We start from the raw sequence: 287777 nt of genomic DNA, 5'->3' as shown, positions 1-287777 counted from the left end.
TTCCTTAAAGCCAGGTAGAAATAAAATAATAATAGACTACAACGTTTCGGTTGCAACACAAGCAACCATCATCAGGTAGGAATGAAGGATAAAACACAGGCATGGAAACAACATAGGCAGACACACATGCTGTGTCAAAACCTGGCAGGACCTTCTTGAAAACAAGTCTTGAGGCTCACTCAGGCTGCCCTGGGTAAACACGTATAATAACAATAAAAACAAACTCACGATGGAGACATTGTTTATTCAAATGTGTAATTTACTCAAGTAATATATGACTACAAACACAACAGTAAACGAAAGCCCACGACATGCTTACACATGTCGACGCATTGGGATCTACGGATTAAATGCGCCTTACAAATGTAAATTATTATTATTATTATCACATGGACCACGACCACATTAGGCTGACCATTTATAAATAGCCCACAAACCATCCCGTGTTTATCCGTCACTGTAAACATCTTAGACGCACTAATCGGATACTATTTCTTTTCGAGCTGGCAGCGGCATCACTGCTCAATGATAGGGCGTTGGGTTTTTATTTATTTCATTTTAAGATGCGTTCAACATGTGTAGTGTGATGTATGGAGGCACACACTGGAGTTGGAGGCAACACGTTTATTTAACAACTCCCCAACAGGGTAACTAACTTAACGTACACTGGTTCTACTGCCAAGTGATAGCTACACAGTTAACCACGTGAGCAGCGGGTTAGCTACACGAACTGGTCAGTCAGCCTCAGAGCCGGCCCAGCCACTAAGCGACCCTTGCAATTGCAAAGGGCCCCGTGGCCAGCAGAGGGCACCCTAGAGTCACTGCTAGCTAGTGGGTGAAAAAAATCATACATCAAAGGGGCCTCCAACCAAATTTTGCTTAGGGCCCCCAAAGGTCTAGGGCCGGCTCTGGTCAGCCTACACGCTGCCTGACCCCACGATGCCGAGCGAAGACCGAAGACGACAAAAAGCAGCACCGAGGGTTGGTGCCACGCCCCCTTCTGGATCTTTCCAGAAGGCGCTCGGCTCCACGTCACGTGTCACTCGAGCCCCCATTCGGCCCCCTCGCTACCCTGCCTCGGTCACGTGCTCTCTCGGGTTCAAACGGAGCAGCACGTCCTCATTTGCTCTGCTTCAACCCTCGCCAGAGCCATGCCCCCCGATGGCCAGCTTCCATGTCAACCTGTGGTCTGGTGGCAGAGAGTACTCCCTCAGTGCGTTTCCATTCCTGCTACAGTAGCTGACACCAAGCGCGATAGCGACACCAATAACGTCACTACACATGTACGTGTGGTAGGAAACCTGAGCATCCGGGAGAGAAACAAGTATAACCCGTAAAAACTAAGTTTTTCACTATAAATCCTTTATATGCGTGGCGGCTAGAGTCCTCTCGTCCTCTAGCTTGAGATGGCTGCCACCTATGGGTCAGATGATTGTCTGCCAGTATTAAGCAATTGGTAATTAAATATTTAATTAGTTTTCCCTAAACAGTGTAAAATTTTGGAAAAAAAATTTGCACGAACATTAATTGTCTCGCACAACGAGTCTGTGTGCAAAATGTCAGCTCGATTGGATCACGGGAAGTGGGTTAAAAAACGACCGAAAGATTTGCACGGTCGTAAGCAAGCAAGCACGCAAGCACGCAAGCAAGCAAGCGAACTTAATATAAAGGATTTAAAAAAAACACGCTTGCGTGCGAGGGAGGGCGACAACGCTCTTCCCCGTACAGCAGGAAACCGATGGCGATTAGTCCACTGGCCGTACCGCCCTCTCCTGGCGAGCCAGGATACGGCACCTCCTCGAAGCTCACCCACGGGAAGAAGGGGGGAGTTTCACAACACCAGTGCGGTGATCCACCAACACCTCGCTGCCTGCACAGTGCTGGATCATAGGCAGCCACGTGCGTAGCCCCGCCACCACGCTGGAATTGAAATCCTAAAGGTCGCCGGTTCGATACAATCTCCCCCGGGCACGGCAGTTCGGTCATTGTGGAAAATTTCAACGGCTGCCAGGTTACTGGTTTGATGAGTTAATATTTACTTTTGAAAAACGTAATTTAAGGAGGTTGAGGAATGAGAGAAACATGTGGGGTGATGGGGGATTGTAAAGGGTAAGGTTCAGACGATTGTGCTCATTTGGTTCCTAGTTTGGAAAGTTTCCTTCATTATGCAATCACCCGCCGTCTTGAAAGAAAGCCAAGTTTCGCGTTCCAGAGGGCTTAATCCGTGTTCAATTTGGGAGCATGTTTTTGGCAATCGACTGCGATAACTTTCCGCGATAACGACCAAATGTTATTTTGGGACTTTTGAGTATTTTGTTTTACTTTTTACAATGCCTACACTTTGCAAACGACTGAGGCACAGATACTGCAGCCGTAGATGGAAGAGGGTGTTGGTGTGTGGGCAGTGGTGACACAATGTGTTGTTGTCGTTCCCAACATCGCGGTCCAAGCGACCAGTGTTTGATTTCCCGACAAGAATATCACCGGTGAAAACTGACAGACGAGCCTCGTCTGTGCATTCTGCAGGTCAGCTCGGTTTTAAATGAGTGCCACGAGTGTTGGCCATCCAACCCCCTCGTGTGTCGTGCCGGCCTTCGTAGGTGCTCGCTAACAGCACTTGCCCCAACAGTCCGTTAAGGCTATATGGGGGATCTTTAGCTTTGGGGAGCAGTAGTGCAGGGGTTAACGCCGTGCGCTACGAGCCCGGCACAGAACCCGGGGTTCGATTCCCGCTCACGGCCACCAGTGACGATTATCCGAACCGGTCATGGGCCTCCCTTAGGACGACTCAGCCTCAAATTAATACCTGGTGCGGTGTGTAAACATCCCCACTTGGGGAGACAAAGGCGGGCGGGGCGTGGTGTTCGCTAAAATCACTCTATTAAAACCATAACCCGATTTGCGTCACCTCAACCCACGCTCACGTCACTGATAGCATCGACCGCCCTTTTTCGTATCCGTCGCCTCTCGCCTTCGCCACCACCACCACCTGTACCCTGGACAATCGCTTCGATTGACGCCGTTTCGATATTCGCCGACGCACCTTTCAGCAACGCATCCCCGGCCGTGAACAGGGGTTATTGCTGTTGAGTAATAATCATCAGGAGCAAAGTGGCACCAGCATCTGTCCCGGGACTTTCCTTCGGCGAATCAGCTATACAGTTACTACTATAATGAGCCAAGGATGTCTGTGTGTCACGCGCGTGACGTCACTCCACATGCCGCACCCCTCCTCCCCCGTCATGAATATTCATGAGCGGGTGGATTTTTACACTCACGCAGAAGGTCGAGCGGAAATATATTTTTTTCGCAAATTCGCTTTAAGTTTGACGTTTCTTTATTGAAAGTGAATTTAATGAATACTTCTACGCAGCAATAAAGTGGATTTGGTGTCTTTATTTTTTCAGCACTTGAGACAAAAGACAAGTCTAATTTATGCTTCTACATTGTGGTAAAATAGACATTCTCGGTGATTTCCCAGATATTGTATCGAATTTATTTCAACCCCAGCGACCAAAAGCAGAAGCGAATAAAGTATCAGAGCAGTGAATTTTAACAAATTGAAGGTCAGTTATATACAGTGCTACAGTGGCATGAAGTGAGGCGTTTTATGACGTAGTTTCGTGCAAAAACCACTGCCATTAAATGTACACAAGATACAATTATACTCTGCTCAATTTCTTAGTCAATATTACAGCTTCCCTCCTTGGACGGGCAAACAGCTAGGTATACAATAATGCTGCATGGGTGAGTGATCTTGGACAGAAGTCGTGACAGGTTAATGTTTTACTCTGCACTCTGTGAGCAAAGTCCACTAATCTGCTCCTAGAATACAATTCGGGGCCATTGCACGCAAAGACAACAATGTGAATTTTGTTCAATAAATAAGTAACATAAAAAAAACGTTTTTTAAAACACTCTTTTATGAAATGTATTAGTAATGGCAGAACTCCACGACTCCAGGAAGTGGCCCCGAAGCTTGCCATAACGTAAGGAACCATGGTCAATTACAGCCAACGTCAGTTGAGCGTGAACAATTAGACCCAAGCCGAAACATAACAAATAAAAAATATTCATAATCAACGTTTTCGGGTTAGATCGCGTTATTTATAAATGTGTCGTAACCCTCCACCACCCGACACGGCCAATTGTAAATGTTGTGGTTTCACGCTTCAACACACCGGTGGGCTAAAGCAGTGAACTATTTGTCTTTGGTCAACGTGACGCTTTTTTTGCTCAGTGGTTCTAACCTGGTAAAATAAAATATAAAAATGCGTGAAGATAAAATAATTGCTCTTTGATTCTTTCGGTAAAGTCACGTAGGAAGAAAATAAATTAAATAATATAATACGACGTTTTGATTGCAACACAAGCAACCATCATCAGGTAACAATGAATGAGAAAACAAACATAGTGAATTTAGAAGTATAATGCAATACAACACAGAGAGTCGGCTAACACAACACTCAACACCCCACCTGGTTGATTACGTTCTTCCAAAGATTGCTAAAATAATGAGCATAAAAGATTCCCAATGCACGAACACCTCCATGCACTAGAGGCCGCTAGACCTTTGCACAAGTGATAACATTTTAGTTTTTTTATTGAATCGTGACCACGATTCGTGAGTAAGTAGTTGTACCTGTACAGCCTTGGCGGGGGAGGGGGGGCGGATCCTCCTAGTAGCAAAAGTAGCTATAAATGTAGGAGCATCTATTGCATGTGTAGTATGTGCTACTGCATGTGCAGTAGGTGCTACTGCATGTGCAGTAGATGCTACTGCATGTGTAGTAAATACTACACGTGTAGTAGCGACGGGCACCGCACTTTCAAGGGCCCCGCGCTAAATGCTTTCAAGCTATCAATTCTGGTTCAGTGATTCTGCACTTGCTCTATTACTATAGTACTATACCGCCTCCAACTTTTACGAACGACCGGGTTTGTTTAAGGTTCGCGATTTGTCGCATTATCCGGCTGTATAGCAAATGGAAACATTCAATTACTTTACTGTGCAAGTGAAAAAATATTATGTTTTCATATTTACGTGTTTTTTTAATATTTAGGGTCCTTTCATAACATATGCTACAGGCACTGGGGGTGGGGGGGTGTCAATGATTAACCCAGGTCCCAGCCCCAGCCTCGTGTGCCTCCTTGTCACCAGAGGGGTCCTGCGCAGGACCGTGGCGACGATTTGTTTGTGTTGTTATTGTTGCTTCACAAGAGGCAAAGTTCGTTCACTCGGCTGAGTGTAAATCCGTGGAAATTGACTCCGGCGAAACTCGGGGACTCACGAAGGCCGACACGGCAAACGACACAGACAGCCAACAGCAGCAAGCGGCAGATGGTGTGCAGGTGGGTGGGTGGGTGAGTGGGTGGCCTTAGTCCCTCTTTGCGAATGCCGCCGTTGTGATCGCTTCCGTGAGCGAAGCACAGAGGGCTTCGGTGTCGTCGTTGTTGATGTCGTTGTTTGGGTTTAACGGCGTTGTCTCGTTTTGCTGCCCCAAGTTTCCCAGGTAGAGGCCCCTTTGGATGTTGCGTGGTACTGTACACGGAGAGACGTTGAACTTACAAAAAGCCATTCGAAAGAAATTAATTTTCAATATAGCATCGTGGTGTAGTGTATCGTAGTGTAGTGTGTATTATAGTGCAGTGTGTATAGCGTCGTGTGTATTACAGTGTAGTGTGTATTGTAGTGTACAGTGCTGTGTGTATTTGTTCGTAAGTCCAACTTTACTCCTGTCGACTCCAAACATGTACGGACATAAGAAATGGCTTTAGAGGTTGTATAATCTCCTGTAGATGTGGATGCCACTGGTTCTTCACGTTATGCGTGTGTAGATGCCACTGGTTCTTCACGTTATGCAGGTGTAGATGCCACTGGTTCTTCACGTTCTGCAGGTGTAGATACCACTGGTTCTTCACGTTCTGTAGGTGTAGATACCACTGGTTCTTCACGTTCTGGAGGTGTAGATGCCACTGGTTCTTCACGTTCTGTAGGTGTAGATGCCACTGGTTCTTCACGTTCTGCAGATGTAGATGCCACGGGTTCTTCACGTTCTACAGATGTAGATGCCACTGGTTCTTCATGTTCTGCAGGTGTAGATGCCACTGGTTATTCATGCTCTACAGATGTAGATGCCACGGGTTCTTCACGTTCTACAGATGTAGATGCCACTGGTTCTTCATGTTCTACAGATGTAGATGCCACTGGTTCTTCATGTTCTGCAGGTGTAGATACCACTGGTTATTCATGATCTCCAGATGTAGATGCCACCACCGCCATCTATTGCGCGGCTGTGGAACTTACGCCTCTCGGTCCAAACAGACGACTGGACATACAGGACAGGTTTATTTGTATCTTTGAAAGTTCGTAAGTCGAATATTCGTAAGTAAAGGAGTCCCTGTGTCTTAAACACAGCGTAATGCACCACTGCACACTCCACTTGTGCCCTGGATTCGTGTTAATGCGAGTCAGGTAACTATCGCCCCTCTGCCCCAAGAGATTCAATAATTTGTCGTGATTCAGGATCTGCTTCTATTAAAAATGGATTTCTTTCTCACATACATTTTAACGGTTTAATTTTTATTGTTCAAAGAAAAATATTTCGATCGTTTTGCTTGCTCATTTTGCCTAGTGGCAATAAAAAATTGGTGTAACATTTCAATGGAGTATGCATACGACATTTGATTCGTTACATGCATGATTTGGTGAGTACAGTATATCTAATAATAGGGTTTTTCCCCTTTTTTCTGGCAACAAAACTGAAACCTTTTTACAATGGATTCATGTCTGCATTAACCACAATACTTGCAGTCAAAATGCAAACAAAAACACACTATGATAATATATGCATTGTCCTTGAAACTGATTGGTCCACACCACCAAAAAAAGAAAGCCGTCCCTTGGTGTGGACCAATCAGTTTCAGGGACAATGCATATATTATAGTGTGTTTTTTTTGCATTTTGACTGCAAGTATTGTGGTTAATGCAGACATGAATCCTTGTAAAAAGGTTTCAGTTTTGTTGCCAGAAAAAAGGGGAAAATCCCTATTATTATTAGATTTTGGTACTGGCAAAGGAGGTCTAATGATATATCTGTTGGAGAAAGTGCCGATGATAAAGCCACTGGTAGCGCATGCCATTTTTTCAATGAATCCACCTGCATATGTCAAGGATCATAAACCAGCACGCTAACTCCGGTCATCCTCGCAGCGGCTTTTCACTGGCCATCGAACAAAGACGGTCACCGCATCGCGCGCTTTTTGGATGCACTTCTACGGCCGTCTGGAACGCTCTTCCTTCCGATATGAGAAAACCACTGGAGCTATGCCACTTTTAAATCTAGAATGAAAACTCTTTCTTGAAAACGGCGTTTTGTGTTTAGTTTGTTGTCCTTCCCCCGCATCTCCGATTATGGTGGTCGGCTACGTAACGCGCGAAAGTAGTTCAACATACATACATACATGAGCCGAGACTGGGATAACACGGGGCGGACTTGCCGAGTAAACGTGGAACTTTGGGCCAACAGTTTACAGACACCATGCTAACGTTGGCCCATCATGGGATGTTGACTGGCTTTTGTTGCTTCCTGCACTTGCCACTGATGTCAGCTCTGGCTGTGAATCAAACTAAAGTTTTTCTTTTTTCTTCTAGATTTGAAGCTTTCGTGACTGCAAGGATTCATACTCTTTGGCCTACTACAAACAGTCCGCATCAGCAGTAGGCCACGTTTTTCCACCTGATGACGGACGCTTGTGTTGCGCCCGAAACGTCGTGATTTAATTTAGTTGTTTTCATGTATTTTATTTTTTACCATCGTGACTTTACCGAAAACAGTTTGTTATTATTATTGACTGTGGTTGTCCGATCCACATATAACGGAGACACCACAGCGATGATACACTCCCCTGCTCCTGACGCGATTCTCTGGCTTGACCACCTGAATGTGACACTGGTTGTTGCTCTGCATCTGCATGTAGCCATGCGAAAGAAACGAAGAAGATTATTATTATTATTGTGATTGGTTTTATTGTTATGTTACCATCTAGAATTATTCATTTTTCATGTTTGCCCAGGAAAGCCTCAGTGACTCTCAAGACTATTTCAGGAGTGCCGTGTAAAGTTTTTTTGTGAAAGGGCCCAATGTTGACGCTGCGTGGAATCCGAATTAGGGTAATTCGCGGTAATTTTTCAGCATCGAGGTGTCTGGCTAATACCAATTTCATTGTGCGTGTGTGTGTGTTTTCTTTTAGCCATGGAAGGAAACCAGAGAACGTGGAGAAAACCCATACAGTACAGAGGGAAGAACATACAAGCTGCACGCAAAAAGGTGTCTGAGTCAGGAATCAAACCCAGGCTCTTCTTTCTGTGAGGTGCACATGTTATCGCGAGCGCCCACCACCCTGCCGCCATTGACGATGTTTACACACCGCACCAGTTACTTATTTGAGGTTGAGTCGACCTATGGGAGTCCCAAGACCGGTTCAGATAATAATTCAAATAATCTTCACTGGTATTGGCCGTGAGCGGGAAATCGAACTCGTGTCACCGGGTTCGTAGCGCAGCGTAGCGCTGACCACTACACTACCGCTCCACTACCGCTCCACCTATGTGTGTACACATGCACAAAGATCCCCCATATAGCATTAACAGACTGTAGGGGCAAGTGCTGTTAGCGAACACCTATGAAGGCTGCAACGGTACACGAGGGGGTGGGTGGCCAGCACCACGCCCGACCGCCTTTGTTTCCCTAGTGGTGATGTTTACACACTGCACCAAGTACTCATTTGAGGCTGAGTCGACCTAGGGGAGGCCCAGGACCGGTTCAGATAATCGTCACTGGTGTTAGCTGTGAGCGGTTCATAGCGCAGCGCGCTAACCGCTACACTATTGCTCCCCACATACACGCAAAGACACACACCCACACCGTGAAGGGTGCATGCACAATGCACACACATGTACGTATGAACAAAAGAGCACACACATGCGTGCACTCACTATGAGGATGGATTAATTCACATGAACACGTGTGGATGATGCACTGGGATGCAATGCACACACACATGCACACACACATGCACACACCCATAAACACGCACGTGCACGTATACACCCACACACGCACAATGGGATGCTCGCATCCACTCGCTCACGCGCGCGCACACGCACAATGGCATGCTCCCATCCACTCACTCACCCCCATGCACTTAAACACCCACACACGTGCACTCACACACACACAACGGGATGCTCCCATCCACTCACACGCACACACAACGGGATGCTCCCATCCACTCACTCACCCATGCACGTACACACCCACACACGTGCACTCACACACACACACACAATGGGATGCTCCCATCCACTCACACGCACACACAACGGGATGCTCCCATCCACTCACTCACCCATGCACGTACACACTCACACACGTGCACACACACGCACACACAACGGGATGCTCCCATCCACTCACTCACCCATGCACGTACACACCCACACACGTGCACTCACACACACACAACGGGATGCTGCCATCCACTCACACGCACGGACACGAGCGCACACGCGCACGCGCCATTCGCTCTCGCTCTCGCACGCCGCGCCCAGTCACCGTGGCCGGGCGCGGTGACGCCGCGCGTCTTCGAACGTGCCGCGTTGCGCGCCGTGCGTGAGCTCTTCCGCGGTGCAGGGAGCAGATTAAAAGCGGCGCTTTCTCCCCGTCTGCCGGTGGCGTCTCTGTGGCGCAATGGACAAGCGCGCTGGACTTCTAATCCAGAGGTTCCGGGTTCGAGTCCCGGCAGAGATGAGCATGGCTATATGCTTATTATTGATTCGACGGCTGTGAAATTGACGGTGGTTGAGAGGCGTTGGTGGGACAATTTTTTTTATTTCTCTGTGCCCCATGCTCGTGTGCTTTTCGTGGTAGCGTGCGGTTGTGTTGTGCGATACTCTGTACGGCTTTGCGTTCATTGATGCAGAGATTTGTTTTTTTCCGTCGTCACTATCATTCTCTTATTTAACAAGAGCAGTGGGAGCTGCCTGCTCAGGTGGATGTGATGATTTTGCACGTGAAGTTAATATTTTTAATCGTCACACTTTTCAAAAATCTAATATATTTTCGATGTAATTTTTTACGACATTATTGGAATTGTAGATCCATCAATTCTTAGGCTTTTATTTTTTACTTCAAAGCACCAGCTGTTATTTATTGGGAATCATTTAATTAAACCCTTTTAGGGTGCCATCTTTTTGTGATGAAGAACCTAAACATTGATGCATTTTCAAACACAACCTCTGGAGACTTTTCCTTATATACAGCGACTAAAACAATAATATCGCACGCATTTGTCCTTGCAATCGTATTTAGTACTCCGCTGTTTGGCATTATTTTATAAACGAGTACTGAGTATAATGTGTAGAGAATACAGCGGTGCAATGCATTTTTAGAGCTTGCCACATCACGCTGCCGTACTAAAAAATTAAAAGCAACCACTCTTCTTCCACCCATCTCCTGTCACAAGACGAACTTCCCGCTCGTCGATTGCGCGGCACGATACGCGACGGTGGGATCGGAAAATGTTTCAGCCCGCGGCACGGCGAATGATATTCCGGCTGCCTGATTAGGACTGAACATCACCGCCTACCGTTAGGTGGTGATGACTACAGCTCTGCACACCACTGCAGTCGGGAGGGGTGAAAAAAAAACGGCTAAGAGATGAACAGACGACCAGCATCTCTGGGGAAGCTTAATTTATTATTTTCCTCCCTCGCCTCTAATCCCACCGGTCCCCCCTCTCCTCCTGCGCGTCGCATTCAGTCTATTCATTGGCTGTGTTTAGGATTAATTTCCGCCGTTGCGGCATTCGAGGACTGCACCGCCGCAACTGCGATTAGCACGGTTGGCTACGTACGGTGCGAAAGAAGTTCAACGTACATACGCACCATCACTCGGCGTCCACAGTCGATGTCTTCTCGAATGTGTTCCCGCCTTTGGCTGCCACTCTCTGACACGTCTCGCCTGCGCGCCATCATCTCCTCTCGCGACGAACCCTTCCCAGGCCCTTTTCTTAACAGTCGCCACAGAGAATTAATGTATTGTTATCATCATAATTATAATCATGCACTGCGTTTCAACGGCTGTTGACGGTTGCCATTAACTTGCCTACAAGGCTGACTCTTATCCGCCCCACTGCTCAAAGAAGATCACACGCCGGTAGCAAAAATTTAAATAAGTTCGCCCGATCGACAAGTTGTCCTCGTCGGCGTCAAACGACAAAGCGAAAAACGCCGTTCCGTAGGAGGGGAGAGGGCGCATGCTGGGGAGCTGTCCATGGTAGTAGACACACGTGACACTCTCAGCAGCAGCAGCAGAGGTCTTGGGTTTGTGCCGCTCATGTTTCCAATAACAACCAGATCACCTCGAGCGCACTCCCATCTCGTCGGATATTCCAAGCTAAGCAGGGTAGGAACCTCCTGGTTACACCAGCCCACAGGGGATTATTGTGTCCGTCCGTCGTGCATCCACAAATGGGAGGGGTGGGGCTGGGTGGAGAGGGGAGGGTGGGGAGGGTGGGGCTGGGTGGGGGGTGGGAGGGGTGGGGCTGGGTGGGGAGGGGCTGGTCACCCCGTGGTGCCCTTATAAAACTCAACGTTGAACCTACTCACGCCGGCTTGTGCCCGCCCTCACAGTCGGGCATATTTGCGGAATACACCACGCCGCCGTTGACCCTGGCCATTGACCGAGCAACCCAACGTTCCTACCAGCTCCCTCCGCAGGAATGTGTTTCTGAGTGAAACAGAGGGCACTTTCGCCCAGATGTCATTGCAATTGGGTTGGCAGCGCACTCCCTTCTCCTGTAACGCAGTGCAAGTTGCATTCTTGAAGAACACCGCGTTATGGAAAAATCGCGCTATAATAAATAACCCGTAATACAGCGGGGGTAAAGCACGGCCCGCGACAACACGCGAGGCGCGTACGCAGGCCGAACAAAGACCGAGGTGCGTGGGTAGCATCTCGAAGCAGCATCCAGCAGCATCCCGATGCCCTGCGCGACGACATAACGCCGACACAGCCGCACGGCCGCTTATTACTACTCGCGTGACGTAGCTCCGTTCACTCAATCACGCTATATCCGATTCGCAAACGCGTTGTAAAAATATGTGTTCCCCTAATGGAAAGACGTGGTGTTATGGGAACACAGACTGGGCTCTAGGGCAGCAGTGGTAACTTAGTGACCTCCGAGTGATATCAGATTCGTACACTCTGCTCCGTGATGTCACAGCTTGCCCTGCGCTCTGCGACATGTTGCACCGTGACGTCACAGAGTGCTTCGTGACGTCAAAGCGGCCTTTCTCCAGAATCAGAATCGGGATATTTGTTTAGACTGGAGGAATCCGATGAGCTATGAAGCTCTTTTTCACAGATGTCCGAACGTTACAAGAATAAACGATACAAAAACAAAGTATAGGACAGGCAAGTAAATCACTAAAAAATATATTAATAACACTAAACTATTTTACCTGACTGCAGGGATTCATATTATTGGTTATTTCGGTAAAGTGCACGTAGAAGGGAAATAATAAAATAATTAAAATATAAAACTATAAAATTCTCACGACGTTTCGATTGCAACACAAGCAATCGCCATCAGGTGTGAGAACCACAGCAAGATTTTTTTTTAAAGTGGTGTTTTTCTTGCTGTGGGCTTCACACCTGATGATGATTGCTTGTGTTGCAATCGAAACGTCGTGATAATTGTATTGTTTTTTTTATTATTTCCCTTCTACGTGAGTTTACCGAAAGAACCGAGAATATATTTTATCTTAGCAGATAAAGCACACTAAGCGACATAGCTTCTTGTTCAGAAGCGACCTTGCCACAAATGATAGCTCAACGAAGCAGCTCATCACGTGGAAATTTACAGCAGCAACATACTCTGAATAATCTGAAGTCACGCGAGGTCACAGTGTGCTCCCTCTCTCTGCGTATCATGACATCACGCCGGTGTAGACCATCAGTGCCGGATTCTCCTAGTAGCAAGAGTAGCTTCATGTGATATAGGCCCCGCACTTTCAAGGGCCCCGCGCTAAATGCTTTCAAGCTATCAATTCCGGTTCAGTGATTCTGCACTTGCTCTATTACTATAGTACTATACCACCTTCAACTTTTATGAACGACTGGGTGTTTAAGGTTAGCGATTTGTCGTATTTTTTAGGTGTATAGCAAGTGAAAAAATACAATTACTTTACTATGCAAGTAAAAAATGTGTGTTTTAGTATTGATGTGTTTTTATGTATTTTTTTTATTTAGGGCCCCTTTGTAACACACGCTACAGGCCCCGCACTAGCTTAATCCAGCACTGTAGACCATGAAAGGGAATTTGACGAAGCGACGGTGCCTTTGACGACATTTTAACGGTGGCTCCTTTCTTACTCCCGGAAAGTAAATAAATAATACATCTATCATTCATACGTTTCCAGAATACTGTAGTACAAACATTTCCAAGGATCTTTCCACTTAAATAGAAAAACAAATCCTATCCTTTATTTAAATCTTGTGACAGTCCATGCAGAGCGACGCTCTACATTTTTAAAGAGCGAGGCCCGAGGCACTCACCAATTGAGTAAATAAATGGTCTAAGAAATGTTCAAAACATCACAAACCTGCCATCAATTTTAACGTGAAACGATGGACAGGAAGCAATCATTAACGATGCATCGATGCGTAAACAACAAAACGATGCAGCAACAATTCACCGCCCTTTGTCGAGAATCAGATTGTTTATTTATCCTGGAGAAATACGATGAGCTATGTAGCTCTTTATCACACATGTCCAGATGAACGTAAACATCAATAAATATATACAGGGTGTTTGAAAAAGATGGACTTGATTTGAATTCGCTTTGCTTTGAAATTGGGTCCATCGTTTTAAAACACCCTGTATAACGAAAACACTATTTCATGCTTGAAGTAACAGTTTTTTTTTTTTTATCCAACAGAACTGTAATAATATTTCGGTGGATAAAGAGCCTCTCATGCTCTCGAGTTGAAGGGGCCGAGAGAAAAGTCGGCATTCGGTCGATTGACCCAAGTGAAACAAGCCCAAAAAAAAAATCAAAGGCGCACGAAAAGACAAACGGGACGGGTGTCCTATAGAGGCGTGATTTATTGTGTCTTCGAGTCGAGCACTTGCTCCTGAGAGCGCGTCGACCGCGTGCGCGCCCTGCGGCGTCGCGCAGAACAAACACAAAAAAAACACCGCTCCCCCTTTGAAAATTATCACCCCGCGGCAAACGGATCGGCAAAACGGCGGCGGTGGAGTGGGAAAAATGGGAGAAAAAACACGCGAAAAAAGAGGAATGAGGGCCTGAAAATTAATCCGCGATGGACGGCTCGAGAGAATGGTTGTGTTTTTATTGCCTGTCCCCTCTTCTCTCTCGCGGTTCGCCGGAGAGGGCGAGGGAGGTGAAGTTCTACGCTGGTGGTGGTGGCACGGTCGTTCTCCCTCCCTCTCTCTCTCGAGCGTACGGCAAGTGTGTTGCAAATCATGCGTCCAAGTTGAAGTCTGCGTGCCACGCGAAAGCTTCAGGAGGAGCGCGACTCACGCTGCTCAGTCCCGCCAGAGGGGTCGCGCGTTGGATGCGGCACGTGGCCCATCGTCCGGTTCGGGTCACCCGCGGCCGCACCGGGGGTCGACCTTAATCCTCCCACTTGCGGCAGAGGCGTGCGCGGCGATCCGTTGCCGCATCTAGAACGGCCGATGGGGCACCGTCCGTGGCCGTTGACTCGTGGGGGGGGAGAGTGGGGCTCGTCCCGTGCACGAGCTGGTCACAACAAAAAAGCGTTCACCGCCCCGGCTCGTAGCCAACAGCTGTGCCCTTGACCCCCCCCCTCCTCCACCCTCTGGCCCTTGACCCCTCTGACCTCTGTGAGGGTGATTACGGTGCGGCTCTTTGGTGGGGGTAGGCCTTGCCTGCGTGGGCCCTCTCTTGAGAAGTGAGTCCACAGACGCTCGATTTTTTAAAATCCTTTATATTAAGTTCACTTGCTTGCTTGCTTGCGCGCTTGCGACCGTGCAAATCTTTCGGTCGTTTTTTAACCCACTTCCCGTGATCCAATCGAGCTGACATTTTCCACACAGACTCGTTGTGCGTGACAATTAATTTTCGTGAATTTTTTTTTCCAAAATTGTACACTTTTTAGGGAAAAAAATGATATTTAATTACCAATTGCTTAATGGTGGCAGACAATCATCTGACCCATAGGTGGCAGCCATCTCAAGCCAGAGGACGAGAGGACTCTAGCCGCCACGCATATAAAGGATTTATAGTGAAAAACTTAGTTTTTACGGGTTAATTTTTTTAAGTTGCAAGCGACACGGAAATATGCGCAAAGGCACGCGCAGGGCCTACGAACGGCCGTACACACACACACAAACACCCTCTTGCATTTGACCACTATCGCAATAACTGTGAGCCAACGTAACCGAGCTGACGGCAGCAGCAGAAGCAGCGATGCAGTGACAGACCGGTTTTTATCCTTATTTTGACTCATCAGCACCTTATACTCACTTCCTCAGGAAATGCTGATGGGGTTTTTTCGATAATGCACCAATAAGCCATGTGCTTGTTGTTGGAAACCTATGGCGGTTGGAAACCTATGGGTGCTTGCTGTTGGAAACATATGGGTTGGAAACCTATGGATGCTTGCTGTTGGAAAGCTATGGGTTGGAAACCTATAGGTACTTGTTGTTGGAAACCTATGGGTTGGAAACCTATGGGTTGGAAACCTATGGGTACTTGCTGTTGGAAACATATGGGTTGGAAACCTATGGGTACTTTCTGTTGGAAACCTATGGGTTGGAAACCTATGGGTGCTTGCAGTTGGAAACCTATGGGTTGGAAACCTATGGGTGCTTGCTGTTGGAAACCTATGGGTTGGAAACCTATGGGTGCTTGCTGTTGGAAACCTATGGGTTGGAAGCCTATGGGTGCTTGCTGTTGGAAACCTGTGGTTTGGAAACCTATGGGTGCTTGCTGTTGGAAATCTATGGGTTGGAAACCTATGGGTACTTGCAGTTGGAAACCTATGGGTTGGAAACCTATGGGTTTCCAGCCGCCGCTGTTATCCCGTTCTGATGATGGGGCTTTCTCGTCATTTACAAATTGGCAGTTTTCCTTTTGTAATTTAAATATTCATTTATGATTATTTGTGCTTGTTCATGGACCAAAGAGTAAACCACTGTAGTCTGCGCTTCTCAAGGGGAGGGGGGGAACAGCCAAACGACACTCTCTCTCTCTGCTGAAGTCCTCTCGTCATGGCCAGCAGAAGACCATGGCATTCGCAGAAGACCATGGCATTGGCAGAAGACCATGGCATTGGCAGAAGACCATGGCATTGGCATCCAGCTCGTGAACACATTGCTGCCATTCACAAGATTATCAGAATATTTTATTCAGCCTGGAGGAATCCGATGAGCTATAAAAAATATTTTTTCACAGACGTCCCGATTTGCATTCACGATGATGATGATGTTTGAGGGGTTGTTTGTTACTTGAGTAAGAATCTAATTATACCGGTGAGTGTTTGGATAAGGCTGCTGCCGGTATGTTTTCTGTTTGGAGAATAAGAGTTGATAAAAGATTATATATATAAAATTCAGTTAATATCAGGTGACATTCTGCAAAACAGAGACATTCGAATAATATTTTAAATGTGTTGTAATTGAGTTATTTGGAGTGCCAGTCATGATGATGAAGATGTCGAACAATTAAAATGTTTCCATATATTTTGTAATCGTATTATTGAGATGAATGATGTGTTTTTTATTATAAAGTGCATGTTAAATGATTATGATGATCATGAAGTTTTTTCTTGAAATGGGAGTTGTTAAGAATACATTTTGGATGATGTTACGTGTTAATTTGCTGCAAGTTTAGTTATTGCTTTGCAATATTGGACGATGATGATTTAATTTATTTGTAAAATTGCTTCATTAAGTGCCAATTTTAATGAAAATGAGGGTGACGATTTTTTTTCAGTTGCCATCAAATTATTATTACTACAATAACGACGACAGCACAGAGTAATTCAAATTCAACGATTCAAGTGCAAATGCCACATCCTGAAAAAAAAATCCATATCATCGCGTCGCGTTGCGTAACCAGAAGAGTGGTCGGTCTGACGTCGCTGGCGTGAGTGCGTCTGGGGTGGGGGGGTTACGGAGCGCGTGCGTGCGCGTGCGTGCGTAAGGAGCGGTGGCGCAGAGGTTAGCGCACCGCCGCTGCAACTCCCGCTCGCGACGAATATGAGGTGGGGGATATTTGAACCCGTCTTGGAGGGGGCTCCACCTGGAGTCGACTCAGCCTCATATGTGTACCTTGGTGGGCGGTGTGTATGAACATCAGCGCTTGGGGAGACGAAGGCGGCCGGGCGTGGTGTTGGCCAGCCTCCCCCTTCATCGGTGCTCGCAAGCAGCACTTGCCCCAGCAGTCTGTTCAAAGACTATGCGGTGGATTTGTGTCTTTGTGTACGTGTGTGCAAGTGTGTGTGTGCGTGTGCGTGGCGTAGCGGTTAACGCGCTGTACTATAAACCTGGTGACCTGAGTTTGATTCCCGTTCACGCTATCTGAACCGATCCTGGGCCTCCCCTAGGTCGACTCAGCCTCAAACGAGTACCCGGTGCGGTGTGTAAACATCGCCACTGGGGGAAAACAAAGGCGGCCGGGCGTGGTGCTGGCCACCCACTCCCTCGTGTACTGTTCCGGCCTTCATAGGTGCTCGCTAACAGCACTTTCCCCTACAGTCTGTAAAGGCTACACGGGGGATCTTTGTCTTTTCGTGCGTTCAGTAGGATGGGAGCTGAACCCCGTGTTTGCGTTGCACTCCATCCTCCTCCGCCAGAGCCTCCAGGCCTCGCCACTCGACCTGATGCCACGGCCTCTCAAGCGCCACTTGTTCCGTCACAACTCATCCCTGCCTCCTCCCTGCCTTTCTCCCTCCCTGCCTCCTCCCTGCCTCCCTCCCTCCCTGCCTCATCATCATGACAAGGAGGTCGGCAACTAAACAAGAAGAGCACTTTTTTTTTTCTTCCAAAATCGGTAGAAATAAAAAAAAATATTTCAAGAGCCGCAATGCCACTGAGGTGGTGAATACGAGACGGCGGTGGGTCCTTAATAATATAACTATCACGAAGCATCGGTTCCTGAGAGAGCCACAGGTTGACGACCCCTGATCACGACGATGACGATGACAAGCAGCGCCATGTACCGGTAACATCCCAGGGTTATCGCTCGGAGCTCCGTGACTCATCATCATCAGCAGCCATGATCAATCCACTGCTGGACGAATGTCTCCCCACGATGTCGGCATCTCTCGTCTGTCTTGCGATGCAACGATGCCGTCTGGTACCGCTCATCGGAGGTGCGGGCGAAGGACAAACTAATCACAAATATCAGTTCTAAAGAAATGAGTTTTCAATCTAGATTTAAGAGTGGAAAGCTCTTCCTTCCGATATTAGGAAGGAAGAGCGTTCCAGACGGCCGCACACGTGCATCTGAAAGCGCGCGATGCGGTGCCCGTTTAGATAAATGCATTTTATTGTCAAAAGAGGATGAGCACGTTTCATAGCGATACATTGACCGTGATCATCGTCAGATGTGTGCGATTCTATCGTTTGCATGCTGGCTCCGAAATTGAGAAGTTTGAAAACCGTTAAGAGCAATGGTAGAGGAAAATCAGAGAGAAATTACGGGACAAAAACTAAATTCGGATTAAAGCCCAGACCTGTCTCTCAGTGCCATCCACGTGTATCAGAGATGGAGAACCACTGGATAATCACTGGAGAATCACGGAAGACCTCCCCACGATACGTCGTGGGGAGGTCTTCACCCAGCGGTGGATTGAAAACGAATTTCTTTAGAACTGCTGCTTGTGTTTATTTTAGTTGTCCTTCCACCGCGCCTCCGATTAGCGCGGTCGGCCACGTACGATGCGAAAGAAGTTCAACATACCGACAAATGGCTGCAAATGATTATACATTTTTTATTACGACTTAACAGAAGGGTATATGGCTTGTTTATGCGTTCAATCACAGGCCAACCTTCATGCCCCTCTTCGCCGTGAGTGTGGCCACGTGGTTTGCCGAACGCTAACCACCAGATGATGCCTTCGTGCGGAGCAGGTCAACACAGTTCGATGGCCACTGCCTTCCTTTTCAAATGTCAGAATCACTTTCGGCTGCAATGGGTGCTTGATCCACAGGTGCACCAGAGATCATACAGGTGGCGGGTCCGGGGGACGTCTCTTGTGCAACAGTAGCAGTGAGAACTTGAGATGAAAGCGAACACACACGGGCGCACACGCCCACCACACAAAAAAAACTACGCACGCAATGAATAACAACAGCAAAGACAAAGACCCCCCCCCCCGGTGTAGCCTGTAACAGACTGTAGGGACAAGTGCTGTTAGCGAGCACCTATGAAGGCCGGCACAGCACACGATGGGAGTGGGTGGCCAACACCACGCCCGACCGCCTTTGTCTTCCCAGTTGCCATGATTTTACACACCGCACCGGGTACTCATTTGAGACTCAGTCGACCTAGGGGAGGCCCAGGACCGGCTCAGATGATCGCCAATGGTGTTGGTCACTGCGAGTGAGAATTGAACCTGGGTCGTCGGGTTTGTAGCGCAGCGGTGAGCGCACTGCACCCCACAACAACAACCGCCATTCGCCACTAAGTGGCGGCGACGTCACTACGACGCCTGTGCCAGGCTAGGTGCACTTTGAGGCCACGTGAAGTGTCGAAGGCTCGCTGACAGGAGGTTACGGGACAGGCCCAGGTGCCATGGGGTTGACTGACTGAGATGACCGGTAGATGCACCATCTGCGCCCCTACTGTGCCAAGTTGCTGTGCTTTATCCGCCCGGCGCTCCGCTGGTTGTTGTGAGCGTCGCTCCTCGGCCCTCCGCTGTTGTTGGAGGGCGACTGCCTCCAACTGCCCAGTAGCAGCGTCCTTCACGAGCCTCCTCTGTAGAGGCCGATCTTGACACCGCTGGTACCGGTCTTTGACAAGTGCACTCGGCTGCACGACCTCCCGTACCGCATCAGCTACATCTCTTTTCCAGCCCGTGTCGTGCCCGTCTAACCCCCCCCCCCCGCACCTCTATGTGGCCAAACCGAAGCTGCTTGCGTATGCGGTGGCTGGGCACGCGGGCTTCGTGACCCAGTCCACGCAGTCTCGCCCTGCGGCACACCGATCGGAATGCGTCCACAACAACAACAACAAATCCACCACCCCCACACACTACACACAATAATTCATTCTCTGCGCCACGTAAAGAAGCAGAGGGGCGTGTGGGTGTATGACAGCGGCAAGTCCAGGCAGGCAGGGAAATCGCACGCGGACACTTCCTCGAGTCCTCCTCTCGCCTCTCACAGTGCCCACGTGTGGAGGAGCCCCCCCCACACCCATCGCCACCCCCCCCCCACATCGTTGACCAAACGTCACGCTCAGCGCCTTCTGTTTGCTGGCTACTCGACCATGGGAGGGGTGGGTGGGGGGGCCGAAGAACGCCACGCGGGGCCCTTTTGAAACGCGGTGACGTGACCGCGGGCAGGAATGTGGCCGCTCGTGCGTGATCAGACCTCGTGTTGTATTCTCGTCCCTGGCGTGGACGTTGGCATGGAAGGGGCAGGCTGGCAGGGGGTGGGATGGGGGTGGGTCACGCCGAAAGCTTCCCTCTTTCTTATTTTCGTGGCGAGGAACCATTCACACTTTCACATTCCACCAAACGAGGCTCAGTAAATGCACGCGAACCGACATGTAACAACAAACGGTGGCACTTCATCGAATGATGCACGAGGGAGTGCACTGTTACATCGCCAATATTGAATTTACGGAAATTTTACAACGGCAAAAAAGGTACGCAGTGTCTAAAACACTGGCAGATGTTACGATAACGTTAATTGTAAATATGTCATTTCATTCTGATAGGTATTAAATTACATATTTTTCACGCAGGGCCTTTTAAAACAGGGTGACGTAGCCGCGGGCAGAAATGTCGCCGCTCGTGCGTGATCAGACCTCGTGTTGTTTTTTCGTCCCTGGCGTCGACCTGGGCATGGAAGGAGCAGGCTGGCAGGGATGGGATGGGGTGGGTCACGCCAAAAGCTTCCTATGACCTCTGACGCGTCATCTCTCACGTTCACTCTCTCTCTGTCTCTCTCCCCCTGATCAGCGTTTCCTTCTGACCCGACCCGAGTCTCCCCTCTCACGGGCCAGCTTCAAGCTTCAAACTCTCCAGATGCGAGCAACCGTGGTCGCGTTTTCGGCTTTCGTGATTTTGGCAACTGCCGTCATGCCTGAGAGATGGGCATCCTGGCCTCTTGAGTCTCCTCGCCTGCCGAAACAGAGACACACTTGCAACTTGAACCTTCTCTGGGCACGTCTCAGTTTGTTGTTGTTGTTTTTGTTGTTCTTGTTGTCTGTTGTTGTTCCGTTTCTTCCGTCAACGCCCGCGTTTACGCGACCCACGTGCCGTAGCAGACACATTTACACAATATAATAACAGGGTTTTTCCCCCTTTTTTACGCAATTATGGGCATATTATTTACACAATTATGGGCATATTATTATTTTTTGCCCACCGTGGACCATAATAGTGGTGGGGGGCATCGAACCGTGACCTCTTCCCGCGTGGTGGCTGTTGACGGAGACTGCCGAGCAGAGAGGCGCGTGCGTTTTTTGATGTGACCATGGGGTGGTGGGGGGGGTCTCCGGCCACTCCGAGCGGCTCTGTACACCTGTTAACGAGCGCAAGAGCCCTCAACCTCGCCAACCTCTCCAACCTCGCCTCCAGCCAGGGGGCCTACGCCACCCGCCCCCCCGCAAAGCCACGCGGCCAGGCGAGAGCGGACAGCGGGGGCGCTGGTCGGTGGATGGCACAGAGGTCTTCGTCGTCGTAGTCGCGATCCATGGGCAGAGAGCCCCGTAGGTGTCCGCTTGCACATTTCGTGATTTGTTTGTTGCCACGTTCCTCTCCGTCGTGCAGTGGCAATATGCTCAAGTAGTGCAACGTCGTTCTGGCACCGATCTCTGATATCGTCGTCGTCGTCGTGGTCAAGCCATTCTCTTGTCACGTTTTCCTCTTTCCAGTTTCTTCCATTATTTCCCGAACAACAACAACACACTCTTTGGTTCTTTCGGTAAAGTCACGTATAAAGATAAAAAAATAAATTAAATAAAAATTATTAAATTTATTATTTTATCTTTATACGTTCTTTCGGTAAAGTCACGTATAATAAATTAAATAATAATTACTTAATTTATTATTTTATCTTTATACGTGACTTTACCGAAAGAACCAAAGAGTAATTACTGCAGTCACGACAGCTCCAAATTTAAGAACAACAACACACTTTGAATGTGTTGTTCGGATTTGCGAAACTCCACGCCAACCCACGTGCTGGGCTGCGACTCTGAAGTGGCCCAGCAGAGGAGGGGGAGGATGATGATGGGTGGATCATGCAACGGCGAACGTGGGACGAGAACCGAAATTTATTCCGCGAGGAAATCCTCACTGAGAGTCCGGGGGCAGACTCTCTTGTAGGAGCGTCCTCTGTGCATTTGGATGGTCGGCGGGTTAAAATCAAAGGCAGCACATGCGTAATTGAAGAAAATGTACCAATTCTGCTTAACTCTAGGAACTCCATATAGTAGGTATACCTACGTGAAAAAAAAACTAAGAATATGAATCCTTGCAGTCACGAAAGCTTCAAATCTAGAATACCTACGTGACTTTACCGAAATAACCAAAGAGTATGGATTCATGCAGTCACGAAAGCTTCAAATCAAGATTCGAGGAATTCCTCTTTCACACATCGCGTTACTCAACCCTGGAACTCATCACCCTGATCACCCTTATTCTCCACACCTTTTAGTTGCACCTTTGATTAAACTATTAATAAAATATTTTTTTATTTTACCAGGTAAGGCCCACTGAGTTATGCAGCTCTTTTTCAGAAGCGACCTGGCCACAATTGATAAGCTCAACGAAGTGGCTTATTGCCACGTGGAAATTGTTTGCAACCAAATCACTCTGAACGCGTGATGTTGATTCTAAATGTGGAGAGAAAAACCGGTGGACTCGGAGAAAAATCTACGCGACCACGGGGAGAGTGGACACGCAAACTCCAAATATACAGCAGGAGACGTCAGGGTCGGGATCGAACCCACGACCTCCTGTATACCACGCGAGGTAGTTAACATCTCCTAGCCACCGTGATGATGATGAGAGGGAGAGACACGCAAACTCCAAATATACAGCAGGAGGCATCAGGGTCGGGATCGAACCCACGACCTCCTGTATACCAGGCGAGGTAGTTAACATCTCCTAGCCACCGTGATGATGATGATGGAGAGACACGCAAACTTCAAATATACAGCAACAGGCGTCAGGGTCGGGATCGAACCCACGACCTCCTGTACACCAGGCGAGGTAGTTAACATCTCCTAGCTACCGAATAGCTCAGTTGCCTAAGTAAGGTGCAAAGAAGTTCAACATACCATGTGTTGCTAAACTTACTTGTGTCTTCTACCTGATTACATTTCGCATTTTCGTGAGAACTACCGACCAGACTCAGATCTTCATTGCTGCTGCTATTGCTGATGATGGTGATTAGGCTCAGAATATGTCCTGACCATTATCATTAACTACCCTTTTTTAAAGCACTTTGCACGTTACATATACAATATATCTTTATTACATTGTTACAAAACCGTACACATGCATCAGTGGGGAAGGCTTAGAGAAATATTTAAATACTTGCAAAATCGTTGTTTGAAATCAGAAAAAAACAATGCACACGTGTAAACATGCAATCAAAAGCAATTCACATATATAGGAACATTACTTGGAAGCGTTATGCACAAGTCGTACATGGAAATGCATGCCTCTCGCTGTGAATGTGCACATCCTAAAAGGCGCTTTCTTTCAATTTACGCTTTACAAGCAACTTGAGATACAGTTGAAGTTTAATTCGGTGGTTAAATTTCGATTTAAAGCTTTCGTGACTGCAGGGATTCATCTTCTTGGTTCTTTCGGTAAAGTCACGTAAGAACGGCTGCTTGCGTTGTGGCCGAAACGTCGTGAGAATTATTTTATTATGTTTTATTTTTATTATTTTATTATTTCCCTTTTACGTGACTTTACCGAAAGAACCAAGAAGGTTTAATTCGGTGGTTCGACACGGGGGCTCGCCTTTCTAATCCATTACCCCCGGACTCTGATTATCCGCAAAATCGATCGTATCCGCAGCGAAAACTCCCCCGATATTCGCGCAGCCTCATTCTCCCTCTTTGTCTGCGATTGGGATCATTTCCGGTGGGTCTGTGGAGTCCAAAACAAAATCTCTGGACGACCTCGCGGGTAATTAGGACCCGCAACATTCCTCCTCTTATCACCGCGCATCGGATGAATTATCAAGTAAATTGGCAAGTAAATTATTGACCTGAGCCTTGATTTACGAAAAAATTATATATATAGAGAAGAATTTTCTAAATGTACGATAAGCTTCATTACATTGTAACTCAAAGAGTCAAAGTGGAGTTCTGCTCGATTGCATTGTGGGATGAACACTCGTCCCCCTGCCCGCAGCTCTGAGCCAGTGGTGGCAATTCCACATTACAGTGGCGAGTAGTCAGATAGCGCAATCATTGTTGACTTCCCCCACATGGCGGTACTCATTTTATCGACCATGCAGGATTGAAGAACTGAGTCGATCTCTGACTGTGAAGTTGAACTTGGAATTTTCTAATTTTCGAGCGTCACATTCTGCGGCCGTGCCACCCGGCCAGATACGATTGATCACTTGTAAAAACAATGATAACGTCACTTTATCAATCCACTGCTGGATCAAGGCACTGTCTTTTTAAAAATTATTATTATGGATTGGTTCACCATAATTCACCACGCTGGTCAGTGCAGATCGGTGAACGGTGGGGGTGGGCAGGACTGGTTCAGGTATCTCTCGCCACGGATGATAGACGTGGCCCAGAATTCAACTCAGGTGGCCAGATTCACAGCGCAGTGCGCTAACCGCTGCTCCACCACTCTGCCCCCCACCCCATAATACATTTATACACTGAGAGTTATAGCAAACGTTCATTTGATGTATGCTTCAGAGACACGTCAAAAAGAGTATTATGTAACGAACATCGTCATTCAATTGCAATACGGATCAAACTGAGCAATAGTACGGGCCTGTTCAAGGCCGTAGCTATGGAATCAACATTGAGGGGGACCAAATCTTTCAGGGGGTGTGGGGGTCCCCCCCCCCCCAGAAAATAAAATCGAAATTTGAAAACTCATTTCCTACCATTTCCTGCCTGAAATATTAAAAAATTCACGAACACATAGGGTGGACTATTTTTTTTAACAATAATGTCTAGTAGTGTATTGTATTACATTGCTCTGTTTTTTCTCTTTTAACCTTTTTTGTTTCATTGTATGTAATGGCAGAGATTCGGGATTAATAAAGTACAACCATAACCACAATCATATAAACAGAAATCTATTATACGCTCCAAGCCTGGGGTGTTTCATTCAGACGCTGTCTTCCCGACAGACCTGTTCTTCACCTGAGGAAGGCTGCTTGCGTTGTGGCCAAAACGTCGTGAGAATTATTTTATTATGTTTTATTTTTATTATTTTATTATTTCCCTTCTACAGTAACTTTACCGAAAGAACCAAGAAGATGAATCCCTGCAATCACGAAAGCTTCCAATCGAAAAATTATATTTCCTATTAAGGCCACGGTGTTATTGGCCAATGTATTTAGTTGTTGTTGGTGGTGGTGGTGTTGTCGGTGCCGAGGCACCACTGCCAGCACAACAGCAGCAGCATCTTCCAAATAGGTTTTGTTAATAATCTCTGTTTTTCGATTATTTATATATGCAGTATTGTATGTAACGGGCGTTACGTATGGGTTCAATTGCTGCCATGTCATTGACCCGACAGATATCTCGGCACCCGGCACACCACACCCAGTATGCGTCTACCTAAGGGTGTGGCTACAACTACAGCCACCGACTCCCCATTTTACCAGCGACCCGGAAAACACTCAGCGAGGCATCACGCCCCGGTCTACATCATCGCTACCAATTCACCAATAAATATTTGAAAAACAAAAACAAATCGAATCGTGACCGCGAATCGTAACGATTTGTCCAATTGCTGGGAGGGTGAATAATTCCAACAACACTAGCCATTTGATGTATATATATATACACACACAAATACATAATATATCATACAAAGTATTGACTGTTTACCCGGGAAATCCTCGCCCAGTCTATTAACTCTCATTTGTTTCCAGGAAGATCACACTCGGGGTTGTTTATCGAGTTATTTTCACGATCGATTCTGCGAGTGGGAGGCAACCGGGGTGCCGGACGTTGCAAAAAAAAAACACCAAACACTTTCCAGCGGTTATAACACTCCCCAAGATGGCACGGGCATGACAACAACCCGTGCGCTATATCCTGCCTCATCACGTGCACCGCCGGCCTGCTACTGCAGGTTGGGTGTCTCCACGCGCGCCACTCCACTTGCTTGGCGTGACGGCGCCATGTCAGGGTTTACGCGCGCGTCCTTAACGGTGGGTTGGTTTGGGGTTTACGCGCGAATCCGAACAACGCATTGAAAGTGTTGTTGTTGTTGTTGTTGGGAAAACAAATGGAAGGAACCGGAAGGAGGAGAGGAAGAGCTAACAGAGAGTGGCTTGACGACGATGGCATGAGAGATTTGGTGTCGGACAAATGTGGCCGCTACTTGAGCATATTGGCACAAGACAGATGAAAGTGGAAACAACAAATGACGAAATGTGGCAGTGGACACCTACGGGATATGTGTCCATGGATCGTGATGATGATGACGATGATGATCTCTGCGGGATCCACCGGCCCCGCTATCCACTCTCCCCTGGCCACGTGGCTCACACGTAGTTCTGTGATGCAAGGTGGTGCACTGCTCACTGCAGCCGTTCACAATGGCAACGTGTTATGTCATCGTTCGAGGAGGGGGGCCTTTTCTCCGCCAGAGTTCACGACGGACATTCCTTCGTCTCGGGGCAACACGAAAAAAAAAACGGCGCCCGATCGCACGGATCGAAAAAAACAAAAAAACACGACAATTGAGAAGGTAACAAAAAAAAGCAAAACCCGAAATAAAACAACGGGAGATTTTAACAACTACTAGACAAACTCCAGACCCGTCTGGCTGGGTGTCCTGTGGATGCCGACGCCCCGAGCTCGCCGCATCTCCGCGAAATCCCCGGCTCCTCCGCGGTGACCCCGCAGGCTGCCGTGACCCCCGACATTCTCCACCTCGACCTCGCCGCCCCGCGCCTCCCGCCACCGCCCACCCCGCTCCGAGTCCCCCGGGCTCCCCGCGCCCATCCACTCCTGCCCCGACGCCGGCCCTCCGGCATCGACCCAGCGCGCCCACCGATCCGGCCCCTGGCTCCGAACACTCGACGACGCCGCCGCCGTCGTTCCGCCGTGGCCGCGGTTGACGTGGCCGCCCCAAGGCCCTGGCGAGCCGCGAGCGCTCGCTTCCCGCTGGCCGGCGAGCGAGGAGCGGCGAGTGGACGCGACGCTCTGGGCGCCGGAGGCGACGACGCCGCCGAGCCCGGCGCCGCTCGCGCGGTCTCCGAGTGGCCCCCACGAGCCCCGCCACGTCTCGCCGGCCCTCGCCTCCGCAAACTCGCCCGCGCGCAGGCCGTCGCGATGGTCCGCTCCGCGGGGCCACCTGGAGGCTGTGGGCCCACGCTGAGGCTGAGAGGCGCCGGGGGGAAGTCCATCCGGAGGGGTCGGGCCCTGCGGCGGTGGCACGGGCAGCTCCTGCCGATGCTGCCGATGATGCTGATGCTGCTGCTCCTGCTGATGCTGCCGCGTCTGCGAATCGCCGTTGTTCTGAGCGACGGTGACGACGCCGCCGCCGCCGCTGAGGATTTTGCGTCGCATTTTCCGCTTCTTGACGTGCGCCCAGACGAGGGCGCACACGGTGGCGGTGAGGAGGAGGCCCGTGGCGAAGCCCACGGAGGCTGGGGCCAGCGTGGTCATGATCCACTCCATGACGCCTGGGCCAGAGGATGCGCGGTGCCAGGGAATGACATTGGCTTGCGGTATTAACGTCGTCGTCAGCATCATCGTCGTTATGGAAACTAGAGAAGTACGGTATCACTATGAGACCTCCTTTACCAAAATATAATAGTAGGTTTTTACCCTTTCAACTGGTACAAAAACTGACACCTTTATACAAGGGATCATGTTTGCAATAACCACAACACAAGCAGTGAAAATGCAAACAAAAAGAAACAACTCTGATAATGATATGATATGCACTGTCCTTGAAGTTGATGACTAGGCTCTAAGAAAAGCTGTCTCGGGTGTGGACCAATCAACTTCAAGGACAGTGCTTATCATTATCAGAGTTGTTTCTATTTGTTTGCATTTTGACTGCTTGTGTTGTGGTTATTGCAAATATGATCCCTTGTATAAAGGTGTCAGTTTTTGTACCAGTTGAAAGGGTAAAAACCTACAATTACGGTATCGTACTATCATCCTTAGGTTAATGTGGCAAAATCATAATAATGATGATTTGAAGCTTTCGTGACTGCAGGAATCCATACTCATTGGTTCTTTCGTTAAAGTCACGTAGGTAGAAAAATAATAGATCACGACGTTTCGATCGCCACACAAGCAATCGGCCTAATTCCACCTGAGGACCGCTGCTTGCGTGGCGATCGAAACGTCGTGATCTATATTTATTCTACCTACGTGACTTTAGCCGAATGAACCAAAGCGTATGCATAATCATTATGTGAATCATCATTGGTTTGACATGACAGTTATCGGCAGTGTCAACGTGGAAATTGTGTCATCGTAATTATCATCATCGTGGCGCGATCAATGCAACGATTCAATGCTCGCGGTGGCTCAGGGGTCAGGGGTCAGGTCACTGAGCCGGCAATGCTGAGATGCTGTGTGGAGCGACTTAATTACTCTCAGCGCAGTCAACAATTTAGTTTAACAACGTCAGCTTACGCGACCAATATTATTCATAATATGGGGGGGGGGGTGTTAGTCAGTTCGCAGTAAATATAAATGCGTCGATAACCCACCACCGCCGGGCACAGGCAATCGGTAAGGTTTGTCACGGAAACAGAACGCGCCAATTAGTCGCTGCTTCAGCACCACCGGTTGTGTGTCGGAGAGGAAACCCGCAACTTTTGCAACAAACCTGTCTGGGTTCCAGCGTCAGCAAGATTTGATTAAAGGCCCAATAAAACAATACGCATTCAATTAAAACTCTTCATATTTCACCAGGTAAGGCCCACTCAGCTATATAGCTCTTTTTCAGAAGCGATAATTCGACGAAGCGGCTTATCACGTGGAAATGTATAGCAGCCAATTGGATGAGCCGGAGAAAAATCCACTCGGCCACGAGGAGAGAGACATGCAATCTCCAAATATACAGCAGCAGGCGTCAGCGTTGGGATCGAACCCACGACCTCCTGCATACCAGGCGAGGTAGTTAACATCTCACCACCGCAGCGCCCCAACAACAGAGGCAAACGTTGTCAGAAATGCCATCATCACCGCCGTGTGCCACCTTCAGCCACCGCTGTTGTTACCCCCCTTGTGCCACTCACCATTCTGCGGCGCTGAGCTGGTGGGTGTCGTTGTAGTCGTAGCGACAGCGGTGGTGGTGGTGGGACGAGTGGTGGTGGTGGTGGTGGGGCGAGTGGTCGTAGTGGTGGTGGTTGTGGGAGGAGGCGTGGTGGTGGTAGTGGTTGTTGTGGTGGTGGTAGGTCTGGTCGTAGTGGTTGTAGTGGTGGTGGTGGTGGTCGGTCTGGTCGTAGTGGTCGTAGTGGTGGTGGTGGTAGGTCTGGTCGTAGTGGTTGTAGTTGTAGTGGTGGTGGTGGTTGTTGTTGTGGTCGTGGTAGACGTTGTGGTTCTCAGAGTGCAGTCTGGAGGACACCTCGACGGATCTGTAGGAGCGATGGGAAGAAGTTGCAGACTTGAGGCTCAGCTGGTGCAGTAGCTTCACTCACTCGCTCATGACGCTCGCAGCGGTTTCACAGAAGCCTCGTCGTGCCGTGACATTGAATTCCATCGTGAACATTTTTAAGCAATCCATAAAATTTAATCCTGACAAAACCCCATTACATACAATGAATACGAATCGAAATTTCGTGGGTTATTATACACGTGATTGGACACATGTATTATATGAGCCTAGGAATCAATCTGAAACACGCCCATTTGGTGATGCTGCTGATGTTGCGTTGGGAATGGTTCCCAGTCAACAACAACAACAACTAACACATTCGCCAATAACACCGTGGCCTTATTGGTCAGAAATGTATCAATAAATCGGCACGAATCAATAATAATAATAACAACAACATTTGTACACGTCACAAATCTTGTCGGATGGTGGAGGGATCGTGACAAGAAATTTGACGGGGAAAAAAACTGCGACCACGTGGCGTCACCCAAACACAGAACACACCCATACGGACTCATTGCGTTAGCTTCGCAAAATCCCACGTGTTGCGTTGAAACGACTCGCAGGGAACACCACCCACACGTAACCCGACGCACAACCACTCTAACCGCTGTAGCCAATCAGATCCTGACGCCACTAACCTTTATCCCTGACCCTAACCCGAGCGCGACCGGCCTCTGACGCTTTGGCAATGCTCCTACCCTCGAATTCCTTTTTTCGTTTCACAGGTACGACATCCCCCCCCCCACCCCCTAATCCCACTCTCTCCCCCCCACCCCCTACTCGCCGCCACTCGCCCCTCCCCCGCAAATTTCTCCCCCTCTCTCACCTTATCCACTCCCCCCCTCCTCCTCCTCCTCTCACCTTCTCCGCCCCCCACGTAGCAGAGGCAGAATCCGATGTCCGTGACGGTGGCATCCGTGAGCAGCTGCAGCGTCACCTCCCTCTCCGGGGCGATGAACGTGCCCGGGGAGTTGTCGCCTGTCGCACGGACAGAAAGACACAGAGAGAGAGAGACAGCGACAGAGATACAGAGAGAGATACAGAGAGACACATAGACAGAGACGCAGAGACGCAGAGAGAGAGAGAGAGAGAGATACAGGGACAGAGATACAGAGACAGAGATAGAGACAGAGAGACACAGAGACAGAGACGCAGAGAGACAGACAGAGAGACAGAGGCAGAGAGAGGCAGAGATACAGAGACAGAGACAGACAGAGAGACAGACACAGAGGGACAGAGACAGAGAGAGACAGAGATAAAGAGAAACCGAGAGACACAGACGCAGAGAAACAGAGATACAGAGAGGGACACAGAGAGACACACAGAGAGACTGAGAAACACAGAGACACCGAGACAGAGAGACACAGATAGACAGAGAGATACACATATATACAGAGAGAGAGAGACAGAGAGACACGCAGAGAGACTGAGAAACACAGAGACAGAGAGACACAGATAGACAGAGAGATACAGAGAGAGAGACAGAGAGACACGCAGAGAGACAGAGGCAGACATGCCGCAGTCGTCACTGAGCCTTGTGATGGGGTCCACAGGAAGAACGCTCCAACGACACTCACCAGCAGTTGCCAGCTCTCATTCGGCTTTAGTGTCACGTTGACATGTAGAGACACTTCCATTGTCGATCATACACAACAGCGACAAAGATGCCCCGTATAGCCTTCACAGGCATTTGGGGCAAGTGTCGTCAGCGAGCACCCATGGAGGGTGCTCCTCGCTGGAGGTCGCTCTGGCAAATCACATCACGTGTTCACAATGTTGGTCGTTTTAAATTAATTTTGTATTTTATTATCTCGTGATGGTGATGTTTGATGATCGATGCTGCTGCGTTAGCCGTCGTGCACATGTACAGATAACAAACTCAAACGCACTCATCGATAACTACACTGTGTTTCCTTAATATTATTAACCTAAGCGTAAATTTCGATTTAAAGCTTTCGTGACTGCAGGGATTCATCTTCTTGGTTCTTTCGGTAAAGTCACGTAGAATGGAAATAATAAAATAATAAAAATAAAACATTAAATAATTCTCACGACGTTTCGGCCACAACGCAAGCAGCCGTCCTCAGGTGAAGAACAGAGCTGTCGAGAAGACAGAAACGTCGTGAAAATTATTTTATTATGTTTTATTATTTTATTATTTCCATTCTACGTGACTTTACCGAAATAACTTTTTTACTGATTGGCCGTGTCGGGTGGTGGAGGGTTACGACACATTTATAAATAACGCGATCTAAACCCAAAAACGTTGATCATGAATAATATTGGTCGCGAAAGCCTACACGTGTTAAACTGATCTTCACGTGTTTGTTGTTGTTGTCGTCGTCTCAAATTCAATTCCGTGGCCCTCGCCTCCAAGTTCTCTTTTCCCAAAGCGCGGCATCCAAGTGCCTTACTGACCGCAGTACTTGGCGAGCAGCGAGTCCTGCCGGCCCACGGAGGACAGGCCGCCGTTCCAGAGCGAGAGGCTGTCGAACTGGCAGAACGTCGGCTCCGCCTCTGCGCACGGCCGCGGGGCACACGGCGAGACGAACAATAGGGGAGAGGGGGCGAACAACAATGGGTTCCGTAGGCTTGGAGAGAGAATTGGGCAGAGTGGGTGCTCACCCAGAGAATGGACAATAGGAGCTCACCCAGAGAATGGGCAATAATAGCTCACATCTTATAGAGAGCAGACATCGTAGTCATGTCCGTTCCGTAGATAACGGGCGAAAAGCAATGGGTTAGAGAGAGAATGGGGCAGTGTAGGCGCTCACCCAGAGACTGAGCAATAGTAGCTCACATCTTATAGAGAGCAGACATCGTAGTCATGGCCGTTCCGTAGATAACGGGCGAACAGCAATGCGTTCCATAGACCAGACCAGCGGTTCGAAACTTTTTACTGCAGCCTTGATTCTAACAGCACTTTCCCCTACAGTCTGTTAAGGTTATACGGGGGATCTTTATTTTTGTATCTCTGTGGGAGCGGTAGTGTAGCGGTTAGCGCTACGCTACGAACCTGGCGACCCGAGTTCGATTCCCGCTCACGGCGAACACCGGTGACGATTATCTGAATCGGTCCTGGGCCTCCCCTACGTCGACTCAGCCTCAAATGAGTAGCTGGTGCGATGTGTAAGCATCGCCACTGGGGAGACAAAGGCGACCGGGCGTGGTGTTGGCCACCCATCCCCTCGTGTGCCGTGCCGGCCTTCATATGTGCTCGCTAACAGCACTTGCCCCTACAGTCTGTTGAGGCTACACGGGGGGATCTTTGTCTTTGTGTGCACGCAACGCATTTATTCTAGCCTGCAACGTTTTATCGCTTCGAGTTTAGTTTGAAAGCGTCGGGGGGGGGGGTGGCAGCGGAGAGGTTGGGGGGCACACGCAGTGTCACTTCCCCCCGGACCCTGCGCAACCATCACCCCAGGGACGACCCTGGCCGTAGACGTTACCCAGACGGAACGGCGGAATGAAGATGAGCGCGATGGGGCCCCTGGGCAGGGAGATGACCCATCTGCAGTCCTGCGCCGACTCGTACGCGACCGGGTAACCCGGTGAGTTGATGGTGCCGAGGCTCGACGTCCGTACGCCCCCACACTCTTGCGCACACACTGAGAGAGAGAGAGAGCGAGGAGGTGGGTGGGGGGCACGTGCAATGCGATGGTGATTAACAAAGGGTGCTTTGTACGCGAGCCAAGAGTTAAGTTATTGGTAATTTTTCCGATGACAATTTTAAAGTGTTCATCGGTCAGTCGTTTTAAATTGGTTATTCTTATCAGTACTCATGGTGTATACGGAGTGGCCCAAACGCCAGGAGACATCGTGTTATTTCATTTATGTTAACACTGGAATGAAAAGTTTTAAATCGATTTCATTCACTAAGTTTATATTTGATCTCGTATCATTATTAATATTCCTTTTCTTCTCCCTCTGCGGGGTCACCTCCAATCTGTCGTTTATGAAGTTCGATTGAGAACCAACGAAACATTGATTCACGTTATTGAATCACATTATTGATTCATGTTCTTAATATTGATTTACATCATTGATTAATGTTCTGATTATTGATTCACATTATTGATTCATATCCACACGACCACGGCGAGAGAGAGACACCGCAAACTCCAAATGTACAGCAGCAGGCGTCAGGGTCGTGATCGAACCCACGACCTCCTGCATGCCAGGCGAGGGAAATAACATCTCGCCACCGTCTTGACTTGTTGTTGCTTCATAATAAAGGTTGTTGGGTTAGATCGCGTTATTCATAAATGTGTCGTAACCCTCCACCACCCGACACGGCCAATCAGCAAAAATAGTGTCACGTTGACAAAAGACAAATAGTTCACTACTTTAGCCCACCGGTGTGTTGAAGAGTGAAACCACAACATTTACAATTTTTGAGTACGACGTTTCGCTTGTTGTTGATTGTTCTTGTGCACCACTGCCAACGCAGCATCAGGTTCTCCAAATCAATTCACCAAATCAATTCACCAAGTCAATTCACCAAATAAATTCACCAAATCAATTCACCAAATCAATTCACCAAATCAATTCACCAAGTCAATTCACCAAATCAATTCACCAAATAAGTTGCTCAGCATTCGGGATGCGCGTTCGGTCTCTAGTTTGGCTTGCCCTTCCTATGATGCGTTAACGCCCTCGTGTTCATCCACTGCTGGATGATGGCCTCCCTACGCTGTGTCCAGTCATGGCGGGGGGGGGGGGCATTGTATGGTTGACCATACTTCACCACGTTGGTCAGTACCGGATAGAGAGAGAGAGGTGGGTGGATGGGTGGCCCAGGACCGGCTCAGAGTATCGCTCGCCGCTGCCGTCAGCTGCGGCCCATGGCACTGAACTGTGGCTGCGGTAGTGAGTGCACGGCGTGGTATAACCGGTGACACATAGACGAAGGAGCGCAGTGCATGACAACAATGGATGCGGCTGCGTAGCCTCACGCCACCTCCCGGCATGGGAACGTGGAGTGGACTTGCGAGCAGTGGTGCCCTGCCGCCGGTGCAGATAACAACCACTGTTGGCTACGTACGGTGCGAAAGAAGTTCAACATGCATACACGTTCTTTTAACCCGATGGCGACAGGGGGGAGTGCAACTTCAATTGATTGTCAACGCTGCTTTCCAACTAAGCTTCAAATGGTTGATGCGTTCGCTCCGTGCCTCTGTCTGTCACGTGGTGGTGCGGTGGTGCCGCGATAAATCTCGTAGAGAGAGCTGATCCAAAACGAGCGAGACTTCAGTGCAGAGTTGTGCCGTCTTGCTGGTGTTGGATATCGGCCACGTTGATCAAAGGGAAGGTCCGGACCCTCGTGGGCAGAGCTCCCCCACACTACCCGAGCCTCGTCGTCTTGTCGCGAGCGCTGCGGTGGCTAGGGAGATGTTAACTCCCTCGCCTGGTATGCAGGAGGTTCATGGGTTCTATCCCGGCCCAGACGATGCTTGATTATTTGGAGTTTGCGTGTCTCTCTCCCCGTGGTCGCGGGTTTTCCCCGCGTGTTTAGACTCAGCGTGCGTTTAGAGTTATTTGGCCGCTGTACATTTCCACACGACAAAAAGCCACTTCGTTGCGCTATCAATTGTGACCAGGTCGCTTCTGAAAAAGAGCTATACAGCTCAGTGGGCTTTACCTGGTCAAATAAAATAAAATGTGAGAATTATTTTATTATGTTTTTTTTATGTTATTTTATATTATTTTATTATGTTTTATTATTTTATCATTTCCATTCTACGTGACTTTACCGAAAGAACCAAGAAGATGAATCGCTGCAGTCACGAAAGCTTTAAATTGAAATTTAAAATAAAATAGTTTTATTTCGATTTAAAGCTTTCGTGACTGCAGGGATTCATCTTCTTCTTCCACCTCCAACCCAGCTTATATATAAGCTCCTAGCTTGACAGTGTCTCATTCTTCACCTGAAGACGGCTGCTTGCGTTGTAGCCGAAACGTCGTGATATTTATTTGATTTTATTATGTTTTATTTTTATTATTTTATTACTTCCCTTCTACGTGACTTTACCGAAAGAACCAAGAAGAGAAAAAAATAGTTTCAGTTTATTTTCGGACCCTATACCGCTTCCTGTTCGCCCTACACGAGCGCGACCGTTACTGTCACACAATCAAATACTTCCGAAGAAGGAGCAAACACATGTCCTCTTATTGTGTGCCTCGTTTAAATATTCGATTTAGTTTTTATCGCGTGATGGCTCGTCTCGGTGCTTGTCAATTTACCGACCACCAGAGAGAGAGATGATGATGATGAGTCTATCCTGCCCGTAACGTAAATGATCGTGCACCAACCGTTCGAAATCTCGATCGAGTGTCAAACTCTTGTCATCGCATCCCCAAATGAGCGTGGGGGCAGTGGTCACGTTCGTTGTCAGCTCGGAGCAAAGTGGTGGAAATTCCACATTCATATGACGGGGACGGTTATACCCATCGAAAGACCCACTGATCCAAAGGAAGACCACTGATAACTTACAACGAAGTGGTGCCCAAGTTAAATAGCCCATTTAAAAGTAATTATTCGTCTATAATCTTGTCTTTACAGCTCGAATAAAAGTCTACTACCCTGCAATAAAGCGTAACACATGCTGGACAGAATGATATTATACTTTACGGGATTAATATTGTTGGGCACTCGATGGTTGCCCGATTAAATAAAATAACGATTAATATATATTTACGTGTATCGTTCTAAAACAAGCTCTTTCATTCATGCGCTCTTTTAACTAAAACTAAAACTGTTTACAGATCCGAGCCCTTACCTTCATTGTGACTGAACAAAGCCAACACCGCGATGAGCACACATGCCGCCTCTCGTGATTTCCCAGCGATCATATTAACAATAACAACAAAAAAAATAACAAAAAAATAGCAACTAATGTACAAACTTAAACAGCACGACAAAAAAACTCAAACGTAACTTTTTTCAAAACGGAGAGAGATTTTTTTCAATTTTATTCTGGTGAATTCCACGGAAGGTTTCGACTCGAGAACGCGTTTCAAAAGTCTATGCGTGCTGCACTCTTGCCAGCAGCAGCAGGAGCAGCAACAGAAGCCACCACAGTCGCAGCTAACCCGAGCATCTGCTGCCCTTGAGTTTAAAGCGGCGCCCGTGTGGGTCGCTATGTCGAGTGTCGAGCCGGGGGGTTCGAGTGTTTGTTCCAGTTATTACTGTCAAATAAAGAGGCCTCAGCTGGTGAATGCGCCCGACAGTTTTTTTTTCATCATCATCATCTCCTTGGCAAAAAAAAAACGTCTGAAGTTTTCTTTTTTTTTCACACGCCCGGCTGGCTTCGCGTGCCACGGTATAGAGGGAGGCAGGGGGTTGGTGGTGGTTGATGGTTGTGGTTGGTGGTGGTGGTTGGTCGTGGTGGTTGGTGGTGGGTGGTGGTGGTGGTTGGTGGTGGTGGTGGTTGGTGGTGGTTGGTGGTGGTGGTTGTTATAGAGCGCGCGGTTACACCCATCTCAGTTGTATCTCCCCTCTGCTTCCAATGCAATCGGTTATTATCTGAATAAAGTGCCCATCAAGTGCCCCTTTCGTCTCATACGAGTTTGGGATTATTGTTTTCTGTTAATCCAGAGGCGACTTGGCCACACGTGGGTAGCTCGTCGCAGTGGGGCTGATTATCATCATCATCGTCATCATCACCACAACACGTGGGAATTCGTCGTTGCAGTCAAATAATTTCAACGTGGGTTGATTCTAAATGTGGAGGGCAAAACCGGAGGAGGACCCGGGCAGAGAGAGAGAGAGAGAACACGCGAACTCCAAATATTCAACAACAGGCATCGTCAGGGTCCGGGATCGAACCCGCGGCCTCCTGAGTAACAGGCGAGGGAGATGACATCTCCTCGCCAGCCTGGCACCTCGGTATCATCGGGGTGTGAGAGAGGAACGGATGGATAATACTGGTAGGAACCTCCTGGTTACACCAGCACAGAGGGGATTATTGTGTCCGTCCGTCGTGCAGGGAGGGGCTGGGTGGGGAGGGGAGGGGAGGGTGGGGAGCGGCTGGGTGGGGAGGGAGGGGCTGGGTGGGGAGGGGAGGGTGGGGAGCGGCTGGGTGGGGAGTGTGGGGCTGGGTGGGGGGTGGGAGGGGTGGGGCTGGGTGGGGAGGGGCTGGTCACCCCGTGATGCCCTTGTAAAACTCAACGTTTAACCTACTCACGCCGGCTTGTGCCCGCCCTCACAGTCGGGCATATTTGCGGAATACACCACGCCGCCGTTGACCCTGGCCATTGACCGAGCAACCCAACGTTCCTACCAGCTCCCTCCGCAGGAATGTGTTTATGCTGAAAGCCTCCTCATTCAAGTCTCAAAATTAACACGAATTAATCGGTGATGCTGCGTTGGCAGTGTCGAACAAATAACAACAAAAACTCAATAAATTTGTCAACAACACTGCGGCCCTTGGGCAAAATATTTTGAGCAACGGCCCTTCATCATGACGCACAAACTCGCTCCCATAGTCTTGCAATTGAGGATGTTTGGTCATGTCCATTGACCGAGCAACCCAACGTTTCTACCAGCTCCCTCCGCAGGAATGTGTTTTAAAAAAACGACGTCCTTCCAATTAATGATTCATCTCACTCGCCAAACTGGTTAATGCATCTGTCATAGTTTCTTGAATAAATACATTGATGATGCATTGCGTTAGATTTCAAGTCGATATAAGCTACTTCATACACGTGACAGATGCTATCCACAATCATACACGGTTCAAATCCGCACGCCAAAATAGGCTACCCGTGACAGATTGTATTCAAGCATCGATCCGTCTTTTTATTTTATGTTGCGGTGTATGTAGCGGCCCCTCGTGGCTGGAGACGGGCATGTGAACGGATTGCGTGCAACGTTTACGAATCGAAAAAAGATGATTGATTGACGCGACTTGAAGCATTTACTGTGAGAGTCGAGTGGCGGTTAGAGCCCCACTACGCCAAGTGGGAACAGTCACCTTAGTTGTAGCGATGTAAGCGTTAGTAGTAGCGATATGAGAGTTAGTAGTAGCGATATGATAGTTAGTAGTAGCGATATGATAGTTAGTAGTAGCGATATGAGAGTTAGTAGTAGCGATATGATAGATAGTAGTAGCGATATGATAGATAGTAGTAGCGATGTAAGACTTCGTAGTAGCGCTATAAGAGTGACGAGGAAGGCGACTGACCGCCAGTGAGTATGTTTGTTTGAACTTCTTTCGCTCCGTACGTAGCCAACCGTGTTAATTAGAGGTGCGGGGGAAACGACAACAAACTAACACACAAAAAGCAGCTTCTCAAGAAATGTACTCTTAGGTTTTTTCGGTAAGGTCACGTAGGTAAAAAATAAAATTAAAATTAATAAAGTAAAATAATTTTAAAAATTAATAAAAATTATTTAACTTTAATTAATTTTAATTGTATTTAAAATTAATAAAAGTAAAATAATTTTAGAAATTAATAAAAATTATTAAACTTTATTAATTTTTATTTTATTTTTCACCTACGTGACCTCACCGAAAGAACCTAAGAGTATGAATCCTTGCAGTCACGACAGCTTCAAATCTAGAAGAAATGTGTTTGTCAATCTAGACAATGACGATTTAAAAGTTGCACAGCTCAGCTGGCTTCCTAATATCGGAAGGAAGAGAGCGTTCCAGACGGCCGCAGAAGCTGCATCTGAAAGCGCCGCGCGATGCGGTGACCTCCGCCTTTGTTCGATGGCCCAAGCATCCAAAGAGCTGCTTCGAGGATGACCGGAGTTGGAGTGACGGGTTGTGCTCACGGGATGTGGAGTGAATCAGTGGAGTGTTGGAGAATCAATCACCCTGCGAGGCCTCGATGTGTATGGCCATAAATCAATGAATGAGTCATACTATTAGTCGTGAAACATCACGCGTGTTAGACGCGGGGTCGCTCTGCGTGATTCATTCTCGCAGCTGTGATCCAAGGACTTCTCCAAAACGCAAGCACGATGCGACTTGAAGTGACATTGCATCAACTGCCCCCCCACCCCTCGTTAATCCTTAATCCCCAGGGACTTTAGACGCCCTGGAATAAGGGTTACTCCACCGGATTTGTCTCGGCTTGTTGGTGGAACCGAAGCGGTCGCGAATAATCCTCCTCGAGGAGCCGGGCTCAAGGAGGGTGTCGGACAACCAACATAACAAGAGGGGTCAATTGTTGTGTTGTTCGAATTTGGTTAAAAACAACAACAACAACAACTCAACAAATATCATTCCCTGAATGAAGAACGTCCACGGAGCGGTTCCTCAAAGAGCGGGCAGCAACATTCGCCAACTGGAGGTGCAGCTTGCCCACCCCTGAGCTGACCCCAGGCAGGGCTTCTGCCAAGCCTGGCTCGTCGGTTAAGGTCTGGGATCAGCCCCGGATCCACGTGGCGTGCAAAAAGGACATTTGGTGGTGATGGGCCCAGGCAGGGAACTAAAACTATGAAATATATACACGCACACACACACAGAGTGCTTCAAAACATGTTAACACTTACATGCGACTATCGTTTATAATGGAAAAAGAACGGATAATACTACACTGTAACATAACAAATGTAATGTTAATAGTCGATTTAAAGCTGCAGGGATTCATCTTCTTGGTTCTTTCGGTAAAGTCACGTAGAAATGGAAATAATAAAATAATAAAAATAAAACATAATAAAATAATTCTCACGACGTTTCGGCCACAACGCAAGCAGCCGTCGTCAGGTGAAGAACAGGTCTGTCGAGAAGACAGAGTCTGAGGACGGCTGCTTGCGTTGTGGCCGAAACGTCGTGAGAATTATTTTATTATGTTTTATTTTTATTATTTTATTATTTTCATTCAACCAAGAACATAATGTTAATAGCTTCAAAAAGTCAAAGGGTCTCCCCACTTGTTTCGCCATCGTTGTCAACGCGTGGCCTGGAATCTTCTACCAGGTGGTCTCCAGAGCCCGGATGCACGTTTCTTGTGGTGTTGTTGCAAATTCTCGGAAGTGTTTAAACATTTTTTTGAAACTCCCTGTTTTATTTTACCAGGTAAGGCCCCCACTGAGCTACGTAAGCTCTTTTTTTTATTACACGCTTTCTTTTAACTCACTCTGTCTGTTGTTGTCGTTGTTGTATCCTCAAATATTGTAACTCAATTTTATCCCACTTCCCAAAGTGGTATCGACTGCAAACTTGGTATACTTATGTCATACTGATGACAATACTAAATTATTTCATAAAAACAATAAAATACATATTTTTTAACATTCTTTTTTATTTGTTGTGTTTCGGCTTGGGTTTAATTGTCCACGCTCAACTGACGTTGGCTGTAATTGGCCACGGTCCCTTACGTTGTGGCAAGCTTCGGGGCCACTTCCTGGAGTCGTGGAGTTCTGCCATTACTCGTACATTTAATAAAAGCGTGGTTTCAAAAAAGTGTTTTTTTAAAATATGACTTATTTTCAGAAGCGACCCACCTATCACACACGATAGCTCAACGAAGTGGACCATCACGTGGAAATTGAAAGCAGCCAAATACATTAATTCTAGATTTGAAGCTTTCGTGACTGCAAGTATTCATATTATTAGGTTTTTTCGGTAAAGTCACGTAGTATATATACGGGGTAGTACCTCTTGGAATCTCTCATTTACTTGATACAGCAAGCATGCTGTGACGGTTCCACCTGAAGACGGAAACTTGTGTTGCCTCCGAAACGTCGTGATTTTTATTTTTATTTTACTTTTATTAATTTTAATTTAAAAATTTTACCTACGTGACTTTACCGAAAAAACCTACGAATACAGCCAAATACACTCTAAACGCGTGATGTGGGTTCTAAACGTTGAAGGGAAAAACCCGGAGAACGCGGAGAAAAAATCCACGCCACTAAAAATGAAGGCGTCAGGGTCAAGGTCAGGATCGAACCCGCGACCTCCTGTATACCAGGCGAGATAGTTAACGTCTCGCCACCGTGGCGCAGTAGGCCCCGTGAAACACGCGGTGATTGTGCATGTCGCGGCGATGATAACTCGTGTGTCCCCATTTGCCAGAGCGACCTGAAGCAGCAACATGCTGCGAATGTGTCACGTAAATTGGAGTTGCCAGAGATGTAATTGTCGGTGCGTCAAGACGCTTAGGTTAACGATAACAAGGTAACACAGTGTTGCTATCGATGAGTGCGTTGAGTTCGTTATCTGTGCTTGTGCACCACTGCTAACGCAGCAGCATCGATCATCACCATCACGAGATAATAAAATTAAAAAAATACATTTTCAAACGACCAACATTACTACAACGCGAACACGTGACGTTATTTTTGCAAAACTTTATTAAAATCACCGCGACAAAGCCTCCCTCCCCTCCCTCGTTTCCAGGCCCTGCAACGATGACCACACGAGGCAGATCGTAACGACGTGGTGACACCGCAATGCGCGGCGCTTTCAGAGCGCGTCTGCGGCCGTCTGGCAGCGATTCTCCTACTCCCGATGCGAGGAAGCCACTGGGCGCTACGGTATTTTGAAACCATCGAGATTTAAAACAAATTTTCTTTGTAACTGCGGATTTTTTTTGCGTTGGGGTTTATTTGTCCCTGCCCCCCCCCCCGCACCTCCGATTGGCGTGGTCGCCTACGTACGGTGCGAAAGAAGTTTAACACACATGCGTGCATACAATCTGGGTCATGGTTAAGGCGGGAGGAGAAAGGGTAGGGGGGGCAGTGATCACCAACAACGTAGCGTCGTCAAATAATTTGCCTACTCAACACAGACGCGAGTCACCACTCCGGCAAATGCAAAGCTCATAGAGCCTAATGAGTTCATCCAATATGAGTTTTTTAAATCACTGCTTTTGCTTTAGTATTTTAAAAATAACATATATATAAATAATTAACGATGACTATTCTCTCATCTCAGGTGAGACTCCACTGGGTTTCACGATCCGTTGTTCACACACATCGGCATGCATAGCACATCACATTCACGTGCAAGGGCATCAAAGAAATATGGAATTAACAGCTGGTATTGCCTGGTAGTCTCTCATCAAAGCGCTAACCACACATAAATTCTGGAATTATTATTCGTTTTAAATCATGGTTCTTCATTTTATTGGAATTTCGAGAGTAGTCATTGTTATTACCATATTTTTATTTCGCTGAGATTTTATCTGTTCCTGTGAGTGTAGTTTCGTTGTTACGTACAGCGCTTTGAGATACTTAAATATGAAAGGCGCTTAATAAAATTGAAGTTATTATTATAAATCCTGCTTAGCTTCCTTGACACAGGTGTGATGAGTTACGGGGTTTATCTGTGATTATTTCAAATACGTGTAAACAATCACAGAGTCAGGCGACTGATGTCAAAGTTGGTAATCATTCTGAAAGAAAAAAAAAACCCACAAGGCTTAATTTAACAAATACCACTCACCCTCTGTAAGAATACACATTCTCATGCCAGACCAAGCAGGTTTGCTCCACGTCTCTTGCAATGCGGGGACATTGCGCACAGCGAACAATTACCATACATTCAAATTTGTCGGGGTCGCACCTTTTTAAGAATTAGTAGTATTATCGTATAAGATGACTATCTTCGCGTTCATACGAGAGAGGTTTATCACCAGCATACAAGCAAATATAACAGACCGTTTAAACACAAATCTCAAATCAAGTTACAAGGCAACCGAATCGAAGCACCGGTGTGTTGTAAGTGGACCGGCTGTCACGTGCTTTCAGTCACGAGTATGCGAAACAATCGCGGTTTATTCCAGAACATTCCCACAACCCGGCACACCACATCCTGTACAGGGGCTCCTCTACTACTTACGAACATTCCACTTACGAACGTTCAGAGATACGAACAAACCTGTCCCCTTTGTCGTCTAGATGCCACGTGAAGAACCAGTGGCATCTACATCTGCAGAACGTGAAGAACCAGTGGCATCTGCATCTACAGAACGTGAAGAACCAGTGGCATCTACATCTGCAGAACGTGAAGAACCAGTGGCATCTACATCTGCAGAACGTGAAGAACCAGTGGCATCTACATCTGCAGAACGTGAAGAACCAGTGGCATCTGCATCTACAGAACGTGAAGAACCAGTGGCATCTACATCTGCAGAACGTGAAGAACCAGTGGCATCTACATCTGCAGAACGTGAAGAACCAGTGGCATCTACATCTGCAGAACGTGAAGAACCAGTGGCATCTACATCTGCAGAACGTGAAGAACCAGTGGCATCTACATCTACAGAACGTGAAGAACCAGTGGCATCTACATCTGCAGAACGTGAAGAACCAGTGGCATCTACAGAACATGAAGAGCCAGTGGCATCTACATCTGCAGAACGTGAAGAACCAGTGGCATCTACATCTGCAGAACGTGAAGAACCAGTGGCATCTACATCTGCAGAACGTGAAGAACCAGTGGCATCTACATCTGCAGAACGTGAAGAACCAGTGGCATCTACATCTGCAGAACGTGAAGAACCAGTGGCATCTACATTTGCAGAACGTGAAGAACCAGTGGCATTTACATCTGCAGAACGTGAAGAACCAGTGGCATCTACATCTGCAGAACGTGAAGAACCAGTGTCATCTACATCTGCAGAACGTGAAGAACCAGTGGCATCTACATCTGCAGAACGTGAAGAACCAGTGGCATCTACATCTGCAGAACACGAAGAACCAGTGGCATCTACATCTACAGGAGATTAGACAACTTTTAAAGCCATTCCCCGTGTTTAGTGTACATGCCGCACAAAGTGTTGGGAATCGACAGGAGTGAAGTTGGATTCACGAAAAAATTGACTTACGAACAAACCTCTGGAACCCAACTCGTTCGTTAATAGAGGAGTCCCTGTATTTAGTCCATGGGCCACAGCAGAGAAACTCGTTCCGCCTAAGGTAGTAAAACTTTCGTTTCCTACTAATGTGTTAACCGTGGACAAGAAGAGTTCATTTACGTGAGAATTACACACATTTCAAATGGTTATCACATAATTCACTGTTAATTGGGCACGCAAAGAAATTTGAACCGCTAATTGAATGCCACTTTAGGTGAAACTGAAATATCTGGTCTGGACTCATGGACAATATAATATATACAAAGCCCTATACTTACTCTAGTCTACCAGCGATCTAGACAATAATTCCGCACCCACCCGGTACACCACATCCAGTACACTTTTCGCAAATGCCTATGGTTTACGAATACCTGGGACCTGAATAAAAACAATAACACAGTCAGAAATTAAGCCACGGAAATGATAAACCCGAAATCGGGTTCTCAAATCGATGTTTCGTTTTTTTATACAATATTTAGAACGGAAACATAACCTATGAGGTTAAACGATCTGTCTACGTGGATTCACTCCACGCGTGTAGCCTACAATTACGCGAACTTTCTAAGACCAGTGGGGCAAATACCTTTTGCGGACCGAACGTTTACTAACCAATTGTAAGTGAGCGAGGTGTCTGTAATACACGCGTGGTTTATTTTTTTTACTTAAATACTTCGTTTAGAGATTATGTATATTTCGGTAGTCTTTACCGAATGCACAACGAGAGAGTGAGATAAATACCTTCCTCAATCCACTGCTGGATGAAATACGATTTGACAATCACCACCACATGACCGAACCGGTCACGTGGTGGTGGTTGTTTGACCATACTTCACCACGCTCGTTAGTGCAGGCTGGTGAAGCGAGCAGCACCAAAACCAGTTCAAATATCACTCACCACTGACGGTTGGCGATTGCCTGGAATCGAACTCATAGCACCGGTGCCTTCATGAGCACACACATACGTAATAAATAGATTGTAAACGGTAGAGTCTGCCTTCTCTTACACATTACGTTGGCAATATTTAGTCAATCGCTAATACGTGCTAATTAAATATCTTAGTTTGTGATCACGTATAAGTGTAACGAGCACATTTTTGTGCCCAGTTATTTAATTATTAACATTATTCCTGACCCCCACCCCGTTATTCCGGCTTCGAGAGTTTTGTTTTGGTGCCTGAATTCCATGCGCAAAACACGTGGGATACCAATCGATTCTCGCGCTCACAATACACACGTGGGGTATTGGTCACGGTTCCATTAAAACAAATACTGCTGCTAGTCCCTACGGGAGGGTCTCATCAGCGAGAAAGAGAGAGAGCGAGTGAGAGAGAGAGTTCGTGTGGTTTCGCTGTTCCTCCTCCACCTGTCGAATGAGCGCAGACTGACACCGTGGCTCGACCGGTCTGACCAGCAGCTTGGGGTCACACGGCCACAGACGCAACTCCTAAATGCGCGTAGTGCCGCATCGCCCCCTAGCGAAAGCAACCGATTCTGGGCTGCGCGTGGTATGACAATCCAGGATTTCCCGAACTCCAAGCCCTCGTGAATAGATCGTTCAATCTCAATCTTAATGCGAATCGGCTCTCGATGAACGCAGGCATCGATGATTGTATTGCTTGGCGCGTCAAGCGGGACGTAGTTTAACAATCATTGGGCGCCCGCAGCGTGGAACGGATTAATTTGTATTTGAATGGGGGGAGGAGGAGGGGGGGTAAATGTGTAAACGCGGAAAGAAGGGAGCGTGGTGTTTGGGGGGGGGGGCAAGCAGAGCCGGCCCAGCCACTAAGCGACCCTTGCAATTGCAAAGGGCCCCGTGGCCAGCATAGGGCCCCCTAGAGTCACTGCTAGCTGGTGGGTGAAAAAAATCATACATCAAAGGGGCCTCCAACCAAATTTGCTTAGGGCCCCCAAAGGTCTAGGGCCGGTTCTGGGGGTAAGCACTGGAGTTTGGGAAAGCCTGGACCCGAAATTATTCTCGTCGGCTGGGCCAGGGGTCGGCAACCAAAACACAAACAAGAAGGGACATTTTGTTCGAATTCAGTAAGAAAAAAACACCACCCATCAATACTCCGAGCGCTGCAATGCACGTGAGGGCAATGCACGTGAGCACAAGGGGGTCCTCAAAAGCGTCAATTGATTTTTTTTTTCTGTAAAGCCCCGATGTTTAAGAACAGCGCACGCAACAGTGATTTGTAATGCCGCATTACAAATCACTGTCGGGCATTGAAGCCTTCAGCGTTCATCGAATATAATTTGGAGGGGTTCGGTTTGTGTGTGTGTGTTTTTATCAATTTGTAATGAGAGTGTCGGGAACTCCTAACGAGTCAAGAGCCGCATGCGGCTCCTGAGAGACAGATTGCCGACTCCCCGTGCGAGGCCGTCCGCTTTGACGGTCCCCTCTTTCAGAACCGCTCGAGTCTCAAAAGAATCGAGCCAAGACTAAGACCTGGATTTTGAACGCCCCCTGTTGTCACGCTGCGTGCGGAAGGCTACTTATGTTGCGTTGCATTTGTTTTTTCTCTCTCTCCTTAAATCATGTTCCAAGTGTACCGCCGGGTGCTACGTTGTCGAGAGACGAAGGCACGTCCATTTGGAACCCTTCCGGAAGGTGCCGCACAGTCGAGCAGTGCCGGATAAAGCGAGTGCGGGGCCTGTAACATATGATGTTATTAAGGGGCTCTAAATAAAAAAGAAAACGTAAATATTAAAACACAAATTTGTAACTTGCTTTTTAAAGTAATTGTATTTATTCATTTGCTATACGGCTAGATAATACGACAAATCGCTAACCTTAAACACTCGGTCGTTCATGAAAGTTGAAGGCAGTCTAGTACTATAGTTATTGGGCAAGTGCAGAATTGATAGCTTGAAAGCATTTAGCGCGGGAGCCTTGAAAGTGTCGCATATGTAGCTACTTTTGCTACGAGGATCACCGGGCACTGCAGCCCCGTGTCGCTGTTCGTCACGTGGCGATCTTAACCAAACGTCTGTTCAGTATTTTACACCAAAGATTCGCCCGATGAAATGAACATCGAATGTAACATCGTGCCTTTATTTCGTGCAGTTCTCAGCGACAAGGCTGAGGATCGTAAAATCACTGCACTTGGGAATCCGGTTTTTAAATAATAATAAAAAAAAATTGCGGCTGGAATAAGAAGAATCAAGGTTCAGGATCTGAGTAGGGCCTGCCTGGCATCTCCGACACGGCCATCACGGACAGCATCTTTGGAGGCACCATGTCACCCGAAATCTTACTTTCCTATTCGAAGATAAATACATCTAGCAATGAAATAAATATGAAGACGGACATTAATGCTGAGGCGCAACAACTCAGCACCACAGTGATCGTCAACGCAGCGTATAAAATGAGCACCAAGACACGAACTAGATTCAGTGCGCTTTGCTCGCTCAGACTCGGCTGAACGTTCAACAATGCCACGATGGGAATTCAAGGACCCCCCCCCCCCCCCCAATCAGAGCAACGTGGAATTTCCACCTCTTGCTCAGAACCAGCAGCAAATATGAGCACCAACTATGACTCTGTTAAGAAAACTGCTCTCATATAAAACGAGCAGCTGCATGGATGACGAAACGCCTCCCAATGTGCGTTCATCGTCGGAGGGATTCGATTCAATGCACGGATGATTTCACTGGTCAATACACTTTTTCTGGCATGAGGTATTCCAATGGGTTTAAAGTAATTTTGGGGTGCTGATTCCAAATCTGGCATCAGTTTTTGTCTATCACATCAAGTTTTTTAGATATAAAATATTGCATTTTCAATAAAAACTGCAGAAGAAAAATATTAAATAAATGTGGATATCTACATAAAATGATATTATAAACACACTATCCTAAAAATACAGCACCATATTTTAACACTAAAGCAGTCACTGACTCGCAACAACTTGCAATCATAAGTGACAGAGTTAATTTCGGGTAAAATCAATGAAAATGGGGTATGCCGATAGCATAAAAATGAGATGTGATAGAGCACATCTGAGATCCGATTTGGAATCAGCACCCTGAAATTAGTCTAAAGCAGCTGCAAAAGTCCAGGGCAGAAAAAAATGTTTTTTGTTGTTGTTGACCAGTGTTATTTAGGACGCGGAAACGTCCGGATTTAGCCAGTTACCCCAGCGAGTTCACGAGGGATATCCGCTGTGAATCGGCCGTTCAGATGCTGATGGGTGGTCTTTGGTAGGGCTAATACAACCGGTGGTTCTCTAGTAGGGCTAAGACAACCGGTGGTTCTCTGGTAGAACTAAGACAACCGGTGGTTCTCTGGTAGGGCTAAAACAACCGGTGGGTCTCTGGTAGGGCTAAGACAACCGGTGGTTCTCTGGTAGAACTAAGACAACCGGTGGTTCTCTGGTAGGGTTAAGACAACCGGTGGTTCTCTGGTAGGACTAAGACAACCGGTGGTTCTCTGGTAGGGCTAAGACAACCGGTGGTTCTCTGGTAGGACTAAGACAACCGGTGGTTCTCTGGTAGGGCTAAGACAACCGGTGGTTCTCTGGTAGGACTAAGACAACCGGTGGGTCTCTGGTAGGGACTAAGACAACCGGTGGTTCTCTGGTAGGACTAAGACAACCGGTGGTTCTCTGGTAGGACTAAGACAACCGGTGGTTCTCTGGTAGGACTAAGACAACCGGTGGTTCTCTGGTAGGACTAAGACAACCGGTGGTTCTCTGGTAGGGCTAAGACAACCGGTGGTTCTCTGGTAGGACTAAGACAACCGGTGGTTCTCTGGTAGGACTAAGACAACCGGTGGTTCTCTGGTAGGACTAAGACAACCGGTGGTTCTCTGGTAGGGCTAAGACAACCGGTGGTTCTCTGGTAGGACTAAGACAACCGGTGGTTCTCTGGTAGGACTAAGACAACCGGTGGTTCTCTGTAGGACTAAGACAACCGGTGGGTCTCTGTAGGACTAAGACAACACGGTGGTTCTCTGGTAGGACTAAGACAACCGGTGGTCTCTAGGAAAACGGTGGTAGGATAAGACAACCGGTGGTTAAACGGTGGTCCTCTGGTAGGACTAAGACAACCGGTGGTTCTCTGGTAGGGACTAAGACAAACCGGTGGGTCTCTGGTAGGTAGGGCTAAGAACAAACCGGTGGGTCTCGTGGTAGGGACTAAGACTAACCTGTGGGTTCTCTGGTAGGACTAAGACCAAACGGTGGTTCTCTGGTAGGACTAAGAAAACCGGGGTCTCTGGTAGGACTAAGACAAACGGGGTTCTCTGTAGGGCTAAGACAACCGGTGGTTCTGGTAGGACTAAGAACAACGGTGGTTCTCGTAGGATAAGAAGACCGGTGGTTCTCTGGTATGACTAACGACAACCGGTGGTTCTCTGGTAGGACTACAGGCCAAACGGTGGTCTCTGGAGGACTAAGGACAACCGGGGTTCTCTGGTAGGACTAAGACAAAACGGTGGTTCTCTGGTAGGACTAAGACAACCGGTGGTTCTCTCGTAGGGCTAAGACAACCGGCAGCTTTCTTCGGCTGGACTAAGACGGGGCCGTCTTGGCGACGACGCAGGTGCAGGCGAGCGGCACGTCCACCCAGCGTCGCTCGTAGTCGTAGAGGCGCGACGCGGGGTCGCAGGCGCGCCGGTAGAGGGCGCGCATGCGGTACACGACGGGCACAGAGACGAGGGAGCGCTCGAACGCCCCTTTGCCCGGCTCCACGCAGCCCGAGCAGAGGCACTCGGCCATGGCGATGCGCGAAGGGTAGCGGTTCGGGTCGTGGTCCACGCTGAGCGATGGAAGAGGCGCAGGGAGGGAAGGAGGAAGGGAGGGAGGGGAGAGATTGAGGCATGCGGAGAGAGGTGCGGAGGAACGGAGATGATGCGGTCTCTTTTTGCGTTACGTTAATTGGTTACGAGGCGATTAATGTATTACGGGGAACGCGTTGTTTTGTTTAAATATATAAAAAAGCGGATGCGAATTGGATGCAATGCGGTCGAGCGAACGTAGTAGCTACGTCGCGCGAGTAGGAACAAGCGGTCGTACGGCCTGCCTTGGCGTGGCGTCATCACGCGAAGTCGTTGGGATGCTGCTGGATGTTTCTAGATGTTAACCCACGTGCCACAGTCTTCGTCCAGCCTGCGTTACGCATCTATATTATTATTTATGATAACGACGTTGACTTATGAGAATGACATGCTTCGTCAGGAACGCAACAACCGCCGCGTTATAGGAGAACAGACGGGCACAGATTCCACCGGTGCCCGCGGTTTATCATGATACACCAGACGAGGTAGTAAACATCTCCTAGCCACAGTGATGATGATGAGAGAGAGAGACACGCAAACTCCAAATATACAGCAGGTGTCAGGGCTGGGATCGAACCCACGACCTCCTGTACACCAGGCGAAGTAGTTAACATCTCCTAGCCACAGTGATGATGATGAGAGAGAGAGAGACACGCAAACTCCAAATATACAGCAGGTGTCAGGGTTGGGATCGAGCCAACGACCTCCTGTACACCAGGCGAGGTAGTTAACATCTCCTAGCCACCGAGATGATGATGATGATGTTGAGAGAGAGAGACATGCAAACTCCAAATATACAGCAGGCGTCAGGGTCGGGATCGAGCCCACGACCTCCTGTACACCAGGCGAGGTAGTTAACATCTCCTTAGCCACAGTGATGATGATGAGAGAGAGAGAGACACGCAAACTCCAAATATACAGCAGGTGTCAGGGTTGGGATCGAGCCAACGACCTCCTGTACACCAGGCGAGGTAATTAACATCTCCTAGCCACCGAGATGATGATGATGATGTTGAGAGAGAGAGACATGCAAACTCCAAATATGCAGCAGGTGTCAAGGTCGGGATCGAGCCCACGACCTCCTGTACACCACGCGAGGTAGTTAACATCTCCTAGCCACCGTGATGATGATGAAAGAGTGAGAGAGAGATACGCAAACTCCAAATACACAGCAGCAAGCGTCAGGGTCGGAATCGAGCCCACGACCTCCTGTACACCAGGCGAGGTAGTTAACATCTCCGAGCCACCGTGATGATGATGAGAGAGTGAGAGAGAGACACGCAAACTCCAAATACACAGCAGCAGGTGTCAGGGTCGGGATCGAGCCCACGACCTCCTGTACACCAGGCGACGTAGTTAACATCTCGGCTAAACTTTGCTCACCGGATAGTCCACGGTGCCAGCGCCCTGGCCTCCAGCTCGGTGGAGGCGACGAGCCCTTGCCACGAGGGGCAACGCGAGCCGCTCCCGTTCCTGCCCGCAACTCCGTGCGCGCGTCCGGCGAACCTGCCCCCGGCGGTGAGCGGCGCGTCTGAGCGCGCGGCCTCGGCTTCGCTCAGCCGCTCCACGAGGTGTTCGTTGAGCAGCGCGCGACGCCGTGAGCCTCGGCAGCCGTGCAACTCGCGTCTCAGGAAACTCTCGGAGCGGTCGCGGCACGCGGAGGCGCGGGGCGATGCCCTGGCGTGGCCAGGCGGGCGGCTACGCGCCTCTGCGGGCACCGTCGACGCCGTGGTCGCGATGATGATGATGAGGACGGCGGCGAGCAGAAGTCGAGGAAGCCGCGGAGGTCCGCTGGTGCGGAGGGGGGTGCGTGTCTGTGGACGGCGAAGTTTGTGATGAAACACAACAACAGCAACAGCAACAAAAATGTCACGAGCGAATGAGATTAAATGTGGCTTGGGTCTAACGTTAGGAGTCAGCGTCGCATGAGAACGTGTTGGCCGTGTGAATCGTTCAATTGGTTTCTGATGTATCGATCGAGGTGATGTCGCCTACACGCACATCCACACGGAGGCAGGGCGGGCGTGTCAAGCGTTGTCAAGACGAGAATCAGGATGTTGTATTTGTACTGCAGGAGGAATCCCATGAGCTGTGAAGCTCTTTATCACAAATGTCCAGGAGGGGTACGGGGTCAGAACGTTACAACAACTAATACAAACACACGTTGGGACTGCAGCGTATAGGAAAGGTAAATAAATTACGTTTTAAAAATAAAAATTACGTGTAAAACGAAACAATGTGTTATTATATATTTACGCGATCTAACGCCTCCAAAAAACCCCTCTATTATGGCAGATAACAATGATTGTAATAATGTATTTATTTATCTATGTATCTATGTATCTACGTATCTATTTATGTATGTATCTATGTATCCAGGAGAACCGCACTGAGTGGCAGGGCTCATTGGTATTTATTTATTTAGTTAGAGGCGTTGTCAGCCACAACGTGGGAAGAGTCAGAGAGGAGAAACCGAAGGTGAACCCGGAGAAAATCCACGCGACGATCGTCGTCCACACGTCGCTGCTGTTGCTGCCTTCTGCTGGCGAGGCAGGGCACGGCACCCCATCGACGCTCAGCCCACGTGAACAAGGGGAGTTTCGCAACTATTTCATTCTTTTTTTTTTACCAGGTAAGCTATGTAGCTCTTTTTCAGAAGCGACCTGGCCACAAACGACAGCTCGACGAAGCGACTTCTCATCGTGTGGATATTTAGAGCAGCCAGGTCCTCTGCGCACTGCGTGATGTCGATACCAAATGTGGGAAAACCGGAGGACCCGGAGAAAAAATTCCACGCGGCCACGGGGAGAAAACGCAAACTCCAAATATACAGGAGGTGTCAGGGTAAAGATCGAACCCACGCCCTCCTGCATAACAGACAAGGTAGTCAACATCTCCTAGCCACCGCGATAATGATGAGAGAGAGACATGCACACTCCAAACATACAGCAGGTGTCATGGTCGAGATCGAACCCACGCCCTCCTGCATACCAGACAAGGTAGTCAACATCTCCTAGCCACCGTGATGATGATGAGAGAGAGAGAAACGCAAACTCCAAACATACAGCAGGTGTCAGGGTCGGGATCGAACCCACGACCTCCTTCATACCAGGCGAGGTTGTCAACATCTCCTAGCCACCGTGATGATGATGAGAGAGAGAGAGAGACATGCACACTCCAAACATACAGCAGGCGTCAAGGTCGGGATCGAACCCACGCCCTCCTGCATACCAGGCGAGGTAGTCAACATCTCCGAGCCATCGTGATGATGATGAGAGAGAGAAACACACACACTCCAAATATACAGTAGATGTCAGGGTTGGGATCGAACCCACGTCCTCCTGCATACCAAGCGAGGTAGTTAACATCTCCTAGCCACCGTGATGATGATGAGAGAGAGAGACACGCAAACTCCAAATATACAGCAGGTGTCAGGGTCGGGATCGAACCCACGCTCTCCTGCATACCAGGCGAGATAGTCAACATCTCCTAGCCACCGTGATGATGATGAGAGAGAAAGACATGAAAACTCCAAATATACAGCAGTTGTCAGGGTCGGGATCGAACCCACGCTCTCCTGCATACCAGGCGAGGTAGTTGACATCTCCTAGCCACCGTGATGATGATGAGAGAGAGAGACATGAAAACTCCAAATATACAGCAGTTGTCAGGGTCGGGATCGAACCCACGCTCTCCTGCATACCAGGCGAGATAGTCAACATCTAGCCACCGTGATGATGATGAGAGAGAGAGACATGAAAACTCCAAATATACAGCAGGTGCCAGGGTCGGGATCGAATCCACGCTCTCCTGCATACCAGGCGAGGTAGTTGACATCTCCTAGCCACCGTGGCGCCCACAAAAAGATGAGTTACGCTGATCAACCAACCCTCGCTTCTGTCTCCACCACAGTGTTGGATTACAAGCGGCAGCCGCGTGCAGAGCCACCGCACAGAGCACACAAAGTGGCGGTGACGTCACCACGGCGCCTGTGCCAGGCCAGGTGCACTCTGAGGCCACGTGAAGTGTCGAACGCCCGCTGGCAGGAGGTAACGGGGCAGACGCAGGTGCCGTGGGTTGACTGACTAAAATGCCTGGCAGATGCACACCAGCTGTGGCACCACCTTTCCGTACAAGCGCACAACACACACGCACACCACACTCGCAGAGCGCTCCAAATACGATCTCACCTCTGCCATGGGAGAACGATCCAGGGGATGGCGGAATTCTTCTCGGAGACTTTGTCGTGCGAGTCTCGTCTCTGTCCTCACGTCTCAACTCTGATTGTTGATCCGCGGCGCTCCGCGTGTTTTATAGCTCGCGCTACGGCGGGCGAACATATCCGCCCGCCCACTCACTCATCGACTCAATCCTCTTGGCCCTCTTTGCTTTAGCCCCAGCCACACACGCATACCACGTGGCTCGCGCCACAACAACAACACAAAATATCCACGACGCCCAAGGTCGTGGTTGGCCGGCTGCAAATTCACCAACGCGATTTGTAATTTCCAGCCCCGCCTGCTTTTTTTCTGCTTTCCTGCTTGCTGCTGCTGCTGGGGTCACGGGGAAGAGGCGTGGGTCATAAAAAAAATCCCACCACCACCCACCCCCCCACCCCCCCGTGGTATGAGACCCACATTGAGATAAAAAATACCCCAAAGAGAATATTTTTGTTTGTTTTACAAACAAAACTAAAATATCTAACGGGAATTTTGACTTGTTCCTGAACTTGACTGCGAAGATATCGCAAGCGTTCAAGTATGCGCTTGATGTCACTCGAGGCTTCCTAGTTTCAGAAGCATAGCGAACACACACACAGACACAGACACGCGCGCGCGTGCACCCACGACACGCACGCGCGCGCGCGCGATCCGTGGGCTTTACCTCGGTATTTGCATAACGAGGAGGTAGGTTGCAAGTGGAGGTGTCGCCTCGTGACGTGGCCAAAAGGAAACGGTGGAGTGTGCGGGGGATACAAAGGGCACGCGGTGGGCTCCGGCTGAGTGTCCGCGTTTATTTTTGGTGCCGTGAAGTGAGAACGACTGCGTGGAGAAGGCGATGGGGGGTGGAGGGGCAGGAGGGGTTTTCTTGCGCGCAGTCGTAGGAACGACTCTTCGCCTGCACCACGGCGCAGACCTGATCGGGTGTAAGACGAGGAGTTGGCGTGGGTTTTGAGAGCGTGAGATGATGGGAGAGAACACGAGATGGACACGCAAAGAGACAGAGAGAGAGAGACAGCCAGACACGGAGGGAGACACACAGAGAGAGAGAGACACGGAGACACGCGGAGATAGACGCGGGGGAGATGTATGCGGGGAGACAGAGACGGAGATTCGGAGAGAGAGGGGAAGACAAGGCAGTTACAGAGACACAGAAAGAGAGAGACTAGCGGAGACAGACACGGGGACATGCAGAGAGACAGAGAGAAAGGCAGGGACATTGAGATCGTCACGAAGAGACAATAGGAGACATGCAAATACACTTCGATTACTACGGAGATAGCGAGACAGAACGGAGGGCGGACACGAACAGACGGAGAGACACGTGGAGAGAGACACACAGAGAGAGAGAGAGACAGAGAGTGAGAGATTACAAGGGAGACCTTGTCCTGATCTCGGGAGCTAAGCGGGGTTCACAGCCTGGTCGGCACTTGGACTGTGCGATCACCAGCCGCGGCTTGCCAGGTGCTGTAGGAGTTGGAGCCGCGAGGTTTGGCCGCTAGGTGGCAGTACGTCAGCGCGTGCCAATTCCTGCGATGTTTGCATTGGGTTGGGTCTCTCTCTGTGTGTGTGTGCGTCGAATCCATCTGTGCGGAGTTTCAGAGTGTCACTCGCTCGTGCGCGATGAGCGTCCCCCCCCCAAAAAAAAACTCACTTTCCTTCGCACCGTACGTAGCCAACCGTGCTAATCGCGCCAAACTATCGGGAGGCATCAGGATACGGGTGAAGTTTTTTTTCCCTGGCTAAATCCCACGATATACGTGCAGCCCCTTGAGTAATCCACTGCTGGATGAACAAACCATCCCCTCGCCTGAGCGCCTTGGAGATCCGCTTCACCATACTTCACCACGCTGCTCAGTACGGGCTGGTGAAGTTGAATGCCGCCGACTTGGGTCACGTGTTCATAGCCGTGGTACCAGAATCAACAACGCAATGCGCTAACCAATGCACCACCGCTCCACCGCCCTTGGTGAATAAGTGGCAAACTTTGTTGATTATTCCCAGGTGGTTAGATCACCTAAATGTGGGGATAATGAGTATTAACTCGTGTGAGTTGTGCATTATATTATTCTGCATCGAACTTGGACCCTTGTATTAAAGTGGTGGGTCCTTGTCGATAACATTTTGCGGGCTATACTCTTTGGTTCTTTCGGTAAAGTCACGTGGGTGATTTTTTATATACTAAGGCGAAACGTCATGATTTAATTTAGTGATTTCTATTTTTTCTTTTTATTCTCATTTTTTTTACCTACGTGACTTGACCGAAAGAACCAACGGGTATGCATTGTTTACATGTTCAACACACGTCCTGTGTGTGTGATTAATGCAGCAACACGATCACATGCGAAAGGTATCATCTAGTAGGTGCTCGACCATCTTAACACAACTCCTGTTTTATTGCCAGAAAGGGTAAAAAAAAAAACCCTATTCCTAATGGATCCTTGCAATCACGAAAACCTCAAATCTAAAATTGTGCGGGCTCACCACCGTTGATTCGAGCAAGCCTGACGGCTGATGAGACACTTGACGTTGAAACCGGTCAAGCGTTTGCTCGCACCGAATCAATGCCTGCTGAAACAATCAAAGCCGCGGGGCCAATCGATAGTGTGAAGAACACTTTAAAAAATATATTTTTACATTCATATTCTCGCTCACGGCCAACACCAGTGACGATAATTATTTGAACGGGTCGCAGGACCCGGTCCTGGCGAGATGATGTGCGGGCCAGGCGTGGTGCCAGCCACCCACCCACCCTCTCGTGCGCCGTGCCGGCCTTCATAGATGCTACTCGTTCACAGCACTTGTCCCCAACGATCTGTTCAAAGGCTACACGGGGTCATCTTTCTCTCTGTCGCATCACGGAGAGGCTCGGCACGGCGTAACGCGACGCGGAGGCTGATTTGCATCCAGACGCACCCCGCCCGCCCTGCGCGTGCGGCGCGTCGTCGCCGGCCCTCTGACCTCACCGCCGTTTTCTCTTTCCCCGTGGGAAACGGAGCAGAGGGCAACTCGAGATGCGCTCATAGGAAACCCACAAACATCCTCACATCGCCCCTCCCCCCGCCTCGCTCTGCCCACCCCCTCGTCCCGGTCTTTCACCTCGTTCTCCCCACCCTCTCCCCGCTCTCCCCTCGCTCTCACCACGCTCTCCCCAAGCTCTCCCCTCGCTCTCCCCCCGGTCTCCCCACGCTCTTCCCCCTCGCTCTCCCCACGCTCTCCCCTTCGCTCTCCATCCCCTCGCTCGTCCCTCGCTCTCCCCTCGCTCTCCTCCCTCGCTCTCCCTCCCTCGCTCTCCCCTCGCTCTCCCCTCGCTCTCCCCTCGCTCTCACCCTCGCTCTCCCCTCGCTCTCCCCTCGCTCCTCCTCGCTCTCCCTCGGCTCTCCCCTCCTCTCCCCTCGCTCTCCCCTCGCTCTCCCCTCGCTCTCCCCTCTCTCTCCCCTCGCTCTCCCCCGCTCTCCCCTCGCTCTCCCCACGCTCTCCCCTCGCTCTTCCCCACGCTCTCCCACGCTCTCCTCCCCTCGCTCTCCCCCTCGCTCTCCCCACGCTCTCTCAACGCTCTCCCTCCACTCTCCCCCCTCGCTCTCACCCCTCGCTCTCCCCCGCTCTCCCCAACGCTCTCCCCGCTCTCCCCCCTCCAATCTCTCCCCCCGCTCCTCCCCACCCTCTCCCCACCTCTCCCCACGCTCTCCCCACGCTCTCCCCACGCTCTCCCCACGCTCTCCCCACGCGCTCCCACGTCTCCCCACGCTCTCCCCACGCTCTCCCCACGCTCTCCCCACGCTCTCCCCACGCTCTCCCCACGCTCTCCCAACCTCCCTCGCTCTCCCCACGCTCTCCCCTCGCACTCCACCTCGCTCTCCCCACGCTCTCCCCACGCTCTCCCCACCCTCTCCCCCCGCTCTCCCCACGCTCTCCCCTCGCTCTCCCCACGCTCTCCCCACTCTCGCCCCGCGCTCTCCCCACGCCTCTCCCCTCGCACTCCCCCCGCTCTCCCCCAACGCTCTTCCCCACGCTCTCCCCACCTCTCCCCTCGCTCTCCCCTCTCTCTCCCCACGCTCGCCCCTCGCTCTCCCCCACGCTCTCCCCACGCTCTCCCCTCGCTCTCCCCTCGCTCTCCCCTCGCTCTCCCCACGCTCTCCCCCCTCGCTCTCCCACCCCACGCTCTCTCCCCACGCTCTCTCCCCACGCTCTCTCCCCACGCTCTCTCCCCACGCTCTCTCCCCACGCTCTCTCCCCACGCTCTCTCCCCACGCTCTCTCCCCACGCTCTCTCCCCACGCTCTCTCCCCACGCTCTCTCCCCACGCTCTCTCCCCCCGCTCTCTCCCCACGCTCTCTCCCCACGCTCTCTCCCCACGCTCTCTCCCCACGCTCTCTCCCCACGCTCTCTCCCCACGCTCTCTCCCCACGCTCTCCCCTCGCTCTCCCCACGCTCTCCCCTCGCTCTCCCCACGCTCTCTCCCCACGCTCTCTCCCCACGCTCTCTCCCCACGCTCTCTCCCCACGCTCTCCCCACGCTCTCCCCTCGCTCTCCCCACTCTCTCCCCTCTGCTCTCCCCACGCTCTCCCCACGCTCTCCCCTCGCTCTCTCCCCTCGCTCTCCCCTCGCTCTCCCCTCGCTCTCCCCACGCTCTCCCCACGCTCTCCCCACGCTCTCCCCACGCTCTCCCCTCGATCTCCCCACGCTCTCCCCCCTGCTCTCCCCCCTCTCTCCCCTCGGTCTCCCCACGCTCTCCCCACCCTCTCCCCTCGCTCTCCCCACGCTCTCCCCTCGCACTCCCCCCGCTCTCCCCACGCTCTCCCCGCGCTCTCCCCACCCTCTCCCCTCGCTCTCCCCACGCTCTCCCCTCGCTCTCCCCACGATCTCCCCTCGCTCTCCCCACGCTCTCCCCTCGCTTACCCCACGCTCTCCCCCCGCTCTCCCCACGCTCTCTCCCCACGCTCTCTCCCCACGCTCTCTCCCCACGCTCTCCCCACGCACTCTCCTCGCTCTCCCCACGCTCTCCCCTCGCTCTCTCCCCCCTCTCCCCTCGCTCTCCCCTCGCTCTCCCCACGCTCTCCCCACGCTCTCCCCTCGATCTCCCCACGCTCTCCCCCCTGCTCTCCCCCCTCTCTCCCCTCGGTATCCCCACGCTCTCCCCACCCTCTCCCCTCGCTCTCCCCACGCTCTCCCCTCGCACTCCCCCCGCTCTCCCCACGCTCTCCCCACGCTCTCCCCACCCTCTCCCCTCGCTCTCCCCACGCTCTCCCCTCGCTCTCCCCACGCTCTCCCCTCGCTCTCCCCACGCTCTCTCCCCACGCTCTCTCCCCACGCTCTCCCCACTCTCTCCCCTCTGCTCTCCCCACGCTCTCCCCTCGCTATCCCCACGCTCTCCCCACCCTCCCCACCCTCTCCCCTCGCTCTCTCCACCCTCTCCCCTCGCTCTCCCCACCCTCTCCCCTCGCTCTCCCCACTCTCCCCACCGTCTCCCCCGACCGCTTCCCCTCGGCGCGTCATTTGACTAAGGGAGTGGCTCTCATCCTCGTTGGTTGAGGCGACCCTCCCCCCGCCCAACCCCCTCCAATTGGAGCCCCTGATGCACGAGTTTAAAAAAAAAAAACCTCTCCCAGTAGTGGCGCGACTGTGGCGGTCCAGGACAGACCGTGGTACAACGTGTAACGATTTCGATTTAAAGCTTTCGTGACTGCAGGGATTCATCTTCTTGGTTCTTTCGGTAAAGTCACGTAGAATGGAAATAATAAAATATTATTTCCATAATAAAATATTATTTTCATAATAAAATATTATTTCCATGCTCTATATAAAGTCACGTAGAATGGAAATAATAAAATATTATAATAAAATATTATTTCCATTCTACGTGACTTTACCGAAAGAACCAAGAAGATGAAAGTGTAACGACGCAATGCCCCGACCGACACAAATAACGACGAGGGAGACATCACAGCGATGCTGACACACTGCTACTACGCAGGCAAAGACCGCCCGAATGTGAAGTTGTAGTCTTTGCTCTGCAATGACATCATCAGCCGCCATGGCTGATGATGTCAGCCCCCCCCTACACCTCCAAAAAGAAGACGACTGTTAAATATTATTCTTTGGTTCTTTCGGTAATGTTACGTAGATAAAAATGAAAATAAAATTTAAATAAATAAATATCAGCTTTTTTTTCATTTCATTAAAATTTAATTTTTAATTTTTTTTTTATCTACGTGACTTTCCCGTAAGAACCAAAGAATATGAATTCCTGCAGTCACGAAAGTTTTAAGTCACGATTGTTACAATGGCTATCATTTACACGGGGCATCCCAATGCCGTGCTAGTGAGATATCTGCATCGCGAGCGTGATTCGTCGCCGCAGCGTTGCGTTAAAGTTCCCCGCGCGCTTTCCACGTTTGTCCTGCACGGTGTCCATGCCTCAGCCTGCGCTGTCTTCCTGAGAGGCAACACGGGGGGCTGTGACTGTCCACGGGTTGAGAACCCGCTGAAATTATGTACTGGCCATGTGAATGTGACGGTGGCTGTGGTGATGACGGCTTCACGGCCAACACCGGTGACGATTACATCTGAACCGTTCTTGGGCCTCCTCTAAGTCGACTCGGCCTCAAATGAGTACCTGGCGCCGTGTGCGAAAACATTGCCACTTGGGAGACAAAGGCGGCCGGGCGTGGCGCTGGCCACACCACCCCCCTCGTGTGCCGTGCCGGCCTTCATAGGTGCTGCTCGCGGACAGCACTTGCCCCAACAGTCTGTTAAGGCTACACGGGGGACCTTTGTCTTTGTGAAGGGGAAATCCCTGCATAGATGGGACTCGTCTAAATCTTCACTCAACACCTCCCCGCCGCCACCGTTTCATGTCACGTGGCCTCATTCGTAGATCTGCGTGGTTCTGAACTTTCCATCGGTGACCTGTCATACAAATACCCGCGGGGCTTTTGTGAATACTCAACCACGAATAGCATTAGCACTTCCCCCCCCTCCCCACCCCCCTACTCCCCCCCCCCCCCCCGTGTACTCCCGATGTCCAATACCAATACCCGCCAATCGCACACGAAGTGACGGTGACATCACCACGACGCCTGTGCCAGGCCAGGTGCACTCTGAGGCTATCGCGTGAGGTGTCGAAGGCTCGCTGACAGGAGGTCTCGGGACAGACCCAGCAGGTGCCGTGGGTTGGCTGACTGAGCTCATCGGTAGATGCATCAGCTGTACCCCCGACTGTGCCAACTTGCTGTATTTCATCCGCACGGTGCTGCGCCCGTTGTCGTGAGCGTCGCTCCTCTGCTCTACCGATGTCCACCCACATGTGTGCGCACACACACTCATGAATGGAGTTTGCCGAATATCCAAATATAGGACGCCAGAGCTCTCGGTGCCGGCTCCTCCCACCTCGACATCCCACGGGGAGAAGGGAATTTTCCAGGCCCATCTGTGTGTGGTCCACCATCTCCAAAACACACATTCGGGTCAAACGATGTAGCAGAGGAGCCTTGCGAAAAACAAAAAACAGTCAGGAAAATAAAACCTTGACTCTCCTGGATTAGACAATAACTAAAGAAGCAAAGTAATCGACTGCTCGTGTGAAAAATTTAGCTACGCGTACATACACATTGGGCAGGTATGTTTTGCTTCACATTGTATGATTGCGTAGCCTGCATAAATCACCTGGGGGGGATGATGCAATCCCCCCCCCCACTCCGCTTTATTACCACACGCGCCATCAATTAAATAACCAGGGGGGGGGGGAATTTTCGCGCAAAATGCAAACAATAGAAAAAATTCCATTCAAAAGTGTAACGTTAGTCAAACATTGACGCGCTCGGATTCGAGTTCAGCGTTATCGTAATAAAACACAAGCACGCTTGCGCTCGCGGAAGAATGCGCGTGCTATGTTTAGCCGCAGAGAGGGCAAAGTTAAGTGCATGGTAAAAACCGAGAATGGTGCAAAAATATACACGGAGGGGGTGGGGGGGTGGGGGGGGGCAAAGGGCGGCCTATTTTTAGGTCTGCTCGATCCGCGGCAGATTCAAACGGCGAGAGGAGTAAGGGGCCGTCCATAAATGACGTCACGCACCTAGAGCGGGGGGGGGGGGTCAGACATTTGTGACGATGTGCGACGAGGGGGGGGGGGGGGTGAGAAATGTGACGTCACATCAAAATGCGAAACTTTAAATAAATATAGACAACACGTTCTACTTAATTAAATCGACTTTTTTTTATAAATGTTTTTTCCTACAACATCAGAGTGCAGCGCCACATTAAATACGCACTATAATGACAATAGTTTAAAGCGATTTGAAGCATGTGTTTTTTTTTGGGGGGGGGGGGTTGGGGGGGCAGAGCTTTGTGACGTCATATTTGAGGGGGGGGGGTCTGACTTTCTGTGACGTCGTGTGACGAAGAGGGGGGGGTCAAAAATCGGCAAAAATCGCGTGACGTCATTTATGGACGGCCCCCAAATGGCTTGCAGTGGAATGCGACCGTAAAACTTGTAACGGTGAATCAACTCGAATGGTAATGAACAGTTGTATTGGCAGTGGGGGGGAGGAGGGGGGCGGGCAAATTTTACATGTCAGAGAGCAACAGACACGTTAAGGAGTAGTGCAACGATTTGGTAAAAGAATGAGAATAAAAAGCGGACAAGACAAAACTTAATTAAAAGTTAACATTGTTTTATTTTACCAGCTTTACAGCTCTTTTTCAGAAGCGACCGGGCCACAAATGATACCGCAACGAAGTGGGCTTATCGTCACGGGGACATTTATAGCAGCCAAATACTCTGAACGGGTGATGTTGATTCTCAACGTGGACGGGAAAACCCAGAGGACGCGGAGAAAAATCCACGCGACCACGGGGAGAGAGAGAGAGAGACACCGCAAACTCCAAATATACAGCAGCAGGCGCCAGGGTTGGGATCGAACCCACGAACCTCCTGCATACCAGGCGAGGGAGTTAACATCTCCATGCATTGAAACAGTGAAGAACGTGCAGGAGGAGACACACGCAGCTTAAAGACACCATTCATACTTCAAGATTTGAAGCTTTCGTGACTGCAAGGATTCATATTCTTAGGTTTTTTCGGTAAAGTCACGTAGGTAAAACATTAAAATTAATAAAAATAAAATAAAAATCACGACGTTTCGGAGGCAACAAACGTCGTGATTTTTATTTTATTTTACTTTTATTAATTTTAATGTTTTACCTACGTGACTTTACCGAAAAAACCTAAGAATACCATTCATACTGAACACCGACCAGAGGGGGCGATCGACGATGATCACGAATCATAACGGAGTGGGTGACCAAGGAGTGGAACGCGTCTCGAGAAGGGCACACGTCCGGGAGACGGAGCGACGAAAGCGTTTCGTGTGCAGTGGGCGCTCTGTGTGGATCGTGGCATTGCAGGACCGCTGTAGCTGGCGGCGGCTTTGGGGGAGGCGTTCATTCAGCAGTGGACTGACCATGGCTGATGAAGATACTGACATATACGCGGGTGGGTGGTTTCATTTATTTTAAACAAGTGTTCGAACTGACCGCCATGAACTTTCATGCACGATGCATGGATTTTATTTTGAAATTAATGTAGGGATTTGTTTTTTAAGGAGGACTCTTTTTTTTAAACATCTCATAAAAAAAGTCCTCCCCGCTCTCTTCAGCATACAAACGAACTGAACTCGTTTCGTCGTCTGTAAAATTAACTTTCCATTTTGAAATGCCACCTGAATGTGAAGAAGTACAATTGATATAAATGTTGATAATGGCTAAAACATGAACTTGAAGAATACGCAATTGAAACGTTTCGATGCCAGTGTTAAAATTAAATTAATAACCCTGCGTCCTGACTTTGGGGGCCACCCTGTATACGTTTACAGAGTTCTAGAAATAGCCGTGTTTGTATCTGCGACTATATTTAGTTTCAAGGGTAATTCCGACTGAATGGAAAGTGCGAATGGCTGTGTATATGAATGGCAGTGTTCAAATGAATGAAGTCGCCCTATGTGGCAAGACTTCAGGGGCCGCCCTCTGTGGGAATACAGAGTTCTATTTATAGCTGCGCTTTTAATTTTTGTCACATCTTCGGTTATATTCAGGTTCAAGGGTATTCAATGGAAAATGCGCGAATGGCTGTTTATTTGAAGAGTTTGTCAACTTCGATTTAAAGCTTTCGTGACCGCATGGATTCATATTCTTGGTTCTTTCGATAAAGTCAAGTAGAAGGGAAATAATATTCGTTTGTAAACTCACACGCGCGGTTTGTTCCAAACTGCTTTAGAGTTTAGACCGTCCCAAAGTTCGTGCGATGATGATGATGGTGATGACGATTTGCGTGCAAGTCGCGGTAGCCGATGACGCCCTGGGTTGTCCCTTGATGGTTCAGGGAGCCGGCAGTCTGTTGCTCAACACATTTGTCAACAACACGGCGTGACCTTAAATGAAGAGAAACAAAAAAAACACAGCCGACGTTTCGGAACAATGGCCTACAAACCGGAATGCTCTCCGTGTGCCCACCACGAAGTGACGCAGCGAGTTTCCTTTCAGTGCCGTCTTCACCTGTGCAGGCGCTTATGCAACACTCAACGATGAGCGGACACGATTAGGTTATCACGTGTACATTATATAGATTCACTCATTACAGAATCAGAATATTAGTGTCTACTGGAGGAATCCGATGAGCTAGAAAGCATTTTGTTTCACAGATGTCCAGTAAGGTGCCGGTCAGAACGTTATTGCGCTGGACCAGAGCGATACTGAGTTGAACACACATCGTAGGCTTTCGCGTTCAATGTCATCCATAATAGAGGGTTTTTTTTTGGGTGAGATCGCGTAAATATATAAATGTGTCGCCTGATGAAGCTAGTTGTAATTACTGGCGAAGCGTCGTACTCAGATTGTAAATGTTGTGGCTTGGCTCTCCAACACACCGGTGTGCTGTACTAGTATACTACACTATACACTACACTTTATACTATACACTACACTATACACTACACTATACACTACACTACACACTACACTATACACTACACTACTATACACTACACTATACACTACACTATACACTACACTACGATACACTACACACTACACTACTATTACACTATACTATACACGACACTACTATACACTACACTATACACTACACTACACACTGTACTAGTGACGAATTTGCACGTTCTTTTTACGTGACAATCCTTATTGTTTTATATTTGTATTATTTTATTGTTTCCTTTCTACGTGACCGAAATAACCAATAATATGAACCCTTACTCGTTGGCTGTGTCGGGTGGTGGCGGGTTTTAACGACACATTTATATATTTACGCGATTTAACCCAAAAAAAAACTCTGTTACAGAACGCTATTGCACTGAGTCGCAATCCAATCTCGCGTAAAAAAATGATATCTTACAAGATCGCACTCACCTCCCTCCACTGATGTTATCCGTGAGCGGGAATGAAACTCAGGCGAACATCGCGGAGAGAAGCCATCACGAAGAGGATGGGGCGACACTCATCACGGCCATCTCCTGGCCACACCTTGCACGCCTACAACACCTGGCATGCCCTGGTGGTCGCCTGCTCAGGTACTTAACCAGGCAAAGACAAAGATCCCCCGTATAGCTTTAACATACTGTTGGGGCAAGTGCTGTTAGCGAGCACCAATGAAGGCCGGCACGGCACACGATGGGGTGGGGTGGCCAACACCACGCCCGGCCGCCTTTGTCTCCCCAGTGGCAATGTTTACACATCTCACCGGGTACTCATTTGAGGCTGAGTCCAGGATAAAACCCTGCTCACCTGCAATTCTATTTGACATACTGGAGTGGACATCCTCGTTGCGTTTACACATTAGTACTATACACGCCGCACAGCTCGAAAATGTAAAAAACTAATTCTATTGCTTGTTTTTTTTGTAATTTATGCTGAGTTCGATCCGGAGCTTATCTGCCCGAGACGATTTGCACTGCAGGGAAATTTCGTTTGCGGTAAAAAAAATACGTCCAATTCCTCGTCGATTGGCACGGTTGGCTAGGTACGGTGCGAAAGAAGTTCACGGTGTGATACAACGTTTGTTTTTTTTGTTATCATTTAACTTTTCGACTTTTTTAGTTGGTCACTCTTTGCAAATGAGACTTGGCCTGCTCTCTTGAGTATTGCACTCAACCTGGTTAAACACAACAAGAACAAAAGCAAATACACCTGCAACTTGAACTGCTTCACCTTCTGAGATCCGACGCGATCGCGGAACGCATTGACGATGATTTGGGGTTGCCATGGGAGCCCCTTGCCAACGTGGGCACCGCTGTCCTCTGTGCCACTTTGATGCGGCCGATTTAAACAATAACACTTTCATTTTATACAGCGTCATTCGTGCTAATGACATCCCATAACGCTGGACATTAATTGTTCATGGTAGAAGGACCAAATCCCATGTACAGCCACTGCCAAGCAAATGAAGACCTTACTACCGAGCCAATACAAACACGAATGGACACATTCAGAAATGGCATCACAACAAAAAGCACAAATAGCAATCGAGTTGTCACACCAGATAAATTAGACCATTAAATGCAGCCCCTCCCCCCTCCCGCCACCGCCATTCGATTAACTTTTGCGATTTAAATTCAATAATCGACGATTTGTATAGCACTGCGGTGAATGTAGTGGCCTTATAGTGATAGCAGGGGTCACGCGAACCCATAACCCAAAGGCTTCAATAACACTGGTCAACACACTTGTTCTGGCATAAGGTATTCCAACGGTTTTAAGGTAATTTTGGGGTGCTGATTCCAAATCTGGAATCAGTTTTTGTCTATCACATCAGATATCAAATATTGCATTTTCAATAAAAACTGCAGAAGAAAAATATTAAATAAATGCGGATATCTACATAAAATGATATTATAAACACACTATCCTAAAAATACAGCACCATATTTTAACACTAAAGCAGTCACTGACTCGCAACAACTTGCAATCATAAGTGACAGAGTTGATTTCGGGTAAAATCAATGAAAATGGGATATGCCGACAGCATAAAAACGAGATGTGATAGAGCAAATCTGAGATCAGATTTGGAATCAGCACCCTGAAATTAGTCTAAAACAGCTGCAAAAGTCCAGGCCAGAAAAAAAAAATGTGTTGTTGTTGACCAGTGTAATTCATGCCCGCGCTGGAGTTTCATTGAATTCGATTCAATTGAATAATACTCTCGATTTGTCGTCGTTGTAGTTTTTTGTTGCAGTCTCGTTTGTATTGTTCCTCGCTTCTTCTGTAACATGTATTTGCTCACACACATGCGTCAAACAGTAACGTTAGCACCGTAACCATTTGCATATAATTTGCATACGAGTTCAAATATGACGCATGCATCGTGAGACGTGAGGATGTTTATCAGTCTTCACACTGGATGCATCCTCGCACACCGTAACGACTTAAGACAAATTTACGAATCCGCCAGATTATCTAAACGATGGTTATTTATCATGTTTGGTTTTAAGTAGAAAATCTATTTAATTATATTAATGGCTAGATAAATATATATTGCTACACGTATACCCATCACATAGAACATATACGAACACTTCAATTGTCTTAACGTCTGCAGTAATCGGGTAGTTACCGAAAAGATAACGAATCGAAGCTATAGTTGATCCCAGGCAAGCTTCCGCGCGCGCATCTCTCCGATGAAATGTCGGTTTCAATCCGTGAAATTTCCGTGATTTCTCACGTAGAAAAATACACGGTTTTAAAATCGTGCCGTGTTTGCTTGCATCCAAGCATTTGACGACGCGAATGCGACATCGTTTATCCGAATAATCGGCGTTAAGAGATTTGTTCGAAGAGTAGTAACACCCCCACCCACCCTCGCCCTAGCTTACACAGTGGGGGATTAAGAAGGCGGTTCGAACCCGGCGGCCGCCCTGGTTAACAGTGATTAATACTGTGGAGGTGATGTTAACCATTGAGACGGTAGATACTCAAGATCCCGTGACGTCATTCTAAAAAAAAGTAGTTGCCATTGTGTGCGCCGGAGTTACTCGGTACAACATTGGTCAAAAGTATTGACGAGAAAAAACCCCACGACATTTTCTAAATTGGGATTTTGGTATAGCAATCATCGCCCACCCGCGAAAACTTGGCAGGCGTCTCCTGAAAACGAGTCGTGAGACTCAGCGGGGGCTTTCGTCGGTAAATTAGCGTCGTCACCGTCATCACCATCATACTAATCAATGTTGATCAACGCATCGTACACACTGTGGATTAATAGCGTGTCCTGCATGTTGTAATATTGATTCCACCATCACCGTCACCACCACACGCACATTGGATTGTGTTAAAGAGGATAAGGGAAGGGCGTGCTCCAGAAGCATTTAAGAGTTTCCACTCTTACGCAATTAACCCCGCAGTCATTTGTCGTTTTATCTAATCTCTTCTATAATATAGGGGTTTTTTGGGATTAGATCGCGTAAATATAAATGTGTCGTTGAACCCGCCACCACCCTACACGAGCAATTAGTGTGGTTTGTCACGTAAACAGAGCATGCCAATTTGTTACGAGTACAGCGCACCGGTGTGTTGGAGAATAAACCCACTGCAACATTTACAATTCGGTGTTGCTGTACTAGCAACGAATTGGCACGTTCTGTTTACGTGACAAACCTCGCTAATTTCGATTTAAAGCTTTCGTGACTGCAGGGATTCATCTTCTTGGTTCTTTCGGTAAAGTCACGTAGAAGGGAAGTAATATTTTTTAAAAATTATTTTATTACTTCCCTTCTACGTGACGTTACCGAAAGAACCAAGAAGATAAACCTCACTAATTGGCTGTGTCGGGCGGTGGCGGGTTTAAAGACACATTTATATATTAACGCGATCTAACGCCAACCAAACAACCTGTATTACGGATGATATTGGTCGCGAAAGCCTACGGCGTGTTAAATATTCGTCTTCTGTTGTTCGGATTATGAGACCCTCTCACTCCCGTCCCCGCTCATATGAATGCCAAACTAAAAGTTGGATGATGCGTCGTATAACTCGGATGTTGCGCATGTGTGCGCATGCGCGCGCATGTGTATGTGTGTGTCTGAGATCAGATTTGCATGAGGTTATTTTGATTAAGCAGGTGAGGAGAGACCAGGAGTTGACCTGGGAGGTCACCAATAATGACGAAAGAAATATTTATATTAAAATTAATCTACGGCAACAAAGGCAATGTAAATCAGAAACAACAACAAAAGCCGGACTTTGTCGCAATTGACGCCACGGTGGCTAGGACATGTTAACTACCTCCGCCTGGTGAAACAGTAGGTCGTCGGTTCCATCCCGACCCTGATGTTTGTCTACTTGGAGTTTGCGTGTCTCTCTCGCTCCCCCTGGTCGCGTCGATTTTCTCCGGGTCCTCTTTTAGAATCAACATCCACGCGTTTAGAGTAATTTGGCTGTTATAATTGTCCACGTGATGATAAGCGACTTCTTTGAGCATTCGTTTGTGGTAAAGTCGCCTCTGAATAAGAGCTACATAGCTCAGTGCGCCTTACCTGGTAAAATAAAGAAAATAGTTTAAATAGTTTTCTCGTGGTGCGTCCAAATTTCCGGAGCGTCTAATAATCGGTAGTCGTTGTCTTTTCTTTTTTGAGGGGTGGGGGAGGGGGGTGATTAAGGGAGCCGTCAGAATTTCCCAACACACTTCAAAAGGCTCGGTGTGATTCATGGCACAAGTTCGCGGTGATACAAAGCCACGACCCTCCTGGTTGCTGTGCTCGTGTTTAACGGGGGGGAGGAGGGGGGGAGCTTCCGGTGTGAACATTTACCCGGCTCGAGACGACGCAACGCAGTGACAATTCCTCCCGCACTCGTAATCCACAGCATCCACGCTCTCCACTCCCCAGAGGTCGCAAACGGGTTTGATTCCTTACCCGTACCCGGCCGCACCAGGGTCGCAAATGGGTAACCGTTCCCGTACCCGGCCGGGTACGGGTACCCGTTCCCCACCCGTACCCGTACCCTACCCGAAATGAGTGACAAACGGTGACTCACCAGTGACTCACGGCCTACCCGTACCCGTACCTGGCCGCACCAGGGTTGCAAACGGCTACCCGTATCCGTACCCGGCCGGGTACGGGTAGCCAGGTATCGGGTAGGGTACGGGTATCGGGTACCCGGTTGCGACCTCTACCACTCCCCACTCTCCCCTCTCCCCCACCCTTACCCCCCCCCGATCCCCTACTCAGGTATGGGATTGGAACTCAGTGACAGTGGCCAAGAGTAACGAGGGAGCGGCTGTAGCCGTGGGATGAGACGCGTTCTCGAGCGCGCACATCGGGGAGATGGAGCGATGGAGTCGCCTCGTGCTGCGCAGGTGCCGCGTGGATTCAGAATCAATAAGGATATTTATTTGCGTGTATATATTAGTATTTATTTATATTTACTCATATTTTAAATTTTCCTGGAGGAATCCGATGAGCTATGAAGCTACTTTTTCACAGATTTTTAGTAGGGGCAGGTCAGGATGTCACAATGTGGCTGTTCGTTTAGCTGCTATCAAATATTAATATATTTGTCTGCTATAGATTTTCACGTGATAAGCCACTTCGTTGAGCTATCAGCCAGGTTTGCTTCTGAAAAATCAGCTCATAGCTCAGTGGTCTTTACCTGGCGACATGAAAATAGTTTAATTGTATTTTTGTGGCGATTTGCTTATCTTTGCAGTGCTATCGTGCTTTTGTAGCGGTCGTTGTTGTTGTAGTAACGTTCTGACCCGCCCCTGCTGGACATCTGCAAAAAGAGCTTTATAACGCATCGGATTCCACCAATATTAATCAATACTCCGATTATAATTCTGCATTATTTCATGGCACGAGGAATTTAGCATATGGAAAACTAAAGTATAAACTACATAAAAAACTAAAGTATAGTTTTCTACGTGGTTGTTTAGTAACTGCAGCTACATACTATTAACATTCCTTTCCTTTGTTAATGCTACCCCCCTTCCCCCTCCCTTTCATGCTGCTAATCCTGCATAATGCACGGGCATAATATTAATTTGAAACCCCCCCGCCCACCTCCTACGCATTTTCCATATGCTAAATTCCTCTTGATATGCAAATTATTTTGTCAAGGCTCTCTTCTTCCCACCTCCCCCCCTCCAACCCAGCTTAAATATACGCTCCAAGCTTGGTGGTGTTTCATTCTTCACCTGAGGACGGCTGCTTGCGTTGTGGCCGAAACGTCGTGAGAATTATTTTATTATGTTTTATTTTTATTATTTTATTACTTCCCTTCTACGTGACTTTACCGAAAGAACCAAGAAGATGAATCCCTGCAGTCACGAAAGCTTTAAATCGAAATTGTGCTAACTTGTTCGTTGTTCGTGCCTTTTATTCTAGTGACATTTCTTCATTTGTGTATTCATTTTCATTTTCTGAGTGGTCTCATTTGCTTGGTAGTTGCCATATATATATCGATGATTTGGCATTTCTATATACCATGGGAACCTCATTTGCCAGTAAAAATATAATTGGTTTTTTACCCTTCTGTCTGGCAACAAAACTGATACCTTTTTTGCATTATGACTGCAGGTATTGTGGTCTATGTAAACATGACTCCTTGTAAAAAGGTGTCAGTTTTGTTGCCAGATAGAAGGGTAAAAAACAATTATCATTTCTATATAATTAACTAGCTTTACTACCCGGCTTCGCCCGAGACTTGGATCCTTGCCTTGAATTAATAGACGGCCTACTCTAAGGGTTGGGGGGGGGGGGGGTGACGTCACCAGACACACTGCGTAACGCTGCCGCATGTGGGTGACATCACAGATGTGACGTCACATATGTGACGTCACCGCTCACTTGCCGTGCACAATATATGCATTATTGCGCCCCCCCCCCCAAAAAAATACAAAAGTAAATTTTTATACATTTTGCATTGTGTACAGTCTGGAAGCTACACACATGCCAAATTTAAAGTTTGTTGCATGTCGGGAAGTATGCTAAACATTTCGAAAAGACACACATATTCAAAAATTTCCGTTTTATATATATAAAAGTACAGCTTTTTGAGATGCAATTATATAATTATCATAAATGACGCTACTCTCTCAAATAGAATACTGTAATTATTATGATAGCGAGATTATTATCATAGCCCGGTTAGCAATGAGAACACACAAAAAACTCACTCCAGTTCACTCCAGTCGCTCGCTTTCAGATGCGCTTCTGCGACCGTCTGGAACGCTCTTCTTCATTCCGAAATGAGGAAGCCACTGGAGCCATGCAACTTTTAAATCATCTGGGTTGACAACTCGTTTATTTGGAATTATATTTTTTTGCGTTTAGTTTGTTGTCCTTCCCGATTAGCCGCGGTTGGTTATGCACGGTGCTCAAAGAAGTCCCACGTACGTACATATGAACGCACTTTTCCAAATTGAATTTGGCAAATCCCAGCTCTCAGAGTTTTCAATACATGTTATTGTCACGTGGGGGGGGGGGGGGGGGGGAAGGGGGGTGATCCGTGAGAAAGCGTTAAAGGTGTCCAGGCAGTGGAGAGCAGTTGTTACTCTACTCCTGCGTATGGTGGCAATGCGTTAAGGTATATTCACTCAGGAGCTAAAATGTAATTGCTGAGATGTTGCTGCTACGTCTCCTGCGAGCCACGAGAGGGCTTCAGGAGCTCAGTATCAGCGTAAGAATAGATGTTCATCCTTAGGGGCCGTCCATAAGGGACGGTCCATAAATGACGTCACGCACCTAGGGGGGTGGGGGTCAGACATTTGTGACGATGTGTGACGAGGGGGGGTTTGAGAAATGTGACGTTACATCAAAATGCGCAACTTTAAATCAATATAGACGACACGTTCTACTTAATTAAATATACTTTTTAATACATGTTTTCTCCTACAACATCAGAGTGCAGCACCACATTAAATACGAACTACAATGACAATAGTTTAAAGCGATTTGAACCATGTTTTATTTTCAAAATGGAAATATGGTTTTGGGGGGGGGGGGCAGAGCTTTGTGACGTCATATTTGAGGGGGGGGGGTCTGTCTTTTTGTGACGCCGTGTGATCGAGGGGGGGGGGGGTCAAAAATCGTCCAAAATCGCGTGACGTCATTTATGAACGGCCCCTTACTCGTAATAATACAGGAGGTGTTAAGACGTTCAAACACCAAATGGAAACATTTTGCAAGGAATCAAGTCTGCATTAATTCCAAGTACCTGTGCTGAACATGCAAACCAAACATGATCATATACGGGAATTGTCTTTGAAGTTCATTGGCCTACAACAGAGACGACAGCACCAGTGTCAGACCAGAGAACGCCAAAAATACGAGCAGCACAAGTACAATGCCACACGTATCAGAGCATTTATAGCTCGGGGTGAGCAGTTGTATCATGGGACACCTTTTTGCCGAACAATACAGAGACAATGCACGTTTCAGCTCGCTTCGTTTTGCTTTTCCTGCGTTCAAGATGCGCATGCGACCGGGGTTCGCCATACGGCGGTAGATGTAATCAGCGAGGTCATTTGACGTGCTGGCTCGTGTGTGCACGTGTTCGCGTGTGGCAAACGTTGGTGAAAGCTAAAGATACATATGCCGCGTGCGTACATGGGGGTGTGCAGAGGAGCGACGCTCACAATAAGGAGCAGAGCGTCGGGTGGATTAAACGCAGCGAGTTGGCACGGCGCGGAGCGCAGGTGTTGGTGCATCTGCGAGTCATCTCAGTGAGTCAACCCACGGCACCTGGGTCTGCCCCGTGACCTCCCGCCAGCGAGACCTCGACACTTGGCGTGGCCTTAAAGTGCACATAGCCTGGCACAAACGCCGTGGTGGCGACACCCCCACTTAGTGGCGAATGGCGGTTGTTATTACTGTACACTACACTACTATTTACTGCATCATTATAGGTTTTTCCACTTTTTTCTGGCAACAAAACAGGTGTTAAGATGTTAAAACACCAAACTGAAACTTTTTACAAGGAAGTCTGCATTAACCACAATACTTGTGGTCAGAATGCAAAGATAAAACATATTCTGATAATATATGCATTGTCTTTGAAACTGATTGGTCCACACCAGAGACAGCTTTCTTTTGAGCCTCGTCTCAAAACGGTGTTAGACCAGAGGGCGCCTTTTGACGTGACATGATTCCTTGTAAATTGTTTCTGTTTGGTGGCGGTCACCGCATCATCATCATCGTCGTCATCGTCGTCATCATCGTCATCATTATCATCGTTGTCATCATCATCATCGTCATCATCGTCGTCATCGTCATCATCGTCGTCATCATCATCATCATCGTCGTCATCATCATCATCATCGTCGTCATCATCGTCGTCATCACGCGGCGCTTTCAGATGCGCTACTTCTGCGGCCGTCTGGAACGCTCTTCCTGTCCGATGTCAGGAAGCCACTGGGGAGCCATGCTGCACTTTTCGATCGTCATCATCATCGAGATTGATGAGCTAATTTCCTTAGAACTGATTTCGTGTGCGTGTGCTTTAGTTGTGTTGTCTTTCCCTCCCCCGCACCTCCGATTAGCACGGTTGTCTACGTGCGGTGTTCAACATACGCACGGTACACGGTTGGGTACGTGCGGTGTTCAACACACGCACGGTACACGTTTGGGTACGTGCGGTCACAAGGAGCGGAGTTTTGAAACCTCCTGGATTCACGCGAGACAAGGCGAGGTGACGTCGTGGGAAAGAGAAAACTAAATATATCGCGTGAGACCCTGAACATCTTGAAAAATATACATGAAGAATACACAAAACAACTTGGAACGCTCTGGATTTTGGAATGGCCGAGGCTGTTAATGAGTTGTTGACACTGGCACCGTTCCAATGTTGCAGTTGTCCAACCCTTACAGGGAATGCTTTAACAAGGCTTAGAGTGTTAATAATGTTTTCATTTTTAAGTGGTAAGTTACGAGTGGCATTACGTCGGCCTCGAGTTCACCCAAATGGCAGCTGTATGCGTTATTTAGCATTCTAGATTTGAAGCTTTCGTGACTGCAAGGATTCATATTCTTAGGTTTTTTCGGTAAAGTCACGTAGGTAAAACATTAAAATTAATAAAAGTAAAATAAAATAACAGCTGTCGTGGCTGTGACGGTTCCACCTGACGACGGAAGCTTGTGTTGCCTCCGAAACGTCGTGATTTTTATTTTATTTTACTTTTATTAATTTTAATGTTTTACCTACGTGACTTTACCGAATAAACCTAAGAATATGTTATTTAGCAGTGGCTCAATCTTTACTGTAGCCTTGCACCCCTTCAGTACTCAATCGTTAAAAAAATGTACAATTTCGATTTAAAGCTTTCGTGACTGCAGGGATTCATCTTCTTGGTTCTTTCGGTAAAGTCACGTGGAAGGGAAGTAATAAAATAATAAAAATATAACATAATAAAATAATTAAATTTCGATTTAAAGCTTTCGTGACTGCAGGGATTCATCTTCTTGGTTCTTTCGGTAAAGTCACGTGGAAGGGAAGTAATAAAATAATAAAAATATAACATAATAAAATAATTAAATTTCGATTTAAAGCTTTCGTGACTGCAGGGATTCATCTTCTTGGTTCTTTCGGTAAAGTCACGTGGAAGGGAAGTAATAAAATAATAAAAATATAACATAATAAAATAATTAAATTTCGATTTAAAGCTTTCGTGACTGCAGGGATTCATCTTCTTGGTTCTTTCGGTAAAGTCACGTGGAAGGGAAATAATAAAAAATAAAAATAAAACATAATAAGGGGGGCGTGGCCTCGTGTCGGTATATAAGGGCGATGTTGCGGTGGGGGTCTCCGTCTGTGTCACGTGAACGTGTCTTCAATAAAGTGCCATCTCAAGAGAAGCGTGTCAATTCGTCATTACACGAGTAACGAATTGGCACGTTTTGTTTATGTGACAAACCTTACTAATTGGCTGTGTCGGGTGGTGGCGAGTTTAAAGACACACTGATGTTTACGCGATCAAACCCCCCCAAGAAAAACCTCTACTGTGGATGGTCAAACAAGCCCCACACGCGGTGACACGACATCGAGGGTGGGGGACTTTACAATATCGCAGCTGTGGCTTGACAAGGGGCTGAAATTTGACGTGTTAATTATGACAATTAGAACAGCAATTAGCTGCTACTGATGGCTGTTATTATTATTTCTAAACTGGGTGCGGGGATTTTTTAAATTATATACGAGAGATCATTGTGTTTCGAGTCGGTGTTTTTTCTCGTTAGAATGTCCTTGCAACTGTTGTTCATCCATACTCTATACAGCAACGCGTCAGCAGAGTAGGCAAACACATTGTTGTCTTGCACTATGCTTCCACGTCTATGCTGCACACTTTTTCTAGTCATATAGCCGATGATAGACGCAGAGCACCGACCACAGTGTCACCACCTTCCGGTGGTCAAGCCAGCAGACAGCCGGCGTCAGGAGTAGGCGGAGGGCATCGTCATCGCCACGATGTTTCCCTTCGCGTTTGTGAATCGGGGCCATCACGTCGCTCCAGTGTCTCTTCTGCATGAACACGGCAGCAGTATCAGCAGCAGCACAACCGCCGGAGGAATTTTGAACTTTCCTTATTTGTGCATCGGGGTTTGTTTGTGCGGTGGATCGCGGCTTAGGGGTGGACCGTGAGCAGCTTTCGTGGGGTGATCAAACCCGTTGGGTCTTTCACGACAGGGTGTTTGTGAGTTCTTTTGAACTCTATTCAACTCTCCAAGCCTCATCGGGGGTTGAACTCGCATCGTTGATGGCAGCACTTATTGAAAGTGAGTGCTGCACGCGTTCCACTCGTTCCGAGATGTTGGCCGGTTCAACCGATGCCGCTCGAACGCACTGGGATGAAATGCACATTAGGCTGATGGACAAAAACACACTCACGCACACAAACACACGTCTCGCGGTCTAGCTGGTGTGGAGGGAAGTTGATTACGCACTGGGTAAAACGACTGCCCTACGAACTCGGCTCATCTGAGTTCAAATCCCGGCTGAGGGAAACACAATTGGCGCGTGATATCTAATCCAGTCCTGGGCAGGGGTTGCCAACTCTGACTGAAGATATTGCGAGAGGTGGTATTGCTCTTATTCAGTTGTCTTCTTAAAATATGCAATTATTAAAATCTCCCGCGTTGCTTTTAACGGTCACTGGGAGATCGATGCCCATTCCGATGGACGCTCCTGGCCAATCCGGTTAGCGTTGGCAGTGCATAGCGCTGGGCCTATCAGCATGCTCACCAACTCAGCTGAAACTACAAACTACTTTAGCTGCCCAGTAGCGCCCTTCACGAGCCTTCTCCACAGAGGCCGATCTTGACACCGCGGGCAGGTCCAATCAGCTCCACGTCCTTCTGTACCACATCACTCCATCTCTTCTCTAGCCCCTGCCACGCCCTTTTAAGTCCCCTCTGTTCGACGAAATAGAAGCTGCTTTGGCATGCGGTGGCTGGGCATGCGGTCTGCATGACCCAGCCAACGCAAGCCTGCCCGTAGGAGTTAACTGATGGGACCGTGTCCAGATTCTTTCAAGGATCTGTGAGCTCACACAATGCAGTCTGGTTAAACCCAGGATGGATCGTCGGCAGTCACACACACACTGGCACAGACACACACACGCGCTCGATCTCTATCTGAACAGTAATCGGCGCTTGCCTGCATTGCATGGGCAGTACGTGCCAGCCATTGAACGCATGTACCACTTTCTTGCAATGACTGTGATGTGTGCGCTTGATTGGAGAGGGTTGGGGAACGTCAGTCTTCTCTGCTGCCCCAAAGCAGACTCCGCCCGCCCCTCTCCCTGAGCCAAGAGTCCAGCCCCAATGCTCAATGCCTTCCCCTTTGCTTCTTGCTGGCCGTCAATAAATGACGTCACGCGATTTTGGACGATTTTTGACCCCCCCCCCCCCCCCATAGCCACACGGCGTCACAAAAAGTCAAACCCCCCCTCAAATATGACGTCACAAAGCTCTGCCCCCCCCCCTAAAAAAAATAAAACATGCTTCAAATCGCTTTAAACTATTGTCATTGTAGTGCGTATTTAATGTGGCGTTGCACTCTGATGTTGTAGGAGGAAACATTTATTAAAAAGTCTATTTAATTAAGTAGAACGTGTTGTTCATATTTATTTGAAGTTGCGCATTTTGATGTGACGTCACATTTCTCAAACACAAATGTTTGACCCCCCCCCCCAGTGCGTGACGTCATTTATGGACGGCCCCTTGCCGGTGACAGACCGCGCTGTTCCTTCGGACGCCACACAGTCCCCGCGTGGCGTCGTACACACTGGTCAACAGCTGCCCCCTTTCTCCCGTGACATTTCGCGACATGCGTTGATGAAATCGCCGAGGATGTACACAGCACAGCCCCTGTGTATCTCCCCCAATCCCTCTTGCCGGAGAAACCTCAATCGCAGCCTCCACAGCCACATTCTCTACGCGCCGTTCATCAGGAACTCGTAAACACACACTGTATGGATTTTTTTTCTCCCTCCTGTTTCCCTACACAGTCGAATGACCTTCCCAACTTCCCCATTCCAACAAAGACAAAGAAACCCCGTATAGCCTTCGCAGGCTGTTGTTGGGGCAAGTGCCGTTAGCGAGGAGCACCTATTAAGGCCGGCTCTGTTGCACACGAGGAGGCGGAGATGGGTAGCAAGCACCACACCCGGCAGCCTTTGTCTCCCCAGTGGTGATGTTTACTACACACCGCACCCCAGGTACTCGCTTGAGTCTGAGTCGACCTAGAGGAGGAGGCTAATCGGACAATGGTCACCGGCGTCGACCGTGAGCGGGAATCGGACTCGGGTCGGCGGGGTCCGTAGTGCAGCGCGCTCACCGCTGCACCACCGCTCAACCAATTCCACGCCAACCCCCTTGGGCCGACAATTATCGTGGCCCCCCGCCCGCACGCCCGCCCCGTGTCCTCCTTCGCCCGATAAACGCCGCCGCCACAACTCGCAGGCAACCCCGTCACGTGACCACCACCCTCGAGCATGACCGACGCTCACGACAAATCTGAACCCCCCCCACACGCATCTCTGGAAGCAACGGCAATGCGGAATCAACTCGAGGCGGTAAAGTTACGGACTGAAAAAAATAGGCGAACGCAAGTTTCACTTCAGGGTCGAGAGGAGGTCACATCTTCCAAGAAGTTCTTCTTGGTTCTTTCGGTAAAGTCACGTAGAAGGGAAATAATAAAATAATAAAAATTAAACATGATAAAATAATTCTCACGACGTTTCGGCCACAACGCAAGCAGCCGTCCTCAGGTGAAGAACAGGTATGTTTTATTTTTATTATTTTATTATTTCCCTTCTACGTGACTTTACCGAAAGAACCAAGAAGATGAATCCCTGCAGTCACGAAAGCTTTAAATAAAAATTCCAAGAAGTTGTTTTACCTACACGTGACATTCGCCTCTGACAATCTTGGGAACAAACAACCGTGTCGGTTACCCCCAAAGTCTACGAGTCTTACCCAACATGCCCTTGCCAAATACCCACAACGCACTTTCCAGATACGCAAGAGCACATTTGCTGGATACCCACAGTGCACCTGTGCACACACCCTGGCCTCAGTCTCTAACCACTTCCCCCGCTAAACCCCCCCCCCCCCCCCCCAGGTTATGCTGTTTCAAGTTTTGTACATGATCTCTTCGGCTGCCATGCAACCCAGACTGACCCTCTGACCTTGAGTTGCAATACTAAACCCAGCTCACTTAAAACGTTGGTTTTCGTAGCCGATGCATCGATCCGTATTTATTATTTTGGTAAAGCCAAAAGGTAGTGTTACGCCAAATCCTTGCCATTGATTATTCAACAACTGACTAGATTGTCAGATTTTATACTTACAAGTGCAGATACAGCTGATGAGACCCACTCGATTTGACGCGTTTGCTAATCAATGTCTGCTAAAACGAAACTAGTCAGGTCAACTTCTTGGTTCTTTCGGTAAAGTCACGTAGAATGGAAGTAATAAAATAATAAAATAAAACATAATAAAATTATTCTCACGACGTTTTGGCCACAACGCAAGCAGCCGTCCTCAGGTGAAGACCAGCAGCCGTGCTCAGGTCTTCACCTGAGGACGGTTGCTTGCGTTGTGGCCGAAACGTCGTGAGAATTATTTTATTATTTTTTCTTTTATTATTTCCATTCTATGTGAATTTACCGAAAGCACCAAGAAGATGAATCCCTGCAGTCACGAAAGCTTTAAATCGAAAAATAAAAAGTTTCGTTCAAAGTTAATAGTTGTTTCTCAACCTTCTGAACACCCAGTGCAATCTCCAACTCCGAATCAGTCTCCCTGCCCTCTCTATGCTGAAAAAGGGCAATCGCCTGAAACGTCAGCCCGTTATATATATATGCATTCTCTTATAAGGCAGTGGTTCCTAACGGTGAGAGTGGTCAAGTTTTGTTTTCGCTTGTGCACCGCAACCCAACGCAGTCCCATGTATTCGTTGATATGTTTGTTGTTGTAGTTGTTGTAGATTGTCTTCCTCTGTGACCTTGGCACGCGGTCTCGTTGCCACAGCTGCGCCCGTATCTTAGCCTTGTCCAATCATCAGAATCCGAATATTTATTTATACTGTAGGAGGAGGAGGAATCCGATGAGCTAGAAAGCGCTTTTATTTTTCAAACATGTGACCATCCACACGCTCCACGCGTTGCTCGCAAACAGCCACCACCGTATCAAGGGGTAACTTTAAAAAAATGTGTTTGACCCTTTCTGGCGATTAAAAAAAACAATTATCATTTTTTATGCTTTGATACAGCTGCTCACCCCGAGCTATAAATGCTCTGATACGTCTGGCATTGTCCTTGTGCTGTTCGCGTTTTGGCGTTGTCGTCTGGTCTGACACTGGTGGTGGTGAGACTTGCTCCTACAGAAGGCTGGTGTAGGCCAATCCATTTCAAAGACAATGCATCATTTTTTATCAGAGCATTGTTTGCATCTAGATTTGAAGTTTTCGTGACTGCAGGGATCCATACTCATCTTTTTGGTTCTTTCGGTAAAGTCACGTAGAAGGGAAATAATAAAATAATACAAATAAAACATAATAAAAAAATGTTTTATCATGTTTTATTTATATTGTTTAAAACATAATAAAATATTAATTTTATTATGTTAATATCTCATTATTTTATTATTTCCCTTCATCGTGACTTTACCGAAAGAACCAAGAAGATGAATCCCTGCAGTCACGAAAGCTTTAAATCGGGATCCATACTCTTTTGGTTCTTTCGGTAAAGTCACGTAGGTAGAAAATAGAATAAAATTAACTCACGACGTTTTGGGCAAAACACAAGCGTCCGTCATCAGGTGGGACCCCCCCCCTCCCTCTCTATTTCTCCCCCCTTGCTCCTCCCCCCTCTCTTACCTATATATATGGCCTCTTGCCACGGCAGCCCCTTTGCCCACTTCAGCAAAAGTTTATTGCTGTGGTTGCCCCACCTGATGTCGGACGCTTGTGTTGCGCCCGAAACGTCATAAGTTGATTTTATTTTATACCTACGTGACTTTACCGAAATAACCAAAGAGTATGCATTGTTTACATGTTCGCAACACGTCCTGTGTGTGTGGTTGATGCAGTAACACGTTTACATGCGAAAGGTATCATCTATTTGGTGTTCGACCATCTTAACACAACTCCTGTTTAATTTCGATTTAAAGCTTTCGTGACTGCAGGGATTAATCTTCTTTGTTCTTTCGGTAAAGTCGCGTAGAAGGGAAATAATAAAATAATAAAAATAAAACATAATAAAATAATTCTCACGACGTGTCGGCCACAACGCAAGCAGCCGTCCTCAGGTGAGTGGTAGTAGGAGACTTGCAGCGGAGCAAAAATCCATTCCCTGCGGAGAATACAGGATATATAGTCAATGCCAGTGAGGGCATTGACTGTACTGCTTACCGCAGTCCACTAAATGGCATTGACTATATATCCTGTTTTATTGCCAGAAAGGGTAAAAAAAAACACCTATTCTTAATTTTTGTCATAGCCACCGCCATGTTCTGCATTCCAAATGGCAGCGATTAGAGGCACACTTTTGTGGGTCCTTGCAGCCCAAAGTTAAATGCTTCCTCTCTCTTACTTCGGGGGCCACTCATTGAACGCGCGTGCGTAATCGTGGTTTTCTTGTTCAACGTCTGCCGACGGCATTTCTTTAAGTACAGTGCGTTATTGAGTTGTTTATTTTGGTTTTGTTAATTTATGTTACGGACGGTTTTTTTGGTGGGGGAGGGGAGGTTGGGGGTTGAGAATTAAAACGTGGCGCTCACTGGGCCATGGCGTGAAATTATCCCAACTACGCAGCAAAAGCTTCCCTGCATTTCGTCCTTTGCTTTGTCCGTTTAAATTCACTTCTCTTTAAGGTCAATGTAAGGAATAAGAGTGTTACACTAAGTATGAATGGTGTGTGTCAGTGAGGAGCGGTGGTGCAGCCGTTAGCGCGCTGCGCTACAAGCCTGGCGAGCCGGGTTCGATTATCGCTAACAGCCAAAGCCAGCGGTCCTGGACCTCCCCTAGGTCGACTCAGCATCAAATGAGTACCTGGTGCGGTGTGTAAACATCGCTACCGAGAAGACAAAGGCGGCCGGGCGTGGTGCTGGCTACCCACCCCCTCGTGTTCCGTGCCGTGCTTGCTAACAGCACTTGCCCCAGCAGTCTGTTAAGGCTATGCGGGGGATCTTTGTTTTTTGTGTGTGTGGGTTCCCAGCCTGTGGAATGCACACTTAAGAAGCGAATAAGTTAAATTCCGAAGTGTTGCATGAAATACCTTTGGCGCCCTGTGTCAATTCGGAGACATACCGAGATGTGTGAATGCGGTGGAATTTTTTTGACCGGGGCAAGTCGGGCGACCTGGAGAAAGGTCAACTCTGTGGTCAACTGAGTACCTGGTGGAGTAAAGCAGTCGATCGGCCGGCTCTATCGCAGGTGAGAGAGAAAGCCAGGTGAGATAGGAAGCCAGGTGAGCTGAATCGGCGTCACTGAGATCCGGGGTTTGATGCCGGGTTTAAGCCGCCCGTGTCAGCGAGATGATGGGATCAGGGCGGTCACTAATGACAAACAAAGACAAAGATCTCCCGTATAGCTTGAACAGACTGTTGGGGCAAGTGCTGTCAGCGAGCACAGGTGAAGGCCGGCACGGCACACGAGGGGGGTGGGTTGCCAGCACCACGCCCGGCCGCCTTTGTCTCCCCCAGTGGCGATGTTTACACACCGCACCAGGAACTCATTTGAGGCTTAGTCGACCTAGGGGAGGCCCAGGGCCAGTTCAGATAATCGTCACCGGTGTTGGTCGTGAGCGGGAATCGAACCCGCGTCGCCGAGTTCATAGCGCAGCGTAGCGCTAACCGCTATACCACCGCTCCCCTCACTGCTGAACACCAACACACAAACCACGATGACTTAAATTTCGATTTAAAGCTTTCGTGACTGCAGGGATTCATCTTCTTAGTTCTTTCGGTAAAGTCACGTAGAATGGAAATAATAAAATAATAACATAATACAAATAAAACAACACTATGACTTTATAAGAAAATTTTAAAAAATCACCTAATTGTATTCATAAATTCCTGTCCTCAGTATAATTCAAGCAGGTTTTGACCCACACGCTCTGAACGTTACTGGCGATTCCAGCGAGTGTGGGACAGCGCAAGCCCCCTCCCCTCCCCCCCAGCTAGCCGGAGGCTGCAGGTGATTGAGATATCTACGGCACCCGCCCAGAGCTGGCTTCACCGTGAGAAATGAATCAACCCCCCCCCTCGACAGAGCTGGGTGGGGGTATAGTCTGAGTGTGACCCGGACTCATCCTCGTGTGAATATCCAGCCCGCGTGTGCGTGTCAGCGCCTGCCAAAGTCTGCACTTGCCACGGCATTTATTTACTTGTGGCCAAATGGAACATCGTTGTGCGTCTGTGTGTGTGTGTCTGTGTGGTGGCTTCGTTCGATGTGGGTTTTTTTCGTGGTTTAATGGTACTTGGCATAGTAGGGGGCACAGGTGGTGCATCGGCCGGTCATCTCAGTCAGTCGACCCGTGGCACCAGGGTCTGACCCGTGACCTCCTGCCAGCGGGCGTTCGACACTTCACGTGGCCTCAACGTGCACGTAGCCTGGCACAAGCGTCGTGGTGACGTCACCGCCACTTAGTGGCGAAAGGCGCTTGTTGTTGTGTGGTGGCGAGGTGGTTGGCGCGCTGCGCTACGGACCCGGCGACCCGAGTTCGATTTCCGCTCACGGCTAACACCAATTGACGACGATCTGAACCGGTCATGGGCCTCCCCTATTTATCTCGACGGGTGTCTATGCAACTCTATAGACATCCACGAGTCTCTCTGTAAAATCTACGAGCATTTATATAACTCTATGCGACTCTCTGCAACTCTATGGATCTCTATGAGACTTTATGTAACTCTATGGGTCACTCCCTGACTGGATCTCTATGAGTATTTAAGTAACTCTATAGGTCTCTATCTAACTCTATGGGTCTCTCTGAGTCTCTATGTAACTCTATGGGTCTCTCTGAGTCTCTATGTAACTCTATGGATATCTATGAGTCTCTCTGTAAACTCTATGAGTATCAATGGGTATCTCTGTAACCCTGTCTCTCAGTAACTCTATGGATCTCTGTGAGTCTCTATGTGACTATGTTGATCTCTGTGAGTCTCTATGCATCTCTGTGGCAACTCTATGAACCTCTACGAGTCTCTGTGTAAGTGCGAAGTCCTCGTAACCGCGTGGTTTGCTGAAAGCCAGTCCGGCTTGCTTCATCAGCCGTGAATAGAAAGTTTCATTTTTTTTCCCAGCCCACAGGATTATGCAGTGGCCCAGTTTTAGTGCAACGTGGCATCTGGAGGAGAAATAAAGAAAGGGGGATAAGAAGAAGAATAAAAATCATGGGGGAAAAATTATTTGCGAGAGGGAGAGGGAGTGTGTGAAAGGAGAGAGAGAGAGAGCTACAGAGAGAGAGAGTGTGTGCGTGTGTGTCAGCTGACTTTGTCCGGAGGGCATTCGCTTCAGACGGGTGGCTCCGCTGTGCGTGAGTGCTGCAGCAGCAGCAGCAGAGGCGGCGCTGCGTGGAGGTGGTGGCAGGGGGAGCATTCCAGGCGCGGAGAGTTGAGCAGCGCCTACCCCGTCCGTCCCGTGCGGTCCTGCGTGAGTGGAGCGTTGCTCTCTACACACTCACTCACTGTTCTCTTACACACTCACTCACTGCTCTCTTACACACTCACTCACTGCTCTCTTACACACTCACTCACTGCTCTCTACACACTCACTCACTCATCTCTTACACACTCACTCACTGCTCTCTACACACTCACTCACTCATCTCTTACACACTCACTCACTGCTCTCTTAGACACTCACTCACTGCTCTCTTACACACTCACTCACTGCTCTCTGGCGCACTCACTCACTGCTCTCTGGCGCACTCACTCACTGCTCTCTACACACTCACTCACTGCTCTCTTACACACTCACTCACTGCTCTCTTACACACTCACTCACTGCTCTCTGGCGCACTCACTCACTGCTCTCTTACACACGGCTCTCTACTCACTCACTACCCCCTGCCCACTCACTACCCCCTGCCCACTCACTGCCCACTCACGCACTGCCCACTCACTGCCCACTCACGCACTGCCCCCTGCCCACTCACTCACTGCCCACTCACGCACTGCCCACTGCCCCCTCGCCTGTCTCTCCTCGAGCGACGCTCCTCGGCACCCGCCTCTCATCTTACCGCCGGACGCGCGAGTTGACGCCGAGTGGATCACGTCAAGGCAGACAAGACTCCCCGTACCACGGCAAAGTGTACGACCGAAGACAGTTTATAAATATATGTGATATATATTAACATAAACCTATAGGGCTCCTCTAGCAACGTGGAACAGTCAAGCCTAAAATGCGTCGTTGTCAGAAGATGCTCAATTGATTTGCCAACTTGTTGTTGTTGTTGTTGTTCCTGGCCTCCGCGTCGCCACTGCTGTCTTCTCAAATCTACAGCGTCAGTGACCATCTTCACGCGACTCCTCGAACTGTGCCGATGCCCACGGCAGTTTCCTCCGTGAGCTCTGCTGTTGTGTTTTTGTCGGAAGCCGGCTGAGAGATTTCCCGTTGTCGCCTCGCAGTGACTTTGCCCTCGCTGCTGTCGCTTGAGCCACATGGCCAAACGCCACCGCCGATTGGCGCGGTCGGCTACGTGCGGCGCGATTGAGGTCCAACGTCTTGGCCGAGATCGTCCGCGGATATAACCCCCGGGAGTCGCCTTGCGCGGATTCCTTCGTGCGTCCTGAGACCGCTCCGAGGTGAGTGGTCCTCCACTGCTCGCCGTCACGAGTCACCCACCAAGTCGCGACGAATGGCACAAAGCAACAACCGGTTGGGCGAGTTCACTTTCGCACGCGGTTTTTTTTGTGTGCGCACAGAGTGTGCGCTCAAACAACAGGGTCAGGCTTTGCAATGCGGCGGCGTTTCGTTCGCAAATCCCCCGGCGTCCAGAGTTCGATTCGCGCTCACGGCCGACACCCACTGACGATTATCTGAACCGGGCCCTGGGCCTCCTCTAGGTCGACTCAGCCTCAAATGAGTACCTGGTGCGGTGTGTAGTAAACATCGCCACTCGGGAGACAAAGGCGGTCAGGCGTGGTGCTGGCCATACACCCCCTCGCGTGCCGTGCTGGCCTTCAAAGCTAACAGCACTTGCCCAAACAGTATGTTAAAGCTATACGGGGGATCTTTGTCTTTTATTTTTGGTGGAAAGTGGCGAGCGGCAGCGTGGCGGGAATGGAACCCGGCGACTCGAGTTCGCTTCCCGCTCACGGCCAACACCCAGTGGCGATTATTTGCACCGGTCCTAGGCCTCCCCTAGGTCGACTCAGCCTCAAACGAGTACCCGGTGCGGTGTGTAAACATCGCCACTGGGGAGACAAAGGCGGCCGGCTGTGGTGTTAGCCACGAACCCGGCCACCAGAGTTCGATTCTTCCGGCTCACGGCCAACACCGCTACGCGATCATCTGAATCGCTCCTGGTCCTCCTCCCCTAGGTCGACTCAGCCTCAAAATGAGTATCTGTTGCTACGTGTAGTGAACATCGCCACTGGGGAGACAAAGGCGGCCGGGCGTGGTGCTTGCCACGAACCCCCTCGCGTGCCGTGCCGGCCTTCATAGCTGCTGCTCGCGAACGGCGCTTGCGCCCAACGGTTCGTTCAGGCTACACGGGGGTGAATCTCGTGTCTTTAATGGTGACGACAGCTTGACAAGAGAAGAGTGTTCCACCTTCAATGGGAAATCTCCGGCCGTGGCCCTCCACGGCTTGTCTGGCAGGGCCCATTCGCGTTCGCCCTCCGCTCTGTGGCTCAGAGTGGAGGCATTCTGCTCGAGCGGCGCTCGCGAGAGAAACTCGCCGACGCCATACGCACAAAGGGTTCCCTTTATCGAGTCGTCGTTCGGCTCGCGGTGTAATTATCTACTTACTCTGCAATGTGCGTGCGTGCGTGCATGACTCGCCGGGGGTCTTAGGATAGATGCGCTCGTGCTTTTTATGAAATTCAAATCGGTTGTCGGTGCGTGACAAGATATTCTATGGGGTGAGTTTTTTGTTTTGATGGTCGAAAAGTTAATTTCATAGCCGGGTCAACTCTATCCCACGATTACAACTTGGAAAACTTGCTTAAAGTAGAATTTTCGTCGTGGATCAAGATGCTGCTGCTGATGATGATAGTCGCTTTCTTGTTGTTCCACGTGGCATCTCTAGCTCGAAGCAACTGTTCCCGTGAGCCCCAGGCATTGAAATTGAGCCTTGTGCATTGACACCTCCGATTAGCACGTTTGGCTCCGCACTGTGCAAAGGAATCTCAACGTACATGCACAAGGAGTTCACACACGTGTGTCTGCTGCTCTCTGTGAACCGCAGTGTCACTCGTTATCAGTGTGTGACCGCGTAATGGATTGCTCTTCAAAAAGCGCGTGCTCCTTTAAAATGTGAACGTCAGCTACAAGTGTATAAATGTGACTGTATTATAACGTGTTGTATTACGTATGCATGTTGACATTCTTTCGCACGCAGCCTACGTAGCCAGCCGGAGATGTTCACTGGGGGGTGTCAACGAAGGTCATAAAGAAGTCAGGAGTCAATGACTTCATCTGTTTGAATGCGTCGCGTCTGTCGTGGTGCCGTTCAACGGCGGGAGGGGTGTTAAATGAAAACAGATGAAGGTCGTTGCCGATTTATTTATTTATCTAATCACCTGTCCAGGGAAGCCTCGAGACTTTGCACATTGACGGTCCCGCATCACCATCGGGCACGTTTGACCAATTAATTCTCACGAGGAATTGTCAACTTCTTGGTTCTTTCGGTAAAGTCACGTAGAATGGAAATAATAAAATAATACAAATAGAACATAATTTAATAATTCTCACGACGTTTCGGCCACAACGCAAGCAGCCGGCTACTTAGAATGGAAATAATAAAATAATAAAAATAAAACATAATAAAATAATTCTCACGACGTTTTGGCCACAACGCAAGCAGCCATCACCTGATGACTGCTGCTTGCGTTGTGGCCGAAACGTCGTGAGAATTATTTAATGTTTTATTTGTATTATTTTATTGTTTCCATTCTACGTGACTTTACCGAAAGAACCAAGAAGATGAATCCCTGCGGTCACGAAATCCTTAAATAGAGGAATTGTCATTATATATATATATATTTTCAATTATTTCAAATGTAGCGTCGCCGGAGCGAACTGAACTCCTCAAACTCGACCAAAGCGACGAATTCGACGCCTAACGGCGACCTGAGCGAGGCCGTCCCCCCCCTCCTTCTCGTTTCCGTATGAGCCTGGCGAGTCGATGAGACGGAGGCCAGGGGGCTAGGGGGCCGCTCTCTGCCTCGCGCGCCACTCGTGATTGCTCCCAGCAGGGCCACGTTGTTGTGACTTCGTGAATTCCGCACGCGGTGATTTGTTTTCTTTGAGGGTGGGGGGTTGTGCATGGGGGGGGGCTGGATGAAGGTGAGAGCCGAGGCAAAACCTCAAACCTTCCTCCCGCCCCACCCACCGCCCTCACACAGACAACAAAGACAAAGATCACCCGTGTAGCCTTAACAGACTGTTGGAGCAAGTGCTGTGAGCGAGCAGCACCTATGAATGCCGGGACGGCATTCATAGGGGTTGGTGGCTAACACCACGCCCGGCTAATTTAAGGCTGAGTCGACCTAGGGGAGGCCCACGACCAATTCAGATATTCGTCACCGCTCGCAGCCAATATTCGTCACCGAGCGGGAATCGAACTCGGGTCCGCGAGATTCGCAAAGCAGCCTGCTAACAACTACACTGCTCACACCCACGCATGCACACACACGTGCATGTGTATGGAGAGCGATAGTGTAGCGGTTAGCACGCTGCGCTACGAACCAGGCAGCCCCGATTCGATTCCCGATCACGGCTAACACCGGCGACGATTATCTGAACCGGTCCTGGGCCTCCCCTAAGTCGACTCAGCCTCAAATGAGTACCTGGTGCGGTGTGTAAACATCACCATTGGGGAGACAAAGGCGGACCGGGCGTGGTGCTGGCCACCCACCACATGTGTGTGCCGTTGCCGGCCTTCATAGGGTGGTGCTCGCTAACAGCACTTGCCCCAACAGTCTGTTTAGGCTATACGGGGGATCTTTGTCATTCCACGTGTGCGCACAACTGTATCCGTTTTTTTCTACCCAGCCCAAAACTGTACCAAAAGGGGCCCCTTTTTCTGGTTGTTATTTTTTTTTCTCTCTCTCTCGTGCTCTGTTGGCAGCAGCATGCTCCACAGAGAATCACAGCAGTGTGGTGGAGGTGCGTTCGCCCCCCCCCCCCCACCCTTGTGAGCGGAGGCCGGTTCCTTAGCCCAGTAGCAAAACAAAAAGTCGGCTGCGAGAGAGAAAACTTCAGCCGCGGATTATTTTTTTGTACGCCACCAAAACGTGATGGAATTTTTTTTTTGGGAGGTCAACTAAAAAAATATTAAGCCGTGATGTCACGACGCAGAGGAGAACTGAGAGGTTATTTAATACGTAACAAAAATACGGGCTATGTGGAGCTGGCCGGATGATTCAGACGTTGCAGACGCTGCTTAAATGCCCCAATTCAGGACTCGAATAAGATTTCTTGAGGCTCAGTGAGGCTCTCATATCGAAATAAATGACACAATTGTAATCTTGATTTGAAGCTTTCGTGACTGCAGGAGTCCATACTCTTTGGTTCCATTATTATTTTTCAACCTACGTGACTTCACAGACATAATTGCAATTATATTATTATTATTTTTAAATCGGCAACGTCTTTCTGGTGTCACCGCTGCTAATACATTTGCGGAGATCGCTGGTGGCCAGGTGGAACACGGGGCCAGAGCGTTGAGCCAGCGCTGGTGAGAACCTGGGTTCGAATCCAAGTTTCAGCCGCCTAGGAGTAAGCTGAGTTCTCAGGCGTAGCGAGTTGGTGCCTCACTATTTGGTTCTGCACTTACCTTAACTAACCTGTCCAGCTCCCAAGCTTTGGAACGTTTTTGCCTTTGCAAATAAGATACAATCAGAATCGTTAGAGATGTATGTAAGTCCATCTGGAAAAATCGCATCCTTACATCGACCTTTACCCCCCACCTAGTTCTTAGCCGTTTAACCTCGTTCTGAGCGAGCGAGTGAGTGGGTGGATGCGTGAGTCGCTGAGTGAGTGGGTGGGTGAGTGAGCGAGCGAGTGGGTGAGTAAGTAGCTGAGTGAGCGAGCGGGTGAGCGAGTGGATTAGTGAGTGAGCCATGAGTGAGTGGCTGAGTGAGCGAGTGGGTGTGTGGGCGAGCACGTGGGTGAGTGGGTGAGCGAGTGGGTTAGTGAGTGGCTGACCGGGTGGGTGAGTGAGTGGGTAAGTGAGCGAGTGGGTGAGTGGCTGAGTGAGCGAGTGGGTGATTGAGCGAGCGAGTGGGTGGGTGAGCATATCTGTCAATCCCTTGCCAGTGCCTACCTTGCTACAGACCAATTTAGACCTTATTGGTCACCCCATGCCCTTATAAAGCTCAACGTTCATCTTACAAAGTCCCATCACACGGGAGAAACACAAACAAATAGACCAGAAAATGTTTACTCAAATCCCCTGTACAAAAATACGGGTAAACCGTATGAGTTCACAGGTATGGGAAAGTGAGCGAGTGGATTCGTGGGTGGGTGGGTAGGTAGGTGAGTGAGTGGCTAGGTGAGTGAGTTTGGAAGTGAATGGCTGAGCGGGTGAGTGCATGAGTGGGTGAGCGAGTGCGTAAGTGGGTGAGCGAGTGGGTGAGTGAATGAGCGAGTGGGTGGGTGAGTGAATGGCTGAGCGGGTGAGTGGGTGCGTGAGTGGGTGAGCGAGTACGTGAGCGAGTGGGTGAGCAAGTGAGCTACTGAGTGGCTGAGTGAGCGAGTGGGTGAGTTGCTGGATGGGTGAGTGGCTAGGTAAGTGATTGGCTGAGCAGGTGAGTGGGTGCGTGAGTGAGTGGGTTAGTGAGTGGCTGAGCGAGTGGGTGAGTGGGTAAATGGGCCTTTAATTCCCTGTTTACTTCTGGCCGTTTACCCTGCAGGTTCTGTTTATTTCCAGCTTTGCATACACGGTGGCCCTTTGGGATCTATGGATGAAATGCGCCTTTACAAATGTATATTATTGTTGTTAAATACACTTGATATTCGCTCGGCAAGGATTCGCATCTGCACGCTATTTTTTTACTCCCAGATGACGCCTTTTGGCCAACCCATGTGAGACTAGGCTCTAAGGAAAGCTGTCTCGTGTGTGGACCAATCAACTTCAAGGACAGTGCATATATTATCAGCGTTATGTTTTTTGTTTGCATTATGGCTGCAGGTATTGTGGTCTATGCAAACATGACTCCTTGTAAAAAAGGTGTCAGTTTTGTTGCCAGATAGAAGGGTAAAAAACCAATTATCATATTTTTTACTGGCAAATGAGGTTCCAATGGTAGTACGGTACATTTCATAAAAGCGTGTTTTAATTTGTTTTTTTTATATTTCTAATTTGTTACACATCCCATCAGCCATAGATCCATCTGGGAGCGCGTAATTCATTGCTTCGACGCCCGCAAACTCTGGGCAGACTTTCGACGTTCAGTTTCTCATCGGCAGAGCCAGGCGTGCGTGCATCAATGCTGGTTAGCTGCCCGACGTTTGTGGGCAAAGATGTTCCATTCAAATCATGGATCACAGTTCGACAACAAAAATATTCAGTGAGAAACGAATCTCTGTGGCGATATTGATGAGTGTAGATTATTGATTCACGTGGCGATGAGGCTAATGAAGTTAACTGAGCTGTAACAATACGAGTAAAAATTCACAAGACACAATACAAAAGAGATGGAATAGGTGAGAGAGAAAACACACTCTTACCATGCACAATACCAATTAACCCTGGAGGCCCCGCGTGCCTCCCTTGGGTTGACTCAGCCGTAAGTGAATCACTGGCGCGGTGTGTAAATATGAACAATGGTTGTGGACAAAGGTGGTTGGGCGTGTACCGCTCTGATCCTCGGTAGGTGCTCGGCTAGCAGCCCTTGCCCCTGGGGAGATCGTGGCTGTGCGTCTGTTACTGCTCTCCGTTCAAGGTCCCAGCGTGAGCGCTCAGGGACTCTTGCACACAAAGATTCCCATTGAGCCATGGGTGGAAAAAACCCGATTTTTCCAGCGGCAGGCATCGGGTTTTTTCTTGAATACAATTAAAACCTGGTTTAATGAATACGAAACTCTGATCCAAGGCTTAGGCTGCTTCCTCGTCGGTGCTGCTATCGTACTCGGGGGGGCCGTCGGGCACGGGGTAGTCGTAGAATGCGGCGGGCAGGTTGGTCTTGATGAACACGAGCTTCTCCTCCACAATCGTGGGCGCCAGTGAGTTCCTTAGCTTGGAATGGACGAAGCCCATCGTTGAGAAGTTGGCGAAGTGCGGTTCTGCAATTAGAACCAATTAAACCGGATTTCTCCCAATCTCAGATGATCGGGTTTAATATAAAAAGACAATTAAACCCGATTGTAAAAAACCCGACTGTGCCACCCTGGCATTGAGCACGGCAGCACATCTGGCAATGCCCGATGCGGACGGGAGATGACAGATATCACCATGCGCCTGCACACATACAAAGATCCCCCGTATAGCCCTTTAACAGACCGTTCGGGGCAAGTGCTGTTCGCGAGCAGACGCCTGTGAAGGCCGGCACGGCACGGGAAAGGGGTTTGTGGCAAGCACCACGCCCGGCCGCCTTTGTCTCCCCAGTGGGGTTCGTGGCGTAGCGCTAACCGCCACACCACCACCACACATTCACACGCATTCTCTCACACATTCTTACAGGGAAAATTCCCACACACATTATCACACACGTTATCACACACACACACGCATATTTGCACGCACGCATCCTCACACGCACGTTCTCACAGCAAGAATCGCCATTCGCCACCACGTTGCGGTGACGTCACCACGGCGCTTGTGCCAGTCTAGGTGCACTTTGAGGCCGTGTGAAGTGTCGAAGGCTCGCTGCCTGGCACTTTCACACGCAAAAAAGACAAAGATCTCCCGCATAGCCTTGACAGACTGTGGGGGCAAGTGCTGTTAGCGAGCACCTATGAAGGCCGGCACGGCACACGAAGGGGTGGGTGGCCAGCACCACGCCCGACCGCCTTTGTCTCCCGCAGTTACGATGTTTACACACCGCACCAGGTACTCCTTTGAGGCTGAGTCGACCTAGGGGAGGCCCAGGACCGGTTCAAATAATCGTCACCGGTATTGGCCATGAGCGGGAATCGAACCCGGGTCACCGGATTCATAGCGCAGCGTAGCGCTAACCGCAGACACACAGACACACTCGCACACACCCATTCCCACACACACACACACCCATTCACACTTGCACACACACACACCCATTCACACTCGCACACACACACCAATTCACACTCGCACACACACACACCCATTCACACTCGCACACACCCATTCACACTCGCACACACACACACACCCATTCACACTCGCACACACACACACCCATTCACACTCGCGCACACACACTCACACACCCATTCACACTTACACACACACCCATTCACACTCGCACACACACACCAATTCACACTCGCACACACACACACCCATTCACACTCGCACACACCCATTCACACTCGCACACACACACACACCCATTCACACTCGCACACACACACACCCATTCACACTCGCGCACACACACTCACACACCCATTCACACTTACACACACACCCATTCACACTCGCACACACACCCATTCACACTCGCACACACCCATTCACACTCGCACACACACCCATTCACACTCGCACACACACACCCATTCAGACTCACACGCATCTGTCCACCACTTGCCACGCCAGGCTAGAGCGGCTGCTGCTGTTGCCGCTTGCGAAGTTTTTTTTTGTAGTCGCAGCAGCCAACAGCCGACCTCCCACGCAGCCCCCCCCCCCCCCCCCCCTTCAAAGGGTAGCATCCGACAGGACGTTCCCGTGGAAGCCCCCCGCTGCCCCGGGCACTTCGCCTTGAAAGAAAGGCGAGGGGAGGAGGAGGAAGAGGGAAGGAAAGGGGGTGGGGTGGTGATGCAAAGTTAAAGTTCTAGATTTTAAGTTTTCGTGACTGCAAGGATTCATGCTCTTTGGTTTTTTCGGTAAAGTCACGTAGGTAAAAAATGTACATAAATTACATCACAACGTTTCGGGCGCAACACAAGCATGCTTCTTCAGGTGGGGACAACTTAGCGAAAGCACACCGCTTAAAAGTGTGTTATTTAATCTTTTTTACCTACGTGACTTTACTGAAAAAACCAAAGAGTATAAAGTTAAAGTTGCAGCTGGCTAGACTGCGACAAATAAGAACAAGAAGAACATAATAAGAAGAAGAGGAAGATAAATGATGACATCTTCTTGATCCTAAATCCGGACCACCTTGATGAAAACCCTTGATGGCAGTAAAACAGGCGGTGTCAAGATGTTCAAACACCAAGCGGAGACCTTTTGCAATTCACCACACGCGCTTGTGGCAAAAACATGTGAACAAACATGCTCTGATCATGTGGCACTGTATTTGGCACTGATATAACTTCTCAACCCGAGCTGGAAATGCTGCGATGCTTGCATCGTCTGTGTACTGTTTGCCTCGGCGTTCTCTGCTCTGTCGCTCCAAGCTTTGTTTGGAGCGACAGACCAGGTAGCTTCCACACAGCGTTACGCAGCTGATGGAAAGATATTGCCGCTCGGCTGATTCGGAGTGAGACCTCTGCTGTCAATCCGGAGCCGGTCATGAGCAACACTGCCCAGGTATGAGAAACTCTCCACTCTCTCCACAACTGTCCCATCACCGATTGGGAGTTGTGGGGGTGGAGTGTCCGATGGTACAAAATACCCAGGCAGGTGCTTAGTTTTGGTGGGGCTGATGGTAAGGCCCCACCTCTTAGTGGCAAGCTCCAGGTTCAGCAGCAGCGCCTCCAAATCCTCATCTGAGTGAGCAGAAATCACCAAATCATCGGCATACATAACGTGGTTGACCAATAGGGAGCCATCCCTTGACCGCACCCGGGCATCGATCAGCCTCCCATTGTATCTGTACCAGATGGAAATTCCTCCGGTACAGCCATCGCAGGCTTCACGAACTACGTGGTCGAAATAGACGTTAAATAATGTAGGAGCCAATAGGACATCCCTCTCGCACCCCAAGGTGAACATGGAATGGCTCCGACTCCACATTTCACACACCCACACACATTCACACACGTCCGCACACAAAACCACACACACACACATCCAATCGCAGTTGATGCTCCTTCCATCCAATCCGCCCACCGGATCGGTGCCCGCGATCTCAGACGAGTTGGCGGCGAAATTTCGATTTAAAGCTTTCGTGACTGCAGGGATTCATCTTCTTGGTTCTTTCAGTAAAGTCACGTAGAATGGAAACAATAAAAATAATAAAATAAAACATAATATAATAATTCTCACGACGTTTCGGCCACAACGCAAGCAGCCATCACCTGATGACGGCTGCTTGCGTTGTGGCCGAAACGTCGTGAGAATTATTTTATTATGTTTTATTTTTATTATTTTTATTGTTTCTATTCTACGTGACTTTACCGAAAGAACCAAGAAGAGTTGACGGCGGCCTCACGCGATGGTTCCGTAGAGCCGCGCCAACGGACCCAGCGACCCGATTTTCGATCGCTCCGTTGGGCGGCCAACATTGGTGACGGGTTTCTCAAATCTCTCCCTGCGCGACCAACTCTACCCCCGATGCGCCGTTTTGGAGAAACAAAACAAATATATATAAATCGGCGACGGGGAGAGACAAAGGCGGCTGCGGCGTCGTCCTGATCGCATCAACGTCTCCCTGGATTTGTGCCAACAGTCTTGCGTCTAATCTGGGATCTGCGTGTTGTGTGTGTGTGTGTTGTGTGGGTGTCTGCGAGCGCCTGTGTCGTTTATAGCGGGAGATGCAGACGGGCGATAAGCGGCTCCCTTTGATGCGCCGGGTGATTGTGGGTTGTCCCCTTGGCAGCTTGCACGCCAATGTTTGTTATTCTACCGTGTGTTAGTGAGCTGCAGTTTTAACACGTGGCAGGCTTTCGCGACCGATGTTATTCATAGTCAAGGTTTGTTTGGGTTGGATCGCGTAAGTATGAATGTTGTGTCGTAACCCTCCACCACCCGACACAGCCAATTAGGGATTTGTCACGTAAACAAAACGCCAATTAGTTACTACTTCAACCCACCGGTGTGTTGGAGAGTGAATCCACAACGTTTAAAATTTGAGCAGAACGACGTTTCGCTGGTAACTACATCCAGCATCATCGGATGATTTGCCAGAATAGTGGACGATAATTGGGTTATTCTTTTGTTCCCCATATTTTAACTGAACAATGCTTTGTGTCTGAAGACTGAGTCTGAAGACTCTGTCTTCTCGACAGACCTGTTCTTCACCTGACGACGGCTGCTTGCGTTGTGGCCGAAACGTCGTGAGAATTATTTTATAATGTTTTGTTTTTATTATTTTATTATTTCCATTCTAAGTGACTTTACCGAAATAACCAAGAAGATTAATCCCTGCAGTCACGAAAGCTTTAAATCGAAATTTAGTTTTAACTTGTATAAACTAGATTTTTTTAAAATATTATTTGGGTCTTTCGGTAAAGCCACCTTAGATAGAAAAATTATAATAACAAATAAAAAATATCACGAAGTTTCGATCGCAATATTTGTTTCCTGCCTCAGCAGCTCTCCCGCTACATTTTTTTCACCTGATGACGATTGCTTGTGTTGCGATCGAAACGTCGTGATATTTATATTTTTTATTATATTTTTTCTTATATCTACGTGGCTTTAACGAAAACCCCAAAAAAATGTGAATTCCTGCAGTCACGAAAGCTTTAAGTCAAGATTTAGAATTGTTTATTTTACCAGGTAATGCCCCACTAAGCTATGTAGCGTTTTTTTTAAAGAAGCAACCCAGCCACAAATTATAGCCCATCGACAAGACTTATCATCGTCCACCACCATCATCATCATCTCGTGGAAATGTTTAGCAGCAGCCGAACACTCTGAACGCGTGACGTTGATGTTGAATGTGGAGGGAGAAATAATCGGAGGAGCAGGAGAAAAAATCCACGCGACCACGGGGAGGGAGATCATGCAAACTCCTACATTTCATCCTACATTTAAAGCAGCCCAAATACTCTAAATGCGTGATGTTGATTCTAAATGTGGAGGGGAAAACCGGAGGACCAGGATAAAGCTTTAAACGGGGAGAGAATATGCAAACTCCAACATTTATAGCAGCAAAATACTCTAAACGAAGGATGTTGATTCTAAATGTGGAGGGAAAAACCGGAGGACCAGGAGAAAACTTTACGCGGAGAGAGAACATGCAAACTCCAACATTTATAGCAGCCAAAGACTCTAAAACGAAGGATGTTGGTTCTAAATGTGGAGGGAAAACCCAGCGCTGTAGAGAAGGAAGGGCGGTGTGAGTGATGACGTGAGGGCTTGAGAGGCGGGGTGGAGGGTGGAGGGTGGGGGGTGGAGGGGCGGGGTGGAGGGTGGAAGAGGTGGTGGGGGGGGTGCACAGACGTCGTGAGCTTTTGGCTTTTAATTTTTATTTTAGTTTTCTATCTCCGTGACTTTACCGAAAGAACCAGGAACATGAACGAGACGCGATGTCCCCACGTGTGGCTGTCACAGTTCCACTGTGTTCTACCTTCACTCGCTGTCGACGATCCGCTCGCTGACCTCACTCACCTGCGCCCGAGCGAGTGACCCCGAAGCGAGGCGCTGCTGACGTTGAGCGAATGCGCGTGGCCTGCAGAGGCCGTCCATAAATGACGTCACGCACCTAGGGGGTGGGGGGGTGAGAAATGTGACGTCACATCGAAATACGCAACTTTAAACAAATCTAGAATTAATTCTCGATTTGAAGCTTTCGTGACTGCAAGGATTCATACTCTTAGGGTTTTCCGGTAAAGTCACGTGTTTACAAACCGCACCAGGTACTCATTTCAGGCTGAGTCGACCTAGGGGAGGCCCAGGACCGGTTCAGATAATCGTCACTGGTGATGGCCGTGAGCAGGAATCGAACCTGGGTCGCCGGGTTCATAGCGCAGCGCGCTGACCACTACACCACCGCTCCCCACAGGGCCACACTCACGCACACACACACACATTTTTAAATCCTTTATATTAAGTTCGCTTGCTTGCTTGCTTACGACCGTGCAAATCTTTCGGTCGTGTTTTTACCCACTTCCCGTGATCCAATCGAGCTGACATTTTCCACACAGACTCGTTGTGCCAGACAATTATTGTTCGTGAAAAAAAATTCCCAAAATTTTACACTTTTTAGGCAAAAAAAAATTATTTTACATATATTCAAATAGAACTCATTCATGGCTTTGGCTGAACGTCAGAGTGTAAGAGCCCAGAGCGTAACCCCTCCACAGGCCGTGGCGGAGTAGCGCAGTTGGTAGCGCCCTTGCTTCCCATGCCAAAGGTCGCGGGATCGATCCCCGCGTCCTCCACAGGCGAATATATTTTTAAATCCTTTATATTAAGTTCGCTGCCACGCATATAAAGGATTTATAGTGAAAAACTTTGTTTTTACGGGTTATACTTATTGAATCCTTTATATTAAGTTCGCTTGCTTGCTTAGGACCGTGCAAATCTTTCGGTCGTTTTTTAAGCCACTTCTCGTGATCCAATCGAGCTGATATTTTCCACACAGACTCGTTGTGCGTGACAATTAATGTTTGTGAAAACATTTTTCACAAATTTTACACTTTTTAGGACAAAAATATTATATTTAATTACAAATTGCTTAATGGTGCAATGCAATCATCTGACCCATAGGTGGCAGCCATCGCAAGCCAGAGGACGAGATGACTCTAGCCGCCACGCATATAAAGGATTTATAGTGAAAAACTTTGTTTTTACGGGTTATACTTATTAGCCAATTGTCAGACCGTGCGTCGGTAAAAAAATATATATATAACCGCACGTTCGCTGGGTAACTTCAGCCCACACGCAAACCACAATCAGATTCAAAGACTGGGCCAAGTTGAGCTCCGATTGCATTCCACGAGACCCGGCTAGCGTTCGGAGCACGTGCTTGGACAGGGGAAAGACTCACTTTCATACTAGTTAGTACTTTCGGTAAAGTCACGTAGGTAAAAAAGTGAAATAAAAATATTTTTATTATTTTTTTTATTAATTTTATAAATTTTATTCTTTTTAATTTAATTTTTTACCTACGTGACTTTACCGAAAGTACTAAGAGTATGAATCCTTGCAGTCACGAAAGCTTCAAATTTAGACTCACTTTCGTTTCTTTCTTAAATCAGACCCAGGCGACTGTTTTCCACCTCCCCCACCCGTTACGGGTTTGTGCCCCTGTAGACTCTGGCCTTGTAGACTCTGGCCCTTGCCCTCGTGTGTTTAGTCTGCGGGTCGCGGCTGTTGTCGATGCCATGTCCGTGCTCGGAGCGCGTCGTTTAGAACTCGGCGAGCACCGCACGTGGAGCCGTCGTCACTCGCTCACAAAGCGCCGGCAGAGTTTTTTCCGCTATCCCCTCCCTCCACCCCTCCCTCTACCCCCCCCTCCACCTGCAGACGTCTGGAATTTTAAATAAAACATTTTCTCTTTCTTTTTCGGTGCCTTCTGGAGCCATAAATAAAGATGTGGAGAGGTAGCTGGTGAGACACGCAGGAAGAGAGAGACAGAATAAGAGAGACACAGAGTCAGAGAGACTTTTTGGCTTTTAAACAACTTTTATTGCCGCCAGCGGCAACAGCACTGGAGGCGATTCCGATACGAAATACACAAAGTCACCAGCAACACAAATAAACAAACGCTATAAATCCACGCGCTGTGGCGCTAATGCACCGCGCACAACACAAAATTAAAGCCACGTGGTGGTGGTGGTCATTGTGCACGCCACGGTGACGAGCGAGCGCTTCAGAAGGTGAACACGATGGTGCCGTCCACGTTGGTACAGAGAGGGGCTTTTCCGGCTCCCCAGCGTTCGAAGAAGACGCGCACATCACCGAAACGTGTGTGGTACGCGTGCTCCAGCCGGGAGCCGTGCCTTCAGCAGGCCCCTGAACACTGGAAGCTCCACAGAGCAGCCGTCAGTGTCACCTTGCAGCATATTTGTCCTCGTTCTGTACACCACCATCTTCGCCTGAGCACAGGCGAAGTTGGCGAGGTCACAAGAGAGAGAGAGAGAGAGACGCACACAGAGTAAGAGAAATACACAGTTAGAGAAAGACACAGAGAGACAGAGTAAGACAAAGCCACACTCAGAGTAAGACACAGAGAGAGAGACACACACAGTAAGAGTCACACACAGAGGAAGAGAGTGATTGAGGATCGGACAATTACGCAGTGGAAGTTTTAATTATTTTTGGATGGAAATCATCGCTCCTACACCGCCAACCCAACCCCGGGGTGGAGTGGGGGGGTGGAGTGGGAGGGTGGGGGGTGGAGAATGAGTGGGGGGGGGGGGTGGAGTGGGGGGGAGAGTAATGGAAATCATCGCCCCCCCTCGTTACACTGTTTTAGGAAACAATTGCAGGCGGTGCCAGTGGAGGTGGCGCTGCGCTGGAAAGTCCCTCTGGGGGGCTGGGGGGGGGGGGTGGGGGGTTAGGGGGTTGAGCGGGGTAGGGGGGGCTGGGGGGCTGTGAGGGTTAGGGGGGGTTGGAGGGGTTGAGGGGGGTAGGGGGCGCTGATCTCCCCACCAAAAACAAAGACCGCCCCCCCCCCCCAGTATAGCCTCAGCAAGTGCTGTTAGCGAGTAGAAACACCTACGAAGGCCGGAACGGTACATGGAGGGGGTGGGTGGCCAGCACCACGCCCGGCCGCCTTTGTCTCTCCCCCAGTGGCGATGTTTACACACCGCACCGGCTACTCATTTTGAGGCTGCAGTCGACCTAGGGGAGGCCCAGGACCGGTTCAGATAATCGTCACTGGTGGTGTTGGTGGCCGTGAGCGGGAATCGAACTCGGGAAGCCTGGTTTGTTGCAGAGCGTAGCGATAACCGCTGCACCGCCGCTCCCCAAAGACAAAGCTCCCCCGTGTAGCCTTAACAGAATGTAGAGGCAAGTGCTGTTAGCGAGCACGTATAAAGGCCGGCACGGCACACGAGGAGGCGGGTGGCCAACACCGATTATCTGAACCGATTCTTGGCCTCCCCTAGGTCAACTCAGCCTCAAATGAGTACCTGGTGCGGTGTGTAGTAAACTACGCCACCGAGGAGACAAAGGCGGCCGGGCGTGGTTGCTGGCCCACCCACCCCCTCGTGTGCCGTTGCCGGCCTTCATAAGTGCTACTTGCTGACAGCACTTGCCCCTGCAGTCTGTAGCAGGCTACACGGGGTGAGGTCTTTTTGTCTGTTTTTGTTGTAACGCGACGTCGTTGATGCGAACTGCGAGTCCGCGACGCCGTTCGTTGTGGGAGGGAATGGACCCCGGGGACCCCCCCCCCACCGGTTTATCAAAAACCCAGAGATAAATCAACGTCTAGGCTTGAGGAGGGACACAACTGCTGTGATTCCCCGGACAACAGGGGTGGGGAACCATGTTCTGCCAAGGACCATTTGGATATGTATAACATCATTCGCGGGCCATACAAGATCATCAACTTAAAAATTAGCCCGTTATATTTGGTCAAACATTTAATTAACTCGCCCCTAATGCGATGGGCTGGAACTGCTTCTCTTTGGCGAGGCGTGTGATGATGTTAGCTGGTATTGATGATGTTGCTACTCGCAACAGCTTTTCCAGGTTTGCTCCTAGATTTATTGAATTTCGAGTCCCGCCTGCGGTTGCCCTGGCAGGGCCACACCAAATGATTTCGCGGGCCTTATACGGCCCCGCGGGCCGGACGTTCCCCACCCCTGCCGTACAAGAAGAGGCCGATGTAAAGTCGCACTCTGCCGTACCGCCGTCTCCTGGCAAGCCTGGGTAATGGCACCCTCCATCGCCTTCATCACCTCCTCCATCGCCTCCATCATCTCCTCCACCACCTCCATCTCATCCATCTCCTCCATCTCGACGGCATCCTCCGCGAGGAAGTTTCGCAACGCCTGTGCCATCCAACAAACCCTCGCCTCCACGAGCGCGCACACACACGTACTGTGATCACACGTGTGTGTGTGTGCGCGTATATATTTGAATCCATTAAATAAACAATATGTATCGTGACTTAGAACTTTCGTCACTGCAGGAATTCATAATGTTTGGTTCTTTCGGTAAAGTCACGGAGATGATGACGATCGCTTGTGTTGTGATCGAAACGTCGTAGTTTTTACTTTATTTACTTTCCTGTTTCCTATTTACGTGACTTTACCGAAAGAACCAAAACATATAATATTTATCATTTAAATAAACAATATACATCAATCAACACACGCACACCACGTGCTGCCGGTGTCACGTGTCTGTGTGTGTGTGCGTAGAAGCTCACGAAGCGGGCCGCGTGATCCGAGTGCGGTGCGTAGCGCGCCCGGCGACCCCAGAGCGAGCCTCGTTGCGATCGATCGACCCAACACCTACTTCTTACTCCTCCTCCTCCTCCGGCTACTGCTGCTGCTCATGTAGTCTCTCTCTCTCTCTCCCCTGGTATGCGTGAACTTTTTTCGCACCGTACGTAGCCAACCGTGCTGACCGGAGAATGCGTGGCTGTTGAAAATGGGTATAGGTGGGCAGACGTGACAGGGTTACTTGCATAAAGCGTTGCTTCGCGTGTGCGTGGGTGTTATTGCAATGATCAGCAGCAGCAGCAGTTGTGCTATCATCATTATTACTGATGTCATCATCAATGTCATCAACAGCATCGTCATTAGCAGCAACAGCAGCAGGTATTAACAGTGGCAGCGTTAATAATTGGCATTGACATCACAATCACAGTTTTGACGTCATCATCATTAGCAGCAGCACCAGCGGCAGGGGTATCATTGTCATCGTGATCGTCTCCCTCTGCGTTCCCCCTGTGTTCTCCCGTTACCTCCTGGACGAAGCACACACTCAACACTGTGTTCTTGAAACGAATTGACCGAACGTCCCAATGTAGCAGGACCCTCTTTAAAACATTTTTTTAAAAACCACACACAAGACCTCGAGACTCATTGAGACTTTGCTGCATTCAAAAAAAATTAACCCGTAAAAACAAAGTTTTTCACTATAAATCCTTTATATGCGTGGCGGCTAGAGTCCTCTCGTCCTCTGTCTTAAGATGACTGCCACATATGGGTCAGATGATTGCCTGCCACCATTAAGCAATTGGTAATTAAATATAAAAAAAAATTCTTAAAAAGTGTAAAGTTACGGAAAAAATTTTCACGAAAATAAATTGTCACGCACAACGAGTCTGTGTGCAAAATGTTAGCTCGATTGGATCACGGGAAATGGGTTTAAAAACGACCGAAAGATTTGCACGGTCGTAAGCGCGCAAGCAAGTGAACTTAATATAAAGGATTTAAAAAGGAAACACGACAAGGCACCGCTGAGCGTGCTGCACAGCGCATTCGCGTCACATTTCTTCTTTCCTGGACGACGACGACGACGCACATCCAGAGCAGCTGGGCCGCTTACCGCTCGCTGCACTTGTTAGCAGCACGCTGGACTCGCCATCCAGAGGTCGCCGGTTACATTCCACCTCCTGGGTGTCGCACTTCCAACACGGGCACGTTTCTCAATCGCCCCCTCTCCCTTCCAGCCTCTGTCCACCCACGAGTAGAAGTAGAGTTTGCTCGAGTGGAGGGATGCCCTTCCGCCAGCAGTGGCATGAGCAATCAATTGCGGGGCTGCCCCCTTTATCTCTAGAGGTGGTGAGATTTTAACTAACTCGCCTCATATACAGAGGGATCATGAGTTCGATTCTGACCTTTGACCCCTGTATGCATGGAGTTTTTGGTGTCTTCCTCTCTCCCTGTGGTAACGTGGATTTTTCTCTGGGTCCTCTGGGTTTTCCCCTCCACGTTTAGAATCAACATCAGCCGCTCAGAGTATCTGGCTGCTATATAGATAGTCCACACGATGGAGCACTTCGTTGAGCTATCTTCGTGGCAAGGTCGCTTTATGAAAAGAGCTACGTAGCTCCGTGGGGCTTACCTGGAAAAATACAAATAATATATATAAGTTAGTTATTTGGTTTTAGTCAGAGTGTGATCTCATCCCCCACTGAACACGGTGGTGAATGGCTCCGTGACAGTGATTGTGCCCTCCACAGGGCATATCAAAACAGCCATTTGTGTGGCACCGACCGGGCTGATCAAATTTTCTGATTTCGTTTTCAACGCTCCACAGTAACCCACGCACACGCAGAGCCTCAAAGGCAGCCAGCCACTCTCCCGCGTCGGGTGTGCAGAGCGAGCGACTCGCGGCTGGCGAGACTGCGGTGTCACCAACTCCTTAAGATCCTCAGAAACGTCACGAGATGCGCAACTGCTAAATTTGTCCCAAAAACAATTGTCACGAGGCAATGTAGCGAGTGTCACGCAGAGTCCACCGACACAGAGCCCGTTCGCACCAAACCTGCGACCGCCAATAAATCCGCATCTTATTCTCGTGCCAGAAACTCGCTCGACGTTGGGTTCCATGGCATGGCGTGTCCAGCACGAGCCCCTGGCGCCAGGCATGACAATGCCCTCTCTCCCTAGCCTGGCACCTGGGCCACTCCAACGCATGGTGTCACTGCCGATGTAACTCAACAGCCACTCAAACCGCTTCCCCGCTTTGGGCAAATTTCGTGTGCCCATTTCTCGCCATCAGCAACGATGTTTGCTGCAGACGTGGCTTGTTTTGGCTTTTCCCGCAAGATTTAATAAACTTTTGTGGCCCGTTAGCGAGTACATGTGAAGGTTGGCACGGCACACGAGGGAGTGGGGGGGGGTCAGCTTCACGCCCGGCCGTCTTTGTTTTCCCCGATGCTGATTATAGACCGCAGCAGGCGCTAAAATTAAAGGGAGGCCCAGGACCGTTTAGAATTAGATGTTTGTCGCCGATGTTGGCTGTGAGTGGGAATCGAACTCGTGTCGCCGGGTTCCTATCAACAATGCAAAACTCACACGCGCATACACAAACACACATCGAGAACTCGCACGTACACACACTCACACACGCGCTGACACGACACATACTCCACTTTTAAATTCCAGGCCTGTCAACAGCTCTCCTATTCAAAATCAAGGTCACATTCTGGCGGAAGCCAGAACCACGCGTCCCCGTCCTGTTGTTGTTCAGTGTTGCCCAATATATTTTAAAAACTGAAAGCACGTTGGAATATTATTTGCATAATTGGCAGCCGGGTTGAATGGTGGCGCAGAGGTTCGCACATTGGGTCCGTGCACCACGGAGAGCACTGTTGGAGGGTTAACATCTGTATCACCTTCTTGGTTCTTTCGGTAAAGTCACGTAGAAGGGAAATAATAAAAGAATAAAAAATACAACATAATAAAATACAACTCTCACGACGTTTCGGCCACAACGCAAGCAGCCGTCCTCAGGTGAAGAACAGGTCATCAGACGCTGTCTTTCCGACAGGTCATCAGACGCTGTCTTTCCGACAGACCTGTTCTTCACCTGAGGACGGCTGCTTGTGTTGTGGCCGAAACGTCGTGAGAATTGTATTTTGTTATGTTTATTTTTATTATTTTATTATTTCCCTTCTACGTGACTTTTCCGAAAGAACCAAGAAGATGAATCCCTGCAGTCACAAAGCTTTAAATCGAAATCTGTATCACCCTCCCCCAGACCTGCCCTTCACCAAACCCCCGGTGAGGTATGGTCAAACAACCCCCCCCCCCCCATGACCAACACGGCATGGGGAGGCCTTCATCCAGAAGTAGACTCACAAATTATTGTCAATGATGTTTGCATTATTAACATACAGAGCACTACAGAGAACACACCAGCCTGCATAGACTGCAGGCTAAACGGGTGTTTTTGCGAGCACCTATTAAGGCCGGCACAGCGCTTGTATGAATGGGCGAGTACCATGGATGTACAGTCACCTTTGTCTCCCCAGCTGCTGACGATAACACTACTTTACCGAGTGCTTGTTTTAGGCTGAGTTAACCTAGGGGAGACCAGAATTGACCTTAGATATCATTTGACAGTGCAATCTGCAAGTTCAGCAAAAACACATTCCCCAATAGCAAAAAAATTATTTTAAACTACAAATATTACAGGGGCCAGTGCTGTTAGCGAGCACACACAGTAAGGGTGGGGCAGCACTCGAAGAAGCGGTGTGGCCAGCACCACTATCGACCGCCTTTGTCTCCCCAGTGCTGTCGTCCCCTATGCACCACACCAGGTTCTCATTTAAGGCTGAGTCGACCTAGGGGGGAAGCCTACGGCTGGTTCAGATTATTGTCGCCGATATTGGTCGTGAGTGCAAATCAAACCCAGGTGGCCGGGGTGCGTAGCGCAGTGCGCTACGCACTGTGCGTGCCGCTCCCCAGACACAAAGACAAAGCTCAACCCGGATAGCCTTTGACATACTGTTTAGGGACAAGTGCTGTTAGCGAGCACCGACCGATGAAGGCTGGAACGGCGCACGAGGGGGTGGGTGGGCCAGGCAACCACGTCCGGCCGCCTTTGTCTCCCCAGTAGCGATGTTTACACATTTGAAGCTGAGTCGACCTAGGGGAGGCCCAGGACCGCTCCCCATGCACACACACACACGAGTACAGTACACACATCCCACAGAGTCCTGCTCGTGTGATTGATCCAGCTATGTGCACAATATATCCTCCCGCTTGTGTCTCCGCTAACAGGAAATTACTTCCACATTTATTTCCGAATGGATATCGTTCAACCAACCAACGTATCCCCCCCCCCCCCCAGTTCTCCACTGGGGCCCTCATTCGGTTAAAGTTTTTGGTCAGCAATCCGTTTCAAATTCGAGACGCCCCCATGCAAGCTGCGGTTATTTTCCTAATTGTTTTGGGAAAGAAATAATATTTAACTTTCCACACCACCACCCAAAAAAAAATATTTACGCGATGGAAAACAGTTTGTAACGTCGGTCGAATTTGTTTATAAGGGGCCGTCCATAAATGACGTCACGCACCTAGGGGGGAGGGGGGGGTCAGACATTTGTGACGATGTGTGACGAGGTGGGGAGGGTTTGAGAAATGTGACGTCACATCAAAAATGCGCAACTTTAAATAAATATAGACAACACGTTCTAAATTTCGATTTAAAGCTTTCTACACACGTTCTACTTAATGTTCTACTTAATTAAATAGACTTCTACTTAATTAAATCGACTTTCTAATACATGTTTTCTCCTACAACATCAGAGTGCAGCGCCACACTAAATACGCACCACAATGACAATAGTTTAAAGCGATTTGAAGCATGTTTTATTTTATGGAGGGGAGGGGGGCCAGAGCTTTGTGACGTCATACTTGATGGGGGGGGTCTGACTTTTTCTGACGCCGTGTGACGAGGGGGGGGGGGGAGTCAAAAATCATCCAAAATCGCGTGACGTCATTTATGGACGATCCCCTAAGATACAGCACGTGCTTTTGGTAGCTCGCTGGCTACAAGAGGTCAGAGCGTTGAGCCGGCGACGCTGAGAATTCGCGGATTCGTGTCCACGTGTCAGCCACTGCTCGTTGTTAAAACGGGGTTGTCGATTTTGGTGAGTTTGATGGGTCACTGCCAGGGCCGTGAAACAACGCACGCGAAATATATCATTACATTCGGTTAAACGATAACATTTGGCTCAACGTCCGGTTCTGAGAATTACAAAAACGTCCGTGTGTCATGCAGTGCCAAATGTCTCGCCGTAGCAGGGCGTGAGAGAAAGTGAATCTGATCAAGTGGCCTCTGGCCTCAGATGTGAGAAGGGATCTCAAAAGTGGCTCTGTGAAATCCCCTTCCGAGGGCGCTTCCTTCACGTGCAGTGATGCGCTGCTTCCTCCGGGAGATTGATTCTTTATCTCACGCCTGATGTTGATAGCACAATCGTGATAATATTTGGGGAAAACACGCAGTCGAATGACTGGGCCATCGCCCGGCTATTTATAGGTGTGCGCGTGTGCGCACACGATTCTTTTGTCATTCCAATTCTGGAGGAGGGCCTGACATTTGGGGGTTTTTTTTCCCCCACATACTTCACCATGACGTGGACCCACAGAAGTATAATACAACAATTGGCTCGGATCTACTGGACTGCCCTCTGATGCCCACCCACCACGTAGCATTGCAGCCGCCCGCAGCAGTGCGGCGGTGAGTGGGCGCAGCGCTAATGACCCGGTGGCCCGAGTTTTATTCAGCGACCGATATCTCAACCGGTCCTGAGCCTTCCCTAGGTCGACTCAGCCGTAAGTGTGGTGTGTAAATATCAACAGCACTGGGGGAGGCAAAGGCGGTCCGGGCGTGGTGCTGACCTACCTACCCCTTATTTGTGTGCCGTGCCGGCCTTCATAGGTGCTCACTAACAGCGCTCGCCCCAAAAAAGTCTGTTAAGGCTATACAGGGAATCCTTGTCTTTGTCACGAGTATACGTAATGTACGTGCGTGTGCTTACACGTGTGTGTGTGTGCGCGTGTTTGTTTTACTTCCACTCAGCCTGACTCTCCAGGCCTGCGGAGGATGGACGGGGTTGCCATGGATACCGCGGAGAGTGTCAGCACCGTCCAGAAGAAATCGCAGCAAGTGGTGCAGATACAGGTACCCAGGCACGGCACGAGCAAGGCAAAGACCCCCCCCCCCCCCATAGCCTTCGGCAGACTGCCGAGGCAAGATACTCTTAGTTCTTTCGGTAAAGTCACGTAGGTAAAAAATGAAATTAAAATGAATAAAAATAAAAACAATAAAATCACGACGTTTCGGAGGCAACACAAGCTTCCGTCTTCAGGTGAAACTGTCACAGCAAAAAATCTGTATCAAGTGGAGAGAAGTCCCAAGAGGTACGGACCTTATATACTGGTTAGGGGGGGAGGAGCCAGGAAGGGCCGCGGGAGAGGAGGAGTTGTGAGATGGTCAGTACTGCTGCTGGAACTGAGCCTTTGTAATGTAGATGGCATATGTAGATAAGTCAGCTAGGATTAAGCCGCCTTTTGTTATGCTGCTGCCGAGGCAAGAAGTCGCGCGAAGGGTCAAAGCGGCACGCGACAGGGTGTTGGGGTGGTCAGCAACCACGTCCAACCGCTCTTGCCCCAACAGCCCGTCTGAGACTATACAGGGCAGCTTTGTTGTGTGTGTATGTGTGTGACTGTGTGTGTGTATGTGTGTGTGTATGTGTGTGTGGGGAGCGGTGGTGTAGCGGTTAGCGTGCTGCGCTTTGAACCCGGCAGCCCGGGTTTGATTCCCGCTCACGGCCAACACCAGCCCATTCGCACTGCAGGCTGACTCCCCTGCCATTACCTCCCGTGGCCACCAGTCCACTCACACTGCAGGCTGACTCCTCTGTCATTACCTCCCGTGGCCACTAGTCCATTCTCACTGCAGGCTGACTCCCCTGTCATTACCTCCCGTGGCCACCAGTCCACTCACACTGCAGGCTGACTCCTCTGTCATTACCTCCCGTGTCCACCAGTCCATTTACATTGCAGGCTGACTCCCCTATCATTACCTCCCATAGCCACCAGTCCATTCGCACTGCAGGCTCACTCCCCTGTCATTACCTCCCATGGCCACTAGTCCATTCTCACTGCAGGCTGACTCCCCTGTCATTACCTCCCGTGGCCACCAGTCCACTCACACTGCAGGCTGACTCCTCTGTCATTACCTCCCGTGTCCACCAGTCCATTTACACTGCAGGCTGACTCCCCTATCATTACCTCCCATAGCCACCAGTCCATTCGCACTGCAGGCTCACTCCCCTGTCATTACTTCCCGTGGCCACCAGTCCATTCGCACTGCAGGCTGACTCCTCCGTCATTACACTAGTACAGCACACCGGTGTGTTGGAGAGCAAATCCGCAACATTTACCATCAGAGTACGACGTTGCACGTGCGATGTACATACAGTAGGTGCCTGTGTATGTTCACGAATCCTGCAACAACAACTAACCTTCTGTGAAGGGTGCGTGCGCCAGGCTAGGTTCACAAATACCGTTTGCCACTTTGTATGCGTGGCCAAGAGCGAGACGCGTGGATCGGCTTGCCAGGATTGCGACACGGGCCCCCGTTCTCCGAGTCTCCCTGTTCAGGGCTAAAAATGGGATCTTTGTGTGACGCTGACCGCAGCGCGTACAACTCTGTTCCAAAAACACGCAATGACTCAGGGTGGCTTCAGTTGAACCGCCAAACAAGGTGGTGAATGTTCGAACGTAGAATCAACATTTTTTTTTTTACCGAAACTTTAGTGGCCGTGGTGGTGGGAGGGGAGGGAGGGTTCCACAGTCGTTTAGAGGCACAGTAAATCATTGATGATGATGATGACCAGATTTTTGTAAATCCAAAGCTGGATGTACACAACCTCCTCCACGACGTGTCGGTCAAAGGGGTTGTTTGACCATACTTCACCTCACTGGTCAGGGGGAGGAGCCCAGGACCAGTTAATTAACGTATGTCCCACCACGTATTCGCAAATGTATTGAATTTCCTTTAATATAACGGGAGGATGTGCTTCTCTCGCTCTGTTACGTGTCGTATTGCTGTTGAAGTATGGGAATTGACGGCAGGAACTTCTTGACGGGTAACACACTTTTATTAAATCCTTTAGGTATCACAATACACCGTGTGGTCTCTCTTCTTCCTCCGACACACTCCACTAATCTCGTGTAAGCTCTAGGCCTCTGGCTACACCCGATACACTGGACTCGTGTAGACCCTATGCCTCTGGCTACACACAATATACTCGACTCGTGTAAGCCCTATGCCTCTGGCTACACAATACACTCGACTCGTGTAAGCCCTATGCCTCTGGCTACACAATACACTCGACTCGTGTAAGCCCTATGCCCTGGCTACACATAGTACATTCGGCTCGTGTAGACCTATGGCTACACCCACTACACTCGCCTCTGGGTTACACAGAGTCCCGGTCCCCTTAGGACAGCGGGGCTAGGTACCGCAGGGCTCTAGGTCTTCATCCCCGTCTTCCTTCTTCGCTGGTTACACACTGCCCTTACGCCTGTGTGCATCCCCTTTTATAGCCCCTGCTCACGAGGGACGGAGCTGATGCGGCGTCGACGTGAGCGTCGTTCCTTAATGACCCAATCACGACGCACTCTCTCTCAGCGCGTCACCGCCCACAGCCAATCGGTACCCCGTAACCCACGACCCCGCGCTGACCCCTGATCCTCCACCGTCAGCGCGCGTCACCACCTACACAGCCAATCATCACGCACTGTGCATACGATCCTTAATCCCAGCGCGTATCACCTCTACATCACCCCCTCCCACATAGCTTGCAGCCGGCCCGGCTGTTAACCTACAACACAACATAACGCAACGCAGTAATAAAGAACTCCACATCCCAGTGTGCCCCGTAACACAACAACAACAACATAACACAACCTTAAATATGAAGCAATATACAGCCCGACGAACAACACAATAAAAGCGAACACCGTAAAACGAACGCGCCAAGTGTCACTGTGACCCACGCAGTGCCGAGGCGCTCCGGCTGCCTCGACTCCGCACGTGGTAGGTTACACAAAGTAGCGCGACCTAGCGCGAGTCCGTCTGGCCGGTCCGTCGTATGGAACGGGACGTTGGCGACCGTCCGGTGTCTCCGGCAGCTCTAGACGGCACGGGTCGGGCCTGGAAGGACCGGCCCCGCCGTGAAGATCCGGCCGCCGGTGGTCGGCAGCAGTCAGTTCCGAGACACCTGGGAGCGGATCAGGCGGAGACATGTGAGGAGCAGGCAAGGACAATTCCCCCTCAGGGTCGTCGGTCACGTCACATGCTCGGCCCTCACGACACAAGGGGAGGCCATACGGAGGCGAGAACGGTTTCAGTCGGGAGGGGTGGACGTACCAACGGCGTTTCCCCCATTTTATCTGAACGCACTGGGGGCGTGCCACCCGCACGACCTCCACGGGTCCCCGCCACGGCTTCAACAATTTAGGCGACGTGGCCAAAGGTGCCTGAGGGCAATGCAGCCAGGCCTTGTCACCTGGTTCCCAATTGTGCACGGACACCTTCCGTGCCCGCAACCGCTCGTTCGCAATTTGGCGAGCCCGCGAATTAAGCCGTGCGGCCTCCCTTGCCTCTGTCAGTTTATGAATATTAAATTTAATATGCTCTGCCAATTTAGAATTAGTTCGTGGTGCGGGCAGACCCAGCTGCGTTTCCATGGGCGGGTCGGCTTCCCGACCGTACATTAGAAAAAACGGGGAAAACCCCGTAGCTGCATGGGGGGCCATTCTATACGCGGCAAGGACCCCAGGGACCTGCAGGTCCCAATCAACATGCGACTCACACACCTGCTGGCACAGCATAGAGGTCAATGTCCTGTTAAGCCTCTCCACCATCCCGTCCGTCTGCGGGTGGTACGGGGAGGTACGCACCTTTTTGGTACCCAACAGGTCGCACACCTCCTGCAGTAATTTACTCGAAAAATTTTTCCCTTGGTCAGTCAGCAAGCGTTCGGGAGCCCCCTTGTCCAGGACGTAGCCCTGGACAAAGGCGTCCGTCACAGCCGCCGCCGACTGGTTGGCGAGTGGCCACGCCATAGGCCACCGGGTAAAATATTCGACCCCCACCAACAGGTACTTATTACCCCTAGGCGTGACCGGAAAGGGCCCCAGAATATCGAGTGCAACGAGCTCGTTAGTGCGCGAGACCTGAATAGATTGCAGCGGTGGATTAGCTGCCACGGGCGGTGGTTTCCGTCTGGCGCACTCAACACAACCCTTCAGAATATTCACCACGTCACCCCCCATTCCCGGCCAATAATAGTCACGCTGAAGCAGGGCAAGCGTTTTGTTAACTCCCAAATGCAAGAGGCGTTCGTGTGCGGCCAAGACAACCTTCCCCCTCACAGCAGAAGGCACCACAATCGCATGCCGCCGGGACAAACTGTCCCATCTCATCAACAGGCCCTGCTTAAGCTCGTAGGAGCCAGTTCGGTCGTGGCTACCTTCGGAACCCTCCGTCTTTCGGCGCAATGCCAGCAGGGAGCTGTCCGCCATTTGGAGACGGCCCCACTCAATCAACGACAGTGAGAGCAGCGAGTCCTGACCCCCTGGGGTAGCGGGACCATCCCCAATTGGTGTGCTCGCGGTCGCAACCAACGCCTCCCTACCTTCCGTAACCGGAGGTTTACAGCGCGCCGATCCCGATAAGCACGCACATTTGTGACAAGGCAACAACCGCGACAGGGCATCGGCATTCGTGTGTCGCAACCCTTTACGGTACGTAGTTGTGAACTGATAGTCCTGGAGGACTTCCAACCACCGCGACAATTGGCCCGAGGGCTGGGCAACCCGTAATGAATACTGGAGCGCCGCATGGTCCGTCCGGACCGTGAAATGACGACCATAGAGATATGGCCTGAATTGTTGTACAAAAAAAACAATGGCAAGTAGTTCACGACGGGTGACGCAGTAGCGCTGCTCTGCCGGCGACAACACCCTGCTACCATAGGCGACCACCCGTTCGACCCCTCCAACGACTTGGGACAGCACTCCCCCAATGCCCGTGTTGCTAGCATCCGTGTCTAGCAAGAAGGGACTCTCAAAGTCTGGATAGCACAAGGGTGGGGCCCTTACCAAGGCGTCCCGGAGGGAGCAGAATGCACCCTCCTCCTCCGGTCCCCACCGGAACTTCACTCCTTTTGCCGTTAGAGCGTGCAAGGGCTTTGCAATGGTGGCGAAGTGCTCAACGAATCGGCGATAATACGAAGCAAAACCGATGAAACTGCGCACGTCTGACACTGACGTGGGCGTCGGCCACGAACTGACACAGTCCGTCTTCGCAGGATCGGTAGAAATCCCCGAAGAGTCGACAATGTGACCCAAGTACCTCACGGATTTACGAAAAAGATGGCATTTGGCCGGTTTTAAACTTTAATTTAGCCGATCGCATTCGCAAGAACACCCCTCTCAATCGCTGGAGGTGTTCTTCGAACGTTTTACCGAAAACAATGACATCGTCAAGGTAAATGAGGCACGTCTCCCACTGCAAGCCCGACAAAACCAATTCCATAAGACGCTGAAACGTCGCAGGAGAGGAGTGAAGTCCCATGGGTAACCGGTTAAATTGAAACAGGCCCCCTGGAGTCCGGAATGCAGTCTTAGGCTTAGACTCCTCGTCGAGTGGCAACTGCCAAAATCCGGACAATAAATCAAGAGTCGAAAAGTATCACGCACCGGACAATGCGTCGAGAGACTCGTCCATCCTGGGGAGCGGATACGCGTCGGCCACCGAGATCTTATTCAGGCGGCGGAAATCGACGCAAAATCGCAGGGACCCGTCCTGCTTTTTAACGAGCACAATAGGTGCTCCCCAAGGACTGGAAGAAGGCGAAATAATGTCGGCTTCCAGCATATCGTTAACTGCCGACTGAACATGTTCCTTCTCGGCAGGACTCAGTCGGAAGGGATTTTGCCTGACCGGTGCCGCATCGCCCGTTTCAATGTGGTGGCGTAGCAGGTCCGTGCATCCGATATCATACTTATGTTTACTGAAGACATCCGAAAATTCAATCAGCAACCCGCGCAACGCACCCAACTGTAGCGCTGACAAATCGTCAGAGTCCGCGCACAGCATATCAATCCAATCTAGGTCCTCCTTTGATGGTACGCTATTCGTGGGGCTCGGATCAGCCTGCGCAACCAGCCTCTCCTCCGCAGGGACCCGTGCCGCGTGAGCCAGCACGGTGCCCTGCTGAATGACGGCCGGCCGCGCCCCAGCGTTTAAAACCATGACAAACGGATCCCTGTCTGCCCCAACCAAAGTGTGAGCCACCGATAAATCGAGACCTCCAACAGCCCTATTAGAAGGACCCAAAAGCATGGCCTGTTCCGAGGCCCCCTTCCCCCATGGCTTCCGTAACCGGAGGGGAATCAACATTTGTGAACCCGGGGGCACGTGCACGGTCTGTGTTGCTAACGCCTGAATGGTAGCGCACGCCGTCCGAATTACATTAGGGCTCGTCAAAAATGAAATACGGCGACCCGATGGTAGTTCAATGCAACGCTGATCAATGAGAATTTTGATGTGCATTTTCGCCAAAAAATCAGTGCCCAATAGGCAAGGAACCGCCAGGGAAGATGAAACGAAAACGGGTCCCGACAATTTGATATCACCAATGCAAATGGACGCCCTAATCTGACCGATAATGCCCAACGATCCCCCGTTTGCGGCGTAAAATGGCACATCCACCGGAAGAAGCGGACGACATTGTACCGGGAGAATATTATAAATGAGATCCGAAATAATAGTCGCCGATGCCCCCGTGTCCACTAACACCCTGACCTCGACCCCATCAATCGATCCGGTAACGACGGATGAACCCGCTGAGGCAGCCACTATTCTGTGCCCCAATTCCGACCATTTAATGTCTCCCCGGTCCCGGCCGAACCCCCCTCTCCGAACCGAATCCCCGAACTCTACTCGGCTCTCCCTCGTCGCAACGCGACGACCCATACGTGTCGAGTATGCGGGCCAAGCATGTGAGGTGCCGCGACTTGCCGGGGTTTGCAGTGATGACTTGGGGCCTTGGTCGTCGTCCAGCCGAGGTCCCATGGCGCGCTGACGTGGGGCGCGGCAACCGGAGGCCACGTGGCCACGAAGGCCGCAGTTATAGCAGGTGATGACAGTAGTCGGAGATCTCGGTTGCTCCAGCTTGCGGGCCGCTCTCAGAGGCGAACGACCCCCCCGACCTCCAGTCCCCCGCTCGTCCCGCGATGAACGCGTCCTCTCGTGGGCTGACGACTTGGGGCACGGTGTCAACCGGACCCGGAGTTGAGGCCACGGCAGCGTTGCAGACGACCCCCTGCTTTCGTTGAAGGACCTCGTGCGCTTGCATGCTCGTGGCGACCCGTAATGAAGAAATATCGGTGTCGTCGGCCGTGTTGATGGGGACCCCCAGGTCCTGCGCCAACTTGAGCAGCTGCTCCAAAACCATCGCATCTTGGCCCTCCTCGTCCATACGAGGGAACGCGGCGTCAGCGAGAGCGAGCAACGCCGTGCGGTAGGCGAGCACGGTCTCCGTGTCCGCCTTCCGTCTTGCGTAGAAATGATGGCGGCACGCCGAGGGAGGACCGTAGACTTTGGCCATGAGAGCCAGCGCATCCTTGAGCGTGGAGCGGTCCGACCTACGTGCGGACGTGAAGGCCGCGAGCGCGTTGTCGTCCAGCATGGCAGGCAGTGCCTGCAGTGCCGTAGCGTCGGACCAGGCGGACATCTCTTGATGCGCCAAAAATCTGCGCTGAAATTGGCTCCAATCCCCGCCTTCCGCCTTGAATGCTGACAACGTGGGAAGGCGCTGCTGAAAGATAAAGTCGTCCTCCTCCTCGTGCTTCCTCTCTGCCCCCCCGTCGGTGTGTAAGATGGCGGCCCCAGTGGCGGGTGTGTGATGGCGGTCCGCCGCGCGCGTTGGTGACGTCAGCGGCCGCGCATGGAGAACCGCTGCCACGTGGTGATGGCCGTTCCCGCCAAAAGTTGGAGCGGATGAAATGGCGGGAATCGCCAAATCGTTTTGGCGGGAATCTGCAGGGCGATCCTGTAGCACGTCGGCCGCCGTCCCCGCTCCTCCCGACGAGCTGATCTCCGCCAAGATGGACGCGGCGGCGAGCAGCAGCTCCGCCAGACGGGAGTGTGCCTCGCGAAGCACGGTGTCAGTCCCCCGTCGCTCGACCGGCGCCGTCGGTGGATCCTGCCCCGTGGGCAGCTCCTCTTCCTCACCCCCTGATGCCCGCTGGCCCGCGTCGTCGAGGTTGTCCTCGTGGTCAATCCCGTGGGTCCGACGGTTCCTCCTTGTATCCATGCTTGGAGGACCGTTTCACTTCTGACGCCAGTTGAAGTATGGGAATTGACGGCAGGAACTTCTTGACGGGTAACACACTTTTATTAAATCCTTTAGGTATCACAATACACCGTGTGGTCTCTCTTCTTCCTCCGACACACTCCACTAATCTCGTGTAAGCTCTAGGCCTCTGGCTACACCCGATACACTGGACTCGTGTAGACCCTATGCCTCTGGCTACACACAATATACTCGACTCGTGTAAGCCCTATGCCTCTGGCTACACAATACACTCGACTCGTGTAAGCCCTATGCCTCTGGCTACACAATACACTCGACTCGTGTAAGCCCTATGCCCTGGCTACACATAGTACATTCGGCTCGTGTAGACCTATGGCTACACCCACTACACTCGCCTCTGGGTTACACAGAGTCCCGGTCCCCTTAGGACAGCGGGGCTAGGTACCGCAGGGCTCTAGGTCTTCATCCCCGTCTTCCTTCTTCGCTGGTTACACACTGCCCTTACGCCTGTGTGCATCCCCTTTTATAGCCCCTGCTCACGAGGGACGGAGCTGATGCGGCGTCGACGTGAGCGTCGTTCCTTAATGACCCAATCACGACGCACTCTCTCTCAGCGCGTCACCGCCCACAGCCAATCGGTACCCCGTAACCCACGACCCCGCGCTGACCCCTGATCCTCCACCGTCAGCGCGCGTCACCACCTACACAGCCAATCATCACGCACTGTGCATACGATCCTTAATCCCAGCGCGTATCACCTCTACACTGTTACCAAACAGATCATCATCGCCCAGCCATTCTCTATCAACTGGCACTGTGCACCTGCCAGGTGAATGTCACACACACACAGACAAATATCCCCCGTATAGCCTTCAGCAGACTGAGGGGGCAAGTGCTGTTAGCGAGCATACACACCAGTCAACAGCAGCAGCAACTAAATGAACCGCTCTCTCTCTCAATTGAAGCTAATTTCAGCTCGCTCACCGCCTCTTGCTTTCGTCTCCTTTCATCCTCCCCTCGGTGAAATATATTTGAATCCATTTAAATAAACAATGCACATCAAGCAACACACGCACACCACGTACTGCCGGTGTCACGTGTCTGTGTGTGCGTCGAAGCTCACGAAGCGGGCCGCGTGATCCGAGTGCGGTGCGTAGCACGTCCGGCGACCCCAGAGCGAGCCTCGTTGCGATCGATCGACCAAACACCTACTTCTTACTCCTCCTCCTCCTGCGGCTACTGCTGCTGCTCATGTAGTCTCTCTCGCTCTCTCTCCCCTGGTATGCATGTACGTTTAATTTATTTTTCGCCGTACGTAGCTAACCGTGCTAATCGGAGATGCGGTTTGTATGATCATTTATTTTTTTAAACTCCGTTCGCAACATACAGTAACCAGCTGTAATAACAACAACGACGGTACGATTAAACACATCAACAAAAGCTAGGGGGGGTGTGGGATGGCGTGGGGTGGGTAGCAAAGGTTAATCATGGTGCGGGTTTTTTTTTCTCTCAAAAGCTTTAATAAAGCCCAGAGACCCCATTGCCCGGGCAATTAGAAGAGATTTAATGAATTCATTACCGCGCTGGCTGAGGTCACAATCAGTAAGCCTCCATTGGGGCCACGAACGAGACCCCCGAGAGAGGGAGAGAGAGAGCGGCCGGGGAGAGCAGATGGCCGAATAGGGGGAAAAAAACAACGGCACGTGCCACGTGGCAGATTTCGCACGCAATTTGGATCAAAGGCATTTATTGTAGCTGCCCCCAAAGGGGGTTGAAACCACGTAAGTTTCGTCTCTTGGCCATCTCCATTCTGGGTCTCTGTATGTGTTTCTGTGTGAGTCTAGGGCTCTCTGAGTCTATGGGTCTCTGTGTGAATCTATGGGTCTCTGTGTGAGTCTTTGGGTCTCTGTGTGAGTCCAGGGCTCTCTGAGTCTATGGGTCTCTGTGTGAGTTTATGGGTATCTGTGTGAGTCTATGGGTCTCTGTGTGAGTCTATGGGTCTCTGTGTGAGCCTAGGACTCTCTGAGTCTTTGGGTCTCTGTGTGAGTCTATGGGTCTCTGTGTGAGTCTTTGGGTCTCTGTGTGAGTCTATGGGTCTCTGTGTGAGTCTAGGGCTCTCTGAGTCTACGGGTCTCTGTGTGAGTCTATGGCTCTCTGAGTCTATGCGTCTCTGTGTGAGTCTATGGCTCTCTGTGTGAGTCTAGGGCTCTCTGAGTCTATGGGTCTCTGTGTGAGTCTATGAGTCTCTGTGTGAGTCTTTGGGTCTCTGTGTGAGTCTATGGCTCTCTGTGTTAGTCTAGGGCTCTCTGAGTCTATGGGTCTCTGTGTGAGCCTAGGGCTCTCTGAGTCTATGAGTCTCTGTGTGAGTCTATGGGTCTCTGTGTGAGCCTAGCGCTCTCTGAGTCTATGGGTCTCTGTGTGAGTTTATGGGTCTCTGTATGGGTCTATGGGTCTCTGCGTGTGCCTATGGCTCTCTGTCCTCATTTAAGCTGACTGTTATTAACAACACTTAAGTTGAAGTGTGAATGTTATTTAGCAACATAATTTCTCGTACTCTTAAGTTTGTTTTTCAAATCGCTAATTGTGGAATGCTTTCATGATGTCTCCTGGCCGAGTCGCCCACTTGTTAACAGAGCTTCTTAGCTCAATGGGTTTTACTCGCTGGGAGGGGGGGGGGTATAGGGGTTAGGGGGGGGGCTCCATCGGACACTGGTGGGCATGGCAACAGCGTGGTGGTGCAGTAGACTCGGGGTTTAACCTCTTACATCTATTTTGAACTTTACCAGTTAAGGCCCACTGAGCTATGTAACTCTTTTTTCAGAAGCGACTTTGCCACAAATGATAGCTCAATGAAGTGGCGAATCACGTGGAAAGGTATAGTAGCCAGATATTGTAAAACGAATGATGCTGAGAGAGAGAGACAGAGAAACATGCAAACTCCAAATACACAGCAGGCGTCAGTGTCGGGATCGAACCCACGACCTCCTGCATACCAGGCGAGGTAGTTAACATCTCACCACGGAGAGAGAGAGACACGCAAACTCCAAATATACAGCAGCAGGCGTCAGGGTCGGCGATCGAACCCACGACCTCCTGCATACCAGGCGAGGTAGTAAACATCTCCCAGCCACCGTAGGACCCTGAAAATCCAGCTGCCCCTCGAAATGCCGCGTGACAAGCAGTGGGGCGCGCGCACTGCAGGGCAGCGGCACGAAGACTCCGTCCGTCCGTCTGTAGACTTCAGGTTCAAGGTTCCTCGGATGTTTCAATGGACGGAGAAAGTCTACTAAACACCGCTGTCGGGTGTCATCTCATGCCTGCGGCTCGGATGGCGACGGCAACGATCGGTGGTGGATGAAAGCCACCCCCCGACCCTCCAACCACCCTCGGTTGGGAAGAGGGTGACAGGCTCCATGCGTGTGCGTGATTGTTCTTCCTTGTGCGTGTTTTGTTTTCTCGGCGCGACGATGGCACCCCTAGCGCACCGGTTTTTTTTCATTTCCTTCGAACAATTTGGCCGGTTATCTGAAAAGGGTAAGCCCCCGGAACTGCTCTTCCAAATGTTTACTACAACAACAACAGCAGCAACACACACCAAGAACATACATCAAATCATTTCTCTTGGGTTGTCTTCTGGGCAAGTTTGTCGGCCAAACCTCCACCTTGTACTTCTTCTCCGCCACGTACTTTGAGATTCATTTACTTTGAGCGACTTTGCTTAACTCTTCTTGGTTCTTTCGGTAAAGTCACGTAGAAGGGAAGTAATAAAATAATAAAATAAAACATAATAAAAAGAAGGGAAGTAATAAAATAATAAAAATAAAACATAAAATTATTATTATATTTTAATAAAAAGAAGGGAAGTAATAAAATAATAACATAAACATAATAAAATAATTATCATGTTTTATTTTTATTATTTTATTACTTCCCTTCTACGTCACTTTACCGAAAGAATCAAGAAGATGAATTCCTGCAGTCACGAAAGCTTTAAATCGAAATTTTATTTGCTTTACTAGTTCTCTGTCTCGCAGTTGTTCATCGTCACGGCGTACGCATCCAATCCTTAAGATCCTGGCTCGTGATGAAACCGCACCTCCGATCGGCACGGTTGGCTATTGTACGGTGCGAAAGAAGTCCAGCGTCCGTGGCCTCCAGCCTGCGCTTTCATCGTGTTTGTTTGTGTTTGTCATCAGAGCACGTCGCTTGACGTGAGCGAGGTGGGCAAGGGGCTCAAGGTGCAGACGGAGAAGCCTCACCTGGTGAGCCTCGGCGGAGGGCGATGGAGCGTGGCAGTTACCCTGCTGCCCCTGGACCAAGGTGAGCAGCGTCAACAACAACAACAACAAGTGGCAACACGCGACAATAGTGACGACGGCAAGGAAGAACAACAACAACAGCTAATGACAACACACAACAACAATGAACAATAAACAGCAACACAACAACAACATTCACGACAACAATGAACAACAACAAACAACAACACGCGACAACAATGATCACGACAACGAACAACAAACTAATGACAACACAACAACAATGAACAACAACAAATGACAACACACGACAACAATGACTATGACAATGAAGAACAGAAACAAACGACAACACAACAACAACAACAAACAGCGCGAGGTCTCCATGAATATGTGAATATTTTACTAGTTTTACAATCTATGTAAGCGAGGTCGTATTATGTAGTTGCCCACTGAACGAGGCATGGCCCTGGTGCGGTGATGGGCGTTGAATTCTTCACTGAATATTTTCCGGGTCAACGTGCGCGGCTATTGGCCACAGCGAGAGGAAGAGCCACACTCCATGTGGCGTGCGGAAACAAGTGCACTTATCGGAATGTTTCGCCGTCTGTACGGGGATCGAGCGTTGCCCCCTCGCATAAGGCGGTGTGGGTTTTCGGTTTCCTCCCCACGTGCGCAATAGCTCTCATCAATTCGCTGAAAGCACCTTGACACGCTGTTTGTTCTTCATCGCAAGGCCCAGCGGGACACTGCCAGCCAACTTGGGTGGCATTCACAGAAGTAATAAATGTGTCGTTAACCCTCCAGCACCCGACATTGTCAATTAGTAAGGTTTGTTACGTAAACACAGCGTGCCAATTAGTTACTACTTCAGCCCAATGGTGTGTTGGAGAGTAAATCCACAACATTTACAATTTGAGTAGAACAACGTTTCGCTGGTAACTACATCCAGCATCGTCGGGCGATTTTTACAGTGCTGTCGGGTGGCGGCGGGTTCACGACGACACGTTTATACTTACGCGATCTAACCCAAACAACCTTTATTACGAATACTATTGGGGCGCGAAAGCCCTACGCGTGAAACAGCTGTATAGCTCAGTGGGGCCTTACCTGGTGAAATTAAAATTTAAACAAAAATCCTTCAGTAATTTGGTTAAATTTCGATTTAAAGCTTTCGTGACTGCAGGAATTCATCTTCTTGGTTCTTTCGGTAAAGTCACGTAGAAGGGAAATAATAAAATAATAAAAAATAACATAATAAAGTACAATTCTCACGACGTTTCGGCCACAACGGCAAGCAGCCGTCCTCAGGTGAAGAACAGGTCTGTCGCTATCTTTCCGACAGCCCTGTTCTTCCCTGTTCTTCACCTGAGGACGGCTGCTTGCGTTGTGGTGGAAACGTCGTGAGAATTGTATTGTACTATGTTTATTTTTATAATTTTATTATTTCCCTTCTACGTGACTTTACCGAAAGAACCAAGAAGATTATTTGGTTGACTCAAAAGAGGGTGATCTCCCCGCCCCCCACCACACCCCACTGAACACCCTGGTGAGCCCTGCTCCCGTTGCTTGTCTCCGTGTCTGGAGATCTTTTTGGTCACACCTGCAACGTGATTGTTTTTATCAGAGTTTCAAGTGGCTGTTTCTGTATGGTGGGAGAAACAGCTTGGCGGATGGTGCAGTCATAGAGTATCCGTTCATCCTGAGGGCCCGATGTACATGTCTTAATTCACTGGCCAGGTGGTGTTGGTCACAAATGCCATGAGCTCTGTGGTATAGTGTTTTGATGAGAGAATTATTTTGAGACGGGTGGTGGTGGGAATCAGGTTTCAAGTAGGAATCTGTGTGGGTGGCTTTCCTGTAGACAGAATGTCCCAAAGATCCATCAGGTGTCCTCTCAAACAGAATATCTAAGAATGGTAGTTTGCCATCTTTCTCCACTTCCATGTTTGTCTCCGTGTGTGCCTGGTGGCGCCAGCCCGCACCACGTTCGGCCGGCCGGGCGGTCAGCCCGCCGTCGACGTCGCTCTGCACGGCCGCGGGGTGGCGGCTGACCACTGCCACATCGAGAACAGCGCCGGCAGCACCTTCACGCTGCACCCGCAGGGAAACGCCTGCTCCGTGGACGGGCAGGACATCTCCAAGCCCACCGTGCTGTCCCAGGGTGAGTGCGCGATGACACCCCCCCACTCACCCAATGTGGCCCATGTAAGGTCATTAGCAAACACAAAAGATATACAGCACACACAGCACACACACACACATTAATCAATGCATTGTTAAACGTTTGTAGTCACTTGCCAAGGCTTGGTTTACTTGGCACAATCATCAAAATGTACACGCCATATATCCGCAAAAAAACATTATCGAGCGAGCACCACTGGCCTCACAACCATCGCATCTGCGCTGCGATGCCCCCAACGTAGTTTAACGCACCGCTTATGCATGAATTATCAAACAGGCCGAACGTTCAGTGAGCTGAAGCGACACACTTTCTTCCTAAAAAGCCACTTGACCGCCCTTTGAGCGCAAGCTATATTTACGACGCATACCAGACAGGAAAATGAAGGGGGGGGGGGAGGAATAAAAAGGCCACACTTGTTCGCGTGCCCTGCGATGAAAGGGTCATTTTGAGATGTACTTCTCTAAGCACGGGGATGACGTCTCGGCCTCAAAGAAGAAGTAATTCACTACTGCCCCGTCGGATCCCGGGTCCGTGTCCCGTGCCGCCGCTGGTCGTGGGACGAGACGAGATGCATCTTCTTGGTTCTTTCGGTAAAGTCACGTAGAAGGGAAATAATAAAATAATAAAAATGAAACATCATAAAATACAATTCTCACGACGTGTCGGCCACAACGCAAGCAGCCGTCCTCAGGTGAAGAACAGGTCTGTCGGAAAGGCAGCGTCTGAATGAACACCACCAGGCTTGGCAGCGTATATACCGAAAAAACGAAGATTATTTTTTTTTAAGATCCACTCAATTTAGTAAAATGTTTGTTACATTGCACACGGGGTTATGGGGACCTACTTTCTCTACTGCCATCTTCTCGGGCTCCCCTCAGCAGGCTCGGGAATTTCACAAGCTTGCGTGACCCGTCAGCCTCTCCCCTGCGGGGAAAAATGCGGACCTCTGGGGTCGCGCGCCAACACGCCCGGCCGAGAAGATTTTGGAGAAATGCAACGACGCCGTTGGCGATGTTTGACAAGAAAATAATGTGCGCCCACGAGACGCTTTACAGCCGAGTAAATTGAGTGAATCCCAGAATTTATTGCTGCAGCGTGGATTTTAATTGCATAGTTAGTGTGCACCGTAGGCCAGCTTAGGTCACGGCCAAAAAACAAAAGCGGGCTATGAGTTTCGCAGGTTTTTTCCAAATATCAAACGCATTGTATAGGCAAGGCTTTATAATCGGTGGATGGTGTCTGTCTGGACCGGAGCAGGTGCCGTTGATCAGTGGTCCACCAACCAGTGCCGAATTCTCTTAGTAGCCAAAGTAGCTACTACATATGTAGGAGCTACTACGACATATGTATCTACTTTTGTAGTAGCTACATATGTAGTAGTAGCTACGACTACATGTGTAGCTACTTTTGCTACTAGTAGTAGCTTACAGGCACCGCACTAAATGCTTTCAAGCTATCAATCAGGTGAGACTGTGTTGATATCACCTGGTGACGGTTGCTTGTGTTGCGATCGAAACGTCGTGATCTATTATTTTCTACCCACGTGACATTACCGAGAGAACCAAAGAGTATCGATTTAAAGCTTTCGTGACTGCAGGGATTCATCTTCTTGGTTCTTTCGGTAAAGTCACGTAAAATGGAAATAATAAAAAAACATAATAAAATAATATAATAATATATATAATAATATTTTAAAATTATTAATTATTATTCCCATTCTACGTGACTTTACCGAAAGAACCAAGAAGAACCAAAGAGTACACAAACTCCTCGTCATCACCCCACGCACTACCACCCCGCGTCTACACCACTCCATCCCACCACTCCATCCCGGGAAGCCCTCTGACCGCCGGCCACTGACTGCGTTGGGCAACGCTGCCACGCGCGCAAGCCTCGCCGCCCGTTGCCAATGGGCGGACGGACGGCTGCCCGCCCGCGAGACAAAGGGGCCCCTTTGAGAGCGGTCACGTAGGCACAAAGCCCCGGGACGGACCGCGGTGAACCGGCCACGGGACTCGCTCGGAAGAGAGCCGCCAACCCGTCTCGGTGGCGCGACCTCTGGCACTGAATTGAAATGCGTTCGCCGGCGATGGAGCGAGTGGGTGTTGCGGTGATGGGTGGCGGGGAGCGGTGGTGCAGCGGTTAGCGCGCTACGCTGGGCTACGAACCCGGCGACCCAAGTTGGATTGCCTGCTCACGGCCAACAACGGTGACGATTATCTGAACTGGTCCTGGGCCTCTCCGCTAGGTCGACTCAGCCTCAAATGAGTACCTGGTGCGGTGTGTAAACATCGCCACTAGAGGAGGCAAAGGCGGTCGGGCGTGGTGCTGGCCACCCACCCCCTCGTGTGCCGTGCCGATCTTCATAAGTGCTCGCTGACAGCACTTGCCCCTACAGTCTGTTAAGGCTATACGGGGGATCTTTGCCTTTTTTGGTGTGGGGGATGAGCGGTTCGCACCAGTGACGGTTTTATCTAAGTCGGTCGTTGGGCCTCCGCTAGGTCGACTCAGCCTCAAATGAGTACCCGGTGCGGTGTGTTAAACAATCCACGCTGTGGGGAGACAAAGGCGGCCGGGCGTGGTTGCTGGCCACCCCCACCTCGTGTGCCATGGGCGTCTCTCTCGCTGGCAGCTCTTGCCCCAATAGTCTGTTCCAGGCTATACGGGCGTGCTGGGGGAGGCTGTGTGCGTGAAGGCTGCACGATTTGACGACCACATTCTCTGGAATAAACGCGCACCGCCGTTCAGTCTCACCTCCCCCCACCGCCGCCTGCTCGCCTCTCTCTCTCCACGTTAACACAATTTTCTTGACGTTCTGGCAACGTTTTTTTTTCTCAACGACAAAAAAACCCAGATTCGATTTTGTGATTTAAACAAGAGTACAGTACATTTATTCATTCCCTTCACCTCTGTCCTTGGGTTTGTTTGGCTGCAGACATTTGCACGATTTGAATGCCACTGTTTGCTGTGCACATTCAAATTGGAGTTTGTGGTCGCTGTTAAACTGTTGTCCGCGTTGCATTATTATAATGGGCAGCCACGATCTGTACCCACCCCGGCACGAGTCCGCGATGTGTCTCGTTCCTCCACGCTCGGGCCCCGAGTGATCATCGCTCCATCTCCACAGTGACCGTACCCCCTGACTTTCCCCCCGCTTACCTGCCTTGCCACTCGCATCACCGCAGGCTGTACAGCAGCGCCCACAAATGTCCGTCTCTCTCTCTCCCCCCTATTGCGTCGTTTCGCATATGCGTCGATGCTTCATGAACACCGCGACTCGATGTGCGTCTCCCAAAGTCACCCAAATGCGCGTTCCTTTCTCGTGATCCGTCGCTTCGCCACCACCGCCGCCACCACCACCGCCACCGCCACGCACCACCACCACCCACTACCACCGCCACCACCGCCACCACCACCATCACCACCCATCACCACCGCCACCATCCACCACCACCTACCCCGTAAACCGCTTCGATTTTTTTTTATGTCGTTTAGATATTTGTCGTCGCACCTTTCAGGAACGCATCCTCAACGTAAACCGAGGTATTGCTGCGTGTGCCTATGTTATGCTTACAACGAATGCATTTGTTTATATAGATATATATACTAATGTATGTGTTCCATTCATAATGGATTTTTGGGACAGGTCACCCAATGGTCTGGCCAAATTTGCATCCTTAATTAGGGCAGACATTTTACCACGTAAATGCAAAAATCGAATATGAATCATATTGGCTGCGCAAATTCTACGTGTTAACTTATGTATGACTACATCTGTGTGTGTGTATATGTATCTTGTGTCTGGTATGTATTTATGAATGAATGTGTGTGTGTGTTTTGAAACAATCATTAACGCGTGGATTTTATCTCGGCAATAATGCAATGATGTAATCTCGTACGTGCAGCGGTGTGTGTGTCGGGTAATACGTGGTGTGATGTAGTGGTAATTCAACAATGTACCCTCAGTTATCACTCCAGCTCGGGATGAAGGTCTTCTCATGGCGTGCCAGGAGCTATTTGACCATACTTCACCACAATAATCAGTGAAGATGCGACCCTCACTCAGTTCAGATCTCACTCGCCGCTGATGTGCAGTGGTGCTGCCAATATCTTTACAGTATTCTTTCTTAACACAGAGACACATTCTAGATTTGAAGCTTTCGTGACTGCAAGGATTCATATTCTTAGGTTTTTTCGGTAAAGTCACGTAGGTAAAACATTTAAATTAATAAAAGTAAAATAAAAATAAAATAAAAATCACGACGTTTCGGAGGCAACACAAGCTTCCGTCTTCAGGTGGAACCGTCACAGCACGATTGCTGTATCAAGTATCAAGTGATACAGCTATCGTGCTGTGACGGTTCCACCTGAAGACGGAAGCTTGTGTTGCCTCCGAAACGTCGTGATTTTTATTTTTATTTTACTTGATACAGCTATCGTGCTGTGACGGTTCCACCTGAAGACGGAAGCTTGTGTTGCCTCCGAAACGTCGTGATTTTTATTTTATTTTTGTTTCACTTTTATTAATTAAAATGTTTTACCTACGTGACTTTACCGAAAAAACCTAAGAATACAGAAATACATTGCCAGTTGACTTTTAAATGCTATGCATTGAAGCAGAAACTATCCATATGTAAACAAAGATCACCTGCTCAGCCTTTAGCTTGTGAGAGCAAGTGACTGTTACGAATCACACGTTAAGGCCAGCACTGAGTTCAGTGCCGCGCCCATTGCTGATAGACTCACACACCACACCGGCTACTCATTCAAGGCTGAGTCGAGCTAGAGGTGGCCCAAACCGGGCTCACGCGACACGTCTCCCACCGATGTTATCCAACGCCGATCGGCGCAGGCTTGCGGCGCATTTACACAAGCCACTGTTGCACACCCACCCACCCCAATCCGCACACACACACTGCGTGTTCGCTAAAAGCCAGTGGGTATCAACGTTGACATTATTGCATGGCGCACGAATCTGGGGGTATATGCGCGTCTGGCGGGGCCATTGTACATCAGTGAATAGGGTAGTAGTCTCCACCCCCACCACTCCTCCTCCTCTCTCGCTCACTGCTCCGGCAACATGAGCCAACCCCCGTCGCCGCCACCCCCACCACCACCGCCGCCGCCGCTGCCACATACTTTCCACGCAGACTCATTCTGCGAGATTTTTTTTTCTGCCACCAAAGATGTGAGCCAGACAAAGAGTGGCGCGCGGTCTCTGCCTCTCTCTCCCTTATCGCTCTCTCTCTCGTCTCTGTGCCTGGCCCTGCCCGCCACCAATGTGCTGCGTGGCTCATTCAGAAAGCGGCGTCTTTCGTGTAGGTTTTTTTTAAGGGTTGGTGGTGGGGGGGGGGGTTGTTCTGGGGTATTTCTCTGGACCGGTCCGCTTACCGACGCAACACCAACCTAGCCAACAATCCTTCTTCCCCCATCTCTCCGCGGATTTCATCAACGCTTGCCCAGCGGGAGCCGTGCGGGGTTGAACACTGCCCCCCCGCCCCCCCCTGGACTCAGCTCACCTCTGAAAGGGAGGAAAACAACAACCCCAACCTCAACCCCGGTCCGGCCCGCTCATCCACCACCTCCACCCCCAACCACCCTCCAACCCCGAACCACCTCCTCCTGGAAGCATTTCCACTGCATCTCCGCCCGTCGTGACGTCTCGGGGTCTCCGAAGACGCGGAAGACGCTCCGGGGAAGGGAATCAAGCGAAACAAAGAATGCGTTCTCGTTGCATCAACGGCGACGTCTTCTTGTTCTTCGTGCGCGCGTTGAGCGAGCGGCGACGGCGCTGAGATCCCCGCGGGGACAACCCAGCACGTGATTCGGTTCTCCCGAGGTGCTGTTTGATTTTGTTCGCCCTACCGAGGGGTGAGAGGAAGTAGGAAGAGAAGAACGAGACAAGAGTTTCCAGTCCGCCGATCGATTTTGGCGTGCGGGCTTCCGTGCAGGTAAACGCTCCCGCTCTCACTCACTCTTTCTCACCCTCTCACTGACTCTCACTCCCTCACTCTCTCTCTCACTACCTCTCTGTTCTTTTTACGATCAAAGGAAACAAGAAGATGCTCGGTGTGTAGTCGGCACTTTGCTTCGTTCATCATTTCGTTTTTTTTTGTTTTTTTCAATGCTTTTTTTAAACGAAAGATTTCACGAAAGATTTATACCTCCCTCTCTCTCACCCGCTCACTCTCTCTCTCACTACCTCTCCCCGCCGTGTTGCCCGTTTGTTTTACCGCTGGCAATTGGGAAGCGACACATCGTCACTGCCGCACGGATTTGTTCCGGCAGACGGAAGAACGGGGGGGGGGGAGGGCGGGCGGGTTGATTTCCACCAGAATCACCGGCCACCAACTCACTCCACCCCCTGGCACCGTGACCCAAGTCCACGCGCTGCAACGTGGCCAAGAGGGCCTCGTGATTTAGAAAGTGACAGCGTAGATCGGCGGGCAATGCGCCCCCCGTCACGCGTCGTTCGTCCGTCTCGTCTGTCTCCTGTGCAGGATTAAGCTCGTGCGGGGCCTGTAGCCATATGTTATAAAGGGGCCCTACATTTAAAAAAAACACGTAAATATTAAAACACACATTTTTTACTTGCGTAGTAAAGTAATTCTATTTTTTTCATTTGCTATACAGACTGATAATACGACAAATCGCTAACCTTAAACACGCGGTCGTTTGTAAAAGTTGAAAGCGGTATAGTACTATAGTAATATAGCAAGTGCAGAATCACTGAAGCGGAATTGATAGCTTGAAAGCATTTAGCGCGGGGCCCTTGAAAGTGCGGGGCCCGTAGCATATGTAGCTACTTTTGCTCCGAGGTTAATCCGGCACTGTCTGTCTCCACGCGATAAATTAAAGTATCCCTTCCAACGCAACCCTGAGCGCGCACACGCGGCCCTGTGGAAGCGAATTAGTCGAGGAGCTTTTTGATATTCGGTGCATGAAAAAAAAACCATCCGGAGCCGGTTTTTCGACACGCAGCGGTCTCTCCATCTTCACTGAAATCGATGCTGGTGATAACTGCCAGATGCCATCGGCTAAAGGACCCTCTCTCTCTCTCTCTTTAAGACGTGGCTCCTCGTTCGATGCAGAATGATGACATCGACCTATATATATTATTTGTTTATATTACTGCAACGGTCAAGTCTTTTTAAAATTAACATTTCGATCATTTTTTCAATGATGCGGCGGCCTCTCTCCGTGCAGCAGATCGGCCTCTGCGATGGGATGTCCAGCTGGGACGGGTGGGGAGGTGGCGTGAGAGTGAAATTTGGGTGGATTTTTTCCTCCAGTGGAGGAGGCGTTAATGAACGCAAGCAGCGGGGTGAAATGAGGTTCCCTCCCTCCCCCGCCACCCCGCGATTTAAATAATAATAATGTAACATCCGTGATGCAGCTGTTGTCACTCGCGAAATTTGTATTCTCTCATCTGTCGCTCCCTCGGGCTACATCGTGTTGATCTTGGCTACGTAAGCACGGTTGGCTACGTGCGGCGCGAAAGAAGTTCAGCGTGCAAGTGTGCTCGTCGGGGCCCACATCATCGCGGTGATCTCTCTCCACCACCGCTCGGTTCCTCTCTGCGGCCTTTAACTGAAGACGGCTTCCATCCTCGGTGCAGTGTTTTCACGTTTGACGTCCGTCCACTTTGCGTCGCTCTTTCCTCTTTGATCTTCCCCGAGGCACCTCCGGCCGTCACCTCCGACGTCCTCCGCTCCTGCCGCAGAACGATCCCTGGGCCTTTTTTATCTTCCGCGAAAAACCGTATTCGCCGCACAAACCACGGCAGCGGATGCGGGCGGATGCCCGATGCACAAAATTTTAAGTAAAAACTCCGGCGGTGTGCGACTGCTGCGGTCATGCAGAAGAGAGACCGTAACGACGTTTCAGTTTCAATTCCATTTATTAGGTATAGCCCTGTGAGCCATGTGGCTCTTGACTCGGGTGCAACCGCAACAAACAAAAACACTGAACAAAGAACATCTTAAAGTCACTACGCGCAACAGAAAAATCCAGGGAAAAAAACCGCAGAGTAACGACGCAACGGCCCCGATCCACAAACACGGAGGAGACATCGCGACGATGATGCACTCCGCTCACTCCTGACGCCGGCTGTCTGCTGGCTTGAGCACGTGAACGTGAAATTGTAGTTCGTCGCTCTGCATCTACCATCAGCAGCCCCGCAGAGGAACGACCGCCGCGGTCACCATTTATCGCCGGGTTGATTTGGCGGCTTCATTTCGCCAGATCTTTGTCAGAAGAGAGGCAGCCTGTAAGCCCTTGGTCGTTTAACCCCCGCCTACAACCCCAGCAAGGCCTACGCGTGAGATGATCAGACCACGCCGTACACACGTTAGACTTTTTTCGCACCGTACGTGGCCATCCGTGCTAATCGGAGGTGCGGTGTTCGCCGCGTAGCGAACGTTTTGGCGGACGTTTTCTTTTTTGCCGTACGAGCATCGGACCTGTTGTGCGCCAGTGTTCTCGCTCACGTGACACAACCCCGCTCTCTCTAATAGAGGGGGGTCGCTTCTTCTCCTCTGCTGCCCTCGTCTAATTGAGCTCCTGTTCCCCCAGCCGTCCGTGCTGCCAACTCCATGCAACCTCTGTTGGGAGTTCATTCCGCTTCGCCCGTGACGGGAGTGCCTGTTTGAAAACCCGTGCTCACGTTGCGCGACAACCCCCCGGTTATACTCTTAATTCTTTTAGTAAAGGCACGTAGGTTAAAAAATGAAATTAAAATTAATAAAAATAAAAACAATAAAATCACTTATTAATTTTAATTTCATTTTTTTACCTACGTGACTTTTACCGAAAGAACTAAGAGTATGAATTCTTGCAGTCGCGAAAGCTTCAAATCTAGAAGCCACCGGTTAGCCATTGCTGGATGAAGGCCTTCGTTGGCCACGAGGGTTAACTTAACCATCCTTCACCGTGCCGGTCGGTGAAGGGGGAGCCGAGAACGCGGTTGTATTTTGCTCGCCGCCGACGTTAAGAAGCCGTGAGCGAGAATCGGCCCCGGGTCGGGCCGTGGTTCATCGTGCAGTGCAGCGCTAACCCAGTTCACCGCCGCTCACCACTGTTGCATTGCAGATGCCCTGTTCATCCAACTGTGATCGATTTGAAACGCGCGTGCGGTCACGGGGGAGTTACTGCAGTCGGCTCGAGGAGTCGGGGCTTTTTCTTCACTAGAAGGCCAGTTAAAACAACAACAACAACGGATTGTTATTGTTTTGGGAGGCAGGGTGGCGCGGTGGTGGCACCCGTGCCCCACGACAATAAGGGCATGTGTTCGATTCCAGACTCGGGTGACTTTCTGTGCGGAGTTTGTATGTTCTCTCGCTGGTCTGCAGAGTGTGAGTGCAGTTTGTATGATCGCCCTCTGTTCTGCAGAATGTGAGTGAGTGGAGTTTGTATGTTCTCCCTCTGTTCTGCAGAGTGAGTGGAGTTTGGATGATCTCCCTCTGTTCTGCAGAGTGAGTGGAGTTTGTATGTTCTCCCACTGTTCTGCAGAGTGAGTGGAGTTTGTATGATCTCCCCCTGTTCTACAAACTTAGTGAGTGAAATTTCTATGTTCTCCCACTGTTCTGCAGAGTGAGTGAGTGAGTGGAGTTTGTATGTTCTCCCTCTGTTCTTCAGTGAGTGAGTGGAGTTTGTATGTTCTCCCACTGTTCTGCAGAGTGAGAGTGAGTGGAGTTTGTATGATCTCCCTCTGTTCTGCAGAGTGTGAGTGAGTGGAGTTTGTATGATCTCACCCTGTTCTACAGAGTGAGTGAGTGGAGTTTGTATGATCTCCCCCTGTTCTACAGACTGAGTGAGTGAAGTTTGTATGTTCTCCCACTGTTCTACAGAGTGAGTGAGTGGAGTTCATATGTTGGATATGTAACGGTCCTGGCCTCGCTGAGGCTCGACGCAGCAATTTTGTGAAAAGTTCCTCAGTTGGCTTTCATTACAGTTTAACTTCATGCGCCAGCTCTTTGGCACTCACTCTCTCCTCACCAGTGAAATAGCTCTTCTAACCCTGAACCTCCAACATGAACAAATTACTACTCTTTTGGGAGTACAAATAATAATGGGGGGGACAAATGTTGCACCGGCAGTAGGAACATTTGTTCAAATTCAGAACGAAAACACGAAACTATTTTTATTTTACCAGGCAAGGCCCTACTGAGCTGTGTAGATTGTTTTCAGAAGGGACCAAGCCATCAAAAATGATAGCCCAACGAAGTGGCTTATCATCGTGTGGAAATGTACAGCTTGCCAAATACTCTGAACGCGTGATGTTGATTCGAAATGAGGAGGGGACAAAACCGGAGGACCCGGAGCAAAAATCCACGCGACCACCACGGTGAGAGAGAGAGACACCGTGATGATGATGAGAGAGAGACACGCAAACTCCAAATATACAGCAGGCGTCAGAGTCGGGATTGAACCCACGACTTACTGCATACCAGGCGAGGTAGTTAACATCTCCCAGCCACCGTGATGATGATGAGAGAGAGAGACACGCAAACTCCAAATATACAGCAGGCGTCAGAGTCGGGGATTGAACCCACGACTTACTGCATACCAGGCGAGGTAGTTAACATCTCCCAGCCACCGTGATGATGATGAGAGAGAGAGACACGCAAACTCCAAATATACAGCAGGCGTCAGAGTCGGGGATTGAACCCACGACTTACTGCATACCAGGCGAGGTAGTTAACATCTCCTAGCCACCGTGATGATGATGAGAGAGAGAGACATGCAAACTCCAAATATACAGCAGGCGTCAGGGTCGGGATTGAACCCACGACTTACTGCATACCAGGCGAGGTAGTTAACATCTCATAGCCACCGTGATGATGATGAGAGAGAGAGACATGCAAACTCCAAATATACAGCAGGCGTCAGGGTCGGGATTGAACCCACGACTTACTGCATACCAGGCGAGGTAGTTAACATCTCATAGCCACCGTGATGATAATGAGAGAGACACCGCAAACTCCAAATATACAGCAGGCGTCAGGGTCGGGATTGAACCCACGACTTACTGCGTACCAGGCGAGGTAGTTAACATCTCCTAGCCACCGTGATGATGACGATGAGAGAGAGACACGCAAACTCCAAATATACAGCAGCAGGCGTCAGGGTCGGGATTGAACCCACGACTTACTGCATACCAGGCGAGGTAGTTAACATCTCATAGCCACCGTGATGATGATGAGAGAGAGAGACACGCAAACTCCAAATATACAGCAGCAGGCGTCAGGGTCGGGATTGAACCCACGACTTACTGCATACCAGGCGAGGTAGTCAACATCTCCTCGCCACCGTGATGATGATGAGAGAGAGAGAGACACGCAAACTCCAAATATACAGCAGCAGGCGTCAGGGTCGGGATTGAACCCACGACTTACTGCATACCAGGCGAGGCAGTTAACACCTCCTAGCCACCGTGGCACCCTCGTGGGCGTGGGAGGGTTGTTGGGGTGGAGGGAAGGAGGGCGGCTACAAATATTTACCCAATGTCTCTTCCTGCTTATGTCGGCAACATCGTTTACTCCGCCAGGAATCATGAGCCATCTGGCCACCTGGGCCAGGCCCGGTTTGCGCTGGAATTGCTTGAAATTGTTTAAAACGTTGTCCATCCACTTGTACACAAAACCAACCTGGCCACAATACACCAGTCAGTCACACAGCCAGGCCCAGACGCATTTTTATCGCTCTCGCTCGGGGTAAAACTGGGATTTGGCCCAAGAAAGGATGACACGGAACGGCTGGAGACAAACAACGCTGTCGCTCACAAGAGAGGTTTAATTGCATTGAGGGAGGGGTGGGGGGTGCCACACTGCCACACGAACAATGTTTGCTGACGCTGCTTCCTAAAAGGGAAGGAATCGAGGAAGAAACGTCCTTTTGAGTGTGTTTGCCACGTGTCTTGTGTCTGTGTGTGTCACCGTGTGTGTGTGTCTCTGTGTGTGGGGAGCGGTAGTGTAGCGGTTAGCGCGCTGCGCTACGAACCTGACGACCCGGGTTCGATTCCCGCTAACGGCAAACACCAGTGACGATTATTTGAACCGGTCCTGGGCCTCCCCTAGGTCGACTCAGCCTCAAATGAGTACCTGGTGCGGTGTGTAAACATCGCCGCTAGGGAGACAAAGGCGGTCGGGCGTGGTACTGGCCACCCACCCCCTCGTGTACCGTTCCGGCCTTCATAGGTGCTCGCTAACAGCACTTGCACCTACAGTCTGTTAAGACTATACGGGGGATCTTTGTCTTTGTCTCTGTGTGGGGAGCGGTAGTGTAGCGGTTAGCGCGCTGCGCTACGAACCCGGCCACCAGGGTTCGATTCCCGCTCAAGGCCACCAACACCAGCGACGATTATCCGAACCGGTTCTGGGCCTCCCCTAGGTCGACTCAGCCTCAAATGACTACTTGGTGCAGTGGTGTGTAAACATTGCCACGAGGGAGACAAAGGCGGCCGGGCGTTTTGCTGACCACCCCCCCCCCCCCCCTCGTGCTTTCCTGCCTTCTCACGAAACAGCACTTGACCCAACAGTCCGTGAAGACTACACGGGGGGAAGGGGGGGGTCTTTGTCTTTGTGCGCCCTGGTGGTGCCTTGCCCGTGCGTGTGCAATAGCCCAGTTTACTGCGAGGTGCTCACTAAACAACACTTGCCTACGACCAGTCAATGAAGCCCCTTTGTCTGTGTGTGTGTGTGCAACCTATTAAGCTCTGCTTGGAGGGATGGCGTGGTCAGTACAGTGCCCATTCATTGTCTTGGCCTCACTGCTACCGATCATTATCATGACAAAGACAAAGATCCCCCGTGTAGCCTTAACAGACTGTAGGGGCAAGTGCTGTTAGAGAGCATCCTACGAAGGCTGGAACGGTACACGAGGGGGTGGGTGGCCAGCAACCACGCCCGGACCGCCTTTGTCTCCCGAGTGGCGTTGTTTACACACCGCAGCAGGGGATACTCATTTGAGGCTGAGTCGACCTAGGGGAGGCCCAGGACCGGGTCAGATAATCGTCACCGGTGTTGGCCGTGAGCGGGAATCGAACTCGGGTCGCCTGAGTTCATAGCTACCACCACCACCAGCACAGCGTAACGCCACCTTGGATTGCTTAATGCAGTGCATTTATCCGCTGCACCACTGCCACTCCCTTCTGCACTGATTAAAAGCAGGCCCGCGCGGGGAACCCGTTGGTGCTTTGTGGATCAAATGGAACGCGCTCAGAAGCTTCCAAGTGAAAGCATCAGAAAGGCCCTCCTGGGTATCTCAGTGGTGCACTGTGCGCGCACGCCTCATCGTGTGCGTACGGCGGATTTATTTGTTGATACATTTATCGTAAAAAATTGTAAAGTAAATTATCAAATATGTGATAGGGGAAAAAAAGAAATCGAACTTAAACATCGTCCTGTGTTTTTTTGCATTCTGACCAAAAGTATTGTGGTTAATGCAGACATGATTCCTTGTAAAAGGTTTCAGTTTGGTGTTTTAACATCTTGACACAGCCTGTTTCGTTGCCAGAAAAAAGGGGGAAAACCTATTCTCATCGTCTGTGTTCTTCATTTTTTAGACGTGAACTGTGAGGGCGATTTTTTTTAGTTTTGACTCTGGTACATGTTGAGACGAGCGCAGACCCAAAGTCCCAAACACAGCAACCCAGTGGACACGTTGGCAACGTCGGGCCAACGTTGGCTTAACGTTGCACCCGGGCGAGGCGCAACGTTTACAGGCCATCAGCGTAATCGATGAGAGTGAACGCGACTCTTGAACCGAGCCAGGCCACAAAGAGCTGGGGGGACGAGGGGACGCATTGGAGGGAATTCCAAACGTGGGGCAAGTTGGAGGGGTCGACTTACAAAAGGCAAAAGTCCCCCGTGTAGCTGCTTGACAGGAGTGTCGGGGCAAGTGCTGTTTGCGAACAGCCCCTTAGAAGGCCGCCACGGTGCACGAGAGGGGTTGGGTGGCCAGCAACCACGCCCGGCCGCCTTTGTCTCCCCAGTGGCGATGTTTACGACACCGCACCGGGTACTCAATTTTGAGGCTGAGTCGACCTAGGGCACGCCCATCGACCGGTTCAGATCATCGTCACCGGTGTTGACCGTGAGCAGGGAATCGAACCCCCGTACTCTACCCGATACCCGGCTACCCGTACGCGGCCGGGTACGGGTACGGGTAGCCGTTTGCGACCCTGGTGCGGCCGGGTACGGGTACGGGTAGGCCGTGAGTCACTGGTGAGTAACTGTTTGTTACTCATTTCGGGTAGGGTACGGGTAGGGAACGGGTACCCATTTGCGACCCTGGTGCGGCCGGGTACGGGTAAGGAATCAAAACCCGTTTGCGACCTCTGGGCTGCGTCGGTTCGCTATGCACCAGGGAGCGCCGCTCACTCGCCCCGCGTCTGTAAGTCATTAGCGATGAGAGACGCTTTCCATGACTTGCACGAAGAGAGATGGGGGAGGGAAAGGGGAGGGAGTGGGGAATGGGAGGGGGGGAGAGGACAGTGAGACTCGACAATGTACAGGGTGTGCCAGATGTCTTGTGACGCCCCCCCCCCCCATTTAATTATCTAAAACCTTATGTTTTTTTTTTGTAAGGTTTCATTCAAACAGAACTTAATATGCAAAGGAAAAAAACGATTTGGGGGTAAATTCTAACTGAGGGGGCACAAGACATCTGGACCACCCTAAAGATTGACCCAAATCGTTGCAAGATTCCTTTTCCCAGCGGTGTTACAAGTGGTCTGATCCGCGGTATTGGATCTTAACACTTCAGGCACTTTGAAGATGTGGGTAGTGTGAGCAGTCATTGCTACAATCGTGATGTGGCTTTTTTTGTTTGCTTGGGCATGTCGGGACATTGAACTAAAAACGATGAAAGTATTTCAACTTTTTTTATTTTTAAGGCCCCACTGATCTATGTAGCTCTTTTTCGGAAGCGACCTGGCCACAAATGATAGCTCAACGAAGTGCCTTGTCATCATGTGGAAATTGATAGCAGCCAAATACTCTAAATGCGTCACGTTCATTCTAAATGTGGAGGGGGGGAAAAAACCGTAGGACCCGGTGAAAAAATCCACGCGACCACGGGGAGAGAGAGACACCGCAAACTCCAAATATACAGCAACCAGGCATCAAAGGTCGGGATCGAACCCACGACCTCCTGCACACCAGGCGAGGGAGATGACATCTCCTAGCCACCTCGGCGCCCAACGTTGACCATTTGGGGAACGTGATTCAAGCACCCTTGGGCATTCCAGGACGTCGTCCACGCTGGGGTGACGACGCTGGACTCATTTAATGACTCCGTAAATCAGCCGTTGGTTTATAAACATAATATATACGCGTGTGTCTACCTTCCAAGGCCGTAGCCATGGAGTCAACATTGGGGGCCACCAAATCTTCCAGGGGGTCTGGTGGTCCCCCCCCCCCCCCCCCCACAGAAAAAAAAAAATCTAAATTTGATAACTAATTTTCTGCCATTTCCTGCCTAAAATATTAAAAAATTCGCTAACACATGGGATGGACTTTTTATTTATTTACAATAATGTCTAATAGTGTGTTGTATTACATTGCTCTGTTTTTTCTTCAATGTAGATTTCTGTTTTTTCTTTTTTACCTTTTCTTGTTTCATTGTTTGTAATGGCAGAGATTAGGGATTAATAAAGTACAACCATAATCACAATCATATAAACAGAAATTTATTTTATAGCAATATATTGGGGGGGGGGGGGGAATTTTGAGCATATTTGAATATTGGGGGGGGGGGGTGTGCCCCCCCCCATATGTATTATAATTACGGTCTTGCTACCTTCACACGGGCACCGACTGCGTTCCGTTGTTATTCGTGTTGACGGACGGTCCTCCATAACGGGGACGATGACTCTGAACTTCGGACCACGTGGGTTGCCCCACATCTGTAGATGTTTCCAAGCAAAAAAACCAGACCACACGTGGTCGCCACGTTCTTCGTTCCTACGGCGCAGCGGTGAAGTTGACCAACGTAATTACCAGCGAAGCCTCGTACGCAAAAAAATTGTAAATGTTGTGGATTCACTCATCAACACACCGGTGGGCTAAAGTAATGAACTATTTTGTCTTTTGTCAACGTGACATTTTTTTTTACTGATTGGCCGTGTCGGGTGGTGGAGGGTTGCGACACATTTATAAATAACGCGATCTAACCCCAAAACCTTTATTATGAACTCTCTGTCTGCGTAGATATCGCGGTGAGGGAAAAGCTATTGCGCTGGGCTCAGCGCTGGCTCGGTGGATTGCCGGTGAAATTGCCCGCAAATCGACGGCCCGGGGCAATGTTGGATGCAAATGTTGTCATTGACGTCCCACTTGACGATGGGGACGAGCGCAGCAAGCGGCTGACGTTTTGGGCAATGGTCCTTCTTCAGCGCGTAGAGAGGGTGGAGATTGACCTACTCTATTTTAAAAAGAAAACGTTATTTCCATCTTCTTTTTAAGATTTGTCTCTCAGCAGTGACGACACTCGGGAGACAAAGGCGGTCGGGCGTGGTGTTGGCCACGCACCAATTCGTGTGCAGTTCCGGCCTTCATAGGTGCTCGCTAACAGCACTTGCCCCAACAGTGTGTTGAGGCTATACGGGGGCGGAGGAGGGGATCTTTGTTCTTAGTCAAGACACACAGACGGAGGTGGTGGTGGTGCATGCAGCACGTTGGCAGTGGGTCTGTGGGCAGAGTGAGGTTTGTCTCTCCAGGGCTCTGTGTCTCCTCTGTCCTCAACCTGGTTGATGGTCGTACGCGTTGCCCTCCGGAGCAAGCTTCTGCTCGAGTGTGAACCGAAATACGTACAATTTAGAATTGATGGAAACCGAATATGAGAGTGGCGATGCTGATGAGGTTCATGGAATCCCATTGATGAGGATGATGATGATGATGGTAACAGCGAGCCGAAACATTCTCACGGTAACGATTACGATGACAAGAAAACAGCCCAATGTGGACCATTAAACAACGACGCTCGTGACCAGCAGGCGGTGTTGCCGCACCCGCGACCTCCCGAGGCGAAGTTTTTCAAGCGCGAAATGAGAAAAGCAAAAATAAAAAAAAACACAATTGGGGTAGTACGGCAAGGAAGCAAGTTCGGTAGTCGAAATTCAAGAGGCGAAACAAACGCGTCACGTGACAAATGGGAAATATTGCAACAATGACATCAAGCCAATGGTCGAAAATTAATTCCCCAATAGCGCCTCCGATTATCACGGTTCGCTACGTACGGTGCGAGAGAAGTTCAACATACACAGCTATGTAAGTCGGCTCGGCGAGATTATGATTTTTTTTGAAGGCTCACTTCACTCACCGCCTACGCTTGGCCCAGCTTGCTTTTTCCGTCAGCACGGGCCGGTGCGTTCTGGGGCTAGATGACCCCAGTAACTTAAAGACGCTCACTGCATCGCGCACTTTCCGATGTGCTCCGGCCGTCTGGAACGCTCTTCCTTCCGATGTGAGGAAGCCGCTGGAGCGATGCAACTTTAAATCGTCCAGATCGAAAACTCATTTCGTGAGGACTGCTTTTTGTGTGTCAGTTTGTTGTCCTTTCCCCCGAACTTACGATGAGCGAGCGCGTTTGGCTACGTACGGAGCGAAAGAGAGAGAGAGGGGGTAGAGAGGGAGGGGGGGTAGAGAGAGAGGGGGTAGAGAGGGGGGGAGGTAGGGAGAAAGGGGGAAGGGGTAAGAAGGAGGAGCAGAGCGTTCATCTTGATGTTTGTGTCTACGAAGAAAGTAGCACAGATTGATTTTGTTTCACAAGTGGAAAATACGTAAAATATTTCATTTAAAAAAAGGGGGGGGGGAGATCATAAAGCAAAGCAATGGGGGAAAAAAAACCCGAAATGATGAACGAAGCAAAGTGCCGACTAAACCAAGCATCTTCTTGTTTCCTCTGATCCTAAAGAACAGCGTCTGAGGCCGTCGGACTGCAAGAAGGGCTGCGTGCAGAACGGGAGAGAGCGAGAGAGAGAGAGGTGGGGGTTTTACATAAAGCTAAGTTTAAAAAACAAAATTACGAAATAATGAACGAAGCAAAGTGCCGACTACACCGAGCATCTTCTTGTTTCCACTGATCCTAAAGAATAGAGAAGGAACGAGGGAGAGAGCGAGAGGAGCAGGGGGGATCGAGCGGAGCGGTGCGGCCACGTGGGGGCGTGGACCCCCCCCCCCCCCCCCCCCGGGTATTGCCTCTGAGCGCCTCCTTGGGTTATTTTAGGCGGCTTATTGAGTCGTGTCGTTCGCTCTCTCCTCTCCTCTCTCTCCCCTCTCTCCTCTATCTCCCCTCTCTCTCCTCTCTCTCCCCTCTCTCCCTTCTCCTCTCTCTTTTTTACGATCAGTGGAAACAAGAAGATGCTCGGTGTAGTCGGCACTTTGCTTCGTTCATCATTTCGTAAAAAAATGTATTTACATTTTTTTTACTTGGCTTTATGTAACCCCCCCCGCTAGCTCACTCTCTCGCTCACTCTCTCGCTCTCCCCTCTCTCTCCACTTTCCTCTCCCCTCTCTTTTTTTTTTACGATCAGTGGAAACAAGAAGATGCTCGGTGTATTCGGCACTTTGCTTCGTTCATCATTTCGTAATTTATTTTTTCAACATTTTTAAAACTTAGCTTTATGTAAAACCCCCACCTCTCGCTCTCTCTCTCGTTCTGCACGCAGCCCCTCTCCTCTCTCTGCTCTCCGGAAGCGGCCCCCTTTCTCTTGCCGTGGCCACAGGCGGCGGGGGGGTGGGGGATGAGCGTCACGTAAATGGCATCCGTGGGGGCGAGCGAAAAGTCGGTGGTCGCGGTAAGAAGGAGCAGTGGGCTGCTGCCGCTGCTGCTGAGGCTGCTGCTACTTCTGCACGCTGCTGCTGCTGAGGCTGCTGCCGCTGGACGCTGTTGCTGATGCTGCTACTGCTGCTGCTGCAGATGCTGATAGACGCTGCTGCACGCTGCTGCTGCGGCTGATGCTGCTGTTACTGCTGCTGCTGATGCTGCTGCTGCTACAGCTGCTGCTGCTGCACGCTGCTACAGCTGCTGGTGCTACTGCTGCTGCTGCTCATGCTGCTGCTGCTGCTCACTGCTGCAGATGCTGGACGCTACTGATGCTGCCGCTGCTCAATGCTGCTGCTGTTGCTGCTGCACACTGCTGCTGATGCACGCTGCTGCTGCTGCACGCTGCTGCTGCTGATGCTGGTGATGCTGCTGCTGCTGATGCACGCTGCTGCTGCTGATGCACGCTGCTGCTGCACGCTGCTGCTGCTGCTGATGCACGCTACTGCTGCTGATGATGCACGCTGCTGCTGCTGCACGCTGCTGCTGCTGCTCCAATCAAGGGGTCAATGTCTCGTTCGGTGAAAGGTTGGGGGTGTTGCGATGTTACGTGTGTTGAACTTTTTCGCACATTACGTAGCCAACGGTGCAACAATCGGCGGGTGCTAATTGCAATTGGCAGAAATAACCTGTCGGTGATGTTCATCGTGATAGGTCGATTGTACACCTATTGCACGCGTTTGCAATAATGTGGTGTGCGTGTGTGTTCGTCGGGAGCGGTGGTGCAGTGGCGAATATCTCAATCTGCCCTGGGTCTCCTCTAGGTCGACTCCTTCTGCTGTGTGTGTGTGAACATGCAGCAGTGGGAAGACAAAGGTGGTCGGGCGTGGTGTTCATGTGCTGTTTCCAGCCTTCGCAGGCACTTGCGAAAAGCACTCGCCCCAACAGTCATGGTGAAGGCTGCACGGGAGATTCTAGATTTGGAGTTTTCGTGACTGCAAGGATCCATACTCTTTGTTTTTTTTGGTAAAGTCACGTAGGTGAAAGCAAAATAAAAAAAATTCAAAATTAAAAAATATTTTTTTGTGTGATTTAGTTTAGTTGTTTTATTTTAATTGTATTTTGTTTTCACCTACGTGACTTTACCGAAAAAACAAAGAGTATGCACGGGAGATCTTTGTCTTTTGGGGGTTTTTTTTCTGTTGCAAAGCAGATTGAAGGGCATTTAACACGTCTAATGAATTCAACGTCTGCACAGATTCTGAGAAAAAAAGTTTGTAAGAACCTATTTTTGGAACAATTCTGGACATCGTTATTCTCCAGCGGAACATCACGATACTGGAATTGCAAACGTTGCGGATTTACACTCCAACACAACGGTGTGACTAATTCACGCGTTTTGTTTAAGTGACAAACCTTACTAATTGGCTGTGTGTCCGGTGGTGGTGGTGGTTGCGGGTCGAACGACACGTTTATATTTACGCGATCTAACCCAGAAAAAACGTGGTTTTTTTGGTCAGCCTCTGCCATCTCTCTTGTGAGAAGAACTCCTGATCTCAATGAGCTCTCACCTGATGCTTTGCAGAGATCATCATTGAGTCGATGATGACGATGGCTGTGGTGGGGAGGTTGTTTCAGCTAATGCAATGAGTTCACTATGGGCGCCAAAGGTGGCGAGATGTTAACCACCTCGCCTGGTGTACAGGAGGTCGTGGGTTCGATCCCGACCCTGACGCCTGCTGTATATTTGGAGTTTGCGCGTCTCTCTCTCTCCATGGTGAGATGTTAACCACCTCGCCTGGTATGCAGGAGGTCGTGGGTTCGATCCCGACCTTGACGCCTGCTGTATATTTGGAGTTTGTGCGTCTCTTGCTCTCCGGGTTTTTCCCACCACATTTAGAATCGACATCACGCGTTGCAGAGTATTTGGCTGCTAGAAATGTCCACGCAATGATAAGCCACTTCGTTGAGCTATCATTTGTGGCATGGTCCCTTCTTAAAAAAGAGCTATACAGCTCAGTGGGCCTTACCTGGCGAAATGAAAAAAAATAGATCGTTATTTCGCAGAACGTGGCGGTTGTGGTAGCTGCTGGGTTATTTGGATGCTCACATTTCACTCTGCGCACAGTCGCTCCCACCTCTTCCCATTGTCTTGTACTCCCAATTTTGGCCTCACGCACTAAGCGTTTCCACCCTCCGCAGGCATTGCTGAAACACAAAACATAGCCACAGAGGACTTCGTAGGTTGTTGCGATTCAGCGTTTAAATGGTCCATTCGAAAATAAAGAAACCCCCTTTGTCTGGCCATTTCCGTCCCACGCATGCAAAGACAAAGGCCCTTTCCTTAAAAGTCCCGAGCCAGAGCTGGACATGTAGCCCCAGGTAGAGGTCGCAAATGGGTTTTGATTCCTTATCCGTACCCGTACCCGGCCGCACCAGGGTCGCAAACGGGTACCCGTACCCGTACCCGGCCGTACCCGTACCCTACCCATACCCAGCCGGGTACGGGTAGGGTACTGGTATCGGGTACCCGATTGCGACCTCTGGGATGAAGCCATGTTGCAGGCGCGGGTGGGATGATTCTAGGAACTTGAATTGTGAGAAGAGACAAGACGTTGGGAAATGAGTGACAAACAGTTACTCACCAGTGACTCATGGCCTACCCGTACCTGTACCCAGCCGGGTATCGGGTAGGGTACGGGTATCGGGTACCCGGTTGCGACCTCTGGCCCCAGGGTTCCGAGGCACCGAGGTAGCACCGCTGAGACCCTGGGCTGACATCTAGGTATCGGCCACGCGTTATTGAACCGGGTTCCCGTGGTTTGCGAGTTGATGGCTTCAACCCAGTCGTCGTCAGTGGACGCACGGAAGAATCGTAAAATTTGGTCTTGAATTTTTTTGATAATTTGGTGAAAATTCCCTCGAAATGAGAATCGCCGACGCCTGTTTGGCTACTGCGTGACACATTCTCTCTAAAGTTGGGGCAGTGGGAAAGTGTAGTGCGTGCAGTGTGGATGAGGTTCTATCGAAGGGACTTTACAATGTCATCTTCCACAGGTCATTTCTCTAACAGTGAGGGGTGGAATGGGGGGGCGGGTGATGTTACTAATCTGACAAATTGCTTAAACATTATTATAGACAGGTGGGAATCTACTGAATATATAACTGTGCTTCTCAAGGAAGACTTGAGTGACAAATTCGATGAAAAAAACACAGCACGATTTAATTCAGCTTCTCTCAATGCCTTTCAGGTTTTCCTTGAAAACGAGACTCCTGCTTTCATTCCGTCGTTAAGTCTCGCTCACCGGCCATCATCCCTTCGAACGACACGCCCTGCCCTAGCCCACGTTCACTTCCTTTCACAGTCGGCACGATGTCTGTCACTTGCGTGCGTCCTCTCCTCCATACGCAACCCGTTCTGTCTAACGGTGCAAATTCTGCGCTTCTTTGCAGACTTTCGTGACTAGCGTTACATTGTCTTTGTCAACGCCCGCGCCTCTGATCCGCATGTCATCGCGGGTCATATGCACCGATTAAACACATTCCTCCGTAGGCAACGTGGCGTGTTAGGCTTACATCAGAGTACGCATACCTCGGGCGGCTATTGAAGGCGGACCACGATCAAATGATCAATGGGCGAGGCAAACAATTGGAATAGTTGTGCAAAAAATATAAAATATTAATTCCATGCCAAATGCCTTTAGGCGGGGCCTATTTCAAGGCTGGCACGTCCCAAATGTTGGCCTGGATTTGTAGCCGGCACCAACGCAAGCCCACCGTCGCTACCGTCACCGCACCAAGCGATCGATTTCTGGCTGAGTCCACCGAGATGGAGGTCCGCACGCCGCGCTCGATCGCCAATCCTGCTACCGCCGCCGCTACCGCTGCCGCCGCTGCTGCTGCTGATGATGACGGCGATGATAATGCGTGCGGGCAGGAATCGAGCCGTGGGGGGCTGCTTGGGCGTAAGTGGCGACCGGCGTTCCGTCGAATCTGCCGTCCGGTAATGTGACCATTAGCGCCGCGCGCACTCTGCCAATTCCGCAATTGACCCACGTGGCGAGATTGCCCTGACTCGGCTCTCTCGCGCTCTCCAGGCAGGCAAATTGACGCACGTGGCCAGGGCCGCGCTTTTTTGTCTGACCGCAGAGTCTGCAGGGCGCGGGGGGTTTCTGGGAAAAGCGCCCGAAAGCCACCGCTGTTGGTTATTACCGCCGGCGATGTGGTGCGGTTGGCATTGGTCCCCGCTGCAAGGAATGGAATGTGCCCGCGCACCCCCCCCCTCCTCTGCCCTCAGCCAAGCTCCTGCCCAGTGAAGCGTCCAACGTTGAACCCCAACGTGGGCCCGATGTTCCGTGTTTACTGGGCCGGGCGGGGGGGGGCTCTTGGGCTGTCTGCAACGCTTGGAAGCTACGCCGCCAATTGCTGCTCGCCGCCACTCAGACGAACGGAGACAAAGACCCCCCCCGCCCCCCGCGTAGCCTGTGACAGACTGTCTGTCAAGTGCTGTTAGCGAGCGCCTATGAAGGCCGTCACGGCACACGAGGGGGTGGGTGGCCAGCACCATGCGCGACCGCCTTTGTCTCCCCAGTCGCGATGTTTACACACCGCACCGGGTACTCATTTGAGGCTGAGTCGACCTAGGGGAGGCCCAGGACCGGTACAGATAATTATCGCCACTGGGTGTTGGTGGCCGTGAGCGGAAATCGAACTCGGGTCGACGGATTCGTAGCGCAGCGCGCTAACCGTTACACTGCCGCTCCCCACTCAGACACGCGCATAGACACACATGTCATTGTTGTTTTTTTACCCTTTTATCTGGCAACAAAACTGACACCTTTTTTACAAGGAGTCATGTTTGCATTGACCACAATACCTGCGGTAGGAATGCAAACAAAAAACACAACTCTGATAATGTATGCACTATCCTTGAAATTGATTGGTCCACACCCGAGACAGCTTTTCCTAGAGCGTAGTCTCACATGGTGTTGGACCAGATGACGCCAAAAGGCGCACTGCTACTGGCAAAGGAGGTTCCAATGATGATCATTGTTTTGATTTGTTTGTGCTTCTTGTTTTGGTGCCATTTCTTCATTTGTCAATCCATGTTTTATTTTACTTGTCGTAGTAGAGTTTTCATTTGCCTGGTGTGCGTGGGTGTGTTGGGCTTCTGTCACTCTGTGCATAGCCAATCGCGTATATGGGATATGGTCCTCATATATATAATCAACATACAGCGTTATGGGATGCTGTTGGTATATATAAAATTAAAAGATTATTATTATAATCTACCACTCATAACGCGCCGAAATGCGATCAAAAGGGACTGCGACCAAATCACCAATCGCCCACAAGGCCACATGCCGGCAGCTCCACGCCTATTTTCTTCCACATATGGCCGACGGCTGATCAGTGATTTTAACCGCTGCCCGATGTTACTGGAGTGTTACAGCGCCGCCACCGCCGCACGGCATTCGCTCGCCCTCTTAGGGAGAGAGGCGCGAGCGGGAGGCACAGAAAGTGCTCGCCACGAATGAACCACGATACCTCGCCGGTGTCGTCAAGGAGCGTAGACCATCGCGCGACACTCTGGTCATTCCTCGCAGCAGCAGCAGTGATGGCGGCAGCTGTTGGCTAGCCAATCGAACCAAAAAGACGATCGCCGTATCGTGCGCTTTCAGATGCGCTTCTGCGGCCCACTGGAACGCTCTTCCTCCCACTGGAGCTACGTTCTTTTAAATCATCGTCCAGATGTACAAACTCGTTCCTCTAGAACGGCCTTTTTGTTGTCTTTGGTTCGTTGTCCTTACCCACCCGCGTCTCAGATTTAGCCCGGTTGGCTACGTACGGTGCAAAAGAAGTTCAACGTGCACACGTGCCGCTGGCGAGCGGGGTAGGCAGCGCCGAACCGTGCGTTCGCATGGTCGGCCAATTCCCCGCTTGCGTGTGGGAGGGAGGGAAAACAGAGGGCTCAGGGGATACCCCGTGCATGCGAGGGGTGGGCGGCTCTCAATAGGGGCCGCAGAGATGGATTCACCACGAAATGCCGCCGCCAGCGCCTCCATCTCCCTCGTGGGTTTGGCTGCACCGCGGTTCTCTGCTGCGATCCGCCAACCCGTTGCCTCGCCGAGCACCGGATTACCAGATTACAACCTGCAGGGTGGGGCGTGGATACTTACAATACCCCATGCGCTCTTGACTGCCCAGTGCTGATATTTGCACAATAAGCCAAGCGCTTATTTTAGGCTGCGTCAACCTAGAGAAAACCAAGAACACCCTGAAATGTCACCTATTTTTTTAAGGCCACAGTTTCATTGGTGAATGTGTTTGCGGCTTTTGTTATTCGTATCCTGAAAAGGCTGTTGGAGCAATTGCCGTTAGCGAGTAGCACCTATGAAGGCCGGCACGGCGCACGAGGGGGTGGGTGGCCAGCACCGCGCCCGACCGCCTTTGTCTCCCCGAGTGGCGATGTTTACACACCGCACCAGGGGTTACTCATTTGAGGCTGAGTCGACCTAGGGGAGGCCCAGGACCGGTTCAGACAATCGTCACCGGTATTGGTGGCCGTGAGCGGGAATCGAACTCGGGCCGCCGGGTTCGGAGCTCGGCGCGCTCTAACCGCTGCACCACCGCTCCCCATCACACACACACCATGCACCAGCCCTTGAATCCCCACTAAACCAGGCCATTGTGTTCCCTCCTTCACTGATTGTATGGCTCTCACTAACCCCCTCCCCTCCCCACTGGACCCGGCACCCCCCAGCCCCCAGCCCCCCAGCCCCCCAGCTCCCCAGCCCCCAGCCCCCCAGCCCCCAGCCCCCCAGCCAAGTGGAAATGACTCAGAAGCTTCACACGGATGGGGGCTCCCTTTGTTAAAGGTCGTCGTCATGGCAACGGGCAAAATAATTCCTACGGCGGCGGCGGCAGAGGAGGAGGCTGTTATTAGAAAGGGATTTCGCCCCCCTTACCCCAGGTGGTGTGCGGAGGAATACGACGATGATGATTGTGATTATTTTATTTGTGCGTCGGATTAGGCCGTGAGCTGGGATAGCGTGGCGGCTATTGTTTGTTTTTGGTGACCCGTGTATCATAGATCCATTGCGGGAGTGTGTCTCTGTGTGTGGTGTAATTATTTGAACCGGTCCTGAGCCTCCCCTAGGTCGACTCAGCCTCAAATGAGTACCCGGTGCGGTGTGTAAACATCGCCACTGGGGGGAGACAAAGGCGGCCAGGCGTGGTGTGTTGGCCACCCCCTCGTGTGCCGTGCCGGCCTTTTAAGGTGCTGCTCGCTAACAGCACTTGCCCCGACAGTCTGTTCAGGCTACACGGGGGATCTTTGTCTTTTGTGGATTTATGTCATTCTCTCGGTGTCCAAACAAATCCGACGGGAGGCCTTCTTCGTGTTTGCTCAACCATCGTTTTTGTTTGTTGTCCTTCACCTCCGATTAGCGCGGTTCGTCGCGTACGGTGCGAAAGAAGTTCAACATGCGTACGGCCGTCGCCTGCCCGATGCAAACTAAAACCATATCGCTGACGGAGATTGACGAAGCCCGTCTCCTCGGGCGCACGGCGAGTCGGGGCGACTGCCCCGGGCCCCGTGCTTTTGGTGCGGGGGGGGCAGCCCGGGTCTTCGTAATCCTCCCGGGGGGAGGGAGGTCCCCCCACACGGTGGGAGTTTTCCCCGGGCCCCAGGCCCCCCCCCCCTCCCCCCATGCACGGCCCCAGGCATTGAAGCGGTTAGCGCTACGCTGCGCTACGAACCCGGCGACCCGAGTTCGATTCCAAGCTCACGGCCAACACCCAGTGACGATTATCTGAACCGATCCTGGGCCTCCCCTAGGTCGACTCAGCCTCAATTGAGTACCTGGTGCGGTGTGTGGAAACATCGCCACTAGGGAGACAAAGGTGGCCGGGCGTGGTGTGTTGGCCACCCACCCCCTCGTGTGCCGTGCCGGCCTTCATATGTGCTCGCTAACGGCACTTGCCCCAACGGTATGTTAAGGCTATACGGGGGATCTTTGTCTTTGTGCATGCCTAGGGAAGCCAAAAAATCCGCGCGGACGTACAAAGGAACGAGCGAACACGCTGGTTTACATTAATAATAGCAAGCCGCTCTTACGCTACGAGTTGCCCTTCACGACGTCTCAAGGCATCGACCACGCACGCAAAAACAACAAAGGGTACTAAAGTCGGTGCCAAAGTGAGAGCAGGAGAGAAACGCAGCTGATTATAGAAGAAAGATCTTTCCCCAGAGCCTGATCTCCAGTGGAAGGGGTGGTACCACAATGTGGGGGGCTGGGGGGCACCAGTGGGGGGGGGGGGGGGGGGTGGGGGGGTCCCACAACCTCGTGGGGGTTAGTGGTGGGGCTGTGATCTTCTCTGAGTTGGTGTGGTTGGTGTTAGTGGTGGGTCTGGACTCTTTTCAGCTGGTGTGGTTGGTGTTAGTGGTGGGGCTGGGATCTTCTCTCAGTTGGTGTGGTCGGGGTTACAGGTCGAGCTAGCGACAGACTCACGCTGCCAATGACCGAACTTTGCTCTCTTTCCCCAACCGCCAGGTGTGGCCTCTTCCCCCACCGTTCTCCGTGTGTGCTCACGTCTCCCCGCTCTGTGTGCCCGATGTGTGCCCGCAGGGTGTATGCTGTGCCTGGGGGAGTCGAACTTCTTCCGGTTCAACCACCCGGCACAGGCGATCCGTCTGCGTAGTGGACTGCAGCCCGCTGTCGCACAGGGTGAGCGGAGACCGGCCTGCCGGTATCTAAATCATCAAGAACACACGTCTAGCGGTACTGCACGTGATACAATAGCATCTTATTACATATCCATGGTTATTTTTTAACAGGTAAGGCCCACTGAGCTATGTAGCCATTTTTTCAGAAGAGACCTGGCCACAAATGATAGCTCAACGAAGTGGCTCGTCATCACGTGGACATTTGGAGCGGCCACATACTCCGAACGCGCGGACGTCGATTCTAAATGTGGAGGGAAAAACCGGAGAACCCGGAGTAAAATCCACGCGACCACGGGAGAGAGAGACACGCGAACTTCAAAAACACAGCAGGCATCGTCAGGGTCGGGATCGAACCCACGACCTCCTGTATACCAGGCGAGGTAGTCAACCTCGTGGAAGAGTAGAACAGTTATCATCTAGAGTTCTCCCTGTTGGAGGTCCTTCCACGGACAGTGGCGTGGGCGTGCGTGTGTGTGTTCCATTTCCTTCGCGTCGTACGTAGCCGACCGTGCTAATCGGAGGTGCGGGATTAGAAGAGCATTAAAACGATTAGAATTGCACCATCCTCGTATGAGAATCGCAATGCGCGCTCATGTGTAAGCACGTTGGAAAACACGAGCGGCCACGTGCCTTTTAAAACCACCACGGTGTCGTAAACGCCACAGATGCCTGTTTGTGTTCCTTGTGCCGCGGCAGATTTAAGCAACATGATGAATGGCAACCACAAGTCTAAGCCCAAGAGCCAGACTACCTTGCCCGGCGGCCTAGCGAGTACCAAAGCCAGCTCCTCGCCCGGCCGCTCCTTCGTGTGCCCTCCCACCGTCCCTCCATCGTCCGGCGCCGACTCGAGCCCCTCCCCTGCCGTCCACCGGTGGCCAACGACCGCCTCCAACGCGCAGTACCAGACGAACCTCAAGCTGTACATGGGCTCGCTGGGCAAGCACTCGCCGGCCGCCAACTCTCCCGTGACCAAGTCGGCGCCTGCCGACGCGACTCCTGGCGTCGCGGGCAACTCGCGCTTCTCCTCCTCGTCCTCCTCCTCCTTCGCGACGGTCGCCACGACGACCGCCGCGACGCCGTCTCCCACGAGCCCCGGCAACATGTCGGTGGGCTCCTCCAGCTTCCGCGGGGACCCCGACAACTCAGCCTCGCCGCTCTCGACCGCCTCCCCGCTCTCGTCGCCGTCGGCGACCGGCAGCTCCAATGGCCGCTCGGACGCCGTCCCCGTGCCGGCCCCGCGGTCGTCGAGCTACTCCCACGGCGTCGCCGCGCCGCCAGCGGCGGCGGCGTACGGCGCGAGCGGAACTCCCTCGGCCCTCGCAGGGTGCGGGGACGACGACGAGGAGGAGGAGGAGGCGTCGCGGTCGAGGGGCGCCGGAGGCCGAGCGGGCGGCAGGGGCTCGTCCGATGGTTACTGGAGCAAGAGCGGCCGCGACTCGGACGCGTACGGCTTGGCTGCCGCCGGAGGAGGAGGAGGCTGGAGGTTCCCAGTACCTCCCGCCATCCTCTTACGATGGCGGGAGGTACGAGCGCGGCCGCCAAGAGCCGTGGGACGTCCTCTCACCGGGCGACCGCGACGGCCGTCGGGAAGCGTGGGAGGGCTACCCCTCGTCGGACGGCGGTGGCCGGCGTGCCTGGGACCACCGCCTGCTCGCCGGTGCGGGCGGCGACTTCGACCTGGCGTCACTCCGCGGCGGCCCGCTGGGCTCCTCCAGCGTCGACGTGAGTCGCTTCAGCCCCGTCGGGCCGTGCCGCCAATCTTCGAGCGTCCCCTCCAGCCCTCGCCTGCCTTCCAAATTCCAGCACCAGCAGCAGCAGCAGCCTCCGACGCCGGGCCAGAGGTCCAGGGCCCTGCAGGAGTACTCCCAGAACCAGTGGCGCGAGCAGTACCTGCAGGACGCGAGCGTGCTGGCGCGCTACGGCATCGCCATGAGCGACTTCGGGGACGGGCACGCGCTCGCGAGCTACGGCGGCCGCCGCTCGCCCGCGGGGCCGGGCCGGACGGCCGACAACTGCCGCGGCACGAGGGAGCCTCCGCCGGCGAGCCCCTCGTCCGCCCGCCGCGCCCTCGCCTACCACTCGCCGCTCAAGCCCACGCAGTCGACGCCCGCGCTCAACTGGCTGCCTTCCTCCGCCGCCTACCCGCCGGACGTCACGGCGCCGCCGTCGGGACACCACTACCACAAGCGGACGGGCCGCGCCGGCGGCGGCGGCGGCCTCGACAGCCCGCTGCTCTCCCGCCGGGCCCAGCAGGCGGGCGCGTTCGAGCGGAGCCCCTCCCCCGGCTCGCCCTCCGACGCCCGCCGCGGCCGCCCCTACGACCCCGAGCCTCCGCCGTCGCCGTCCGTCCTGGGCGCCCTCCCTCCCAGGCCGAGGCCTCAGCCCCGGGCGGGCGCCGGCAGGAGCCCGAGCCCGGCGCAGGCGTACGCGCCGGCGGCGCCGCAGCCGCGGCAGAGGACGAGCTCGCTGGGTGGGCAGGGAGTGTCGCGGGCGCTCGCCTAGGGCCGCCGCCGCCTCCTCCCCGGGCGTCGCGCCGGCGCTGTCGCCGCTGATGGGAGGGGGGTTCCGCCCGCGCAAAAACAGCATCTCGGAGATCGGTGCGGACGAGGGAGAGCTGATGGACTACCACCGGCGCCAGCGCGAGGAGCGGCTGCGCGAGCAGGAGATGGAGCGGCTGGTGAGTGAGTGCGTGCGTGCGCGGGCGGGCGGGCGGGTGGGTGCGTCGGTGAGTGGGTAGCTCGGTCAGTGGGTGTGTGGGTGAGTGGGTGGGTGGTTAGCTGGGTCAGTGGGTGAGTGGGTGAGTGGGTGGGTGGGAAGCTGGGTGGGTGTGTGGGTGTGTGGGTGAGTGGGTGGGTGTGTGCGTGGGCTAGATTAAGCAGGATGATGAAGCAAATAGAAATCTGCGCAAAAACAGCTGCGTCAAAAGTGAGAAATCGAAAACATTGAGTGTAATGAATTCCCCGAAGCACAAGTCGGCTCAGGCAGATTATTTATAGTCTGATCAGAGCACGATTACAGCTAAGTAACAGAAACATTAAACAGTTACAGCGTGGCAATTGTACTAATATGTTAACGGACAAGGGTACAGTGTATGTCGAATGCAATTGCAAAAACATATTTTAGCATTTTTACTTTACCAGGTAAGGCCCACTGGGCTATATAGCTCTATTTCAGAAGCAACCTGGCCACAAATGATAGCTTAACGAAGTTATTATTTATAAATGTGGAGGGAAAAACCAGAGAACCCGGAGAAAAATCCACGCGACCACGGGGAGAACGTGCAAATTCCAAATATACAGCAGGCGTCAGCGTCGGGATAGAACCCACAACCTCCTGTATAGCAGGCGAGGGGGTTATCATCCCGCCACCGTGGTGCCCCGGTCAGCCACAGGCAGAGGAGAGGGGGAGGGTCGCCCTGATCCGGCCTTGGCCAGAGCCAGGGAGCCAACAGCGTGGATGGCCAGGAGGGGTGAGAGGGCCATTCCAGACACACGGAGGCAGCGGATGACCTCTCTCCCGTTGGTCAGGCGAGTAGCGCGAGCGGTCAAGCAAGCGCGCTGTCACCCGTGCCGTGGACCCCTCTACGCGGGATTACATTGCTCGACAATGGACGTTTGGTGTGAAAAAAAAAAATTAACCCGTAAAAACAAAGTTTTTCACTCTAAATCCTTTATATGCGTGGCGGCTAGAGTCCTCTCGTCCTCTGGCTTGAGATGGCTGCCACCTATGGGTCAGATGATTGTCTGCCAGCATTAAGCAATTGGTAATTAAATATTTTAAAAAAATTCCCTAAACAGTGTAAAAAATTTGAAAAAAAATTTCACGAAAATTAATTGTCACGCACAACGAGTCTGTGTGGAAAATGTCAGCTCGATTGGATCACGGGAAGTGGGTTAAAAAACGACCGAAAGATTTGCACAGGTCGTAAGCAAGCAAGCACGCAAGCACGCAAGCACGCAAGCGAACTTAATATAAAGGATTTAAAAAACACACATCCTGCCGAGCTTCCGAAACAGCCGCTTGGGGGCACTTGGGGACACGGACGATGGGGTCGCTCGGAAGTCGTCGCCGGTACGCGGTGCTCCGGTGCGCGGCTCGCGTTACGGGCGCATGCGCACGGTGGCGGCGGGGGGGGGGGGGGCAGCGATTCGTCACACGCGTGACCCTGTCCCGTGTGGCCCTAACAACTATGAGCTATTTTTACTTGAACCAGGTAAGGCCCACTGAGCTGTGCAGATCTTTTTTCAAAAGCGACAGTGGCCACTAATGATAGCTCGACGAAGTGTGGGTGCGTGTATGTTGAACTTCAATTCGCACCGTACGTTGCCGACGTGCCAATCGGAGGTGCGGGTGAAGGACAACAAACTTAAACACAAAAGTCAGTTTCAAAGAAATGCGTTTTCAATCTAGATTTGAAAGTGCATAGCTCCGGACAGACGATGCGGCGACACACACACACACGTCAGTACGTGTGTACTTAGGTGTGTTCGTGCGTACGTGCGTACAGACTCGCACAGGCAGAGGGTGTGTGAGACAGCTGCTGCCCGGCCAGTATCAGCTTCGCGGGATAAATAATGCATCGGAATTGGCAGCGGACGAGCGGATGTGCGCACGTGTCCGCTCTCGCTTTCCTTGAGCTGGGATTTCTCTCCCCTCGCTCGCTCGCTCTCCCTCTCTCTCTCTCACCGGTGCTGTAATGTGTGATCTGCTTATTTGTGAAGGTAATGTTGCTGCGGAGAGACCTACCGACCTGTCTGTCAGTCCATGATCATTATTGTTGACTAGACATTCCATCACAGATCTGTTATCTACAACATCCCATCAGATCGAGGTTCTGACAGTCTGCTCTCCTGAGACCCCATCATTATCAGTGACTGGTCTGCCTGGCCATTCTCTAATTTTCAGCTTTGTAGCCCATCTAGAACACCACAACATTGTACATCGGTGAGTCAGGCCGGCCAGCGACGATGCTCTACAAAAACAAACACCGAGACCACGGCGTCCACAGAGCGACACAAACCCCGCGGCTTCCGATTCCGGGAGAGAGAGAGAGAGCCCAGAGCTGCGCGCAGTATTCCGGCTCGGATGTCCCCAACCCGGGGAGTGGGTGGCTCGCGTAGTCTGCCCCCGTCCCTGGCGTGCCGCTGCTGCCCGACCCCCCCACACACCACCCCCCTGCCCCCCCCCCCCCTCCGTGTCGATTCGCGAGCACCGATCCACCGCGCGACGCTCCACGGCTCGCCGCGTCAATGAGCCGCCTCGGCGTCGAGTGGCGACGACTCCTGTACACCACGCGAGCGAGCGTCGGTCAGCGCTCGATTCTGTTGGCCGCTGGCGGAAATTCCACGTTCCTATGGAGGGAGCTGAGGCTAAGCGCCCCCCGGTACAGGAGTTACCTTGGCTGTGGAATATTTCGCGCATGTCCTCTGTCAATTCGCTGCTGGATGAGAGCGTTCTGATGCCGTGTGGGAGGTTAGTTGACCATGTAAGAATGGGTTTTACCCTTTCTGGCAATACAACAGTTGTGTTAAGATGTTAAAACGCCAAACAGAAACCGTTTTCCAAGGAATCATGTCTGTATTAACCACACGTACTTGTGGTGAACATGCAAACACAAAAAAAACATGCTCTGGTAGTATATGATGATGCATTGTCTTTGAAACTGTTTGGTCCACACCAGAGACGGCTTTCATTAGAGCCTAGTCTCACACAGTGTTAGAACCAGAGGACGCGAAAAAGCGAATCGCATTTTGTCTGTCCGGCTGGCTAGGGAGGTCCCGTGATGAACCATACTTCACCACGCTGGTCACTGTGGGATGCTGTGGAGGCAGGGAAGCGTAGATGTGGGGAGGAATAGAAGTGCAGTACAACGGTGGATTTGTGCGATCTCTGCTGCCGGCTGTCGTGGCACACGATGAGATGGCGCCACCGCCGGGGAGGGGGGGGGGCCTTGCACCGCACAGCGAATGGTCGCTCCTCTAGTGGCTGCAGGCCTCACGCAAACCAATTATGTCCACAACATAGAAATCAATAAAAATTATTTACAGCCCTGTTTCACGCCACCGGATGAACGCCTCCCATCGCCACGTCGATCACGGGAGTTGTATTGACCATGCGGGTTGGTGAAGTTGATTGGAGCGTGGGGGATGTGTAGGCCCAGTTCAAATATCACTCGCCACCGACGTCGGCCGTGGTCGGGGATCGAACTCGGGCAGCCGCCGCAGTCATGGCATGGCACGCTGACCACTGCGCCACCGCTCCGTACGAATCGACAAACACCGGTGCTCACTCGCGCAATCCGATCCATGATCCGTGAGCTCAGTGAATCGATATCAATTGGCAAAAGCCGTGCATCGTAAGGCCCCTTGCTGGGTACGCGGAGTCATCAGCGTGTGGATTAAACACCCGGGCCAGTGTAAATTACTTCACATGCATCCTCCTCCCTCCCCCGGGCGGGAGCGGGTAAACGCAGAGACTGAGCAGCCTGTTGAAGTATGGTCAAATGACCGGCACTGCAATCGAGCATGAAGTCTATTTTGTTTAATGGGGAGAAAACTCAAAGAGAGCGGGGACAGTCTCATGCGCAAGAGTGACCTGGGAGGCCTTCATCCAGCAGTGGAGAAACAAAGTACTGCAGCGATTCCACAGTTAAATTGACTATTTTTATTTTAACGAGGTAAGGCCCACTGAGCTATGTAACTCTTTTTCAGAAGCGCCCTGGCTATCACAAATTATAGCTCAACGAAGTGGCTTATCGCGTGGAAATGTATAGCAGCCGAACTACTCTAAATGTGGAGAGTAAAACCGGAGGGCCCGGAGAAAAATCCAAGCGACCACGGGGAGAGAGAGACGCGCAAACTCCAAATATACAGCAGGCATCGTCAGGGTCGGGGATCGAACCCACGACCTCCTGTATACCAGGCGAGGTAGTCAACACCTCCTAGCCACCGTGGTGATGACAATGATGAGAGAGAGAGAAACATGCAAACTCCAAACACACAGCAGGGATCGTCAGGGTTGGGCTCGAACCCACGACCTCCTGTACACCAGGTGAGGTAGTCAACACCTCCTAGCCACCGTGGTGATGACAATGATGAGAGAGAGAGAAACATGCAAACTCCAAACACACAGCAGGGATCGTCAGGGTTGGGCTCGAACCCACGACCTCCTGTACACCAGGCGAGGTAGTCAACACCTCTTCGACACCGCGGCTCCCTTGTTAATGAATGAATGCGACGCAACACATCTCCCCCCCCCCCCCCCCCCTTCTAATTGGCGTCCGCGTTGATCTTTGCGACTTTCCTGGAAAACTCCCCAGGGCGTGCGCGGACACCCGGCCCTGTCGGTTTAACTTTTCACCTTCTTCTCTTTAATTATTTCCCCTTGTTTATTTTCCCCCCCTCTCGGACGGACCCTCCTGGCCCGCCTCCCGGCGCTCAAGTTTCCCTCTCCGTGGCCCTGGGCTCACAGAGCTAGAGAGCAGCTGTCTTACCACCCCCCCCCCCCCCCACGTCTTACCAAGCCCCCCCTCACCCCACCAAGACCCCTGCTCCCCCACCTACCCCGCTGCACACAGCCCCTGTGAATAAAAGACACTCTGCAACTCGGCAAGCGTGCAGCAAACATCTCGGAGGGTCGTCCGCCCCCCTCCGAGCTGTCACCCGTCCCCCTTCGCTCGACGACTTCCCCTCGAGCAACGGACCTTCTTCTTCGACCTCGACGACGACGACGACGACGACGCGGCGGTGGCCGTCGTTTCCGCCGTCGTCGTTATTTTTTTCCCTTTCCCCAAACGGCCCCGGTCCCCCACCCCACCCCACATGGGCGCGTTCGCCTGGAACGTCACCGTGTCGGCCGCGCGGAAGCTCAACCCGTGCAGCTTTTACCGGCGCTTGCGGCGGTCGCTCGCCATGGTCGTGGTGCTGCCCCACGCGACGCGTCTCTCCGTGGTGAGTCTGGCCGGACGTCGTTCGTTCGTTCGTTCGTCGTTCGTGCGCTAGCCGCTGCTGGATGCGCGCGTGTATGTTGAGCTTCTTTCGCGACATACGTAGCCAACCGTGTTGATCGGAGGTGGCGGGGTAATGGAAACAAACTAAACATAAAAAGCAGTTCTGAATAAATGTGTTTGTCAATCTAGACGATGATGATTTAAAAGTTGCATAGCTCCGGTGGCTTTCTAATATCGGAAGGAAGAGCGTTCCAGACGGCCGCAGAAGCTGCATCTGAAAGCGTCGCGCGATGCGGTGACCACCGTCATTGATCGATGCTGAGCTAAAAGCCGCTGCGGCGAGGACGACCGAAGGTCGCGTGACGATGGTTTACTCTGCTTGACGAGATCACCGAGGTATTGTGGTTCACCAGCGGCCAGCACTTTGCGTGTCACGAGCGCGACCGCGTGACGTATTCGTTCGACAACCGGAAGCCGATGCGTCTTTCGCGAGCGTTGGATGGACACGGTCGGAGCGCGCGGTGCCCGTCGCCGCTGGGCGCGAGATATAACTCGGAACGCAGCTGGCCTGCGCAAGGGCCGAGAAGAACAGGGGGAGAGCTCCATGGTTCCAGCAAGTCGCAGACACAGGGAGAGAGAGGGGAGAGAAAGTCGACAGCGACGGTAATCGAACGGAGATATCGCGAGTACAGAGGGTGGAGTTTTCCGGTTCGCGTCTACGCTGTGCCGGCCACTTCACGTGAATGACGATTCGAACGAGACTGGTCAACAACGAAAAAAAGCATTTTTTTCTGGCCTGGACTTTTGCAGCTGTTTTAGACTAATTTCACGGTGCTGATTCCAAATCTGATCTCAGATTTGCTATATCACATCTCATTTTTATGCTATCGGCATACCCCATTTTCATTGATTTTACCCGAAATTAACTCTGTCACTTATGATTGCAAGTTGTTACGAGTCAGGGACTGCTTTAGTGTTAAAATATGCTGCTGTATTTTTAGGATAGTGTGTTTATAATATCATTTTATGTAGACATCCACATTTATTTAATATTTTTCTTCTGCAGTTTTTATTGAAAAGGCAATATTTGATATCTCAAAAACCTGATGTGATAGACAAAACTGATGCCAGATTTGGAATCAGCACCCCCCAAAATGACCTTAAAACCGTTGGAATACCTTATGCCAGAAAAAGTGTGTTGAACAGTGTTATTTGCGCCGTGCCAAACAAAGCGAGGCCGTGGGGGAGTCGACCGAATGTCGTCCGATAACTCAACCAAGCTGCCGGGGTGAGACGTGGAATTGTAACGGGCGATTGGAACGATTTGGGAAGTTTGGCTTCGTGAGTGAGGAATCCGAAGGGCGTCTTTGGGAGCTCACAGCCTGGCCGGGACACGAGCTGAATGAATTCGGTTTCAACGCTTTCGCGAGCAGTGGTATTCATAATAAAGGATTTATTAGGGTAAAATCACGTAGAAGGGAAATAATAAAATAATAAAATAAAACATTATAAAATAATTCTTCACCTGAGGACGGCTGCTTGCGTTGTGGCCGAAACGTCGTGAGAATTATTTTATTATGTTTTATTTTTATTATTGTATTACTTCCCTTCTACGTGACTTTACCGAAAGAACCAAGAAGATGAATCCCTGCAGTCACGAAAGCTTTAAATTATTTTATTATGTTTTATTTTCATTATTTTATTATTTCCCTTCTACGTGACTTTACCGAAAGAACCAAGAAGATGAATCCCTGCAGTCACGAAAGCTTTAAATTATTTTATTATGTTTTATCATTATTTTTTATTATTTCCCTTTTACGTGACTTTACCGAAAGAACCAAGAAGATGAATCCCTGCAGTCACGAAAGCTTTAAATCGAAATTTAGGATTATTTGGGTTAGATCACGTAAGTACAAGCAAGAAGCTCCGCATCAAGCGGGTGAAACTGGTGGCTTATCGCCTGCGAAACGTCGGACCCGAATTGTAAATGTCGTGGGTTTACCCGGCAACACACCGGGTGTGCTAAAGCAGTAACTAATTGCCACGGCTTGTTTTGCGTGACCAACCTTACTCATTAGCTGTGTCGCATGGTGGTGGTGGTTCTAGCGGGTTTAACGACACATTTGTATTTACGCGACCCCCCCCCCCCCACAAAAAAATAAAACCTTTAGTACGGCGAATTAATTTTATCTGCTCAGAAGAGAAAATAATCCGTGATGCCATTATGTTACGTGCCATATTCCCACCTTGTCATTCTCCTGCCCTGTGTGTGCAAGCCTCATCCTCTGGGGAGCGCGGTGGTGTTGCGCTTAGCGCGCCTACGAACCCGGCGACCCCAATTTTATTCCCCCACACGGCCCACGCCAGTGACGATTATCTGAACCGGTCCCGGAGCTCGCTCTAAGGTCGACTCGGCCTCAAATGAGTAGCTGGTGCGGTGTGTAAACATCGCCACTGGGGAGACAAAGGCGGTCGGGCGTGGTGCTGTGTACAAAAGAGACAAAGGTAATACGTAATACATGCAAAGGGAAAGATCCCCCGCATAGCCTGAACAGACTTGTTGGGGCAAGTGCTGTTGGCGAGCACCTTTGAAGGCCGAAACGGCACACGAGGGGGTGGGTAGCCAGCAACACGCCCGGCCGCTTTTGTCTCCCCAGTGGCGATGCTTACACACCGCACCAGGTACTCATTTGAACACTTTGTTATTCAACACAATCAATTAAATTTGCTCCAACTCACCGAAACATCAGAGCCCCTTTTTTTCTGTGAGAAAGTTAATGCCACTGTTGATTATCTTTCATTTGTATTTACTGCCTGTAAGTAAATGTTGCATTTTGCCATGCAGCGATTATGCTCATGATTAATGCACATCAATGCCCTAATGTTTTATTTAAATCCCTCTTGCGAAAGTGCTCCGGTATATTTTATCTTCACGGGGGTTTCTTTCTTTTTGAACCCATTTGCAAATTAGCGGTGTGATTGATGATACATATTTCACATTGTACGGCGAGACGCGATGAGATTTAGACGGCCCAGCAACGGGTTCTATTAGCACAGCGCTGTATCACGACCAGAGGTCGCAAACGGGTTTTGATTCCTTACCCGTACCCGTACCCGGCCGCACCAGGGTCGCAAATTGGTACCCGTACCCGTACCCGGCCGAATACGGGTACCCATTCCTTATCAGAACCCGTACCCTACCCTACCCGTACCCTACCCAAAATGAGTGACAAACGGTTACTCACCAGTGACTCACGGCCTACCCGTACCCGTACCCGGCCGCACCAGGGTCGCAAACGGCTACCCGTACCCGGCCGTACCCTACCCGATACCCGGGTAGCCGGGTATCGGATAGGGTACGGGTATCGGGTACCCGGTTGCGACCTCTGATCACAACGCATTGTTATACATTTTGCCGTACGAAATTCACACTCTCGCGCTCGTTCTCTTTCGCTACTATCACAGTCGCTCCGTGGACCGTGAGCTTCGTGGAAGGTCAAACGCGGAAGATCCCTGGGGGTTTGATCACCCATGGAGCTGTTCACGCTCCACCCCTAAACCGAAATTGTAGTCGTTTCTCTTGCATTTTCATCCGCCGTGCGGCAAGAGGGAGACTCTCAGCTCCCTAAGGAGGAGGCCCCATTGAGCTTAGCGGCTCTGTCGACGGGACGATAATAGGCGACGTTTCAAGCGATGGGCCTTGCACTGAAGAAGGGCCATTGCCCGGAACGTCGCCTTTTTTTTTAAGACCACGGTGTTATTGACGAATGTAACGGGTTTAATTTTTTCTATCAGTAACTAATCGTGATCATTATAAACGTATTATTTTCCAAAATCTTTGTTTCTTTTTACCAGCTGCGACGATTGCATTGTTCTGATGGAGAGCGTCCTCTCTGTGATTGGATGTAATCGATCACATGCAGACTATTTCATAGATGCCCTGTTTGATTGGGTCCAATTTATGGAGATGATGACGATGCCGCTACCTTCGAGTGACCCTTTGAGTCACGATGTTGTGAACTTGACTTTGCCCACATGCACTGCGACAGAGAATTGTTCATCGCATGGAAAAGTGAAATATTTATTTATTCTGATTCCAATCTTAGCATCTCGCCACCGTGGGTGCCAGTGGTAGCTAGGAGATGTTGACTACCTCGCCTGGTATGCAGGAGGTCGTGGGTTCGATCTCGACCCTGATGCCTGCTGTATATTTGGAGTTTGCGTGTCTCTCTCCTCGTGGTCGAGTAGATTTTTATCCAGGTCCTCTGACTTTTCCTTCCACATTTAGAAACACGAATGGCTACGTACGGTGAGAAAGAAGTCCAACAAACACAGGACAGTCGAGCTATCATTTGTGGCCAGGTCGCTTCTAAAAAAAGAGCCAATAGCTTAGTGGGCATTACCTGGTAAAATAATTATTTTTACATAATTTTAGTTTGCGGGTCTCTATGTGTCTCTACGTGTCTCTATTGGTCTCTATGGGTCTCTCCATTCGTGCAGAGTATTTGGCTGCTATCAATGTCCACGTGATGAGCCTCTTCGTCGAGCTATCATTTGTGGCCAGGTCGCTTCTCAAAAACAAAAAAGAGCAACGCAGCTCATGGGGCCTTAACTGCGAAAATAAAAGACAATTTTAGTTTAGTCGGCTGCCTCGTCAGACTCAGGACTCCCGATGTAATCTCCGCGAAAGACTCAAACCCACCCCCCCCCCTGAAAGAATTGTCGTGTCCCTGACCCCTCCACCCCACCCTGCCCAGGCGTCGGCTGGGCCACTTCTTACAACTTAAGTCAAAACACCCGACGCTGTAAAGCACACACACACACACACCGCCGCGCTGTAAATAAAGACTTCTGAGAGATGACATCCCCTTGGAGGGAGTCTCTCTCTCTCACACACACAGAGAGAGAGGAGAGAGATAGGATTCGGACGCAAGTGAGATTTCCGCTTCGCACGAAAGTGGCAAACAAGGACCCTTTGGAGTTTTGGTATCGTAATCCCCCCCCGACCACGTGCTGCCCCCCACCCCCTCTCGCACCCCTCAACAGCTCCCCGCCTCCCTCCCCCCACGCTGGGGGTCAGCTTGCCCACGCTGGGGGTCACATGGCTCACAGAGCCATCGGCGCAGGCGGGGTGACGGGTGGCACTCGAGTACAAGCGGAGACGCCGGGCTCCCGCCGCGGTGTTGAATTCTCGGTCAGGCGGTTTGGCGGGGGTGACGCTGATTCTGCTGCTGCTGCTGCTTCGTTGGCAGCAGTGCACAAGCGCAGTGGGCAACAACAACAACAACAAACAAACAACTCAGCATGTTCCGTGTCAATAACGACTGCTGTGGCCTTAGAAGTGGAAACAAATGTGTGTTTATATAAAGGGCAGCGTTCATGTAGAAGATGGGTCATTGCCCGGAACGTCACGTGTTATGAATGTGTTGTGTGTAGCCTTCTCTAGACCGGTGGGGTGAGTGCTGTTAGCGAGCGCCTATTAAGGCACGTGGGTGGGTGGCCAGTACCACGCCCGGCCACCTTTGTCTCCCGAGTGGCGATGTCTACCCACCGCAACGGGTACTCATTTGAAGCTGAGTCGACCTAGGGGAGGGGCCAGGACTGGTTCAAATAACCATCGCCACTGTTATCGTTCGCGGGCGGGAATCGAACTCGGGCGACCGGGACGCGCGGAGGCAAGCGCGCTCACCGCCCCACTCGCCAAAACTTCACACGAAAGATAACGGAGGCGGATGGGTCCTCCGGTGTAGCCTCAACACGTTGTTGGGACGAGCAGCAGGAGCAGCACCTATGAAGGTCCAGGCACCGTGGCCGCGGGGGGGTTGGTGGCCACAGCGCCACGGCCACACGCCCACCGCTCGCTCAGGAATAGTTGGTGCCTCCTGCCCTGTCGCGCATTCCACATTCCTTTGGTTCGGGTTACGGGCGGCAGAGCGGGGGGACGGGGGAGGCGGTCAACGCAGCTCGTGCCACTGGCAGTGTGGGGTAGAGGGAGCAGGAGGAGGAGGTTTCGTCGCATCTCGGCAGCGACCGCTCAGTCGACCTCTTGAGCCCGTAGCGATGCACCCGCCGCCCCCGTCGCCTCCTTAAGCAGCGGACAGCGGCGAATCCAAAGGCGAGATCGTGTTGGTGGAACCTGCGTTCAGGCGCGGCGGTGGAGGTGGTTTTTCTTTAGTTTACTTCTTTTGTAAAACGACGATGATGATGATGGTGGTGACGGTGGTGACGACGACGGTGCTTTGTGTAGCTTTGTCACTGCGGTGGAGTTGCCGTTGATGGCGATCGTGGGAAATGCGGCCGGGGACTTTGGGTCGCGACGCAGTAGCAGCTGCGCCCATGTGTGTGCACGCTCGTGTGTGAGTGTATGCGCGTTGTTGTGTGTGAGTGAGTGTGTGCGCGTTGTTGTGTGTGTGTGAGTGTATGTGCGTTGTTGTGTGTGTGTGAGTGTATGCGCGTTGTTGTGTGTGAGTGAGTGTATGCGCGTTATTGTGTGTGTGTGAGTGTATGCGCGTTGTTGTGTGTGAGTGAGTGTATGCGCGTTATTGTGTGTGTGTGAGTGTATGCGCGTTGTTGTGTGTGTGTTTGTCAGTGTGCATGTGTGTGTGCCGTGTCGGCCTTCATAGGTGTTCGCTTACAGCACTTGCCCCCGCAGTCTGTTCAGGCTATACGGGGGATCTTTGTCTTTGTGTCTTTGTCTTTTTGCATGTTGGTGTGTCCATGTTCGTTTGTCCATGTGTGTCTGTATACATGTGTGTCTGTATGTATGTGTATGTCTGTGTGCTTGTGTTTACGTGAGTTTCAATGTCCCGCGCTGCGCTACGATCCCGACGACCCGAGTTCGATTCCCGCTCACGGCCAACACCAGTGGCGATTATCTGAACCGGTCCTGGGCCTCCCCTAGGTCTACTCGGCCTCAAATGAGTACCTGGTGCGGTGTGTGTGAACATCGCCAGTGGGGAGACGAAGGGGGGTCGGGCGCGATGCTGGCCACCCACCCCCTCTTGTGTCGTGCCGGCCTTCATAGGGTGTGGCGGTGGTGAGGTGTAGACGACCTCGCCTGCTATACAGGAGGTCGTGGGCTCGATGCCGGCTCTGATACCCGTATATTTGTGTCTCTCTCCCCGTGGACGCGTGGATATTCATTAGTCTTCCGGTTTTTCCCTCCACGTTTAGAATCAACGTCGCGCGTTCAGAGTATTTGGCTTCTGTCCACACGATGAGATACTTTCGTCGAGCTATCATTTGCGAACGTCAGCCCGCTTTCGAAAAAAGAGCTACGTAGCTTCAGTGGGTCCTTACCCGGTTGAAATACAAATCGCATTTTTTTTTAGGCGCTACTCGCGAACAGCACTTGCCCCAACAGTCTGTAAAGCTACGTGTTGAGGGATCTCTGTCGTCTTTGTTGTTGCAGGAACGGGAGAGGCTGGAGACCATCCTGAACTTGTACACGGGCGTGGGCCTGGGCCCTGAGCGCGGAGCCTCCCTCTCGACGGACAGCTCCGCCGGGGGGGGGCCGCAGGCCCACCACGGGGACGGTGGGGGGGCCGCACGCCTCCACGGAGAGATGTCTCGGCTGCGGCTCGGAGACGACGCTCGTGAGATACGCCGCCAACAACGCTGCCACCACCTGCCACCACCGTCACCGCCACCACCGCCACCACTGTCACCGCCACTGCTGCCACCGCTGCCACCACCATCACCACTGTCACCCCCACCGCCATCATCACCGTCACCACTGTCACCCCCACTGCCATCACCACCGCCACCGTCACCACTATCACCACCACCGCCACCACCACCACCACCGCTGCCACTGCCACCACCGCCACCGCCACCACTACCACCACCACCGCCACCACCAATGCCACCACCGCCGCCACCACCACCGCCGCCACCACCACCACCGCCGCCACCACCACCACTACTGCCACCACCACGGTCACCACCACCACCACCGTCGTCACCGTCACAACCACCGCCACCACCACCAACACGACAACCGCTTGCCCCCCCCTGCCCCCCCCGCTCCTGAGTCTGCCTCATCATTCGTTCGTTCGTTCATTCTCTCACTCATTCAGTCATTCGGCTCTGATTATTGTCTTGCTCGGCCCGTCACTTACCTTGTCCACTCGTCGCCATCCGTGGGCAGACAACCCGTAGCTGACCACTGCACATTTCGTGTCATTTATTTCCACTTTCCTCTCCGTCTTGTGCCAATGTGCTTCAAGTACGTCCACTCAGCAACTCGTGAATTCAGTCATTGTCCATGGGACCCTCTTTGTCAGCATCAAAAGAATTAAAACATAAGAATAGGCTTCAACCACGATAATACACGAGGTGTTAAGACGTTCAACACCACATCGATACAGTAATGTTCGCCGTTTGGCGTTCTCTGGTCAAATACTGGCGAGGCAATGGCTGCCTCTGGTGGAGGCCAAACAGTATCAGAGATAATGCATCGATTACGAGGGCATGCTGGTTTGCATGTTTTTGCCACGAGTTATGTGTGGCGAATGTAGACTCAATTCCTTGCAAAAGGTGTCTATTTTTGTTTATTTTTTTGCCAGAAATGATAAAGTCTATTCGTATTTTTTCAAAATGTATGAATTCAATCACTCGTTTAATTATTCACTCACTCCATCAATCGTGTGCCATCTCATCTTCCCCTCGCACGTAATTGAAATCGCTCACTCACTCAATGAATCATTCATTTTTTGACTCGATCAACCAATCACTTGTTAACAGTGAAATGCTACAATTAATACATTCCCTTAGTCATTTATTTGCTCAGACGAAGGCTCGCTCGCTCACTCACCAGCTACCCAATCACTCACCGACTCGCTCACTCACCCATCCACTCGGTCACTCACTCACCAGCTACCCACCCACTCACCGACTCACTCACTCACCGACTCACTCACTCACCCATCCACTCACTCACCGACTCGCTCACTCACCCATCCACTCGGTCGCTCACTCACCAGCTACCCACCCACTCACCGACTCACTCACTCACCCATCCACTCGGTCACTCACTCACCCATCCACTCACTCACCGACTCACTCACTCACTGACTCACTCACTCACCCATCCACTCAGTTGCTCACTCACCGACTCGCTCACTCACCCATCCACTTGGTCGCTCACTCACCAGCTACCCACCCACTCACCGACTCACTCACTCACCGACTCACTCACTCACCCATCCACTCAGTCGCTCACTCACCCATCCATCCACTCACTCACCGACTCGCTCACTCACCGACTCACTCACCCATCCACTCGGTCACTCACTCACCAGCCACTCACCCACTCACTCACCCACTCACTCACCCATCCACTCAGTCGCTCACTCACGAGCCACCCCTTCACTCACCCACTTACCCACTCACTCACCCCACTCACTCACTCCACTCATTCACCCACTCACTCACCCCCTCACTCACCCACCCGCTCACTGACTCTCTCACTCACGCCCTCCATCCATCCCAACGACCCACGCACGCCCATTCTCTCATCCCCTCGCTGGCCGATACGTTCACATGCGCCCGCGTGTTCAGCCACATTCCGTGCGTACGCAACCACCCCCGTGCGCGTACACGCACGGTGGTGGTGGGGGGGGGGTAACAGCTGAGCACATATTGCTTCCAAACACACGCTTGCTTGCGCGCAACACCGCAGACCGTAACGCTTGGTCGGGGATCGCCCGGAGGGTCGGCTCGCGAGGTCCGCAATGGCCATGTCGGGAGACATTTGTGAAGCGCACGCACCTCGCCGACCTAGCGAAGGGAGCGTCGGCCACTCCGGTGTCACGCTCGCAGTGGCAGCAGCGGCAGCGGCAGCGGCGGCGGCTTTTGACGAACCATCGAACAAAGACGGTGGTCACCGCATCGCTCGCTTCCGGCACTTGACCGTGTGTAGGTGGGGCGCGAGGAATGCTCGGTGTCCACCCTGAGGGGGTCTTCAGTTTGTGGGAGCTTCCATCAGGGGCGCCGCGGTGGATAGGAGATGTTAACTACCTCGCCTGGTATACAGGAGGTCGCGAGTTCGATCCCAGCCCTGACGCCTGCTGCTGTATATTCGGAGTTTTTGCGTCTCTCTCCCTCTCATCATCATCACGGTGGCTAGATGTTAACTACCTCGCCTGGTATGCAGGAGGTCGCGAGTTCGATCCCAACCCTGATGCCTGCTGCTGTATATTCGGAGTTTGCGTCTCTCTCCCTCTCATCATCATCACGGTGGCTAGATGTTAACTACCTCGCCTGGTATGCAGGAGGTCGCGAGTTCGATCCCAACCCTGACGCCTGCTGCTGTATATTCGGAGTTTGCGTGTCTCTCTCTCTTTCTCTCATCATCATCACGGTGGATAGGAGATGTTAACTACCTCGCCTGGTATACAGGAGGTCGCGAGTTCGATCCCAACCCTGACGGCTGCTGCTGTATATTCGGAGTTTGCGTGTCTCGCTCTCTTTCTCTCATCATCATCACGGTGGCTAGGAGATGTTAACTACCTCGCCTGGTATACAGGAGGTCGCGAGTTCGATCCCAACCCTGACGCCTGCTGCTGTATATTTGGAGTTTGCGTCTATCTTTCTCTCATCATCATCACGGTGGCTAGGAGATGTTAACTACCTCGCCTGGTATACAGGAGGTCGCGAGTTCGATCCCAACCCTGACGCCTGCTGCTTTATATTCGGAGTTTGCGTGTCTCGCTCTGCGCGTGGTCGATAGCATTGTTCTCCGAGGCCTCCGGTTTTTCCTCCACATTTAGAATCGACAAACCTTCAGAGCGTTTGGCTGCAATACATTTCCACGTGACAAGCCACTCGGTTGGGCTATCATTTGTGGCCAGATCGCTTCGGAAAAAGAGCGACATAGCTCAGTGGGCCTTACCTGGTAAAATAAAAAAACTAGTTTAGGTTTAGTTTAGCATTCTAACAGGAGATTTGGTGTGGGAAGATACACACACACACACTTGATCGTATTGTAATTGTGTTGTAATAATTTCAGACTCGCCATGCGTCCTAGTTGTTGACAGCATCAGTACAAACACACAAACAAAATCTTTCTCTCCCGTGTGGAAAAATCGATAAATGCAGCAGCAGCAGCCGGCACCAGGCAAGCAACACACCCAGATGCCTCTGTCTAGCGTCTAACCACCAGATGACTCTGTCTAGCGTCTAACCACCAGATGTCCGTGGTTGTTTAAACGCCCAAAAAACCGCCCTTCAGATCTCCGTAGGAGACCTTTGATCTGAGTGATGTTGGGCTGCCGGCCTGTCCGCTGCTGTGCTTGGCCTGACGCGCTACTCGCAGGTGCGTGCGTTTGATCTCGTGTGGAGCGGTGGCGTAGCGGTTAGCGCTATGCTGCGCCATGAACCCGGGGAGCCGAGTTCGATTCCCGCTCACGGCCAACACCAGTGGCGATTATCTGAACCGGTCCTGGGCCTCCCCTGGGTCGACTCAGCCTCAAATGAGTACCCGGTGCGGTGTGTAAGCATCGCCATTGGGGAGACAAAGGCGGCCGAGCGTGGTGCTGGCCACCCGCCCCCCTCGTGAGCCGTGCCGGTGCTTTGTAGGTGCTACTCGCTAACAGCGCTTGACCCTGCAGACTGTTAAGGCTGAGCAGAAAGATCCACAGGGCTCCAGGCTCCGTTCCCCATCCAGGAGTCTCCGGATCGTATTCTTGTCTTCGTATCGGGGTCTGCGATGTGAAAGCCAATCGGTTGATGATCGTCGTTGTCACTCCTAGCGGGCATCGTCGGCGTCGTCGTCTTTGCCATCATCATCACAATTATCAATATCATCATTGTTATCATTATTGGGATAAATTACTCGTGTTGTCTTCATTGTTATCATCATTGTAATCATAATTATGCCGTCATCATTATGGTCATAATTATCATGCCATAATTGAAATTATCATTATTGATGTCATCATTGACAAGATTATCATAATTAGTATTGTTGTTAATCGTACTATTATCATCATTGTCCTCATAATCAGGATCATGTCTTTATCATCGGCATCATCATCAATTTGATCATTAACATCATGACTCCCATTTTAATCATCATCATTACCATTGTCATCATCAGCTGTGCTCTCTCCACTGCTGGAGGAAATCCTTTCCATGCCACGGCCATTCATCAAAAAGACACCTTCAATACCACACTCCTGCACGAGAGGGTGGGAGCGTGGTGGTGGGGTGTGGGTGCTGGAACGGTTTCACAAACCTGCCCCATCGTTTCAAGCGCCGCGGGGGGAGATCCAAGAGCCGGCGACCTCTGAACGGGAAGTTTTACCGCGCCGCGCGCTGACAGTGCTGCGACAGCCGGTAACGGGCTGCACGTACCCACAAAGACAGCGCGCTAACCGCTGCACTCCCGCTCCCCGCAAAGAAGACCCCCCCCCCCCCCGTATAGCCTTCAATAGACTGTAGGGGCAAGTGCTGTTAGCGAGCACCTATTAAGGCCGCAACGGTACACGAGGGGGTGGGTGGCCAGCACCACGCCCGACCGCCTTTATCGCCCCAGTGGCGATGTTTACACACCGCACCGGGTACTCATTTGAGGCTGAGTCGACCTAGGGGAGGCCCATGACCGGTTCAGATAATCGTCACCGGTGTTGGCCGTGAGCGGGAATTGATCCCGGGTCACTGGGGTTCGTAACGCAGCGCGCTACCCACTACACTACCGCTCCCCTCCCGACACATGCGCACACACACACACACGTGCACACACGCACGCACGCACACGAGCGCGCGCACACGCCGGAGCAAAGCAACGTTCAGCGTAATATTCCCCGCAGGGCTCCGTGGGACTCGTTAAATCAGTTCGTACTATTTTCCGCATTTCGGGTAAACGCTAATTGGAAGCGCTCAGAGCGAACGCTCACGGGGGAGCAGAGAATTCACTTCCCGTTTTATAAAACCCAAAAATAAATAAATCTCACCCACACGTCGCACGCACTCTCTCGCTCGCTCTGCGCCCGCAGCCTTGATTAACGTTCACACGCAAATAGTACAGCCACCGGTTAAGCGCCCGTACGTGGCACTGTAAGTCGGAAAGCGGTCGTCGCACGCATAATATAAGTGGGCGCCACGGTGGCTAGGAGATGTTAACTACCTCAGCCGGTATGCAGGAGGTCGTGGGTTCGATCCCGACCCTGACGCCTGCTGCTGTACATTTGGAGTTTCGCGGTGTCTCTCTCTCCCCGTGGTTGCGTGGATTTTTCTCCGGGTCCTCCGGTTTCCCCCCCCCCCCCACCTCCACATTTCGAATCAACGCCGCGCGTTTGGGTTGGTGGAAGGGTGAGGGGTGGCGGGCACCTCAGGATCGGTCGTCGTCATTTCGCTGTCCACCTGTGGTCGGGTTCAGAGAGCGCAGCGCGCTACTCACTGCGCCACCACTCCCGTCGCTCGCTCGCTCACTCGCTCGCTCGCACCCCCAGCTCGCACGCTCGCACCCCCAGCTCGCAACGTGCACATGTTACGTGTGTAGCCGGCGCGCGAGGCTCACGTCACGAAAGGCCTCGTCGATACTCCGGTGCCCAATTACGCGGCCGGATTTTTCGCGTGAAAATTAAGAAAAGCTTTTTTGCCCTTTCTCGCAGTCAAAAACAGGAGGTGTCAGGATGTTGAAACGCCAACTACAGAGAGACTTTTTTGCATTAACCAACAAACGCGCTGCGACAATAATGCGCGTCGCCGTCTTTCGCAACTGATTGGCCTCCACCAGAGAGAGACTTGCGGCAAGGCTTCTCCACGGGGTCTCACCGCCGGTGTCACGCCAGAGAACGACGCCGAAGGGCGAACGGTGCGGAGGCAGCTCGCGTTGCCGGAGCATTCACAGCTCGGGTTGGGGTTGTAACGCGCGCACGTGCAGCATCTTGGCGGCGGGGGGGGGGGGTGTGGGTAACTGGGCTCTCTCTCGAAGGCCCCCCCCCCAACCCCGAGCCCGCACGCTCCGGAGCCAATCAATCGCGCTAACGAACCTCTTCCTCGCTCCGCTCCGCAGAGGCGCGAGCCCGAGAGCATTCTTTATTATTTTTTTTTATAGAACATTTCTACCCCGGTTGAGACTCTCGAGGCTTTGGGGAGGGGGGGGCACGGAGCACCCCCCCCCTCCCACCCCCCCCCCCCCCCCCCAAAAAAAACAATCCACACTGTGCCCACCGCTGCCGTGTCAGAGAAACCAGCTACGGGGACATAAAACATCTTTTTATAAAAAAAAAAATTTCATTTGCCGTGCGGTTTCTCCTAGCGGCTTGGGGGGGCGGGGGGGATCGCCGCTCAGTTTTCGTCTCAATCTTGCCGGCAGCTGTTGCCGTATTCAGTTGTTTTTGTGCGCGTGTCTCTTGACGGCGCTCTCTTAGGGGTTCGCGTGGCGCGCGGTGGGAACGCGGGAATGGATGACGACGCGAGTCCCAGTCTGTGGTGGTGTCCAGCGGGACGTGGGGGGACGTTTTTGAGTTCGCTGCAATCGGCGCAGCCCAGCACAGCTGTGGGTCGGCGTTGGCCCCCCGGCGTACGAGGAGTGAAGTGGGGGGCAGGCACCCCCCCCCCCTCTTACTAAAACTATTTTTACGTTAATTGGTTTTTTTACCCTTCTATCTGGCAACAAAACTGACACCTTTTTTACAAGGAGTCATGTTTACATAGACCACAATACCTGCAGTCATAATGCAAACAAAAAACATAACTCTGATCATGTATGCACTGTCCTTGAAGTTGATTGGTCCACACCCGAGACAGCTTTCCTTAGAGCCTAGTCTCACATGGTGTTGGACCAGATGACGCCAAAAGGCGCACAACTCAAAGACAATGCACCATCAGAGTATGAGAGCTCGGGGTAAGCATTTACACCATTGGAACCTCATTTACCAATAAAAATATGATAATTTTTTTTTTACCCTTCTATCTGGCATCATATTTTTACTGGCAAATGAGGTTCCAATGGTATTTTTTACGTTACTAATTGGAAGCGACCTGGCTATCGCGAACGATGGCTCAAACGAAGTGGCTTATCATCACGCGGACATTTGTAGCGGCCTAATGTTCTCCAGACGCGTGGTGACGTCGATTATAAACGTGGAGGGAAGTGACCGGAGTAGCCGGAGAAAAATCCACGCGACCACGGGGGGAGAGAGAGAGAGACGCGTAAACTCGAAATGTACAGCAGCAGGCGTCAGGATCGGGATTGAACCCACGACCTCCTGTATACCAGGCGAGGTAGTTAACATCTCCTAGCCACTGTGATGATGATGAGAGAGAGAGAGACACGCAAATTCCAGATATACAGCAGCAGGCATCATTAGGGTCAGGATCGAACCCACGACCTTCTGTATACCAGGCGAGGTAGTTAACATCTCCTAGCCACCATGATGATGAGAGAGAGACGCGCAAACTCGAAATGTAAAGCAGCAGGCATCAGGGTCGGCATTGAACCCACGACTTCCTGTATACCAGGCGAGGTAGTTAACATCTCTTAGCCACCGTGATGATGAGAGAGAGAGACACGCAAACTCGAAATGTACAGCAGCAGGCGTCAGGATCGGGATTGAACTCACACGACCTCCTGTACACCAGGCGAGGTAGTTAACATCTCACCAGCTGGCACCTGCTCCCCTCCCCCCCAGACAATGCTTGCACACTCGATAGCTACGGTATCGGTGGGGGGGGGGGGGGGGGTTTCATGAAATTGTGACAGGACTCCTGCCATAGGAATGTGGAATTTACACAACTGGCTCTGGGCTGACAATGTACGTGAATATATATACTTTTTTTCACCTAGATTTGAAACTAATTTCGCTAGAACTTGCTCTTCGCGTTGAGTTTATTGTCCTTCCTCCGCGCCTCCGATTGCCGCGGTTGCGAAAGAAGTTTGACAATCATGCAACGTCCATGCGTGAAGCGCGGCGGTCACGATCGCCGTCGTGACGAGCGATCGACCCCTCTCTGCCGCACGGCGCAGGCTCCGCACGGCTGCTGGCGCCGACCGCGGGAGCGGTGCGAGGCTCCGGCGCAAACGGCGCGGAAATGGAACGCTCGGCGGGGCGAGCGACGGAGCGGGAAGCCGGCGGGGGCTCCGGCGGAGCCGGGGAGAGCAGCAGCACGGAGAGCGCGCACCTCGTGAGCACGGAAGCCGCACCCCGCGAACCTGCACCCGACTCCTCGAGCCTCTCACCTCGAACCCTGAATCCGTAAAATTGACTCCCGCCTACCCCCCGCACCACGAACCCCCAACGCTAATCTTTAACCCTTGACATGAACCCTAACCTCTGAACCTTAACCCTAACCCTCCAACGCCTAAACAACCGACCCTCAACCATCTCGGTCTCTGTCGGCATCGTCGACGCTCGTGTGAGATGTAACGCCGCCCTCGTTAGCGACGTAACGAAGTAACGCCACCCTCGTTAGCGACGTAACGAAGTAACGCCGCCCTCGTTAACGAAGCAACGCCTCTCTCCGCCCAGGACGACGACTCGTCGGAGGAGAACCGCCACCTCCGCTCGCCGCCCGCGCGCCGCGACCCCGGGGGGGAGGGCGACGCGGCGATGTTGCCGCCGCCCCCCGCCGCGTCTCTGGCGCGAGAGCCCCGCTCGCCTGGCTCGGCGGGGGGGGGCACCCCCCCGCGGGCGACGCGCTCCCCGGGCGACGCCCACGCGCGCCACGAGCTCGGACGTCTGGGCCGCGAGCGCGCACAGACGCTCGCCAGCGTGGAGGAGCTCAAGCAGCGCATGGGCGAGATGCAGAGTCAGCTGGACGAGTCGGACCGCGAGGTGGGCGACGCTGACACCCCTCCCCCCCTGCATCCCTCCCCCCCCATCCCTCCTCCCCCCCCATCCCTTCCCCCCTTATCCCTCCTCCCCCCATCCCTTCCCCCCTTATCCCTCCTCCCCCCCCATCCCTCCTCCCCCCCCATCCCTCCTCCCCCCCCCATCCCTCAATCAGTGCTGCTGAACTGATGCACTCCCAGAAGGCCGTGGGGCCGGTTGGTTGTGTACATCTCCTAGCCACCGTGATGATGATGATAGAGAGAGAAACACACAAACGCCAAATACACAGCAGCAGGCATCAGGGTTGGTATCGAACCCGCGACCTCCTGTATACCAGGTAAGGTAGTTAACATCTCTTAGCCACTGTGGCGTTGTGGGGGGGGGAGGGGTGCTGTACTGTAATGCCTTCACGTGCGGGGACAGACACGTCAAGGGAGACACGTTGGGTGCCCATCGAGGTTGATTCTTCAGCACGGGGTATTCACTTCACCTCTTCGCTGGCTGCGGACTCAAAACAGACGCTCACCTCTCTCATTCCTCACCGCAGCTCCACATTTCCCAGTCCGCTGCTGCTGCTGCTTCCACCACTGGCCCTGCTCCTCAACGAATGGACGCACGCACACGCGCACACACACACAAAGATCCCCCGTATAGCCTGAACACACTGTTGGGGCAAGTGCTGTTAGCGAGCACCCTACGAAGGCTGGCACGGCACACGAGTGTGTGGGTGGCTAACACCACTCCCGGCCGCCTTTGTCTCCCCAGTGTTTACACACCACACCAGGTACTTATTTGAGGCTGAGTCAACCTCGGGGAGGCCCATGACCGGTTCAGATAATCGTCGCCGGTCTTGGCCATGAGCGGGAATCGAACTCGGGTTTGCCGGGTTCGTAGCGCAGCGCGCTAACCGCGACAACAACAACAACCGCCATTCGCCACTAAGTGGCGGTGACGTCACCACGACGCTTGTGCCAGGCCAAGTGCACCTTGAGGCCACGTTAAGTGTCGAACGCCCGCTGGCAGGAGGTCACGGGGCAGACCCAGGTACCTCGGGTCGACTGACTGAGATGACTAACGATGCTAACCGCTACACTACCGCACACGCACGCACACACGCAAACGCACACACGCACGCACACATGCACGCACGCACACACGCACGCACGCACACACGCACGGACCTTCCCCCTCTGCCTCTCTCCGTGTGGACGGGCAGCTGGAGCTGGAGAGAGCTCTGCTGCAGGGTGAGAGGGACTCGGAGCTCTCCCTGCAGGCGCAGGAGGAGCGAGCGGTGATGCAGCTGCGAGACCGCATCTCGCAGCTGGACGTGGGGGTCAAGCTGGACAAGGAGAAGGTGAGGATGGCGCGCCGGAACAAACGAGATGGAACAACTGAGACGGAACAAACGGGATGGAACAATTGAAACGGAACTAACGAGATGGACCGAACTAGACGGAACGACGGGCACGTTCCCAACGAGATGTGACAAACGAGACAGGAACTAACGACGCGTTACAAACGAGACGGAACAAACGAGATGTAACTAGCGAGACGGAACGACGGACGCGTTCCAAACGAGACGCGGCAAACGAGACGGAACTAACGCCGCGTCACAAGCGACACGGAAACTAACGAGACGGAACTAAGAACCAATCCTGGAACCGAATCGCGCGCGCGGCTCCCGACTCGCTGGGGATCCGGAGGCGTCATCGTTCTGGCCGCGCGAGAGTCGCACGAGACGGAGCTGCGGGCTGCACGGCTTGCGCGCCTACGAGGGCGCCCGCCGGCACTCTCCGCCGCCACTGCCTGACCACTTGCTCGCCCGTGCGGACGTTAACAGACTGGCCGAACTAATCCCGTCGCCGGCTCAGGCCGCAGCGCTTGGCCACCCCCCCCTCCCCCCCCGGGGTGTGTGAGTGTGTGTGAGTGTTGCGCGCGTGCGTGTGTGTGTCCAAGGTGGGGAGCGGTGGTGCAGCGGTTAGCACTGCGCTACGAACCTGGCGACCCTTGTTCGATTCCTGCTCACGGCCAACACCCAGTGACGATTATCAGAACCGGTCCTGGGCCTCCCCTAGGTCGACTCAGCTTAAAATGAGTACCTGGTGCGGTGTGTAAACGTCGCCACTGGGGAGACAAAGGCGGCCGGGCGTGGTGTTGGCCACCCACCCCCTTGTGTGCCGTGCCGGCCTTCATAGGGTGCTACTCACTAACAGCACTTGCCCCAACAGTCTGTTAAGGCTACACGGGGGATCTTTGTCAGTTGTGTTTGTGCCTGCGGTGCGCTCGGCCCAGGACCGGGTTCAGATAATCGCCACCGGTGTTGTTGGCCGTGAGCGGGAATCGAACTCGGGGGCCCCACCGGGTTCGTAGCGCAGCGCGCTAACACTGCTGCTCCCCGCACGGTGACACAGACACACACACACAGACCTCTCCGTTATCCAATAATAACAACGCGAAGCACAATGGGACCCGTGCCAATGACAGAAGCGACCGAGAGCGGTGAAATAAGAAACGCGGTGTTGTTTGCCAGGTCGCGAATATCGAGGCCTGCGGGCCTCTATCAAGCGCAGCCATCGCTTACAGTACAGCACCCCCCTCCCCCCACAACGCCACAGTGGCTAGGAGATGTTAACTATCACCTGGTGCACAGGAGGTCGTGGGTTCGATACCGACCCTGACGCCTGCTGCTGTATATTTATAGTTTGTGTAGTTTGTGTGTTTCTCTCATCATCATCATCACGGTGGCTAGGAGATGTTAACTACCTCGCCTGGTATACAGGAGGTGGTGGGTTCGCTACCGACCCTGACGCCTGCTGTATATTTGTAGTTTGTCGTGTCTCATTCTCTCCCCGTTGTCACGTTTAGAATCGACGTACATTTAGAGTATTCAGCTGCTATAAATGTCCACGCGAAGATAAGCCGCTACGTCGAGCTGTCATTTGTGGCCAGGTCGCTTCTGATTAAAAAAGAAAGCTACACAGCTCAGTGGGACCTTACCTGAGTAAAATAAACAAATAGTTTACGGGTTTTTAGTTTCGAATCGCTTGAATTTCGCAGCGGCCCTGCCGCGGAGACTCGCCGGTCAGGAGAGCGATCGCGACGGTGGCGGCAGCTCCCCGCGGTGTCGCCCCGTCGCCCCCCCAGTCTCGCTCACGGCGTGCCCCCCCCCCCCCCCTCCGCTGTGTCTGCGCCGTGCGCAGGAGAGGGCAATGCTCGCGGCGGCCCGGGAGAAGCTAGAAAGCCTCCGCAGCGCACACCTAGACGCGCGCAGGCAGCTAGACACCTGCCCAGAGGCATTGCGAGAGCACTTGCAGCAGCAGCTGAGAAGGGTCAGTGCCGCCACCTCCCGTCTCCCCCGACCCCTCGACCCCCCTCACCCCCCCCGGTCGCTCGCTCCACATTTTCCCCGTTGTCCGAATCCCTTCCCCCCCCTGACCTTCCCCTCGCGTCTTCCCCCTACCCCCAATTCCCCCATCTTTGCTTTCGTCTTCGATCCCTCAACGTGGCCGCAGCGCCATTTTTACCCGCCCGCGCAATGTCCTCATTGGCTGGGCTGTGATCACGTGACGCTCGCCCCCCGCTTCGTGATTGGCCGGACTAAAACGACTAAAGTACTAACTCCACCGTCACGTGTTGGTTTTTTTGTGGTCGCTTGCACGTGGGGCTGCACGTGGGGCTGCATGTCCAGTCGAGCTTCAGAGTGCACCCAGTGCTGGATTATCCTCGTAGCTACTACATAAGTAGCTACTACATATGCTACGGGTCCCGCACTTTCAAGGGCCCTACGTTAAATGCTTTCGAGCTATCAATTCCGGTTCAGTGATTCTGCACTTGCTCTATTACTATAGTACTATACCGACTTTAAGTTTTATGAGCGACTGGGTGTTTAAGGTTGGCGATTTGTCGTATTATTTGGCTGTATAGGAAATGAAAAAATACAATTACTTTCCTATGCAAGTAAAACATTTGCATGTTTTAATATTTAAGTTTTTATTTTATTTAGGGCCCCTTCATAGCATATGCTACAGGCCCCGCACTAGCTTAATCCGGCACTGAGTGTACCTAGCATGGCACAGGCACCGTGGTTGACGTCACCGCCACTTGGTGATGAGCGATGGTCGTCGTGTTAGTCAAGCTACCCCCAGGGTTTTCGCTTCGAGTTTTTACACCATCACGCGACGCTCGGTCCAATTAGACGGGTGTGCAAAGCACGTTTTACTTGCGAACAGAATGAACGTATTTTATCCTTCGTAGGTTTTGTTGAGTACAGCGCCGGCATTTGAGATGCAATGAACCGAGATTTCAGTTGAAACGAGCCATCCAACCACGGTCACGGAGCGGACCGCGGCTGAAATTAAAATGATAAAGTGCGTTAATCGCGGCATGGAGGATGAATCGGCAAATACCGGTGACATTTGTAAGAATCGTGGGAATGTTTGCAGTCGGGTGGAAGGAGTTTAACGGTCAGGATGTGAGCGTGCTCGTGATGGTGGAAGAAAGTTGGAGGCAAGTTGATCTTCCGGCGCCAGCCATTGTCGCTCTAATTTTGAGAGGTCGATTGTTTAGACGGACAGGCGACGTAGGGATGACGCACAATTCGGTGCGCGTAGGGAATAACTATCGGGGCAGATCCTTGATGAAATTTCGCTTTTCGTCGCAGGCTCTTGGGAACAAAGGAATAACAAACAAAAAAACCAGCAGGCCGCTCTCTCCTGATGCGCAGTCGTGCAAAGGCACCGCCCCCCATCTTTGATCACGTGATCGGTCTGCCATCGAAAAGCAAAGCCTGGAGAGAGAGAGAAGCACTAAAACACCAGTGAGCAGAGTGATGCAGTTTTTCGGGAGGTTTTTTTGAAACCGAAAGCTATGCTGACGTTGGTTTCAGAATTACTAATGAAGCCACCCGGTGGTGAAATTGAAAAAAATGATACGAAGAAAAAAATTATATATGAAAAACATAAAAATAATTGTAATATAAAAATATAAAATAACGTCAGAATATCTTGTAAAAAGTAATTAAAAAATATAAAACAATATATAAAAACATTCATATCAAGATATAAAAATAATATAAAAACATGTAAAAAATTCCACTAAACAAAACAACCTCTTGCATTTAGCGTAACCTTGCCTGCCCCCCGCCCGCCCGGCACGACAGGAAGCCGAGCGTCTCGAGGTTGAGACGAAGACCTTCGAGGACCTGGAGTTCCAGCAGCTGGAGGGGGAGAGCCGCGCCGAGGAGGAGAGGGAGGCCTCGAGCCAGCGGCTTCTGGCTGACGTCAGGGACCTCCAGACCAGCATCGCCACGCGAAAGGTGACGGACGCAAGGGCGAACCGGACCCTTGCTGGGCGATTCGTGCGAACCGCGGCACGGAATCTCAATTACGATTCATGGAATAGAGCGCAATGCAGTGGGCTCCGTACGGTGTGAATGAAGTTTAACATACATAGATTCCTGTGATCCCTTCCCCAGAATCTCGATATGATTATTGGAATCAGTGCATTGTATGCACGACTTTGCTGGACGATTTCTATGATTTCTGGCCTGGAATCTCAATTTGATTCTTAGAATGACTACATTGCATGCGTTATATTGCTTCGTCATTTCTGTGATGCCTGGCCCAGATATCTCATTATGATTCTTTGAATTCATTGCATCGCGTGCCCGCAACATAGTCCCGTGGCCTATAACCCTCCAGTTTACCAGGCGAGGGAGTTAACATCTCGCACATCGTGCGACCGCTCCCCAGGAGAAGGTGGCGGCACTGGATGGGGAGGGGCGGCAGCTATCCCAGCAGGCCTTGCAGGAGCAGGAACGCCTCCACCGGGAGAAGAACCAGCTGGCCCACCGTCTCCACCGGGTAAGTTCGTCATTGCTCAGTAAACCTAGTCAACAAAGCGAAGGTGAATTTCGATTCAAAACTTTCGTGACTGCAGGGATTAATCTTCTTGGTTCTTTCGGTAAAGTCACGTCGGAATCGTTCAAGTTCATTAATTAGGTATAGCCCTGTGAGCCATTCGGCTCTTGAATCGGGTGCAACCGCAACAAGCAAAAACATGATTGAGACCGGAGGAATCTGACGAGCTGCGAAGCCCTGATTTTCTCCGGAAGTCCAGAAATGCCACCTTTGGCGGCAAGTCGGCAGCGTACGAACGCGGGCATTTAAATTAAAAACATTTCCCGCCGCTGACTCAGCGGCCGTGTGGGCAAGTGTGTGTTTAGTTGCGACGCCGTCGCCGCGTGCTTCTGTGTCGGCAGGAGAGGGCATGGCTCTCCGAGCTGGACGAGCGCTACGCTCTGCTCACGGGGGGCAAGCGACTGCCCATCGCCCCAGCGCCACCCACGCAGGTTGGTGACGCTGCACAACCCCCCACCCCACCCCCCGCGCTGCACGACTCACGCACGGGCCACAACACGTGGCTGCACGCCTCTGCGCTGCACCACCGATGTGTCACAACACGCCTTGCACAACCCAATGCCGCACCCACGTGGTGATACACACCCATGCTGTGCCCACCGAGGTTCAAACCGAAGCAGCTGCCTTTGATCAAACTTTATCCGAGAATGTTCGCGAGTTGATGGTCTCAGCCCGGGTTACTGTCGACCGCACAACAAAACCCATCACATTGCAATCGATTTTTCCAATTAGTTTACACAATTTCCAGCTGTTGAGACATTCAAATACATTCGTTTAATTTTCACTGCCTGCGTCGGGACACGTGGGAAGGCGCTGCCCCCTACTGGGAGCGCCAGGGAGTCACTGTGGATCTCGGACGTAGCTCTGCAGTGTCCGCTTCCGCGTGCGCGCTCCGTTTGACGCGGAGGGTCCCGCTGCTACAACGCCGCGTTTACAAACGGATTTCCTCCACCTCCGACAGCGCGATCGGAATTCGACAAAACGTCAAACGAAAAAAGACGCACGAGCGCTCCAAACCACACCGTGTAACAACAACAACAACACTCTTTGGTTTTTACGGTAAAGTTCCGTAGGTGAAAATAAAACTAATAATACAAATTAAAATAACTAAATTAAATCACGACGTTTCAGGCGCAACACAAGCGTCCGTTGTTATTTATATTTTCATCTACGTGACTTTACCGAAAGAACAAAAGAGTATGGATCCTTGCAGTCACGAAAACTTCAAATCGAGAAACAACAACAACACATTCACGTGCAGACGCGCGGCAGAGCCTGGCCGGAAGCGATGCCCCGTGTGTGATGCCCACACGCGATTCCTGCGCGCGATCCCCACGCGTGATGCCCCCGTGTGTGTGTGCATTCCCTCCTCGCGCCAGGGCTACTGGCAGCTCTCTGACATCTACCGCTTCTACTGCGAGCCCGCGGGCACGGAGGCGTGCGAGCCGTGCGTGGCACCCACTGCCGCTGCCTCCCCCTCCCCTCCGAGTTCTCTCTCTCTCACTCCACCTCTCAGCCAGGTACCTCGCCGCTCCTCTCTCTCTGCCGCAACTCCCCCCCCCCTCCTACCCACTTGCCCCCCTCCCTGCGCGCATTCGCGCCTCTCTCTAACACGCAGGGCGATGCACTGCGAGCGCTTTGCGTGGATGCTTCGTGCCCGTAGCTTGACGGTAACCGCACGAGTGGACAAACATTCGGAAAGTGACCAAAGTGATGTGTTAATTTTCAATCATTTGTGTACGTTATTGGTCCATCGCCAGCCCGCAGCCAGTATAGGTCCCCCCCCACGCACCACAGTGATACAAAAATGAATCTGTTCTTGAATTTGTCACCCGGAATTTGACCTTTTGAATGAATCCTCACGTGCCTGTCTTTGCATTCATGTCTTTACTGTTTTCCATTCTGCTTCCGTATTCTTCTTAACGTTGTCTCTGCCATGCGACAACGTCAGTCGTGGAACACTCAAATGACAGTTGAGTGGCACTCACCTCCATTGGCATCCCTGAGCCAGCAGCGGACATTCCACATTCCCATGGCAAGGGCCGGTACATCTATACAACGACCGCCGATAATTTTTTCGTGACCCCGGAGAGATGATGGGATGAGTTGACCGCCACTCTCTCGCCCCCCCCCGGCCCCGTTCTCCAGCTGGCATTTAAGCTCATGATAAAAATGTGATGTCAATCCATTTGGTATGATTCTCATTTTATCATCGTTTAATTTACCGGTACTCGTGAATGTTGTCATTCTGAACACGAAACAGTGCTGAGTGTGATCGTGCGAAGTGACCGTGAACCGTCTTGGGTTGGTGCTCCCGTGTCAGCCGCAGGAGTACATCACACTGGACCAAATCTATGAGCTGTACGGCTCCCCTCTCATCTCCGCGGAAACGCCCCTTGACCCCACTCCCATCGCCATGCCAACCCCTCCCGTCACCGTGCCGACGTCCCCTCTGCCTGAACTGGAGGTGCGTCAGCCCTTGCCCAAATAATCAGTATCCCCCCCCCCCCCATCGCCCCTCCTCCCCCCACACTGCCGTGGCTGAAGGAGAAGTTGCTTGGATGTTTCAACAAGTAAAGAGACATTTTAACACGTAGGCTTTCGCGACCCATATCATCCATAATATAGTTTAGATCGCTTCTAAATATATAAATGTGTCGTTAAACCCGATTTCATTCCATAATTATCCATGACAAGTTGAATTTGAATCCTTCATTATGAATCTTTCACGATCAATCCTTGATTATGAATGCTTCATTATCAATCCTTCATTATGAATTCTTAATGATGAATCCTTCATCATTAATCCATCATTATGATCCGCAGAGCAGGCACCATCGTACTGAATGCCATCGCCCAGATTCTCAAGTAAATAAAAAAAAATATGCATCAAGTTCCAACGTCGTGCGAGAAAAGGATCCACGGTGACGTTGATGATGCTGGTCTCTTTACTTATTGAAAATACAGAAGTCTCTTTGTTATGTTCTAGTGAAGTGGTGCGCAGGTCAGTGCAATGTTCTCAGGCGGAGGAGGCAGAATGCCGATTGCAATTATCGCAGCCAATGTAGCAACTGCCAGAGGTGTAAAAAAAATGCAACAGTGGACTTTTAAAAAATCTGTTGAGATCATTTGCAGGAGTTGATCGTTACGCAACGGTGTCATGGTCCTAGTCGCAATCTGGGATATCGGCCACAGCTAAGAGTTGGGCATTTCTGTATTTGCAAGGTTACAGATTTAGGATTGAGCTGACTGAATAAAATAAGCGTGGTAATTGATCAAATTTGCGACATCACACTCGAGATGCCTTCAAAGTTGTGCACACTCCGCGTGCGCTGCGCAATCAAACGAATACTTCTATTCCACGAGGTGCAATCTTCTCCTCATTTTCTTCCCCGACACTTTTGAACGCCTTCACCTACCTCTACTTGAATTCTGACGGCTGCGTCGCGAGCTCCCGTTTCCACGTTTTCCTGACACCGTTCTTCTCCTTTTCTCTCCCACCCCTTCCCCCCCCGCTCGTTGCTCTGCTGCACTTCTCCCCCTGCCCTGTCGCTTCTGCCGCTCGCTTTCCCTTCGGGACATACCCCCAGAATGCTCTGGGCACTGAGCACATGATTAGGCGGTTCCTGTCACCTGACCAAGAGGCCCCTTGTCAAGTGCCGCCCCCTCTGCCGGTCAAAATGCGCTTTACGCTGGGGGCCCAGGTAAAGCGCGTGCAAGCGCGTTGTCGGCTGCGTTGTAATTAACCCCTTCCCGTTGCGATGACGTACGTGGCGACGTACGTGCACGCCATCGGTTTTTCTTCAGACTTCCGTTCCGATGACGTGCGTACGTATATCGTGACGAAAACGGAATAAAAACCAGAGTAAAATAACTGTATCGTTACCGAGGCTCCCACGAGGCCATGCGGGAGGTCGCGTGGCGCAATTTTGCTTCCGTGGAGTGCGGTCGTCTCGCTTATGGTTCACTGTGGTGGGTGCAATGGCTTTCATCACAGCGGCGCTACTACACCTGAATAAAAATTACAGCCAAGCCTCTTGCGCGTTCCGAGATTCAGCGGCGAATATCACCCACACCCTGTGACTTGCACACGTCTCAGAACGGGAAAGGGTTAAACGTGCTACGGTCATACCCCCGACTTACTTCTTCCCCATTTTTGACGTCGTTTCTGCAATATACGTCATCGTTTAACCACGACCCGATTAGCGTCGTCTGGTTACCCCACGCGCTCACGTCGCGGTCGGCATCGTCCGTCCTTTCTCGTTATCTTTCGCCTCTCAGCTTTCGCCACCACCATCACCACCATCACCACCACCCACTACCACCACCCACTACCACCACCCTGTACATCGCTTCGATTGACGTCGTTTCGATATTCGTCGTCGCACCTTTCAGGAACGCATCCCCCGACGTAAACCACCGGGGCATCACCCTATTGACCTGCAAGTTCACTCGAGATGCATCGTACTAGTGTGCGTGCGTGCGTGTGTCGGGAGTAACGCTACGAACCTGGCACCCGAGTTCGGTTCCCGCTCACGGCCACCAACACCAGTGGCGATTATCTGAACCGGTGCTGGGACTCTCCTAGGTCGACTCAGCCTTGAATGAGTACCTGATGTGGTGTGTAAACATCAGCACTGGGGAGACAAAGGTGGTCCAGCTGGCTTACCCACCTTTTGGTTTTGGACATGCATAAGTGTGTGTGTGTCCGCGCATGCAGGTTCACATATATACATACACGTGTGTGCATGCCTAAGTGTGCGTCTGTGCATGTATGTACATGTGCATATGTGCATGTACATGTATTTGCATGTACACACGCCTCCTCCTCGTGTGCCATGCCGACCTTAATAGGTGCTCGCCTACAACACTCGCCCCAAAGGTTTGTATGGTTATGCGGGTGATCCTTGCCTTTGCGTGTATACACATATTCGTGTGCCCATGCATGTACTTCTACGTACGTGTATCTACATGTGTGTATACATGCGTGTGCGTGTGTGCCAGAATTTAATGATCTTGAAGCTGCGGGGAGCGGTGGCGGATTGGTTATCGCACTCCACTAGGAACCCAGCGCCCAAGTTCTATTCCAGCTCAGCTTTAAATGAGTACCCGGTGCGGTGTGTAAACATCGCCACTGGGGAGACAAAGGCGGCCGGGCGTGGTGCTGGCCACATAACCCCCACATACGCCGCGTTGGCCTTAATAGGTGTTAAAGTAAATGAAATAACCCTATGTGTCCTGACTGTTGGGCCAAGGCTGTTTATGAGTGTTCGTCATTGCAAGGCCCACCGCAGGCCACTGGCGACCCCTGACATGCGGCACCCCGACAATACACAAACGTGAAAACACCCCCCGTCATCATCGTGCCGCTGTCACGATGATGGCGGTGATGATGATGATGATGGTGTTAGCGGGCCTGTTATTGGCAAATATGGTGGCTCCCCTCCCACCCGCTCTGAAAATGGGTGAAGAACACTGCGAATGTCATTCTCTCTCTCTGAAGGCCACACACAGGCGTTGTTATTGACGAGCGTGCCGAGTTCACCGTCGCTGGCCGTGCTTGTGCACCACTGCCAACGCGGTTAGCAGCAGCGTCAGCATCGCCAGCTAATTCGTAGAGGCTGAAGGGAACCTACAGGCAAAAGGCCGACAGAGCCGCGCCAGTGTCGGGGTGTAAAAATGTTAACTACCCCGCCTGGTATACAGGAGGTCGTGGGTTCGATCCCGACCCTGACGCCTGCTGTTGTATATTTGGAGTTTGCGTGTCTCTCTCACCGTGGTCGCGTGGATTTTTCTCCGGGTCCTCCGGTTTTTCCCTCCACATTTACAATAAACGTGCGTTCACAGTATTTGGCTTGCTGTACATGTCCACGTGATGACGAGCCACCTCCTTGAGCCATCATTTGTGATAGCCACGTCGCTTCCGATGAACGAGCTGTATAGCTCAATGGGGCCCTTACCTGCTGAAATACAAAGTTTAATAATTGTTTTTTTACCCTTCTGTCTGGCAACAAAACTGACACCTTTTTACAAGGAGTCATGTTTGCACAGATCACAATACCTGCAGTCATAATGCAAACAAAAAACATAACTCTGATAATGTATGCACTGTCCTTGAAGTTGATTGGTCCACACCCGAGACAGCTTTCCTTAGAGCCTAGTCTCACATGGTGTTGGACCAGATGACGCCAAAAGGCGCACAACTCAAAGACAATGCACCATCAGAGTATGAGAGCTCAGGGTAAGCATTTACCCTTCTATCTGGCAACAAAACTGACAAAGAGGTGTCAGTTTTGTTGCCAGATAGAATGGTAAAAAAACAATTATCATATTTTTACTGGCAAATGACGTTCCAATGGTGATACAAAGTTTAGTTTCACTTTATCTTCCCCTCGACCTCGTGCGCGCGCCCGAGCAGGGCGGCCGGACGAGCGGCGAAAAGCGGCGCCTGCAGCGGGAGACATCCACGCAGAGCGACATCATCACCTCGTCGTCGTCGTCGTCACGACAACCCGCCTGCGGCGCTCCCGAGCATCACGCGTCGCCGTCCGGCGCCGCGCACGGGAAGAGGGTGAGCCGCTCCGAGCGCTCCGAGCGCGTGCCGCGTGGCCCCGTTTGTCTGCTGCCATTCCGCCGTGACGGGCGACGCGGCCTTCGCGAGTGGCGGGGGACGCGCGCGCAGGGAGGGGGGCGGAGGCGCCGCGATTTGGCGCGCTGCCCTACGAACCCGGCGGCCACAGTTTAGAACTGTGCTCGCGGCCACCGGGCGTCGATTGTGGCTTGCGTGGCACGCAAAGTGGGTGGGGTGAGTGGCCAGCACCACGCCTGCAGTGGACCTAGGGGAGGCCCAGGACCGGTTCAGATAATCGTCACGGGTGTCGGTAGCCGTGAGCGGGAATCGAAACGCGGGTCGCCGGGTTCGCAGCGCAGTGCGGCGCTAAACCGTCGCGCTAAACCGTCGCGCCACCGCTCCCCGCACACTTGACCCAGACGCTCCGTGGCGTCCTGCGCGTGTGGCTCCCCCATCCCTCAGCAGGTGGGCGGCGTGGCTCTTGGGAGCAGCACGCTTCCCCGCAACCTGCGCAGCTCCCACGAGGAGGGCATCGCCATGGCGCTTCCAAGCGGCCCCCCACGGGCCCTCCACCACGAGGTTCGTCTCCCGTCTCACACGCCAACCGGCCCCCCTGCCCACCCGCCCCCACCCTGACCCCCCCGTGCAGTGGCTGTAGTGACTACATTGACAGCTCGGGGTGGGGGGGGGGGGTGCGGCAATCGGTAGAGGTGGGCCCCCCCCCAAATGTTTTATCGTCTCGCGCTGTCACCAGATGTTACTGGTGACCTGATTCCTAGTGCAGAGCCCTAACCGATATGCGACCACTCCCAAGCCCGACACGCAAACACTCCTGCCACATGGAACACTTTCTCCTTGAGTCTCAGGCCCATACTGTGATACTCTCTATCCGGTCAACTCTTCAACATCTGTGCCGAGTTCATTCTGCAGGGCAATTGATCGGAGGATAATGCAAAACATACGTAAATTAGACTGCGAAGGCAAATCTGTTATTGCTTAGCTACGAGGAACGGGGGTGGTATTACTCACAGCAAGAAATCATCGCCACCCCTACTGCCAAGACTGATGCCCGTGTGTAGGTCAGGTTCTGGGTTCACCGTGTGCCACACAGGGACAGCTGCCGCTGGGTGGGGGGGGGTACCCTGGCAAATGTGTTGAGGTGAAATGAGGTGTAAAGCAATCTTGCGACGCCCAGGTGGATTGGAGGGCAGCTGTATCAGAAACAAATAATAATGATGATCATACTACACTTGAAAAAAGAGTTTTGCTGGCTCTATTTCATGGCAGCCTGGCTGGATTCCTTGCTGGCTGGCACGAAGGTGACGTCACCCGCATTCCACGGCGTTGAGCCTCCACCCGGGATGCGTGTCCCACACACATGGGATGGAGTAGAGAGAGAGGAGGGAGGTGAGGGAGGGAGGGAGGGAGGAAGGAGGACAGAGGGAGGGAGGAAATAACGGAGAGGAGAGGGGCGGAGAGAGAGAGAGAGTGAAAGGGCCTGAAAGGGAGAGGCAAGGAGAGAGAGCGAAACGAAAAGAGGAGAGCGAGGGAACGTGGTAAGCATTGGGAGAGAGGATTGGGGAGAGGCAAGAGAGATTGAGACGGTGAAGGGAGAGCTGGGAATAGGGAGAGCGAGGGTGAGAGGTGAGACAGATTAACGGGGAGAGAGGTAGGGGCAGGGAAGTTGGTGAGATAGAGCGGAGGGAGGAGAGGGGACAGAGGAATGGAGAAACAGAGACAAAGCGAGATATTGAGACACGTTGCGAGACATAGCACAGAGAGAAGGAAAGAGAAAGGTGGAGCGAGACAGGGCTCTATATAAGTTTTGCTGGCTGGCTGGCTGGCTGGGAGGGTCAGCCGGACGGTCACGTCCAAAGGACGCGCGGGTTGCTTGTTATTGCTAAGAAACGGATCTTTAAAATGAATCTCGGTGATGAACGCCACCCCTAACTCGTTCACCTTATCTTGTCTTTCCCCTTCGTCCTGTCACTTCCTCTGGAAGGTAAACACAGGAAAGGTGGGTAGCCGTGCACCTGTGTCCCGCAACGCATGCTCACCCGGTTCAACGAGGCGAACAAAGTTTGAGAACACTTCTGACGCGGCGTTGAAAGTCCAATACAAGGCGTCCATAAAGCATATCATCCATTATTAAAGAATTATAGTCGCTGCTGAAATTCCAATTGTGCAGTTCAAATGTTGATAGCATATTCCTTATGCAGTGAGTTCTTCTATAACGCAGTAGTTGTTGTGTTTCTGAAGAATATCGCGTTATGAAAAATCGCGTTATACTAAATAATAATATAGGGCGAAGCACAGATAACACGTGAGATGCGTACGCAGGCCGAACAAAGAGTGAGATGCGTGGGTAGCATCTAGAAGCATCCAGCAGCATCCCGCCTTGTGTGATGCTACGCCGAGGCCGCCGTACAACCGCTTGTTCCTATTTTCGTGCACTCAACCGCATTATATGCAATTTGCATCTGCGTTTAAAAAAATACATTCCCCCAATTTATCGCGTTTATATCCGATTCGCGTTATGAAAACAACACTCAGCGTTATAGGAGAACGGGCTGTACTTATTTGCTACTCAGAGTCAAATGAGTACCTCCCTTACGAGAGAAATCGAAGCACCTGACGAAGTACGTGAAGTCCACAAGCAGTAGGGAGCGGTGGCATAGCGGTTGGCGCGCTGTGTTACGAAACCCGGTGGCCCGAGTTCGACTTCCACTCTTTCCGTGATATTTACTCAAAAGCTTTGCATCGGATTCTTCTCCCAGCGGCATCCGATTGCTCGAGTTGTCCACGGTGAAACTTAATTCGCTGTCTTCCCCGGCTTCTCGCGGTACCGATGTTTCTCGGTCAAAGCCACATTCATACCGAGTCACTTTGTTTACACATTACATGCCCAAGAAATCTAACTTGTCTACTGTCTATTCGTTTAATAATGGATGACACCTTTATGGACCCTCACCCCACACACACACACACCCCACCACCTCCGTAGAACATTTGAGATAGTTTGCATTATCATTGAGATGGTTTTTTTTTGCGTGCGTGTATTTTGCCTCGATTTCATATTCGTTAAACGTTGGAGGTTTTGTCGGCTTGTTTCCGTTTGACACGCGCTGAAGACAACACGTGCCACTCTATTCTGTCTGTGTGCGCCAGGCACTGGGAAGGGCTTGCGTAAGAAAGGTAGGCCGAGTGGAGGGTGGGGAGGAAACCTCCCGGCACGTTTGTTATTTGATCTGAGGGGGGGGGGGAACCAAAACACACGCGCGGGGTTTTTTGTCAGGGCTTTTTTTTTACTTCACAAAAAAAGCCCGGGCCTAGCATGAGGAGTGAAGCTTGCTGAGCATGTGAATCATACAACTGGGTGGGTTCACACTGGAGTGTAATTTTACCTTAGTGAACGTGTTTCAGTATTCTATTCTGTCACGATGGGTTTCTCGCATCGTACGCAGAGTCGCGAGCCTTGCACCGCCGCCAGTGGTCACACGCGGTGTGGCGTTACCCGCTGGGGCAGCAGCGAGTTCTATCCCCGCTCACTGGCCACCTGACAACTTAGTGACGATTATCTTCGGCCTCCCCTAGGGTGACTCAGCCTCAAATGAGTACCTGGTACGGTGTGTAAACCTAGCCACTGGGGGGACAAAGGTTGGCCGGGCATGGTGCTGGCCACGCACCCCTTCGTGTGCCATGCCGGCCTTCATAGGGTGCTACTCGCTAACAGCACTTGCGCCAACAGTCTGTTAAGGCTACACGGGGGATCTTTGTCTTTGATGACTGCTGAAGAGGTTTTTGCTCCCAATCCCCTTCGTGCCACCCTAACTCCGATTTGGTTGCCCGGCTCACTAGACGTTTTACGTAACGTTCCAAAGTTCAACGTAGCGGCCCGTTAGCTTCACACCCCCCTTGCGACGTTCACTTACTGTGGGGGCTCATTGAGTGGCCGTCGCGTTAAGCCACGGGGCGTTCAAAGTGGCCCAGCGTGAACCCAACCAGAATGCTTCAAGCCGCTGCCGGCTATCACACCGACACACCGGCAATGCGAGACCACCGGTCGCGCCGGGGCAGCAACGACGCAGAAAGCCTAGCGTAGGCCACATTCATCAAGGACTTACGTTACCACACCTGTCAACCCCTTATCCGTGCCTACCTTATTACAGACCAATTCAGACCTTATTGGTCACTCCGTGCCCTTATAAATCTCAATGTTCATCCTACAAAGTCCCATCACACTTCTATAGCATACTACTATACTACACTACTATACTACTACACTACCATACCTGTCAACCCCTTGTCAGTGCCTACCTTATTAAAGACCAATTCAGACCTTATTGGCGACTCCGTACCCTAATGAATCTCAACATTCATCCTATAAAGTCCCATCACAAGGGAAAAACACGAACAGACGAAAAAAAATGTGCCCGTATTGAAACGGCTGTATGCCGTACGGACCTGAAAACTCAATTTCCCTGTACAAGAATACGGGGTAAACCCTCATGGGTTGACAGGTATGCGTTATCCACATCCAGCAGCATCATCTCTAATGCCTACACATCTGGGTTAACTCCATGGAGGTCGGGAGTGGGGGGGGGGCAGCACTTTCCCTGGCACGGTGATAATTACTTGTTGAGTGACAGTCAAACTATATGATTTATATTCTAAGAGGTGGAATGTCACCAAGTGAAATGTAAAACCAAAATCTAGTACGGCGAGTTTTTTTTTCTTGTCGAAGCAGTTGGTGACTGGGTTGAGACCGTCAATGCAGTTAAGAACCCATACTTAATGGAAGCCCGGATCTAGGTGGAAAAAAATGTAATTGTTAGTTTGACTGCTACGCGATAAGCCTCCCTCGCTATAGCAGGGCACTTGCAAAAGTGCATTGCTGCTGAATGCCGGTGTGAGCTCATTAGAAGGGAATCTCAGAACTAGCTCTGTGATGTCTGCTTCCAAGGGTCATTGTCTAACCAAGAGTGATATACTGATATCTGCGAGAATTCCAAACAGACACTTTATCTGATTACATTACACCGATAGTGCAATTGAGGGGAATAAAAGAGCCAAAAGTATTTCAAATGTCCTCTCACGTTCACGCCCCGTGCTTCCACAGGTCAAGCCAGGCGAGGAATGGATGTGGGAGAGATTGGGCCCGAGCCGCCATGGCACAGGGACGGTCACCGTGGCAACACGGCCGAGCGGTCATGTGACTCCATCAGCCTGGGCAGCTCGGACAGCCTGGACACCAACGCTTCGCCCGACGACATCTCAAGGTACTCGCGCAAGGCCAGAGTCAACTAAACTAGTTTTTTTATGTTTACCAGGTAAGGCCCACTGAGTTATATAGCTCGTTTTCAGAAGTGACCTGGCCACAAACTAAATATTTTTTTTAATTCTACCAGGAAAGGCACACTGAGCCATATATCTCGTTTTCAGAAGTGACCTGGCCACAAACTAAAATATTTTTTAAAATTCTACCAGGAAAGGCCCACTGAGCCATATATCTCGTTTTCAGAAGTGACCTGGCCACAAACTAAAATATTTTTTTAAATTCTACCAGGAAAGGCCCAATGAGCAATATATCTCGTTTTCAGCAGTGACCTGGTCACAAACTAAACTTTTTTTATCAGCAGAGAAGGCTCACTGAGCCATATAACTAATTTTCATAAGCAATCTGGCTATCGCAAATGATTGCTCGACGAAGTGGCTTATCATCACGTGGATATTTATAGCAGCCAAACTACTCTAAACACGTGATGTCGATTCTAAATGTGGAGGGAAAAAACCGAAGAACCTGGGGGAAAATCCACGCGACCACGGGGAGAGAGAGAGACACGCAAACTCCAAATATACAGCAGGTGTCAGGGTCGGGATCGAACCCACGACCTCCTGCATACCAGGCGAGGCAGTTAACGTGGCGCCCTCGAGCAGGAAGTACAGCAAGTAGGTTTGTTTATTAATAACGGTGATTGAGGTGTGAGAGTGGTTTAGTGGTCAGAGACACTACGCCAGCACTGCTGAGATCCTGGGTTTGAATCTGGGTTTTAGTCACCCGTGAATAAAAAACCTGGCTCTCAAATGTGTTCACATGATGGTCTCGGCCTGGTCACCAGTATTTGCATGCACACACACACAGACACATTCCGATCTTGACTTATTGCCCTCTGCAATATTGAGAAAGATTGCGCCATAATTAACGACAACGGAGTCCATTAAAATTCTCAATTTGAAATGTCTCCTCTTTAAAATGATGCCAGTAGCACAATCAGAACCAATTTTGTCAGGCCTTTCTCAACAAACAATTTCAGGGCTCAACCTTTACCGAATGTAGCAAAGAGTCTTGAGGCTCAGCTGTTGCCCAAGAGAGGCTCAAACTTGTTTGTACCACCAGCGGTTAGTTATCGGCACGCAACGTAACGCCTGTCGTTGATTCTCTTGTCGTCTCCGCGTCTCCCCTGCCTCCCTGTCGCTAAAGCGCCAGTGGGCCGGACAGTGGGCGGTTTGAGGAAATGGAGAGGCTTCTCCGAGAAGCTCAAGCCGAAAAGTCCCACCTCCTGCAGACCAAGGTTTGTCATTCACAGCCACTGCGAGACAGAGGCCTCCCCACACATTTCTCGCTCGCACAGCTGCCAACCCCTTGTCAGTGCCCTACCTTGTTACAGACCAGCTCAGACCTTATTGGCCACCCCGTGCCCCTTAGGGGCCATCCATAAATGACGTCACGCGATTTTGGACGATTTTTGACCCCCGCCCCCTCTCGTCACACGGCGTTGCAAAAAGTCAGACCCCCCCTCAGATATGACGTCACAAAGCTCTGCCCCCCCCCCCCACCAAAACCCTATGTAAATGTTTTAAATAAAACATTCTTCAAATCGTTTTAAACTATTGTCATTGTAGTTGCGTATTTAATGTGGCGCTGCACTCTGATGTTGTAGGAGAAAACATTTATTAAAAAGTCAATTTAATTAAGTAGAACGTGTTGTCTATATTTATTTAAAGTTGCGCATTTTGATGTGACGTCACATTTCTCAAACCACCCCCCCTCGTCAAACATCGTCACAAATGTCTGACCCCCCCCCCCCCAGGTGCGTGACGTCATTTATGGATAGCCCCTTATGAATCTCAACGTTCATCCTACAAAGGGAGAAACACAAATAGACAATTTAGTTTTTGCCCGTATTGAAACGGCTGCACGCCGTTGGGACCTGAAAACTCAATTTCCCTGTCCAAGAATACGGGGTAAACCGCATGGGTTGACAGATATGCGCTCATGGGGGTTGTTTAACCATACTTCACCGCGCTGGTTCAGTGCGACTCGCTCGCAGCACTTGCCCCAACGGTCTGTTAAGCCTGCACGGGGGACCTTCAACGTTTGTGCACGCGAGCAGGACCGCGAGATGGAGATGGAGCGCCAGGCGCTGGAGGAGGAGCGGAGGCTGCGGGAGGCGCTGGAGGAGCGGCTCGCCGAGGAGACGCACCGGCGCCAGCTGCTCATCGAGAAGGAAGTGCGGCTGCGCGAGCGCCACAAGGCACAGGTGCCGCTCCACGCTCCACTCCGCGTTCCTCACTCCGCTCCACGCTCCACTCCCCGCTCCTCGTTCCGCTCCACTCCCCGCTACTCGCTCCGCTCCGCGCTCCACTCCCTGCTTCTCGTTCCGCTCCACGCTCCGCGCTCACCTCCCCACTCCTCACTCTGCTCCGCACTCCACGCTCCGCTCAACTCCCCACTTCTAGTTTCGCTCCACGCTCCGCGCTCCGCTCCACGCTCCACGCGCCCGCTCCATTCCTCGCTCCGCACTCCACGCTCTGCTCCACTGCCCACTTCTCGTTCCGCTCCACGCTCCGTGGTCCCCTCCACGCTCCGCGCTCCACTCCCCGCTCCTCGCTCCACGCGCCCGCTCCACTCCCCACTTCTCGTTCCGCTCCACGCTCCACTCCCCGCTCCTCGTTCCGCTCCACGGTCCACTTCGCTCCATGCTCCGCTGCTTGCTCCGCTCCAAGCTCCGCACTCTGCTCCCCGCTCCGCTCCCTGTTCTATTCCTCTCCACTCCTCTCCGGACTCAGCTCCGCTCCGCTCTCCAATCCGCTCCTCTCTTCTCCGCGCTCCGCTCCATTCCATACCGCAATGCCTTGCTGCATCACTGCCCTCTGCTGGCGACGTAGCCCCCGCAGCAACCTCCAACTCCGGTGTGTGCAAGGCGGTCGCTCATCCAGGCACTGCCCAGGCTCAACCCCCCGTTTAGCTTCTGACGACATTGGGCGCATTCCTGGTGATTGACCCGCCCCTAGTGGATGTCTGTGACAGAGAGCTTTAGAGACTCATCGGATTCCTCCACCTTAAATAAATATTCTGATTCTGATTTGGTCATAGGCCCGTCCGCTTGGTCACGTGACTGTCTGTTGGTACATCTGGCTGTCCAATCGTCTGTCCGTCCGCCTCTCCCTCCATACCGTCTGCTCCGTTTGCCTGTGAATTTGCCCACCCACCAACCCACCCACCCACCAACCAACCCACCCACCAATCCATCCATCTGTGAATTTGCCCTTCTCCCCCTCCCTCTCCAAAACCTACCCCCACGTCCCACTCCACCCCCCCGCCACCCCTGGTCCACCCAGGCTCGACCGCTCACGCGCTACCTCCCCAACCGCAAGGAGGACTTTGACCTGCGCGCGCACGTGGAGGGCGCGGGCCACAGCGTGGAGACGTGCTACCACGTGACGGTGACGGGGAAGACCTGCCGCGGCTTCCTCACCAAGATGGGCGGCAAGATCCGCACGTGGCGCAAGCGCTGGTTCCTCTTCGACCGCAACAAGCGCACGTTCTCGTACTACGCAGGTGCGTCGACCGCCACCCGCACCCGCCTCCCACCCCCCCGTGTCGCTCGCTCTGCCTCCTAAAGTAAAGATGATCGTTTTTTTGTTTCGTTTCAAAATCGCGCTTTGGGTAGCGCTCCTGCGGCCGACTGGAACCGATTGCAAAAAAAATATCATGGTTGGTAAACAGATTGAGTGTGGGATCGAATTACGATGGCGGAATGATCCAGGGTGGATCGGCACGCGGTTAATCGTGGCGAGCGGTGGCGCAGCGGTTTACACCCACACCACGCTATGAACCCCCGACCCACCAGAGTTCCCGACCACGTTTGCTAGCAACAAAGACAGTCGCCGCATCGTGCGCTTTCCCGACGCACTTATGCGGCCATCTGGAACGCTCTTCCTCACGATTTTAGGAAGCCACAATGGAGCTTTGCACTTTGAAGCCATCTAGATTGAAAACTAATTTCTTTAGAACTGATTTTTGTGCTTAATTTGTTGTCCTTACCCGGCACCTCCAATTAGCACGGTTGGCTACGTACGGTGCGAAAGAAGTTCAACATACACGCATACATGCAACGTGGCTGGCTGGGTAGGTCAGCGGCCGGAGATGCTAAGCTCACACTGCTGAGTTAAACCGGGGTTCGAATGCAACTTGTGTCCGCTCGTGGTTCAACTAAAGTAAAACTATTTTCTATTTTAGACGGGCAAGGCCCCACTGAGCTACGTCGCTCTTTTTCTGAAGCGACCTGGCTGCCACAAATGATAGCTCAACGAAGCGGCTTATCATGTGGACATTTATAGCAGCCAAATACTCTAAACGCGTAATGTTGATTCTAAATGTGGAGGGGGAAACCGGAGGACCCGGATAAACATCCACGTGACAACGGGAAGAGAGACGCGCAAACTCCAAATAGACAGCAGGTGTCAGGGTTGGGATCAAACCCACGACGTCCTGGACACCAGGGGAGGTAATTAACAACTCTCGACAATGGCGCTCCGAACCAAGTTCCTGTGCACATGAGAATGTAAGCAGGGCTGGATGAAGGCCTCCCCACGGCAGACGGATCGCATTGGGATGTTTTTGACAAAACCTCTCCACGCTGAAACGGGAGCATAGAAGTACATACATAACAACAGCGGATTTTACTGCGCTGCCCGCAACGTAGCGCTGCAGCCTCTAACGCGTTTTCTGCACCGCGGCGCATTGTCTACGTGTGTATTTATCGAGAGTGAGTCAATGTGCAACGTGTCTTTCTGACGGGACAGACAAACACGAGACGAAGCTGAAGGGGCTCATTTACTTCCAAGCCATTGAGGAGGTTTACTACGACCACCTGAAGAGCGCCCACAAGGTGAGGGCGACTGCTGTGCGCTTCCACGCGGCGCGTGAGTAACCCCCGTCCCCGCCGCCGCCGTTGTCAGCCATGATCTGAGCTCGCGTCGCCACGACGCAAAGACGGCGGCGGCGTGGACAGAGGGGCCTTCATCCAGCAGTGGATTGATCACGGTAGACGTCGGTTGAAACGAGCTGCGTTGCGCGCGTGCACGTTCGTATGTGGGGGAGGGGCAGCATAGCGGTGAGCGCGCCGCGCCATGAACCCAGCGACCCAAGTTCGATTCCCGCTCACGGCCAACACCGGTGACGAATATCTGAACCGGTCGTAGGCCTCCCCTAGGTCGACTCAGCCTCAAAAGAGTACCCGGTGCGGTGGGTAAAAATCGCCACTGGGAAGACAAATGCGGCCGGGCGTGGTGTTGGCCACCCACCCCCTCGTGTGCCGTGCGGGCCTTCATAGGCGCGACTCGCTAACAGCACTTGCCCCGACAGTCTTCTAAGGCCACAGGGGGAATCTTTGTCTTTGTCTCGTCGGCTCCGCACGTGCCCAGAGCCCCAGCCCGTCGCTGACGTTCTGCCTCAAGACGAACGAGCGGGTCTTCTACCTGGTGGCGCCCTCGCCGGAGGCCATGCGCATCTGGATGGACGTCCTGGTGACGGGCGCTGAGGGGTACACGGGGTTCTGACGCGCGGGGCCTCAATTCCGCTCGTGACCACGGGGTGGGGGGGGGGCGACGACACCGTGGACGCTCGCCCCGGCGTCACGTCACGGACGCTTGCGACGCCACTCGGAAAGTCGTGGACGGGCCGCGACATCGCGACATCTTGCTCGCCGACGATCGCTTCACCGAGGTCGCCGATCGCGACGTGGCGAGCGTGCGCCCTCCTTGGCCCGATCTGTCGCCCGCGACACCGCAGACACTCGCCGCTGTCGACTGACTCCCCGTTGCCCGTGCAAGTACCAAGCTCAAGCCTTGCCATTGCTCCTCCGCCTACGACGACTCGCGTTGTCGCTCTGCACGCCGGGAGATCCGATGATCGATGTTCGGTCGCCACGTTGATGGCGTCCGTCGTGATTTCTCACTCAGCTGAGCGTGAAGGCTGCCATACTCCACTCCTGCCAATCACTGACTGACCGCCTCTCGCTATATATATATATAAAATAAGTAATTATGCTCAGTTTCTAATACGGCGTCTGCAGAGACCGTTGCACATAGCTGCTTTATACATCCGAATGGTATTGTATCGCGTTAATTGGTGCGTAGCGAGTACGCACACCTGTTCCCCCAGCCGTCCATGCTGTCGACTGCCTGCGCCAGTTCTAGTCAAAGCCCATGGCCTGGTTTATTTTTCCTCTGCACGCGACCGCCTGATTGGCCCGCGTCTTTCTTTAATAATAATAAAAAATAAAATACAGCCCACCGCTTCCGCACGGCGTCTCTGGACGCGGCCGCGTTCGGACGCCGTCCGTGAAGCCGCGCTGCGTTCAATTTGCTGACCGTAGCGCACAGACGCCAGCGACGGACTTCGAGAAGCCATTCCTGACGAGGGCGCTTGCGCGCGGCGGCTCGACGGGGCGTCACCACCCGCCTTGCCTTTTCGCAAACACAACAAGAAAACGGAGGCTCGCGCGTAACGGACCTTGTTGCGTGCGTACGGCGCACGTTGTGCGAGCGGTGCGCGTGCGGAGTTGCAACGGGCCCCCGAATGACACGCGGAACGTCGGCAGCCAGAGTCGCCGGACTGTGACGAACGCGCAAACTGGTGCTCGCAGATTTGCACACGTGTGCCTCCTGCCCTGCCCGCCTGCCTGCATTGCTGTGGCTGCGGTTGGGGTTGGTGGTGCCGGGGGGGAGGGGAGGGAGGGCGGTCAGGACCTAAGGACAATTTCTGCACTGGACCATCCCCCCCCCGCCCACATGCCCCCGCACGAACTTAATGCTGCCTGTAGTCTTCCCCATGGAAATAGCCGTTGGTGCTTTATTAAGGGAATACAAGGCCAAAATATCATTCGGAAATTCTCTGACAGTTTTTTTTCCCCCTCCTTTCAAATAGCTCATCTGTGCGTATGTGTGTGGTGTGTGTGCTAGGTTTGTGAAGAGTTGACTCCTTCGCGATTCGATTTGTCTATTGGTGCCCTCTCTTTCGATCGTGGTTAAAGGTAGCGCTCCCGAGTGGCAGCGAGGTGACCGCGTGAACCCAGCGGGTGGGCGTCTGGCGGCCGCGCGCCTCGAGCCTGAGAATCGACGTCAATCGACGATTCGGCTCGCACGGTCGGCGCAACTTCTGCCACGTCCTTCTTGAGACGCGGCGGCATTTCGCCACGAGTCGTCAATCATCAGGCCACGGTCGATCCACTGCTGGATGGATCGGGGCCTCCCCCCCTGACCGTCGCCATCTCGCGTTGCTGCGACGTGAGCGCCTTTACGTTTGGATGCCCACGTCCAAGATTGTGTCGTGTTCGCCGTGCTCCCAGCATGCACAGCACACACACACCGCGCACGAACAGGGCGGGGGGCTGAAACATTTTGAGAGTGAGATGCTCGATAAATGTTACAGTGGTAGACCAAGTTACGTTTATTGCTGTGTATGTCTCTGTCGAGACACGGATGTTGCCGGTACATTAAACACCAACTGGTTCGCACAACATAGTTCGCGCTCGCTCTAACATGTATATGGTACGATGTACGCATCTTAATGATGCGTATTCATCACCTAAGCACATAGCATATTCGTTTTTAACACTTAAGTTTGTATTTCTTTTGTGGGCCCAAAATCTTAATGTACCTTACGGTGGCCAGACAGGCGAGTGGCCAGCAATCTAGGTACTGTTTCCTGATCCCCACCCCAACCCACCGACGACGATTCGATGATTCAAAGTCACGATTCGATTTGAGAATCGCACCTTTAAACGCTGCGGTGAATGTGAGCGGCCACTAGTGGTTGCGAGGGGTTGGGGGGGGGGTGGTGGGGGAGGGGGGCGGTCGTGGGAATCCATTTACACGAAGCGCACGCGATTCCGTGCGCGGACCGCGAGCTTGAAGAATCTAAAAATTAACCCTTTCCTGTTCCGAGAAGGTCTGCAAGTTGCAGGGTTGTGGGTCCCGTTCACTGCCGAATTTCGGAACGCTCAAGCGGCTCGGCGTTGATTTTATTAAGAGAGGCGCAGCGCCGTTGTTTTTAAAGACATTGCGCTCACCGCAGAGAAGTGTAGCGACACGACCGCACTCTACGATGGTGAAGTTCATTATACGGTACCCAGAGCCATCGGAACGGAATCGGGAGAAAAACTGATGACGTACGTACGAGTACGTCATCAGTACGTCATAGGAAAGGGTTAAAACGATGCGTCGTCGCACCCCTGAGTCCAGCACTCTCGCCCGGTGGTTCTCAGAGTGTGATCCCCGGTGCCACCACCAGGTGGCCCCCGACGCTCCTGCAGGTGCTTCGGCGTGGCCGTGATGCAAACCGCAGGTTGGTCCGCAAATAATAATGTGCACATACAGCTTTTGTTTGGGACGTGAATGAATATTTTACTCGTGATATTTCACTTTAAAAAAATGAAGTTAAGTCAACTACCCTGATTAAACTCCCCTAAAACCTAAGATCGAAAAAAACCTTAGAGGTGTAAAAAAAAAAGTATTTTTTTTCGTTCGTTCTGACTCCACTTGTCCTGGCCAGAGTCGCGGCGGCAGCGTGTTGAGTAGGGCGGTCCACACCTCCCTTTCCCTGGCGACAGACTCGAGCTCTACATTACTATACACTACTATACACTACTATACACTACACTGCTATACACTACACGACTATACACTACACGACTATACACTGCACTACTATACACTATTATACAATACTATACACTACACTACTATACACTACTATACACTATTATACACTACTACACTACTATACACTACACTACTATACACTACACGACTATACACTGCACGACTATACACTGCACTACTATACACTACTATACACTACGATACACTATACACTACACGACTATACACTGCACTACTATACACTACTTTACACTATACACTACACTACTATTACCCAAATTACCCAAACGTCTCCTCGCGTGCCGCGACGCGGACATTTACGACCTCGGGAACGTTTTACTTCCCGGAGCGGGCGGCCCTACACGCGCCGTTTCCATTTGCTCGCGTTCATACATTTTTACCAGAAGTTAGGTTGAAGGAAAACAAATGTATCTATTTATCTACGTATAGGTAATATATCGATTCTTCTATTTATAGATTTTTTTTTTTTAATTGTGCGCGCCCTAACTCCAGCTTTTGCAAGACGGCTCAGGTGCATTGTCCCACGCCAGCGACCCGGCAGCGTTATGGGGGGGGCCACGGGGTTGACGGATCGCAACGAGATTCGCGAAACTCCCGAACCTGTTGGGCTGTTGGGTCGCCGGAACGTGACGGTACAGCACGTGGGTTGTGAGCTCCTGTGTGTGGCTGTTTTTTTAGCGTTATACCAGTCCGCGTGTGCCTGCTGAGGCTTTTAGGGTTCTCTGGTTATTCATCGTACAGTGCAGGCAAATGCGTTCGGAAATGTAATTGGCCAAACATCCCAATGTAGCCGGGCCCTCCTGAGATAACAGTAAGGCTTTCCCGGGTAAATTAATGGCATTTGCCTACGAAAATAAATGGCAATAGCGGTCATCGTAATAGAAATGGACTCTGGCCTGGTAAAACAAACACATTTTTACTGTTCAGATCGATTGACATGTTCACATTGCTGTGTGCTGGGCACAAGAGATCTTAGTTCTGCCATCAGAGACTTCCCAACGGTGGCAGAGAAATATGAACGCAAAGGGGGCAGCCCTGAGGTCACATGATGACCTTGTGGTCACATGACAGCCTTGAGGCCACATGGACTTCCTCTGTTACATCGTCAATCACCTGCTTAATTTTGACCTCGGTGAGGATTTTTTTCCGCGTGCGACACGCATGTTTGGATTTAACGTTTTAGTGGAACGATTCTCACATTTAACTGCCGTAGTTTTAGATTTTTTCCTTCAGTTATTTGCCCAAGGACAGGGTCCACGGCTGAAGCCTCCATCCCTGCCCACCTGATTCCATTGCCTCCCTTCACCTCGCAACTCCAAAGTCCCTCCGTCGTTGAGCCATGGCCAGGGCCACATGGTGGAGGTGATTTACCGTCTCCTTTCCTCAGCAAGTGTCGGGTATCTTATTTAGGTGGCGCCATCACCTTGATACGGAACTTCTTTCGCACCGTACGTAGCCAACCGTGCTAATCGGAGGTGCGGGGCGGAAGGACAACAAACTGAACACAGAGCAGTTCTAAAGAAATTACAATAGCCAGGAAAAAAACGTGCGTATTTTAAACTCAAAGGCTATGTGTACAGAGGTTGAACGAATTAAAACGAGGTGAAAATGGAAAATTATTTTCTCTAAGAAATGAAATCGTTTCAACTTGTTCCCATTGTCATTATCAATTTCTTGCCTGTTCTGTGCCTTCCCTGTCAGAATGTTTTGTACTTTTAAAATTTGTTTTACCGACAGTATTTTTCAATTTTCTTACTCCATTATAGTTATTATTACAACTACTACTATGAGTATTTGTATTATATACAGTACATATAAAGCCATAATATTAGTCACTGCCTTTATGAATAAAAACATGTTTTTGTAAAAGATGTTATCGTATGATAAAAGGCTTGGAACATTACAACTTCGGAGTGGAACGGTTGTCGCAATTCAGGGTCGCGATCCGATTTTAAAAAATATCGATCCCATCCTAACACGTTGCGGTGAATGGCAGCACCTCTCGTGGCCTCGGGGGTCATGTGAACCCATTGTACGCGCAACACGCACCCAATTAAAAAACTAAATACGCCAACAGCAGAACGTGCAATTTCGTGATTGCGTCCCGAGCTTAAGAATCAATATGAACCGTCGAATCGACGCACCTCTACACGCCTGACCGCATCGCAGACGAACAGCGTTTTTGCTGCCGGAAAGCGCGTTTGGTCAGCCGTGCGTCGAAAGTGCCACGTCGTAGCGTAGCGGTTGGGCCACACTTCCCAGTTAAACGGACAACGATGGGCCAACGATGGCACGTGTGTGGAGCCTTTAGACTAACATTGGCCCAACATTGGGCCGACATTCCATGCTTGGCGGTTTTTTGGCCCGACGAGCCGGACGTGCCAGACCTACCAGGCCCCCAGCGCTGGCAACGGGTCATCTGGAGCGGTCACGCGGCTGGATCAACCGGCGCTGGTTGGTTGTGAATTTTTTGTTTGTTTTAAGTCTGCAGGAGCAGCACCAAGAGAGTGATCGTACCTTGGCAGCCCGGTAGAGTGATCGTGCTTGGCTTGCGCACTGCCAGGGGTGGGTGGCTGCCACTCCACTATTCGTCTTGACCATGGGTCCCATCGTCTTACATCGACGTATCCTGTGCAAGGCCACTTGCTTAACGGTTTGAACAATGTCGTGAGCCCGGTATGTTCTCTCATCCATGTGATCCTCTTTCTGTCTCTCGGTGTAGTTCCAAACATCCATCTCTCCGCGCTTTTTTGGGTTACTTTTCAGTTTAGGTTCAACATTGTTCATGAATGACCGTGTTTCTGAGCCGTGTCCACAGCAGGTGGGACGCATTGATTAAACGTTTTCTTCTTTTTGGGTTTTTTTTTAGCACTGATTAATCACACGTTGGTGTGTGTTACTTTTCATTACAAAGTTGGGATTGCACTTCAACTCTTTAGTTCTGAAGGGCTCGCAAGGTTCTTCGCCACATCAAGTCGGTGCCCCCGTTGGGGAAACTGTCTCACTTTCAATCTATGAGTCTCTACATCACCATAGCCCTTCTCCTTCCATGTATGTTTGTGTGTACGTCGAACTTCTTTCGCACCGTACGTAGCCAACCGTGCTAACCGATGGTGCGGGGGAAGGAGGATAACATCTGCTTTGTCTCTTCTCGTCCAAATCCACCTGAGTCAAATCCACCTGAGTCTAGCCTCCCTGACCTCCTCCGACTCGCACTCAGACTTTTACTTTATTTTAGCCTGTCAGCGGCTCTTTTGAAAGAATCAGATCAGAATCTGTATGTGGACTTCAGGAGCAATCCGATGACCTCTGGAGCTCTTTTTCACAGAGGTCCAGCATGGTCGGGTCAGTGACTTACAACAGCAAACAATGCAAACAACCGATAGGAGTGCAAAGTAGAGAAAAAGGTAAACAAGTCGCTAATTATTCTTGGGTTTTTTCGGTAAAGTCACGTAGAAGGGAAATAATAAAATAATAAAATATAAAACAGTACAATTCTCACGACGTTTCGACTGCAACACAAGCAATCATCATCAGGTGTGAAATCCACACCGAAAGAACCAAGAATATGAATCCCTGCAGTCATGAAAGCTTTAAATCAAAGTCACTAATTGTAAATAAATCAATCGATTAATTATACAAGTTCCATTTATCAAGCTTGGGCAAAGCAGAAAAACCACCAACAAGACAGACCCAGACCGCATCAGCATAACAGACAGTCCCTCAATAAAATGGCACATTAACATCGAACTATCGATACACAGGTGAGGATCAAAGTGACGAAATCACGTTCGCAAAATCTCACTGCTGTATCCAGCACTGATCTTCTGCTTCAGGATATTCCACGGACGACCACGGCCACTGAACCGTCGAGAGTGACGGCGGTCTCGGTCTGTTCATCTCCCCTGCTGCTCGTGACGCGAGCGTGATTTTTTTGCGCCCAGTTTCAATGGTATCGGCTCCTTATTCACTCTGCCCTGAAGATGGCCCACCGTGAGGCTTTTATTCGGAAACCTCAACATAAAAGTCAGTCTGCGATTGACTCACGCGTACCACACGAGCTACGTCCTCCTCCCCGTGATCCGATTTAGCCACGGTGGATTGAGATTCATGGAGAGGCTCTTCCTAAAGGTGCCAATGACTTTTGATATGAATAGTGTTATTTAATTGCGTTTTTCAACCCCAAAATGGCTGAAGTTACGACATTGGCATAGCCTGGTTGGCACGCGCCCTGGTGCAAGGAATGCAATGCCCCCCCCCCCTCCCTTCTTCGCAGCCCACCGTGTGGGCTCCTTCGAACCGAGTGCCCTTGTGCAGCTGCACCGCCTGCACACTCAACAGTTACGCCGCCGAGTTTTATGTGCGGTATTCCCCCGTTGTTCACGAACTTGCCAACCGCGATTTTGGCTATCGGCGAATCCATGACGAGAGAGAATGCGATGCGAGAAAGGGATTAGATAGAGTGATGAGATAAAAACGGTGAGATGTATTTATTTAAGGTAATTCGTAAGCCAATATCATTTTCCGCGAAATGTGTTATTCGCGAGCATCGCCGGAACGTACCCCTCGCGAATAACGAGGGAATGCTGTCCTCCACAGGGTGCACGTGGTCCTAATTGTACGGTACTCAATCCCTTTTTAAAAGAGAAATGCACAATTGAGGCAGTGTTTCGTTCGTGTGGGTTTTTGTAACACAAAAGACAACGAAAATACAATTTATAGTCGGTGCCTAAGAATTTATCTGTCAAGTTTTTATAACCAAGGGTGTTAAAATTCTACTCTTTTTTGGTCCCCAATGAAAAGGGCACTGCTGTGATGAGAGTGCATATATTCGCCAATACCCTGGCAGTAATCGCAATTTCTGGGGGTTTTTTCCCAAAGGTGCGTTACTTGACAAGTCAACGATGATTATTTTATATTTCTATATTTGTGTAAAATATTATTGTACGTAATAAATATATGGCATGATGATATTGAAAGTCTGTCTCTGAGTTCTCTGTTGTTATTATTATTGTCTCGTGTTTCTCTTGTTCATGGCACTAGCCGTTTGCTTCATTTTGTCAAACCACAAATCTTCATGCACTTTTTAGCTGTTTCTTAAATTCCATTGTTGTCATTGTGTGCGCGTGCGTGTCGTGACATGTCCACTAGGTGGGGCTGCCGTGAGTGACCTCTGAAAATGTGGTGTTATATTTAAGAAAAACCTCGTCATGTTATTGGCCTTCCCGTAAAAGTGATACAATTGTGTAATCTACAAACGGTAGACATTGCTAAACAACGCGAAACAAAACAACAGAGCACTCAAATGCTGTCCACATGACCCTCAGCTCCACACTACACAACCTCTTTGACACTGCCAAAGGCCTAAAAAACAATGAAAGGTCAGATTACACGACTCAACAAATTAGCCAAGGCAGCCAAGACACCGCCTGCTTTATACAATAACCACCCAACCTACGTGTAGACCGTGACCTGCTATATTTGCACAGTGCAACCTCGCGTTGTGACATCGTCTCATTACAGCCATAGGCGCCTTTTTTTAATCCTTTATATTAAGTTCACTTGCTTACTTGCTTGCGCGCTTACGACCGTGTAAATCTTTAGGTCGTTTTTTAACCCACTTCCCGTGATCCAATCGAGCTGACATTTTCCACACAGACTCGTTGTGCGTGACAATTTATTTTCGTGAAATTTTTCTTCCAAAATTTTACACTTTTTAGGATTTTTTTTTATATTTAATTACCAATTGCTTAATGGTGGCAGGCAATCATCTGACCCATAGGTGGCAGCCTTCTCAAGCCAGAGGACGAGAGGACTCTAGCCGCCACGCATATAAAGGATTTATAGTGAAAAACTTTGTTTTTACGGGTTATTTTTTTACCGTCCTGAATGGGTCTCTAACGGCGTGGCTAACATGCGAAGCTGATCGCAATGAATGAAGGGGAAATCTCTCACTCGGACGCCTTCACAGCCACCCCGAGACCTCCACGACGCCCACATCAGACCGTGGCGTTGCAGCGGTTTCTAATATGAACAACTTAAAATGGTACCTTCATTAGGGGCCGTCCATAAATGACGTCACGCACCTAGGGGGGGGGAGGGTCAGACATTTGTGACGATGTGTGACGAGAGGGGGTGGGGTGAGAAATGTGACGTCACATCAAAATGCGCAACTTTAAATAAATATAGAATTGTTATAACACTCCTACAACATCAGAGTGCAGCGCGACATTAAATACGCACTACAATGACAATAGTTTAAAGCGATTTGAAGCATGTTTTATTTTATAAATGGAAATATGGTTTGGGGAGGGGCAAAGCTTTGTGACGTCATATTTGAGGGGGGGGTCTGACTTTTTGTGACACCGTGTGACGAGGGGGGGGGGCAAAAATCGTCCATAATTGCGTGACGTCATTTATGGACGGCCCCTTAGCCAATTCACCCATAATGCAGGTTTTTTTTTACATGCTAGATCGCGTAAATATATAAATGTGTCTGTTAAACCGCCACCACCTGACACAGCCAATTGGTAAAGTAACAATGTGTTACTAGAATAGCACACCGGTGTGTTGGAGAGCCAAGCCACAACATTTACAGATTGTACAGATTGGGAATGTTGTGGCTTGGTCGCGACAGCCTACACGTTTTAAACTCGGCAATTCACAATGAAAGAATCATATATATTTTTTAAACACAACAACAAATTTAATAGAATTTTTTTTTTATTACAGAATTCATTTCTCATCCCCAGCTGCTTGGTGGGACGGCGCCCCATCGCCCCTAGTGGACGAACCACACCTGCATATGTTTATGCGTTTCCGCTAACGAGACTGCACCAAGGTGGAAAATATAGAAACATGATTCTTGTATCCATCTGTGGGGAGTTTTTAGTGTTACCTGCCTGTCTGCTTGGTGGTTTTTCTCCGGGTTCTCTGGTTTCCTCCCGCTTGAAGCCAAACTCTCGTTACTGGAACTAGCCAAGCATCCCATTCAATGCAAGGCCCCCCTTCAAGGTAGTTTAAGTTATGGCCAAGATAGAAATATGCCAAAATATATCGGCAGACGAAATCTCCTTCACATACTGTAGGTCTCTACACGTAAAAATATTATTTTCTCACACAACCAACCCATCGACCATCACGGCATTCTGGGAGTGCACACTTTCAGCAGCATTGATTCAGCACAAGCAAACCCTGGATCGTGTTTTGACATTTCAGTATCTCATCGGCAGTCAGCCTTGCTTGGATAATGACCGAAAATTTACCCCAAGCCAATGTGCAGCCGAACGGCAATTTAAAAATCAACATGTGAGTCTCCGATTGGAAGAAAGAGGCATCCACGACGAATGGTCGGGAGGGCAGACTTTTAAAGGGATTGGAGAATAACGGTTTTAATGTGAAAACAGAAAGGATTCCGTGAAAAGGAAAGGACAGGGGTTGGCTAGTGGTAAAAAACAAGGACAAGAAGGTTCGAGAAAGGGGACTGAGGGAGATATAAGGGGAGAGCACGAGGAGTAGGGGACGCTCGGAGGAAGATGCAAGCGGGAAAACGAGACCGAACAAAGCCTATGATTCTAGATTTGAAGCTTTCGTGACTGCAAGGATTCATACTCTTAGTTTTTTCGGTAAAGTCACGTAGGTAAAAAATTAAATTAAAATTACTAAAAATAAAATAATAAAATAAGTACAGCTGTATCAAGTACAGCAAATCTGATACAGCAAATCTGGCTGTGATGGTCCCACCTGATGACGGAGACTTGTGTTGCCTCCGAAACGTCGTGATTTTATTATTTTATTTTAATTTATTTTAATTTCATTTTTTACCTACGTGACTTTACCGAAAAAACTAAGAGTATAAAGCCTATGATCCCTCGTTGAGGAAGTCTTTAGTATAGGGTGCCTTATTGTGGACATCTTTAAATAAAAAGACCAGAGGACGCCTTTTGGTCTAACACCGTTTTGAGACTAGGCTCAAAAGAAAGCTGTCTCTGGTGTAGACCAATCAGTTTCAAAGACAATGCATATATTATCAGAGTACGTTTTTTGTTTGCATTCTGACCACAAGTATTGTGGTTAATGCACACATGATTCCTTGTAAAAGGTTTCAGTTTGGTGTTTTAACATCTTAACACCTGATTTAAAGCTTTCGCGACTGCAGGGATTCATATTATTGGTTATTTCTGTAAAGTCACGTAGAAGGGAAATAATTAAATAAGAACATATAAAATAAATAAAATTATCACGACGTTTCGACTGCAATACAAGCAATCATCATCAGGTGTGAAATCCACAGCAAGACAATTTTAAGAAAAAAAACAAGAATATCTTAACACCCGTTTTGTTTGCCGGAAAAAAAGGGGAAAACTTAGTCTCACTCGGTCGATCGTAAAAGTTGAGGGCGGTATAGTACTATAGTAATAGAGCAAGTGCAGAATCACTGAACCGGAATTGATAGCTCGAAAGCATTTAGCGCGGGGCCTTTGAAAGTGCGGGGCCCGTAGCATATGTAGTAGCTACTACACATACTACTACATATGTAGTAGTATGTATAGTAGCATGTAGTAGCTACTACTACATTTGTAGTAATAGCTACTACAAATGTAGTAGCTACTACTACATTTGTAGTAATAGCTACTACACATGTAGCTACTTTTGCTCCTAGGAGAATCCGGCAATGTTGCTTCCCACACGCATTTATTGCTAAACAATGAACACTTAAGCCCCAACAGTCTGTCCAGGCTATACGGGAGGGGCGGGTGAGGAATCTTTGTCTTCACTGTTTCTAGATTTGAAGCTTTCGTTGACTGCAAGTATTCATATTCTTAGGTTTTTTCGGTAAAGTCACGTGGGTAAAAAATTAATAAAAGTAAAATAAAATAAAAATCACGACGTTTCCGAAACGTGATTTTTATTTTATTTGTATTTTACTTTTATTAATTTTAATTTTTTACCTACGTGACTTTACCGAAAAATCTAAGAATATGTCTTCACTGTGTTCACTGTGTGTGTTTGTCGTCTTCGATGGGGGGTGGAGAGGTTGGGCCACGTGACGCGGGGGCTGTGGGCGTGGCTATAGGCGTGGCCTGAGGGATGTGGGCGTGGCCTGAGGGCTGTGGGCGTGGCTATGGGCGTGGTCTGAGGGCTATGGGCGTGGCCTGAGGGCTGTGGGCGTGGCCTGAGGGCTGTGGGCGTGGCGCCGTGACGCAGGGAGGCCGTCGCCAAGGAGACGGAGCCGGGGCCGTTTGTTTATCGTCACCACCACCAACCACCACCATCGTCACCACCACCACCAACAACCACCACCATCGCCACCACTAACCACCAACAATCACCACCACCGTAACTAATCACCACCACCACCAACCACCACCATCGCCACCAACCACCACCGCCACCATCGCCACCACCGTAACTAATCACCACCACCATCGCCACCACCAACCACCACCACCACGAACCACCACCACCAACCACCACTACCAACCACCACCGTGGTGATGATGACGATGAGGTAACGAGCGAGAAGAAGGAGCAAGGGGGCCTGTTCGAGTCGTGTGGTTTACAAACATTTCCACAACAACAACAAACCATTCTAACAAGAACAACAACAAACCATTCTAACAACAACAACAACAAACCATTCAAACAACAACAACGGCGGCAGCAACAACAACGGTAACAGATAGCGGCCGGGTTCGTTTGTGTTGTTTTGTGTTACCTGAAGCGTGTCCTTGGCCTCAACCTAGGTCGACTCAGCCTCAAATGAGTACCTGCTGCGGCCTGTAGTAAAACATCGCCAGTGGGAGAGACAAAGGCGGCCGGGCGTGGTTGCTGCGGCACTTGCCCCGACTCTCTTAGAGGCTGCACGGGGGTCGTTGTTGTGTTGTTGTTGTTTGTGGTGGTGTTGTTGTTTGTGGTGGTGTTGTTGTTGTTGGTGGGGGGAGCGGTGGCGCAGTGGTTAGCGCGCGTTGTGCTGCAGGCGATTGACCGGGTGAACAGTGGACGGCCAATGTTCCGAACCGGTCCTGATCTTCATAACAAGGCCGTAAGCTCCATATATATATAAAAGGCAAAGTTGTGAATGTGTACTCTTAGTTTTTTCGGTTAAGTTACGTAGGGAACAAATAGTAATAGAAATCAAATAAAATTGTGAATGTGTGGCTCTTCAAAATGTTTAACGTACTTCCCGACATGCAACAAACTTGAAATTTGACATGTGGGTACTTTCCAGACTGTACACCATGCAAAAAATATAAAAATACACTTATTTTTTGGGGGGGGCGGGGGGGCCTCAATAATGCATTCATTTTTTGCACGGCTCGTGAGCTGTGACGTCACATTTGTCACGTGACCCGCGCACGTGGAAGCGTAACGCGTTGTAGTGTAGTGGGTAGCGCGCTGCATTACGAACCCAGCGACCCGAGTTCGATTCCCGCTCACGGCCACCACCGGTGACGATTATTTGAACCGCTCCTGGGCCTCCCCTAGGTCGACTCAGCCTCAAACGAGTAACTGCTGTGGTGTGTGAACATCGCCACTGGGGAGACAAAGGCGGCCGGGCGTGGTGCTGGCCACCCACCCCCTCGTGAACATCGCCACTTGGGAGACAAAGGCGGACGGGCGTGGTGAATCCAAGTCCCGGGAGATGCCGAGGTAGTAAAGCTCGCTGTATATAAAAAATAAGTGGGCTTGGGCAGGTCGTTGGCGCTGGAAGGAACCGGTGTGGCAAGTGGGTCGAGACTAACGACGCAGTGGCAGCCAAAGGAAGGAACGCGCCTGCAAGGATGTCTGCCGTAGAGTCTGAGCCGAGATGTTAGCTCGTGTGCAGGGGCTGGACGGATTGTTGCATCTCAGGACCAGGGTGTCTGAAACCAAAATAACAATGAGAGCCGTTTTTGTTCGAATTCGGTGGTAAGTAAAAAAAAACTCAATTTCAAGAGCCGCAATGCGTGTAAATTACGAGACAGTCTTTAATTCATAACGTCCCCAAGCAGTAGTTAAGGAGCCGCATACAGCTCTAGAGCCGCATGTTCCTGAACCCTGATCTAGGCCCAAAAGGCAGTAAGCCCATACCCATGGTCAAGTCAGTGGGTATATTCTATACCGAGGGCTAATGAACTTTGTACGTACCGCATTGGAAATATGAGTACGCAGCATTGCATTGCTCTCACACACAAACGAATGACGTTTTTGTGTTTCTATTTTTCAGAGAGGAGCTTCAGATGACGCACCTTCCGACGTCCACGGAGTCCTCCGTAAGGGATCTTTCGCTGCGTGGCACGCAAGACATTCGTATACAAATGCCCATGAATACATTTCCATACACACAGATGCACAACAACAAGAGCGATCATTTTCCACTAGTTGACTGGGACATCCCCACAGCGCCTGTATTTTAAGTCCACGGGAAGTTTGGAAGGCTTACTGGCCAAAGGTCCCGGGAAAAACCCAGGCCTTGTAAGGTAACTAACATGGATGACTGGCAGATGCACCATCACCTGTGCTCATCACAGAGGTCGCAAACGTGTTTTGATTCCTTACCCGTACCTGTACCCGGCCGCACCACGGTCGCAAATGGGTACCCGTACCCAGCTGGGTACCCGGCCGGGTACGGGTACCCGTTCCCTACCCGTACCTGTACTCTACCCGAAATGAGTGACAAACGGTTACTCACCAGTGACTCACGGCCTAACCGTACCCATACCCGGCCGCACGGGAACCCGTACCCATACCTGGCCGGGTACGGGTAGCCGGGTGTCGGGTAAGGTATGGGTATCGGGTACCCGGTTGTGACCTCTGGCTCATCACTGTGCCAAATTGCTGTGTTTTAGCCACCCGGTGCTCTGCCCATTGTGAATAATGCTTCTCCTTTTGTTGTTGGTGGGCAACTGCCTCCAAAATTCTTCACGAGGCTCCTCCACAGAGGCGGATCTTGACACCGCTGGTAGGTAGCAGTCTTCTGCAAGTCCAATCAGCTCCAAATCCTTGCAGTCAGCCCATTCCCTCTCTCGGCCTGTGCACCACTGCAGGAACGAGAGGAAGACCTTAACAGAGAGTGGCTTGACGACGACATCATAAGAGATCGGTGCCAGAAAGACGTGGCCACTACAGCACTACTTGAGCATATTGACACAAGACAGAGGAAGGTGGAAACAAATGACGAAATGTGGCAGTGGATTCTTGATGACGATGATGATGTACATTATGGCGTAATGGTGAGCACACTGGATTTGCGATCCTGATGTTGTCGGTTCGATTCCATCTCCCGGTGTGGCAGTCGAAAGAGAGGGGCAGGTTTCTGTAACCCCCCACCGCCTCGGTCCACCCAGCAGTATGAATAGCGACATCGCTGATAATCGATTGGCAGGTGGTGCGTGGTGGGGTAAAGTGTGGGTACTCCTACTTGTTTCATGCCGTCTGGCCAGTGTGGAAGGGTAGGCAGAAAGTACTCTCTTGTGGAGCTCAGCGAGAGCTTGCCCTCTAGTGGAGGTCAGAGGGAAATTGCAGGGCCGCTGCTTTATCTGTGCGCATGATGTATATTGGTGTGTACATTTTTGCTCGGAAACAATGTGTAACCGAGATTTTTTTTACAAAAAAAAACACTAGAAACAATACCAACGGGACGGTAAAGATGAGCCAAAACAAAAACAATTCTAGAATCAATTCCCGGCCGTGGGTCATGACGATACGTAGAATCGTTACATGCCTTCGTCAGAGAGAGAGAGAGACACGAGTGGTTGAGTGGGTGGAACACAAAGGGGGAGACTTTAACTTTCAAACAACTTTTAGTGCCGCCAGCAGCAACAGCACTGGAGGCGATTCCGATATGAAATACACAGTCACCAGCAAACAAATAATCGCTATAATATGGGAACCTCATTTGCCAGTAAAAATATGATAATTGGTTTTTTACCCTTCTATCTGGCAACAAAACTGACACCTTTTTACAAGGAGTCATGTTTGCATAGACCGCAATACCTGCAGTCATAATACAAACAAAAGAACATAACTCTGATAATGTGCACTGTCCTTGAAGTTGATTGGTCCACACCCGAGACAGCTTTCCTTAGAGCCTAGTCTCACATGGGTTGGACCAGATGACGCCAAAAGGCACACAACTCAAAGACAATGCACCATAAGAGTATGAGAGCTCGGGGCAAGCATCTACACTATGGGAACCTCATTTGCCAGTGAAAATATGATAATTGATTTTTTACCCGTCTACCCTTCTAATCGCTGTAAGTCCACGCGCTGAGAGACAGGAGTGAGAGTACGAGCGAGAGAGTAACGGAGAGCCGTAGAATAAGGCCAGGGCACATGACCCATCCTGGTGTGTTTTTAGTTAATTGGGGGAAGAGAGACAGACAGCTGGAGGGACAGGTGCAGTCAGAGAAGTCCAACACCATCTCTGCGTCTCTTGGGCTTTCGTGCCTCCCATCAGTGGGCGCGGGCAGATCCTGAGGACAAGCGGCGTCTTTGCAGAGCCGGCTGACTGCCATGTGTTTTCACTCCTCAGGGGGTGCCACTTCTAGAAAAATAAAGAAACAAACCCAACACGAATGAGGAAGGGAGGGCGAGGGAGGGAGAGCGATGGGGGAAGGAAGGAGGGAGGAAGTGATGTTCTGAGAATGTGGCTGGGAAAGGGGCCCTTGCGATTGGTGGATGCTCGCACGGGAGGGAGAGAGGGTGGGAGTGAGAGCGACAGGGAGAAGAGAGAGAGAGGGAGGGCAAGTTCCTTCATCTGATGAGAGGGCAGCGCTGCGCAAAGTGACGAAGGGCCGAAGGAGACGATAACGACATCCGCCGGGTTCTGCCGGGCGTAGCGAGGGAGCGAGCGAAATGCACCCACGCTCTAAGAGCGTGTCCGTCGAGGGCGAGATTACGGAGGTACGGAGCCCACTTACACCGTTTTGTCCTCTTAATTGGGGAAGTGGCACGTACGTTGAACTTTTTTCGCACCGTACTTAGCCAACCGTGCTAATCGTAGGTGCGGAGAAGGAGAAGAAGACGAAGCGGTGTTTGTGACACTGCACGCGTGCATGTTACATAATCAAAGTGATGCAATTGGATGCCAAAAGTGAATTGGGAGCGTAGCGGACAAAATTTGCCGAGAGCTGTTTCGAATGTAAGTAGGAATCTCCGAGCGTGGCGAGCGTTTGACAGCAGACGATAACGACGCTGCGAGTTTTGCTCGGTGTGGAAGACCATAGAGGAGGTGGAGGACGAGGGTGATGAACTGTGGGGTTTTGGTGTCCAGGGCATGAAGGGCTTTGTGTGGCAGGGTCTTTAAGGAAACGATTTCAACTTGAACACAAGCGAGGGCATGTGTATGTATGCGTGCGTAGCCAGGCGTGCTAAGCGGAGGTGCGGAAAGTGAGCACTTCGTAACAACAATGTTGGTGGGCACGAAGTGGTCTGTGAGTAATTGAGATGTTTCGACTGCAGCAGCTTTAGCCGCAACGCCGTGGTCTTTCTTTCAAGCGAAAGAAAGAAACCCATTCTTTATTTTAAATTAACATTGTTTATTGTCCGAGTTCACTGAAGTGGAAACCTATGAATACATTTAGAGGGGTGACTGGTAATGCTTAATCACAATGTCGTAACGCTTCAAGAGCCTTGGCTGATTATAGTGTTGGGGGAAACGTGTACTTAACGGCTCTCTGTTTTGAATGACAGTATCGGATGGCAGTATAATTAGAAATTACAGCAGCAACGGTAATGCTTAAACCAACGATTGTTAGAGGCCTGCAAGACTTGACATTTGGCTTTTTACAATCGTCAACGGATGCTGGTGCATTGACAGTGGACTGGTGCACAAGTACAATTAACATACTCGGCACGTTCCTCAATAACAACAGCAACAGCACTTGTGTGTGTGTGTTTGTAGTCTCAAAAAGTATATAATATACGACGTTTCGGGCATGGCCCTTCTTCACAGCACTAGAGAGGCCAAAGAGGTAGAGTGCTGCTGTGTGGAGTGCTGACCTCACGACATGGGCGTCGCGGTGGCTAGGAGATGTTAACTACCTCGCTTGGTATGCGGGAGGTCGTGGGTTCGACCCCGACCCTGACGCCTGCTGTATATTTGGAGTTTGCGGTGTCTCTCTCTCCCCGTGGTCGCATGGATTTTTCTCCGGGTCCTCCAGTTTTTCCCTCCACATTATAATCATGCGCTTATAGTATATGGCTGCTATAAATTTCCCCAAGATAAGCGACTCTGTGGAGTTATCATTTGTGGACAGGTCGCTTCAGAAAAAAGAGATATGTAGCTCAGTGAGCTTTACCTGGTAAACTAGAACATTGTTACGTGAAGAATGCCCAAAATAATAGATAATATTGCCCAAAATGTTGTCTATCTCCATATTTATAAAAGGCAAAGTTGTGATTATGTGTGTCTGTTCAAATGTTTAGCGTACTTCCCGACATGCCATGTGGGTACTTTCCAGACTGTACACCATGCAAAAAATGTTAAAATACACTTTTGTGTTTTTTTTTTGGAGGGGGGAGCTCAATAATGCATTTATTTTTTTGCACGGCATGTGAGCTGTGACGTCACATCTGTCACGTGACCCTCGCACGTGGAAGCGTAACGCATTGTAGTGTAGTGGGTAGCGCGCCGCGCTACGAACCCGGCGACCCGAGTTCGATTCCCGCTCACGGCCACCACCAGTGACGATTATTTTAACCGCTCCTGGGCCTCCCCTAGGTCGACTCAGCCTCAAACGAGTAACTGCTGCGGTGTGTGAACATCGCCACTGGGGAGACAAAGGCGGTCGGGCGTGGTGGATCCAAGTCCCGGGCGAAGCCGGGTAGTAAAGCTTGTTATATATTTTGGATTTTCAAGGCCACAGTGTTATGGGCGAACGTGTTGAATATTTAGTTGTTGTAAAAGTTGCTCAAACGTTAGCGGGGCAGTGCTCACATGTATAAGTGGCCAGTGTTGGAAATTCCACGTTCCTATGGAAATTTATTTCGTATGCAAATGTTTGAAAAGGAAGGCTGCACTACAGATGTATTAACTCGTGTGTGAGAAAGTTTCCCTCAAGAGGTATGTCATTATGTATCGATGCACAGGTTATAATTGACTTATATTCATGATGCATTTAATCGTCTGTTAATTTCTTACAATTTTTGCGGTTGATAAGCTTAACGTTGCATTTAGAGTAATGAAGTGAGCTAAACTGCACAAGCCGATTACATACAACCCCGTAACTTACATAGAGACACGTACATAAACATATACATACGTACATGGAGACCCATACACTTACAAAGTTATCCGTAAACAAGCATTGGAAAAATTACCTTTGTAAACAGGTCTGAGCTCATTGAGACCCGGAGTCTGTTGCAAGGGAGAGAAGTGCGACCAGGGAAACTCAGGTTCAAACTTAGCGCAGTAACGTGACTTCTCCAGCCATTCGGGAGCTTGCGTGATGCAGAACTTTAAGCCGTGCTGTAAGTAGATTGGTTTAATTTTCGATTTAAAGCTTTCGTGACTGCAGGGATTCATCTTCTTGGTTCTTTCGGTAAAGTCACCTGAGGACGGCTGCTTGCGTTGTGGCCGAAACGTCGTGAGAATTATTTTATTATGTTTTGTTTTTATTATTTTATTACTTCTCTTCTACGTGACTTTACCGAAAGAACCAAGAAGATAGCCTGGTTTGTTACGTTATACACAATCAATGCCCTTTATCAGAGGGTGGCGGTGGCGCAGTGGCTCGCGCACCGTGCCATGAATTCGGCTGGCCGAGTTGGATTTGGGCCCACGGCTAGCGTCGGTGGCGTGCGATACCTGAGCCAGACTTGAGCATTCCCACACCGCCGACCCTCGCTGAGCAGCATGGGGAAGTACGGCAAGATGACCTCCATAATTGACACGGTGTGGGGGAGGCATTTATCCAGCAGTGGGTTGACAGAGCTGTGCATTATGATGATTACTAGTTGTCTAAAGGCTTTTTATCAGGAGGATCTTGCTGCGTTCAGATGTTTGGCCAATACCATTAATGAGCGTTTGGCTTCGTGTGGGAGGGAAACTGGACATGACACGTGCACAATCTCTCCCAAAAATGAACAAATTCTGAATCAAGGGAACCGAAGTGATCGGAGGAACCCCCACGCACAGGAGAAGACAGCAACTCCACACAGATGGATTCATATAAAAGTCAGCCAGCTGCTTACCCTAGCCTCTAAGAGCCCCGTGATCGTAGTCCTGTACATCGAAAGTATCCAACCTTTAAGAGTCCCATACTCTTGGTCCTGTATGGCGTAAGTTTCGAGCCTTTTAAAATAACTTCCGTATGAAATGGCTTATGGTCAGGCAGATAACAGCTGCGGCTGTTTTGGCTAATCACCTTCCTGCCCTGGCACCACACCACCACCCCCTCCTCCCCCCAACCTTCTACCAACTCCAGCTACCCGCCTGCACCCCCATGTGACCAGTTACCATGGTTACCATCTGGTCCCAATTTCCCTTGCCTCGAATGTCACCACCACCACCACCCCCGCCACAGCCACTGGCACCGTTATGCCTCGTGCAGGCAGGGTTAGGGTCTCGAAGCCCAGGGTCGGGTTGGTGTCATTCGACACCAAATCCATAGCACTCAACGTCTGTGGGAGTCACTCTCTGAGGAGGTCAGGGTCAATGGAACGTCAATCAATGGAGGTGTGCGATCGTTTGAGCCGACGAGATGGGAGGCTGGGTTCGATTCCTAGCCACGTGTATGCCCACGTATGTGTGTGTGTGCGAGTATGGTTGTGTGTTGAAGAAGAGTCTGTTGAAGGGGTGCCGTAGTGCCGTGGTTACGAACCCAGCGACCCAATTCCTTCTCACGGTCAACACCAGTGACGATTATCTGAACTGGTCCTGGGCTGCTCCTATATCGACTCGACCTCAAATGAGTACCTGGTGCAGTGTGTAAACATCGCCGCTGGGAAGACAAAGGCGGTCGGGCGTGGTGCTGGCCACCCACCCTCTCGTGCGCCGTGCCTGGCCTGCATAGGTGCTATTCGCGAACAACGCTTTCCCTTCTTCTTGGTTCTTTCGGTAAAGTCACGTAGAAGGGAAATAATAAAATAATAAAAATAAAACATAATAAAATAATTCTCACGACGTTTCGGCCAAAACGCAAGCAGCCGTCCTCAGATGAACGTTTGCTAAAAAGGCAATACGGGGGGGATCTTCGTCTTTGTGTGCATGCAGTCCCAGCTGCAGGCGTACGTGTGCTGGGTGAACGGGCAGCTGCGCCGCGTGCCAGGAGCGGCGCCCATCCGAGAGTTGCGAGCGGACATGAGGGATGGCACGGCGCTCGCCAACCTTCTACTGGCGCTACGTACGGGGACACGGGGACACACGGTGACACTGACATAGAGACACAAGGACATGGGGACCGCAGGGACACACGGGGACACTGACATAGAGACACAGGGATATGGGGACACACGGGGACACTGACAGAGAGACACAGGGATATGGGGACCGCAGGGACACACGAACACTGACATAGAGACACAGGGACATGGGGACCGCAGGGACACACGGACACTGACATAGAGACACAGGGACACGGGGAAACACACGGGGACACACGGGGACACTGACATAGAGACACAGGGATATGGGGACCGCAGGGACACACGGGGACACTGACAGAGAGACACAGGGACATGGGGACCGCAGGGACACACGGGGACACTGACAGAGAGACACAGGGATATGGGCACACACGGGGACACACGGGGACACTGACAGAGAGACACAGGGACATGGGGACCGCAGGGACACACGGACACTGACATAGAGACACAGGGACATGGGGACACACGGCGACACTGACATAGAGACACAGGGACATGGGGACCGCAGGGACACACGGGGACACTGACATAGAGACACAGGGATGTGGGGACCGCAGGGACACACGGGGACACTGACATAGAGACACAGGGATGTGGGGACCGCAGGGACACACAGACACTGACATAGAGACACAGGGATATGGGCACACACGGGGACACACGGGGACACTGACAGAGAGACACAGGGATATGGGGACCGCAGGGACACACGGACACTGACATAGAGACACAGGGACATGGGGACACACGGGGACACACGGCGACACTGACATAGAGACACAGGGACATGGGGACCGCAGGGACACACGGGGACACTGACATAGAGACACAGGGATGTGGGGACCGCAGGGACACACGGGGACACTGACATAGAGACACAGGGACATGGGGACACACGGGGACACTGACATAGAGACACAGGGACATGGGGACCGCAGGGACACACGGGGACACTGACATAGAGACACAGGGATGTGGGGACCGCAGGGACACACGGGGACACTGACATAGAGACACAGGGACATGGGGACCGCAGGGACACACGGGACACTGACATAGAGACACAGGGATGTGGGGACCGCAGGGACACACAGACACTGACATAGAGACACAGGGACGCGGGGACACACGGGGACACTGACAGAGAGACACAGGGACATGGGGACCGCAGGGACACACGGACACTGACATAGAGACACAGGGACATGGGGACCGCAGGGACACACGGGGACACTGACAGAGAGACACAGGGACATGGGGACCGCAGGGACACACGGGGACACTGACAGAGAGACACAGGGACATGGGGACCGCAGGGACACACGGACACTGACATAGAGACACAGGGACACGGGGACCGCAGGGACACACGGGGACACTGACATAGAGACACAGGGATATGGGGACTGCAGGGACACACGGACACTGACAGAGAGACACAAGGATATGGGGACCGCAGGGACACACGGGGACACTGACAGAGAGACACAGGGACATGGGGACACGCGAGACATGCGGCGACATGGGGACACAGAGACAGGGACATGGGGTTACTGTTATGAAGACATGTGGACATGGGGACACAGAGACAGGGACATGGGGTTACTGTTATGGAGACATGGGGACACGGGGACACAGGGACATGGGGACACGGAGATGTGGGGACACGGGGATACTAACATTGAGACTGACATACGGAGACATGGAGAATGCAGTGCAGAAAATGTGTGGACTCTGGCTGTGCCTTCTGTATGGGATAGAGAGTTTCCCCCTCGTACACGTGGGTTTTCTTCCAGTGTGTCGCGGTTATTGCGTTACGCTACGAACCCGGCGACCCAAGTTCAATTCCCACTCACGGCCAACACCAGTGATGATTATCTGAACCTGTCCTGGACCTCCCCTAGGTCGACTCAGCCTGACATGAGTATCTGGTGCGGTGTGTAAAGGCGGCCAGGCGTGGTACTGGCCACCCACCCCCTCGTGTGCCTTTCCAGCCTCCACAGGTGTTCGCAAACAACACTTGCCCCAACAGTCTTTTAAGCTTACACAGGGGATCTTTGTCTATTTTCGTGCGTGCTCGTGTTATCTCGTGCCGATGAGGTTTTTGCCAGCCGTAGCATTACATGGTCGAGGTGGCGCTGGTGGAACAAAGGCCGTCCTATGTTCAGCGGCGGAGGAGGCCAATAGGAATGCTTTCATTGAGACTCTTAATGCACGGCACCCGCTAAATGTGAGAGCAAGGGGAGGGGAGGAGGCGGTGGTGCCTCGATGGTTCAAAGGCGTTTGAAATGCCCGTGTCATGGCACCGCTCGCTGCATTCTTAAATTGGAATACAAGTTTGAGTTACCCGTGTTTAAACGTGATTTGTCACACGCAGTGAGTTGACGATCTCAGCTCGGTCGCCAATGACTACCCATTGAGTCAACTTTGGTCCTCTTTGCCAAATGATACGTATCCCAGCGGCGAGGCCCTAACCCTTTTCGGTTGTATTGTCATGCTACAAACACTCTTCTGGGGGGCCAGTCGCAACGCGTGCTCCCCCGTGCGGCCGTGGGGCCCGCTCGAGTCACCTCAGGCGGTAGTTCCGCGACGTCTTCTTCCCAGGCCGTTCTCTTGGCGCAGGGCGAGGCCACTTCCGAAGTGAAGTGTCGTCGTCCCGTGGCGACGCGATGCCTTGTAGCACAAACGTTCAGTGGCTCCCGCGCGCCACAGAGCTGCTTTTGTGGCGCGTAAGTCGCACTACGATGCGTAATAGCACTGAGAAGACGACAACGGCTCGGCTTGGTGCCATGCTGGCTTTAATAGGCGCTCGCTATCGCCAGCACTTTCCCCGCCGGTCTCTTTGGGTCGCACGGAGAATTCTCAGGGCTCTTGACGTCGGAGGGGAGAGAGGCCGAAAAACAACGACCGTCACGCCCGGCATGCGTCCTCTCCCTGTGAACGGCAGTCGTAGCGAGAGTTGATTGGATATCTCCTCGACGCGGGAGAGCAGTAAGGTTTCGAGATTTGTTTTTTTATCGCTAGGTGGTGGTGGCGATCATGCACGTGGCCTATGATCCAACGCTGAAGGCAGTGAGGGTAGGTGGATCACCGCACAAATTTTGCGATGCTCCCTTCCCCGTGGGCGTTGAGGAGGAGCCGTACCTTGGCTCTGCAGGAGAAAGCAGCACAGCAAAAATGTGCACTCCACCTGTTGTGTCTGTATGGGATAGAGCGTTTCTCCCTCGCATACATGGGTTTACTTTGGGTGTTCCTGTTTCCACCCACATGTAAACACTCATTAAATGGCCGATAACACCTTGACATATAGAGGATCGCAGAACTCAGGCAATTGTTGGTAGAGTAGGCTCACAGCGTGGCTGCTGCTGCCTTCCCCGCTCGTCCGTGGTTCCTCCCTCCCCGCCCTTCCCCATAGTGGGCGTGCACGTGCATGTCCACGAGACGCCGAGCACCGCGGACGAGGCGAGGGACAACGTGGAGGCCGTTCTGGGCTTCATCGCGAGCCGCGGCGTGCGTCTGCACCAGACGTCTGCGCAAGGTGAGCGGGGCAGTGGCGCGGCGATGACGCTGGCGCGCCAACAATAGCGCAGTAGCAGCAGCAGCAGCAGCAGCGGCGGGGGCACCGTGAGTCCGCGCGACGACGCGGCCGTCTGCGAAGATAGAAGAACGGGGCGGCTACGATAGCAAAATATTTCAGCGCATCGATCCACACCCACCTACTTCTGTTGTCTCGTTTGCATGAGCTTGAGAACACGGGGAGCAGGACAGAGCGGGGCAATGGAGGCAAACTGTACACTGTGCATCTCCTCAATGTATAGTAGCCTAGGGGTGCCCAGGATCTCATCAGTGCTGGCTTAGTGTCTCTGACCACTAAACCACTCTCACACCTCAATCACCGTTATTAATAAATACACCTACTTGCTGTACTTCCTCCTCGAGGGCGCCACGTTAACTACCTCGCCTGGTATACAGGAGGTCGTGGGTTTGGTCCCAACCCTGACACCTGCACATTTGGAGTTTGCGTGTCTCTCTCTCTGTGGGCGTGTGGATTTTTCTCTGTGTCTATATTATTTGGCTGCTATAAATTCCCGCACGTGATAAGCCACTTCGTTGAGCTATTATTTGTGGCCAGGTCGCTTCTGAAAATGAGCTAATAGCTCAGTGGGCCTTACCTGCTAAATAAAATAGTAAAGCAATGGAAGGGCTATTGACCAAAACGTCACCTATTATATATTGTTCCTTTTAAGGCCACACTATTTTTTGCGAATGTGTTGAGTTTTCAACCACCCACTCCCCCCCTCCTACCCACCTCCACAGACATCATCGACGGCAACCTGAAGCCAATCATGCGCGTCGTCCTTGCGCTGGCCGCCCACTTCAAGCCGATCAATCACAGGCGCCGATACTCGGGCTCCGGCGTGGACGAGGCCTCGTCGCCGACGGCGATGGCCAATCGCGCGCCGCGCTCCGCCGTTTCCATGGCGCAGAGCCCCGCTGCCATCTGTGAGGCCCGGTGAGAGGACGCGCAGGTGGTGTCGTCGTCGACGTCCGGGCTCCGTGGCGAACGGGGGGGGGCGACGTTGCCGTCTGCTCCCCCCTTGCGGCCAGATATTTTAGGCGCCGTGGTGGCGAGATGTTGACTACCTCGCCTGGTATGCGGGAGGTCGTGGGTTCGATCCCGACCCTGACGCCTGCTGTATGTTTGGAGTTTGCGGTGTCTCTGCCCGCGGTGTCTCTGCCCGTGGTCGCAAATAATTTTCTCCGGGTCCACTATAAATGTCCACGTGATGAGCCACTTCGTTGAGCTATCATTTGTGGCCAGGTCTTTCTAAAAAAGAGCTAAATTGCTCAGTGGGGCCTTACCTGGTAAAAATAAAATAATTTATAGTTGAAAATTTCGGTTCTCGTGGCCTGCGACAGCATGCCTCTCTCCGCGTTTACCGATATTCACCGTAAAAAATATGTACTCTCGATTTCCATGCTGCGCGTGCCTGGTGATTGGTAAACAGTTTTTTATTTTTTTTTGCCGTAAAGAGTGCTGCTGATTCGGTATAAGCTGGAGACCTTGTGTGTTTTATGTGCGTGCGTAGCACAGTAGTGGGGAGCGATGGCGTCGCGGTTATCGCGCTGCGCTACAAACCCGGCGACCTGAGCCCGATTCCCGCTCATGCCCAAAACCCTGGTGCCGGTGATACGAACTGGTCCTGGTCCTCCCCTAGGTCGACTCGGCCTCAAATGAGTACCTGGTGCGGTGTCTTAACAAAGACGGCCTGGCGTGGTGTTGGCCACCTCACCCGCTAGTGTGCCGTTCCGGCCTTCATAGGTGCTCACGAATAGCACTGGGACGTGTTTAGTGATCATGAGGTGCGTGTGGCATTTCACAACTTAGTTTGTATTTGTACGGACACGATTAGAGAAAGACATTTAAGTCAAAGTCGAGTCACTTCAATTAAGTTCAAATAGTCAATATCGTGACGTAGGTATAGTGTTATGACTGAGTGCCCGACTGAGGTTAAAGTCTTTTAGTCTCATTAATCAAGCTTCAAACTCACTTTGGACATCCCAGGGAACCCGGCTAAAATGCATAAGATTCATGTAGACGTGCAAAATAAAATCATATTGAAGAAGGAATGAGTTCAGGACCTTGACCCTATCGTCCACTTAGCCATATAGCTCTTGTTCAGAAACGACATGGCCACAAATGATAGCTGAACGAAGTGGCTCATCACGCGGAAATGTATAGCAGCCAAATACTCTTAAGCGCTTGATGTTGATTCCAATTGTGAAAAGAAAAACCTGAGGTCCCAGGAGGAAAATTCACGTGACCACGGGGAGAACGTGCAAACTCAATTTACAGGTATCGTCAACAGTGTCAGGATCGAACCCACGGCCTCCTGCGTACCAAGCGAGGGAGATAGCATCTCGCCACCGTGGCGCCTTAAAAAAAAGAGAGGACATTCTTCCACAGCTGTCTTTGTTCCCTCAGGGTCCCCCCATGCCCCCCACAAAGTGAGGACTCCGCACCCCCCGGACTTCCCGAGACTCCCAGTTCCCCCAGCGCCGTGACCTTCCGCAGCGTCCGTGATCGCGTGCGTCACTACGAGGGTCAGCGGGGTCACGGGGTCACCGGGGACACGCCCGCGTCGCCACGGTAACCACAGGGGGAGCGCTGTAGGGGGGTTGCCACCTGTCCGGGGATTGGCATCTGTGAGTGAGGCGGCAGGAATTGATTTGTACAGAGATCCGATACCGGTGTTGTGTCGAACTTTGTTACGGTATCACTGCGCAGGTTTGACAACAGACCTCGTGATGGCTGAGAAAATATGTCGGGGTTCGGTCTGCAGTGGAACAGATGACGGCTCCAAGTGCAGTGGAGGTGGAACTTTTGATTGGTTGAGCATTTTTATTGACGCGTTCCAACTGAAGGGTGAAAGCATTGACGCAGACTTCCACTCGAAAAAGTTTCTGTCAGTTTGATTGCTGGGGTGCCCATAATCCAGAGATGTAACCACACGAAAAGGACTGCTCACAAGCGTGCGCACACACACACACGCGCGCGCTCACTGTGCTCTGACTTCTCTGCTCAATAAATAATTTCAGAAGACGAACGCTCATTCGGACACGTCAGATAAGCCACCCATTCACCACAACGCGTGGACTATGAAGAGCCTGCAATCCACAACTCCCTCTGTTCGCCTTGGCCAAGCACGCACTGTTGCGCACACTCCCGTATTCGCAAACTGGCTTTTGATTTTTTCGACTCGCAGATGGCAGTGAGGTGGCGGTCGCTGAGCCAGGTTATCTATCTCTCTCTCCGTATAAACATTGTTGGCCGCTCTCCAGGTCGGGTCATGCAAGACAAACTTGGATTTTGAGAGAGGGATTGTTTTGTTATGTTTTTGTTGTATTCTTTTCTCAATTTATAAGGAGTGCGTTGCAAAAACATCTTCCAGTTAATCAATAGTAGTATGACGGCGACGATTATGATGGTGATCTTGATTAAGGGTGTAGCACTGCATTATGTAATCCATCGTTAAGTTCACGATACCTGCATCGAAGATTATACGTTTTTTTACTTTTAATATTTGTTGTCAGCAAGGTGTAAGAGATGACCTTGACCCCTGCAGCCAGCAGTGGCTGCTACACTCACCGCAGTGTCAAAAAAATCTATTGATTCCTGAATCGAACCGAGATCTTGAATCGTCTCAATTCACCGAAATGCCAGGGGGGAGGATCGCTCCGGCTCTGTCGAGGGTGCGTGCGTATCCTGTACACGTACACGTGCATAAGGCACGCACGTGAGTTAAAGAAGTAATGTAGTCCGATCAGTTTGCTCAACGGTCTTCAAGCTATCTGTCGGAGGGAGAGAACTGCACTGCTGAATACAGCATTGAAGCACAAGTGACAAAAAACCCCAACGCGTTTCTTAATATGAAAAGTATACAAGAGGTGGCATTCGAAGCGGTGCCCTTTTTATTTGATGTGCTGGAAAAGAGGGGCCATTTCCCCGAAACGTCGCCCGTTCATTTGCTTTTCCTTTCAAGGCCGCGAAATGCAGTTGAGCGTGTATACCGAGGCCATTGTTACGGTGGACTGAGATCGAACCAGTGGAAAGCTGCTTTGGAGTGCTTGTGAAAGTCTGAACATCGTGCCAATCAACAGAGCGACGTGTCTGAAAGAATATGGTTTATTTTAATCGGTGTGTACCACCTGCTGTGTATGACACCTGGGCCCAGTGAAACAAGCTGAAGAGAGTCCATACAGGAAAAGGTGGAGAGTTTGCTGCGTGGAATTACGTCGAGACACGGGAAGATTTGCATTAAAAAGTAATCATTGGCTTGTGTTTTACCCGCAAACGTGCGTACTTAACGGTGGGGCCGTCCGTCTCTATGCCTCAGGTCACAATGCGATGCCACGTCAATCAAGCCAATCGCCGTGGCCCTGGCGGATCACGTGACCGACACGTCCGGCCAATCGGAGCAAGGCCGAACAACGCTGAAGGAGCGGTTGCGCATTTACTCCGAGGATGGCGGTAAGACGATCGCAGTCGTGCGACAATTCACGCTCGCAAATGTGAATTTGAAAAGTGCAGGCCAGCTCCCTCGTGTACGCGTTAACGCGTGGTGGGTGGGTCGGGGTGGTGGGGTCCTTATTATCGACATTTATTAATTAATATGTCCCAAACGTTTCATCATCGTCAGGTGTTGACAAAAGCTCTGCTCTCGCGCGGAATAACTTCCTCATCCGGGTCCTTAAGTGGGTGCCATGACGTCATCATGGCACCAACTTGAGGCCCAAAAGTTCCACGGTTACTGGCATAATACCCGATGACAAAATCCGAGATGAGCAGTTTAAGAAGTGGCAGGGAGTGTCCACGTGCGTCGTGATGTTGCCTGGCGTCTTGTTGCAGGGGGTTTTCTGGAGGCTGTCGGCTGGGAGGCTGATGTGAGAGGCGTGCAGAACCTGCTCAACTCTCTGCAGGTAACTGGCGCCGGGGCTGCGATGCGAACGTTGAAGTAAACCGATGATGCTACCGATCGTCGGTTCTATCGCTCCGCCGCCGCTGATCAGATGACGCGAAAATAATTTTGAACCAAAAAAAAAAAGGTCTCGCGATCGTTCCTGCGTGTGTGCTGCTGGACGGGGGATCTTCGTCTTTGTGTGCCTCACCAGGCCGTGCTGCTCAACGGAATTCTCTCCGAGGAGGAGGAAGAGGAGCTTCAGCTGCAGCTGTCCGAGGACAACGCCTGGGAAAAGACGGTGAGGGGGGAGACATCGGCACCCGCCCGCGAAAAACAACGGCAGAGAGCTCATGCCGGGAGTGGATAGTGAAGAGGCACGGGGCCCCTTGAAGATTCCCGGGGGGCTCGTTAGTTCTGCTCTGGCTGCCCTGGCTGTGCCTGGGGCTCGTTGTTGCTGTTGTCGCTGTGTTGTTATTGTATTGTGTAGTTGTTGCCACGTTGTTGTTGTCGTCTCTGCATCCCACGCTGCGCCGCAATGTCTCTCTCTCTCTCACCTCTCCCTCGTGTCCCTGCCCTGATCCTAACCCCACCGCCATTCCACCCTCACGTAGATTTTTACCGTCGTGTTGCAATGTGCATGTTGAACACCTTTCACACCGTACGTAGCCAGCCTTGCTAATCGGAGGTGCGGGGGAAGGACAAGAAACTAAACGCGCGCAAAAAAATCTGCCGGGGATTGAGACGTCCTGCAGATTTAAATTGTTGTCGTTGCTTTTTGCTGTCGGTGGGGATTTAATCGTGAACTGACGTGGGCCTCCTCTTCCTGCAGATCATCCTACAGGGCCGACTGCATCAGGCCACTGAGGAATGCCACCTCCTGAAGGTGGGCGTCTCTCCAAGGCTATCCTCTCGCCGAGATAATTATTATAATTATTATGAATATAATTCCAGCCGCTTGTCAGTCCACGGCTGCATGAAGCCCCCGCGCCAGAGTCGTGTCAGTCACGGGGGTCGTTTGACCATACTTCACGCTGGTGAGTGCGACTTGGTGAGCTTGGGGTGGTGGGTGCAGAGATCACTCACCGCCGATGTTGGCCAAGACTTGGAATCGAATCCGGGCCGCTCGGTGTGAGAGCTGGCCAACGGACAATGCTGCGTAGGTAGCCGGCTGGCTTCAAAGTCAGAGTGCTCAGCCGGCAGCAATCTCTTACCTCGTTCTAAAAGAGAAAGGGTACAATGCGGTAGTGTCAACGGGATGTCAACCAAGATTAATCCACTGCTGGATGAGACGTATTTGTTCTCCTAAAACCATTGCCACCCCCCCCCTCCCGTTCCCTCCCCCCCCCCCCCAGCAAGACGTCTTGAAGTGGAAACAAGAGAGCGTGCACACGAAGGGCGTCGTGGTGAGGCCGCTTGCGGTGGCGCTTTCTCCGTTCGAATCCAGCAGGCTGCCCTGGTTACTACTGCGGGTGTTATTACCGTAATCATACTGCGGGTGTGATAGCCATAAATTTACTGCCGGTGTGATAACCGTAATGATACTGTGGGTGTGATAAGCGTAATGATACTGTGGGTGTAATAACCGTATTTATCCTGTGGGTGTGATAAGCGTAATGATACTGTGGGTGTTATAACTTTAATCATACTGCGGGTGTGATAGCCATAATCATACTGCCGGTGTGATAACCATAATGATACTGTTGGTGTAATAACCGTAATGATACTGTTGGTGTAATAACCGTAATGATACTGTGGGTGTAATAACCGTAACGAAAAGCATTCCTAACCGTTACAACCGCGTTTCCAGTGAAAACGCGTTGTGTAAACGGACTTGGCATATTGCCGTATGCCCCTTCACGCATTGGTGAATGCAAGAACAGAACGGAACGGTGGAACGTGAAGACGTCATTCGCCAGAGTGAGCCGTTGCGTGCCGGCGTCGCGGTGGTCTTTGGTGGGTGGTGGGGGATGTTTATTTTGTTTTCCTGCCGGCACACAGGATGGCCTGCGGAGCTGCCTGACGCAGCAGGAGGCCACGCTGCTGCAGGCGAAACAGGAGCTGCTGCGAGCCAACATAGAGAGGGAGAGCGCCGTGCATCACAACGTAAGGGCCCCCCCTCACGCGCTCCCCACCGCTCGCTATCTGGAAGCTTCATCCGCGTTTGTTTTCTTTCGTTCGGGCGAGGCCACGTAATCGTTTTCAAGTGCTGCAATTCTTGCCGTTAACACTTCTGCCGTGTGTATGTATTCACGATGAAGGTTTTTAATAAAGGTTAGATCGCGTAAATATGAATGTGTCGTTAACCCACCGTCACCCGACACGCAGCCAATGAATAAGGTTAGTCAAGTAAATAAAGCTTGCCAATTAGTTACGACTTCAGCACACACCAGTGTGTCGGAGAGTAAACCCCACGACATTTACAGTTCGAGTTCCCTGACGTTTCGCTGGCTATTACGTCTTTCGCACCGTTACGAAGCCCAAACCGTGCTAATCAGAGGCGCGCGGCACGAAGCCAAACACAGATATACTGGATCGCAGCATTGGCTACGATAAACCAACTAATAGGAAGCGTCTGTTGTCACGTCGACGGTCATGCTCGCCCCAAAGCGTTGTCGCGTTTTTTGTTGCAGGCTGAATTGCAAAAGAAGTTGGAAGAGAAATCCGCCCTCATCTCCGAGCTCAGGGTAAGAGACGTTTTTGGCCCCAGCCAGCGGCTGCCATGGCGAGCCAGCGCCCCCACCGCCCCCCCCCCCCCCCCCCCCCCGTGCGTTGACGTGACCGCCAATAACATCTGGCGGTTCACCAATCCATCCTTGGTCTTGACCACCGGCAATAATTCCTCATTACGAAGCATCCTGTCCAAGCCCATTTACGAAACTAAACTATTTTTTTAAGGCCCACTGAGCTCCGTAGCTCTTTTTTTAGAAGCGACCTGGCCACAAACGACAGCTCAAAGAAGTGGCTTATCATGTGGAAATGTAAAGCAGCCAAATGCTCAAAACGCATGTTGATGTCTAAACGTGGAGGGAAAAAAATGGAGAACCAGGAGAAAAATCCACACGACCACGGGGAGAACGTGCAAACTCAAATATACAGGCATCGCCAGGGTCGGGATCAAACTCACGACCTCCTGTGTACCAGGCGAGGCAGTTAACATTTCGCTACTGCGGTGCCCTATTTACTTTTCTTAACGGTCTAACCCAGGGGTCGGCAATCTGTGGCTCTAGAGCTGCATGCAACTCTTCACGGACTGCTACGTGACGTAATGTGTGCATGTATGTATTCACATGCATTGCGGCTCTTGAAATATCGAGTTTTGTACCGAATTCGAAAAAATGCGTTTCCCTTCCTGTCTCTCAGTGTTAATTCCAAGCGTGCGCCTCTCCACAAAAAACTAAACACAAAACGCATATGTCAAGAAATTAGTTGTCAATCTATATTTAAAAGTGCATAGCTCCATTGGCTTCCTAATATCGGAAGGAAGAGCATTCCAGACGGCCGTAGAAGCGCATCTGAAGGCGCGATGCAGCGAAGCCTTTGTTCGATGGCTGAGCAAAAAGCCGCTGCTGCGAGGACGACCGAAATGTGCGTGATGGTTTATGCTCCTTGATGAGATCAGTAACGTCTTCTTGGTTCTTTCGGTAAAGTCACGTAGAATGGAAACAATAAAAATAATAAAATAAAACATAATAAAATAATTCTCACGACGTTTCGGCCACAACGCAAGCAGCCATCATCAGGTGAAGACCAGGTCTGTCGGGGAGACAGCGTCTGAATGAAACAGCACCATGCTTGGAGCGTATATTTAAGCTGGGTTGGAAGGGGGGGGAAGGGCGCCTTGACAGAAGAATTTGCATATCAAGAGAAATTTTGCATATTTATGGGCACATTTATGGGAAATGCAGGTATATGATTAATACTACTTATGCCCGTGCATTGTACAGGACTAGCAGCATCAAAGGGACGGGATAGGGGTAGCACTAATAAAGGGAAGGAGTATGTAGCTGCCGCAACTAGAAACCGTCACGACGCGTGCCAACGAATTGCGTTCACGCTGCCGCTTGGCAATGATTTTGCCAATGTTTTGTGTGTTTGTCAGAGGGAGGCAACGCTGCGGAGGAGGGAGGGGGAGGAGGGACGCTCGCAGAGGAGAAGTTGCTCCAACGGGGCAGCCCGCCCCTCCGGCCTCACCTCGCCCGGTCACAATCCCGGACATACCTCGGCAAGCCACAGCTACGTCCATGCCAACCACTCGGTGAGTGACGTCACAACAACCTTTTGCTGGTCAAACGGTTGGCTACATACATACGTATGTTGAGCTTCTTCTTGGTTCTTTCGGTAAAGGCACGTAGAATGGAAATAATAAAATAATAAAAATAAAACATAACAAAATATTTCCATTCTACGTGACTTTACCGAAAGAACCAAGAAGATGAATCCCTGCAGTCACGAAAGCTTTAAATCGAAATTTATGTTGAACTTCTTTCGTACGTAGCCAACCGTGCTAATCAGCTTTTCAGACGACGCCATTGCGTGATTTTCCTTCCCCTTTTGAGTAAAAGGGGGGACAATAATGAAACCCACCCGCGTCCTCGCCCCTCGCGTCCACAGCTGATCCGCGAGTCTCTGGGCAGCCTGAGGCGAGGGCTGTCTTCCCACGACCCGCGGCAGCACACCCTGGACACGCTAGAGCAAAGCATCCTGGTCCTCCTGGAGGTGAGGTGATGGTCACTTCCTGACCCCCAGCTCGCAAAGCACGCCTACGCACGCGTGAGTGTCGTTAGGGTGCAAAACACCACCACATTGACTTGTGTATGTCGGACAGCTCTACCAGCAGAAGTGACAAACGCTCGACACATCGTGTGCTCTGAAGAAGGGCCATTACCTGAAACGTCGCACATTGGACATTTTTCCTTTTAAGGCCACGGTGTTATTGGCGAATGTGAGTTTGTATTATTTAGAATACAGGAATAATAATGATCGTCACATGCCTATAGACGTGTTGCCCACGCGTTTGACTTTGCATCTGCCCATGTGTCTGGCCGTGCGTCTGTTCGTGCATCCGCCCGTGTGTCTGCCCGTGCGTCTGAACGCGCGTTTCTCCGTGCGTCTGAACGTGCGTCTGTCCGTGCGTCTGCCCGTGCGTCTGTCCGTGCGTCTGTCCGTGCGTCTGTCCGTGCGTCTGTCCGTGCGTCTGTCCGTGTGTCTGCCCGTGCGTCTGAACGCGCATTTGCCCGTGCGTCTGTTCGTGCATCCGCCCGTGTGACTGTCCGTGCGTCTGTCCGCGCGTCACAGTCGTCAGGGAGGGCGTCGCACGCGCGGGACGCTCGCGCGGGAACCAAGCCGACCTCGGCAGGCCCCCGCGCCCCCCTCGCCGTGGCCGCCCCCCCACACGCAGCCAGCGCCAGCGCAAGCAACTCGCCCGCCTCCTGATGCCAGCGTGCGCCAAAGCCTCCTCTCCTCGGTGTTCGTTCGTTCCGAGCCTCCGATCGACCTCCCGATCAGAGCACTTGTTTCACCCGAGGTTGCACAACTTGAGTGACATTTGATAATTTTCACGGTTCACAGTAGTTAGCCACGTGAAGAAAATGGCACGGCTAAAAGCTTTTCGCCAACCGTATGATGTGCCAATTTCTGCCGTGGCCCACGGACTTCAAGGGCATTTGTGGTACGTGCAAGACACGCCGGTGCTTTTGGGGGATCCCGAACACATTGCTGTTTGGAGTTCGAGATGTAGACGTTGTCGGGAATTGTAAGATTAGAAGAGCGTTAATCGATCTCCACTCCTCACATCCCACCACCACCACGGGGCCTTCCTTTCCATGCTCACCAGTCTCCTCCATTCCAATGCAACTCAAGTAGTTACGCACCTCCGATTAGCGCAGTTGGCTACGTACGGTGCGAAAGGAGTTCAACATATATACACGCTGCATGCGCCTGTTTATTGCTAAACAGTGGCCCCATTTAATGTGGAGTGCCGGTGCAATTGAAATTTAAGATGTGTGTGCGCAGGCATTACAACGTGCTCGCTAACAGCACTTGACCCTACAGTTTGTAACGGCTATACAGCGGATATTTGTCTTGATCCCATATTCGGGTGGCGCACCTACCCATCATAGCTGGGTCTGTCCCGTGACCTCCTGCCAGCAGCAAGCCTTCCTCACTTCAAGTGGCCTCAAAATAGTGCACCTAGCCTGGCACAAGCCCTGTGGTGACCTCACCACCGCCCAGTCGTCGCATATGACGTACACGGGCTGATTCAAACAACCATTGCTCGCTACGTCACATGCGATGGAGTTTCGCAATGGTCTAGCGTGTGCAGCTCGTTACCAACCCATTTTTGGATTGGCACAAAGGAAAATTGGTCAAATTGGAAAAAACGTGCCATGGCGGGCCATGAGGACTGGAGTTATGAGAATCCCTGGGTTACATGGGCATTAGAGGTTGCAGTTAACACGGATCAGCAGTCTAGCGCTAGGGCCGTGAGGGCTGCTTGCAGATCAGCCATGCAACGCCTGAAGTGGCGTTGTCCTCTGAAATTACAAGTTAGAGGGTGAAATCCGCTCTGTCGTGTTTTGCGTCACCGGCCATGAATTTGAGGGTTCCAAATGAAAGAAGCGTTTTCTTCTCGATTTGTTCATTTGAATCGATTGGGCACATCGATCGCGTCGCGTGCACAAGATGCGATTCGTGTAGGTCGTATACGATAGGTTTACGTGACCCGCCATACAGCCACTAGAGGCCGCTACATTCTCCAGTGTTGAATATAATTCGATTCTTGAGGTGGCCGGGTGGCTCAAGTGGTCAGGGCGCTGCTGCTAAGCTAAGCCGGCGTCGCTGAGAACCTGGGTTTGAATCCAGGCCTGTTACTAAACTGGCTTCTCAAGTGTAGATCATCTCAGACCGGTCAACAATGACTGCACACACACACACAAAAAGCATCGCATTCAAGTGGGGTCTACACTCTTATTTGGCCTTATTCCAGCTCTGAGAATAAAAAAAACGTTACGAGTTTCACGGTCATGTGACGATCTCACAGCACAGCGTGTGGGAAATTTTCGCCCCCTGCTGTGTAGAGGGTGCAAATGCCACCGGTGTAGAGATGCTGAATGTAGCGGCCTGTAGTGGCTGCAGGGGTGACTTCAATCCCATTGCATGCAACATGTATGGATCCAGAGCCCATCGATGATGCATCGTCACTCCCCTACCCAGCCACTGCCTCCTTCACCCACGTGTGAAGGCAGAGCGATTCCGTGACTTAAGTGCTGAAACCGAGACCGTGTTTAGATAATTCCTTTTTTAAGCAAGAATGATTGCCGTTTTTACTTAACTTTACATTATTTGGAAGCTCAACGGGATGGATAAAACATACGATTTCAACTTGTCGCGTGCGCAGGCATTGGCTCGCTCTGGAAGAGAGGGAACGACTCAGAGGCACGCGAAGCCAGACAAACGGGAAGACAGCTACGCGACGAGTCGGCGCCAACAATTGCCAAAAGCTCTGCGATCCGCCATATCTTAACTTGTGTCATCAGCCAATTAACGAGCGTTTACATGTGGGAGGACAACCGGAGCACCCGGAGAAAGCCGACGCGTGCGAGGGGGAAACGTTCGATCCCATACAGACGGAAGAGGCGGAGTCCACATTTTGGCTGGACAGCCTCCTGGCGAGCCAGGGTATGGCTTGTCAGCACCGAGCACGGTTGGCTACGTACGGTGCAAAACTCCCGTTGTATGCAAATATATATTTACATGTATATTTACATGTAAATGTAAATACATATTTACATGTAAATACAAGGGAGTTTCGCTACATTTGTGCGGTCCACAAACCATCACCTCCGCGGTGCTGGATTACAGGCGGGCGTCACCATCGCCCGGCTAAATCTAAACCCTTTCAGAAAAGTGCCCTACTGGCAGACAGGATAAAAGTGACGTAGAAGGGAAATAATAAAAAAATAAAAATAGAACATAATAAAATAATTCTCACAACGTTTCGGCCACAACGCAAGCAGCCGTCTTCAGGTGAAGAACAGGTCTGTCAGAAAGGCAGCTCATTCAGACGCTGTCTTTCCGACAGACCTGTTCTTCACCTGAGGATGGCTGCTTGCGTTGTGGACGAAACGTCGTGAGAATTATTTTATTGGTTTATTTTTTATTATTTTATTATTTCCCTTCTACGTGACTTTACCGAAAAAACCAACAAAATGAATCCCTACAGTCACGAAAGCATTAAATTGAAATTTAAAAGGATAAAAGTGTTTACTGTCTTAGACATGTCTTGCTGATAAATGCCTTCGGTAGGCTGTGAATGATGAAGATTGTAAAAGCCACACGTCATGAATTCCATGCAAGCGGACAACTGTTTGGAGCCGATAGTGAACGCGATGTTATGAGTCACACGACTTTTACGCCATTGGGCTGTTGAGAAACAATTTCACAAATACTGCCACGTCACCTTAAGTGCTCCCATATCACGTGCATGCAATTGCAGGTTCGTAATTTAAGAGGGGTTCGCCTGGATTTTTTATGAACTTAAAACATTTTAGTAATAGTGCTGTAATTGACGTTAAAGGTTACATCGTTAAGATTGCCCATTATTTTCCGTTTGCTTAAAAGTGCCGAACAGCCGTATGCCAAAAGACGCCGTTGTTTGTGGGGGTTTAAGGACGAACATGCCCTATGGGTGCCAGCCTCGTCACGCAAATCTTAAAATATTTGAGTGCATCATGCGTCGGAGCGTCTAACAGCTACCATCGGCCCTCGCTTGTCCTTTCGTGCCATCGCAGAGCCGGCTTATGAACGCGGTACCGCGCCAACTCCGTGTTCTTGCACAGGGGAATTGAGTGTTCAGGTTCATACGGCATACAGCCGTGGCAATACGGGCAAACACGTGTTTTTGTTGTCTATTTGTTTGTGTTTCTCCCTTGTGATGGGACCTTGCGGGATGAACGTTGAGATTTGAGGTGGTCAATAAGTGTCTGGATCGCTGTTAAGGTCGGCACTGATAAGGGGTTGACAGGTACGTGGACGTTGAAGTTCCCGTTTTGCCAAAGCGCTAACGAGATGGCGTGATAAGCAGTCGGACTCTTAAATTATCCGGGGCCAATGGATGAATTAAAAATAAGAAAAATACTTACGGAAATTTGGCTTTTAAAAAAATTTCAGAATTGGGGTTGAAGTCATGATGGCGTGTGGTCGTGTTTTGGTTTTATTTATCGGTTCTTAAAGGGACTTTGTGGAGTCGTGGGCATCAGCAGCAGCGTCTTTTACGGGGGTTTCCCGCCTTCGAATATTGGGCGTGGGAACGGCGACAGCGAAAGGTGGCCGATGAATTGATCACAAAAGTCGATTTTTAAGCTGAATAATCAACTATTCCCGGCTCTACTATTAAACCAGAAACCACGTACGCTAACATTTTTTCACAACCCGTGAATAACCGAGTTAACTATGGATCTACGTTTACAAATGTTGCAATGAGTTATAATGCATAGCTTGGCTATTTCACACCGGTTTTCTAAATTTCTGCATTACAATCGGGTCCCGGCTCTGCACCAGAGAATCCAACGCGGTTTTGCAAATTTGTCATGGCCATAATTGGACGACAGCGAGTGCCTCTTGGAAGCCAACTTTCATTCCCGCATTGTCCATTTGTTACACTGCCATTGAGATGCCTGGTTTGTTCCTGTTACAAGCCAAAGCGTTGTCAATAACGCAATTTCTTGGAAAGCATTGAGCCTCGGAGACTTTCAGTATAGCAGATTGAGCTATTTGGAAAATTCCTTTTCAAGGAGCAACACCCAGAGAAAACCCCGAGGATGATGGGGGGTTTAACGGATCACCAAGGCCGGTTTGAACGCAGAATTTTCTGCGCTGTGCATCTCTGGCCACCTCGTCAGTTTGAGAGTTTGACAAATCTTTGGCTTGATCCAGCAACCCTCGCGAGACCACCACCACACGCAGGCTCGACGCAACGCTCACCGCTGCTCAATTGCGCCGTTCACCGTTGCGCGCGTTTTTACATTGAAAATTGTGGCATTTCGGTAACCGAATGGGAAATGCGATCAGTGTTATGTATTTATTGTTCGGGATTTTCTCCCAACGGTTGGGCTTGCAGTTCCATGCGTGCCGTCCAAGCAGTGTTAAAATGCGCCAAGTTTTTTTTGCAGACTTGCACGTAAATATATACGGACTTTAAAATGGTTGTGCTAAAATTGCCCCGTTTCACGTTCTTTCCATTTTCAGTGAGTGCATATGTCCTCGTGTAACATGTTCCACGTGTGGGATGCTTTCATCTTTAGTGTACGCAATATATAAATGGTGACCAGTCGTATGATGGCCCCACTCATCAGGCCCAAGAGGTTTCCTTGATGGGTAAGGCTAAAAACCAGTAAACTCACGTTGGCCCAATTTCTCTCAGTTGGCTACGAGTGGCAATTCTGTGACTGTCCACGTTACTTAGGAGTCTTGGCGGGCAGTAGTTGCCTTCAAATACTTGCAACGCAAAAGCCAGGAAGCGGGTTGCTGACAAATTAAAACGTCGCGTCAAATTTTCGTCCCGCCTACGTTTTTGATTGCAATGTGTGAAACCAAATTCTGAAAAAGGGGAATCTCCATACCCGTCAACCCGTATTCTTGTACAGGTAATTTGAGTCCAGGTCAATGTGACGTACAGCCGTTTCAATAAGGGCAACATTTTTTGGTCTATTTGTGTTTCTCCCTTGTGATGGAACTTTGTAGGATGAACGTTGAGATTTATAAGGGCACAGGGTGCCCAATAAGGTCTGAATTGGTCTAATAAGGTAGGGCACTGATAAGGGGTTGCGAGGTTTAGGAATCGTGGCCGAGACCGGCCCACAACATTCTACAAATGCGACCACACGATTTTACCAACACAAGACGACAGCATTGTGAGAATGTGGATTTTATTTATCTGGTTTCCATGCGAGTGAACAGGTGCGCGCACTCAGTGCTTCTTTGGCGTTGCTCCGGCAACCTGCATCATGCACACACCAGAGTACAAAAAGCACACGCAGTTCCACTTGAATTCAGTGTCAATGGGCAACCAGTGCAACTGAGCCCTGCCCAGAGAAACCATCACCGACTGTGCCAGTAAAGCACACGGGTGACTAAACAATTAGACAAGTCGACAACACGCCATTCCTCCACAATAGCAGATTTTTTTTCCCACATCTCAGACACACGGCATTCTGGTCGTCGATTTTTTTTTCAGCTATTCAGTATAATTCCCAACATGCACCTCGCTGTGCCCTTCTTCGCACACTTTTCAGATCATGTTCTGCTTTCTTTGTCAACGCCCAGGTTCATGATCAACGTCATGCGAGCAGGTCACGCACAGCGGTTTAAGACTTCCCTTTGTAGCAAACCAAGGACGTGACTGCACCAGTAGAGGTTCCTTCTCCACACAGGAACAGCATGAAGGTGTATTTATTTAATGAAGAAGTCATTTAACTCAAAGCAGGCAAATACAAAAGGACAAATGCATGCTCAAGTTTATATGTAAAGCAGTGAGGTGCCATTGAAGATGGTTAAACTACGGCATGGATTGGTGAATAAATAATGTGTAAACAAAGGCCATCATTCACATAGATTCACCGTCTAAAGGTTTGATCGTGCCCTCAGGGTCACCCATGTTGGTAATTTTCCACTTATGTTTGTGTGATCAAGTCTGTATGGGTAGATGTAGCTAAATGAGCATTCATGTGTATTATGCATACGCGATTATTTGTATGCACGTTTGCATGTAAACACGTTTACAGTAAAACCTCAACATAACATTCCCAATTTTCCCCGAAGACGCAACATTCATTATTCCCGCGCACCTGGAGTTCAATATAACCAGCCCTCCCCCCCTTAAGAGCACGTGAGTGAGGTTTTACTAGAATGTACTCGTTGCATGTATGTGTGCACAATAGCTCACAACAAGCGAGCCACTGGGTGGATAACACACATCAAGGTGCCGCCAGTCACCGCACAGTCAATTAACCCTGGCACAGGTGCCGTGGGGACGTCACCGCCACCATTTAAGTGGCGCATGTATGTTCAACTTCTTTAGCACCGTACGTGGCCAAACGTGCTAATCGGAGGTGCGAACGGTGGTTGTCGCGTGTGCGAGTGTGCGTACCTGTCCAGCGATTCTGTCGAGGTCCCTCTGCCCTGTGGGTGTCAGCCTCCTTCCCCTGAAAAGAACACACAAACGGCACCGAGTCAGCGACACAATTCCCCCGCCCCGAACCCCAGCGTGCGGATAAACCACCACACCTGCTGCCCATCTACCCCCCCCATGCAAAGTGTGAAATAACAAAAAACCACCCTACACTACCGCACTCTTACAAACATACAATTGTGGCACGCTGTGCTGCGAGGTGGTCGGACGGAAGCCCGTAAAGCGATGGATTTTCAAATCTACCCGAGCAGAGCTTTGAGTGCAATGCTCTCAAATGGGTGAGATTTCTCCGGGTTGCCGAGTTTCCTCCCACATGAAGCCAAATGCTCATTTAAGGCAAATGATGCCAAACATCTCGATGCAGAACCCTCGTGAGAGTCTGAGACTCGGTGAGTATTTCCTGAGTTAAGATATTGTGAGTGTGACTTCGAATGATCCATTGACTCTCAACAGGCAACTGAATTTTATGAAAGTGATACTTTACAGAGAATGTTATTGACATAGACTTCCTAAAATTATATTTTCTTTGTGATCTCTCACTATTTAGTGCAGTATCTGTAAATGGGATCACCCAATCTTAGACGGAATCAGATATACGCACTTTATCTAAATTCTGGACGAAGCGCTTGGCGCAAGCTGTTAGTGCAATGCCCTATGAACCCTGCATCCCGAGTACATTTCAGGCCACGGCTAATATCTCCGACACATTGGTGTAAAGTGATCATTATATGCCGAGGAGACCTAAGGGAGGCCCAGACTACGTAGAAACATCGATTGCCAAGAATAATCACAGCCTGGTGTGGAGAATGGGTAAGCCGCATCTCACAGCACACAGTTGCCACAGCACCCCTACCCACGGACACTTGCATAAACAAACGTCCTCTGGTACTCAATTTTAAGGCAGAGTTAATGCAGTAGAGGCCTAGTACTGTTAACGGTTATCGATACCAATTTCCACTGATGTGATCTTGCAGCAGGAATTTAACCCAACCTTTTCGGATCATAGTCCAGTGTGCGAGCCACTACGCCCCTTGTACACTTGTAGCTAAGCAAAGTGGCCAATCTGAAAAGTTAAAATGTATAATTCGCCCCAATACGTACGGGGTGTCCTTTCTTGACAATCTGGGCTTAAGCCTGGAACACACCAATAATTTTACACGTAGAAGGAAATGAATGCACACGTCCAAAACCGTAAGCATTACTCCCTTGCCAAGAAAGGTGGACAAAAGTATGTCTATCGGAAGCACAGCCCCAATTGGTTGAAACCTATGCCCACACTTTCTTTATACGTGTCCATCCATCCGTCGCCTCCCTCACTCCGTCCCACCAGCCAGCCAGAAAAACTTTTCAACCAAAGCATGATGGAATCACGGCGTATCTCGGGCAATTACGGCTGAGGTGGCAGGCGATTTGGCAGGCAGGCATGACGCGCAAACCCAGCTCGACGCCGTGGGGGATGCGGGTGACCGTGTCGCCATGCAAATGTGCGCGGTGGCGTCCGTGCGGTTGCTGGATTGGGCTTCTCACCCGGTGGGATCCTTCTCCACCATCTTGAGGCTCTCGAGGGACTGCAGGACCTTGCGAGCGACGTTCTTGGAGCCGCGCGAGAAGTGGCTCGGCTTGGTGCCGTTGCGCTGCCGACCGCCGTAGATCTTGGTCATGGCGCCGACCCCGACGCCGCCGCGCAGGTACAAGTGTCTCACCACCGAGGCTGGTGGGGAGGGGCACGGGGGGAGAGAAGAGTCAGTAATTGGGTCATGATAAGAATCGTGAATCAAATCGATACAATGGATTGTGGCGATCGAACCGCTGGGTTTATGGATACTCAATTACATGCCAACTAGTTTATACGGCTTGACCCGCGAGGTTGGGGAGAACCACGGGGCACGGGGGGGGGGGGGGAAGAGTCAGTGATTGGGCCCTGAAAAGAATCTTGAATCGAAATGATACACTGAATTGTGGCGATCGAACCGCTGGGCTTAGGTAGTCATCACCTCTGCACCTCCAATTAGCACGGTTGGCTACGTACAGTGTGAAATAAGTTCCACATGTGTACATTACATGCCAACTAGTTTATACGGCTTGAAGTGGGGAGGGTGGTGTGTGCGCGCCCACGCCCGCGTGTTGAGTGTACATTCGGTTGCGTGCGCAAGATTGTGCTCGTACCAGCGCGCACGTAGTACCAGTCCCCATCGTAGGGCGCCAGCTCCTTGTGTTTGGCCAACTTCACTGTATCCACCCAGTCGGGCTTCTTCAGCTTGCCCGACCTGGAGCACAGGCGAGACACACACACACCAATCTCTCAATTACGAGCATCGTGGGCGGGGGCTGGTTCTGTCAATAATAAAAACTCAATCCAGCCTGTTTTCCTATGATGCGGTGGTAGTTGCGTTTCTGAAGAAGAGCGCGTTGTGGTAAAATCGCGTTATAATAAATATCGGGGGTAGCATCTAGAAGCATCCAGCAGCATCCCGCCTTGTGTGACGCTACGCCGAGACACACCGTACAACTGCTTGTTCCTACAAAACCATAGCGTAAACTGGTGCACGAGGTAACACGCCAATGTTTCCTACGATGCTAGTTGGTTGTTGTTGGAGGCAGCGCGAGATATTCCCATTCCCCGAAACATCAGTGCTCAAATTGTAAACGTTATGAGCTTACTCTCCAACACGCTGGGTGAGCTTCAGTAGTCAACGAATTGGCACGTTTTGCTACGTGACAAACCTTACTATCTGGATGTGTCGGCTGGTGGCGGGTTTAACAGACACATTTATATTTACGCGACCCAACCAAAAAATTACTTTAACCATTAATAATATTGGTCACGAAGGCCTACTACTACTAAATTCAATAAATCTAGGAGCAAACAAACCTGGAAAAGCAGTTGCGAGTAGCAACATCAACACCAGCTAACATCACACGCCTCACCAAAGAGAAGCAGTTCCAGCCATCACATTAGGAGTTAATTAAATATTTGACCAAATATAACAGTCTAATTTTTAAGTTGATAATGTTGTATGGCCCACGAATGATGTTATAAATATCCAAATGGCTCTTGGCAGAAAAAACGTTCCCCGTCCCTGTGTTAAATTAACATTTTCCATTGCCCAGAGAGGCTCGGGGGGGAAGGACGGCGGCGGCGGCCCACTCACTTCTTGAGGAAGGCAGCGAGGGCCTTCACAAACTCCTGCTGGTTCACGTCCTTCACTGTGATGCCCGGCATCTGCAGCGAGGGTGGTGGGGGTCGGGGTAGCGGGGCCACAAACACAGCACACACAGAGAGGGGGACCGGCAGAGTTAGGATACAAGTCAGCTTCAGGGAGTTTCTATATATTTGTACATACAAGCTCTCGCACGAAGATGTTAAAATGTGTGAATGGTCCTCTGTTCCCGAGCACAAATCGACACCCACCAAGGGGAGCACAGATCGGTTATTACTATTCAAGGTGATTGAATGGGTTATATAGGGGGCTAGTGTTTGGAACTCGCCATGAACTTAAACCACCTCACGACTCAGACGTGCGCTCAGTGTTGTTTTGTTGTGTTACAAGCGCAATGTATTAAACATTAAAGTTGTATTCATTAAGAGCGTCGCATAAAGCAAGATTAAAATGTCTAATGTAGCCAACAGAAAGGTTACATTGTCTACCCAAACTCAACGAGTGTTAAGCTGCACGCTGCCACGTGTTCGCATCATCTACATCACCAAACCTGTCGGCTTACGATACGAAATCTCAAAATGAAAACCACTCAGACAGCCACAAATAAAATAAACGGCAAGACATCAATAATTAAGACAATTAGCATCCATAATATGGCTTTCTTTGGGGTTATATCGTGTAAATGCGTCGTTAAACCCGCCACCGCTAATTCGTAAGGTTTGTCACGTAAACAGAATATACCAATTCGTTACTAGTACAGCACACCGGTGCGTTGGGAGAGTAAATCCACACTCACAATCTGTCAAGAAGACAATCAGCCCACCACACAATTTTAAAAATGTGTTTAAAATTTTAACCGCTCGGGGTTTTGCGAATGCAATCCGCCTCGGGGGCACCGAACCAATGCACGCGAGAGGACGACGACCACGGCCTCAGTGCCCCGAGGGCGAAAAGGCCTCAACAAAGCCTAACCCGGCCATAACCCCCGTAACAATTAGGGGAGCACAAACCTTACACGCGATATTTTAACAATTTAAACAATCCGAGGCGCTGTGCGAGCGACCGAGGCGCGACGCCGCTCGTCGCGAGGGCGATGATCGCAAGGTGGGAAAGACAACGCGAACACAACATGGAAAGCGGCGGAGCTCCCGACGGAACGAACCGTGATGGCGCGCGGTGCAAGAGGCGAGAGAGAGAGGGGGGGGGGAGGCGCGGGGTTTCCCGGGCTCGCGGGCAAGGGGCGAGATCTCACCCCTCCCAAGATCTCGCGAGAGTATGGCGCGCCTTGCCGCTTATGCCCCGCCCATAGCCTCTCTCACTCTCGCGAGATCTCCTAACACTTTGCATATTCCATGGGAACCTCATTTGCCAGTAAAAATGATAATTGTTTTTTTACTCTTCTATCTGGCAACAAAACTGACACCTTTTTACAAGGAGTCATGTTTGCATAGACCGCAATACCTGCAGTCATAATACAAACAAAAGACATAACTCTGATAATGTGCACTGCAGGTATTGCGGTCTATGCAAACATGACTCCTTGTAAAAAGGTGTCAGTTTTGTTGCCAGATAGAAGGGTAAAAAAAACAATTATCACTTTGCAAATTGTCCTTGGTAAATGGGCGGATAATTTCTCTAGCCCCGCCTATGTACCCTTGGCCACACCCATCTAAAACCTTTATAACACCCTGCCTCAGCAGCTCTCCCGCTATATTTTTTCACCTGTTGACGATTGCTTGTGTTGCAATTGAAAGGTCGTGATATTGTTATTATTTTATTTTTTTCTACGTGGCTTTACCGAAAGACCCAAAGAATATGAATTCCTGGAGTCACGAAAGCTTTAAGTCAAGATTTACCACTATAGTTAAGCGGCCATCAAGAGGCGCTTATTGTATTTCTCACTATGGTCAAGTTCATATTCACCGACGACTAGTTTATACAGGGTGCTTCAAAACACATTCCTGCGAAGGGAGCTGGTAGGAACGTTGGGTTGCTCGGTCAATGGCCAGGGTCAACGGCGGCGTGGTGTATTCCGCAAATGTGCTCGACTGTGAGGGCGGGCACAAGCCGGCGTGAGTAGGTTAAACGTTGAGTTTTATAAGGGCACCACGGGGTGACCAGCCCCTCTCTCCCCACCCAGCCCCACCCAGCACGACGAACGGACGGACACAATAATCCGTGGGCTGGTGTAACCAGAGGTTCTACCTGTATAAAGGTTAACACTTATACGGGACTATCGTTTTTAATGGGAAAAATAACGCATAATTCTACACTGTAACACGATAACAAACGTCATGGTAATCGCTTCAAAAAGTCAAAGGTTCTCCCCACTTGTTCACCATCGTTGTCAACGCGTGCCTGGAATCTTCTCCAGGTGGTCTCCAGGGCCCGGAGGCACACACATTTGTTGTGGTGTTGTTGCAAATTCTCGGAAGTGTTCACATTTTTTTGAAGCACCCTGTAAATGTACCGTTATTGTTCAGGTCCATTCACTGGTGCCGGTTGTAAATGTACGCAATATATATTTCAATGCATAGTTAACTCTTATTATTGGTTCTTTCGGTAAAATCACGTAGGAGGGGTCCCCCTTGCAGAAGAGGTTTTTAACCTCAAGGGATTGTTTTTACCTGGTTAAATAAAGGTGAAATCAAATAAAATGATAAACATGCATTCAGAGTATTTGGCTGCTATAAATTTCCACGTAATCCACTTCGTTGAGCTATCATTTGTAGCCAGCTGGCGGGACCCCAGGGTCCCATAAGCCCCCGGCTCTTGCATAAACTGCGTTGCGACGTCATATTTATGTCTGTTAAAGGCGAACGATACGGCAATCTATTCCTCTCGACGAGCTCTACACGATGTGCTAATCAAAGTTGTGTTTCTTCTGCGCATTCGTCCAAGCGAAGCGAGGACATGACAATGATCTACGCCAGGTGGGTCGCGGCGTTTATGTGCGCGGTGGGATGGAGTCGCCAAAAATAAATTAATTAGGATTTTGACTTCCGCTTATTCGGGACCCCGTCATAAGGTTCATCTGAAAAATAGCTCTATTGGCTCAGTGGGCCTTACCTAGTAAAATAATAGTTGATAAAATTCACGACGAGCTTATGTTGAGCAAACTCCAGTTGAATACCTTTTTGGTTAAACATTATTTGTGCCTAAAATCCATCGTAGCATAAAAACAAGATGGTAACATGTTGAATATGCGAAATGCAACCACACGGGGAGACATCGCGATAATCATCATATCGTGATATTTAATTAATCGTACCGTGAAATTAACATCGTGGCAATACCGTACATGCCACCCGATTATATTTCAGAGCAAACGACCTTCATATTCCAGAGTACTATTTCCTAGAATGCTTACAAATATATATGAAACCTCAATGCATTTGTTCAAATGTTACATTTTTAAAATACACAACTGTGCTTAAGTTCCCATTAACTAGTCACAATCCGTATTTTCGATACTCAAGAAAATAGCAACATTGACTCGTCTAGCATCTAGATGGTGCGGTTAGTCGACAGAGCAGAATAGTATTTTCTATATGGAATGTGATGAATTGAGAATCATGCTCTGCCAAATGTGTTTGCATGGTAACATTAACAAGTCTATTATATCCTGTAGAAGTCCCTTTCCGAGTTGAATTATATTTATGATTGCACTAACAGACCAAGCCGTTGCTCAATTGCATACAGCGTAACTGTAATCAATGCAGTCCTTTTTCATTAACCATAACATAGCCCACACCTCTGGGAGTCTGAACCAATATTATCGAATATGCAAACAGGTTTACACTTTATACTTTCGTGACTGCACAAATTCATATTCTTGGTTCTTTCGGTAAAGTCACATAAATAGAAAAAAAATACAAATAATAACAATTTATTATTTTAACATTTTCTTATTTTTTATATTTTAATTTTTTGCTTTTTATTTACGTGACTTTACCGAAAGAACCAAGAATATGCCAACACATTTTACCCAGACAGCTAAACATTAGCGTCTGTACAGATTTCTCTCACTGTATGCAGGTTCGGTTTATGCGATTTGGCATATACGTGACTAATCTATTTCGACAACAAATTCGCTGCATGCGATTTGAATTCACTAATATATGGCTATGCAGTCGGGCGTGGGACAATATTGCTTGTGTACTGTGTGCGCTACTTGGCAGGCAGATAGTTGTCCGGTCTGGTGCATTGTGGGCTGGATGACTGTCTGGACTATGCTTGCCAATTTTGCTTTGTGTGCCCTTTCTTTTCAACGCATCACTCGCATAAACAGCACTGCTAATTGTATACTTCTGAGAATTGATTGCATGTTAGAAAGTGTTACATAATCTACGAATATTTCTTCCAAACTTGTGTAATTTTGCGCATCTAGCAATGCTGTCGCTGTCTTCCTGATATGAGCAGCTTGGGCCGGAAGCGGCGGTCATTTCTCAGGTGGTTGTTGTCGTGGCAACAGGCAACGACACGGTGAGCGTCCGCGTTCTGGCCGAGAACCTGGCGGACCCAGCGACGTCAACGACTGGTCGAGAGAAGGTCACGTGCAAGCGGTATTTTCCTGGCACCTCCAGTAGCAGGTCGTCCTAACGTGGATCCCAAAAACACAGCCAATGCAAACAATCATTACTATACAATTACAATGTGGATATATATAGCATCTGAAATAAACCACGTATCAAGATGCTGTAATGAAATATGTAATACGTTATTTGTTATTTATATTGCACTGCCTATGTTGACCAGCAGCGCATCACATTATAGTATTAGAAATAGTGGGCATATTTATCTTATAAAGAAGCTGCCACTCATAGACACCCCATACACAAAAGCCAAGACACACATACTTAAGAGATCCATAGACTGACATACAAGAGACCCAAAAACTCACATAGAGGCTCGAAGACTTACAACATAAACCTATCGACTTGCATACAGTGCAATGGGAGAGAATTGTGAAATGAAACGTCAGGTGCTCACAAAGCTGATGCCAAGGTTGCAGTCGTTGATGGTGGTTACATCCGGGAGGGAGACGGTCACTATGTATCGAGGAGCACAGTCCTCGCTTTCCTCCAGATGCACGGTGTGCTTGGGTTCCTTCAGAGACATCATGAGCAGGAATCAAAAAGACATGCATACGTACACAAACGTACCCTAACTCACTCGCACAAACGCACACAAAAAGGCAAACACGCATCAAAATTTCGATTTAAAGCTTTCGTGACTGCAGGGATTCATCTTCTTGGTTCTTTCGGTAAAGTCACGTAGAATGGAAATAATAAAATAATAAAATTTATAAAAAATTTACTTTATTTTATTTTCTTATTTCCATTCTACGTGACTTTACCGAAAAAACCAAAAAGATGAATCCATGCAGTCACGAAAGCTTTAAATCGAAATTTTGATGCGTGTTTATTTTTATTATTTTATTATTTCCATTCTACGTGACTTTACCGAAAGAACCAAGAAGACGCATCAAAATATCGCAGATAAATGCGCGATGATCGCTATTACTGCTATCAGAACGAGATGGCAAGCACGCGAGCCTCACGCCAAACCATTGGTCACCTGCACCTGCAGTCTTTCCTTCGCAAGCCCGGCTTCCGTGCAATCAATTGGCGTGGGTTCTGGCCTCTCCGGCGGAGATGTGGGCAGTTCCTCAATCAGCAGTTTCCCATTGTTCCTCCTCTTACATGCGGGCGAAGCGGTGAGCTTCAGTGCCAACCGGGAGCCCTCCTCGCCGTCGCCGATGCCCTCCTCTTCTTCGCCAGGCGGTCGCGTGAGAATCGTTGCTGGAAATGTCCCACGCGGGGCTGCGACTGCCCGGAGCTTCTCGACGGCTGGTTGCCGGGGATCAGGTATGGCTGCGGAGGAAGGGATGCGAGCTCCTTTCAGCTGGTGCTGGATGAAATTTTTGTAGGCGGTGGGGTCAGAGATGGCTAGCTCATCCAGTGCTCCCCAAATGTGTTCCGCCTGGCGCATCAGTCGCTTGTCCATTCTTGTCAGGGGCAATCGACTGCAATATATCATTATCATCATTAAACAAATTATTGGTAGTGGTGCACAAGAGAAATATACGAATGTGTTGAGTTTGTATTTCATCATCTCAATAAACAGCATAATCATAAACAACACGTTTTTGAATGACTTAATTTCAATCTGCATCACTATCGTTATCATAATCGTGAACATTATTAAACAGGGTGGCCCAGATGTCTTGTGACCCCCATTTAATTCTCTAAAAGTTTTTTGAAAGTAAGGTTTATTTAAACTAGGGTGTTTTTGTCGACGTTTTTGTTTGCTGTAACCAGGTCCCCATCGAAAAGAAGCAGTTATTGCCCAATTGGTTTTACCTGAACCAAAATAAAAAACTTAAAAGTACCATCACTAACATCACCGTCAGAAGTGTCACTGAAACGATCACCACCACCATCAACAAGACCCACATTACCTTGGTGTTCACGATTATAAAAAAACGTCGAAGTACGACTTCCTCGCAACATACTTTTGCAAGGGTAACTCTTGGAACCGTTGCGATTAAAATTTAAGTTTTCAGTTTAATTTATTTGGTACTAGCTTTACCACGCCCGGCCGACTTTGTCACCCCAGTGACGATGTTCACACAGCACACCAGTTACGCGTTTGAGGCTGAGTCGACCTAGGGGAGGCCCAGGACCGGTTGAAATAATCGTCACCCGTGTTGGCCGTGAGCGGGAATCGAACTCTGGTCACCGGGTTCGTAGCGCTAACCGCTGCACCACCGCTCCTCACACGATGCAGTTACGAATCAATGACATCCACTCAAAACACCGCCGCAATTCTAAACTTGCCTAGCTTCGACAACGTCCCGTATCAAAGCGCATTAATGTTGAATCTTCTACTCGAAATCTTCACTCGCAACGACTAAAAAGACCTCACGAATTACTGCAGCACTGCAATGGCGTCTCTCGGGTGGCTCCGTCTCCATGGCGACCCGCGCGTGCCCTTTGACCCCGCCCCCTCCCCGCTGTAACTTTCACCCCCCCCCCACCCAATTTATCTTGGACCCCCACCCTGCTTCCTCTTTGACCCCCACCCCTTCCGTGTGCCCTTTGACCCCCCCCCACCCGCTGCAACTTTCACCCCCCCCACCCACTTCCTCTTTGACCCCTCCCCCCACTTCCGCTTGGACCCCCCCCCCGCTTCCTCTTTGACCCCCACCCTTTCCGCGTGCCCTTTAACCCCACGCCCCCTCCCCCCGCTTCCTCTTTCACACCCCCCCGCCCGCCGCGTCATGTGACGTGACGTCATCACAGCGAGTTTGCCTTGATTGGTACAGTAGAGTACTGTAGTCGTGTTTCGCTCACCCGCGCTCTGTTATAATCAGATTCAAGATTCCGTTGTCGTGTTACGAATGTAATAAACTAACACTTCTAATTGTTAAAGACCCTCTGTCGGCACGCGTGGGCGAGAGCGAGTGGCGGCGTCCGTTTGGAACACCCGTCAAGGTTGGTACAAGACGGAACGATGCACACACACTCACTCCGGCCTTCGTTTACTTGGGGAATCTACTACTTATTCTTTGGTTCTTTCGGTAAAGTCACGTATAAAGATAAAATAATAAATTAATGAATGCGATTATTTAATTTATTATTATTTTATCTTTTTACGTGACTTTACCGAAAGAACCAAATAATAATTCCTGCAGTCACGAAAGCTCCAAAATTAAGATTGAATCAACTACTGTACTACCATCGCTTTACAAACAACAACAACAGCTACAACAACAACAACAACACTTGATTACTTATTAAAGCTGCTGTTTGTCAACAAACTTCGCCGGTGGTTTATGTATCTTGCTATCTGCGGTTGACCAAGCATCGCTATCGCCATGAACATAAATATTCTTATGGGACTTGATTTCTGTTGCCGGTATCAAAGTATGAAAACTGAGAAGAGGTTTTACTCTCTCTGGCAATGATATAGCTGCCCACCCCGAGCTATAGATGCCCTGATAGTGGCATTGTCTCTGTACTGTTGGCCTTTTGGCGTTCTCTAACACTGGTGAGACTGGGCCCTAAAGAAGGCTCTGGTGGAGGCCAATGAACTTCAAAGGCAATGCACTTTTATTATCATGTTTGGTTTGTATGTTCACCACAAGTACTTGGGGTTAATGCAGACTTGATGCCTCGCAAAATGTTTCTAATTGGTGTTTGAACATCTTAGCACACCTGTGTTATTGCCAGAAAGGGTAACAACCTATTTTTTATATTTTGATACTGGCAAAAAAAGGTCCCATTTTGTAGCTGTTCACTCCGAGCTAGAAATGCTCTGATCGTGGCAATGTCTCTGTACTGTTCGCCTTTTGGCGTTCTCTGGTCTGACACCGGTGAGACAAGGCCTTAAAGAAGGCTGCTGTTTGTGTTGTAGGCCAATCAGTTTAAAAGACAATGCCCATATAACGCATTTCTGCGGAGGGAGCTGGTAGGAACGTTGGGTTGCTCGGTCAATGGCCAGGGTCCACGGCGGCGTGGTGTATTCCGCAACTATGCCCGACTGTGAAGGCAGGCACAAGCCGGCGTGAGTAGGTTAAACGTTGAGTTTTATAAAGGCACCACGGGGTGACCAGCCCCTCCCCACCCAGCCCCACCCCTCCCCACCCAGCCCCACCCCTCTCATCCCCCACCCAGCCCCACCCCTCCCACCCCCCACCCAGCACCACCCCTCCCACCCCCCACCCAGCCCCACCCTTCCCACCCAGCCCCTCCTCACCCAACCCCTTCCCACCCTTTCCTCCGCACCCAGCCCCACCCTCCCCACCCAGCCCCTCCCCACCCTCCCCTCTCCACCCAGCCCCACCCCTCCCATTTTTGGATGCACGACGGACGGACACAATAATCCCCTGTGGGCTGGTGGAACCAGGAGGTTCCGACCAGTATTATTAGAGCATGTTTTTGTTTGCATGTTCTCCACAGGTACTGTGTGTGGTTAATGCAGACTTGATATCTTGAAAAAGTTATTCATTTGGTGTTTGAACATCTTAACACCTGTTTTATTGCCAGAAAAGGGTAAAAACTTCTTCTTATTTTCTTTCATGTATAGTGTAGTTACGTGACACAACGAACTGCTGCTGCTACTACGTTACACTCGTATCGTCAGTCGGCACCAGCGGGTAACGTGTGTAGTTTAACAAGCACGGACCTTGGGTCAATCCCCTGCTGGATGACGATTTCACCACTCCGCGTCACTCACACGGGTCTTTAACCGTACTTCACCGCGCTGGTTCAGTGCGGCTTGGTGAATTGGGAGGTCTCGGACCGGCTCTAGCCGTCGAATCACTTGCCACTGATCTTGGACGTGGCCGGGAATCAATCACTGGTAATCACTGGTTACCACCGATCCGTCTGTGACACAATCCTTAACAACTGCTGTGTCATCTGGATTCTCGTGAACAGCTTCATGAAGCGTCAACATGACTACGTAGGGTGCGAAAGAAGTTCAACATGCACAGCTCCAGTGGCTTCCTAATATCGGAAGGAAGAGCGTTCCAGACGGCCGCAGAAACACACCTGAAATTGCACGATGCAATGACCGTCTTTGTTCGATGGCTGAGCCAAAACCCGCTGCTGATGCGAGTATGTCCGGAGTTTTGCGTGATAGTTTATGCTCCTTGACGAGATCGGCAAGGTATTGTGGTTCATTTGTGGCGAGGACTTTGTGTGTAATGAGTGCGACCTTATATTGGTCCTGTTCCTTTGTGTCTGCCCCCCACGTCTTTATGCTCCCCACCTTTACAAATCCACACTGGACCAGCGTGCAGCGTTGCCAAAACAACCCTCGTAACCCACATGGAGTGTGGAGGAACTCATCCAGCAGTGGATTGACAAGGGAGTTGTACATGTACATTTCAAAGGGTCTAGACTCTTTTTTTAAACTTGAGCAATGGGCTCTTGGTCATAAATCGAGGTATCCATGTCTCGGTGTCTATACATTAATGAATCACACTGTTACACAAGGTTCCTCTCTAAAAAGTCTGAGATTTGTAACACTTGTAAAACATTTTTCGTTTCTTTAATCTTCGCAAATAGCTTTTTTTTCATGTAACCCGTCAATAAACCGTATCCGATATCCGCCCGATTTAGGTACTTGGTGAACAGTTTGGCCAAATTCAATGTAATGTACAATAAACATGTGCTTCTCTTTTTCATCCATTGCTAGATCAGGGCCTCCTACTGCCGTGTATATTCCGTGGGTTATTTCACCAAACTGCAACCACGCTGGTCAATGTGGGTTGGTGAAGTAGGCGAAGCCCAGCGGCATTTCAGATCTCACTCGCCACTGGTGTTTGCCGTGGCTAGCAATCGAACTCAGGTTGGTCGGGTTCACGGCTCAGTGCGGGAACCACTTGTACCACCTGTAGAGGTGTAATTGTGTATGGGCACGGATGGCTAACAAACACAAGGGGCGTGGTTAGGGCCGTACACAGAGGAGGTGCTCACACCGACGTCCGCACCTGCATCCCCCACGGGCCCCTCCCGGGGGCCGAGTGCTATAAAAGGTGGTGAGCCGGAGGGCTCGAGGTCGAGTATTAGCTTAAACCAGCGAAGACTGAAGACCAGCTAGAATAGGCCCCGGAGCTCCCCTGGCTCGCTGTCCTTGTCAGGGCCGACCAGGGCAAGCCGGTGGCTTGGCCCCGAGAGCCCAGACTGACGTTCTTATAAGAGCCGGTCTGGAGACTCAGGGTGCCGGGATCCCAGCTTGACCAGGGCTGGGATAGGTAGCCTCCCCTAGCTCCGTAGTGGAGGACTCGGGCGTAGGTTAGTGGGGTTAGATGTTGTGTCTCCCAGTTAGACGAGTGAAGGGGACGATACCCCTTTAAGTGCTGTGTGTACCCGTTACTGTGCACAAGTTGGCGTTAATAAATAAGTGTGCCTCCGACCCCGTCGTCAAAGCCTCCTGAATACTTACTACACACCCACCACCTGAGTGGTCTTCGTTTCCCCTTACAGTATTCATTCCAACACACGTCGGTTACAGATAAACTCCAAGCAGCAGAGGGCGTACTGCCTACATCACTTCAGGTACACCTCCACAAGCGTGCGCAGACTTTCAATTAGCCCTTGAATCTCGCTTGCGCAGCACTTTGTACAGCACGGATCATTATAATTTAGTGGGTGCGAGGTTTTTCTAATATTCAGTGCTGGCAGTGAGCATTTCACCTTCCCCCAGTGTTACTTGTTTTCCTGGAACATGTCTAGATAGGGAGGGTGGTAGATGTTCGAGACCGGTGATGGATTGCAAAGGAGACGATGCGTCCAAGAAGACGACCACCGTGGAGATAAAGCGATGAGATCCGTTCATGTGCAGGAGTCGCAATCAGAATCTTTAATTCATCCTGAAGAAATCCGATGAGCTGTGAAGCTTTTTTTCACAGACGTTCAATATGGTCTGGTCAGAAAGATACAACGTCAAAGACTACAAAAAAAAAATGATTAGAGTGCAAAGTATCGGAAAGGTTTAGTGAAGTGAGATTGATGGGAGCGAAACGGGATTGCGAGGGATAGCAACGGCTTGGGGATTCCCTAATCCAGCAGTAGATCGACTGTGGTGTTTTATGTTGGATCATCGAGCCGTCTACAAAAATAAGTTCTTGCAATCACGATGCACTCTTTGAATTGTGAGAGTTGATTATGATTAAATCAAATAAACACAACGGACATATTTGCAGGTAGCGTAACGATGCTTCTTACATCCAAAATACAGCCAAATGTAATTTGTTAAATCAGAGCATGACCACCAAATCGTGACCACTCAGAATCGCTTGAAGGCATGTAATTGCCCTGCGCGGAGTCACATGAAGTTATTCAGTCAGAACATGTAAAAAGGTCACTGCTAAAGATCTAAACACATCTCACTACTCCTACGATTACAAGAAGCCATCCCGTGGTGGAGTTGACACAAAGGCTGGCACACCACAAATGCTGAATTTATCACCGTGGATTTTGCGATTATACTTCTGATTAGGGCATGAGCCACTGCGAGCTAAATGCTTCTTTGTGATGCCTTATATATCTGTTCCATAATTTACAGAAGGTGATTGTCGTTCTATAGTTTATTTACAGACACAAATGTTTATGTGTTTATGCATGCACTCATTTACGTGTGCGTTTTTTTATCGTGGGAAGTGGTGTAGCAGTAGTTTGCACACTGCGCTATAGTCCCGGAAACCTCGCTTCAGTTAGCATCCATTCTAACATATATAACATCAATTGGTGTCTAAAACGGTCATGGGCCTTTTTTAGGTCAACTCGGCCTCACGCAAGTACCTTTTGCAAAGTGTAAAACATCACCAATGGGGAGAGCGAGGGGGCCGGGCATGGTGCTAGCTTAACAACCCCCCACATGTACCATGTCGCCCTTGGCAGGCGCTCGCTAACAGCGCTTGCCCCAACAGTCTGTCAAGGCTGCAGAAAACCCCTTGTCTTTGTGTTGTGTGTACGTTGTCCTTGCCTGCGTGCGTGTAAGCAGATCTCAGGATGTCTCGCCTGCCGTGCATTGACAAGCGTCTGCTGAGGAACGTAATCCGGCACACGGACGCTCACAACAAGGTAACGCAGCAGCAGCAGCAGCAGCCGCAGCAGCGATCGATGGGAACGGAGGGTGGAGGGGGGTAGGCGGTGGAGGGGCTATGCACGGGGACGTGGGGACCCTCCGGCAATTGCTCCTCAGGGATTGCGTTATCCTGCTGCATGGCAAGGGTGGAGGATAAGCAGCTTGGAGAGTAATTGATAATAATTTTAACGTCTGGGGGTGGAGTGATTGGTGCAGTGTTCAACGCACTGCACCGTGTCGGTGGCGAGTAAACATCTGAAACGGTTCCCCGGGAATCCTTCCCATCACTTGATCACGGCTGTCAACCCATACGGTTTACTCGTATTCTTGTACAGGGAAATAGCGTTTTCAGTTTCATACGACATACAGCCGTTTCAATACGGGCAAAAATAGAATAATACGGTAAAAAAAAAAAATCGTGGGATAGCTTTTTTTTTTGACTCCGGAGAGTCGCGATCCCCGTAACAGCCGACAAATTTGATCTGGAATTATGACTCTCGGTACAGATCATGCGCAAGGCTACACTTCCACATCCAATTTGCCAAACAGGCCGCGCCACAGCTCAGCGACACTGGCAGAGTTACCTCCTGCGGCGAAGAAAGCGACATTAGCGACGCCGACAGGCAGACATTTGAAAGAGAGGGAGAGCCCGACCTATGTTCAAGGGCAGTACGCAGGATGGGTGCGGTCATTTGTTTGTGTTTCCCCCATGTGATGGGACCTTGTAGGATGAACGTTGATATTTATAAGGGCATGCGGTGACTTATAAGGTCTGAATTTGTCTGTAATATTGTAGAAACTGATAAGGGGTTGACGGGTATGCGTAATGCGTGCCGACCAGCGTGGTGAAATATGGTCAGACGGACCCAATGACGAACAGAGCGTTTAACGGCAATTATCCGGCGGTGATTTGACAACGTTCTGTAATTTTTATGATAATTTGCAGTGCTTTGTTTATTGGTGTCGGTCATGGGGGTTGTTTGACTATACTTCATGCTGGGTGACCAGGAATTTAAATGAAGAGTTTGGTGCACTAACAACTTGGCCATGACTCCACCCCGATAATGATCGTGCCCTTTATTTACCCAGAAAACCCTCAATGTGTCTGATGACTGCTTCAAGATGATTATGATGTTTGACCAGTTCCATTGATGAGCATGTGGGAGGAAATCAGAGCACCTGGAGAAAACCCACCACGAGCAAAAGTGGGGGGGGTTTACACTCAAAGCTCCACACAGATAGGTTCAAAGCTCATCGGATTTCTCCATGGTAAATACATATTCTGATTCTAAAACAATCCATTGCTCTGCACCCATTTCCTGGCCACTTGACAGCCTGAGCCTGCATTGCCAGCGACTATTTCCAAGCAGTCTTCCATCCAGCCACTCAGCCGGCTAACGCCTGCCTAGCTTTCCAAGATCGAGCGCATTCACGGTGTGATTTGGTTGTGGGAAAGAGGGTATTAATTTTAGATTTGAAGCTTTCGTGACTGCAAGGATTCGTACTCTTAGGTTTTTTCGGTAAAGTCACGTAGGTAAAAAATAATAAAATTAATAAAAGTAAAAATAAAAGAATAACGTCGTGATTTATTATTTTATTTCTATTATTACTTTTATTAATTTTAATTTCATTATTTTTTACCTACGTGACTTCACCGAAAAAACCTAAGAGTATGTGGGAAAGAGGTCGGGGAGGGGGAGGGGAGCGATGGCGGCAGGGATAGCGTCGGCAGTGACGTCTGCCGATGTCAGGGCTGGGGAATGATGCGACACAAGAAAATAAATCAAGCATCGGCCACGCAGGCCAAGCGCGGCATCCTTAGAGGCAGCAGAGCCACACCAGGTCAAGAGGTCGGGGGCATTTGTGTGGAATGATTCATTTTTGGGGGGCAGGGTGGCATGGCGGCAATGCTCGTGCGTCGCAGCAAGCAGGGCCTGGGTTCGATTCCTGACTTGGATGCTTTTCTGCGTGGAGTTTGTATGTTTTCTCCCCCTGTGCCATGTGGGTTGCCCCTTATCCAGTTTCTTCCCATAGCTAAAAACAAAAATCGATGTAATTGTAATTGCCAAATATCACAATGCTGAAAATGACCTTGTAAATGACTCAATTAGAATTACACGTTAGCAACATCGCCCAGTCCGGAAATAGTTTTAAGACTTGAATGATAAATCTTGACTTAAAAAAGCTTTCGTGACTGCAGGAATTCATATTCTTTGGGTCTCTCGGTAAAGTCACGTAGATAGGTTCAAAGAAAATAACAAAAATTAACAAAAAATTACGACGTTTCGATCGCAACACAAGTGTTCATCAACGTCGTAGTTTTTAGTAATTTTTTGTATTTTCTTTGAACCTATCTACGTGACTTTACCGAAAGACCCAAAAAATATGAATGATGCTTTGCTGGATCAACAAGGTGTACCATGTGGATCAGAGGAAGCTTCAATCCCTCGTGATCTCCGATCAGAATGAAACAGGTTTGGTGAACCGTGCAGATGGATGTAGCAAATTGAGATGTGAAAGAAAAAGAGACTGGAATTTTCATAGGGGGTGAGACCGATTTGAGATGCGAGACAGTGGAATGATGTTCATTCAGCCCTGGCGTCGCTGTTGAGCAGGCAGAATGGAAATGCCGGGCGGTAGTGGCTATCTACGTGGCCTGTGATCCAGCACTGGAGGTTGTGAAACTCCCCGTGTTCGTAGAAGTGCCATACCCTGGCTCGACAGCAGATGGCAGTAGAGCAAGTGGAGACATCGCCATCTGTTTCCTGCTGTATAGGCATAGAGTGTCACCCACTGATGCGTGCGGGTTTTCTCCGGGTGCTCCTGTTTCCTCGCACGTGTATAAAAACTCATAATTTATTGGCTGAAAACATCTTAAAATAAAAACATGCAGTACGGTGGACCCTCTTGCAAAAGAGTCATTGTACTCGGTGTGGCTTTCCTGGATGAATAATTATTACAAGCGAAGAAGGGATTTTAAGAAGTGTTTTGCATGTCGGCGGAAACCAGACTACCTTTCAGAATTCCCGCGCACAAGCAATAATATTTAGAGGCCTATATGGAAAGGTTTGTAAACCCAATTGCTGTTTTTAAATCTCCACCTCGCAGCCCCATCGGGTTTGAGAGTCTCACAGATCTCTACGTGATCCACCTCCCCGTGCCTCCAAAGTGCTGGGGTCACAGGCGCACATAGCCACCACGCCTGGCTGTCAAAGAGCGTCCCAGTCCCAAGGCTTGAATCCAGGATCTCGGCCGTGATGACTCAGTACTTGGACACGGCCATTATGAGACCCCCCGAGTGACCTGGCCACCTTGTAATGTCTGGGCGTGTGCTGCTCGGGCTACGTGACGATGCGTACGTGCTTTTGCGCGTGTGTGCGTCCCTGCGCGTGCGTCTTTGTGTGCTTGCGCGTGCGTATTCCAGATGCAGGAAGTGAGCGTCATGTGGAAGCAGCGGCAGATGCAGACGTTCACCGAGGACGGCGGCGTCCGACGGAAACGGAGGCGCATGGCCTCTCCCGTCCTTGGAAGGTCGGCGGGGGGTGGTGGGTGGAGTGTGTGGAGGGGGGCGGGGAGTGGGGCAGAGTGGCGGTGTCCAGGAGATGTTATCTCCCTCGCCTGGTATGCAGGAGGTTGTGGGTTCGATCCCAGCTCTGATGCCTCCGGTTTTAACCTCCACATTTAGAATCGACGTGCGTTTAGATTATTTGGCTGCTATAAATTTCCACATGATAAGTAAGCCACTTGGTTGAGCTATCATTCGTGGCTAGGTTGCTTCTAATAAAGAGCTATATAGCTCCGTGGGCCTTACCTGGTAAAATAAAAAATAATTTGTAGTTATCCTTACAGCGGAAAGTCACTCAAGGTCGTCAAACGGTACTCGATGAGCATCATAAATTGGCACAGGATTCTTAACACATACCTGGAATCACTTGTAAATTCTTGTCGCAGAAACTCGCGATGACAACATTTGGTTGCTGGGGAAACCGAAAAAGTCTCTAAATCTCGTGACAAAACCACTAATATTGCGCAGTCTTTATTGAAATTACTCTGAGCAATTACAGGCGGTGGTGACTGGGAATGTGACTCGCTATAAACTCGCTACACCTTTGGGTAATTTCAATAAACACCCCACACAAGTACATATTGCTCTCACGGTGTTGACATGGCAGAGTAAGTTACTTGAAGCCCCCGGGGCCTCCTCTCGAGCGTTGGGCGGTGTGTACACTGCACACTGCGGCCACTCTGCCGGGAGCAGGCGCGTTGTTTGCGCTGGACTTGTCGCACAGGTGGCTCGGGAACAAGAGCGCTGAGTCAGCACAGAGGGGGTTTGAATCCTGCTTTCGGGCGCCCGTGATTAAACCGGGTTCCCAAGTGTAGCGAGTTGATTGTCACGGGCCCATTCAACCCTGCGTGTTAAAGTAACAAAAACATTTTAAAAAAATCATCGTGAAATTTTAATTTACCATCGCCTCTCTGTCGATGTGATGTATAATTCGCTCATTAAAGAAGCGGCAAACGCGGCCTTGGCACCTGTATCAACGCTATTGCTGTGGCTTTCATTAAAAGGGGGGGGGGGGGGCGATGCATGACGACACAGTTTCTTTAAAAAAATCTTTAAATGAAAAAGCTTAGCCTTCAGCAGGGGAGCTGAGCACTCTATTGATCAGGATCTCTTGGAAGCCCCCTGATTGGCCAGGCTGGTGTATAAATTTATGCCGGTGATCGTGGCTTTGTATAAATTGAGGCCTGCGATTGTAACGGTTTATAAATCGCGGCTGTGCGAAAACGGGAAGCGGATACGGAAAGGCTCGACGATGGGATCGAGGCTGTGAGGCGGATCCCGACCCATGTCTGAGCCGCATCATTTAGAATGTGTCTCATCACTCTGTGAGTCTGGCAACGAGCTGCCAACCTGCTCCGGGAGAGCCACTTTCTCCAACTTAAAGAGCCGCTTGTTTTTTTCCCATGGTCACAAACGATGACGATGATGATGATGACGATGATGAAGACCCTGTAAGTTGAGCGATGTGAGGCAGCGTTCCCCAAGAGGACGCTGAACAGGGAGATGGAGCAATTTAGGGGTGCCGCGGTGGCAAGAGGTTAACTCCATCGCCATGGCGTGCAAGAGGTCGTGGGTTTGATCCCGACCTTGACGATGCCTGTTGTATAATTTAAGTTTGCGTGTTCTCCCCGTGGTCACGTGGATTTTTCTCCGGGTCCTCCAACATATTGAGAATAAACATGCGCTTAGAGAGTATTTGGCTGCTATAAATTTCTACGCGACGACATTCCACTTCATTGAGCTATCATTTGTGGGCAGGTCGCTTCTTTAAAAGAACTATATAGTTCAATGGGTGTTACCTGGTTGAAATAAAAACACTTTAGTTTTATTTTTTCCTTTTGAAAAGTAAAGAACCGCCCTCCCCCCCGCAACCGTCGATCTGACGGAACGACTCGCCGCCGCGCTTTCCTCTCGTCCCCCGCAGAAGCCACATGCGGTGCGACGGCTACGACGACGACGACGACGATGCGGTGGCGGCGGCGACTACGGCGGCGGAGGCGAGCGACGATGGAAGAAGGTGGCGTCGGAGACTCCACGAGGCGGAGGCACCAAACCCCGACCGGTGAGAGACGAGGCCGGCGTGGGAGGTGAGGGCGCCACGGTGGCTAGGAGATGTTAACTACCTCGCCTGGTATACAGGAGGGCGTGGGTTCGATCCCGACCCTGACGCCTGCTGCTGTATATTTGGGAGTTTGCGTGTCTCTCTCTCATCATCATCATCACGGTGGCTAGGAGATGTTAACTACCTCGCCTGGTATACAGGAGGGCGTTGGTTCGATCCCGACCCTGACGCCTGCTGCTGTATATTTGGGAGTTTGCGTGTCTCTCTCTCATCATCATCGCGGTGGCTAGGAGATGTTAACTACCTCGCCTGGTATACAGGAGGTTCGTGAGTTTCGATCCAGACCCTGACAATGCCTGTATGTATATTTGGAGTTTGCGGTGTGTCTCTCTCTCCGTGGTCGCGTTGGTTTTTCTTCGGGAGCTCCGGTTTTTCCTTCCGCATTTTGATCAACATCACGCGTTTAGAGTATTTGGCCGCTATAAATTTCCACACGATGATAAGCCACTTTGTTGGGCGATCACTTGTTGTTAGGTCGCTTCTGAAAATAGTTTTATAGCTCAGTGGGCCTTACCTGGTCAAATAAAAATAGTTTAGTTTCGGTGGCATAATGGCTCAATGGCTGCGTCAAATACACCGAATTGGCGTAAATGCACATTTGTTCACTTGAATATTTATTCCACTCGGAACATATAGACTGGGAATGTTTTATTTCCAACGGGAAACAGATATTTGTTCCAACCAAGTCAATATTTGTTTTACTACTTATCAGTACCATCAAATTAGCGTTATACATTAGAATCAGGCGGGTACGTTGATTCGGACAAAGTTTGGGCCGAAGAAATGGCATGAAAAAGTCAAACCGTGCTGAAAGCAAACCGAGTAGCTGTTTCACAAATCAGTTGAGAAATGTTTAAAAAAATTATATATTATTGGAAAATGCATGGAATTAGACTCACATGCAAATAAAGATTACTTAGTCACAGACAAATGTAACTGTAATTGCCAAACATGCTGTCAAAAAGCATGCTGTCAAGGTCATATCAAGGGTAATGCCCTCCGCCATTGCTATAAGGCAATTAAAGTGGGTGAGTGACATCGTCTCGTGGGCGGTGTTGGCTCTCCACCATGCCTGTAACCCAGCACGAGGATTGGTGATTCACACTTATTGTTGCGAAAATTTCCTTCCATGTGAGCATTTGAAGGTTGCCAAACCTTGGCTTGCCAGGGGAAGGCCGTACATCTGTCCCAGCTGTACGGGATAGAGAGTTGCCCCCTCGCTAAGCGTGTGTTATCTGCGGGGTGATTCTGTTTCCTGCCACGTGTATAAGCGCTCAGAAATTGGCTGAAAACATCGTCTAAATATATATGCACCTCCGTGTGTTGTGGATTGTGTCAAGTTGTGAAATGCACTTTGTGAGATGAATGAGGCTTATTATGATTATCCTCAACGAGGAGATGCACTATTCACTGTGAAAACTCCAAACGGGAAGTCCCATAATCTCGCGTACATGATTCCGATCAGCGGCGGCAACGAGTCCAACATAATTGTGGCGTTGAAAAACAAAAAAAAGATAAAAATAAATGTGTATATTAAAAACATAAATAAATACGGCAATCCCCATTTTCAGCATTTCCCAGAATCTGGGAGGAAAAAACACATTTAGGAGGAGTAACGAGCTGGGTGTCCCGAGAGACGCTTCCCCCAGCGATGTCCGTTGCCGTGCTTGCGATAAGCGGCATCGCAAATGGAGCGGCCGCAATTAAATATCCTCCGGCGTTTACCGGTCTTTGCGCTCATTACCGCGTCTGATCTGCCCCCCCCATCTCCTCTCTAATTCGGGGGGAGTTCCAAAGTTAGTTTTTTTTTTTCTTTCTCGCACGTTGAACGTTTCTTTTTCCCCACCGCATACCCCTCCCCCGGTTCCTTCTCGCTGTTAAAAATGGAATTTTAATAAGCAAGCGCACACATTCATCTTACTCTGACTGTTGTTATTATGGGTGGGCTTTAGCAGAGGCCATGATAACTGTCGCGAAGATGATGAAGGTTTTAAAAGCTCAGTGGGCCTTCCTGCTATATAGTTTATAGTTTTGTTTGTAGATCTTATTGGAGAAAAAACTGATGGAAATCTCTGCATGGTTGTACAGTGAGGGTTATTCAACGTGAATTGCATTTTATTGCAATTAGGGAACATCGGCTGCTAGATGAAGGCTTATACACGTTGTTGCCATCCTTCGCTGTTTTGTCCTTCCCCCGCACCTCCGATTAGCACGGTTGGCTACGTACGGTGCCAAAGAAGTTTGAAGCAAACACGTACATTGCGATGCAGCGGTCCATCCAGCACCTGTGCACGAGCTGGTCGGAGGATGTCCCCTGTTCGGCGTGAGAGTGGCTCGGCTGATGTTGTGTCAGCCGTCACGTGATGACCCGTGACCTCTAACCTCTCGCCCCACCGACCTCTCCTCCTCCCCGGTAGGTGGGGACATGCTGGATTCTGGGAGCTCTACCCCAGCGATTACCGCCCACCGCTGTAAGTACGGCAGCCCAAGCAGATTGTTAGGGCAAGTTCTATTAGCGAGCACCTGTTAAGGCCGGCATGGCTCACGATGCGGATGTCTGGTCAGTGCCATGCCCAGCCACCGTTGTCTTCCAAGCGCCGATATGTAAACACCGCACCAGGTACTCTCACCTATAGCAATGCCGGCACGAGTGTGGGGGGGCAGGTGTATGGCCACAGCTCCATGCCTAGGCGCTGTTGTCTCCCTCATGGCGATGTTCACACACTGCACCAGTTACAATGTTCATTTGACGCTGAGTCGACCTAGGGGAGACCTGGGACCGATTCCGTTATCTGCCGCTGATGTTGGTCGTGAGTGAGAACCGAACCTGGGTTCATAGTGCTGCGCCACGGCTCCCCACGCGACACGCACACACGCACACACACACGCACGCACACATAGAGCACTGCTGGTGTGGCACACCTTCAAGTCCACCACCTCGTGTGGTTGAGAGGCCGCAGAAGGCATCTCGGCAGTTTGTTTTGAGGCGTCGTCTCCGTCCGGAGCCGCCTCGATGTCCCGCTGCTCCCTCTGCTCCCTCTGCGTGAGCTTCGAGTCGAAGTGCCTTCACCTCGTGGCGGCGTGACGCGGACAGTTGCGCCAGTTTCACGTAATTGCGAAACAAAAGGTAAAAGAGCAGCAAGGACGAGGACTCGTTGATAACGACGACGACGGCGGTGACGGCGGCGGCGAGGTTATTCTTTGGGTGTCCCTGCTTGGTCACCAGCTGCACGCGCTCTTGAGCCCCCTCGTGAGCCCCTAGCGAGAGGCCACAGACACAATCGAGCCAACGAACCACTGTACGGCCTTAACAATGTCGGGGCAAGTGCCACTAGCGACCGTAGCCTTAACAGAATGTCGGGGGCGGGCGCTTTTCAGCGCGCAAACCGTGAAGGCCGACATCGTACACGAGGGGGTGGTGTTGACAGCACCCACCCCTGGTCGCCTTTGTCTCCCCCTGTGCTGATGTTTATGAGCCGCATCGGCTGCTTGTTCATGGCAGAGTTAAGCTGGGGGGGGGGAGACCCAAGGACCGCTTCGGATATTCGTCACCGGTGTTGCCGCGAGCGGGAATCAAACACTGGTCGCCGGGTTCTTAGCGCAGTGAGCTAACCGCAGCGCCACCGTTCCACGCGCACACGCGCACATGAGTCAATTGCATGGAAACACAAGCAGGGAGGGACCCTGTGGAGCCCGCGGAGTTTGCTGTAATCATCCCTCTCCTGCGGGGAATCAAGCAATTAACCACAAGCACACACACACACTCACATCCACACACACACACACTCACATCCACACACACACCCACATCCACACACCCACATCCACACACATCCACACACACACACATCGACACACATCCACACACACACACCCACATCCACACACAACAACAACAACCGCCATTCGCCACTAAGTGGCGGTGACGTCACCACGACGCTTGTGCCAGTCCATGTGCACCTTGAGGCCACGTGAAGTGTCGAACGCCCGCTGGCAGGAGATCACGGGGCAGACCCAGGTGACTGAGATGACTGGCTGATGCACCACCTTGTGCCCCCTACTGTGCCAACTTGCTGTGCTTTCGCCACCCGGTGATCCGTTCGTTGTTGTGAGCATCGCTCCTCCCCCCTCTGTTGTTGTTGGAGGTGTGATTGCCTCCAACTGCCCAGTAGCGTCCTTCACGAGCCTCCTCCACCACAGAGGCCGATCTTGACACCGCTGGTACCAGTCATCGGCAAGTCCACTCAGCTCCACGTCCTCTTGTACCACATCACTCCATCTCTTCTCTAGCCCGTGCCGCGCCTGTTTAGCCCTCTCGATCCAGCCGAACAAAAGCTGTTTAGGCATGCGGTGGCTGGGCATGCGGGCTACATGGCCCAGCCAACGCAGCCTTGCCTGCCACAAAGATAAAAAAGACAAAGATCCCCCGAATAGCCTTAACAGACTGTAGGGGCAAGTGTTGTTAGCGAGCACCTATGAAGGCCGGAACGGTACACGAGGGGGTAGGTGGTCAGAACCACGCCCGACCACCTTTGTCTCCCCAGTGGCGATGTTTACACACCGCACCAGGTACTAATTTCAGGCTGAGTCGACCTAAGGGAGGCCCAGGACCGGTTCAGATCATTGTCACTGGTGTTGGCCGTGGGCGGGAATCGAACCCGTGTCGCCAGGTTCATAGCGCAGCGTAGCGCTAACCACTACACTACCACTCCCCAGCCTTGCCTGCCACACACACACACCCACATCCACACACACACACCCACATCCACACACACACACCCACATCCACACACACACACCCACATCCACACACACACATCCACACACCCACACACACATCCACACACACATCCACACACACACATCCACACAGACACATCCACACACACACCCACACACACCCACACACCCACATCCACACACACACACCCTCACACATCCACACACACACACCCACACACACACACCCACATCCACACACACCCACACACCCACACACACACACCCACATCCACACACACACATCCACACACACACCCACACACCGTTTGTAGTTCTATATATTTGGATTTCTTTTTTACGTCCGTTAAACCATACCAATTATAAACCGTAACCTTTGAACCCATACTCTATCGCAATCCATGCGGAATGCGGAATGTTATTTTATATCATTGTCTTGTCTGGCGTGCGGTCGTTTTTGTGCGAGTGCATGCATGCGTGCCCAGTGCACCTCATTACTCGTCGAGTTCAAAATAATTTTTAAAAATTCGCTAAATGTCTTTTTAATAAGGCCAACCTCACAGACTCATCCTTCTTTAGAAGCGAAGCCTGCCTCCGATACGCACTGCACGAGTTTGCGCATTGGTGCTCCTAATTAAAGGAAAGTCATAAATAACCGTTTAATGATGATTATGATGATTGCTGTGTGTGTGTGTGTGTGTCCCTCGTGTGTGTGTGCGCGCGTGTGGCCTGGCATGTGCGGAGCGGCAGTGCAGCGTTTAGAGCGAAGCTGCGCTATGAACCCGGCGGCCTGAGTTCGATTCCCACTCACGGCCAACACCAGTGACGATTATCTGAACCGGTCCTCCCCTAGGTCGACTCAGCCTCAAATGAGTACCTCTTGCGGTGTGTAAACATCGCCACTAGGGAGACAAAGGCGGCCGGGCGTGTTGCTGGTCACCCACCCCCTCGTGCGCTGTGCCGGCCTTCATCGGATATCGCTGACAGCACTTGCTCCATCAGTCTGTTCAGGGTATACAGGGGATCTTTGTCTTTGTGGCCTGGCATATAAAAATGTATATTTGTACATTTGTATGTGTGTACGTACATGTCATTGAACCTAAAACAACCGGGTCTGTCTTGCTTGTCACTTACATTCAGAGCGTCTTCGCCATTTCACCTGGCCTCAAAGCGCACCTAGCCTGGCACAGGCTGATGTTACATCACAGCCGCCTTGTGCGGAATGGCGGTTGCTGTGTGTTGTTGCACGTGTGTGCATTATTGTAGCACGGGTAGAGTTTCTCACGTGGCATGGTTGTGTTTGTGCCGATTTCTATTTTGCTGCATCGATGTGCTTTTTGTTTTGCTTTTGCCATGTTGGTGCCCCAGGTGAGTCTTGCAAATTAGACTCTCTCCTGGTTACACAAATCAGCTGGAACTGGTACTGTGGGGAGCGACATCAAACAAACCCCAGCGATCAGTAGCGAGCGATATCTGAATCTGTCCTGGGCCTCCCCTAGATTGACTCGGCCATCGATTCTTAGTCCTACCCGGTACGGTCTGTAAACGTCGGCAGCTGGTGGACAAAGTTGGGCGGGGCGTGATGCCGGCCACACCGATGCCACCATTGCGTGTGCCGTGCTGGCCTCAACATTCGCTCACTTTATATACACGTACACATATACATGTGTGTGCATGTACACACGAGTGTTTCTGTACGCACGTTCGCTGACGATGTGCAACAGCACGTCAACGCCCTTGCATGCATATGATGTGCACATGCTGTGTGTTCTCACGAGCGCGGCCTTTCTCGTGCGCGCGTGTGTATTGTGTGCACGCGCGAGGACAAAGTAACAAAAGGATCAAAGCAAGGAACGGTCCACTCCGGCACTTCTCGTCGTCGTCGTCCTCATCCTCCTCCTCGTCCGCCACCAATGAAGCGGCCGCGCGCCGCTGCGGTAGCGGCGAGAGACGGACTCGGAAGAAAAAGCAGAAAGAGAAGCGTGGAGAGAAGCGCGGAGATGAGCGACGACGCAAACGCAGGCGGAGCACCGAGGAGCGCGGAGGAGACGGCGGCGGCGGCGGCGACGAACGCGAGGGCAGAGCGGAGCGCCGTCGCGAGCGCCGAGACAGACGCTCGGGCGAGCGGAGGGACGGCCGCAGCGACGACGGAGAGGGCGGCAAGAAGAAGAAGAAGAAGCGACGGCAGCGGCGGTTCGAGGGGGCCCGGCCTGGGGGTCACGACCCCTAGGGATATTCACTAAACTGTTGGGCAGTAGCGGGGTGCTTGACGCATCTGGCACGCGACTTGGTTCTTGCACTGACCGCGGCCGCACGCTGAGGCCTACGCCCTGACAAAGAGCCCGCGAAAGATTGAAACTGTTTACTTTTATTGAACGATTTTTATTTCACCAGGTAAGACCGACCTGCTTTTTCAGAAGCGACCTGACCACAAATGATAGCTCAACAAAGTGGCTCATCGCCTGGAAATGTACAGCAGCCAATTACTCTAAACGCGTGATGTTGATTCTGAATTTGGACCCGGAGAAAAATCTACGCGACCGCGGGAAGAGAGGGAGACGCACGCACCCACACTCCAAATATGCAGCAGGCGTCGGGGTCGGGATCGAACCCAGGCGAGGTATACTCTTTGGTTTTTTCGGGAAAGTCACGTAGGTAAAAAATAAAATAAATAATAACTAAATTAAATCACGACGTTTCGGGCGCAACACAAGCGTCCGTCATTAGGTGGGAAAGCATGGTCTACTGCTGATGTTTTTTTACCGAAAAAACCAAAGAGTATGAATCCTTGCAGTCACTAAAGCTTCAAATCTAGAATCAGGCGAGGTAGTTAACATCTCACCATATATTTATCGGTCACCGGGAGCATCCTGGGAATATTTCTGACGTGACCAACAATGGCCATGTCCAGAATTTACTCGTCGCTCCGTACTCGGTCAACGCGCATGTTTTCGGTCGCGTTCTTGCAAACATGCCAAAACGTTAACGTGCGGTTATCCACTAAAAGGTGTTCGACTCGGCCCACACGTCACTCCAGGCGTACCGCTTTGGGGGGAATTCAACGGTGTGTGTCTTATATATATTGAAATATATATATAAAATCTCACCGTGCGCCGCAAGAACGTTTAATTTCCATCGCGGTGCCATCAGCGGGAGATTTGTTATCGCCCCCCCTCCCGAGATGAAAGTTTTATCGTAGAAAAACAAAAACGGCGACTTCTGAAATCTTTCAGTGGCACACAGCGGGGGAGGGTAATCGTTTCTCAGACCGCCCTCACCCCTTTTCCCCAGCCGATGAGTGTTTTTGTTATCAACCGCAAAGTGCCTCGGGCGTTTCACCATCATAGAGCAAGACAACCCCCCCCCCCCCCCCCGAGCGGGTTGAAACTACTTTTTAAATCCTGTGCTCGAACCCCCTCGATTATTTTTCTTACATTCGAGTCGTCGTAGCAGCCACTCTAGAGTATTGCGGTGCTTGAGTGCGATGAATGGGTAAAAAGACGTGTTCGGTTTTTTTTTTGGGGGGGGGTTCGGTTTTGTACGCCTTGTACGTTTTTGTAAGTTAGTGACGTGTAAAAATAAAACGACAACAACGCTCGCCTTCGAATCCTGGTGTGCAGGGAGCGGATCTGTAAGGGGTTAAGAAAAACTCGACACGTTTGTCACTACTCTTTGGTTCTTTTGGTGACGTCACGGCGGTAGAAAATACAATAAAACAAAAAATAATAAGTCACGACGTTTTGATCGCAGTACAAGCGGTCGTCCTCAGGTGGAAAAAATAATCCAGCAGTGGAACTGCTGAACCAGCGAGAGAGCTGTTACAACAAGAGGTTATATATGTGGTGATGGGCAAGCAAGCGGGGTCTGAGCTGGAAAGGAATTTCATCCCCGGACGCAAGCACATCAGTTGTGTTAATGGGGGAGATTAGGGAGAGAGGGATTAGCATGAAATGAGCTTCCGTCGCCGCATAAGAGTATCATCCGCACATATGCGCACAACAGCAGTGTTCATGGGAGATTAGCACAATGTTGATGGGAGAGATTAGGGGGATTAGTAAGTTAATGTTATGTCTATGTGTAACACAAGCTGCGGCGCTGCCAACTGCGCTGCGGGGAAAGCGCGTCCACGCAAGAGAACCACCGCAACGGTGGTCGCGCCAGTGAGACACAGCCCATCACACAGCCAGAACCATCGGTACATCGAGGCTAAGGGAGCAGAGGTGGCCATGTTAGTGAGACCCCAGCCCGTTAATGCAGAGGCACCTAACAGGGCAATGCAACTCGGAGAGTCGGAGATAACAGCCAGACGGCAGGGAAGAATGGAAGCACCACGGCAAGTTACGACTTTGCTTGGTTAATAACGTCCTTCCAATGATTGCTCAGCTTATACCCCTCTTCTCGGTAGAAATTGTCTGTGTTATAGATCTGGATGGCTTCATGGACAAGTCTTTGATGGTAGCCCGAAGGTTTGCAGAGTACCTTGGTCTCGGAAAAAACAATATCGTGCGAGCCCACTGCGTTATATCAATGATCAGCGACTGCAGAGGTATTGGTTCTGCCATGTTTCAAATCTATCTTGTGTTCGCGAACACGGTCCGAGACATGTCGTTTCGTTTCCCCAATGTAACTGCTGCCGCAGACACAACTTAGTTTGTAGACACCAGGGTATTGCATGTCAGGAATGACATCCTTCACAAATGGGATTAAATCACGGATTTTGTGTACTGTATTGAATCGGACCTGGATCTTGTGTTTGTTTAAGATTTTGGAAATATTTTTGGTAACACCTGCTATGTATGGCAAGGTGATGGTTTTGATTGGGTCCTCAGATGGTTGTCTCCCCATGGTTGGGGCTACAGCTTTGCGGATTGTGTGGTCTGAGTATCCATTCATCTTGAGGACTTGGTGTACGTGCTCCAGTTCACTGGCTAGGTGGCGCTGGTCGGAGATGCACGGGCCCTATGGTGTAGTGTTTTGATGAGGGAGTTCGTCTGGGCCAGATGGTGGTGAGAGTCAGACTTTAGATAGGAATCCGTGTGGGTGGCTTTCCTGTAGACGGAATGTCCCAACGAGCCATCAGGCATCTTCTCGATCAAAATACTCAGGAATGATAGCTTGCAATCATTTTCCACTTCCATGATGAATTTGATGATGGGTGTATGGAATTTACGTGGTTGAAAAACTGGTTCAGTGCCAGCTGGCCATGTGGTCAGATGACGAAAGTGTGATCTACGTATCTCTTCCACAGGGAAGGACGTAGGGTGGATGTCAGGATGGCATGTCTTTCATATTTCTCCATGAAAACATTCGCTACCACAGGTGATAAGGGAGAACCCATAGGGGTACCTTCATTTTGTTTGTAGAATGTACCATTCCAGATGAAGTAAGTGTTGGTAAGGCAGTGCCTTTCCAAAGATGGTACATCAGGATTCAGTCCCTGTTGGACCAAGTCTTAAATGATTGCTATGGTGTCAGGTACCTTGGGGAACAGAGAAACTACATCGAAGCTGACAAGCAAATCATCTGGAAACAGTGAAATGTCCATGATTAGAGAAACCAAGTGAGCTGAATTAAGTACTGCTGAGGTGGACTTGCCCGTTAATGGAAGCAGGGTCTCAGACAGAAATCGGACCTGTTCGTAGGTATGTGAGTGAGTTGATGGTGGAAACGATGGGACGGGGTAGAGTACCTTCTTTATGGATTTTTGGAAGACCATAAAATCTGGGTGGTCTAGCAGCTGACGGTTTTAGAGAGAGATGCTTGGTCGATTCGATTATTTCGGTGCTTGAGTGCGACGAATGGGTAAAAATGTGTTCGGTTTTGTACCACTTGTACGTTTTTGTAAGTTAGTGACGCGTAAAAATGAAACAACAACAACGCTGGCCTTTGAATCCTGGTGTGCGGAGAGCGGATCTGTCAGGGTTTAAAAAAAACTCGACAGGGTTGTCAATACTCTTCGGTTCTTTCGGTAAAGTCACGTCGGTAGAAAATAAAATATCACGACGTTTCGATCGCAACACAAGGGGTCGTCACCAAAGTTGGTTCATCAGGATTCAGTCCCTGTTGGGCAAATGTGCAGCTCCGCCTGGCACTGCCGGGTCGCGACCTTCACGGGCCTCATCCACAGAGGCCGAGCTGTGAACACCGCTCGTACGAGTCATCTGCAAGTTCACTCGGCTGCAAATCCTCACGTACCACAAAGGGCCCATTTCCTCTCGAGCAACTTCATAACGGAGACGACGATTCCCCCGTATAGCCTTACCAGACTGTAGGGGCAAGTGCTGTTAGCGAGCACCTATGAAGGCCGGCACGGCACGATAGGGGGTGGGTGGACAGCACCACGCCCGGCCACCTTTGTCTCCTTAGTGGCGATGTTTACACACCGTACTCATTTGAGGCCGAGTCGACCTAAGGGAGGCCCAGGACCCATTCAGATAATCGTCACTGGTGTTGGCCGCGAGCGGGAATCGAACTCGGGTTTGCCGGCTTCGTAGCGCGGTGTGGCGCTTATCCCCCCACACACGGAACGATGATCGAGATCTGCTGCGGGGGTGGTCTGGGTGGGAGTTTTCTTTTTTCCTGCCGTTTGCGTTTGACAGGGGTGTGGCTGCTGCTGTCTGTTGGGGTTTGCCGTGTAAACAGGCCTCTCCCCGGCATCGGATAGCTGCCCCCCCACTCTCATCGTCCTCGTATCTCAAGTGTGTCGGAAATGTTTCAACGCTTGCCTGCCTGCCGAGATAATACGTGGCGATTTTCTGTAATTACGTGCAATTACTCGATATTTATTTTTGCGTTCGTTTTGCAATGAATGTTGAAATAATTGTCCTGCCAAGTTGGTAATAATTGTGTTTTTATTTGTTTGCCTTCGTGACCGCGGGAAGTGCTTTTTGGTGATTTGTGTCGACGTTGGGAATTCTGAGCACTTGGGCGAGCATTGTGGAGTTCCTGAATTTGAGTTATGCTCTCCCACTTTAATTCTTTTTTGTATCATCATCATCATCGTTTACACACAAAGGCCTCGCCGATTATCTAGACTTTTTCAACAGGTTCCTGACAAGTTTCCGCAGGAGAGAGCATTGCTGCTACGTGTAATCCCCATTCAGTATTTTTCACGTCCTTTTTCACAATTGGGACGTTTGGCCAACACCAGGTTCCATTGTTTGGTTTTATTGTATTTTTATTTAGCTATGGAAGGACACACAAGAACCCGGAGAACACCATACAGAACAAGGGGGACAGAATACAAACTCCGCTCAGAAATGCATCCGGAGTGGGGAAATCGAACCCTGGAACTTAATGCTCTGTGTTACAAGTGGAACCCCTGTCACCCTGCCCCATCCTGCCCTACCCTGCCCCACCCTGCCCCACCCTGCCCCATCCTGCCCCATCCTGCACCACCCTGCACCACCCTGCCACTTAAGCACAGCCAGTTAATAGCAATGTTTGTGTTGTAGCCAGGGTTGCCTTTCCATAACTTTGCTCGATAGGCTATGGCATTTAATTGGCCGATGACAATGACTTGCAATGGAACGTTCCCATATTACCACAATGTTGTGAATGTATGTTTTAAAATCAGATTCCCATAATTCTTAGGTTTTTTTGGTAAAGTCACGTAGGTAAAACAATTAAAATTTAAATTAATAAAAGTAAAATAAAAATAAAATAAATGACGATCGCCATCGTCATTTATTTTCTTTTTCTTTTACTTTTATTAATTTAATTTTTTTACCTACGTGACTTTACCGAAAAAACCTAAGAATATGAATCCGTGCAGTCACGAAAGCTTCAAATCTAGATTCCCATAACTCTGTAATTGTATTGTCAATTTGTATCTTCTTCTGTGCGTGCTATGATGTTATGACAAGTCCGAGTAAACATTAAATATGATAACTATGGGAACCTTGTTTGCTTGTATCTATCCAAATGATACCGGCAAAGAGGGCGCTGTAGATAGAACTGCTCTACCCGAGCTGTCAAAGCTTTGATCCGTGCATTGCTTCTGTGCAGTTCGCCTTGTGGCGTGATTCTCCGGGCCTAACACGGGTGGCGAGACGAGGCCATGTAGGAGGATGTCTCTGGTGTAGGCCAATCAGTTTCAAGAACAATGCGTAACAGTGCCAAAGCGTGTGTGCATGTTTCACCACAAAGTATGTGCGGTTCGTGCAGACTTGACGATGCAGCAGGTATCTGTTTTGTGTTTGAACATCTTCACTCTCTAACACGTAGGCTTTCGCGACCAATATTATTCATAATCAACGTTTTTGGGTTTAGATCGCGTTATTTATAAATGTGTCGTAACCCTCCACCACCCGACACGGCCAATCAGTAAAAAAGTGTCACGTTGACAAAAGACAAATAGTTCACTGCTTTAGCCCACCGGTGTGTTGAAGCGTGAAACCACAACATTTACAATTTTTTTGAGTACGACGTGGGCTAAAGCATTGAACTATTTTGTCTTTTGTCAACGTGACACTTTTTTACTGATTGGCCGTGTCGGGTGGTGGAGGGTTACGACACATTTATAAATAACGCGATCTAAACCCAAAAACGTTGATTATGAATCTTCACTCTAACTACATTCTTTCCGAGTATGGACTATTATTCAGGGTGCTTCAAAAAAATGTGAATACTTCGGAGAATTTGCAACAACACCACGATAAATGTTTGTGCCTCTGGGCTCTGGAGACCACATGGAGAAGATTCCAGGCACGTTGACAATGATGGCGAAAAAGTGGAGACTATTTGACTTTTTAAAGCCATTAACATCACATTTGTTATCATGTTACTGTGTAGTATCCGTTCTTTTTCCAATAAAAACGATAGTTCCGTGTAGGTGTTAACATCTTTTTTTTAAGCACCCTGTTTTTTCCATCGTCAAACGTTCGTCAACCGCAGTTCACTCCCAACGTAATCTCGCCGTGAGTAACTTCGATCATCGCCGCAACTTTAGAATCCGTGGAGCGCTTTGGAACGCGCGCCCACGCGCGCCAAAAATTGACGATGGCAGAGAAGCGCCGAGTCTTCTCTTTCTTCCTGGCGAGCGACTGACACCAATTGAATCGTTTCTTTTGTTGCATTTACTCACCGTTATTATCCGGAATTTTGACAATTGTTTCGTAATTATTTCTTCAGGAAATGGAATATTTAAGAGAAATTCAAACGAGCAACGCTAAGGACAAACACGTTGACGTTGAACAAATTGGACGAGACGAAACAAATATTGGTCGTAAGTGTACAACTTATGGCTAGGCAGCCGCCAAAATAAAATGCTTGTATTTACGGAAAGTTGTTCTGACTGTAGTTGCTGAGCTGGTACGGCTTAGGGTCTGAGTTCAAATCGGGCTTTCAGCGCGTTAAGAGAATGGTCCGCAGAATTGGATACGACGAACTAATACTAAGGTCCAATTTTGAGAATAAGTTTTCCCCTTTTTCTGGCAACAAAAGAGGTGTTGAGATATATTCTTGGTTCTTTCGGTAAAGTCACGTAGAAGGGAAATAATGAAATGATATGCAACACAAGCAATCATCAGGTGTTGATTTCACACCTGATGATGGTTGCTTGTGTGGATTTCACACCTGATGATGATGGCTTGTGTTGCAGTCGAAACGTCGTGAGAATTTGTATTGTTTTATATTTATATTATTTTATTATTTCCCTTCTACGTGACTTTACCGAAAGAACCAAGAATATGAATCCCTGCAGTCACGAAAGCTTTAAATCGAAATTTAGGTGTTGAGATGTTAAAACACCAAACTGAAACCTTTTACAAGGAATCTCAACACCTGTTTTGTTTGCCAGAAAAAATGGGAAAACTTATACTCAATACTAAGGTTGCTTCGATGACCTCCGTTCCACTCAGGAAGGGGAGTGGGGCAGCATTATTTAATTTCCATGATGACGGGGACGCGTTTGCGTGTCTCCCCGCGACTACGGGGAGACACGCAAATGCGTCAGGGTCGGGATCGAACATACGACCTCCTGTATACCGGGCGAGGTTGTTAACACCTCGCCACCGCGGCGCCTTTGATCTTCAGCGGTGGCGTAGCGCTCTGACCTCTGAGCCACCGATGCCACCTCCCAATCAACGAAACTCTCATCGCGAACGACATCACTCCCATGTCCTCCTCTGCGCCACCTCTTGGGCACGAGATACACTGGCAACTCGGTCAAGCAGAGAAACAGAATAAAAAAGAAACCCTCCGGTTCTTAACATTTTATTTTATTAATGTTCAAGCAAGGTTCATCATTATAATCATCACATTTGCCGTCCTGTTGTTAACTTTTCATCGAATGTTTTTTTTTCTTTTCTCTCGCCACACATTTTTTTTTTTTTAAAGAAAATTCTCCCAATACAAACCACACGCATTGTCAGCTTCGGCAATAGAGCAAAGTTATACTCTCGTTATTGCAGTGGCGTTGGCTTTTTTCGTCTTACAAAAAGAAAACAAAAATTAAAGCCACCGCTCGATGCTGTTCCCTTTCAAGCAAGGGCTCGTTACGGTGTTATTATTCAGCTTCTTTTTAGCGGTAGCATATTATATTGGTTTTATTTTATTCAAAAGAGAAGTTACTTGGGTCGTGTCGCTTAAAAATGTGTCTGGTTAGTAGCACGGTAGTAGTAGTAGCTTGGAATATCTACAGGATATAGACTTGCTGCATAAAATCATTTTGCACATGCCAAACACATTGACATGCACACACACACACATATAAACAGGATAGACTTGTTTGGCCGAGTGGTGTTTGCGAGCACCTATTAAGGCCGGCGTGGCGCATGAAGGAGCGGTATCACCGGCATGAAACGACACCAGGCCCAGCCGCATTTGTATCTCATCCCCAAACCCCACTGCTCGTTTTAGTCTGAGTCGACTTAGAGGAGGAGGCCCATGACACTGGTGGCGAGGTTCCCTGCGTCGAAGAGTCGAACCCTGATTTGCAGGACTCGGCGCCACGCACGCTGATCGGGGCACGAGGTTATGGCGTAGCCGACACCACACTCGGCCGCCTTTGTCTCCCCAGTGCTAATGTTGACAAATCACACCAGGTACTCGTTTAAGGCTGTGTCAACCTATGGGAGACCTAGGGCACGTTCTGACGAAACACGCCACTCATTAACCGCGGCCGGGGAATCGAACATGGGTCGCCGGGTTTGTGGCACGGTGCGCTAACCGCTGCGCCACCGCTCCACATGACCCCACTCCTCGCGGACAGACATACAAAGACAAAGTTCCCCCCCCCCATAGCCTAAACAGACCGTTGGGGCAAGTGCTCTAAGCGAGCACCAACGCAGTCAGTCAGACAGACGGACACACATCCCCTGAACGAGCCTGGATAGACTACTGGGACTGGTCCTGTCAGCGAGCACCTATTAAGGCCACTCCTGCACGCACACCGCGCGGTACACGAGCGGTTCCGAACCACGCTCAGGCCGACCGCTTTCACCTCCCTGCCCCAGCGCTTAGGTTTGTTGACACAAAGCAAGCAAGCATCGTTTTGGCTGAGTGGACCTAGAAGAGACCCACACCTTGTCTACACACACAAACGCGCGCGCGCGCGCTCGGTGAGGATTGGCATCAGGAACGGTTTGTGGGGTCACGAAACCAACATGGCAATGTCCCTCGAGGTGAATTCACATTTCAAAGTAATTGGGAGTCAACTTTCCATTCATTACCCGAGGTTAATCTGGATTCGAACAACAAAAAATATGGATGATGCAACAACAACAACAACAAACAAACAAACCAGTCAAGACACTTCCCAAATGCCGGTCAGGCCGTGGGTCAGCAACGTTAGACGCGAGAGCCTCCTCCAGTCTGGAGCAAGAGATGTGAAACCCAAGTCGGCCTCAACGGTGAAATGAACTCAAGTGGACTTGGGCAGACACAGCGGAGGTGTGTCGGCATTCCCGTGATTTTCTAACAACAACAAACATCTACCGTCAGTCATCTCGTTCGAACTATCTGTCCGCGAAGATATTTCACCTTTAGGAATATGTATTTCTAAGTTTATTCGTATCAAAAAAACTATTGAACTATATTCTTGATTCTTTCGGTAAAGTCACGTAGAAGGGAAATAATAAAATAATACAAATATAAAACAATTAAAAGTCTCACGACGTTTCGACTGCAACACAAGCAATCATCATCAGATGTGAAATCCACACCTTTGCTTGTGTTGCAGTCGAAACGTCGTGAGAATTTTTATTGTTTTATATTTGTATTATTTTATTATTTCCCTTCTACGTGACTTTACCGAAAGAACCAAGAATATGAATCCCTGCAGTCACGAAAGCTTTAAATAAAAATGTATTGAACTATAGTTTATTTATTTATTTATTTTTACAGCTTTCGATTTAAAACTTTCGTGACTGCAGGGATTCATCTTCTTGGTTCTTTCGGTAAAGTCACGTAGAAGGGAAGTAATAAAATAATAAAAATAAAACATAATAAAATAATTATATTAATATTTTGTTATTATATTATTATAATATTATTTTATTATGTTTTATTTTTATTATTTTATTACTTCCCTTCTACGTGACTTTACCGAAAGAACCAAGAAGTTGGTAAGACAGCTCTTTATCAGAAGCGACCTGGCCACACCACAAATGATAGCCCAACGAAGTGGTTTATCGCGTGGACATTTTATAGCAGCAGTCAAATACTCTAAACGCGTGATGTTGATTCTGAATGGGTTTGGAAAAAAACCGGAGGACCCGGAGACAAAATCCACGCGGCCACAGGCAGAGAGACACGCAAACTCCAAATTTCGAGGCATCGTCAGGGTCGGGATCGAACCCACGACCTCCTGCATACGCGGCGAGGTAGTTAACATCTCCTAGCCCACTCTCCAATTTCTTGCCCCGCAATGGAAGAGGCTCTGACAAACCTGCATCGTGGGAAAATGTCTCACGGAGCTTGATAGTTCATCGGATTCCTCCAGTATACTGATTCTGACATCTCTCCACAGTGCGTCTGACAGCTCGACCATCGGTGTAGAACCCATGTCTGTTGTTGTCTGTTGTTGTTTATCAATGGCTTCACATGCAGACCTGTTTACGGCCACGTGGGCACGAGTCCACCGACCCACGACAAGCGAGGAGCAGCCCATAAACTAACCCCAGCGTGCACCTAGAGTTACATATTTGCCCGCAATCACCCGGAGAATCCTTCCCACGGGTGAATCGAGAGTTGGCTGTTACTACCGAGAGCATGCGTGACCTCAAGTGAGCATTGCGATGGAATCATCCATCATTGCCTCTCCTGAGCCAATCTTGCAAAGTCCCCATTCTTGTGGAAGGGATCGGTACTGTGTAACCATAGGTTAACAACTCTTGACTTCCCACACGCTTTTTTTCTTCTTGGTTCTTTCGGTAAAGTCACGTAGAAGGGAAATAATAAAATAATAAAATAGAACAATAAAATAAAATTCTCACGACGTTTCGGCCACAACACAAGCAGCCGTCCTCCAATTTAGAGCGACAGCTCTGTTTCTTTCGACAGCTATGTTTCTTCACCTGAGGACGGCTGCTTTTGTTGTGGCCGAAACGTCGTGAGAATTTTATTTTATTATGTTTTATTTTTATTATTTTATTATTTCCCTTCTACGTGACTTTACCGAAAGAACCAAGGAGATCAATCCCTGCAGTCACGAAAGCTTTAAATCGAAATTTCCCCACACACGATCGGAGCGTTTCGGGTGAGTTCCTGCTCAAACGAACATTGGGAGGTGTTAATCTCTGTTGGCGACCCTGAGCCAGTGCTGGAAATTCCACATTTATATGGCGGGAGCAAGTCTTTAACATATGACAAAAACATATGGACTAAATACAGAGTTACTCCATTATGAACCACGTTGAAATGATGATGATGATGAGGAGCCAGTTGATAATTCAATGCGGTTGGTTTTGAGTCAGCCTTCCACAGCAGGGCCACATTGCATACGAGGTCGCTCACTCAATACTCCACGTAGCCGCCTACTCTCAACACATCTCGACTTTGTGGACTACAAGAGCCGTTATCAAGTTGTTCGGGTTTTTTTTCCAGGACACCCTTAAATTGTTACAATGCCCAATGATGATGATGACAATGATGGTGATGATGATGACAATGATGATGGTGATGACAACAATGATGATGTTGATGATGGTGATAACAACAATGATGGCGGTGATGGTGAGAAGAATGATGATGACAACAATGATGACAGTGGTGATGATGATGACAACAATGATGACAGTGATGGTGAGAAGAATGATGACAGTGATGATGATGACAATAATAATGGTGATGATGATAATGATGACAGTGATGATGATGATGATGATAACGGCGCGCATTTAATTTGACACCTTGACCACGTTTTGAACCCATGGCGTTCCAACTCCGCTGGAGTCGAAATACTCCCGCCGCAAGAAAGACAACCAGCTGCTATTTCAAGAGTGAACTTCTGATCAAGAGGGTTAAGCTGTTAAGAAAACACATGCGGCCAAGATCGATGCTGAGACACGTGGGTGGGTGGGGAGATTCTTACGACCCCGTGTTGGTTGACTTAATGGGGTTGGGGTTAGGGTTGGGTGCCAGGACCAGGGTCAAGGCTTGGATTAGTATTGGGTAGACCCAGCCAATAACTGAATACTCAGGCAGACAAAAAAAAAGAGCACTACTCAGCAAAATGTTGAACACAAAACTTTTTTGGGATGCAACAGAATCACAATATCGCTTTTTTTCAATCTTTCTCCAGAAAAGTCTCAAAAGACACGTGTTTCGTTTTTTTTCACGACGGTCCCTGCTACACTTTGATGTTTCTTGGCCAATTTCTGATGTCTAAAAACCAAAAAAAACTCTCACTTTGAAGTTGGCTGAAATTGGAGAGCATTGGGGGAATGGAAAAGAGTCAAGGCTCCGCACAGATGGATTGATAATTGGCTGGACCTGCCACACTCCTGGCCACCTCGCTACCTCCACGGCGGGGTTTGGGAGTTTTCGCGAATCTCAGTGCGATCCACTAACTCTCGTCACTCTGCAGTGGACAGCAACTGTCCATGATTAATATATGGCGGCGGCAAGAGATTGACATGCGTTATGACTTGAGAAAAGGATTGGCATTTGAATGTGCCGTGCGTTATTAGTAATCCACTGCTGGATGAGGGCCACTCCATCCCACGTGGGTCCCAGTGGGTGTGTGTGTGTGGGGCTATTAGAGCATACTTCACCACACTGGTCAATGCGGGTTGTCGAGGGAACGTGGGAGAATAGACGTGGGAGCACAGAAGTGGAGTACAACAGTCGATTTTCCTGCACTCTGATGCCCACCACGGAGCACCGCAGCCTATAACACCTGGTATGCATGGCGTTATTATTTCGAATACTTTCTTTTGATTGTATCAGTAAATTTAATAAGATACTTGGAAATTATAACCATGAGTTAGACTACAGGGTTGAACGTAATATTATATACATAGGATAAATAATAACACATCTAATGATGCTGGTTAATAAAGCAACCTTTGCACAAAAGCCAGTCCCGTGGGTCTTAAGATATTTATAATACTGTAGTGTAAAGTCTATAATGAACCAAACCTTATATATGGCATCAAACAGTACAATTAAGTTTGTAGTATAACCTCATCGTGCCAATCATTTTCAAATTATTAAAACATTCCGTGTAATAGAGCAATGTACAATGCATTATACACATCATCATCATCATACAAAAATAGACCATTTGTAAAAAAAAATGCTAATTCAATTATAATGCCATCATTGATACTGCCATGGCAATGAATACGTGGAGTTTACCATCTCGGCTTCACAAGGGGGGGGGTGGGGAAGTTGGATTGTTCCACTCTGGAGATGAGATGGGGGGGGGGGGATTATGACCCAACCTTAATCTTATATGAGCAGACAATTCACATCCGTCCGATTATCTGTTCCTCCCCGTAAAAAAGTAACAAAACAATGCAATCATCCCATCAGCCACACGGCCTTCTGCGAGTGCATAATTTCAGCAGCATTGGTTCAGTCCAAGCGAACCTCGGTACCCGTTTTTTTTGACACGCATTGTCTCGTCAGCAGGGTCAGGCTCGCTTAAACCAATCCTGATGAGCTGCCCAAGACGGTGACCCGCATCGAGGGGTAGAGCCAGCCGGCACTGCAGCAGCAGCAACTTGGGTTCGACTCCTGCTCACCCGAAACCGTTGCACACAGCGACTATGCAGCCGGGTTTATGCAAAACGGCAGATTGGTGCGGAGAGCGTTCACGCTGTTTCAGCCGAAACTCGGGAGTTCTGGATGTGGTGCAAGCAGTTGGGCTCGCATGGGATTCACTCAAAACCCTTCGCTGATTGTGTAACCTGGCAAAGCGTGCAACTGTCGTGGAAAAAAAAACCCCCGTTCGAAAACATCGTCACTCATGTATTTGTTTTCACCCTATTAAGGAAGAATAGGGTAATAAATGGGGTAGTTTTTATTTTTTTAAAAAATTTCGAATTGGAAGTTTTACTATCGCCCCACGCCGCCGCCGTTGTATTCAGCAATGCAGGCCCCTGCGTCTTTTCGCGCGAGCATTCTTCACGTTTGGGCCTCGGGCTATAACCGCCGCAAAGCGTGCCGCGAACAAACACGGGGAGAGAGAGAAGGGAGAGAGAGGAGAGAGAAACGCGCAGGAGCACGGGGGGGAGCGCATTGGCTTCGAGAACACGAACGGAGATTTTTCGATTTAAAGCTTTCGTGACTGCAGGGATTCATCTTCTTGGTTCTTTCGGTAAAGTCACGTAGAAAGAACCAAGAAGACGAACGGAGATGTCGCGTCGACGACAGTCGTTGCCGGACCAAGGCGGCTTCACTCGCAGAGAGAGAGAGAGCGGTCGCCGCAGACCGAGGCGAATGATGGAGTGGCGCGTACGGCCCCCGCATTTGTTTGTGTCTCGCCCTCGGGACGAAGGCGGCGGCGAGCGCGCGCCGCTCTTCGGAGGCGCTTCTGCGGCGGCCGTCCGGAACGCTCTGCCATCCGATACGAGGAGGCATCCTGGAGGTTATGAGCTTTGAAATCACCTAGGGTTTGACAAAATCACTCCTTCAGAACCGCTTTTTTGTGCCTAGTCTGTTGTCCCCCCCGGCGCAACCGACGATGAGCGCGGTTGGCTACGTACGGTGCGAACGAAGTTCAACAACGTACGCGCGCGCGTGCACAGGAGGGGATACGCCTGAGAGGACATCCACCGTCACTGCCGAGGGAGCAGCCAGCAGCCAGGGGCCGGGCCCATTGCTACAACCTCGAGAAGTGCGCGACACGGGGACAGCTTTGGGAGTCCTTCATCCAGCAGTGGACCCATCACGGCCGACGATGACATCCGTACGCTGCACTACACCATTCAGAGTCGCTGCTGGATAGGAGGGACGGCATTCATCCAGCAGTGGATTGTCAAAAGGGGGCGGCTGTATATCCAAAGACAAAGATCCCCTCCCCAGATAGCCTTCACCGATTATTGGGGCAAGTGCTGTTAGCGAGCACCTGTGAAGGCCGGAACGGCACGCGAGGGGGTGGGTGGCCAGCACAACGCTCAGCCGGCTCTGTCTCCCGAGTGGCGATGTTTACGCACCGCACCGGGTACTCATTTAAGGCTGAGTCGACCTAGGGGGAGGCCCGGGACCGGTTCAGATAATCGTTACCGATGTTGATGGCCGTGGGCGGCAGTTGGGTTCCTAGCGCAGTGCGCTGACCGCTGCACCACCGCTCCCCACACACATGCAGTCATGCACGACCCACGCATTGAGGCACAGATATTCACGCATCCCCTCCTCCACCCCCAAGCACAGCGATCGATCTCAAAAAGCCAATTAGATAATGAAACCGCACTGCCATCGTTCTCGCTTTTCTCTCTCTTTCTCTCTACAGACAGTCCCTCGATTTACGAACTTTCGGCTGAAGAAATGTCGCCTTGACGGCAAGTGACACGCTCCCGGACACTTTTTGCCTCGAACGAAATCGAATTTCCGCGTGAAAAGCAAAAAATGTCGCCACCGGCCCAGGCGCGCCGCGAGACCCTCAAACGAGATGCCACCGCACAATCATCATCCCATACGCGACATCGTCACGGCGCATCTTGGCGCGGTCTTGGGACTCTTTTGGTGGTGTTATTGTCGATGGTTTTTGTCGCCTTAGCCCAAACTTCATTCATATATATTTTTAAAAGTAATCGGAATTATAAAATTCATTCATTTATCACTTATTTATAGTTCGTGACTCGCTTACCATCGTCTCTAATTCTGCACTGCTTGGCGTTTTATTTGCCTGCTGCTGTTGACTTGACGAGCCACTCCCTTAACTGGACATCTTTGTTAAAAAAACAAAACACTTTCAAAGCTCATCGGATTCCTCCCGTAGTCTAATTCAAGAACCCGAGTCTTATACTGGTAGGAACCTCCTGGTTACACCAGCCCACAGGGGATTAGTGTGTCCGTCCGTCGTGCAGGGAGGGGCTGGGTGGGGAGAGAGGGGCTGGGTGGGGAGGGAGGTGGGGAGGGGCTGGGTGGGAGGGTGGGGCTGGGTAGGGGGTGGGAGGGATGGGGCTGGGTGGGAAGGGGCTGGTCACCCCGTGGTGCCCTTTTAAAACTCAACATTTAACCTACTCACGCCGGCTTGTGCCCGCCCTCACAGTCGGCCATATTTGCGGAATACACCACCGGCGGATGCATGGAATCACGTGAAGGCACTGCAGCACTTTATGTACATGCGACAAACGAGTAATCGATGCTTACACGCGCGATTTCGATGCATGGTGTCGCAAGACTGAGGATCGATATTAACTCTCCTGCCTTTTCCCTCTCATCTCACTCAACTCCCGTCCACACACTCTACTGCCTCTCCCCTCTCATCTCACTCTACTCTTATCCAGGCTCCTACCTCTCCCCTCTCATCTCACTCTACTCCCCACCACGCATTCTCCTGCCTCTCTCATCTCACTCAACTCCCCTCCACGCGCTCCCCTACCTCTCCCCTCTCATCTCACTCTGCTCCCCTCCACGCGCGCGCATCAACCGAAAGTTCTCGACCGCCGCTCAGCGGGAGGTCGCTCGTTCTCCTCTGCTGCTCCC

At 50.4% G+C, this 287777-nt stretch overlaps 7 protein-coding genes and 1 non-coding gene across 16 annotated transcripts; 4 read left to right on the top strand and 4 right to left on the bottom strand.

Annotated features, from left to right (window-relative positions):
* The first annotated feature begins 9738 nt into the window (after positions 1–9738).
* Positions 9739–9812, top strand: TRNAR-UCU (transfer RNA arginine (anticodon UCU)). Its single transcript has one exon. It is a non-coding gene; the product is annotated as a tRNA-Arg (tRNA).
* Positions 9813–23806: 13994 nt separating this feature from the next.
* LOC133342087 (uncharacterized) lies at positions 23807–37151 on the bottom strand. Of its 2 annotated transcripts, XM_061551020.1 has the most exons (6): positions 36863–37151; positions 33533–33691; positions 32502–32600; positions 30945–31061; positions 29722–30060; positions 27149–28146 (listed from the first exon to the last, which is right to left on the bottom strand). In XM_061551020.1, exons 1-6 carry the CDS (start codon positions 36933–36935, stop codon positions 27260–27262), a joined length of 1674 nt encoding a protein of 557 aa, XP_061407004.1. In that variant the 5' UTR covers positions 36936–37151; the 3' UTR covers positions 27149–27259. The 2 variants fall into 2 exon arrangements, with proteins under 2 accessions (XP_061407002.1, XP_061407004.1); XM_061551018.1 differs by lacking the exons at positions 32502–32600; positions 33533–33691; positions 36863–37151 and having other exon boundaries at positions 23807–28146; positions 30945–32175.
* A 13183-nt stretch (positions 37152–50334) lies between these two features.
* Positions 50335–54947, bottom strand: LOC133341965 (interleukin-17D-like). Its single transcript, XM_061550801.1, has 3 exons — positions 54867–54947; positions 52060–52490; positions 50335–50657 (listed from the first exon to the last, which is right to left on the bottom strand). Exons 1-3 carry the CDS (start codon positions 54873–54875, stop codon positions 50411–50413), a joined length of 687 nt encoding a protein of 228 aa, XP_061406785.1. The 5' UTR covers positions 54876–54947; the 3' UTR covers positions 50335–50410.
* Positions 54948–85922: 30975 nt separating this feature from the next.
* LOC133342084 (pleckstrin homology-like domain family B member 1) lies at positions 85923–208112 on the top strand. Its single transcript, XM_061551011.1, is given in 31 exon segments — positions 85923–86050; positions 87028–87204; positions 110043–110144; positions 122556–122679; positions 124597–124782; positions 152199–152297; positions 152993–153773; positions 153775–154794; positions 154796–154973; positions 167656–167839; positions 176221–176378; positions 176723–177028; positions 178242–178379; positions 180226–180354; positions 182184–182339; positions 182776–182886; positions 183285–183374; positions 184323–184463; positions 185267–185410; positions 186534–186647; positions 189362–189514; positions 189980–190054; positions 190057–190093; positions 191517–191531; positions 192683–192709; positions 194634–194793; positions 195996–196086; positions 196909–197055; positions 198137–198356; positions 199604–199689; positions 200225–208112. Coding segments are annotated over 29 exon segments (5283 nt in total). The 5' UTR covers positions 85923–86050; positions 87028–87204; positions 110043–110066; the 3' UTR covers positions 200360–208112.
* Positions 208113–212654: 4542 nt separating this feature from the next.
* On the top strand, positions 212655–235758 carry DIXDC1 (DIX domain containing 1). Of its 5 annotated transcripts, XM_061551013.1 has the most exons (17): positions 213029–213160; positions 213974–214138; positions 214695–214740; positions 221685–221814; positions 225255–225377; positions 226157–226352; positions 227826–227990; positions 229738–229871; positions 230250–230320; positions 230513–230599; positions 231131–231184; positions 231654–231704; positions 232300–232404; positions 232932–232985; positions 234401–234556; positions 234913–235017; positions 235597–235758. In XM_061551013.1, the coding sequence occupies exons 2-17, from the start codon at positions 214131–214133 to the stop codon at positions 235732–235734; spliced, it is 1623 nt and encodes a 540-aa protein (XP_061406997.1). In that variant the 5' UTR covers positions 213029–213160; positions 213974–214130; the 3' UTR covers positions 235735–235758. The 5 variants fall into 5 exon arrangements, with proteins under 5 accessions (XP_061406996.1, XP_061406999.1, XP_061407000.1 ...); XM_061551012.1 differs by lacking the exons at positions 213029–213160; positions 213974–214138 and adding an exon at positions 212655–212996; XM_061551015.1 differs by lacking the exon at positions 213974–214138 and having other exon boundaries at positions 212656–213160.
* A 5451-nt stretch (positions 235759–241209) lies between these two features.
* Positions 241210–246916, bottom strand: RPS19 (ribosomal protein S19). The gene is made up of 6 exons (XM_061551017.1): positions 246812–246916; positions 245641–245711; positions 244655–244755; positions 244016–244199; positions 242447–242501; positions 241210–241297 (listed from the first exon to the last, which is right to left on the bottom strand). The coding sequence occupies exons 2-6, from the start codon at positions 245709–245711 to the stop codon at positions 241268–241270; spliced, it is 441 nt and encodes a 146-aa protein (XP_061407001.1). The 5' UTR covers positions 246812–246916; the 3' UTR covers positions 241210–241267.
* Positions 246917–248884: 1968 nt separating this feature from the next.
* Positions 248885–252634, bottom strand: PIH1D2 (PIH1 domain containing 2). 3 transcript variants are annotated; one of them, XM_061551007.1, is made up of 4 exons: positions 252492–252634; positions 251230–251677; positions 250642–250758; positions 248885–250247 (listed from the first exon to the last, which is right to left on the bottom strand). In XM_061551007.1, the coding sequence occupies exons 2-4, from the start codon at positions 251656–251658 to the stop codon at positions 250098–250100; spliced, it is 696 nt and encodes a 231-aa protein (XP_061406991.1). In that variant the 5' UTR covers positions 251659–251677; positions 252492–252634; the 3' UTR covers positions 248885–250097. The 3 variants fall into 3 exon arrangements, with proteins under 3 accessions (XP_061406991.1, XP_061406993.1, XP_061406992.1); XM_061551009.1 differs by having other exon boundaries at positions 251236–251677; XM_061551008.1 differs by lacking the exon at positions 252492–252634 and adding an exon at positions 252113–252474.
* A 326-nt stretch (positions 252635–252960) lies between these two features.
* NKAPD1 (NKAP domain containing 1) lies at positions 252961–276286 on the top strand. Of its 2 annotated transcripts, none has more exons than XM_061550997.1 (6): positions 252961–253148; positions 258169–258248; positions 261677–261783; positions 263742–263879; positions 266357–266410; positions 270510–276286. In XM_061550997.1, exons 2-6 carry the CDS (start codon positions 258177–258179, stop codon positions 270907–270909), a joined length of 771 nt encoding a protein of 256 aa, XP_061406981.1. In that variant the 5' UTR covers positions 252961–253148; positions 258169–258176; the 3' UTR covers positions 270910–276286. The 2 variants fall into 2 exon arrangements, with proteins under 2 accessions (XP_061406981.1, XP_061406982.1); XM_061550998.1 differs by having other exon boundaries at positions 252961–253152.
* Positions 276287–287777: the final 11491 nt, after the last annotated feature.

Source organism: Lethenteron reissneri, chromosome 13 (assembly GCF_015708825.2).
Source record: "Lethenteron reissneri isolate LAM-NWPU_2019-01 chromosome 13, ASM1570882v1, whole genome shotgun sequence".
Classification (NCBI taxonomy): Eukaryota; Metazoa; Chordata; class Hyperoartia; order Petromyzontiformes; family Petromyzontidae; genus Lethenteron; species Lethenteron reissneri.
Note: the sequence above shows the minus strand (reverse complement) of the source record. Positions and strands in the feature narration are given on the sequence as shown.

Excerpts from the sequence above, each read along its gene's own strand:
- PIH1D2 (XM_061551007.1), bottom strand. The coding sequence starts at position 251,658 with ATGGACAAGCGACTGATGCGCCAGGCGGAACACATTTGGGGAGCACTG. Across the intron at positions 250,759-251,229 it reads AGGAAAGACTGCAGGTGCAG|GAACCCAAGCACACCGTGCA; the intron begins GTGACCAATGGT and ends ATGTCTCTGAAG. Across the intron at positions 250,248-250,641 it reads GCAACCTTGGCATCAGCTTT|GACGACCTGCTACTGGAGGT; the intron begins GTGAGCACCTGA and ends GATCCACGTTAG.
- NKAPD1 (XM_061550997.1), top strand. The coding sequence starts at position 258,177 with ATGTCTCGCCTGCCGTGCATTGACAAGCGTCTGCTGAGGAACGTAATC. Across the intron at positions 258,249-261,676 it reads ACACGGACGCTCACAACAAG|ATGCAGGAAGTGAGCGTCAT; the intron begins GTAACGCAGCAG and ends TGCGTATTCCAG. Across the intron at positions 261,784-263,741 it reads GCCTCTCCCGTCCTTGGAAG|AAGCCACATGCGGTGCGACG; the intron begins GTCGGCGGGGGG and ends CGTCCCCCGCAG.
- DIXDC1 (XM_061551012.1), top strand. Across the intron at positions 227,991-229,737 it reads GACACGCCCGCGTCGCCACG|GTCACAATGCGATGCCACGT; the intron begins GTAACCACAGGG and ends TCTATGCCTCAG. Across the intron at positions 231,185-231,653 it reads AGGAATGCCACCTCCTGAAG|CAAGACGTCTTGAAGTGGAA; the intron begins GTGGGCGTCTCT and ends CCCCCCCCCCAG.
- RPS19 (XM_061551017.1), bottom strand. The coding sequence starts at position 245,711 with ATGCCGGGCATCACAGTGAAGGACGTGAACCAGCAGGAGTTTGTGAAG. Across the intron at positions 244,200-244,654 it reads CTGGTACTACGTGCGCGCTG|CCTCGGTGGTGAGACACTTG; the intron begins GTACGAGCACAA and ends CCTCCCCACCAG. Across the intron at positions 242,502-244,015 it reads GTGGAGAAGGATCCCACCGG|GGGAAGGAGGCTGACACCCA; the intron begins GTGAGAAGCCCA and ends TGTTCTTTTCAG.
- LOC133341965 (XM_061550801.1), bottom strand. Across the intron at positions 50,658-52,059 it reads CTGGCACCGTGGACTATCCG|CGTGGACCACGACCCGAACC; the intron begins GTGAGCAAAGTT and ends TCCATCGCTCAG.
- LOC133342087 (XM_061551018.1), bottom strand. The coding sequence starts at position 31,720 with ATGGAAGTGTCTCTACATGTCAACGTGACACTAAAGCCGAATGAGAGC. Across the intron at positions 30,061-30,944 it reads CTACGTGGGGGGCGGAGAAG|ATCCGTCGAGGTGTCCTCCA; the intron begins GTGAGAGGAGGA and ends TCGCTCCTACAG. Across the intron at positions 28,147-29,721 it reads CAGCTCAGCGCCGCAGAATG|GCGTCATGGAGTGGATCATG; the intron begins GTGAGTGGCACA and ends CCTCTGGCCCAG.